The sequence below is a fragment of the Vulpes lagopus genome, chromosome 7 (assembly GCF_018345385.1).
Source record: "Vulpes lagopus strain Blue_001 chromosome 7, ASM1834538v1, whole genome shotgun sequence".
Classification (NCBI taxonomy): Eukaryota; Metazoa; Chordata; class Mammalia; order Carnivora; family Canidae; genus Vulpes; species Vulpes lagopus.
The window spans coordinates 16,075,505-16,318,288 of NC_054830.1; the positions used below are offsets into that span (position 1 = coordinate 16,075,505).

The window sequence follows — 242,784 nt, forward strand, 5'->3', positions numbered from 1 at the left end:
GCAGCCCGCTGCCCTGGGCTGGTTTCAGGCTTTCATCCTTCCCCTGGTGAGCTGAGCCCCAACCCTGGGGCTGGCCTCCAGGATTTCCAAGTGGCCCACCTTCCCCCCAGCCTGCTAACTGCAGGGGGGCTTGGTCCCAGGGCACTGAAACTGAGCAGCTGAAAAGGTCTTCCCGAAGGATTTTTGAAGATTGCATCATTTTAAGCAGCATCCCCACACCGCCCCCCCCCCCCACCTCCATTCAGCCAATATTCTTCTCTTAACAGGTCTCTCTGTTTGGGAAAGACCATGTAGGTAAGGTTGAGTGATGGTGGCCAACCGACCTTTCTGGGAGCAGAAGGCCACTTTAAGGTATGTTGGAATTGAGGGAACACTCTGACGGCTCAATGACATAGATAACACATGTAATAAGTAGAGTGGGAGAAATCCTACGAGCAGCTTTGGTTCAAAGCTTTTGGGAACTTCTAAGTGAACGTGAAATGAAGTCAGGACACTCTAACTTTTGCCAGGACCTGCTGTCTTGGGAGACACTCAGGCTGGCCATTCAGTGTTCTAGTCTCTGCAAAGACAGCAAATCATACCTACTACCCTTGGCACCTATAGGACAAGGGCTCTGAACCTGAGGCCCACTGGGTCTGAGCCACCCCCATGCTCCCTCCATTGGGGCAGCAGGGCTCTGGCACAAGTGAGCCCTTCAGGGAAGGCCCCCCTTGAGAAGACAGGCATCCCGGGGCTAGGGAGGCTCAGAAGGGTTCTGGACATGGTCAAGAAGAAAGAGGACTTCTGTGGTGCAAAACTCAAGAGGATCTTCATTGAACAACTTAAAAACCAGTGGCTCTGGGACCCTCCCCCGAGGGCACTCTGTCCTGATGTCATGTGCTCCCTAGGTCTGCACATCTCCTGAGGGAACCAGAGGGAGGAAGAAGTGGCCTCTGGGAGGACCTGCCCCAGAAACATCACTCAAAGGAGCCACAGGGAGCCCAAGGACACCAGCAGAATGTAACCAGTGCGGGCGACCGGGCTCAGGAAGGCAGGATCACCCCTACTGATGAACCTCATGTCGCTGATCTGCCTCTTGATCCAGTGGGTGAACTGGGAGGTGCTGGTATAGATGCTTGGGAGGCGGTGCCGGTTGCAGCTAAGGCTCCAGCTCACCACCCCCATCTGAATCCAAGAGTTGTTCACCTGGCACACAAGGGAGCTGCCAGAGTTGTCCTGTGGAGGGCAGGGGAGAGGAGGAGGAGAGGCATGAGAGAGGCAGCTAGAAGCCCTCACTGCAGTCTCTGGAGAAGGTCACACCTTCCCAGCCCACATCCTTAGCATGAGCGGCCTTAAGCTTGGGCCATCCCTGATAATGAGGCATAGCTCTGAACCTGCTCTGTGACATGGAAGCTCTGCACTGGGACCGAGCTCAGGATCACACTGGCCTCTCTTTTCATTCTCCTGCTAATTCTCTGACCAGAAGCCCCTGGTCCCCACCTCTGCCCTCCCTAAAATCTTAGCGGGCCTCCAAGGTGCTGCCCTTGACCACTCTTTTTTTCCTACACTCCTGCCTGCAGAGTGGCTATTTGAAATGCAAACCAGCCCCTTAGTTTTGTACAAAGCACATGCATGTCTAAGAATAATGTTTCTAACAGCATGCATCAAAAAGTAATAGCTGTTCTGTCTGCTGATGGTGGGTTTGTGATTTTTTTTTAAACTTTATACTCTTCTGTATTCTTGAAAAGTTTTGTAAATCAGAAAAACAGCTCTATCTACATATATTTTTTAATGTAATTCAAACCAAGATTTAAAGAATATAATCTAATGAAGACTGCATGAGACATTTAAGGGAAAAAATAATAAAACTAGACCTAAGAATATAAAATAAGGACAACTAGGTAAATATATATTTTTGTTCTTAAGTGAGGTGACTTAAAATGCCAATGCTCAGCATTTGGCTTCCTGTAGTATGGAAGACCAGATACCCTGCCTGACCTTGCTGTAGATAACTAAATATGTATGATGTTGAAAAACATCATTTTAAAGGTATGGCTGAGCTGGCAAGAAAATAAAGATGCCTCAGAGTCCAAAACCTAAGGGAGGGCTAAAACCCAGAGAGATCAGCAAAGCCCACATGGCTTTGGTCCCCAAGCCATTTGCCAGACCCAGTGAAACTGAGCTTCTGTTTTCACAGTCTCGTTCGTCGGTGTGGGAGTTAAAAGGCAAAACCCAGGGCCTGTGCAAGGAGGGAAGCCTAAAACCTCTTGCAAAAAGCAGTACCTCCAAAAAAGGACCATGCCCTCTGAGTGAGGGGAAACTGGGAGCACCTGCCCTCATATAAACTTGCAGTTGGAATTCACACTACGTGAGCAGTTCAAAAAACCCAAGCCAAGGATGTCATTCAAAGTGGTCCTGGGTTAGTCATGTGCCCAGTTATCCAGCAGAAGCAAGTATAGATTCTGTCTGAAGGAACCCACTTTGGAGGCTATACTTCAGAGAATTCTCACAGAGAACACCCTAAAGAACATTTCCTCACTTTTTAAAACATCACCCCACACACAAGGAAGTCAAGATACTGCGAGCAAATGCCAGCCAGCAGGAAAAAAACGAGAGCATAATTAGAGCCTTCATGGCTTGATACTCAGGGATTATTACACTTCTGAACTAGAAGGTTCAGAGTCTCTGGTAATGCTGCACTATTTCATAGGCTTGGGAAGGAGGATATGGCTGTTGGTTGTATTATTCTTTAATCTCCATATTCTTTTGTCTCTTCAATATAGAGTAAAAACAACTTAAAAAGATAACAGTGTCAATCTTCCTTACATTAATCTCTAAAGTGCAAGCAATTCCAAACAAAATGCCAGACAGATTTTTTTCAGGACCTTGACAATATGATTCTAAAATTGATATGGAAGGATAATAGTCCATGAATTCTATGACAGGCATGAGAAAGAAGAGCAAATTGGAGAGTCAGGCTGGGGGCAGATTTGACCTACCAAAGAGTTAGATATATTTCAAAGCTGTAGTTACAGAAACTGTGGTGCTGACATAAAAATAGGAAAATAGGGGATGCCTGGGTGGCTCAGTGGTTGAGCATCTACCTTTGGCTCAGGGTATGAACCTGGGGTTCCAGGGTATGATCCAGGGATTAAGTCCTGCATCAGGCACCCCACAGGGAGCCCACTTCTCCCTCTGCTGTGTCTCTGCCTCTCTGTGTGTCTCTCATGAATAAATAAATAAACTCTTTTTTAAAAAATAGGTAAATAGGGATCCCTGGGTGGCGCAGTGGTTTGGCGCCTGCCTTTGGCCCAGGGCGCGATCCTGGAGACCCGGGATCGAGTCCCACGTCGGGCTCCTGGTGCATGGAGCTTGCTTCTCCCTCTGCCTATGTCTCTGCCTCTCTCTTCTCTCTGTGTGTGTGTGACTATCATAAAAAAAAAAAAAAATAGGTAAATAGGCCAATTGTGCTTTGGAGAGCTAACCTGATGCCTGCACATGAGGAGATATGACACATGCCCCAGAAAGCTCTGGGAAAAAAGATCTCTGTTGTAATGGTGGGGAAACTGATGAAGAAATGTAAAGTTGGATCCTACCATAACAAAACTCCAGAGAAATTAAAATCCTCAATATAGAAAGTTAAAAAGATAAGACTCATTAAAAACACGTAGGACCTGAGCACCTGGGTGGCTCAGTTGGTTAGGCGTCTGCCTTCAGCTCAGGTCATGATATCATGGGTCCTGGTATTGAACCCTGTGTTAGACTCTCTTTTTTTTTTTTTTAAAGATTTTATTTATTTATTCATGAGAGATAGAGAGAGAGAGAGGCAGAGACACAGGCAGAGGGAGAAGCAGGGTCCATGCAGGCAGCCAGACGTGGGACTCGATCCTGGTCTCCAGGATCACACCCCAGGCTGCAGGCGGCACTAAACCGCTGAGCCACCAGGGCTGCCCTGTGTTAGACTCTCCACTCAGTGGGGAGTCTATTTCTCCCTCTGCCTCTCCCCCCACAACCTGAGCTTATGCTTGCTCTCTCGCTCTCTCTCTTCTCTCAAATACATAAATAAAATCTTTAAAAAAATATGTAGGACCATAACTTTGACTTGAGATGAAGCATATGTTTGAAAATAAGACTCAAAGTCCACAAAGGGGAGATGTGTTGAGCTTAATTACATCAAAATTATGACTATTCAGTGAAGGACACCAAATCTCACTGGACATAGATTATGAATTAAGATAGGGCATTTACGCCATCTAAAACCAGCTAGAGAAAAAAAATTAAAAAAAAATAAAACCAGCTAGAGGTCAATATTTAGTATGTGTAGGGACACCTTGAACATTAACAAGCAGAGAAACAGTGTTGAGAGACTTCTGGGGAAGATGGCAGAGTAAAAGTATCCTGGGCTCACCTCATCCCATAGATACACCTAGATAACACTCACATCAGAGTAAATAAACTAGAAAATGACCTAAAGACCGGCAGAACAAACTCACTACAGATAAATGCAGAGGAGAGGCCACATTGAAGAGGGTAGGAAGGGTGGAGATTCAGTCAGGAGCCAAAATGACCTGTATTACCATCTGTGGGAAGGGGGATGCGATAGGTGCAAGGAGAAGAGCAGACCCCACCCCAGGCCCAAGGGAAGCCACTGGGAAGACAAATGCCTATATAACATCTGGCTTTGAGAACCAGACGGGCCTAACTTTGGCAGTTCTTACAATCAGTAGAGCGTAATACCTGGAACTTTAAAAATCAGTGGCTCAACTCTGGGAGAGCCAGGGGTGATAGGAAACTGAGTCCTTGCTCTTAAAGAGACAGCATAACAAACAGCTGTGGAGATACAGCACTAGAAGCAGCAGTTTATAAAAAACACCTAGGGTATATGAGGACATTTATTTACTAATCTCAGCATGTGTGCTAAAGGGGCAGGGATCTTTGGGAGACTTCTCCAGGAACAAAAGAGCTGGCAGATACTGTTTCCTTCCCTGCTGCCCCCCTCCCCAACCTAGATACATGGACACCTACAGGAACCAGCCCCTCCAGAACACTCTCCCCATAAAGCTATAAACTGATTTTTCAGCAGAAGCTTTGTAGGCCAGAAGAAAGTGGCATGATATATTCAAAGTGCTGAAAGGAAAAAAAAAAAAAAAAAACTACAACCAAGAACACTATACAGCAAGGCTACCATTCAGAATAAAAGGAGAGATAAAGAGTTTCCCAAACAAACAAAAGTTAAGGAATTCATGACCACTAAACTGGCCCTACAAAAAATGTTAAAGGGGATGGTTTGAGCGGAAAAGAAAGACCATAAGCAGAAGTTAAGAAGAGTAGGACGCACAAAAGCAGTAAAAATAACTATATCCATAAAAATCAGCCCAGGGACTCACAAAACAAAAGGATCTAAAGTATGACACCATATACCTAAAACATGGGGTAGTGGGGAGAGGAGTAAAGAATGGGTCCAAACTTAAGTGACCATCAACTTAATATAAACTGCTATATGTGGGAAATGTCACATACATATGTAATGGTAACCATGAATCAAAAACTGGCAATAGAATACCCAAAAAGTAAAAAGAGGCACTCCAAGTCTATCACTAAAGAAAGCCAGCAAACTGTGAGAGAAGAGAGCAAGAGAAGAAAGGAAAGGAGAAGAACCACAAAAAACAGCCATAAAACAAGTAAAAAATGTCAATGAGTACATAACTATTAATTATTACTTTGAATGTAAATAGACTAAATGTTCCAATCAAAAGACATGGTGATGGAACAGATAAAAAAGCAAGAGTCATCTATACACTGCCTACAAAAGACTACTTTCAGATTTAAAGACAGGTGCAGATTGAAAGTGAGGGGATAGACAAGTGTTGACCATCCAAATGGAAGTGAAAAGAAAGCCAGGGTAGAAAGAGAGTTGAGTGAGACTCAAGAGTCTTCATCCCAGTCTCCAGATCCCTGATAGTTTGGAGAAGTGAGGAACCTCCCCCATCTCCCACCCCCAGGGGCACTGAATGAGGGAGATGTGGTAGGGCTTGGCAAGGTGTAAATCAAATCAATTTTTAAATCTAGACTTGTAATCAGACAGGGTATGTAATAACTAAAAGTGACTAGAAACTGTATATTCTGCCCAAAATGATGTTTGAGAGAGGGAAGAAGCTTTGACATGGGGGGACTTGAAAGAATAAAGCCTTTGAATGTGGATTCTCTAACAAATTGAGATTCCTCAACAAACAAACACAGGAAGGAATAAGTAGCACGATATTGTTCATGCAAGTTAAAAGACACATAACAGCAACACTATGCATTTTTCAAAGATACAGACATCTTTAAAGATTTGAGTAGGTGCCTTTGTGGGGAGAGAATATGGAAGATGAAGGGGGAAATCAAGCTAATGATGATAATGTGAGAAGAGAAGATTAACTGGACTCTGGGAGCCCAGAGAAAAAGAGAACTCAGAGAGAATAGTAGGGAGAGAGAAAACTTGCAAATGTGGACATTCTCTTACCACAATGAAATAAAACCAGAGCCCATGACAAAATGTAAACTATCTTATCAAAGGTAAAGAAATTAACTTTCAAAAATGTTAAAGTAAAAACAGAATTAAAATCTACCATTATTGTGTAGGGCGATAAGAATACCACATGTGGCAAAGCCCATGGGATACGGGCCTGAATTGCACATAGAAGAGTCCCGGGCTAAATATTTTCATCAAACTAGAGAGAATGAAGATAATTATTCATTATTGTCATCAATTATGTATTACCACATATTCAGCTCATGACACTTAAAAAGGAATTAATAAAGACAAAACGGGGATAATCCACACATTAGAAAGCAGAAAATCACAGCCTTGAGAAATGAAATCAATAGCTTGTTCTCAAAAACCAACAGAATAGATAAGCACTTTACAAATCTTACCAAGAAAAATAGAAGAAAATGCAAATACTTCACAGTATGAGTAGAAAAGAGGCAAGAACCACATCCTGGGAAAATATACTTCTTCAGAATCTGAAGAATGTTTGTAACCTCCTCTTTATGGATTTAAATTCTGGATGAAACGAGTAATTTCTAAGAAAATGCAAATCATCTAAGTCCAATAACCACGAGTAAAACAACTGAAAATATTGCCCACGAACTACCCCTCAAATGAAAACAGGCCTGCGCAGTTTCATAGTCAACTTCTATTCAGCATTCAAGGAGCAGATAATTTATATCGTTTCAAATGTTCTAGAACATGGGCTAATACTTTTCAAGTGAAGTATAGTCTTGATTCTATACCTTGATATAAGGGGTACCTTCCTCAGCATGCTTTAAAAAGGAGCCCAGCCTCACTAGAGGAAGAAAACAAAATGCAAAGGCCAGTGGGTCGTGCACACAGGACTCTTCCATCTCAAGCCAGTACATTTCCCAGGCCCTGCACCAACATTGCCCTGTGCCTGTTCCAGGGCCCAGCACAGGATGTCTGTTGGAAGAAAAAATAAATTAAACATGTTCTAAAAAAAGAGATTATAAATCTAAATCTGACAGATGAATGAAGCAGAATTACACTCTGAGCAGGGAAAGACGATCCTGGCATGCAGGCTAGGCAGACGTGAGGAATCTGTTCTCAGAGCTGACTCGGCACATCTGATCAGAGCATGGAGTCATCTTGAGAGCTGCATAAAACACATTTTATGAAGCAAGGCATTCATTCCTGAACAAAATGCTATAGCAGATCAGGAAGGAATGGCTCTCTCCCTGACAGATGATATGCCAGATTAGCACCAGGCTTCATGATGAAGCGTGAGAAGCACATCCATGAAGGCCAGCTACAAGGCAAATTCCAGGCTTTTTGGGGGACATGTGCCCATGGTATGAAAAAAGCAAATATCGTGAAAACAAAAGAGGCAAAAAATCATAACTAATTACAGCTCATATGAATTGTAGGCCTGCAAAGCCCAAGAAAGTCAACTAAAAACTCTTAGATATAACAAAAGAGTTCAGCTTGCTGTCTTCAACAAGATATTTTCAACAAGAGGATGAGTCTGGGGGAAGGAAATGAAGAAAGTGAAAATGAAGGAAGGTCTGGTCCTGTTGAGGAAGCTGTAGCCACTGATTAACTCTAGGTGTTAATTCGGCTCTAAATATGTGTGTGGAAAATACAGGGTGACCAGAAGCAGCACCAAATTGAGACATGACAACTTGTAAACCACTGCAGCAGAAAAGTAGAGTGTGGGAAAAAAATCAACCCAAAACATAAGGCGGGGGAACAGAAAGAAATATTCTTCTCATCAAGTGGATAAAAGGATATTCCCCCAGATATCCGGACAAAAACAGCATCCAGCTTTAAGCTGTTTAACAAGAGACATGCCTAAAACAAAATGGCATAGCGTCTCCTGGAAGACAGAGTAATTGTTCTAGAATATAGTTCTTGCACTGCAGTAGACAAGAAAAATGAGAAGCACACCCATTGTAAAGAAGGAGGTAAATTTACCATTGTTTTCAAATAATATGGCTCTGGACCTGCAAAATTAAAGAGAAGCAACTAGATCCACAAAGGATGCTTGTTACATATACATACACACTCACAGACACACACACACTCACACACACACAAACCAAATATATAATTCAAGTAGAAAGCACAATGAAAGGGCAGCCCTAATGGCCCAGCGGTTTAGCGCCCCCTTCAGCCCAGGGTGTGATCCTGGAGACAGGGGATCAAGTCCCACGTCAGGGTCCCTGCATGGAGCCTGCTTCTCCCTCTGCCTGTCTCTCTCTCTCTCTCTCTTTCTCTGTGTGTGTGTGTGTGTGTGTGTGTCATGAATAAATAAAATCTTTTTTAAAAAGTACAATGTAAGAAAACATACTGCTCACAACAGATATAAAACAGGCATATTCTTAAGCAGCAGCTTGTAGTAACTATGTGGAGAAAGCTGTAGACAGAAAGAAATGGAACAAAATAGTTTATTTTCCCTAAATTAATCTATTAATTTCCATCAAAATCACCACATGATTTTCTTTTTGACATTATACTAAAATTGTTCAGTTGGAATGAACATGGGAGGATAGCCAGGCAAATTCTTTAAAAGGAGAATAATGAAGGAAGACTTGCCTTACCACATACAAGAAAGAAGAAGAAGAAAGAAAGAGAAAGAAAGAAAGAAAGAAAGAAAGAAAGAAAGAAAGAAAGAAAGAAAGAAAAAGAAAGAAAGAGCTACAATAATTTAAGAAGAATGGTGTTGGCAGAAGAATGAGACTGCAAGAGTCAAAGACACCGATCAAAATAAAATGGGAATGTACAGTATAATAAAAGGGCATTTCTTTCTTTCTTTTTTTTTTTTTTTGTAAGATTTTATTTTCAAGTAGACTCTACATTCAACGTGGGGCTCAAACTCACAACTCCAAGATCAAGAGGCACACATTCTGCGGACTGAGCCAGTCAGGCAGCTTCTAAAGGGGGCATTTCGAATTCACTACCAAAAAAATTAAAGTATTCAATGAAAGATTATTTACATAACTGGCTACATTTGGAGGAAAATAAAACAGATTCCTTCTCTCAACCTTCCAGATGAATCAAAATTAAAACATTTAAAGAAAAGAATTAAGAACACGTGAGTGAAAAATTTTATAATCTTTGGGTGGGAAAGGTAGAAAAGCACAGCACAAAAACCACTATCATCAAGGGAAATAATGAAAAATCAAATTTTTAAATAACTCTATGGAAAAAAGTCCACATCAAAAGAAGCCAAATGATGGACAGATCAGTAAAATATCATAAAACATTTTATAAAGGGTTAAAACTTCCAGTTCTCAAAACTTTTAATAACTTTTCATTTTGAAATAATTTGAGACTCACAGAAAAGTTGCTGCAAGTAGAATATTTTTACTCAGATTTACTAATTGTTAATGTTTTACCATATTTGTTTTATATTCTCTCTCCATCTGTGTATGTGTATATGTGTGAATGTGTGTTTACATAAAAATACATATACTCATAAACCATTTTAAATTAAGCTGAAAAAGACATGATGTTCCTTTATCAATAATTACTACAGCATGCGATATCCAGAGTTTTTACAAACCAATAAAAACCAAAGTAGTTTAGTAGAAAACCATGAGCAAAGGACACAGAAAAGTGTAAATGGTCCACTGAACAGTACAAGTCTCTTTATCTGGACTCCCTTTGTCCTTTTACAATTTATTTAGAAGTTGGGTTCTTTCCCTGAACTTGGGTAAAAGCTTGGGCAGAACAAGAAGTGTTGCTCACTGAGATTAATGTAATCAGTGTCGCCATGAGGACAGTCTCATAAACATATCTCAGTTCAGAAATCAGAATATTCATTCCCACACAGCAATCACAATGTCAGACTTCTACAGTAAAACTTCTCCCCACTGCTGTCTAGGGCTTTTGGCAAGCAGGAGGGAAAGGAGGAGCCAGGTCTGCTTTTCCTGTTCCTCTCATTCAGCAACCGCCCCAACCCCATCTTGCTAACCTGTTTTCTGAACCTACTACCAAGGTTAAAGCAGAAGAGTGAGGAGGCAAGAGAACCAGCACTTCCTGCTCTCTGGGTCTTGAGATTGATAGCTGACATCACGCTCCCTGGGTGATCTTGTTGAAACCCCTCCCAGGAGATCTGAGTGTGGGATAGACAATCCCCCATCCCACCCCCCAACCCGCCCCTGGCATCCTTTGAATCCTAATGCACATTGTATTTTGATTACTTCATTGAAACTTCCTATTTAATAACTTGTTGTACAAGCAATTAACAGGATTGCTCAATTTCATGAAATTAAAGCAGAAATGAAAGTTTTAGTCTATCAGAGGAACATAATAAACATAATACCTAAATGCCAGTGATGACATAGAGAAAGGGGCATTCGTATACTGTTGGTATTAATATAAAAGGGTAAGTATTTGAGAAAGCTAATTTGTCAATATCTTTTAAATTTTTATTTTATTTATTTATTTTTTATGATTTTATTTATTTACTCATGAGACACAAAGAGAGAGAGAGAGAGGTAGAGACACAGGCAGAGGGAGAAGCAGGCTCCATGCAGGGAGCCTGACGTGGGACTCAATCCTGGGTCTCCAGGATCAGGCCCTGGGCTGAAGGCGGCGCTAAACCACTGAGCCACCGGGGCTGCCCCTCTTTTAAAATTTTAAATGTGCATACAACTGATCTTGTAATTACACTTCTAAAAATTTACTTTAGAGAAATATTTGAATAAATGTGCAAAGATCTATGAACAAAGATTTCTGGCATGGTAGAAAAAATATTGAAATGAGTTCAGATGTCTATCAATAGGAGAACGGTTAAATAGATTATGACATAGCAATATGAGAGAATTGTTGTTCAGTATTCAAGGAGAATGGAATGTATTTACATAGATAGTCCAAGATGGTCCAAGATCTATTTCAAGTGAAAGTAAAAAATTTGTTGGAGAATAAAATTTTAGGAGAGTCTTTCATTCATTAAAGATAAAAACTAGAAAAAAATCCTAAAACTTATTTGGGGTTTCATATATGTATAGAAAGAAATGTTAGGGATAGAAACTAAACAACTTAGAGTGGAAATTTCTAGGTAGTTTGATTATAGGGAAGTCTCATTTTCCAATGTTTGCATTTATGTGCTACTTTTTTTTAAAAAGAGATTCATGCATTTCCTTTCAAATAACACTATGTATATATTTTTTAAATAAAGTAGTGATAAGGGAATCACAGCAGTATAAAACTTAAGAGATGAAACCACATTTAATTAAAAGATGATTTCATAGTTTTAAATACTTCAAACACAAAACTAGAAAGAGTAAATCTTTTTGCTCAAGAAGACAGAAAAATAAAACCAAATCAAGCCCAAGGGAAGCAGAAGAAAATTAAGAGAAACAGAAAACAATGAAATAAGTAAAAAACTTAACTATATACCAGGCCACTAGGCAAACTGCAGCATATCCCATATAGCAGGTATCATTGTAGAGCCAATTTTATGATTACATGGCAAGCGGGTTGGAACTCATTAACAAAACAAACAAGCACACATGTATTTGGAAATGGGGGAAAAATGCTTATAAATAAGCTATAGATCAAAATGAAATAAGAATGGGAATTAGAGAAAATATTTAGAACTAGATAACAGTAAAAATGCTACATACTAAAATATGTGGTATCAGGCTAAAGCAGTATTTAGAGGGAAATCTGTAGACTTAAATACTTTTATTAGAAAAGAAAAAAGTCCAAAAATACATTGGAGGTCTTCCTTACCCACTCATCTATCGATGGACGTTTGGCTGCTTCCATATCTTGGCTGTTGTAAATAATGCAATAAGCATAGGGATGCATGTATCTTTTCAGATTAGTCTTTTCATTTTCTTCAGGTAAATGCCCAGTGGTGTAATTATTGGATCATAGGGTAGTTCTATTTTTAACTTTTTGAGGAAATTCCATACTATTTTCCACAGTGGCCGCACCAGTTTGCATTCCCACCAAGAGTGCAAGAGGGTTCCCCTTTTCTCAACATCCTCGCCAACACCTGTTGTTTCTGGTGTTGTTAATTTTAGCCATTCTGACAGGTGTAAGGTGATATCTCATTGTGGTTTTGATTTACATTTCCCGGATGATGAGTGATGTTGAGTATCTTTTCCTGTGTCTGTTGGCCAACTATATGTCTGCTTTGGAAGAAATGTCTTTTCAGGTCCTCTGTTCATTTTTTAATCAGATTGTTTGGGGTTGTGTTGTTGTTGTTGTTGTCTTGATAATTGAGTTGTATGGGTTCTTTTTTATGGGTTCTTTACATATTTTGGGTATTAAGCCTTTATTGAAAATATCATTTGCAAATACCTTCTCCCATTCAGTAGGTTGCCTTTTCATTTTGTTGATGGTTTCCTTTGCTGTGCAGAAGCTTTTTAGTTTGATGTAGTCTCAACTGTTTTGTTTTTGTTTGTTTCTGTTTTGCTTTTGTTGGCCTTGCCTGAGGAGATAGATTAAAAAACATATTTCTAAGACTGATGTGCAAGAGTTTACTGCTATGTTTTCTTTTAGAAGTTTTATGGTTTGGGTCTTATATTTAGATCTTTAACCTATTTTGAGTTTATTTTTGTGTATGGTGTGAGAAAGTGATTGAGTTTCATTCTTTTGCATGTAGTTGTTTGGTTTTCCCAACACTATTTATTGAAGAGATCGTGTTTTCCTCATGGCATATTCCTGCCTCCTTTGTCATAGATTAACCATAGAAGTATTGGTTTATTTGGGGGCTATCTATTCTGTTCCATTGATCTGTGTCTATTTTGTGCAAATACCATATTATTTTGATTACACTAGCTTTGTAGATAGCTTGAAATCTGGGATTGTAATACCTCCAGCTTTGTTATTCTTTTTCAAGATTGCTTTGACTATTCTGGGTCTTTTGTAGTTTTATACAAATTTTAGAATTATTTGCTCTAGTTTGGTGAAAAATACTATTGGTATTTTGATAGGGATTGAATTGAATCTGTAGATTGTGTTGGATAGCATAGACATTTTAATGATTAATTTTTCCAATCCATGAGCATGGTGTATCTTTCCATTTATTTGTGTTATCTTCAATTTCTTTCATCAATATCTTACAGTTTTCAGACTGCACATCTTTCACCTCCTTGGTTAAATCTATTCCTAGGAATTTTATTCTTTTTTATGTAATTGTAAATGGAGTTGTTTTCTTAATTTCTGATACTTCATTATTAGTGTATAGAAATGCAACAGATTTCTGTATATTAATTTTGTATCCTGAAACTTCCTGAATTCTTTAATAGTTCTATTAGTTTTTTGATGGATTCTTTAGGGTTTTCTATATAGAGTATCATGTAACCTCAAAATCCTGACAATTTTACTTCTTCCTTATCAATTTGGATGCCTTTTGTTTCTTTTGTCTGATTGTTGTGGTTAAAAATTCAGTACTGTCTTGAATAAAAGTGGCAAGAGTGAATGTCCTTGTCCGGTTCCTGACCTTAGAGGAAAAGCTTTCAGTTTTTCACCATTGAGTATGATGTGCTGTGGGTTTGTCATACATGGCCTCTATTATGCTAAGGTTTCTTCCCTCTATACACACTTTGCTGAGAGTTTTTAACATGAATGGATGTTGAATTTTGTCAAATTATTTTTATCCTTTTGTTAATCTGGTGTATCATGTTGATTGATTTGCGGATATTGAACCATCTTTGCATCCCTGGAACAAATCCCACGTAGTCATGGTGAATAATCCTTTTAATGTATTGTTGAATTAAGTTTGTTAATATTTTGTTGAGGCTTTTTGCTTGTAGTTTCATTAAGGATATTGGTCTGTAATTTTCTTTTTGTGTAGTGTCTCTGTCTGATTTTTGTATTAGGGTAGTGCTGGCCTCATAGAATAAATTTTGAACCATTATTTCCTCTTCGATTTTTTTGGAATAGTTTGAGAAGAATAGGTAATTCACCTGTGAAGCTATTTGGTCCTAGACTTCTGTTCATTGGGAGTTTTCTGATTACTGATTCACTTTTATTACTAGTAATCATCCTGTTCCAAATTTCAATTTCTTCCTGATTCATTCTTGGAAGATTGTATGTTTCTAGGAATTTATCCATTTCTTCTAGGTTGTCCAGTTTTTTTGTGTATTATTTTTCATAGTTGTGTCTTGTAATTCTTTGTATTTCTGTTGATTGAACTTCTCTTTCATTTCTGATTTTATTTATTTGAGCCCTCTCTCATTTCCTTGTTGAGTCTGGCTAAAGGTTTATCAGTTTTATCTTTTCAAAGAACTAGCTCTTAGTTTCATTGATTTTTTCTATTGTTTTTTTCAGTCTCTATTTTATTTATATCACTCCAATATTTATTATTTCCTTCTACTAACTTTGGGCTTTGTTCTTCTTTTTTCTCATTCCTTCAGGTGTAAGATTAGATTGAGATTTTGTTTCTTGAGGTAGGCCTGCATCATTATAAACTTGTCTTGTAGAACTGCTCTTTAGTCAAAGCATTGCCAATTTTGTTTGTTTTATGTTCTTTTGTTTTTGGAAAAACTGGCTATTACTTTCAATATTATATTATTGTTTATTCTGGTCTCTATATTATTTATTTCTGATTTTTCTTTATTTCCTTCCTCTACTAAATTTCAGCTAAGTCTCTCCTTTTTCTAGCTTCTTGTGATGTAATTTATTCAAACTTTTTTCTTAACACAGTATTTATAACATAAATTTCACTATAACATCTGCTTTTGCTGCATCCCATAGGTTTTAGAATATTGTGCTTTATTTTTCTTTTGTTGTGAGACATATTTTGACTTGCCATTTTATTATTTGACCCACTGCTTGTGCAGTTGTGTGTTAATATTTACATGTTAAATATTTAATATTCACATTGTAGATTTTCCAGTTTTAATTATTGATCTTTAGTTTTATGCCATTGTGGTTGGAAAACATCCTTAGTATGATATTAGTCTTAAATTTGTAATATTTATTATCTCTTTTTATGTGATTTAATCAGAGGATTGTTCTATGTATACTTGAGAAAAATATGTGTTCTATTTTTCTTGGATGGAATGTTTTATATATATATTTTAGAACCATGTATTTTGAAATATTCCTCAAGTAAAAAATGTTCTTGTTGAAAAAATAATAACTGTAGCTGATGGTATTCATTTAAAATAAAGCATTTCAGAAGGAAAGTGGGTGGGGAGATGGGTGAAGTAGATGACGGGGATTAAGAGTACACTTACCATGATGAGCACTGAGTAACGATGTATAGAATTGTTGAACCACTATATTATATACATAAAACTAATATAGCACTGTATGTTAACTATACTGGAATTAAAATTAAAAACAACAAAAATGTTTTAAATTGAGATGCTTCTGCTGCATCTCAAAGATTTTAGACCATTGTATTTCCATTTTCATTTGTCTCAAGGTATTTTTAAATTTCCTCTTTGACTTCTTCATTGACCCATTGCTTATTTGGGAGTGTGTTGTTTAGCCTCCACGTTTCCATTTTTTCCAGTTTTTTTCTTGTAATTGATTTCCAGTTCCATACTGTTGTGGGTCAGAAAAGATGCTTGATATGATTTCAATCTTCTTAAATTCACTGAAACTTATTTTAGTGGCCTAACTTGCTCTATTCTGGAGAATGTTCCATGTGCACTTATGTATTTGAAAATAATATGTATTCTGCTGTTTTCTGGTTGGAATGTTATATATATATGTATATGTATATGTACACACACATACATATGCACATATATAATGCTATATATGTACGTATATTATATATATATACACACACACACATGTAAAACATTCAGCATATATATACTGTATGTTAAGGTCTCTTGGGCTGTTCAAAGCCACTGTTTCCTTACTGATTTTCTGTCAGGAAAATCTATTCAGTAAGTGATGTACCTAAAGTACCCCATTATTATTGTCTGTATCACTGTTACTTTCTCCCTTTATGTCTGTTCATATTTGCTTTACACATTTTAGGTGCTCCTCTACTAGATGCATGGATATTTACAATGGTTACATCCTCTTGTTGGATTGGTCCCTTTATCATTATATAAGGCCTTTTTTATTACATTGGGTTTTTTTTAAAAATCTCTTTTGTCTAAAATAAGTATTGCTACCCCAGTTTTTTGTGGGTTTTTTTGTTTTTTGTTTTTGTTTTTGTTTTTTTGCTTTTTGCCTCAGTTTGCATGGAATATCTTTTTTCATCCCTTCACTTTCAGTCTGTATGTGTCCTTAGGTCTGAAGTGAGTCTCTTATAGGCAGCATATAAATAGGTCTTGCTTTTTTTATCCATTCAGTCAATCGGAGTGTTTAGTCCATCTACATTTAAAGTATTTACTGATAGTTATGTACTCATTGCCATTGTGGTGGTGGTTATCTTGTTTTTATATCTCTTCTCTGTTCCTTTCTTCCTCTCTTGTTCTCTTCTCTTGCAATTTGATGACTTTCTTTAGTGTTATGCTTGGATTCCTTTCTCTTTGTGCATGCCTGTGTGTGTATCTATTATAGGTTTTTGATTTGTGGTCACCATTGAGGTTTGTAATATTCTATGTGTATAGCAATCTACTTTAGGTTAATGTCGCTTAAGTTTGAATATTTTCTAAACACTACATTTTCATTCCCCCCACTTCCACATTTTATGTATATGATGTCATATTTTACTCTAGGAAAGGGCAGCCCAGGTGGCTCAGCGGTTTAGCACTGCCTTCAACCCGGGGCATGATCCTGGAGACCCCAGATGGAGTCCCACGTCGGGCTCTCTGCATGGACCTGCTTCTTACTCTACCTGTGTCTCTGCGCCTCTCTCTCTCTCTCTCTGTCTCTTGTGAATAAATAAATAAAATCTTTAAAAATAATCTAGTAAAGAGTTTTTGCAGTGGATCCCACTGGGACAATTGGAAGTCCATATGAGGAAACACAAAAATAGTCCTCTCCCTATCTAAACACCACTCACAAAATGAATGCATGTGGATTTAAGACCTAAATGTGAAAACCAAAAATTTTCAAACTTTAAGAAACAAAAATATAGGGAAGTCTTTATGACCTCAGGAAAAGGAAGTTCTTAAATAAGATGCAAAAAACTTAAGCCAGAAAGGAAAATATGGATCTACATTTTTGACTACAATAAAACCTAAACTGCTGTTCAGCAAACAAAAGAATAAACATAATGAAAAGATAAATAAAAAATTGGGACAAGATATCTGCAATATACAATGGACACAGAACCAGTATCCAGAATATAAAAAGAAAAAGGCAAACAATAGAAAATGTGCAAAATATCTGAGTGAGTCAGTCATAGAAGAAGAATTACGAATAGAGACTCAGCACGTGAAAAGATGCATAATGGCACTAGTAACTAGGGACATGCACGCTCCAACCACAATGTGATTTCTGTTTCTCATCTAACAGAATGGAAAACATTTTATAGTCTGCCAGTACCAAAAATGTTGGCAACAATATGGAACAACAGAATTCTCAGACATTGCTATAAGAATATGGATTAATACAATCAATTTGGAAAACAATTAGGCAGTAACTATTAAAGATGAAGGTATAGGGGTGCCTGGGTGAAGTCGGTTAAGCATTTGCCTTCAGCTCAGGTCATGGTCTCAGGGTCCTAGGATCGAGCCCCGCGTTGGACTCCCTGCTCAGTGGGGAGCCTGCTTATCCCTCTCCCTCTGCCCCTCTCCCCTCCAACCTCCCCCATCCCAACACTGTTTTTTACATGCACTCTCTCTCAAATAAATAAATAAAATCTTCAAAAAAAGAAAAGATGAAGGTATGAACAGCCTATAACCCACTAGTTCCTTGCAGGACACATCCTGTTGAGAAGTTCTGGAACATGTGAACAGGGAGATGTGTATAGGACTATCCAGCAGTTTGTGATATGAAAAAACTGAAAAATTGGGGTGCCTAGGTGGCTAGGTTAGTCGAGCATCTGACTCTTGATTTCGACTCACATCATGATCTCAGGGTCATGAGATGGAGCTCTGCGTTGGGCTCCGCACTCAATGGGGAGCCTGCTTGAGATTCTCTCCCTCTGCCCCTCCCCCACCACCCATACATGCACATGCTCTCTCTCTCTTTCAAATAAATGATTTTTTTAAAAAAACCTGAAAACTACCTTAGCACTATAAACAGTAGAGTGTTTAAACTGTGGCATAGGGGATCCCTGGGTGGCGCAGCGGTTTGGCGCCTGCCTTTGGCCCAGGGCGCGATCCTGGAGACCCGGGATCGAATCCCACATCGGGCTCCCGGTGCATGGAGCCTGCTTCTCCCTCCGCCTGTGTCTCTGCCTCTCTCTCTCTCTCTCTGTGACTATCATAAATAAATTAAAAATTAAAAAAAAAATAAACTGTGGCATATTCACAAGGGGATATCATAGAGAGCTGTTAATGAATTAGAGCTGCACATATCAATATGTATAAATCTCAAAAACAATGTTCAACAGAAGATTCAAGAGTCAGGCCCATGTTTTCAGAATGATGCCACTTATGCAAAACTGATTCTGCCCGCACCTGGTCCACACTTGGGCATGTGACTGATGTTCAGAAGTGTTCAAAAGACCTGAGAAGTATTGCCATTAGTACCATTACTGTGGCCAAGTGCAAAGAAGATAGTTACTCTATTTTACAGACTTGGTAACTGAAGGCCAAGGAAAGGAGATTTTCATAAGGTCACCCAGTAACTTGTGAAAAGGAAGACATGACCCCTGAAAGCCCTCTCCCTGCCCTGGGCCATAGCACCCCGCACCTGACAGGAGCCCATGCCCCATTCTGAGCTGACACACAGCATGTCATTCCCAATGAACTGCTTCTGGTCCTTCAAGAAGAGGAACTGGTACTGCTGACGGCAGATTTCACTGTTTATGATCTTGACAGCCACCTCCTGAAGACTGTAGGGGCTCTTTGGGGTTACTGAAGAGACTGAGAGAGAAAGAGAGAGAGAGAGAGAGAGGGAGATATGCCTTGTCATTCCTTCAACTATTTGGCACATCTCCATCTTAAACTTGTCCAGATTCACTAGAGTAGGAAGCAGGGCCATTTTGGGGGGGGAAAGTATCCTAAGGGGATCAGAGCAGCATCTAAGCATGGAATGAGGACAAGGAGAGACTACTCTAATAATTCAGGTTTCATGAGGGTGGGGGCTGAGCACTGCTCCACAGCTATCCGGCAAGATGTCAAGACCCCAGAGCCCAGAGTGTGCCACCCACTGGAAGACAGGATTACACAAACACTCCTAGACTCTAAGCCTCTAGGATGGCACCAACAGAGGCCAGATCTCCAGGAATTACTGGTGCCTTGAGGTAGCAAGTATGTATGAATGCTGCCCGATGCCTTACTTTCTGAGATCATGTGCCACTTCCAGACAGAGAAACCCATTAATAGCCAAAAATTAATTCCCTGCCATGCTGCAAAGTGAGGCTTGGCACTGGATCTAATTTAACTTTGGCAACTGAGGTTCACGCAGGCCATGTGTCTTTTACACTAAAGTACGGTGTGTTCTCCTGAAGACTGTAGGGGGCCTTTGGGGGTCCTGAAGAGACACAGCCAGGATAGTGTGCAGCACATGTAAATGCTCAGGAATGTTTGCTGAACAAGTGAATAAGGGAATGAACAAATGAGAGGTGCCTGGGTGGCTCGGTCAGTTGGGCGTCCAACTTTTGATTTTGGCTTGGGTCATGATCTCAGGGTTGTGGGATCTAGCCCTGCATCGGGCTCCAGGTTGGGCATGGAGGTTGCTTGGGATTTCTCTCTCTCTCTCTCTCTCTCTCTGCCTCTCCCCACCACCCCGTTTTTTTTTAAAGGGGGAATGAACAAATAAGCCCATACTGGAGTTCTGTTCAGAAGAGGCTAGTGTCTTGGAACCTCTACCTGCCTTCACTCACCTTGAGGATTTTTATATCCCCACCCGATCACCCAGCACAAGGTTCCGATAGATGGCTCAAATCTGTTGCTGGGTAGGCAGACAGGCTGGATGAGCGGGGACCAGGATATGGGGGCCCTGAGCTTCAGAAGGGCAATGTCCTGGGATATGAGGTTGTGGAAATCCTCGTGAATCACAATGCGAGTGAGCAGGAGCTGAGTGCTGTTTTCTGGGAGGCGTTGGACTCCCACCCTCACGGAGTACATTTTGGGGTCCTTGGATCTGTAGGGTCATGGGGAGGAGGCAGATAATTAGCAGTGAGGTCATACGTGGTTAGAGAAACACAGACTGAGCACACTGTGACCCAGCTGGGCCCCTAGTCCCAGATCCCCGAATTTACTGCCTACCCCTATCCCCTAGGCCAGAAAGCAAAACTCTAGGTCTGGCTGGCTGCCCTGACTGACCTCTGTAGACAATGCGCAGCTGTGAGGATCCACTGGTGATGGATGATGGAGCCACTACAGATGTATACACCCAGAAGGAGGATGCTCACCTGCCATGGCCACTTGCCTACCTCTACCAGCTTCCCCTTCACCATTTTGCAAGCGATGTTGGTGTGACCACAGGTCTGGAACCAGGACTCTATGGAAAAAGGTAGAAAGGGGAGCATGCCAGCCCTGAGCAGATTCTCATCCAGTAAAAGGCAGCCCTCACACACGGCAGCACACAGCAAACCATCCAAAGGCAGAGAGGGCCACATTCCAGCCATTGCGTGGGGAAGGGCTTTTTCCTACAGCAAGTGTTCCATTTTATAAAGCAATCCACCAAACAATGGGGACCCGCCAGCCCCTCCAGGGCTTATTAGGAGCTACCACTCCAGGATTTATCTCTACCCCACTCGTTTACACAAGCAGATAGGGGAGTGAAGGAGGAGACTCATCTGAGGAGTGAGTTGCCAGTCAAGGGGCAGGTGATGGGGCACAAGTGAGCATGATCATTTGTAGTCGTGGCCAGAAAGCAATAGATAGTGAGGTTGCATTGCACAACTCCAGGCCTGCCTCCACAGGTCTCACACACACACATACACACACACACAAACACCCGCCAAGTATGCTCTCTATGACCATATAGGGAAGTAAGTAGAGATGCTTGTCAATCACCTCCTTGCCCCTCCCTGTCCCCAACCACAGAAGCAGGAGAAGAAGGAGCTGCATGGACCTGGTTATGAGACTGAGAACATGAACTGGACCATCTTAGACTGGACAATTTAATAACTGAATGTCACTGAGGACAGGAAAGGGAGAAATTCTACAGCAAAGGTTGGAGACCAAGATTAAAGACAAAAAAAAGGGGATCCCTGGGTGGCGTAGCGGTTTGGCGCCTGCCTTTGGCCCAGGGCGCGATCCTGGAGACCCAGGATCGAGTCCCACGTCGGGCTTCCGGTGCATGGAGCCTGCTTCTCCCTCTGCCTGTGTCTCTGCCTCTCTCTCTCTGTCAATCTCTCTGTGACTATCATAAATAAATAAAAATTTAAAAAAAAAAAAGGTTTTTACGTATGTAGCCTGCTGTCAAGTTTAGGCTGGCCAACACGCTGTTAACATGCAGTCATGGATCCTCACGGAGGCAAAGCTAGACATGTGTTTACACTGTCAGAAGCTGGAGTGGTTCCAGAAAGTCTGTTTCCCTCAGTGTGCATGCCAAGCAGAGCATCAGGGACTCAGGAGCAGTAACCAAGGCTTGTTCTTGCCTAGGGAGGGTCCCTGATGTTGGTGGAGGGGTCCATTAATAAGCAGACAAGGCTACTAATCTAGGGGGGTCCATACACATTAGCAGAAACATCCAGTAGGCTCTGTCTCATAGAAATCCCCCACAAATCATTCTACCATGAAGATGCCAGCACTAAGTCCAGCAGTTCAGTCTGTGGGGAGCCATGATGGGTTGGTTGGGGGCCTGAAGTGTTGCAGATCAACCTCGTCAGAGGCACAGCATCACTGGCCCACACATAGGGAATGCTCAGTGGCTCAGGCTCTACTGCCGATGACCTCTACCCCCCTTGGAGCCTGAGAGTCACAGCACTCCCACTTACAAGCCACACTTCGATGTTGTGGCCAGAAGTCACCTGTGGTGACAGGAAGATGTGTCTCGGCTCATGATTTCTGTCTTTGTAAGGTCACAGCCCCCCATCTCCACTCCCACGTCACCCCAGGCACAGCAGTCAGTTCTGTGGAGCAGTCCACACATCCTCACCACTCTAAAACATTCCAGATGTCTAAGGGCATCCCCAAGTAGGAGACCACTCACTCTCTCATTCACTCAATCTACAGGTTACTGGTCTGATGAGGGGAGTCACACAGTGAGGGAAAAAGAAAAGTCAGTCCCTGAGTTGGGGGATATGTCCCTACTCACAGACGCCATGCCAGCATGTTTCCTGCCAAGTGGCGGAACGATCAGTGGCAGGTGACCTGAGACAGGGCCACCACCACAAGATCCCAAGTGGTTGGTTAGTGTTGGGAGCCAGGAGGACTTCTGTCAGTCACACGGTGGTCCAAGTTTTTTACCCCAAAGAGTCTACTGAAAACCGGTATGGACTCCTGACTTCATAAGTCACTTAAGTCCCCTGGGCCTTGGTTTCCTCCTGTGAAATGGGGATACCGTAAAGGCCAGCTCACAGGGTGTTGAGACCTTACGTAGATGCGTAGATAGCTGTCACTCACACCTCACATTGCCGTCCCAAGTCCTAGTTCTCCTAGGTTGCGCCTCCCAAACAAGCTCCTTTGGTCCACACAGCTGTTTGCTTGTTCCCCAATTCCTAACAAGGCTCTTCCCTTGCGTTCATGAGCACCCTACAAACAGGAACTGCTTCAACAGGGTTTGGGTCCCTAGGCTGGCACATTATGCTGGCCGGTGAGGATGTGTTCATCAGGATATGGTTAAATTTAGACAGGAGGACAGCACCCAGGCAAACAGACCCCTCCTGCCTCTCTCCCATGTCCCGAAAGCCCTACCTTCAAGATACAGGGGAGACCCAAGTCTGGCAGAAGGAAATGGAGAGGAGAGGCTTTGAAGATCTCCTGGCCCACATGCCATGGCTAGCAGGTGCCCAGCCCACACTGGTCCCTGTAATGGGATGTGGGGGTAGGGCGGGGCAGGGTGTCTCCACTGTGTGAGAATTCTAGAACTCATGGTTTGTTTATTCACAGTAGTGAGGAGTGGGTCTCTACTACTGGGCTGGAGACTCATCCAGCTGGAGCAGCAACAGGACACTGAGAAGGGACAGTGCGTTAGTGGCGAGGGCCCACCAGGGCCACAATGGGATGCTGCTGCCAGGCCCCTCCCTGGAATGATGCTCCGGGTGCTCAGCCCTGAGCTTGTGACAGCAGCACCTGGTGTCTGGCCCACAACAATGCCTCCTGAGCTCAGCCTCAGCTTTGATGGTGCCCCTGTATGCCTGATCCTGAGCCCATTACAACACCTGTAAACCCCACTGTCTGCTCCGGGTTCTTTCATGAAACCTTTCCGAGGGCATCCTAGAGGTGTGGGAACTGAGACATGGAGGGGGATGGCTGCTGGGGGTGCCTAAACTGGAACTAGGGTTCAGGCTCTGCTCCTGGGGGAGAGAGAGAGGCCAGCTGCTCTGGGCCTGGGAATGTGACTTTCTGAGAAGCAGCAGCTTGCAGGCCTGGGTCTCCATGAGTCAGGATAAATGCCATCTTGGGACGACCTCCCCAGCACCCCACTGAGGTGCCCTCCCCACGATCCCCATGCTCTTCACACTGCCCATCAGGACCATTCACTCCTGCTCCACCTGCCAGTGTTGCCCAGGATGTGGGGTAACAAGGTTGCTTGCACACCACTGAGAGGTAGGGGGAAGGACCAGGCCACCATGGTGGGGAACTTTGGGATCATTTAGTAGAACAGAGTGTGTGCCTACCTCACAACCTGCAGGGTCTCTCCTGCTTGCATGCTCTAGACACAGTCACGCAACAGATGCAGCAGGAAAGTTCCAAGAGATGGTTCACAGCTCACGGCATTACTGCTGCATTGAGCCTCAACTGGAAGCTACCCAACAGCCCTCAAAGGCAGGATGAAGGCTCAGAATACTAGCCAGCAATGAGAGTGGACTGCTACACGTAACGACATGGCCAATCTCATAAACATGCTGTTGAGTGAAAGAAGTCGGACACAGAAAGGTACACATTGTATGAAACTCAAAAGCAGGCAAAACAAACTGTGTCTAGAGATACCTGGCTGAAAATCAAGGAATGATTACCCCTACGACTCAAATTTCTTCCAGGGGGAAACAGGGAGAAAGAGAGAGAGAAAGAAAAAGAAAAGGAAAAAACAAACAAACAAACAAACAAACAAAAAACAAAGGAAAGATAAATCTAGAGAAGGAAAGCTCTATCTCCTGCCTTTGTGGAAAATAATGCCTTGGGGGGGACCAATGAAATACAATAGGATAAAATTCAATAAAAACCAAGCATATCCATCACCACCACCAACATGAATACAAAAACCCTCTACTTTTTTAAAAAAGATTTTATTTATTTATTCATGAGAGACACAGAGAGAGAGAGAGGCAGAGACACAGGCAGAGGGAGAAGCAGGCTCCATACAGGGAGTCTGACATGGGACTCGATCCTGGGTCTGGGATCGTGCCCTGGACTGAAGGTGGCGCTAAACCGCTGAGCCACCCGGGCTGCCCTAAAACCCTCTATTTTTAAAAGTCAAAGTTTCTTATATTGGGTAAAAAAAAAAAAAAAAGTCTCTCACATGCTACTTACCAGAGAGCCAGCTGAAACAAAATGACACGAAGCAGTCAAAAGTAAAAAGACAGGCAAAAACACAGTAAGTATATGCAAGTGAAAACAGAAATAGCAGTGTTGATCTTCAGAGATGTGATTCAGGACAAAAGCTTTAAACAGAAAAAGTTATTTCACGTTGTTGGGAAAAGATAAAAATTATAATGACTATGTAACATCATAAAGTTTGTTATCGATCACCTAACATCAAATCCATAAAGCAGGGATGCCTGGGTGGCTCAGCAGTTGAGTGCCTGCCTTCGGCCCAAGGTATGTTCCTAGGGTCCCAGGACAAGTCCCACATCGGGCTCCCTGCATGGAGCCTGCTTCTCCCTCTCCCTATGTCTCTGCCTCTCTCTGTGTGCCTCTCATGAATAAATAAATAAATAAATCTTAAGGAAAAAAAAAACCCATAAAGCAAAGTCAATTCGTGATCTGTGGGAAACTGAAACAATCCACTTTGGGGGATGCCTTCTCCCACTCTGTCTTTGGAGGATGGAATATCTATAAAAATCAACCACCCACTAGACCCTACTAAGAACACCACAATAACCTGCCCTTAAAAGCTGAACAATTTGGGCCACAGTTTTGTACCACGATGCAATGATACTAGGATTTAAAAACAAAAGAGTGAGCAACACATCTGAAATTTTTAAAAACAAACTTTGTTAACTTATTTTGAGGAAGTAACATTCTATAAACTCTTTATTCTTTTTCAATTTTATTTATTCATGAGAGACACAGAGAAAGAGGCAGAGACATAGGCAGAGGAAAAAGCAGGCTCCCTGTAGGGAGCTCGATGTGGGACTCAATCCCAGGACCCAGGATCACCCTGAGCTGAAGGCAGATGCTCAACCACTGAGCCACACAGGCATCCTTCTAGGGAACTTCTAGGGAACTTCTAGGGAACTCTTGGGTTAAATAAGAAATATACCATGAAATTAGAAATACAGAAATGAATGATGATGAGGTCAGTAGATAGCAAATCCTGTGCAATGTGGCCGAAGTGAGACCCAGAGGAAATTTTATAGAATTAAGTGAAAATATTAGAAACCAAAGAAGTCTGTTAACTGACTCAGCACATGACTCCAGAAATTTGAAAAATGACAGTAAAATACATACCCCTAAAGTAGAAGGTTATAATTACTAAAGCTAAAAAAGCTTTAATGAATGAACAAAAAAGGTTTGATTACCAAAACCAAAAGCTAGTTTGTATCATTTAGGAGTCCCCAAATAAGAGAAACTTCTATTCAAATAGGCTTAAAATTCTTCTCCTCTCTTCAGTGATGGCAGCTTCCTCTTGAGCTGGTCCCCTTGTCAAGAAATGGTTGCCAACTGTACCAGGTGATGTACAGAAGTGTTGAATCACTACATTGTACACCTGAAACCAGTATCACACTGTATGTGAGTTAACTGGAATTTAAATAAAAACTTGTAAAAACTGGTTGCCAACAGCCCACATCCTTCTGCTTCCTCACCCACATTCAGAGAAAGAGTGCACATGTCTCTCTAACCATGCCTTATGCTGGCTGAGTAACCCAACTGGAGCCAAGCAGCCGGGGCACTGCATTATGCTACCTCCATCAGATCAAGGAGCCACCCCTCTTGGGAGCTGGGAGTGTGACAGCTCCACCCTAAAAAATATGAACAGCATTGCACAGTGGGATGGCTGCAGACCAGGACCTGGAGTAAAATGAGGTAAGGACAGATACCAGAAAGCTAACCAATAAGATACACCAGATGGATTTTTTAAAGATTTATTTATTTATTTGAGAGAGAGCAGCAGAGGGAGAATCTCAAGCAGACTCCCCACTGAGTGCAGACCCAACACAGGGCTTGATCCCCCAAGATCACGACCTGAGCCGAATCACATATCAAATGATTAACTGACTGAACTACCCAGGCACCCCTACCAGATGGATTTTTAAAAACACCTATGAAATAGACAAGAATTTGGTAATTCTAATCTTTAATAATTAAGAAAGAGGAAAAAGTACATATTTAACTAATATTAGAAGTAGGAAAGGGGGGCAGCCTGGGTGGCTCAGTGGTTTAAGCACCTGCCTTCATCCCAGGGCATGATCCTGGAATCCTGGGATTGAGTCTCACGTCGGGCTCCCTACATGGGGCCTGCCTCTCCCTCTGCCTGTGTCTCTGCCTCTCTCTCTCTCTCTCTCTCTCTCTCTCTCTCTCTGTGTCTATCATGAATAAATAAATAAATAAAATCTTAAAAAGAAAAAGAAATAGGAAAGGGAAAACAAACAAACAAAAAAAATAGGAAAGAGGGGGAGCCTGAGTGGCTCAGTGGTTGAGCATTTGTCATGATCTCAGGGTCCTGGGATTGAGTCCCACATCAGGCTCCCCATGGGGAGCCTGCTTCTCCCTCTGCCCATGTCTCTGCCTCTCTGTGTCTCTCATGAATAAATAGTCTTAATAAAAAATAGGAAAGGGGCCATAGGTTCAATTTTATACATCAGTTTGAAATGTAAGATTCTAGGTTAAAGTTAGTGATTTTTCTATACTAAAATTAAAGCAAAAAGAAGTGGGAAACCCAACTAGGCCAATAACTATACAAGATATTTTTTAAATAGTCAAAGATTTGTCTGTTCCTTAAGAAAGCTATCAGGTCCAGTGAGTTTTACGTGCACTATCTACCAAACCTCAGGAACAGATCATGCTGGCATTATATACACTGCTCTAGGGCATGGAAAAATACTAAAAGCTTCTCAACATGTTTTAAGAGGCTAACACAGCAAAGACACCAAATTTGAACAAATGGTGGAATAGAAAGTAAAAGTGAAGACCAATCCAACTTTGGGGCAGAAATTTTCAACCAAATGCCAACAAATGGAACCCACAGTGTATTAAGGGATTTATCTAAGAAATCTATTGAGATCTAGTAATGAATCTCACTATGTGAACAAATTAAGTAAGAAAACCCATATAATCATCTTAATAATCCATTACTGTGTCACTAGGACCCAAGACCATGCCAGGCACAGCAAAGACTCCCAGGAAATATCTGTGAAACATAGGAAGGCTGAGGTCAAGGTCAGCACATGGACCTTGTATTGCCACTATTTCACACTGTGTTAGAAGTCATGGGCAATGAGATAACAAAAGAAATAAATGGTAGGATTTTCAAAAAAGGACAAGACATAGCTCTAACCATTTTAGGGTATTTGATTAGCCAAAAATAACCCAAAAGAATCAACTGAGAAACTGCTGAATTAAATAAATCAGTTTTGCAAGATGACCAGGAAACAAGATCACTATTTTTTTTAAATCAGCAGCTTTAAAATACCCAATATGCAAAATCAGGAAAAAAATTTAACGGGAAGAGATATCATCCACAATAAATGTAAGCCAAATTTATAAAATACTTAGAAATAAACTCAGTATTTTTCCAGACATCCATGAACCGAAGAGCCATATACCATGACCCTGGTTAGGAATTCAACGTTGTAAAATTAGTCTGCATATCTAACTTCAACTCAAATACCAAGAGTATCTTTAATAGAAACTGACAAACTGCTTGTAAAGTTTACATGGAAGACAAACTCTGTAGATTAGTCAGTATCTTTTTCTTTTTTAAAGATTTTTGTTAGAGAGAAAACACAAGCAGGGGGAGCGGCAGACAGAGGGAGAAGCAGGCAGAGGAAGAAGCAGGACTCAATCCCAGGACTGTGGGATCATGACCTGAGCCCAAGGCAGACACCTAACTGAGCCACCCACAGATCCTGGGAATATCTTTTTTTAAAAGGAGAGCTTAGCTTTTACTACCATTTAACAAAACATAACATAAAGCTGTTTGAAACAGTATAGCACTAACTCAGGAACAAACAAATCAACGGGAACAATAACAGAGGTTTTGTAAACATAAAATGAATATATTAAGATTTCTTTATTATAAATGTAGATATTCAAATCAGCAGGAAAAAAATAGTCTCCATAAGAAATAGTATCCATGTAATTGGCTCTCTAGTTGGAAACAGAATTGGATCCCCACCTCACACCACATATGCACAGAAATTTCAAATGGATTACAGTCACACATAAAAAAATATTTATCAAAATAAAAAGAAAAATGGGAAGATACCTTAAAAATCTGGAGATGGAGAAGACCATCCTCAGCTACGCACAAAACCCATAAAGAAAGTAAAGACTATCTGACTCCATAATAATTTTAAAGGTCTTTATGGCAATACTCCATAATCCCATCCATTCCCTAGATTTCCAAAAGATACAGAAATATTTGTAAAATCATTGACAAAAACTTAGTATTCAGAAAAGATAAAACCTTTCATAAGAAAAACAAAGGCAACCCAATCTTAAAAATAGGCAAAGGTGAGCAGCCCTGGGTGGCTCAGCGGTTTAGCACTGCCTTCAGCCCAGGGCCTGATCCTGGAGACTCGGAATCGAGTCCCACGTCGGGCTCCCTGCATGGAGCCTGTTTCTCCCTCTGCCTATGTCACTGCCTCTTTCTCTCTCTCTGTGCCTCTCATCAATAAATAAATAAAATCTTTTTAAAAAATAGGCAAAGTATATAAAGAGGATTTACTAGGACACATAGAAAGATACTTTTCCAATCAAGAAAATGCAAATTAAGATAGCAATGATATAACTTTCTATCATTAAATGGGCACATTTTAAAAGATTAATAATATCCATTTTTAGCAAAAGGGGAAACACTTTCCTATACTGTAGGTATGAACGTAAAGTGGCTCAGCTTTTGGGAGGAATACTATTCATCCAAAATTATTAAATTTGTGTGTTCTTTGATGATTGCCCTGACCTCAGGCCACTCCTAGAAAGACATGTCCTCCCCCAGCCCCACCCCACCACACACACACATATATAGACAGGACTGGCATTCATGGCAGCACTGTCTCAGGCTGAAGAGTCAGAAACAGCCTAAAACCTGGTGCTGGTTACATTACCTATGTTGCAGCCGCACAGAACCCATGCAGTGATGGAAAATAATGAATAGCTCTAGGTATTGACGTAGAAAGTGTGTCAAGGTATGTAATTTTTTTAATGTGGATTATTAACAATACATCTAAGATCCCATCTATTTTAAAAAATCATAAAGACATTTTATTTAAGGATGCCAAGAGATTACTCCTGGGGAAGGGAGCAGCACTGGTGGTCAGGTGGGAAGGGGGGAAACCTTTACATGTATTTCTGAATATTTTCAGTAAATCACACCAAAGATGTATTCCGATATTGCCTATAATTTTTTTTTTAATTTTAAAAGAAAAGACATAGATGATGAACAGGTAATACTTTTGCAAGCAGGTTTTATTTAGTGCCATTTAAAAAAACAAACAAGAAAGCAAGCTAAGTTTGGAGCACTTTAGGTGGGTCCTTCCTACTGTCAGGCTACAAGGCATATTTTAGCAGCTCCCTTATAGCAGGCCCCCTTTACAGATAAGGAAACAGAGGCCTCAGCCCTGGCCCTTTCCCTATGTCCCCACACTAGTGACACAGCAAAAACCATCAGCCTCCACTGTGGGGAGCCTGCCAGCAGAATTAATTCCAGGAGGCCCTGCCTTCCCACCCCCCCCACCCCCCACCCCCCACCCCCCACCCCCCACCCCACCCCCGCAGGGTCACTCAGAAAAGAAAACAAAGCCAGCTCACATATGCACAAATTTAATCCCGGCTATCCTGGTCCCCAATCCAGAGCCCTTCTAGGCCACACTTCCCTTCTCCTGGTCACCCACGGCCCAGTCGTCCCCCACATCCCTCCCCCCTGAGATGCAAAAGCAGGGCCCCATCTCCCAGGGGCCACTCTTTCCCCACCTTGACTCCTATTGAATACAGACACATGACCTTGATCTAACCTTGATCTGGACCCACACAGCAGAGGCAAAGCAGGAAGAAGAGGAGAGAGGGGAGATCAGGGACCCATCTGGGGCTGCAGCAGCCAGAACAAGAGTAGGAGCCAGGTTGAGGTTTGGAGGCATGAGAGAGGCCCATTGTTCATTTGCTGCTTGATCCACTTGCTGTATTTGGTGATGCGGGCATATACACCTGGATTCTCTGCTTTGGCACAGGCCTTTTCCCAGGACAACACCCCAGCCAGAATCCATCTGCCCTCGACTTCACAAGCCAAGGGGCCCCCAGAATCCCCCTAGGTAAAGAGAAGAGGAGAATGGGAGTTCTGGGCCCTACTAGGACCCAGGACCCCCGAGGACCCAGAATGCCCACCCTCTGACTTCTGCTGAGGATTCTTTCACTCCTTGAGGATCTCACTGCATCCTTCACCCCTCAGTTATAGATCCATTCCAGAATATCAGGCAAGATCGAAGTCACAGGGGAAGAAAGAGGGAAGCAGAGTACTGCCTGATGATGGTGACAAAGAGGGAAGCCTGGCAAACCCCACTACACCCTGGGGGTCACTCCCAACAGAACTGCCAGAACCTCCCAGAAACTCACCGAGCACAAGTTTTCTCCGTAATTGGTGGCACAGATCATGTCCCCCAGGACAAGGGGGACAATGTGGGGGATGAAGGACTTCTTGCGGTAAATCTGGTCACACCTCTTATTGTCCATGATAAACACCTCAGCCTCCTGCAGCTCTGGGGTCAGTGTGGAGTTAACTGTGGAGGAGCCCAGTGGGGTGAGAAAAGACTCTTCACTGCACTCAGCCCTGGTCTCTTCCCACGGCCCTGTCACCTTCATTTCTGAGACTCAGCCAACCACACCCCTTCGCACCCCCGGGGCCCCTTCACCTGTCTGGCCCCCTGCACTGTCCCACGAGCCCTCTAAGGCTCTCTCCTAGGATCCCTTTCTCTGGGAAGCTTTGGCTTCTGCACCCTGCAGGCCACAACCCAAGTCTTAGTGCAACCACTTACAAATCACTTATGACCATGTCCTGCTTCTCTCTAGCCTCTGAGCTTTGCACCAGTCGTGCCCTCAGTCACCCAGTTAACACTTGCTCCTCCTTCAGGCATCTCTGATATATCTCATGGCCACAGCTCATCACAGACCCCTTCCAGCTTGATCTCGAGATCACCCGAAAAAGCCTCTGCCTCTTCCCTTGTCAGCCCGGGCCCCCACCCCCATGCAGGAATGAAGTGCCCTGCAGGTGAGGCCCGTGTTCCCAATGCAAAGGGTTTGGTATGGGGCAGACACTCCAAGCTCATCAAGTCAATGAACGAGTGGGCAAGTCAATTTATGATTCCCCGACTCTGAGCTTCTGTAAGAGGCAGAAGATCATGCCTAGCCCAGGCACTGCTAGACCGGATTGAGGTGGCCACAAGAAGCACAGTGGTGTCAACCATGAAAACAGTTTCCACATGAGGAGAGTTCTAGCGCATCCCAAGAACCAGGGCCCAGAGGTAATGGTCATGAGCCTCCCGAGAGGCACCTTGGAGGGGTCCGGCAGGCAAGGCCCCCAAAGGTGCAGCAGTACCCCTTCTGTGGTTCCACACCCCACCCCCGCCCATCTTGCTCACCTGAGAAGCGCTGTTTAGCCTGGCCCCAGCCAGTCACCCAGCACTGTGTCCCAACCTTCAGGTTGTAGCTGGGCTCTGGGAGGCAGATGGGCTGCACGTACTTGCTGAGTGCCACGGGCCTGTGGAGCTGCAGAAGGGCAACATCCCCCATGATAAAGGTCCGGCCCCAGAACTTGGGGTGCATAACGATGTCCTTCACAGGGATCATGGTGACCCTCAGGGAGTCTGGGGGCTTCAGCTTGTTGGTACCAAGAATCACTGAGTACTCTTTGGTGCTGCAGGAGACACATGGCCCCAGGTAGTAGGTGTCAGGTTCCCAGGCCACACCGCGCTCCCATCGCCACCACTGAAGAACCTCCCGTTTAGCAGAAGCCCTGCCTGGTTTGCTCTGTTTGCTTCACTTTGTTCATCCAGCCTGGAGGCCCTCAGGGCCAGGGACATGACCACTGCCCCCTCATTCCCTGTTCACATTGATCTGAGGTGGCCTCATCTGCATGTGGTGTATGCAAGTGGGCAGGTGCTGATATACGTGTACATCCTCGTGTGCGTGAGGGATGGTGGTGGGGGGAAGGGGGGGGTTTTCCTGTTGCCTTGCTCAAGTACAGTATTTGCTGCTTGGGTCTCCTGTGAGACCCTGAGCTGGCCTCTTCCCCATTCTGGATATCCCTTCCTACTCCCCTTCACCTCCCGACTTCCACACTGTTTCACAGAAGAAATGTGGGGGATAGGTCTCCAGGCCATGGACACAGGGGCCATACTCACCCTTGGATGCAGTGGGCAGCAGTCACTACCCAGTTGAGGTCAATGAGGGCCCCTCCACATACGTGCTCATTTTCCAGCCGGAGGCTCACCTCCCAGGGCCAATGGCGGATCACGTCCAAATCCCCTGACCACCAGGGTTTGCCGCAAACTTCAAGAACAATGTCCAGGGGGACACAGTGACCACACATTGGAGGATGAGAACAACTGAGACCAAGATGTCCCCCCCCCAGCCTGAGACAATGCACACAAAGCTGTAAACTCGGGGGCTTGTCCATATTTCAAAGATGGGGAGACAGAGCCAGAGAAGGGAGAGCAGAGGCCTGCCCAGAGGCACAGGGCTGGACAACTGACGACAGAGATACAAGGCTTCAAGATAGAGACACAGAGACATTACAGGGGAGAGAGAGAGATACTGAGACAACAGGGAGTGATTAGCAGGGAACCCCAAAACAAGAGAGCACAGAAGGAGCCCTAGGACAAGCAATGCATTCTCTGGTGTCTGGCCTAAGTCCCGAGGCCATGTTCCTGAAAGGCCATAAAACTTGCTGCATCTTGTACATGCAAAAGGTCTGTCCCCACACTACTCAAAACTGAGGAGAGTTCCAGACTCATGTGTCAGAAATCTTTACACAGGCCATTCAAGAAAGAACCCCAGCATGGAGCGCACGGAGGCCCCGCCACCCCAGTTTCCAGTCTCCACCTGCATGTACTTCTGAAGCAGTCGAGTTGTACAACTGTGTGAATGAACACAGATGCAAAAATTTCTAAATAAAATATTACTCAACATTATATTTTGAAAAAATAATGCACCACAATCATGTGGAGATTGTCCCAGGGGGGCCAGGGTGGTCCCACAATGGAAAAGCCCTCAGTGTATCTGCCACATAAACAGTTCTTTTTCGCTAAAGGAAAAGATCATATGCTTTTCTCAACAGACACAGAACAAAGACATTTGAAAAATTCAACATGTATTTATGACTAAAAAAAAAAACTAGAAACAAAAAAAATATCTCTTAGTTTGGAACAGAAAGGAAATCCTTAACTTTATAAAAATTAGAGACCACAAACCTACGGCAAACACCACATAACATTAAGGAACAGGCAAAAAGATTCTATATGGTCAGAAGCCAAGAATAATGGTACTTTTGTGGGAGAAGAGCAGCGAAAGTAAGAGAGATCATAAGGGAGTTTTGGGGGCTGGTGTTACTCTACTTTCTGACTAAGGCAGTGACTATACAGGTGGGGGGTTCACTGTGAGACAATTTCTTGATCTGGACACTTAAAGTTTGTGTACTTTTGTGTGTATATATAGTACTTCAACAACTTACTGTTTAAATCAATAACACTCCTCTACTCCAGCACAATCAGCTAGAAACTATATTCAAAATAAGATATATTTTCAATAACAAAAAAATCATAAATACCAAGGAATTAACTTATCTAACACTATGCTAGATTTCTGTGGTGATACATATAAAACTCTAATAAAGAAAAAAAACAAAAACCGCTAATAAAGAACCTGGAAAATGACCAACAGAGACATCCCTTGCTTTTAAACTAAACATTTCAGATGTACTTTCCCCCCAAATTAATCTATAAAGTCATCTTCCAAATTAGGATTTTAGGAAGCTTTATAAACTTATTCTAAAACTGAAATAGAAAAAAAAAAAAAAAGGTCCATGACTAGTTCAGTCTCTGAAAAAGCAGAACATAAAAGGACACTTGTCCTAGTAGGTATCAAGATACACATCAAAACCGTAACAACAAAAACAGTGTGGTATTGACAAGGACAGACAAATGGAGCAATGGAAAAGAATAGAGAGCTTGAGTTTGTTCTGGGAACACAGGAACTTAATGTAAATAAAGGAGCCACTACCATCAGTGGGTGAAGGATGGATGTTGAATAGATGGTGCTGGGAAAACTGACTCACTAAAGAAGAAATAAGAAAACCAAAACTGGATTCCTCCCTAGAAGCACTTGGAGACCTAAATAGGAAAGTGAAACTCTAAAGTTAACAGTAGACCATATGACATGGGGTGGCAAAGGGCTCCTTAAACAAAATCTCAAAATACAAACCATAAAGCATCAAACAGATTAATCCGATTATTATCAAAATCAAGGATTTTTTTTTAATCCTGGGAACAAAATTAACTGGCAGAAGACAGATTAGAAGGCAATATTTGCAATATTGAAAATCAGTACAGGGTGGATCAGTGGTTGACCATCTGCCTTTGGCTCAGCTTGTGATCCCGGGGTCCTGGGATCAAGTCCTGCATCAGGCTCCCCACAGGGAGCCTGCTTCTCCCTCTGCCTATGTCTGTGCTTCTCTCTCTGTGTCTCTCTGAATAAATAAATAAAATCTTTTTTTAAAAAAAGAAAATCAATATAGGACTTGTATTAGGAATATACAAGGAACTCTAGGAAATCAATAAGAAAAAAAGAACAACAGATAATATACAAAGGAGGACAGGCAATTTATTAGAAGAAAGTCAAGAGGCCAAAAGCACGTTGAGACATGCTGAAACCCATTAAGTAATGAGAAAAATGTCAAACCAAGAAGCCATTTTTAATCTATTAGATTGGCAAAAAGATATAAAAGCTGCATCGTGCTATAGTTGGTAGGTCTGTAGCAATATATACACCCTTATGAATGGCTGGTAGGAATGCAAAGAGCTGACCAAATTTGATTATGGGCAGTAGATAAAAAAGCACAGTATCAATGTACATTTTTGAGGTCGAGAAGTGGTTGATAAGTGAAGTTGATCAGTTGATACTATGGTTATCTAAGGGGATAGTCTTGGAAAAAAACATGCCTAGGTATTTAGGGATAAGGAGTCAGGCTATATGTTACCTTCAACTGATTCTGAAAAAATGATGTATGTTTTCCTTGACCTATCTGTATTTTTGCAGTGTTTTGTAAGTTTAAAATGATTTCCAAGTAAAAAAAAAAATGTTTAATAAAACCGGTGAAAAGAGGAGGAAACAGAAAGAGACCTAGAGTATCCATCATTTATGTAAGTTAAAAACACATGCACACAAAACCACAATATATATTTCGACAAGAACACACACAAGCAGAGACGCTCACTGAACATATAAGAAAGGTTGAGAGGAGGGGGAAGAGGGGGAATAGCAGTGAGACTTGGACATAAGCAGGAACAACTATCGTAATGAATCAAACAATTCACAACCGATCAGGGAGGACCTATGACTATGTAAGCCCACGAACAAGCGAGCAACCTCACCCACCATCCCTGATGTCTAAGGATAAAGGCCCTTTAGAGAGCAGAGGTGGCTCAGTCAGTTAAGTGTCTGCCTTCGGCTCAGGTCATCATCCAAGGGCCCTGGGATGGAACCCCACATTGAGCTCCCCACTCAACAGGGGAGCCTGCTTCTCCCCCTCCCTCTACTGCTGCCCCTACTTGTGCTCTCTCACTCCCGCTGTCAAATAAATAAAATCTTGAAAAAAGGAAGAAAGAAAGCAAGCGGACCCATGAGACTAAATTCTGCTTCCTAAACACCCAGAAACACTACCTATGTGACCCTTTTCAGAACACAGCCTCCAAGGAGCTGAAGTTTTTCTGAAGCAGTAGCTCACCCTACCCACCTGGTGTGGAAGTGTTTTCTTTATAACCTGGAGGAGAAAAGGGGAACAGAGAGGAAGCAAGAGATCATGAATTAGTTAATTTGTCCATTCGCCAAATATTCCTGAATCTCCCACTCTGTTCCCAGTCTGGAGCCCAAGGGGTGGGGGGGGACAGAGTGTATCAAATAGATACCATGCTGTCCGGCGGGATAGACAGAAGTAAACACACAACCACTATGTGAGGTCAGTGCAGGGACAAGGCCGCAGGTTTCAGGGGAGCCTGGAAGAAGTGGGGGACAAGGAGGCTTCTGTGGAAGTAGGGCTATTGTGCCAGGTGTTAAAGACGAAAAGAAGGTAAAAACAGAAAAGTGACAATGACATTCCTTGTAAAAGAAAGAAACACCATGGTGTATGCCAGAGCCTCCAGAGAATAACGGACAAGGCTGATGATGGCAAGAAAGGATACCGTGGAGGAAAAGCCAGGGGTCAATCACCAGGGGCCTCAGGAGTGAGGCCCAGAAGCAAAGGGAGCCTCTGGGAGGAGGAGGGAGGCCAGTGGAAGGGTAACAGAGTCAGGCTTGAATTTTGAAGCGTGAGGAGGAAGGTGACAAGTCTGGAGGCAGTGAGAGCCCACCAGAGTCTCCACGGGACCCAAGCAAGAAGAGTTGGTCTAAATGAAGAAGCGGCAGGGAGAACAGACACGGGGAGCTGGATGCGGGATCCAGGCGTGGCTACGTCTGGGATGACCCCCAGTTCCTGGTGTTAGAGAAGGGTGCCTGCTATCCACCTACTCAAGGACAGAGTAAGAGCACCCAGTTTATAGGAAGATGAGGCCTCGGCCTCGGACCTCAAGAAGCAAACGTGTTTCCAGGTCACGCAGCAGACGGCTGCACTCGCAGATGCTTGTTCTGTGGGGCACTATCACAGGAACCGCAGCTCACTGCCCCCGGGGGAGGGGGGTGAAGAGGGAACCCAGACAGCCCTGCAGGGAACAGGGCTGACAGGGCGTGGGTGGCCTGGGAAGCCCGCGGGAGCGAGGGGGTTATCCTAAGCAGAGGAGAATCAGGAGACTCGGCCTGAGAAGCCAGGCGGCTGGAAAACAATGAAAACGGAGGGAGCGGGAGAAAGTCAGGAACAGCAAGGCCAGAGACACGGCAGGAGTGGGCTAAGGATTAAGGGCGAAGCGGGGCGGACTGGAAGGACGCCTGACCGGGAGAAGGAACCTAGCAACGGGGAGAGGACGGAGACGGGCGGCAACTGGCTGGGGGAGCGGGGCGCACGCAGGGCCTGCAGCCCACAGCAGGGAGGCGGAACAGGAGGGAGGGCTCTGACTGCTACGGAGACGGGTCGGCGGGGTTCAGGGGCCTCTTGGGCTGGAGCTGTCCAGGGGGCCAGCCCTGAGGGCCCGCGTCCTCGCGGTGAATGAAGCAGCTGCGAGCGGGGCGTGGCGGGGGGTACAAGGGCCGGGCCGGGCCGGGGGGGCTGGGCGAGAAGAGGGAAGGCGGATGGGGTCAGCGCAGGGAGGCCGCGTGCGGCTGGCTGGCCTGCAGCGCATGCGCGGGCGGGAGGCCGGACCAGGCCTCGGAGGGCGGCTTCGGTCTCAGGCGCGACGGCCGCGTGGGCCCGGGAGGACGCAGTGGATGCAGGGTGCACCTGAGGGCAGGGGTCTGACACCATCCCAGGGGGTGGCCGCGGAGGGCAGGTGACAGGGTGTGGGGGTGGGTGTTTAGAGTCGCAGGCCCAGAGGTCAGGGGTCAAGTGCCGGGCAGGGCGGCGGGGCGGCGTTAGGGGGCAGAAGGACCGCATGGGGGCGGGGGAAGGGAACGTGGCAGACACGCGGCGACCCACGACGGACACGCGGCGGCTGAGGAGGCGCCGCCTCACCCGAGTGCAGCAGCAGCAGCAGCAGCAGACGGCGGCTCAGGCTCCAGGGCCCAGAGGCTGCAGGCCCAGCGCCGCGGCGGAGGAGCGCGGCGGCCATGAGGCCCGGCGGTGCCCCCTGACGCGGCAGACGCGGCGCCGCGAGCCCACGTGACGGCGAGCGTGACGCTGTCAGGGCGCCTGCAGCACGTGATGCGGTTCCGGGCACGCGACGCCCCGACGGCCCCGCCCCCGCAGGCCTGCCCGCCCGCCTGCGGCCTGAAGGCGAAGCCCGTGGGTGATGGGCGCCGGGGTGGCCACCGCCCGGACCTCCGACCGCACCTCGGTCCCCTGGGCTTGGTGCGGCGGAAGAGCTCTCAAGTCCCATCGATCTGAGGATCTGAAAAGGCGGAGACGGCCTGAGGGAGGCACAGTAGGGCTAGGGAGCCCGGGAAGGCGCCTTGAGGAAAGTAGCTTTGAGCCTCCGACGCCGGGATGCGGAGTCCTGCGGGAGCCCCGACCAGGGAGAGGCGTTGCGCTGGAGGGAGGGTGGCCTAACCCGGGCCTCGAGCCTCTGCAGAGCGGTCTTGCGGGATGCGGTGTCTCGTGTCTGCTGGGTGTGATAGAACTGGGAGCCGGACACCCAGGTTCCCGCTTCTCGGCCGCTGCTGGGGCAGGAGGTGCCCAGCTCCGGGGGCCGCGTGCCCCTGCCGGGGAGCTAAGGGGGTCCGCCTAATGAGTCCCCACAACCCGCAGGGGAGTAGAAGGGACGCGTGCCACTTCCAGGGCGAGGCCGTCAAGGGGAGGGTGCCTTCTGGACCCGTGCGGAGCAGTGGTCCCGGCAGCAGCACCGTCACCGCCACCGGGAACTTGTTAAAGATGTAGTTCCTGCCCCCCGCCCCCAGACCCCCAGGACTGAGAAGTCTGGGAGTGGAACCAGTGATGTGTGTTTTAAACAAGTCGGGGGGCCAGAGAATGAGAGTGAAGAACTAGAGCCTAAGAACTAGAGCTCCTTCCTCCCAGCAGGAGCACAGATGTTTGCTAACAAAGAGGAGGGGACGGGTGCCTGGGTGGCCCAGTGGGTTCAGCGTTTGTCCTCTGCTCAGGTCATGATTCCAGAGTCCTGGGATCAAGCCCCGCATAGGGCTCCCTGCTCAGTGGGGAGCCTGCTTCTCCTTCCGCCGTTGCTCCTCCCCGTGCTTTGCATGCCCCACGTCTCTCTTTCTCTCTCTCTCTCTCTCTCTCTCTCTCTCTCTCTCTCTCTCTCTCAAATAAAATCTTGCAGCACCTGGGTGGCGCAGTGGTTGACCATCTACCTTTGACTCAAGATGCTGGGATGGAGTCCCAAATCAGGCTCCCTGAGGGGAGGAGCCTGGTCCTCTCTCTGCCTATGTCTCTGCCTCTTTCTGTCTCTCACGAATAAGTAAGATCTTTTTAAAAAAATTTTTAATTCTAAAAACAAAAACAAAAAACATCGTGGAGTGGGGGCAGCAGCAGCAAGTGGAAGAAATGAAGTATTTCTCATGCTTTAACTTCATTCCTTGTCACCAGTTCTGGTCTCTTGTGATCCTTTTCTCTGAGCTGGTTAAGCTGGTTAAGCTGCAGAGCTTACGTGCAGGGCATACGTGTGGAGTAGCAGAAGCAGGACCCAGCTAGGTAAAACCATGCAGAGGGCTCCCATATGAGCTGACAGGGACTCACCACTCCCTTGAGGGCTTAATAAAAATCATGAGTAGATCTTTTGCTACATGAGAGACTAATTCTCTAGAGAGTATGTTATATGCAACCCCACAATTTTCAGGAGACCAGAACTTAGAATGAACAGAAACACATTCCGTTTCACACATTCAGTTGATGTCAGGAATCTGTGCATTGCATCACTGCCTCCACACAACTTGGGGTGAGCCTGGATGTGGCCACTAGCTACTGAGGAAGGGGGCCCCCATCACAGGGCTGCCGTCACAGAGGGCCCATGTGCCACAGGCTGGCCACGCACAGGGAGATCCTTGCTGGGTACAGGGGAACTCCTCCCAGCCCCAGACACACCTGAGGCAGATGTGGAAACCCCAGGCCTCCCACCTCAGCAGGGACATGGTGATGCCTCCTCCCCTCTCTCTGCACCACCAGCAAGCTGACTGCTCTGACAGTCTCAGGTGACAGCCTGAACCCACACCCAGCTCCGGTGCTGTCTCACTGCTCCTGAGGTCTCTTCTGTGGTAGAGGCTCTCCAAGATGGCAAGGACGCACAGGGGTCCACCTCGCAGGCCGGCTGGCTCTCAGGCTGGCATGCTTGCACTCCCTCCTTCCAGGCAGGCAGGGCACAGCCAAGGTGTGGGTGTAGCTGAGGCAGGTGACTGGGCCATCAGGCTGGGGCACTTTTGGGGCTCTAGTCTTGCTGCCACCTTCTACTGTGTGGTCCTCTACAGGGTCAGTGGATGCCAACCAGAATTGCAGGAAGGGGCATTTGAGTAGGAGTGGGAAGCCAGAGGAGAGGCCCAGTGTGAGACTCAGAAACAGGAGGGGAGTGGGCCAGTGTGATCATGGGGCCACCAGGATGCCCAGCGGCAGCACCAGGCACAGAAGTGGGAAGAATCCTGCTGAGCCCAAAGAGCAAGCCTGATTCAAGTGACTGCTGATCCAGTCTTTGTACAAACTAACATCTGTATAAACTATAGGAGAATTTTTGTGACCACAGCCAATGCCCCAGCTCACAATCCCCACCTGGACCCATGTTTCTCTAAATTCACAGACCAGGGGCCCCCCAGAATCTCCCTGGAGAAAGAAAAAAAAAAGCAAACACAGGAATGGAAGAGAATCAACATTAGAACTGGCTGATCACACTGCAAGTCTTGGGGAGACAGGCACACATAGGGCTTCCCCAGGACCCCTCCTCCCCAGGCACCCACCAGCCCTAGGTTTCTGAGAATATTTGAGAATTGAAAACTAAGTGAAAAGTTTAAGAACCTCTGAGAAAGTCTCCTCCTTGCCAGGTGCTTATGGATGCACACATGATATACAGCCAGTAGGCCCTAGTGCAGCAGCATGTTGAAATCCTCTTGGAATACCCCTGTTTCTCCATTGCCCCAAGGTCTTCCCCAAGCCTCCCATGCCCTAGCAACCAAAGGGGTGCCGCTGGCACAGTGAGCAGCTTCTACAGCCCTACTCCAGCTCTAAGGCTGGTGTCTTTTCTGATGGCTCAGTCCTGGGCCTCAATGGATGTGAACTATTTTGAATATCAACTGTACCTGGGAGGATCCCATACTCCTTATCTCTAACCTGAAACTTCTCCTGGCCTTAAACCCACATATCCAACAAGACTGTCCCAGATAGCCTAAGGCCCCCATCTCAGAACATTGCATGTCCTCTCCCAGACCTGCTCTGATGCCCCCACTCTGCACCACCCAACTCAGACAGAAACAGAGAACCCTCCTGACCTGCCCCTCACCCCCACCCTCCCAGCAGTCAGTGACTCAACCTCAGGTACACCCTCTTTACCCCCTAACCACCCCAGGTCCTACTCAGAACTCAGCAGCATTGCCTAGACGATGGAAACAAACACCTAGCCCGCAGTCCTGCCTGGGCGGCATCAAGAAGCTCAGCCCAGCGCTCCAGACCACACATACTCCCACTCCAGGCCTCTTCCCTGGCCCTGTTGACCACCTCACTGCTCCACACCTGGAAGACATGCCCTGAACGTGACCGGTTCCCTCGCACCTCAGAGCTGCTGTATGTGAGGCTCCCTCTCCCTACAAGGCTCTTCTCTTTCCAAGAAATCCAAATACTCATCCTCTGAGACCCAGCTCAAATGCCCCCTCCTCCAGAAAGCACCCAGTGCAGGAGTCCTGCAGGCACGCTCAGGGGGACCCCAAGCGAACACCTTCAGACCTCACCTCATGTATGATGGGTATGATGTCTTTGTGGCAGGGTTATGACTGGGGGGGTAACAGAGCTAATGGGGACAGATGCTCCCACTGGTCACATGCTAAGTGCCACATGGGAGGAACCCAATGAAAGGAACTCAGAGTGTTAGCATTACCCACTCCCTGACTTCCCCCCACCTTGGCAGTGTCCCCAGGCAGCAAAGGCTGCTCCCTTTTGAAGGAACAGGCCAGGCCAGCTCAGGGGAGCAATGAGTGATTCCCCCCATGAGTGAGGGGAGGCGGTGGCAGATGAGCCAGGCCCTGGCACTCGGGAATGAGGAGACTTTGAGGGGACATCCTCGATGCGGAGGCTACCATGGAGCCATGAACTGACCTTGCAGGGACCCTTCTCCTCTTGATAGCCACAGATCATCCCTTGTTTCACTAGGGTGCGAAGTGTTCTTAACTGTGCCTGCAATATCTGGTTGCATTTCCTGTAGTGAAGAATGAGCTGCTTGCTCTCCTGAAGGTGAACCGGTACCATTGCTGAAGCTACAAGGAGAAAGTCAGGGTCTGCGTGAGTGGACAACACAGGAGTCCCCAAACCCTCTCTGCACTCACGCTCTGTTGCCCCCTGAGAGGAAGTCGGGGCAGTAGATACCATCCCATTGACAGGAGGGATCTGAATGTGTAGTGGTCAGGGGAGAGGAAGAGGAAGGGGTAAGAAAAGCCACGATGGGGGAAGGAGGGACACCTCAGGACAGAAGGAAGCAAGGCCTTATCAACCTGCAATGAAAAGCAAGTGTCACTCTGAGTACCAAGAGTAAGTGACAGGTGTCCTGTGCAGAGCAGAATCACAGGCTCTCAGGTGATGCTCCAAAGGTACCAATCCAGCCTCTTCCCTGAGTTAGGAAGGCCCTAACCCTCACCAATAGGGTTGCTCTGGCTCAGCCTATACCCCCTGGCACAAAAAGCTCCCTCCCCACCCAGCAGGTACCTCCACGGAGGAACAGCCGTAACTGGCAGACAGCCCATCACCTACCTCATCACCTTGGAGCTGAAAGCCACACGAGAGAGAACCTACCATCCCTGGCACCCAAGCCCCCAGGTGCTAACATTCCAACAGCAGTTCTTTTTTAAAAGATTTTCTGTTTTTTGAGGTGGGGGGGGAGAGCGCACACAAGTGGGGGAGGAGCAGAGGTAGAGGGAGAAGCAGACACCCCTTTGAGCAGGGAGCTCGACTCAGGCTTGATCCCAAGATCCTGAGATCATGACCTGAGCCCAAGTCAGACACTTAACGGACTGAGCCACCAGGTGCCCCTCATTAAACAATTATTAATGAGGTTCAGTTACTCCCTGGCAGTACCTCATCCTTCTCCCTTGCCCACCTGCTAAATAATCAGCTTCCCTGTCCCTTGTGGAACAGCTTGGGAGCCAAGGCCAGGGCACCAGGCTGCCCCCTCGGCTCCCCAACTACGGGTCTCACCTCCTTTTTCCAGGTGGCCCCAGCCAGTCACCCAGCACTCTGTCCTAGCTTCCACTTGGAGAACCCTTCTAGGGAGGGACACAGGACGGATGGATGAAGAGTAATTCACAGAGGAGGCCAGGAAAACAAGGGCGATGTCATGTCTCAAAGTTTTATCATCAAAAAAGCGATGGCAAAGGATGTCTTCAACTGGAACCACCAGTGCCGTTTCGGAATGAGGTTGTAACAAGTTGTCTCCCAGCCTCACTGTATATTCCTCGTGGCTGTGGGAAGAGGACACACCCTTCACAGAGATCCCGGAGCGTCTCTACACACCCCTTCCACACTTTCCAGGCTCTTCCCAGCCTGCTCCTGTCTCCTAAGCCAGCACCAGGCCCCTGCCTGCCTGCAAACCATATCCCATGCCCAGACCCTAACCACTCTAGCCAGTGGTCATCCGAGTGAGATCCCAAGGCTACCAAAGCAGCAGCCGGGAACTTGGTAGACACGCAAATTCTCAAGTCTCACTCAAGACTGAATAAAACTCAGGGGGCCGTGACTCCTTTTCAGAGGAGGAGGAAGAGGAAGCTCAGGGAAGGGAGTAGGACTGGCACCAGGTCACAGAGCCCAAGCTGGAGCCACAGACACTCACCCAATTATGCAGTTGGCGGCGGTCAGCACCCACTGATGGGCAATGAGGGAGCCTCCACATACATGTTTATCCCGGGCCTGCAGGCTCACCTGCCAGGGCCACTTCTTGTCTGAGGCGGGCACTGAACAGGCTCTCCTCGTAGACTTGGGGCCACATTCTAGCTGACTCACTAAAGAGAAGTTGCTGGAGGTGAAGCTACCATCTCCTTCCCACCCACAGCCCCTGGTCGGCCACCAGGACAGAGCCAGGTTTCCTCTCCAACCCTTCAAGACAGAGTCTGACCCTTCTATCTGTCCAAATCAGCTTCCCCTGTGGCCTCCCAGGCAGGCCTGTCCACACCTGCCCAGAGGCAGTACCTTGAGGAGACAGTGGTTCATACTCAGTGGTCTGATGGGACTCCGAGGCCTCTCCTACTGCGAGCGCTAGAAGCCGTGGGGCTGCAGTGGGTATTGGCATCCGCGGGGACTCCTGGTGCCCTGGTGGCCAGGGCGCCTCTGAGCTTGCCGGGGTCATTGCAGAGTCCTCGCTGGGGTCGCACCCCTCACCTGGGGAAGACGGTGAGGCAGGAGCTGGCCCGAGGGCACCCCCTCGCCTGCCCCTTCCTCCAGCACCCCTCCTCCAACACCCCTCCTCCACCCACTCCCCGTGCAGCCCAGCCGGCCCTCGCCCCCTCCACGGGGTCCCACCAAGCCGGGGCTGGAGGAGCAGGAGCCAGAGCAGGAGGCCCAGGGGGCTGCCCCGGGACGCCATGGGCCCGCGTGCGCCGCAGCCCTGTGGGGACGCCCCCTCGCGGCGGCTCTTGGCCCTGCCGTCGCTTGGGCCGGACGAGGTGCTCTGTCCGGCACCCTTCCCAGCCAGCTGCACCTCCAGGATTCCCACCTCCCGGTTATCCGACAGAAAACAACCCAGAAGGCTCCTGCGGCACCTGAAAATGCCATTGCTTTTATCAAGGGTAAAATAGAGATCTTCTGGGTTATACACCCCAGAGTGATCTGATCCCTGCAGCCCTTAAAAGGACAAGGAAATGCATTCTACCCAATGGAAAAACAAAAGGAAAGTAGGATACATAGAAAATACCAAACCAAAGAGCAGTATTGAATCCTAATATGATAGCATTTGCAATTAAGTGTTAACAGGTTGGACATACTAGACAAACAAGAATTTTCACATTGGTAAAAAAAAGATAAGGTCCAGAAATACACTATCTGAAGATACTAGATATTTTTTTTTAAAGATTTTATTTATTTATTCATGAGAGACACAGAGAGAAAGAGAGAGGTAGAGACACAGGCAGAGGGAGAAGCAGGCTCCATGCAGGGAGCCCGATGTGAGACTCGATCCCGGGTCTCCAGGATCAGGCCCTGGGCCAAAAGCAGGTGCTAAACCACCAAGCCACCCAGGGATCCCTGAAGATACTAGATATTTTTAAAAAGAGAGGCAGATACATTGGAAATAAAGGGACAGGGATGAAATACCAGACAAATCTGATGCAAAAGAAAGATGGGATAGCAATTTTCTATCAGATCGTAAAATCAAAGGTGAAGATTACATAAGGGGAGGGGGGTGCCTGAGTGGCTCAGTCAGATAAGCATCAGACTGGATTTCAGCTCAGCTCATGACCTTCGGGTTCTGAGAGCCCTGCATGGGCTCCACACTCAGCGAGAGGTCAGCTTGAGATTCTCTCTCCCTCTCCTTCTGCCCCCATGCTCCCTCGCCCCAGCTCCACGCACTCTCTCCAAAAATTAATTAATTAGATTACAGAAGGGACAGAGAGATTTATATACAATAAAAATGAGAAATAATTGAAAAGATGCAATGAGGAGCCCTTAATATGTAAAACAACAGGTGACCAACTTCATGAGAAAACAGAATTTTTGAAATATTCCTCTTAAGAAGCCCATTGCTTATGGAGGCAAAATTAAGCAAAAATTATAGGATATTTTTCTATGACCACCAATTCCTGATTTTAGCTAAGATCACAATCTCAGTGTCACAGGATTGAGCCGTGTCAGGCTCCATGCTCAGCACAGAGTTTACTGTAAATTCTCTGTCCCTCTACCCCTCCCCCTGTTCACTCACTCTATAAACAAATAAATAAAATCTTAAAAAAAAAAAAAAAGGAAATCATGAGAAGAGCACTCAGCTGGCTCAGTTAGTAGAGTATGAGACACTTGATCTCAGGGTCCTGAGTTCAAGCCCCATAGTGGGTGTAGAGCTTACTTAAAAATAATTTAAAATAATCTAATAATTATTTTAGTAAATAATTTATTTAATTTAAATTAAATTAAATATAGGAAATAATTTTAAAATTATTTAATATAATAATATTTTAAAAATCAGAAAAATAATGACGATTTAAAGGTTACTACCAATGAAAGCACTACATATGAAATATCACATGTGATGCAGCTATAGTAGTCCTAGAAAGTAATTTAGAGCTTTGACCATATCAGAAAATAAACAAAACTGGTAACAAATGGGCTAAATATGCAGCTCAGAAAGTGAAAGCAATCAGTGGGGTACTTACAAAGACAGGGCTTGGAAGAAAAAAAGGAATAGCGGGAAAGAGCAGCAGAAATCAATGGAGACAAAATTATGAAGAAGATGAATACAATCAGAATTTTGTTCTCCGAAAAGCTTACTAAGAGACAACATTCTAGGAAGATGGAATAAAAGAAAAATACAGAATAAATAAACGGAAGCAACTTAAAGATATAACATATTTTATTTTAATCATAGAAGAATATTATTAAATGCATGTGCTAACTTGTCCTTCTGGCCAAGATAGACTAATAGGGATTGCCCTTCCCACCCAAACAACCAAGATGGGCAAAATATGAAACAAGGGGAAACTTCGTGGTTCAGTGGTTGAGCATCTGCCTTTGGCTCAGGGTGTAATTCTGGGGTCCTGGGATCAAGTCCCACATTGGGCTCCCTGCAGGGAGCCTGCCTCTCCCTCTGCCTGTGTCTCTGTCTCTCCCTCTCTCTCTGGGTCTTTCATGAATAAATAAATAAAATCTTTATATATATATCTCGGTAGTTTTCAGGACCCTGGACACCAGACTACAAAGGGCTGGACCATTGATAGATGGAAACTGAATGGGGTGAGTCCTATCATGGCCTCTGTTTGAGGCCTTCAGAGTTTCCAGGCCACAGTTCAGAGAAGAGGAACTTAGGCAGAACCCCACAGATCTCCCTGAGGTGAGCGAGTGAAGCTGAGAGGCAGCGGACCCCAAGACAACTATACAGAGAACACTGGGGATGGGGGGAGAACTCTCAGATTCTGCAGAGACTCCCCCTCAAGTGTCCCCCAGCATATTGATTAGTGAGGGGTGGTGGGGAGAACCTGCCTGAAGCTTGAGAAATAACCACTTGAAAAGATTAAAAATAACAATGCCTAGTGCTCACCTGGGGCCAGGAATAGTGCCTGCTCTCAGCAGGCAGACCGGAAAAACTGAAGATTCTTGGGGCACTGGACAGCATGTTTAGAAAGGTCTTGTCTCCAGGTGCATGGCTGGCTCAGTCGGTTAAGTGACTGCCATCGGCTCAGGTCATGGGACTCTAGGACCATGCCTGCCTCAGGCTCCCCTCTCAGCAGGAATTCTCCTTCTCCTCTGCCCCTCCCCCCTGCTCATGCTCTGTCTCTCAAATAAAATCAAGAAAGAAAGAAAGAAAGAAAGAAAGAAAGAAAGAAAGAAAGAAAGAAAGAAAGAGTCTTGCCTTGGCAACAGGAAATAACAGTCTCTAGAATGAGAAGTGCCCCCATCCTTCAAATCTTCAAAGTGAGCCCTGAAAGTATCTGTTTCTAAGCAATTTTACTGCATCCCAAATAAAGCTCAAGAATATTTCGAGGAAAATATCAAAAACCCAGGTAAAAGTCAAAATATTTGGTGTCCTAACAAAGAATACCCAACACTCAAGGAGCATGAAGGTACCATGCGTAATGAGGAGAATAATCAATCCAGAGCAACCCAGAAATGACACAAATGTTAAAACCACTGGCAAGAATACTAAAACAACTATTATAACTGTAAGCTAAACATATATATATTCAAAAGTTAAGTAGAGATATTGAAGATATAAAAAGACCCAAGTCAAACTTCCAGATATAAAAACTACCATGTGTGGGGGATCCCTGGGTGGCGCAGCGGTTTGGCGCCTGCCTTTGGCCCAGGGCGCGATCCTGGAGACCCGGGATCGAGTCCCACGTCGGGCTCCCGGTGCATGGAGCCTGCTTCTCCCTCTGCCTGTGTCTCTGCCTCCCTCTCTCTCTCTCTCTCTCTACCATAAATAAATAAAAAAAAAAAAAAAAAAAACTACCATGTGTGAGATGAAAAAAATACAGTGACTGGTGAGAGTGACAGTACATTAAACAGGGCAGAAGGAGGGATGAGTGAACTTAAAGACGTGACAATAAAAAAAAAAAAATTACCAGAATGAAATAGAGGGAAAAGGAATTATAAAAAAAACAGAACACCATGGGCTGTGGCTGAAGACATGTGTGCTGGCACTTTCACAAGGAGAGATGCTGTGCAGGAGAGACAAAAGTATTTAAAGAAATAATGGCCACTTTTCCAAATTTAATAAAAACAATCACCCCAGAGATCCCATCAGCTCAATGAACCCCGAGCAAATGAAACTAGACTGAGGCACAACCTAATCAAATGGCTCAGAACCAATGATGATGTGAAGAGGAACAAAAGGAAGGGTGACAGTAGGTGCCTCATCAGAAACAATGTCAGCACCACTCTCAGCTGAGGTTGATGACACCATGCCTTCCATTTTCAGCTGTCATGTCCCATTCCCAGGCTATCATGTCCCATATTTTTCCATTTTTGTGGCTTTTTTGCTGCTGATTTTGCTGTTTAAAATGACCCCCAAGCATATTTACTGAGTGGCTGTCTCGTGTTGCTAAGGACCCTGGGCTGTAATATGCATCGCAGAGAAAATACGTGTTAGGTGAGCTTTGTACAGGCATGAATTATACTTCTGCTGGCCCTGAGTTCAATGATAATAAATTAACAGAGTGTATTAAATAAGATGTCTTTAAGCCAGAAACAAACAGAAAATAAAGTTATATATTGACCACCTGATGAAAATGTGCAGTGAGACTCCCAGAAATAATTTTTTAAATTTAAATTCAATAAATTAACATATAGTGTATTATTAGTTTCTGAAGTAGAGTTAAATGATTCATCAGTTGTATATAACATCCAGTGCTGGGACACCTGGGTGGCTCAGTGGTGATCCTGGGGTCCTGGGATTGAGTCTGGCATCAAGGCCCCCGCAGGGAGCCTGCTTCTCCCTCTGCCTGTGCCTCTGCCTCTCTCTGTGTGTCTTTCATGATTAAATAAATAAAATCTTAAAAAAAAAAAAAAACCAGTGCTCAGCACATCATGTGCCCTCCTGAATGCCTGTCATCCAGTTACCCCATCCCCCCAGCAACCCTGTTTGTTTCTTGTGGTTAAGAGTCTCTTACGGTTTATCTCCCTCTATGATTTCATCTTTGTCTTATTTTTCCCTCCCTTCCCGTATGATCATCTGTTTTGTTTCTTAAATTCTTTTTTTTTTTTTTTGAGATTTTATTTATTCATGAGAGACACAGAGAGAGAGGCAGAAACATAGGCAGAAGGAGAAACAGGCTCTATGCAGGGAGCCTGATGTGGGACTCGATCCCTGCCACCCAAGATCACACCCTGAGCCGAAGGCAGACACTCAACCACTGAGCCACCCAGGCGTCCCTGTTTCTTAAATTCTACATATGAGTGAGATCACATGATAACCGTCTTTCTCTGTGTGACTTATTTCACTTAGCATAATATCCTCTAGGTCCATCCACATCGTTGCAAATGGCAAGACTTCATTTTTTTGTTTGTTTGATGGCTGAGTAGTGGTCCATTGTGTATATACCACATCTTCTTTATCCATTCATCTAGGATCATCAATGGACATCTAGGCTCTTTCCATAGTTTGGTTATTGTGGACATTGCTGCTACAAACATTGGGGTGCAGGTGCCCCTTTGGATCACTACATTTGTATCTTTACAGGTAATACTAGTAGTGCAATTGCTGGGTCATAGATAGCTCTATTTTTAACTTTTTGAGGATACTCTACTGTTCCTCAGTGGCTGCACCAGCTTGCATTCCAAACCAACAGTGTAAGAGGGTTCTTCTTTCTCCAAATTCTCACCAACATCTGTTGTTTCTTGACTTGTTCATTTTAGCCATTCTGAGTGGTGTGAGGTGGTATCTCATTGTGGTTTTGATTTGTATTTCCCTGATGTTGAGCATTTTGTTATGTGAGATTCCCAGGAATCTACTCCTGTATTTCTCTGAGAAGCAGTTGTTCAGTATTTGCTAATTCAGTGCTCATGGCTACTTCAGAGAACATAAAAACCACAAAACAAACAACAACGACAACAACAAAAACCTGTGTTATATTTAGCAACTGGGTTTGGGATGATTGGAGTAGAGAACTGAAACACTTATTGAAACTCAAATTATGGGGCGCCTGGCTGGCTAAGTTGGTTAAGCATCTATCTTCAGCTTGGGTCATGATTCCACGGTCCTGGGATCTGCTTTGCCCTCTCGCTCTGCCCCTCCCCTCCACTCATGCTCTCTTCCAAATAAATAAATAAGTAAAATCTTTAAAAGAAACTCAAATTGTCCCATGTTGGCCAGGCCAAGTAGGTCAGCTGGGGTTCCCCGGAAGCAGCTCCTGAGCCAGAACTGTATGCAAGGCTCCGTGGAGGAGTGCTCCCTGCAGATCCACCTGTACAGGAGCAAGTAAAGCAGAATTGGCCAATGGGAGAAGCTACAGTGCATGTGCCACTGAGGTCTCAGCTGATCCTCCAAGAACCCCTTCCAAGTTGTCCCCAAGTAAGGGAAGAAGGCTGGACCTTTCTATCCCTGTGTGCCAAGCATCTGCCAAGCGCTACATCCTATAAAACGATGGAATCCCGAGCAGTGCATTAGTTCCTGTGATTACATGCAGCTTTTGTGAGGGTTGCCGCTGAGGCGGTATTTCCAGGAGCTAGGGAATGATGTGATTACCCTGCCAGGGGGATTTGGTGGCAACACCACATGTCCCTCCAGGGTACCCCTTCCGGTTGGCTCCTGAGCCCTTCTGACATGATCCTGGCCATTTGGATGCCTTCCTTGCTACCTGGTATGACATGACATTTTTGTCTCATCTGACACATTTCCTGTTCCACAGCTGGATATTTCTCAAACTGTTTTCCCAAGAGGCCCTGATTTCTTTTGGTGGGAAATTGTATTTCACGACTGCCATCTGGGCCCTAGGAGTACTTGTTGCTACGTGTCGCTTGCTTCTTGTGACTAGAAACCCCCAGCGCTTTTTTTGTTTGTTTGTTTCTCTTTAAAGTCTAATATATTTAGGAGAACTCACTGCCTACCCCTCAACCTCCTCCTCTGCCTGTGTCATCTATTTCTTTCAGAGGGGGCAGCCTGGGTGGTTCAGCGGTTTGGTGCCGCCTTCAGCCAGGGTGTGATCTTGGAGAGCGGGAATCAAGTCCCACATCAGGCTCCCTGCATGGAGCCTGCTTCTCCCTCTGCCTGTGTCTCTGCCTCTCTCTCTCTCTCTCTCTCTCTCTCTGTCTCTCATGAATATTTCTTTCAGAGGGTGCTTCTGCCCAGCCACATGCTCCTGACCTGAGGGTCACCCTATCAACCGGCCCTCATCTCATTTGTGGCCAAGCCCGGTGCCTGACTCACAAAAGGTATTCCATGAATATTAGTTGTGAAGACTAAAAGTGCTTACCACTCACTTGGCAGTTGGTGTCCTGCTTGCTGAGAGGTTTTGCCTAGCTTTTCTGGTAGCCAGAGGCTGATCCTCAGTAAGTAAAACTGCTCAACTAAATTCCTGTCTCCGCCCCCGCCCGCAGCAAGAAACACATTCTAATATCAGCATGCCACAGGGCATCCCATCTGGACCCTACACTGCCCAGAGCTGGCCACTGTTCCTCCAGCCAGGGCTGTGACTCCTGGCTATCCAGTTGTGGGATTCCCTCTTTGCCCAGTTATCCTGGAAATGAAAAGAGGGGCAGAACAATGCCGGGAGGGCACTGGGAGAGAGGAGTAAGGGGATACAAGAGACTGGAGGATTCACATATCTGCTGTTTCATTCATTTGCCAAATATTTCCTCAAGTCTTGCTCTGTTCCAAGCCTGGAGCTGGAGGGTGGAAGGCAGAGAATTAGTAGTCAGAGTCCCCTGACCTTGAGGAACTAAATGTCACCCAGAGGAAGCAAGAGTAAGGAACCGACGCAAGACCACGAGGAGCCTAGAGTACATGTCACAGCCTAGGGGACGCTCTGGGGAGGATTGAATGCCTGTATTGGTCTTAACCAAGGAAGAAGAAGAGACAAGGAAATGAAGCCACACCCACATTCCCAGTGGGGAACCTCACAGGAAAGAACCAGCTGGTTTGAAAGAAAGGGACAGGTCAGAGTGGGATGTAGTAGGACTTGAAGCTCCAAGTCGGGCCAAGTGCACATTTCTGTAAAAGGATAGTACTGGCTAGCATTCACCGAGTTTAGCTGTAACCAGCTGGAGTTTGCAAAGCCAAGTGTCCCCCCCCCCCCCGGGGGGCCTCCTTCAAACAGCAGGTGGAACTATCCCAGACTGCTCGCTGACATCCTTGATAACTGGGAGCCTAGCACTGACCACGGAAGGTTGGGTGGGCAAGAGATAGAGGCTGGGGGAAGATCAGCAGCCAGTACTGCTGACTATGGGACACTAGATCTGGTCATTGGGAAAAAAGAAACTGTAGACACAGAGCCAGGCCCTCCCACCTACCCTCCCTTTGTGGGGAGCTCTTTGGGCTCAAGGTGTCTTGACACCCAGCCCATGGTATATCCTTAAGGGTGTTACAGGGCAGCAAGGAGAGGCAGGAGGGCATGTGAGTGTGCCACACCCCAGTCTCTGTCCTCTTGCTCCCCCTGCTCCTGACTACAGAGGCTGCCAAACTCAGCTACAGCACGTCCAGCCATAGAGATGTTGTTGGCTCTAATAGGAGGGCAGGCAGCAGGATCCACTGGCTAAAACCATCCATCAGACTTCCATCAAGGTAGACAAGCTCCTCACCTCTGACTCTTCTAGAGTTTACTGGACACCATGAAGTGTTTTCTAAGCTACATTGAAAACTAGTTCTCTACAGAGTATGTTATATGCAACCCCACAATTTTCGGGAGACCAGAGCTTCAGAACAAATAACGCATTCCAAACATTTATTAGTTGACATCTAAGATCTCCACACTCCATCACTGCCTCCACACAACTTGGGGTGAGCCTGGATGTGGCCACTAGCTACTGAGGAAGGGGGCCCCCATCACAGGGCTGCCATCACAGAAGGCCTGTGTGCCACAGGCTGGCCACACACAGGGGGATCCTTGCTGGGTACAGGGGAACTCCTCCCAGCCCCAGACACACCCGAGGCAGATGTGGAAACCCCAGGCCTCCCACCTCAGCAGAGACATGGTGATGCCTCCTCCCCTCTCTCTGTACCACCAGCAAGCTGACTGCTCTGACAGTCTCAGGTGACAGCCTGAGCCCACACCCAGCTCCGGTGCTGTCTCACTGCTCCTGAGGTCTCTTCTGTGGTAGAGGCTCTCCAAGATGGCAAGGACACACCGGGGTCTGCCTCGCAGGCCGGCTGGCTCTCAGGCTGGCATGCTTGCACTCCCTCCTTCCAGGCAGGCAGGGCACAGCCAAGGTGTGGGTGTGGCCGAGGCAGGTGATTGGGCCATCAGGCTGGGGCACTTTCTGGGCTCCAGTCTTACTGCCACCTTTTACTGTGTGGTCCTCCACAGGGTCAGTGGATGCCAACCAGAATTGCAGGAAGGGGCATTTGAGTAGGAGTGGGAGGTCAAGGAGGCCCAGTGAGAGATTCAGAAACAGGAGGGGAGTGGGCCAGGGTGATCACGGAGCCACCAGGATGCCCAGCGGCAGCACCAGGCACAGAAGTGGGAAGAAGCCTGCTGAGTCCCAAGAGCAAGCCTGACTTAAGTGATCAATGACCCAGTCCCTGTACAAACTAACTTCTGTATAAATTCCAGGATAATTTTTACGACCACAGCCAATGCCCCAGCTCACAATCCCCACCTGGACCCATGTTTCATTAAATTCACAGGCCAGGGGCCCCCCAGAATCTCCCTGGAGAAAGAGAGAAAAAAAAGCAAACACAAGAATGAGAATTAGCATCAGAGCTAGCTGATCGCACTTCAAGGCTTGGAGAAATAGGCAAGCATGGGGCTTCCTCAGGACCTTCCCCCTCCCCAAGCACCCACCAGCCCTAGGTATCTGGGAATATCAGATTTAAGGGTTGAAAGCTTTAACAAACAAAATTCATAGCCATATGCAAAACAATTGTGTACAAAAAAATTGAATATAAGCAACAAAAATGTATGTCCTCTGAGCTAATCATGATGAATCCAGTCTATATCTGAGTACACTGCCTGTCACAGAGAAGGGGCTCAAAAGTGGTGACTTGCAGTTTTGATATTTTCTGCCTGAATCTCCCCTCCTCTCCCAACCCCCCTCCAGGGAGCACCAGATCCTCCCACTGAAGGAGACAGGCAGGCCAGCCTGGCTGGGCCTTGGCGGCTTGTCCCCTTGAGTCCCCTTGATGTAAATTAAGGGTGAACAGAACGGCCGGTGGATAACATAAGCCACGCTGCCTGTGAATGAGGACATTGTGAGAGAACAACAAAGCAGCAAGACAGCCAAGGGCCCGTGAACTGACCTGGCAGGCATCCTTTCCTTGGGCATTATAACCACACAGCATCCCTTTCTTGACTACGTCACTACTAGTTTCCAACTGTGTTTGGAGTATCTCATTACATCTCTCATAACGGATAATGTTTAGCTCGGCCTCCTGAAGTTCCTCTGTAGTTTCTTGAGATGAATCTGTAGAAATAATTTGGGAATAGGTGGATCTGCCTAATGGAAGAGAACAGGAGCCCCTGGCACCCACTCAGGGTCTCAATACAGTGTGTTCACATACAGACACCCCCTGAGGACAGGGAATATTGTTCCCGTTTGACACTGGAAGAAATGAGGCCTGAAGTTTATGTGGGGAGGGGAGGAGGTAGGAATCAAAAACCAAAGCAGGAGAAGGAAGCACAGATCAGGACAGGAAGAGGTGAGGCCTTACCAGCCCTGAGAAATCTCAACTAACTCTCTATCTCTCTGAGTATCCTTAGTAATCGTGACATCAGTGAAGTGACTTTACTTTTGAGCAAGATCATAAACTTGGACAAGTAGTGTTCGCAAAGATACCAAATTCCAACCTCTCCCCAGGGATAGGAGGCCCAACAACCTCACCAAGAGGAGTTCTCTGGGCTCTTTTCACTCACAGGAAGCTCCCCATCTACCAAGGCAAGGACTTCCAGGTTGGGACAGCTCCCGTTAGCAGACAGATGAATACCAACACCCCCTGGGCTAAAATCCACCCTAGAGAGAACCCACTTTGCCAGGTCCTGAAATTCTAACTGAAATTTGTAACACTATCCAATTACTGCCTACCAGCATCTTCTGCACCCTCCTCCCTTATCTGCTTGCTACAAAATGGCCTCCCTGCCTCCTCTTTTAGCTTGTAGGGCTAGGCACTCGGCAGCCTCTTGTCTGGCCTGAGCTCAGAGTCTGCCTTCAGTCTTACCTTTTTCGCTAAGCTTTCCCCATCCAGTCACCCAGCACTCTGTACCAGCTTGCACCAAGAATGCCTTTTCAGGGAGGCACACGGGATGGATGTGGGTGGAAAAATTCACAGGGAACTCAAGCAGAACGAGGGCAATATCATTCTCAATTAATCCAAGAGGATTGTAATCTTTGTGAATAACGATGTCCTGGACGGGGATCTTGACTGCCATATCGGAGGTATGCCTCATGTAGATGTCTCCCATCTTCACCGTGTATTCCACGTAGCTGCAGAGAGATCCTAGAGGCTCTCCACTCCCCCTCCACCTCTTCTGGGCCTTCCCAGCCTGGGCCTACCTCCACCAACCACTTCCCTCCCTCCAAACCACATCTCATCCCCGGACCCTTGGCCAATCTGTCTAGTGGTGCTCCAGGTCTAGTTCCCTGGTGAGCAGGATCATGGGAACTTGTTAGAGATGCAGATGCTCAGATCCCACTCCAGCATCAGAAATGCTGGGGGTCGGGGACAGGCAATCTGTGTTTTAACGAGCTCTCTGCGGATCTTTCCAGGCTTATTAAAGTTGGAGACCACTGATCTAGCCACGTTGGTCCACTACACTCCGCTCTTCTTAAAGAATGCATCTCGACTGGCATCCCTCCCATTTCTTGCTGCTTGGCTTGAAGGTTAATGTGCACAAGCCTCAAACATGATTTGGGGTCTTGACTTTTCAGGCTACCAAGGGCCCTACCATCACCTACCTCTGACTGCAGGGTCAGAGCAGGGTCTATGACCCTCTTTTTCAGATGAGGAAGAGGAAGCTCAGGAAGGGGACAGGACCGGCCCCAGGTCACAGAGCCCCGGGCACTCACCCAAATATGCAGTGGGCCGCGGTCAGCACCCACCGACTGGCAATGAGGGAGGCTCCGCACATGTGTTTTTCATTGATCTGTAGGCTCACCTGCCAGGGCCACTTTCGCTCTGGAGCGGGCAATCCACCAATTATCCTCATAGACCTGTGGCCGCATCCTGGAGCGTCAGTGAAGGGAGGGGACATGAAAGGAAAGCCACTGACAGCACCAGCAGCAGCAGAGGGGGATGACAAGGCCATGTCCCCTCAGACGGCCCCTCCCACCCAGAGCAGCTCTGTACCCCCTGAAGGCTCCTCAGAGAATGGCCACATACCCTCTGAGTTCAAGCGCAGGGCTGGGGCCTCTTCCCCCCACCCCTGGGAAAAACCATCTCCCCACAGACCCCCTCACCTCTCCCCCATCCTCTCCCCTGGTAAAAGCCATCTCCCCACAGACCCCCTCACCTCTCCCCCATCCTCTCCCCTGGTAAAAGCCATCTCCTCACAAGCCTCCCTCCCCTCTCCCCCCCTCCCCTCCCCTGGGAAAAACCATCTCCCCACAGACCCCCTCACCTCTCCCCCATCCTCTCCCCTGGGAGAAACCATCTCCTCACAAGACCCCCTCACCTCTCCCCCCCCACCCGTCCCCTCCCCTCCCCTCCCCTGGGAAAAACCATCTCCCCACAAGACCGCCTCACCTCCCCCCCCACCCCCGTCACCCCGGCCAGGGCTCTACCGCAGGGCCGGGCCCAGAAGCATCACCTGTAGTGAGCAGCGGCTTCGTTGGTGTTGGCTGTGCCTCGGTCACAGCCCCGTAGGAGCCAGAGGCACGTGGGGTGACCGGCACCACTTGCGGGGGTGTGGCAGCCTCGTGCGGTCTGGAGGTCGCCGGCGGCCCCGCAGCCCTCCACACGCTGGCGCCCGGGCCCTCAGGGCCGCCCCCCGGGGACGACGGGGAGGACGGCGGGGAGGACGGCGGGGAGGACGGCGGGGAGGACGCCCCAAGCGGAGGCGGGAGGAGCAGGAGCCAGAGCAGGAGGCCCAGCGAGCGGCCGCCCGGGGACGCCATGGACCGCCGGCGCCTCGCCTCTGCCGCGCCCCCTCGCGGCGGCCCGCGGCCCTGCCCTCGCGTTGGCGGGAACTGCGGTCCCCGCGCGCCCGCTGCGGACCGCGGAGTCACCCCCAGGAGACGTTCCGTCCCGCCCCAGCGCCTGGCCCGGCGTGCAGCGCGCCTCCCGGGGGTCGGGTCGGCCGGGGCGCTGGGGGGTAAGTGGGGGACTCGAGCCCCCGGGCGGCCTTAGACGGGACGCTCACCCCTCCGCTGGGACGGAGCCCGCAGCCAAGTGCAAATGGAAACCACCCTGAGCTATCACGACACCGCACACACCGACGAAAATAAACGATCGATCGTGACAACCCCCGAATAGGACGGACGCGGAGGCAGGGGTGCTGGACAGCTCAGACGCTGGGGCAGGAAAATAAAATATCACAGCCCCTCCGGAACACAGGCTGGCAGTTTTTCTTTCTTCTTTCTTCTTCTTCTTCTTCTTTTTTTTTTTTTTGGCAGTTTCTTATAAAAACAAAATATGCAATTACCATACGACCCAGTCATTGCATTACTGGGAGTTTACCCCAGAGACATAAAGCTTTATGTATACACACAAGCACACACACCTGTAGGAATGTTTTTAGCAGCTTTATTCCTTTTTTTTTTTTTTTTTTTTTTTTTTTTTTTTTTTAGTATCTTTATTCTTAATAGCCAACATCTGGAAGCAGCCCTGTAGTAGAATACTGGCATCCCAAAGATGTCTGTATTCCAATCCCCGGAACCTGTGAATATTTACCTTACAGGGCAAAAGGCATGTGAATAAATGAAAAGCCTTGAGCGGAGACATTATCCTGGAGTACACACACATAAAAGCGGCCACAATGCTTTGCAGTTCCTCCTATCAAGAAACGAAGTCAGGCTGTGGTACAAGCAGCCCATCACCCGGGCTGTATGACCCAGCCAACCTCATGGTGCTAGAGTTTGCTGTGGCAAAATGAAAATGCTGTAAGGAGTCTCTGCTATGCCCTAATTAGTGAGTCACAGTATAGACTCCTCCAGGACTGAAGCAAGACCACACTGTCTGCAGCGAAGAAATTGTACAGTATTTGGAAAGCAGCTCCTAGCACACTACTGCACCCCAGAAAGACACTAAGTGCTGGACCAAGGGACATCAAATAACTAAGAGTCCCATGCCTCCTATCGTAAAGGAGATACTCAGCCGGACTCACCAAGTCATAAACTCGGCTGGACAAAGCCATTCATCGTTCAATGGACATTTGGAATTGGATTGTTATGACAGGTCTTGAAGACACAAGTAAATTGCACAAAAATATTGGCCTTGACCTACTTATCACCTGCTTATATTGAATTAAAGTTTCTCCCTAGTTCATACCCATGGCCTTATAAGGACTGTCCTAGGACCAGCTGATGAAAGAGGGAAAAATATAGGCCTGGTTCAGATGGCCTCAAAATCTTGGTACTGGCTGAGAACAATCTGCTGTTGCACCAGAGACTCACTCAGGGGTGGCCCTGAAAGGCAGTGATGAGGAGAAATCCTCTGCATAGAGCTTCAAACAGTACACCTGGTCATGAACTTGGTGTTAAAGGAGAAGTTGCCTGAATAAGAATATACATGGACCCCTAAGCAGCGATAAGTGGCTTGTCTGGTTGGTCAGGGGCTTAGAAAAAGCAAAACCTCACAATCTAGGGAAGAAGCACAAGAATGGACCTATGGGAGCAGAAACAAAGTGTGTAGCCTTTTCTATTCCATGCCAGTGCCCACCAATGAGTAGCCACCACAGAGGAGGCACTCAACAACCAAGTGGATAAGATGACTCCTCCTCTAGGGATCAGCTAGCACTTGTCCTTGTCAACCTCCATTCTTGCAGTGTGTCCACAGAGTATTTGTGTTGGCAGGATTGGAGGCCATTCATTCACCCAATAAAGCAACGTAGGCTTCCTCTTACCAAAGCTGATATAGCTACTACTGCTGCTGAATGTCCAATCTGTCAGCATCCAAGGTCAATGCCAACTCTCTGAAATGCTACATCCCTGAAGGAAACCAACCAGCTATTTGGTGGCAAGATCATTATATCAACTTCTTTCCACCCTGCAAGGCTAACAGTTCATGCTTACTGGGATTAATGCATTTCAGTACTCTGTAGTACTATGTTATGTAGGATCCCATGATGACAAATCAGACACTCCATGCTGGCAAAGGCATTATAGGCAGACAATACTTTCCAACTTTCCAAATTAAGTACTTTTGTGACAACAGCAGTGATGTAAGTAAATATGATTTTTTTAATGTTGTATAATGAAACATGTCAACATTTGGAAACCCACATAACTAAGTAGACCAATGTTTTCCAAAGATTTTACAAAATTATGTATGGCTAAAAGATCCATTCAAAGTGAAGGACCAATAGATTTTAATGGAATGAGTGCAAAAAGTTCAAAAAGGTTACTATTCTACATTGCAAGAAATTTTAAAACAGGAAATCTTTAATATTTCCTGACAACACTAGAATTTCTGGCCCACCTCATGTTTTTGTACAGACTTGTTTCCATCTGATACCATCTTCCTTCAATGTGAAGAACTTCAGAATCTCTTGAAGTCCAGGAAGGAATTCTCTCAGCTTTGGTTTTTATTTTTTTTTTTTATTTTTTTTTTATTTTATTTTATTATTTATGATAGTCACAGAGAGAGAGAGAGAGAGAGGCAGAGACACAGGCAGAGGGAGGAGAAGCACGCTCCATGCACCGGGAGCCCGACATGGGATTCGATCCCGGGTCTCCAGGATCGCGCCCTGGGCCAAAGGCCGGCGCCAAACCGCTGCGCCACCCAGGGATCCCTCAGCTTTGGTTTTTAAAAGTCTTTACTTCAATTTCATATTTGAAAGATACTTTCATTTGAGGTAGAATTTTATGCTGACTTGCTTTATTTCTTTTAATACTTGGAAGATGATCCTCTCTCTACTATCCTCCAACTTGCATTGTGTCTGGAGAGAAGTCTGCAATTGTTCCTATCTTAGTTTTTTTGTTTTTTGTGTGTTTTTTTGTTTTCAGATTTTTTTTAATGATTAAGTCATCTCTACAACTAATGTGGGGCTCAAACCCACAACCCCAAGATCAAGAGTCGCCTTCTCTACTAACCTAGCTGGCCAGGCACCCCTATAATTCTTATCTTTGTTCCTCTGTATATGTCTTTTTTTCAGCTGCTTTTTTTTTTTTAAGATTTTATTTATTTATTCATGAGAGACACAGAGAGAGAGAGGCAGAGACACAGGCAGAGGGAGAAGCAGGCTCCATGCAGGGAGCCCGACATGGGACTTGATCCTGGGTCTCCAGGATCACGCCCCTGGCCAAAGGCGGCGCTAAACCACTGGGGCTGCCCTTTCCAGCTGCTTTTAAACTCCATCACTGAGTTTTGAATGACAATTCAATTATGTTCTGCAGTGTGCTACTTTGTGTTTCCTTGGGGAACACTGTGCTAAACTAAACTAAAACCTGTGATTTTTAGTTTTTCATCAAACTTGGAAATTTTTTCAGTAATTATTTGAATTATTTGAAAAGTTTTTGAAGAATATTATTTCTTCCAATATTTCTGCTCCATTTGCTTCCAGCCTTCTGTACTCCAATTTCTCACATAGAACCATTTGATATTGTTCCCATAGGTCAAATCATCAGGGTCTAGTAACTTTTTTCAATATTCGTCTGTGCTTCAGTTTGGGTAGTTTATATTGCTGTGCCTTTGGTTTCACTGATATTTTCCTCTGCAGTACCTAATCTGGTTAAATTCACTGGTTAAACCCATCCAGTGAATTTTTCACTGCAGGTGCTGTATTTTCGAGCTCTAACACTTCCAATTAGCTCTCTTTATCTTCTCTTCTAGTCACATTCACATTTTCTTTGAAATCCTTGAGCAAATTTACAGTATTAATAGCAGGTGTTTTATTTTTCTAAGATTTTATTTATTTCTTTATTTGACAGAGAGAGTGCATTCGCACATGAGCAGGGAGAAGAGCAGTGGGGGAAGGAGAGAATCTCAAACAGACTTCACACTGAGCCTGGAGTCCACCCTGTGGCTTCATCCCATGACCCTGAGATTAGGACCTCAGCAGAAACCAAGAGTTGGACGTTTAACTGAATGAGCTATGCAGGCGCCCCAAAACAGGTGTTTTAAAATTCTTGTCTATTTCTGTATCTGTTTCTATTGACTGGCTTACTCTCAGTTATAGGCCTAATAATTTTTAATGAATGCTGAACGCTATTAATGTTACACTGTTGACTATTTGAATTGTATTTCCTGTTTTTAAGGAGTGTGGAAATCTGGCAGGCAGCTAAATTACTTGCAGTTCACCCTGGTCTGTTCAAAGTTTTTTGGTTTTTTTTGTTTGTTTGTTTGTTTGTTTTAAGATTTTATTCATTCATGAGAGACACAGAGAAGAGAGAGAGAAAGAGAGAGGCAGAGACACAGGCAGACGGAGAGAAAGAGAGAGGCAGAGACACAGGCAGACGGAGAAGCAGGCCCTGTGCAGGGAGCCCCACGCGGACTTGATCTCAGGTCTCTAGGATCAGGTCCCAGGCCAAAGGAGGCACTAAATCGCTGAGCCACCCAGGCTGCCCTCAAAGTTGGTTTTTAAGCTTTGTTAGGATGAGTCTAGAATGGCCTTTATTGAGATCACCTCAATACTAAGGTGTGAGCCTTGTGGGGTCTCTACTGAATGCCTGAGTATTCAGTGAAGTCCTTCCTCTCTGGATGAGTAAGACATGAATCTCCCAGTACTGTGTGAGCTCTGTGAGTTGTCCATCTTATAGCACCCTGGCAATTGTTCCTGGCAATTGTTCTTTCCCTAGCCTCCTGGAAATTTAACCTATGTGTGTGTGGATTAGCATTCAGCCAAAGACCAAAGGGAGTGTTCTGCAGATTTCTGGAGTTATTTCTCTGCATCTCCATCCTATACAGCAGGGATCAAAAACTTTCTCTGTAAAAGACAGACAGTAAATATTTTAAGCTTTGCAGGCCACACATGGACTCTGCCATATATTCTTTTTTTAAAAGCAACTCTTTAAAAATGTGTAAATCAGTCTTAGTCCTGTTCAAAAATAGGCTATATCTGGAATTGGCCCACAAAACAATGGTAACCCCTTCTCTACAATAGTCTGACCTGCAAACTCCAGATGTCCTGAGCCCCAATCTGTCTTAGTTTAGTAATATCACTGTGTTCTGTTTGGGTTTCCCTCTCTCTGCCATATGAAAATTGCCTCCACTTGGGAAATCAGGACAATTATAGGGTTCATCTCACTTGTTCCTCTTCTCTCTACAGTCATAGTCCTACATTGTCATACAATGCTAACTCTTAGCAACTCTAATTTTCCAAAAAAGCAGAACAACTGTTTTCTATGTATACTGTTGATGTATTTTCACTTTTGATTATGAGTAACTCTGCTTCATTGTGTGTCTTTCGAATTACCTGTGTCATCTGCAAGAGTTATGACCTTGGATGTCAATCATTCATGTGTAAATGTATTCATTTTTATTTCTTAATTCATAATGCCAGTTTTCAAACTAATTTTACCAAACTGCACTCCCACCATCATTATATGAGTCTTTCTATTAATCTCTAGTCTTCCCAACACTTATTGCCACAGTTCTGTTTTTTCCCACATGGTGGGCATAAAATTATATCTTGGTATGGTTTTAATTTGCATTTCCCTGGAGTATATTTTCAAATCTTTCATGGCCATTTGTGCTCTTTTTCTATAAAATGTTTGTAACATCTGCCCAATTTTATATTTGGATTGCTTTTGAAGTATTTCTTATTGAGATGTGTTTTTTTTAATTCATGCTAATCCTTTGTTGGTAATGTGTGCTCCAAATAACACTTTGCAATCATGATTTGTTTTTTCACTTTATTACATATTTTGATGAATAAAAGTTCTTAGTTTCAACATAGTCAGAAATAGCAATCTTTTTCTTTCTCATTTTTACTTTTTGTGTCTGCTTTTAAAAAGCCTTCCCTATCCTGAGTCTTCAAGATATGGCCCTGTGTTTTCTCCTAAAAGTTTTAGAGTTTTGTTTTTCATGTTTTGTCTTTTATCCACCTATTTTTTGTTTATCATGATAGGAATTCAGTTTCATTTATTTTCCATTTAATCATTTATCTCAGCACCATGTACTGAATGGCCCATTATTACTAAATATTTTATTCATTTATGAGAGAAAGTGAGCGAGAGAGAGAGAGAACACGAGTGGTGTTCTCTCCCCCACAAGTGGTGGGGAGGGGCAGAAGGAGAGGGAGGTGCAGACACTCTGTAGAGCAGGGAGCCTGATGTGGGGCTCTATCCCAGGACCCTGAGATCATGACCTGAGCAGAAGGTAGACGCTTAACCAGCTGAGCCACCTAGGGACCCCTATTATTTTTTTTATTAAAGTCTGGTTGACATATTCTTGATTACTAGAGATTCTGATCATCAGTATGTGATAGAATGCATTCTCCTACCTTGACTTCTTCATTAAGCTTTTGGCTATTCTTGGTACTCTCTATAGACCTCAGGATAAGTTTGCCAAATTTTTGTTTAAACTGTTGAAAATTCTATTCAATATGCATTAAATCTAAAGATCATTTTTGTGGAGAATTGCTATCTGTGTGGTATTGAGCCTTCTTATTCATGAATTGGTATATCTTTATTTAGGTCTTCCTTCCCATCCTTCAATAAAATTTTATAAATTTTCCCACAAAGTCATGCACATCTCTCAAAAATGCAATTTTAGGGGAAGGCCAGGTGGCTCAGCGGTTTAGCGCTGCCTTCGGCCCAGGATGTGATCCTGGAGACCAGGGATCGAGTCCCACGTCAGGCTCCCTACATGGAGCCTGCTTCTCCCTCTGCCTATGTCTCTGCCTCTCTCTCTCTCTCTCTCTCTCTCTCACTCTTTCTCTGTGTCTCTCATGAATGAATAAATAAAATCTTCTAAAAAATGCAATTTTACATTATTCTTCTATTTAACAATCTTATCAAATTATTTTATCAATTTTGATCATTTGTAGATTCTTTAGATTTTTCTATATTGAAACAACCAGATCATGTACAAATAATTATGTCTTTTCTATAGTGTATATATCCTCCTTGTTCTTCTTGATAAGTTCTCTCATTCTGTTGGGGTTAGTCTTTTTTTTTTAAAGAAAAACCTACAAATTAGAAATTATTATTGTTTTATACAGTCATGATTTTAGATATTTGTTATTACTTGTTTCTTTACTCACTATATTCGTTAGGGTACAGGCTAAAGTATGGTAACAAATATATCCCAAAACACAGTGGTTAAAAAAGAGAGTTTATTTCTCTCTTACTTAGCAGTCCAAATGTAAGTGGCCAAGTCCAGTTCTGCCACCCTTAACATGGGCACACATCTCTGCATCCAAGATGGCACCTCCATCTTTCTCATCTTCTTCCCCTTTAGAAAGGGGATAGGACCAAAAAGCATATTTATGTCCCTTTCAAGGGCATTGCCGCAACAGCACACTACTGCTACTTACATCTAATTAAACATAAGTTAAAGACATGGTCACACTGAGCTCAAAGGGAAGCTGAGAAAGATAGTTCTTAAGTAGGTAGCCACCCAGATCACCTGGGATCCATTTTACCTGTCTGGTGTACCTCTCTCCCAGCTACTCTGGATATTGCTACTAGGAATTCATACCTGCATCCTTTTTAGGAGGCTTACCCGTGAGCACATGGAGTGACATTACAGAAGGTAACTAGGAGTTGCATTCTTACTTCCCATCCTTCCAGTCAGCCTATAGCAAATGACGACATACTGGTGCAGGGCACAAAACTCAGCTCCCTTGGCTTAAGTCTGGATGAATTTTGTAACGTAGACTCCAGGATCATGCTGAGCCTAGACTTCACCTATAATCACATTCTTATTAAACTTCTTACCTTTCCTATCCTGCTTCCCTCACATCCATACAGGTTTTTCCTGAAAATGACTCTCTTAATAGGTTACTTGAACATGAATCCCTGTCCTGAGATTTGCTGGTAGAGAAATAACCCAGTAAATGCTAGAGCTGGCCTGTCCTAGCTCATGAAAGCCAACTATTAATTGTCAGGAATTTTATGAGCTGGCTGTTAAACATAGTCATTATTAAATTTTAAATTATAAAGCCTATAATTAAAGTACACTAAAAACAAAGGTAATAAATATTCAAAATTCATTACTTCCTAGTTATTTTCCTGAATTTTCTGATTACCTGTGCTCATGAGGCTGGATCAAGAGCCATATACTATAGCTATATGGCAAAACTTCTATCTAATAGTATACATCTCTTCCCAACTCCAGATTCAGTAATGTCATGTTGGGAGCTTGAAATAATCCATGGTGGAAGTGTTTACACCATAGAAATCTGAAAATGTTAATAATTAGGGCTTTTTTCCCCCTTGCAGAGCTGCTTGCTAAATATCTGCTGGCACAACATTAGAATGACCTAAGATATCAGGTCATTGCATAAGACATGTATTATGCAAGAAGAAGAGAATGGGCATTGGGGCCAAACTAGATTGTGTCACATTAGCCTATTTTTTTAACTGAGGAAAAATTTGCAAACAGTTAAATATATAGACCTTAAGTGCACAATCTAATGTTTTAGTAAATATATAGATCCACAAAACCACCACTTCAATCAAGCTATAAACCATTCATTTCAAAACCCCAGAAAGTGCCTTTGTGTCCTCTTCAAATCCGTCATAAGCAACCACTGATTACCTATTGTGCCTGTTTGGTCTTCATATAAATGGGATCAGAAATCTGTACTCTTTGTGTCTGACTTCTTTCACTCAACATAATGTTTTTGAATTTCTACCCACGTTCTTATGTCTATTAGTAGTTTATTCTTTTTGTTGCCAAGTAGTATTTTCATTGATTATCATTTTATCTGTTGACAGTCACTTGAGTTGTTTCCAGATTCTGGCTATTATGAATAAAGATGCCATGAACACCATATGTAAGCCTCTGAGTGGACACTTCTGCTACTTACCTCCAGTCTGTAGTTTTGATTTTCCCTTTCTTAACAGTGTCTTTCAAAGAGCAGAATATAGGGATGCCTGGGTAGCTCAGTGGTTGAGTGTCTGCTTTCAGTTCAGGGCATGATCCTGGAGTCCTGGGATGGAGTCCCATATGGCTCCCTGCATGGAGCCTGCTTCTCCCACTGCCTCTGTGTGTGTGTGTGTGTGTGTGTGTGTCTATCTCCCATGAATAAATAAATAAAATCTTAAAGAGCAGAATATTTTCATTTTGACGAAATCCAATCATTTATTTTCTTGTATAGTTCATGCTGTTTGTGTCCTATATAAAGAATCTTTGCCAACTCAAGGGTCACAGAGACTTTTCCCCTTTTTTCTAGGAGTTTTCTAGATGTAGGTTTTACATTTAGTTCTAAAATCCACTTTAAAAAAAAAATAAAAAAAAATAAAATCCACTTTAAGTTAATTTTTACATCTAATGCAAAGATTGAGGGGTATGGCTTGGTTTGATTTTGCATAAGAATATCCCATTGTTCCAGTATCATTCATTTAAAAGACTATCCTTTTTTACATTGAATTGCCTTGGCACCTTTGTTGAAAACAATGGGCCATATATTTGTGGATCTATTTCTAAACTCTTTATCTTATACCACTGATCTATATGTCTGCCCTTATGCCAATACCATAAGGTATTGATTACTACCCTTTTATGGTAAGTCTTAAAGTACAGTAGTTCTTTCTTTTGGTTATTCTACATCCTTTGCTTTTCTGCGTACATTTTAGAATCAGCTTGTCAATCTCTACACAAAGCTCCACCTTGAAAAACATGAAAAAAATGGGAGGTGTAATGTTATTGAATTTCAAGACTAACTATAAAAGCTACAGTACTAGAACACTGTAAAGTTTGCATAAGAATATACAGATAAACTGGTGTGCCTGGGTGGCTCAGTGGTTTAAGTGTCTGCCTTCAGCTCAGGTCCTGGAATCAAGCCCCACATCGGGCTCCCTGCTCAGTGGAGTCTGCTTCTCCCTCTCCCTCTGCTGCTCCCCCCACTCAGTGCGCGCGCGTTCTCTCTCTCTCTCCCCCTCTCCCTCAAATAAATAAATAAATCTTTAGGGAAAAAAGAACAAATAGATAAGGAACTGAACAGAGAATCCATAAATAGATGCATGTAATATGCTGTCAATTTTTGATGAAGTACCAATGCAAATCAATGTGAAAATAAATGTATTTTCAATAAATGGCCCAAGAACTGGATAACATTAAAGATATGGAAAAATATACTTTGGTCCCTAGGTCTCATACCATGCCCCCAAATTAATTTGCAGACCATAGACCTAAATGTAAAAGCTAAAGTTCTAAAGCTTCTGGAGAAAAAAACAGAAGAAAATTTTTCATAGCCCCCAGCTAAAAAGTGAATAAAGTAGGTCACAAACTTAGGATTCTACTCAGAATACAAGACTACTTAGAAGTCAGCAATAAAAAAATAAGCATCCTAATTAAAGATACACAAAAGACCTGAAAACATACTTCATAGAAGATATGCTTATGACCAATAGCACATAAAAATGTGCTCAATATCATTAGTTACAGGGAAACACAAATTAAAACCCCAATGAGGTACCATTTCATACCTATTAGAATTGGACAAAAAAAGCCTGAGGACTGATGAGGATGTGGATCAACTGGAACTCTCATTTATTGTTGGGAATAGCAAAAAACAGTACAAATAATCTAGAAAACTCTGGAAATTTCTGATAACGTTAACGATACGTCAATTTCATGAGCCAGCAGTTCTGTTCCTAGGTTTATTCCCAAAAGAAGTGAAACTATATAGATACAAAGAAGTCTTATACTAAAATGTTTATTACCAGCTTCATTCCTAATGAAGCCCCAAACTGTAAACAACCCAAATGTCCATCAATAGGAGAATAAACCAGCTGGAATATTCATATAAGAATATTACTATTTACCAATAAAAAGGAATGAACTAGGGGCACCTGGGTGGCTCAATCAGTTAAGCACCTGCCTTCGGCTCAGGTCATGATCTCAGGATCCTGGTTAATCCCAGGATTTAAGCCCCATATCAGGCTCCTTGCTCAGCAGGGAGTCTACTTCTCCCTCTTCCTCTGCCCATCTCTCTGCTCATTCTCATTCTCTCTCTCTCTCTCAAATAAATAAAATAATTTAAAAAATTTAAAGGAACGAACTACTAATAACACATAACACATAGCAACATGGATGAACCTCTAAAACAACATGTAGAAGGTAAGCCAGACACAAAAAAGCACTTACTATATTCCATTAATATGAGGTTCAATAAGGGGTGCCTGGGTGGCTGTCGGTAAGCATCCAACTCTTGATTTCCACTCCGGTTATTACCTCAGGGTCGAGAGGTCAAGCCAAGCATCAGCTTCTATACTCAGTGGGAAATCTGCTTAAGATTCTCTCTCTCCCCCTCTCCCTCTGCCCCTCTACCTCTTCCCTCTCTAAAAAGAAAAAAAAAAATTAGTCTAAATAAATGACTTTTAAAACTTACATTCATAAGAATCCAGAAACAAAGTTCCACATGATACCCACTGCATTGGGTAGAATGAGGTTTTTCTATGAGTAACTGAGACCTGATACAACAATGGCTTAAATTAAAAAAAAAAAAAAGAATTTCTTTCTCTGCTGCATGTAATGAGCTGTGATAACAGTCCTACAAATTCCAAGGAGCCAAGTTCCTTCAAAATTCCTGCTCCGCACCCTCAGCACGTTCCTTGTGTCTTGAGATTGCTGCTCAAGCTCTGGTCACTGTGTACACATTTCAGCCAGGAGAGAAGAAAGAGATCTGAAGAAGACTTTGTCCTCCATTAAGGACATTTCCCCAAATTCACACTCAACATTTCAGTTTTTATTGGCCAGAACTTAGTGCCATACTTAGATGTGCAGGACTTGGAAATACAGTCTTTATTCTGATCAGCTATATGCTCAGAAGAAAAGGGATGAAAAATGTCAGAAGTGTACAGTTTTAGATCTTTACCCCAGTCCATTTCTTTATTACCCAAATATTCATGGGCACTTACTTCTCACTGTAAAATGCACTAATCCTCTCCTAAAAGAAAATAACCTCAAAGTTTCAAGAACAGAGAAGGAAACCGGGAGCAGTAAAGTGAGTGCTCCACATGGTAATAGACGCTACTCTGTGACAACAGGGTAATGAGAGAAATGAGCCAGCACAGACACAGTAAGCACTCAACCTGTCCTCTCCCTGAGCCTCAGCCTGGTGTTCTTCATGGTCAGGTCAAGGCAGTCTGGTGCACAAGGCTCCATATAACTCAGACAGGCAGGAAGTAAGGCTTGCAGTTTGGAGGCAATGCCCTGACCTCCCTCTCGTTCCACTCTCTCTCACTTCCTCCTCCCCAGATGCAATGGCTACGAAGGGCAACAGGAACTCGGGTACAAAGCTCCCTGCAGATATGCTGGTGGCCATGGGGGGCATAGCAGCAGAATCTAAGTGCTAAGACCATCTGTCCAACTCACATCAGAGTAGATAAGGGCCTCCCCTCTCACTCTAGAGTTTAAAAAGCATCACGAACACATTCCTAAGTTAAATGTGAGAAAAATTATCAGTGTCCCCCACCCCTGGTCAGGAGAGATACAGAACACACAGGTGACAATCCAAACATTTATTAGTTGGCATCTAAGATCTCCACACTCTATCACTGCCTCCACACAACTTGGGGTGAGCCTGGATGTGGCCACTAGCTACTGAGGAAGGGGGCCCCCATCACGGGACTGCCATCACAGAGGGCCCATTTGCCACAGGCTGGCCACGCACAGGGGGATTCTTGCTGGGTACAGGGGAACTCCTCCCAGCCCCAGACACACCCCAGGCAGATGTGGAAACCCCAGGCCTCCCACCTCAGCAGGGACATGGTGACGCCTCCTCCCCTCTCTCTGCACCACCAGCAAGCTGACTGCTCTGACAGTCTCAGGTGACAGCCTGAGCCCACACCCAGCTCCGGTGCTGTCTCACTGCTCCTGAGGTCTCTTCTGTGGTAGAGGCTCTCCAAGATGGCAAGGACGCACCGGGGTCCGCCTCGCAGGCTGGCTGGCTCTCAGGCTGGCATGCTTGCACTCCCTCCTTCCAGGCAGGCAGGGCACAGCCACGGTGTGGGTGTGGCCGAGGCAGGTGACTGGAGCATCAGGCTGGGGCACTTTCTGGGCTCCAGTCTTGCTGCCACCTTCTACTGTGTGGTCCTCTACAGGGTCAGTGGATGCCAACCAAAATTGCAGGAAGGGGCTTTTTTTGTTTTTTTGTTTTTTTAAGATTTTATTTGTTCATGAGAGACACAGTGAGAGAGGCAGATACATAGGCAGAGGGAGAAGCAGGTTCCCTGCAGGGAGACTGATGCAGGACTCAATCCCGGGACCCCGGGATCACGCCCTGAGCCACAGGCAGATGCTCAACCACTGAGCCACCCAGGCTCAGGAAAGGGCATTTGAGTAGGAGCAGGAAGTCAGAGGAGAGGCCAGGCCCGGTGTGAGACTCAGAAACAGGGGAGTGGGCGAGGGTGATCACGGGGCCATCAGGATGCCCAGCGGCAGCACCAGGCACAGAAGTGGGATGAGTAACACCACTGAATACAAAGAGGCAGCCTGGTTCATCACGTTAACTATCCACTCAGCATAGGAAGCAATGTTCGTATAAACTCCAGGCACATTTCTACGACCACAGCCAAAGCCCCAGCTCACGATTCCCACCTGGACCCATGTGTCCTGAAATTTACAGACCAGAGGGCCCCCAGAATCTCCCTGGAGAAAGAGAAAGAAACAAATGCAGGAATGGAAGACCATCCACGTGAGAGCAAGCTGACTACACCATAAGGCACTGGGCAGTCAGGCACAGGGACCTTCCCCAGGGACCTACCAGGCCCACCCTTCTGTGAACACGGAGAACTGAGAATTGAAAAGTTAATGGGCAGGGGTGCCTGGATGGCTCATTGGGTAGAGCATACAACTCCTGATCTCGAAGTTGTAAGTTTGAGCCCAACACTGAGTGTAGAGATTACTTAAAAATAAAATTGTAAAAAAAGAAAGAAAAGTTAATGGGAAAACTTTAACATCCTCAGGACGATATTATGAATGACTGGCCATTTCCCAAACCATAGTGGCTGTTAAACATTTTGAATACCACCCCTGCATGAGAACCCCCAAAATCCATACATCTAGCTTAAAGTTTCTCTAGAACTCTTAACTCATATAGCCAGTTCCCTCCATATTTGACACTCCACTCCCAGACATCCCATACACACCCCATCTCATGCAGAACATTGCATGTCCTCTCCCAGATCTGCTCTGGTGCCCCCACTCTGCACCACCCAACTCAGACAGAAACAGAGAGCCCTCCTGACCTGCCCCTCACCCCCACCCTCCCAGCAGTTAGTGACTCAACCTCAGGTACACCCTCTTTACCCCCTAACCACCCCAGGTCCTACTCAGAACTCAGCAGCATTGCCTAGACGATGGAAACAAACACCTAGCCTGCAGTCCGGCCTGGGCGGCATCAAGAAGCTCAGCCCAGCACTCCAGACCACACATACTCCCACTCCAGGCCTCTTCCCTGGCCCTGTTGACCACCTCACTGCTCCACACCTGGAAGACGTTCCCTGAACGTGACCGGTTCCCTCGCACCTCAGAGCTGCTATACGTGAGGCTCCCTCTCCCTACAAGGCTCCTCTCCTCTTTCCAAGAAATCCAAATACTCATCCTCTGAGACCCAGCTCAAATGCCCCCTCCTCCAGAAAGCACCCAGTGCAGGAGTCCTGCAGGCACGCACAGGGGGACACCAAGCGAACACCTTCAGACCTCACCTCATGTATGACGGGTATGATGTCTGTGTGGCGGGGTTATGACTGGGGGGTTAACAGAGCTAATGGGGACAGACGCTCCCACTGGTCACACGGGAGTGTGACATGGGAGGAACCCAATGAAAGGAACTCAGAGTGTTAGCATTACCCACTCCCTGACTTCCCCCCACCTTGGCAGTGTCCCCAGGCAGCAAGGGCCACTCTCTTTTGAAGGAACAGGCCAGGCCAGCTCAGGGGAGCAATGAGTGGTTCCCTCCACGAGTGAGAGGAGGTGACAGATGAACCAGGCCCTGGCACTCAGGAATGAGGAGACTTTGAGGGGACATCCTCAATGTGGAGGTAGAAAGGGGTCTGTGAAGTTACCTGACAAGAATCCTTGCCTGCTGCTTTATAGCCACAAATCATGCCTTCCAGTACTACACTCTTATTTGTTGTCATGGCTTTCTGAATCATCTCGTTACACCTCTTGTGGTGGATGATGTCTTGGTCGACCTCTTGGAGAATATGTGCAACAAGTTTGCTGCCTGCAAGTAAAGAGGCTCAGCAGTGGGTGGTTCTGCACCAGTGGACAGAAAGCCCCTACACACCTAGAATCCCCTTTGAAAAAGACAGGGCAGTGGGGACTGTCCCCATTTGACACTGGAGAAAACTGAGGCCCAAAGTTGACATGGGGAGGAAAGGTGGTAGGAACTAAGACGAACCAGTCTAGATGGGAAGAAGGCAAGGCCTTATCAGCTTGAGAAATGATAATCAAGCATCTGTTACCCTGTATCAATAGTAATAGTGACAGGGATCCCGTGTGTCAGTAACATATCTATCTTTACTTTAGAGCAGGACCACAGACTCTGGAATGGGTAGTGCCCCAAAGTTACCAATCCAGTCTCTGCCCAGAAATAGAAGGCCCTACAGGGATCCCCTACAGGGATCATCTGGCTCTGCCTGTACCCAAAGGGACACGAAGCTCCCTGACAACCAAGGCCAGTACTTTCAGAGAGGAACACTTCTGACTGGAAGACAATTCGTCACTTACTGAGCAGAAACCCACCTTGGAGAGAACTCCAAAGCCTCTGGCTCTGTCCCCAGGGAACCTAAAAATATCCCTAAGCCGGCCAGGCACGGTGCCACACAAATCTGCAGAAACAGACTTTCAGCCAGGTATTTCTTCTCCTCCCGAGAGCAATTCCAGTTCCCAGGACCCATGCCTTTCCTAAACACCTACTGTGAAATGTTTCTGTTACAACAAAAGACCTCAACCAATTTCTAGGCTCACGCCAACCAGGAGCCATTACTCTGACTGTTACCAACCTGTGGCCCCATTCCCCCTCTGCCAGGCAGTCCATCCACCTCCCCGTCCCTCTCTTTAGCCTTTTTGTCTCAGGGATAGGGCTGCCTCCCACTTCCTGAGCGTGCGACCTGCCTCACATTCTCACCATATTCTTCTTGTCTGCCCCATCCAGTCACCCAGCATGTGGTCCCAGCTTCCACCCGGAAAGTCTTCTGAGGAATGCATATCGGCTGTATGGTCATGCTGAAGTTTACAGGGTAGAGGAGCTGCAGAAGGGCAAGGTCCTTCTGAATGGTTCCAATTACTGAGAGCTGAGGGTGTACAATGACGTTTCGGATAGGGACCACCACACTTGTGTTTTCTTCATAGATACTTCGGTCTCCCATCTTGACAGTGTAGCTAAAATGGCTGTGGGAGAGAAGACATGCCCTTTATGGAGACCTTGAGAAGCAACCCTCTGGCCTTTTTACACACATTGCAGATGCTTCCCAATCTGGCCCTGACCTCCCTCACCTCTCTTTCTACCACCCCATCTCCAAAAATCCTTGCTTCACACCTCTCAAAACTTGTTCGCTCACCCATACAATTGGTTTGGTTCACCAAACTAGTATTCCTAGTAAGGAGACCACCAGTCCAAACCCCTGTTTTTTAGTGTGTGGGCTTTGGCTGGACTAGGTTGGTTGGTTGGGTGGGTTGGGTTGGTGTGGGTTGGGTTGGTTGGTTGGGTGGATTGGGTTGGGTTGGGTTGGGTTGGTAGTTGGGGTTGGATTGGGCTGAGTTGGTTGGGTTAGGTGGGGTTGGATTAGGCTGGGTTAGTTGGTTGGGTTGGATTGGGTTGGGCTGGGCTGGGTTTGGGTTTGGGTTTTATCAAGTTGCCAGGGCAACAGCACCTAATGGGTATCTGAGGAGAGCAGAGCTGGCTTCAGAACTCTGTGTCCACTCGTCACCCTCACCTTAAAATACAGTGGCCGGCAGTCAGCACCCACTGCTGTGTGATGAGGGAGCCTCCACACACGTGTTTCTGGTTGATCCTTAGGCTCACCTGCCAGGGCCACTTCCCTTCTCCGGCCACCTCTCCTCCCAAGATTTTCGCAGTGACTTGGCCACACCCTGGGGTGAGAACAGCATGGGAGGAAGGACCTCAAAGAAACAGGGCCTGCTCCCCAGAGCCCGGGCTCCCCCGGGAAAGCACCAGCGGCTCCTCGGACAGCCGGGGAGGCCACGGCCTCTCAGACTCGGGGCAGCGCTGCCACGTCCCCAGGCCCTGGACCCGCAGACCGCCGGGGCCGCGTGGGCCCGTTCCTCAGAGCCGCGGGGCGGGGGCGGGGCGGGGGCAGGACGGGCCTGCAGGAGAGGGCCCCTGGCTCCCCCAGTCTCCCCGGCCTCAGCCCCGCTCCGGGCCCCCAACGCCAAACGTCACCTGGGACCAGCTCCACCAACTGGGAGAGGATGGCGGCCTCGCGCGGCCTGGAGGTCGCCGGCGGCCGCGTAGCCCTCCACACGCTGGCGCCCCCCGGGGACGGCGGGGAGGACGGCGGGGAGGACGGCGGGGAGGACGGCGGGGAGGACGGCGGGGAGGACGCCCCGAGCGGAGGCGGGAGGAGCAGCAGCCAGAGCAGGAGGCCCAGCGAGCCGCCCGGGGACGGGGACGCCATGGGCCGCCCGCGCCTCGCCTCGCCTCGCCTCGCCTCTGCCCGCCCCTCGCCGCCGCAGGCCGACGTCCGCGCAGGCGCGTGAGCCGTGGAACCCGCGCGCTCCCCGCCCCCGGCCCGAGTGCGAAAGCCCGAGCCTGGCTTCCCCCTGGGTCCGTCCCACCGCGAGTCCCGAAGTCCGCGCGGCCGGAGGGGTGGGGTCGGGGTGCTTCTGAGGACGACCGCCCTTGATAGGGACCTTCCAGTTCCAGGGACCCCTTTGCCAAAGAGAAGCAATACAGTATATCCGCCCTCGCCTTCTGTTGTTTATCTTACCTGCAAATATTAAGAATGTATGCATTACGTAAAATGCTTGATTATATATTTTTGGGTTTTTAGATTAAAGACTTGTGAAAAAGAAAAAAACCACACACACACACGAATATATGACCCCCATGCCCCCCACCCCTACCGCACCCCGCAAGCAGCCTTAATTCTCCATGATGGTTCCTCAGCTCAGGGCTTCATTCACCAGACCAAGGTTTTGGGGTGGGGGGTGCTATACAGATTAAGTAGTTGAGACAAAGGGGTAGGCTGCTGTTCTCAGTGACGGTGGCACCTTAAATTATTAGCCACCACCAAAGATACCCACAAGTCAGTCCACTCTTCTTAGCACTTGGTCCCTGGCATCCGTCCTGGTGGCCTGAACGCTTCTGCTAGGCCTCTGCCTCTCTGGGCTTCAGCATCCCTGTTGAGGTCGAGGAGAAAACAGCAATCCTAGCTTCTGAATTGCAGCACTTCCCACTTTTCCCTGGCCAAAAACAGGACAGCCAGTCACAGTGTTTTTCAGGGATGTGGATGCTCCCCTCGCAATCTATTTGTCAACATCCTGGTGAAGGGATTATTCTCTAAGGCCTTCTTGGAGGTCAGAGAAACAAGGGAGTAGGTCATACATCATGAATCCACTCTAATATTCTCCACTCTCTAACTCTTTGCATTCCTTTCTCTATGTTAAACCAAGGAATTTTCTGGCATATCAAGTTCCTTTAGTGTGGTCCACCATTGAGTGGAAAACAGCCAGTATGTAGAATCTACAACATGTAGAATCATGCTCACCCTGCCTGAACCAGCAAACTGAATTTAGAATTTCTGGTAAGTGTAATCCTGATAAATGTGGCCCCAGGCCTCCCCAACCAAGCAAGAGTTCTCAGAATCCAATCCTATCATACACCTCTGATTTTTTCCAATGTAGATGAGCAAATTCTTACAGTCACGGAAAGAAGAAGGTGCTTCATAGAACAGCTACAGCAGTTGATAAAAAAAAAAAAACTTCAGTTCTCCTTAATGAAGCTAGGGGTAACAATATCTCTGGTATTGAAGAAGTGACTATGTTCACAAACCAAGGAACAGTGATCCAACTTAACAACACTTAAAGTGCAGGCATCCTCGGCAGCAAACACTTTTACCATCACAGGCTGTGCTGAGGCAAAGCAGCCAACAGAAATGCTACCCGGGATTTTTTTTTTTTTTAATTGGAGTTCAATTTGCCAACATATAGCATATCACCCAGTGCTCATCCCATCAGCATATCATCCCTGCTCATCCTCCTCAGTTCCCATCACCCAGTCACCCCAACCCCTCACCCACCTCCCTTTCCACTACACTTTGTTCATTTCCCAGAGACTACTTGGGATCTTAAACCAACCTGGTGCGGACAGTCTGGCTAGTTAAAGAAGATAGGCTAAAGCCCTGCCCACCCAATCTGTGGATGGAAAAGCATCACTTGCTACTGATGAAGATGATGACAATGAAGTTTCAGATCTTTTTTTCTTTTAAGATTTTATTCATTAATTCATGAGAGACACACAGAGGCAGAGACATAGGCAGAGTCAGAAGCAGGACTCAATCCCAGGACCCCAGGATCACGCCCTGAGCCAAAGGCAGATGGTCAACCACTGAGCCACCTGGGCACCCTGAAGTTTCAGATCTTGTAAAGAGTTTTGGTTCTAAAATTTAGCTTCTAAAGAAGATAAAACTTGAAGAAGTTACCAGGAGCTGCTATTTGATATTTATAATTACTGCTTTTTAAAATTTTGTTCATGGACCTGACAAAACCTAGGTCTCTACTATTCTCAAGCCTGAGCCTGTTGGACACTGCAGCTCTTTTTGGTTTTTGCTTAGACGCAATTCATTCTTTGCAGCTAATTAAACTGAAGAGGCCTGTAAATAAAGGTTGAAACAAGGTTAATAAAGTTCTTTGCCTAGAATGAATGAATGAATAAATAAATAAATAAATAAATATTATGATGAACATATTCGAAGGTTCTAGTTCAGAGATCAGTAAATGTTTTCTGTGAAAGGCCAGAGAGCAAATATTTTAGGATTTTGAGGTACAAGTGAGAGTATTATGTAGGTTTCCATACAAAAAAGAAGGAAAATTTTCCACCAAAATATAATAATAATAGTAACTGGATATAATATTTTGTAATACAAATCTACTAATGAGATGAATGGAATTCTTTTTTGGGAGAATAACATTTTGCTTAATTGGATTCAAAATTAGTGTTCTCCATCATCAAAATCAATTGCAAATTTTCTGATAATGGTGATCTATAATGATATTTTATGCATTTAATCTTTTAAAATGTCTTTTCATGCAGTTAAGTGCTGCCAAATGCTGATATTAATCTGTAATCATATAGCTCTGAGCATATTCTTCACTTGGAAGGCATTTACTGAGTTATTTTAGGTTTTTCTCTTGATATTTGCCTTTTATTGTGTCATTACATTGCAAATTAATCACTTCACTGAAGTTTAAGTGGAAGCTCCTCAACTGCAGTTAAACAGATTTTGAAATATGTAAATTTCCTTTGCAGTGCTTACACAATTCCAAAAACTGCTTCTGGAGTTGTGGCAGAAAGCTCAGGAAATATATTTACTGCAAATTTTTGTTGGAATGCATATTTTGCTTGTTTTAACTTTTGACAGCACAAGAACTGTTTAAAACAGCTTGACATAACTTCTGATTCAAAAAACACTGCCTATCATCAAAATGATTTTACTATAGTGTAAAAAGCAATGGAAAACTAATACAGGATGAGAAAAAAGAATAGAGAGGATACTGTTATAAGGTCCTTGCACTATTTAAAAAAGCAGATACTATTACTAGAAAGAAGAGGTCAATTGATTAAGATTGATTAAAGATAAACACTGTAAATGCAAGGGAAACCAAGGGGAAAAGTTAACTATAAATAAGAAAATAGCAAAGATAAAATAGAACCATAAAAATTACTCCATCAATTTCAAAAAAAGCAGAAACAGGAAAAAAAGGATGGTACAAATAGAGAGCAATTGGCATGGGGGTAGATTTTAATCCAACAATATCAATACTTATATTAAAGGTAAATGTTCTATTAAATGAATTAAAGCTTCTAGTACATGAATTAAAATAGATTGTCAGACTGGATTTTTTTAAAAACACAAGTCATCTATATACCCACCTTAAATATCAAAACATAAATAGGTTATATGGGATGGAATATGATATACAATGCAAACACTAACTAGAAGAAGGAGCGGTTGTATTACTATCAGGCAAAGCCAACCTCAGGAAAAAGAATATTATCAGGGATAAACAGAGACATTAATTACAGAATGATAAAATTTTAAATGTGTATGCACTTAAATACATCTAACAATAGAGCTTCAAAATTTATAGAGCAGCAAGAAAAAAGACAATCCAACCAAAATTAGAATTTGGAACTTCAATATGTCTTTCTTAATAATTGATAGAACAGGGGATCCCTGGGTGGTGCAGTGGTTTGGCGCCTGCCTTTGGCCCAGGGCGCGATCCTGGAGACCCGGGATCGAATCCCACATCGGGCTCCCGGTGCATGGAGCCTGCTTCTCCCTCTGCCTGTGTCTCTGCCTCTCTCTCTCTCTGTGTGTGACTATCATAAATAAATAAAAATTTAAAAAAATAAAAATAAATCTACACAATACTTTGTTTAAAAAAAATAATAATTGATAGAACAAGTACACAGAGAACTAGTAAGTGTACATAAGATCTGCAAAATGCTATCCATAAATTAGACCTAATGGACATTTATAGAATAATCTATTCTAACAACAGCAGAATACACTGTATTCGAATATGTTCATCCCAAGAATGAGCATTTTATGGGCCCTTAAACAAATGGTAATAAATTTAAAGAACTGAAACTACGAAATTCATTCTCAGATCATAACAGAGATTAGAAACCAATAACAGAAAAATATCTTGAGGGCCACCTGAGAAGCTCAGTCAGTTAAGCACCTGACTCTTGATCTCAGCTCATGTCTTGATCTCAGGGTTGTAAATTCAAGACCAGTGTGGACAGCCCACTTAAAAAAAAAAAAGAAAGAAAAGGGAATGCCAGGTGGCTTAGCAGTTGAGCATCTGCCTTTGGCTCAGGTCATGATCCCGCGGTCCTGGAATCTAGTCCCACGTCAGGCTCCCAGAAGGGAGCCTGTTTCTGACTCTGCCTATGTCTCTGCCTCTCTCTGTGTGTCTCTCATGAATAAATAAATAAAATCTTTTTTTCTTAAATCTTGAAAATTATCAAATTTTTCAAAAATTTTTATTTATTTTTAAAAGATTTTATTTATTTGAGAGAGAGCACACAAGGGAGAGGGAGAAGCAGACTCCCCGCTGAGCAGAGAGCCCAACTTGGGGCTCAATCCCAGGAACTGGGATTATGAGCCAAATGCAGACATTTAACCAACTGAGCCACCCATGCACCCTTTATTTTTTTTATTTTTATTTATTTGAGACAGAGGGATCAAGAGAGAGTTTAAAATGTTTTTTAAATTTTGATTTTGGACTTCCAGAATGGCTTTGTGAGGAATTTGGTTGATTCTCTCCCTAGAGCAAAAGCTGTTCAACTGGTGAACATTATATTATTTTTTTTAAAAACACAACTATTCCAGGTCTCTGGAAATTGTCCTATGGGCATACAAAACATTGAGAAATATTTATACAAGAAAATCTACAAACTTGGTAAGAACAGCAAGAATCTGTGGCATTTGAGCCATGACCAGCTCTCATCCCCCCTCCTTGGCTCCATATTATGGAACTCTACTCTGGGCAAGTGGCCAAGACAATGGGATCTCCTTCTCTCCTAGCTAAGACTTCACCTCAGAAGAAGAAGGTAGCTGGTGTCGCTCATTCTCCCAAGTCCTTCTGCAGAAGCCCTGTTCCAGCAGACATGCCCAAGAGCACGGGATAGAGCTCCCTTCCCACACTTTGCTCCCACTCTTAGGGCAGAAGCTCTACCCCAGGCACAGCAGACTGAGAATTCTGGAGCTTCATTTGCCCCATCCCAGTTCATTCACAGAGCAGAGGTTCCACCTTGGGAAGGGCAAGTGTTCCCTCTCCCCAATGCCCTCTCAGAGAACAGCACTTTCACTCCAGGAGAAGCGTGCTGCAATCCCCATCCTCAGCTCTGGTGCAGCAATACAAACATTCTGCCCAGGAGGAGAAGCAGCCTGAAAGGAGTGTGCTCTGCAGCTCTGCCTGAAATAGCTGAATTTATTTGGAACAGACGGTAGAGAAATTCATCCCTAAGGGAGTTGTTTTTAAAAAGGAGATCTTCCTGATGAGCAATTAAGAGAGAGTTGATAGCTCCATAATACTAGTGGCAAAAATGTCTGGAAGTCTAATAGAGAAAACTAGTGAAAGGGAGAGCCAAAAAGACTGTGCACAAGACTGCATTCTCAGGAGTGAATGGATAAGGAACTTCCAAGCTACTAGTCCCTGGCTGAACATGTAGGGGAAAAGTAAATTCCCTAAGCTGTGAAAGCCGTCTCCAAGATACACACACATATCCAACGGTAAATAGTGAAAATAAAACTGACCAAAGGAGCTTACACACAACCATTTACTATTGAGTGGCTTATGCTGATCCAGGGAAATAAGGGGGGGGGGGGGATCTGAGGAGGGATATCAGAGGGAAGTAGACTTCACAGAATCATCTTACCCAAGTCACTAAGCAAATAAACAAATGGCCAAATAAACACCACCACCATGCGTCCAGGGTGGGGTGGGGGGGACACAGATCCAGTGTCCAGATTTGCTACAGTATATTACGTGTTGTCTGCCTTTCAATGACAACATTGCAGGACGTGCAAAGAAACAAGAAATACATAGGAAAAGTGGCGGATAATAAAAAAAACTCTCCTTGGGGCACCTGGGTGGCTCAGTGGTTGAGCATCTGCCTTCTGCTCAGGTTGTGATCTTGGGGTCCCAGGATCGAGTCCTACATCAGGCCCTCTTGCAGGGAGCCTGCTTCTTCCTCTGCCTATGTCTCTGCCTCTCTCTGTATCTCTCATGAATAAAAAACAAAAACAGAACAAAAACAAAAAAAAAAAACCCTCTCCTTAAGGGGACAGTCTTCTATTTCAATTGATGCAAGAAAGCAAAATGCAACACATTTCATGATAAAAAACATTCAGTAAACTAGAAGCAGAGAAACTTCCTCAATGTGATAAAGGCCATATATGAAAGCCCCAGAGCGAACATCATACTAATGGTAAAAGACCAAAAGTTTTTCCCTAAGATCAGGAACAAGACAAAGATGCCCACTTTCACCACTACTCAATGTAATACTGAAAGTCCTAGCCACAGCAGTTAGGTAAGAAAAAGAAATAAAGGCACCCAAATTAAAGAAAGAAGTAAACTTACCTCTGTTCACAGATGACATGATCTTTTTTTTTTTTTTAAGATTTTATGTATTTATTCATGAGAGACACCAAGAGAGGCAGAGACATAGGCAGAGGGAGAAGCAGACTCCCTGCAGGGAGCCTGATGTGGGACTCGATTCCAGGACCCTGGGATCACAACCTGAGCCAAAGGCAGACACTCAACCACTGAGCCGGCTACCCAGACGTCTCAATGACATGATCTGTTATAGAGAAAACCATAAAGATTTCACAAAAAATAAAAATCTGTCAGCAATGATAAAGTCAGAAAAGATGCAGGATACAAAATCAACACACAAATATGTATTGCATTATCTAGTATATACACCAACACTGAACGATCAAAAAGGAAATGAGAAAAACAATCCTATTTACAATAGCATCAAAAAGAATAAAATACTTAGGAATAAATAAACTTAAGCAAGGAGGTGAAAAAACTGCACACTGAAACTATAAAATATTGCTTAAGGAAATTAAAGACTTTAAGTAAAAAGAAAGACATCCTATATTCATGGATTGGAGGACTTATGCACTCTTGTTAAAATGATATTATCCGGGATGCCTGGGTGGCTCGGTTAGTTAAGTGTCTGCCTTTGGCTCAGGTCATGATCCTAGGGTCCTGGGGTTGAGCCCTGCATCAGCCCCACATTGAGCCCTGCATCTGGCTCCCTGCTCAGTGGAGAGTCTGCTTCTCCCTCTCCCACAGCCCCTCCCCCACCTCAGCATGCACTCTCTCTCTCTCTCTCTAGCTCTCTCTCAAATAAATAAAATCTTTATTTAAAAAATAATAGGGGTGCCTGGGTGGCTCAGTGGTGGAGCATCTGCCTTTGGCTCAGCTCATAATCTCAGGGTCCTGGGATGGAGTCCCATATTGGGCTCCCTGCAGGGAGCCTGCTTTTCCCTCTGCCTGTGTCTCTCCTCTCTCTCTGTGTCCCTCATGAATAAATAAACAAAATATTTTAAAATGATAATATTATGCAAAGCAATCTGCAGATTTAATGAAATCCCTATCAAAATCTCAATGACTTTTTCTGCAGAAACAGAAAAACCCTTTCTAAAATTCATATGGAATCTCAAGAACCCCGAATAGCTAAAACAATCTTGAAACAGAGAACAAAGCTGAAAGACTCACATTTTCTGATCCTGAGAATGGCACAGCACAGAGGAGTGAAATACATTTCCTGGGTGTGCCCACTGAAGCCACCTCCCTCTGGACTCCTGAGGAATAGCCATCCACTAGTCTCCTCTATACTCAGAGCCACTTGACATCAGTGTTGTGTTCCTTACCACAGAGCATCTTGTGATTGGCAGAGGCATTCACTTGACTTCCCCTTTTGGAGTCTGTGGATGACCCTCCTGGTCCCCATGTCCACATCCAGGCCCAGTGGGGAGACAAAGCCTTCTGCCGCGATCCCAGGGAGGCCATCAGAAGTACCTGATAGAGATACCTCTCATCGAGGCTTTTTTTGAAAATTTAAATTCTCATTTTTATGAGGGGAGGGTGGGAAAGTGGGGGTGAAAGAAGCCACAAGGGTAGGAGGAAACTAGAAGGGAAGAGTAGGGAGAGGAGCAGAGAGGAGGAAAGGTAAGAGGGAAAGGAAAGAGATGAGAGGGACTCCTGGGTGGCTCAGTGGTTGAGCATCTGCCTTCAGCTCAGGGCATGACCCTGGGGTCCTGAGATCAGGTCCCGCATCGGGCTCTCTCCATGGGGATCCTGCTTCTCCCTCTGCCTATGTCTCTGCCTCTCTCTGTGTGTCTCTCATGAATAATAAATAGGTGGAATCTTTAAAAAAATATTAAACAGATGAGAACATAAGAGGCCAGGAGAAGGGAGGTGGAGGGAGGCAAAGAAAATAAGAAAGTGCGTTATATATACATAGGAAGATACAAAATGCATCATCCCTTGTGGAAGACAGAAATGTGAAAAAAAAACCCAAATGAACCAGCAGAAAATTTAATAAAACTGTAAGAAAATATAGACTAAGAAGGCTGGGGGGAAAATCAATATAAAAAATCAATACCTTTCTATCCTGCAGCAATAACGAATTAAAAAACATAAAATAAGATATTCCATTAATTATAGCAACACATACTTTTAAAAATACCTAGGAATTGGCAGTTTCACCATTGGCCCAGGCTCCTCTGACCCTTTTTCAGCCCTCCCTCCCCACTAATGGGGCTACAGCCACACAGGCCTCCTGGATGTGCCATACTGGCTGTTCCCTCTGCCCCCAGACATCCGGACAGTTCATTTCCTCCCCTCCTGGGTCTATACCAGGGCTTGCAAACTTTTTCAATAAAGGGCCAGATAATAAATATCTTAGGCATTGTGGGCCAAGAGACAAAATCAAGAATATTAAGCATATACTTACAGAGAAACAGAGAAGATAAACTTCCACAAAATACTTATTGATGAAATTCAAAATATAATGACACCTGAGTCCTGGTTTTTTGTTTTTACTTTTTGGTAATAGACATTTACGAAGGAGAAAAATGGAATTCTTTTAGGGAGATACTGTCAAAGTCAAGCATTTCCAAGCATGGAACAGATTGCAAATGCTCTTCTGTAAGAACCCTTCTCAGCAAAGATGTGATGGGCCAGATTTGATCTGTACTCAAATGTCACCCCCTTGGTGAGGCTTTCCCAGGACACTCTTTTAAAAGTTGTACCCCGAGGCATCTGGGTGGCTCAAATGGTTAAGCATCTGCCTCGGCTCAGGTCATGATCCTGGGGTCTTTGAATGGAGTCCCACGTTGGGCATCCTGCTCAGTAGGGAGTCTCCTTCTCCCTCTGTCCTCCCACCCACACACACACACACTCATTCTCTCTCTCTTGCAAATGAATAAAAAATCTTAAAAAAAAAAAAAAAAGATTGCGCCCCCACCCCACCCCCTCCGATCTTCCCTCTTCTCCTCTGATCTACGCTGCACTATATATTTTGCCCACATATCCATTTACTGTCCTTCCCTTCCATCTGTAAACTTTATGTAGGCAGAGTTTGTCCTGCCACTGCTGTATTCCGAGTACCTGCAACATGTGTGGCACATGGTAGGCACTCGATAAACATCTGCTGAATAAATGAACGAACAGAATCATAGTGAAGCGAGGATGTGTTGATACCCCACGTGCTTAGAGCAGTGGCCCGCACATGCTGTGCTTAAGTATTAGTCACCGTTATTTTAGGAGGGGCCCAGCTTCTGGAAAGTGCAGGCCCCAGAGCAAACAAAATCTTCCAGCCACCAGACACCTCCACCTCCTCGGACCTGCCTGCTGAATCTCCTCCGTCTCTCTGCTCCCCCTGTCGCTCCTGGTCTCTGCCCACCACGCCCCCTCACTGGACTGTGTGTCCCCCTCTGCCTCTCTCAGTCTTTGTCCCTCATTTACAGATGAGTCTTCAGGACCAGCTCCCAGGGCTCCTCCCTGGTGCAGGGCCTCAGGCAGAGGCCTCAGCACCACCATGTGAGATGCCTTAGCTCTGCCCTCCTCCATTCTGCCCCCACCCACGGCACCCCCTCAGTGCCTAAAGATCCTGACCCCCCATGTCTCCACCTAACTGCATCTCAGCTCAGGTGTCTCTGCTCTGGAAAGCCTTCCCTAACACCCTCCCCCGGCCCCTAGGCTGACCCCTCACTGAGCACTATCATTCTGCCGGACACCTGAGCCATCCCTAGGTACCCCAGACTGACGATTCCCCCAGGCCCTACCCCTACCTCCAGGAAGCTCAGGCCCGATCCCTGACTGCCCCCCACCGGCTTCCGAGAGCCCCCTGCCCCTGCCCTCTGAAAATTCCTAGTTGCTGGGGTCCACCCGGCCCTCCCCCGCGGGTCGCCCCTCCAAGCCCACAGCAGCCGCATCCTACACTGGAGGAAATGCCGGTGAGGGGCTGCGCACTCTGCCAGGTCGCTGGAGGAGGCAGGGGGAACGCGGGGCGCCGGGCAGGGGTTTTGGCAGGACTGGCCCAGGGTGCACGGCAGCAGGCAGAAAGATGGACAGATTTTTGGGTGAGCCGCCGCTGAGCTGGGACTCCGGAGCCCCTCCTCTCCGCCCAACTTCTCCGCAAGGCCGGGCGTCAGGGGCTCACCCGGGAGCCGCTCCCGCCCCCTGGCCCCGCGCCAGCCGTCATCCCCGTGAGGTCAGCCACCGGCCCGCGATTTCGGGGAAATACCAGCTCCTTATTGAAACCAGGCGGTGGTCAGGCCCCTGCTGCTTTCCCAGTAGAAACCGGGGTGTTTGTTCCGAGAGGAACAAGAGTGGGCAGGGCCTGGCCAGGGGCGCGGGCGGAATGCTTGAGCCGCAGCCCCTACCTGGCGGAGGGTCCGGGCGCCCCGGGGGCACTGGGGGGGAGGGGGCGGGGGCTCACCCGAGGTCTGAGCAAGGGCAGCCGGGCCGGGGGGCGCAGGAAAGCGGGGCCGACCAGGAGGAGGGGGCGTGGAAAGCACGCGGGGTGGGGGGCAGGAGGGGCACCCCACACAGGAGCAGGGCCGCGGGGCCGGCGGGCTGGGGGCGTGAGGCCCTCCCTCCCGGGCGCCCGCGCCCCGCGCCCCGCGCCCCGCGCCCCCGCGCCCCCGCCCGCCTCCTGCAGGGGGCGCCCGCGGGTCGCGCTGCAGGCCGGGCCCGGGCATCTGGAGCGAGTTAGGCGCGGAGGCCGGCGGGCGGCGGCGGCTGAGCTCATCCCGGCCCGCCCGCTGCGGTCCCGGCGCTGGAAGCGACCGGAGCAGAAGCGCCGCGGGCCGCTCGGGGCCGCGCGGCGGGAGCGTGACTCCGCCCGGAATGTGGCCGCGAGCGCGGCGGCGGCGGCGTGTGTGTGGCTGGCGCGCCGCCGAGGGAGGGCCGAGCCCCGGGGCGGCCGCCAGCGGGCGTCCCCGCGTGTCGGGGCTGGCGACGGGGTGCGTGCGTGCTCCCGCGGGGGGACACTACGTGCCACTAGTTACACACCTCCCAGCGCATACTCCCGTTCTACCAAGGGCACAGAGCTGGGACTCCTGGTTGCTGGCCCCGAGCCCGTGTCCCTGTGCGCGTGCACGCGCACACCCACACACTCGCGCACACACACCGCGGCCCACCTCCCCTCCGCCCACTGCCCAGACACAGACAGACTCTTCCTGGTCTTTGCCCCCTCCCCCTGCACGCCCCCCCTTCAGGAGGGAAGGAGATACCCCTTTGCGCCAGGGTCATGGCTAACAGTGACAGAGACCACACGGGGAGACACACACCCAACATTCCTATAAGAAACACCTTCCTATCAGCGGGCTGGGAGAACCAACAGGCAGGTTGCAAGGTGGTGGCAAGTCTTGGAGAGGCCCCTTGGTGAGATACGCCCATCGCTGCCAGGGGTGGGGAGCCGAGGGGGCTGGTGGTCACTGAATCCCATCTCTAAGGTCCTCTGACCCCCCGCAATGGGCTCTGAGGTTACTGCACAGGGTATGAAGGGCCTCAGAGGCCCCAGGACTCCCAGGGCCAGGAGGCAGGGTGGGGACATGGCACTGTGGCCATCACCAGACAGAGTGGGGAGCTGGGGCTTGACAAATGCCTCTGAGCATCCAGGGCTCCCCTGACCCATCAGGCTGGTTCTTGCCTCGGGCCCTCACTTAAGGGATCAACTGTCCCAGCCCTGGGTAACTGTAGCCTCAGCTGTGCTAGAGACCTCAGGGAGCTGGCACTGGCTACCCAGCGCTTGCCAGCCTTCCTGGCTGGGCTTGCGGCTCTGTCATGCCCCTATCCTCCTCACTTGGCCCCATAGCTGGGCAGTGGCTCTGAGATAAGGACCCTACCTGCAGGACAGGGCACATGAGCCCTTCACCCTTCCTCACCAGCTAGTGCTCAAAGCACACTTTTGCAGAGGGCTGGCCCAGAGCTCTAGGCCTCTGAGCTGCCTCCACATCCCCCCACCTGTGGGACAGAAAGGAAACCCTGTCCTGGGTAGGCCTCCACAGGAGGTGGCTCTGTATCTAAAGGGATATGCGTCTATGGCAGCCACAGGGTCCTCGGCTCCCAAGACACTGGAACAAGCTGGGTGAGGGTTTTTGTTTTTTTTTAACCGGAATGACTCTGGTTTGTAGAACCAGAGCTTCCAAATTACTTAGCAAAACATGTTTGCTTTTTAATTAACATGTGCTTGCAAAACAATGGTTTTAATTAAAGTGGGTGGGGGAGAGAAGGGACATGGGGGAGAATATTTCAAGGAGCTCCAAGTCCGGGCCAGATTTCTTAAAAATAAAATGGGAGCTTTGCCCCAAGCCAGCAGAAACTGGGAGGCCAGGCAGGCTCCTTGGGAAGCCCTAAGCACAGCCCTACCTGCCTCCATGGCTCTCCACCTCCCTCGCTGAGAATTCACCCTTTTGCTGACAGACTCATTACTCATTTACCCAACTGTTCCCTGGGGCTCCCTGGGAAGGGATGGTCTTTTAGAAAGCAGTTTTGCAGGTAGGGGGCACCAGATAAGAGACCAGGGACAGCATGAGTGAAGACGCAAGAGTGTGGGCCTTATTTGAAGAGAATATTAAGTTCACTGGGGAAAGAGAGAGCAGAGGTGGAGGAAGGTGACCCTGAAAAACCCAGATTCCCCAGACCGGTGGACTGGAAGGGTAGAGCTGGACCAGGAGATGCTGAGGTCCAAGCCCCAGGGAGCTAAGTAAGGGGGGGGCCGAGCTGGGGCCAGGGATATAGGGGTGGAAGGGAGGGTAAGGCTACCTTGGTCAGAGAGAGGGATTTGCAAAAGGAGGGGAAGGCATGTGGGAACTGGAAGCAGGAGGGAGCCTGGAGTGGGGGACCTGGGGCTTGCTGGGCAGAGGCTGCTGGGCCCGGCTGCAGGTTTGGTTGGTCCAGCAGGGGGCAGCGTTGACCCCATCATCCTGGGCTACTGATGCACCCACGGGGTCCTAGCCAGTAAACCCTTCAGGAAGAGTGTGAGTGAGATGATCCCTCAGGGTCTCTGACTTTAAAAGCCAGCACTAGGGTGAAGCCCGGGGTCAGAGGTCAGCATCAGGACAGGCCAGGATGTTGCCCCCCTCCCAACACAAGTTCAGGTAGAGGGAGATTTACAGGAAGCTTTTGGGGAGTGAGGGCACTCCCAGAGTTCAGGTCAGGTGGCCTCACCCAGGACCCTGTTTCTCATTAGGGGCCTTCTAGCCTCCCCCAGCCTGAGCCCCCACACGAAACGTGCCTCCCTGTACTTAATTCATTACACTGGGCAGGGTGGGAGGCCCAGCAGGGCGGGGGTTATTTTTTTCCCCTGAGCTCAGACATTCCTTGCTTTATTATTCTCCACATTTCAAAGCAGCTGTCGCCTCCCCCAACCGCCCCCAGCCCGAAGCTCAGAGTCCAGAAGGGGCCTCTCCAGGGCTCTGAACAGCAGAGGCTTCCACACCTCCAGCCCAGCACAGGAGAGAAACTGTGGCTCAGAGCTAGACCCCCAGGGCAACCTGAAGGGACCTCCCCCAACAGTCTGCACCTGAATTTACCTACCCCCAAGCTTGGATCCTCTTAGGTGATCCCTTCCCCCACTGCCCTGTCACCATCCTGTAACATTGTGTTCCCTGCCTCTATTCACTGGCTCTGGACTACTTTCCACACTGGTGACCTCAGGGGCCCTCTCCATTGCAGAGCCAGCCCCGGTGTCCCCCACCTGGAGCAGGTGCTGCTAGGACAGTTCTCAGGGTCCCTGCCCTGTTCAGGGCCTTAACAGAATGAGCTCTGGTTGGGTCAGCAGCCTGACAGAGGGCAAGGCCCTTCCTGGATCAAGGGATCAATCCAGAGGACGGCAGGGCTGGGGTCAGCCGAGACAGTCACCTAGAAGCTAGACTGGGAGCAACAGTTCTAAGGACCCAGTTTTGGAGAACTAGGGAGGGCCTGGACAAATGTTTGCCTCAAGTCAGAGAGCTGCCCACCTGGCAGAGCTGCCTCAACAGGAGATGAGCTCCCTGTTGCTGGGATGGTCAAGCAAATAGCAGCTCATCAGACTTGCCCTGGAAAAGAGTTTGGCCCAGATGTCTGGGGCCCTTTCCCACCCAACTTTGAGGTCAGAATCTGGAGCTAGCAGAGAAGGTCCCCACTCTAGATGAATGGAATTAGGGGTCCCTTCTCACTCACTTGGGGATGGCAAGGCAGGTCTGGAAGCAATGGCCAAGGCACAAGGACAGGAGACCTGGGAGCCGGACCAAAGCTCAAGCAGGACCCACCTGCTCACTACAGTGTCCTGGGGCCTGGGGAAGAGCTGGGCACGCAGCAGATACTCCACCATCGTGTACCAATGAGTGAAATGGGGTCTGACCAGGCCCTCCTCCCAGAGCCCGCAGGGATCAGGGCCTCCGCCTCCAGGAGGCACTCTGAGCACAGCGGGAGCTGGGATGGGAGCCCAGGTGGGGCAGGCAAGCTGAGGGAGCTGAGGACTGAGTTTGGAGTCACTCCTGATATCATTTTGCCCCTGAAGACCCTACAGCCAAGCAGGTCCACCCTGTGTGTGGGGCTTGATGACTGGATCCTCAGGTGCCCAAGAGGGTAGGAGTCATTCCGTCATGTGGCCTGAAGTGTTACCATCTGGGGAATGGGCTGCCCAGAGCCCGAGCTCCTGAGGGAGGAAGCAGGTGCCAGTAGGTTCAGAGCTGTGGAATCTGGGTATGTCTGTCTCTTGGGGGTTCCCAGCCCTGGGCTCCTTCACTCAGACCAGGCCATACAGAGGGAGCTGCTGAAGCTCCTGGGCTGTGCCCAGCTTCCACCTTTAACCATCCCTCAGCCCTGAGCACTGTTTCTCCTCCCGGGGCTAGAAATCATTGAGTATTTGTGCCTTTCTTGCTTTGCCAGCCGTCACCCCACCGCTGTGCTGCAGCTAGACACAAGCAGCTACTGCCACTGGCTTCGCACCTCTGGCGGCAGATGGGAACAGGTATAGGCACCCAGAGGCTTAGAGACACTTGGAATCACAGGATCCCAGATACTGCCATGAAGGGAGAGGAGGATCACCCCCTCAACCCCCCCAACTCTGACCTCATCAGTGCCCGTCTCTCTCAAAGGCTCATCTGCATCGGCCCTCCCCAGTCTCCACTCGCTGCTCCATCCCAGCTGGCAGGGCCAGGCCTCTGTTTGTCATCACTGGCATCTGATAATTCCACGATGCATGGATGAATGAGTGAATGAATGAATGAATGAGTCAGTTCAAATGAGCCTCGGGCCTGAAAAGGATGGGCCCCATTCAGCGGTCTCTATCCAGGGGTTTGGCGAGATGTTGATTGCAACAAACTGTGAGATTTTCTCAAAACTTAAAAATTGACTTGTAAGATCTTATTTTGCCAACCAAAGACATGAAAACAACAGCCATCAGCTACCATTGCCATTGTTTTGTAAACAAAAGGATAGTCTCAAGACAAAAAAAAAAAAAAAAAAGCCAACCTCATGGGATCTTGGAAGAAAGACAGGCAGACCTTGAAAATGCATAAGCTTCATAGAGACACCGTGGGCCACCAACATGGGCCTTACTTTCTCTAGTGAAAACTTTCTTGGATATTGTCACAAAGCTGGGCCTTGGGGCTTGGGGACATCCATATGCTTCCAAGCTCTACCAGCACCAGAACCCCTTTTGTAGCCTTCCTGACTAGAATCGGTGTTCCTCTGCCTGCACACCTCTTGGGACAAGGTGCTCACTACATCTCCCAGTTAGCTCCAGAGCTGGGGGATGTCATTCTGGAGCACCTCTAAGTGGCTTCCAAGCCTACTGTGGGAGGGAGGGAAGGGACCACATGGCAAGTGAGGTGGAAGAGGTGCCCAGGGGAGGAGGGAATACAGCAACTTCCAGACCCAGGGCATGGGAATGGTGGGGGGAAAGGGGAGCTCATATTCAGCTGGACCAAAATATTAAAAAAATCAGAAATTTGGCCAAGATCTGAGACTTCCCAAAGGGCACTGTCTCCTCGTCTCTGGAGTTCCAGAGTCTTCCAGCTGCCTCACCCCATGCCCTGGCCCTCCAGAAAGGCTCTGGTGTCCTCATTCTCTCTGAGCCCCCACTGGATAGGTAAGGTACCCAGAGCCATGGGCCAGAGAAGGGAACACAGGCTGCAGACATCCGTAGGCAGTCCGGGGAGGAGGGGGCAGGCTGGGGCCCTTCCCAGCCTTGACCTTCAAGGCCCTCCCCTCTCCAAGAGGCCCTGGGCCCTGGCTGCTGAGACCAGAGGGGGCACTTTGGGCGGTCGGCCCTGGGGAGCCTCGCGTACACACACTCACACACACTCCACATTCCAGCTGTGCTCTGTCAGCGTTTAGGCAAACCAGGATTGTGTGGCTTTGGGAAAGCGGGAACAAATAACCCCCAAACTTGGGTGAGGGCAGGCCTGGAGCTGGGCAGAAGGGACCTGAGAGGACCCCCAGGGAGCCACTTCTGTGCCAGGTCACTGGGTTCAAGGTCTGGGGTTTTCCTGCTGTCCTCTGAGGCCACAGGGTCAGCAGTCCTGGAGTGAGGCTGACCCTGCAACCCAGCCAGGCTCATCCAGGCCCCCTCCCCTCCACACTTCCCACCACCCAGGCCCTCAGGACCAACAGGGCAGCGCTCCGGCCAGGGGTCCCCCAAGCACCCACTTCCACAGCACAGGGGCTGCCTTGACATCTGCCGCGGCCTGATTTCTTTTGCCTCTTCTCCCATGTCCTCCACAGGCCGCCCCAGCCTGCCTCTGACTTCATACAATCCACCCTCGATTTCTCTTAAGGTCATCAGCTTTCTGTCGGCCCCTCTGCTGCAAAGCACTTTGGGCCCTAGTTCCAGTTCCTCATACCTGCCATATGCTTTCCTGCCTTCTCGTGACCTGGTAAGATTTTCCTCCAATACCCTGCCTGACTCCATTCTACCTCGGCCTGAGTTCTGGCCTTCTGGGCCCCCTACTTAGTGCTATCTATTCCATGTCCCAGTGGTGACCCCTGGAACCCCAAGGACAGAGTCTAGAAAGAAGCTGCAGGGTGTAGCAGGCTGCTGAAAGCCAGAAGCAGCCATGTGGGAATGTCAGAGCAGAAGAAGGACGGTGGTTCTGGGGTCCTGAGGCTGAACTCTGTCTGCCCCTGGCCCTCAGTCTCCCCAGGCTGCTCCGCCGATCCCCTGGATCAGCCTGAACCTGGACTGAAACCAGAGGTGAATATTCCTGTCACCTTAGAAAGACCTCAGAGATAAGGCCTCTCATTCCTGCCACCTTAGAAAGACCTCAGAGATAAGCCAAATGGGGGAAGTGAGGCATATAGAGACCCCAGATTAGACCCCATCTCACAGAACATGGGACCTGGCACTTGAGGCATGGAGGGGACTAGGCTAACAGGGGGACAAAGCCTCTGCCCCCTCTGATCCCTTTCCACCGGCCGCAGGGCCACAGGCTGGACCACCCTGCTTGAGGGGGGAGCGGGGACAGTGTTTATGCAACTGTGGGCAGGCCACAGCCTGGCTGGCAGTGCTGCCTGCCCAGCACCAGCACTGACTCAGCAGAGCCCCCCAGCACGTACACGCTTAGACATGCATGCAAACAGACAGACGTGCACATGCACGGAGGCACACACAGGTGTGCATATGCACAAACATCACACACATATACAGGTGTACACATGGGCATCTCAAGCACCCACAGGTACAGACACAGACACACGGGCATGCAGGTGGGCACATGCACACACAATCACACTGGGACAGACAGAAATAAACATTCCAACCAAGGTGGGGAGGAGGGAGGCCGAGTGAGGAAAATTCTCACCCCGCACCCCCCGCAGCTGAGTAACACCCTCTAGGTCCCTCCACCCATCCACTCTGACACTTGTACCTACAGCCAGTAAGCTGAGCCCAGGAAGACAGCCCACCTGTGATCAGCACAGCCACGTACAACAGGCAAAAGGCCCCAGAGTGGCAATGTGACCATGGCTGGGACAGAGACACATTCCAAGCAGAGTGGAGCCCCAATAACTAGGATCAAACCACCCCAGCCCCAGCTTGTCAGCCACAACATCCCGAAAACCAGAGAAGGGACACTGCAGGACCATCCTGAAAACCAGAGAAGGGACAGGCATTCTTGAGAGAGTACATATCGCCGTGCCTGGGGATGACAGAACAGGTGCGATCCCTGCCTGCTGGACTCCAGCCCAGGGTGGGCATCCCCAGAAAGAAAAGGCTGGGATCTCCCAGTCCTTGGTGGCCTCTGGAGACTTTTGAAAGGTAGCTCAGCAATTCCTGGGCTTGCTGTGCAGGAATGAAGTGGCCGGGGCAGGCAGGAGCTGGGGGCCGCTCAGAAGGGCATCAGCCTCAGTCACGTGGCTCCCCACCCGGAGCCCTGATTGGGACCAAAGGGAGGCCCTGCTTTCCTGTGGGGGTCCCCAGCCACCAGTTGTCCAGGGAGGCCAGCCAGAGTCCAGCAAGTCCACACGTACACAGGAGACACCCCCAGTAGCAGAGGCCACCGCAGCAAGGCCACACGTGCCTCCATTCCCGACCCCACCAGCCAGACTCTGCACCATGAAGGAGCCGACCACCATCCCTCACCTGCCCCCCTGGAACGGGATCTGGGGCTGGAGTGCATTGTGCCGAGACAAGAAAAGGAACCAGAAAGCCTCAAAATCTGCCTAAGATGTTGCTGAGACTGGTTTCAAAGTGGCTCTGATCGCTTTTCATCTCCACTGGGCCAAGTGTGCATCTGCTTCTCTCTCCCAGACCCTCATACCTTGTCACCCTGCCTCTGCTGGCAGCCAGAGTGATGCTGATAAAGCATCACCCCCATCCCCCACCCGGAGCACACACCAAAGCCTGTGCAGTGTCCACAGGCCCTTGGTCACCTCTCTGCCTCGCCCGCCCACCACCACCACCTCCGCATGGCGCTGTCTGCTCTCATCTCAGGACACTCATGCCCTCTGCAGGAACGGCTTCCCTCGAGGCCCACGGGGCAGCCTGGAGCCAATGCCCAAGTGCCCCACACGAATGTTCCAGCCTGCCTCGGAGATCCTGCCCTAGCCTGTGTGGACAGGAGTAACTGGAGAGTCTGGGCTGGCTCTTGGAGGCTGCGCCCTCACTGTCCACAGCACGCTCCGCTCCCGTGCACCCCGGAGAGACTTCCTTCCCTTCCAGCTGCTCTCCCATGCCCCCGGGGGTCACCTCCTGGGGATCCGACCTGCATTCCTGTCCTCATCTCAGCTCTGCTTCTAGAAAAGCGCAACTAAGATACTCCTCTCCTCTCTTGCTGCTTCTCTGCTTTGACAACTCCCCACTGTCCCCTTCCCGCCCAGTCCCCTACAATCACCATTCTACTTTCTCCCTCTTTGAATTCAATGGCTCAAGGTTTCTCATTTAAGTGGAATCACATAGTATTGTCTGGGCCTGGCCTATTTCACTTAGCTCAGTATCCTCAAAGTTCATCCATGGTGTAGCAAGTGGCACCCCGTCCTTCCTTTTTCAGGGCTGAATACCGAGCCATCACGTAGCTATACCACATTTTGTTTATCCACGCATCTGTCGATGAGCTGTTTCTACCTATTGGGTTCATATGAATAATGTCTCTATGAACATGAGGGTATGAGTATCTCTCTGTCCTTTCTTTCAACTCTTTTGGGTAGGTGCTTAGAAATGGAATTGCTGAAAAAAAAAAAAAGAAATGGAATTGCTGGATCCTATGGGAATATGTTTTTATTTTAGTGACCACCCTCCATAGCGTTTTCCAAAGCGGCTGCACCATTCACGTTCCCACCAGCGGGCTCCAATTTCTCCGCATTCGCACAATACTTGTTATGCTCTGTTTCTTGGTTCTTGGACAAGAGCCATCCTAATTGGGTGTGAAGTGGTATCTCATGGTGGTTTGGATTTGCATTTTCCTAATTAGTGGTGTCCGAACATCTATTCACATGAACATCTATTCACATGCTAATCGGCCATTTGTAGATCCTCTTTGGAGAAATGTCTATTCGAGTCTTTTGCCCATTTTCAAATTGGGTTGTCTATTATTTTGCTGTTGACTTGTAGGAGTCCTTTATATATTCTGGGTATTATCTTCTCTTTTTCGCCCAACCATTACCTTCTCCGATCATCACTGGCCTCACGACTTAACATGTCAACCCCCTCTCAGCTCTTACACACACAGGCACATACACACACTCACAGCCTCTACCCGACTCTGGGTGCCTTCTCAGCCTTTATCGCCTGTTGACACATTTTATGGGTGGTGATTTGTCAGGTCTTTGTGAGCTCCATGAGGGCAGAGGTTTTGACTGCTTTCTCCCCTACCGTGTTCCCAGGGCCTAGGACGGAGCCTGGCAACAGTCGGTGCTCTATAAACTCCGAGAGAATGAAGATGAGACAGACTCCTGCATAGACACTCACACCCCTCACGCATGGTCTCACGTACACTGCTGGCACACTCCCCCCACACACGCTCACACTCACAATCCCGACATACTTGCAGGAATGTCCCCACATCACACCAATGCCTACAGGCAGCCTAATCTGTGCTCATCTTCAGACTCGCTCACACACGCACAGGCTCACCTCCATGCAGACACACTGGCGTGCACAAGAGCCACTGAAATGCACCCTGATGGAGCTGCCCTGACCTCCTGGGTCCTCCTGGCTGATGGACTGTTCCCTACCCTGTGTGGCCTACTCCCCACTCTAAGCCCTCAATCTCCCCCATACCCCCTGTTCCAAGGGCCCCCAGGGTCTCTGCAGGGCATTGCTCTCAGTCCTGATCAGTAGATCACCTGCTCCGGGAAGCTTCCTCTCACTCTCCCTGCTGGGCTTCAAGGGGAGGGGAGGGGCCCTGGCTCCTGAGCAGGGTGTAGACAATGGGGTCTAGGTTTGCAGCAGGTGTCTGTACCTCCTCCTGTCATTGCAGGGACTGCATACTTATCTTCTGCTGAGAAGCCCAGGGCTGGGGAACCCAATGGGGACCCCAGATACTACCCCAGTAAGGACTCCTCCTCTGGCCTACCACCACACCACAGGCAGAGTGCCTTGGTCTCTCCATCTGATGCAGTCAGGGATCTGAGGCCCCTTCAATTCTGACAGCCTGGGGACAAAGTTAGCTCCTGCCGGGCCATTCATTCCCAGGGTGACTCAGGTTAAGTTCATGTGCTGTTCCGGGTCTCAGTTTCTCCATCTGTGACATGGGCAGCCTTGGGCCAATGCCCCACGGTTCCCTGATTGCTGGTGGTGGTGTGAGACAATTCAGATATCCCTCTGGCGCCCCTGCGTGAGGGGCCACAGCAGAGCTGCCACTTCTTAAAGAGAGAAGGGGAGGACAAGAGCGAGGGAGGGGCACCCAGGCCTCTTCCAGCTCAGCCCTGCCCCTGCCCCAGTGTCCTAGTAGGCAAGCTCAGAGGGTTGGGCACAGCAGGTGGGATATTTTTGAAGGGGAGCAAGGAGGCAGGATTTCAGCATGACTCCCCTCATTTTGTCCAGGGCTCACCATGTGGGACTCATAGATTTTATAGAAGTCAATCAAAGGCCACAGACAGGAAAGAAGGAAGGAGAGAGAGAGGAGGAAGAAAGGAAGGAAGGAACGAAAGAAAGAAGGAAAAAGGAAGGAAAGATGTCATTTATTCATGAGGCGCATGGGGTGAGGACAGAGATGCACAGGGGGTAGGGAGAGATGCCAGGCACACAGGTCTGCAGGGCCGGCGGAGGGGCTGCCGTAGGATTCTCGATGTGCTCCCCTTCTCCCCGAATCCCAGGTCACTGGTGTTCACACCATGAGTGGGAGATGAGCTGTCCCCAGCATGGCCTCCTGGGCTCCCTGAGAGTAAAGGGTCACAGGTTACAGTGGAAGGGGTGGAACGAGGCAGCCAGGTGTCACCTGAGAGCCGGAGTTAGAGATGGGGAGGTGGCAACATGGGATTTGGATGCTGAGATGGGAGAGGACAACCATGCTGAGATGGGCAGAGGGGGGCAGGGGTAGCAGCAGGTTTGGAAAGGAGTGGAGGTCTCACCTGGGATGAGGGGTTCAACTGGCCATGATGTGCTTCACAAATGCTGCAAAGAAGGGCAGAGCAAGTGGCAGGGGTTGAGCGCTGGGCGGCCTCGGGCAGGAGCCTAGGGTCCCAGTGCCCTCACCACCACCACCAGCCCCCCTCCTGCTGAGCACACCTTCATAGTTGATGCAGCCATTGGAGTCTTCCTGCCCCGCCATCAGTTTCTCCACCTCATCTTCCGTTAGCCTCTCACCTGGCCGGGGAGGGAGGTTGAGTCAGCACCCCTGAAAGGTACGAGGCGTGGAGGGCCCACGGAGCCCCTCTGGATGGTGGGTCTGCTTCCCCAGTATCCCCACTTTGGCACAACCGTCCTGGCTCACAAGGTCTTAGCCATCACCCCTGTTTCCGAGACCAGGAATATCAGTGACAAGTCAAAACAGCAGGAGGGACCTAGAGTGCTGGTGCACCCTCCAAGCCTGGGCTCTGCCCATAACAGGGCCAGCCTGGTGTTCAAGTCACCAGCACACACAGTCTTTTCAATAGGCTGCTGGGGGCTCCTTCCACCAAGAGGAGGCCGGTCCCCCCATCAGATCCCTGGAAGCTGTCCCTTTTGAGGCTAGAGGATGGGCCCATGGGGTGGAGCTGAGGGCCCTGGGGGACTGGGTGGAGGAGACAAGGAGACAGCATCTCTGCTCTCCAGACAAGTCTGCCACTTTCCTGCCCCTGGGTTTTGTGTGCTGTGCTGCTCCCCACACTGGGATGGGGGGTAACCTCCTACCCCCAGCCACACACACAACCCCAGAGACCAGCCCAGGGCCAAGCACACAGTAGGAGTTCAGTAAATATCTGATGCAGAGAAACATACTTTGAGTAGACATACTGAGCAAGTGCTTGATAAACATTTTCTGTACAAAAAGCTCCTTTGAGAAGGAGGTGCCCCTGCCAGCCAGACGATGGGGGTCAGGATGTCCGAGAGGCAGGCACCTTACCTACTGCGCCTCTTAGTTGCTGTGTCCCTGGAAACTGACCTTGAGACAGTGGACCCCACGACTGGATTGGTCCTGCGGAATGCCCTACACTGCCCCCTGCCCCGACCCTGTCCCCAGAGCCGTCCTCAACCCCTTTCGGTTCCATGGGCTGTACCCACACACCTTCTTTTTCCCTCCCTAGATTTCTAGATCCTCCACACTTCTGTCGCCTGGCACGGAGGCACCTTGACTGTGTCATTCTCTCCATTTCACAGGTGAGACACAGGCTGGGCTGGTGATGGATTGGTTTTCCCCAGGGATGCCCCCCAGAGGAGGGGTGGGAGTGCGGAGGAGGCGGCCCTCACCCAGAGTGGCCAGCACGTGGCGGAGCTCGGCGCCCATGACGGTGCCATTGCCTTCCTTGTCGAAGACCCGCAGCCCCTCCACGAAGTCCTCATAGGTGCCTGTGTCCTTGTTCTTGGAGATGTGCTGGAGCATGGGCAGGAAGGTGTCGAAGTCCATCATCTTGGTGTTAAGCTCTGTGGAGACATGGCCGAGTCCCACGCTCTGAGGGGCAGGGTGGGCACCCCCTTCCCCTGGGCCATGTAGCAAAGAGCTATCGCCCTCACACAGTCAGTCCCAGAGCACTCTGCTCCAGTTAGCCATTTACAAATCACTTCGCCATCGCCAGGCACTTTACAGCCAGCCCAGAAGTGCACTGTTCACAGAATCCTTTGCTGTCCACAGGGACAGTTTGCTGCAGTGGCACCCCCCGGGCCGTGTCTAGCGCCTCTGCTCTCCTTTCGGGAAACCATCCGAGATAGTGTCATTTTCTTACAGGCGCCCTCCCCAACACACACACTCCTTGTGCTTGGTCAGGAGCCATGGGCCCCATCCGAGACCTTCTCTGGGACTTTGGAATCTGCAGAGGGGGCTTGGGCCTCACTCCTCTGTGAGGCAAAGCAGGCAGCCCTCTCTGGCAGGAGTGGTGAGGGAACCTGGTCCTGAGGCCCAGAGGGATGCCGTGGAAACCAGGAGGGGCCACTGGACGTAGGGCAGCCGAGGCTGGGGGCCCCTGACCGCCCTCACACCAGCACTGAGGCTACTCTGCACTATCAGTTTCCTGTGACCAGTAGCATGGGGCGGGATGGCCCAGCAACCTCATTGCTTGTTACCTTTCAGCATCGCCTGAGCCCTGCCTCGGTTCCTCATCCAGATGATAGGAAGGAAGATGCCAGGAGAGCACAGAACAGGGAGGTAACTGTGCCATCCAGAGGGCAGCCCACCCCAGCCGTCTCCCAGGGGCCTGGCACGAATGCATACCAACCTTCCTGCTTTGGTCTCCCTAGGACACGGAGCACCTCGGCCTGTGTAGGGTTCTGGCCCAGCGCGCGCAGAACATCCCCGCACTGCCCGTACGTGATCTTCATCTCACACTTGGGCGTGCGGTCAAACAGCATGAAGGCTTCCTTGAACTCTGCCGGGAGAGGGTGCGAACCGTGGGTCCTCCCAAAGTCAGCCCACCCTACACACCCCACACTGGCAGGACTCACCCCACACTGGCAGGGCTCTCAGACTGGGGACCCCAGGTCCAGCCCTATAGCCCCTGGGCTCAAGACCTTTGCTTACCTTCAATCTGCTCCGGTGTAAACTCGATCTGAAAGGAGACCCCAAAGATTCTGAGTGCCTGGCTCAGAGGGTGGGGCCGGGCCTCTGCCCACCCGAGTACTCCTCAGGCACAGCCCAGGCCTCAACCTGGTGGCTGCCCCAGCCTGTCCCTATTCCAGCTTCTGCCACCCACGAGCTCCTGCTGTCTACCTTAGCACCTTCCTGCCTCCTCACTCCTCCTGACCTGTTTGAGCTGGAGGGCCTCAGGTCCGCAGGTGCCCAGACCTTGATGGCTGGTGGGCTGCATCCGGGAGAGGGTGAGAAGGCTGGCCTGGTGCCCTGAGTCCTCAGCCCAGGGTAGGCCTTACCTGATGCCCCTGGTCCTGGACGGGTATGTCTGAAGCCAGATGATCCGACCAGACTGGCTTTGCCGCCCCCCAGCAGGTCTGGGGCTCAGTGGGCAGGACTGTTCATATGAGTGAGACAGGATGGCTCATCTCATCGTCGGTGGGAGGGGGGTGGCAGGAGGAGCAAGGGTGAGGGTACAGGCCAGAGGGTTTCTTTCAGCATGAGAGCATATCCACAGGAGTGCGTGCGTGTATGTGTGTGATGTACGTGTGTGCATTCACACCTGTGTGTGTCTGCAAGTGCCCCTCACAGAGACCTCAAGGCTGGGTGCTGCCACTTACAGCCCCGCCTACACCTGGGCCTTCCGCAGCCCGTGCGTCCACCCTGTCCACCCGGGGCAGCCCCCACCGCAGCACAGCGTGGGGGCATGGTGGCGGTGTTGAGTGTTTGGGAGACACTCCACATCAGAGAGCCACCTGAGGTCAGGAAGCCTCCGGGGACCCGGTTTCCCCCTCCTCATTGAATACCAGATCTATTTTTATCACTGAGTCACTCACCTCAAGGTCAAGGTCACAGGAGGGAGCTTGGGGGAGGGGGCATGGCTGGCACCTCCCTGGGAGCCCCACCCACCTCCATGGCACACCTCTGCCACCTCGCCCGTGCTTGTCCCTTCCAGCCCTCTGACTCAACTCAGCTGTTCCCGGCCCACCAGGAAGCCTGCTGAAGTTAGGGTCCTGAGCGTCCTGGCAAAGCCCCTGCCCTTTCCTGGCCAGTCCGGGTGTGGGGGGAGAGCCAGGCGGACACACAAGGGGCTTCTCTATGCCCTCCTCTCAGAGGGGAGTCTGTGCCAGCCTCAGATGTGGTGAGACCAGACCATGCCACCACGGGCTGGGGGTAGTCAGACTGCCTGCGGGACACGAGCTTAGCCCTTGGGGGTGGTTGGCGCTCAGGGAGCCAGCTCCAGGAGGCACTTTCCAGGAACAGTTCCCAATAACCTTCGAGGAGGGCTTATTGTCACTTGTCACATCTGAGGAAGCCATGCCTCAGAGCAGTGAACAGGATGGAGCCAGGCTGGGATCTGAACCCATGTCTTGAGGGACAATGTAGACACCCTAGGAAGGGATCACAAACGGAAGATAGTTCTATGCAGTCGGGCTGCATGGCTGGCTGGACACGAGGAGCCGCGCAGAGCCGGGCGGGCCCCTCAGCCAGTAGCCAGGGCAGCCGTGACCGGTGGCCAGCCAAGAACAGGGAACAGGCAGGACACGGGGTGCGTGCCACTATGCAAATGCCATCGGTGGGAGTCATGGCTCTTCCTCCCAGTTTAGACTCTGAGAAAGACTTCCTAACTGGGGAAGGGCTCTGGGTGCACTGGTCACAGCCCCAAGACCAATTTCCCGAGTGACCTACCCAGCCTTTGCCTCAGTTTCCCCACCTAAAAACTGAGGCCCACCCAGCTCTGGCCACCCTGGTAGGGGTGAGCGTGACCCAGGCTGGGCAGGGGCCTCACTTCCCCATGCTCTGCACTCTGGCCACCCTGGGGGACTTGGCATGGACATGACACCGCACAGCTGAACAAGGAGGATCCAGCTGGCTGCCGGGATTGGGGTCTGGGCGACTCCAGGATTCCCCACGGGTAGTGAGGTCCATGGACGAGGGCAAGGGACAGTTTCCAAAACCACCCAAAGATGTCCCTTCAGCAGCACTGGGGGAGTCCTGCCTGATGTCTGACCACCATCCCTCCCACTACGGCCGTCCTGATGCCTAAAGCGCCTTGGGGCTTGTCTGACCTTGGCACAGAAGCTTCCAGCTTTAGCTCAGTGCCCACTTTTTGGAGTCTGGCCTGCCACTGGGTAGGTCCACTCTGGGATCCGCTTACCTGCCCTGTCCCTCCTGCCAAAACCCAGCTCCCATACGCACCTTGATTTTGGAGGCATCAAACTCCGCTTCCTTGGGGCGCTCGGGTTCGGGTGCAGGGGCAGGCGCTGGAGCAGGAGCAGGAGCTGCCTTCTGGCCTGCCTTGGCCTCGTCCTTCTTGGGGTCTGGCTTCTTGGGGGCCATGGAAGCTGTAAGTACAAAGAGGGACGTGGAGAGAAGGAAGCAGAGAACAGGGTAGGTGAAGCTCCTGGGCCTGGCCTTTATCCTGTCTGGACACCTCCTGACCCCAGCCCCACCCCCGCCGTGCACAATAGGGACAGAGCCATAAAAGGACATTGGCTAAGCTCAGGGGCTATTTTGGGGCCTGGGGAGGGCATTGTTCAGGCTCAGGAATGGGTAGAGGAGAGGGAGGGCTTTCCATTCCTCCCAATCACCTGTTAGGGAGAGGGAGGGGGAGCAGAGGACAGAGGCCACTGCTCACCACACACTCACCCTCGAATGCACACGCACTCGTGGGCACGACAACCCTCAGCAGGTCAACAAATTGAACAGGACCACGAGGCCGGACCAAGTGTGTGTTGTGGTGGGGGCAGGACCATGATTACCTAGGGGCACCTCTTGAGTTAAACTTCCCAGCTGTGCATCCAATTCCCACGTGTGTGTGTAGGTGGGGGGAGAGTCTGTGTGTCTCTGTGGGTGACAGCCTGTGCCTATCTCCATGTTGGCTCAGTGGGTCTGCCTCTGGGTGTTTTTTTTTTTTTTAATTTTTTTTGTATTTATGATAGTCACACACACACAGAGAGAGAGAGAGAGAGGCAGAGACACAGGCAGAGGGAGAAGCAGGCTCCATGCACCAGGAGCCCGACATGGGATTCGATCCCGGGTCTCCAGGATCGCGCCCTGGGCCAAAGGCAGGCGCCAAACCACTGCGCCACCCAGGGATCCCCCCTCTGGGTGTTTATACGTGTGCACGTGTCTGTGTGTATCTGCGTGAGTGTGTCTGTGAGTGTTGCTTCCGTGTGTTTGTGTCTGGTGTTTATATATATCCGTGTATGAGTGTCTGGTCATGGCTCGCAGGCAGCTGCAGCCCCATCCGGAGGGTCCCCAGGAACACCTCAAGTGGCAATAACATGGGGCCACTCCCCCACCCCACCCCCGAGGGCAGCCACTCAGCCCCAGTCCAGCAGCCCAGTGGTCTCCACGGCCCCCTTCACCAGCACCCAGCTGGCCCAGTGGTTTGCTTCTCTGTTCACCCCACTTCCCATCCCCTCTTCCCCCCACTGGCCTGTGGCCCACTTTACCCACAGAGCTCAGGGCTGTTCCTCACCAGACCCTGGGACCCACTGCACCCTCTGCAGCGCGCCCTTCCTCCACTTGGCGCACTCCGGGCCACCACCCCCTCTCCCAGGAGGATCCTTGTCTGTGCCCCCCCACCCCCCCACGTCCCACCACCACCGCCCCATACTTCCCTGGGCTGACCCTTGGGTGGGGGCCCTGGGAGCGGGTCTGCATCTCTGAGGGGCCTCGGGAAGCTAAGCCAGGTTTGCCCCCTGGTGCTCACCCCCCAGGCCCAGCCCTCAGCAGACAGATGGCACACCCAGGCTCGGGCCTGAGGGCAGCCAGGCTGGGCCACTGTTCGGCTAAGTGGGAGAGGTGGGAAGGCTGAGGTGGCATGAGGCCCCTCTGGGCGCAGAACTCTGAGAGTAAGGACATCTTGTGAGCACATTGGGCTCCCTTCTTCTGTGCCGGGGGTGGGAAGGAGGTGCTCCTTGTTATTTTTAAGTGCCTGGAGCCTTTGATAGAAACTTCAGAGGCAATGCCCCTCCCCCCTCCAGGCCCGGAGGGAGGGGGATTCCTGGGTGTGGAGAGGGCCTGGGCCTCAGCCTGAGGGCAGGATTGGGGGGCCTCTACCTGGAGTCCCCTAGCAGTCTTGCGGCTGAGCCCTAGCACTCATCCTCCTGGAGAGGGGGACACGGTGGAGGGATGGGGCCTGGCCCCCTCCTAACTGGAGCACAGGACATTCCTCCCCTCATCTGGAGGGCAGATCACCCCACATCTGGAAATCTGACAACATCCGGTGCTGGGGTGGGGAGGGGGGAGGCAAGTTTTTCACTTTCCTTCCAGATGTTTGGCAAGAGTATTGAGGGAAAAAAGGGGTGGGGGGAGGGTCCGCAGAGACGAGCCAGAAATACCACAAGAGAACACAGCCAGAGGGGGACACACAGAGTGAGGGAGGCCTCCAGGCAGCCCCGTCGCCCAGGCCCACTGGCCCTCAGGACAACTGACTCTGGATGTCCCATGGGGACTCCAGCCACCCTCCAGCCAAGACACTACCCAATCCCCTTCATCCGTCAGGGGTGAAACCGAGGCCCAGGGCAGAGGCCACACTCTGGCACCCAGACTCCCGATCTCATTTCTTTCATGCACACATAACTGCCGCGCCTCAGCAACCACCATCACCATCTTGAACAGGGGTAGGTGAGGGACATGGGCCTCCGGAGCCTCAGCCGCCAGGTCCGTGCTACAGGGTGGCCAGGCTTAGGCAGCCCGTGGGAGCACACAGCGCCACCTCCTCTGTCTGGGGGAGCGAGGCGGGGGCACCTCAGTCCCCTTCCCTCATGCACGGGGGAGATGTGGTCCTGCAGCGGGGACACTGTGCACAGAGCCATCCTCTACTCCTTCCCCAGGGCTCAGATGGAGGCTGAGCAATGGCTCCTGGGAGCAACAGGGCCCCAGGGCTCACCCTGTGGGACCACTCTCAACCTAGAACTAATGCCCGGCCCCCAGCAGGGGCTCTGCGGAGACCGGCCCCCTCTCCTGCCAACAGGACAGGCTGTTGAGGCCAGAAGCAAGGCGGGGGTGGGCAGGTGGGCAGGCAGTGGGCGGTAAGGTCCGGCCACAGTAAGGCCTGGCTCTCTCCCTCTCCCGGGTCCTGGTCTGAACTGTGTGCCCCCCAGGAATGACAGCCAGCAGGCAAGACCCAGGCAGGGCCTGGGGGGTCTGGATCCTACCCCTTTGGTTCCTCCAGCTCCACTGTCTGAGTGTGACCCCGTCTAATGCAGACTCACAAGTACTACATTCCAGAGCCCCCTCTCTCTCCAGCCAAGGGGGATGCTGGGGAAGATGTGAGCCCTGACTTCTGAGGGGCCCATGGATAGAAGCAGAAGACTCCGGGCCACACTAGCCTCCCTCTAGGTTATTTCCAGCCCCAGTACCTTTGCATAAGCTGTTTCCTTCTCCTATCCCCTTGTCTGGAAGCCAGGCCCTGGCTTGCTCCTTGTCACCCTCTGGTCCCGGTGATATGTCACATCCTCCGAGAAGCCTCCTCAGACTATCCTGGACCTGCTCCCTCTGCCTTGTCTCTCACCCTGACTCCCCATCGCTGTGCATCCTAAAATAAACCTGTTTCTTTGTTATCTAGTTTCTTATGGGGATCCCCTCCATCCCACGGGTATCCGCTGTCATGGAGGTGTCTTTGTTCTCCCACACTTCTATGTTCCCAGAGTCTACAACAGAGCCTAGCACACAGTAGGCACGCAGGAAATGTTGGATGACCAAAGGTCCCAAACGTCTCAATTTGCCCATTTCTCACCAGGTGCCTGGGACCCATTGCCAAACCGCAGCCCTGGCATAGGGTCAAGGGAGATTAGGGAGTGAGGGGGATTTGCTGGAAGACTGGCTAGACTCACTGCAAGGGACCCCGGGGACAGCAGTGCAGCCAGCTGCTGCCACCACCTCAACCCAGGGCCTGCTCTGGGTGCCACTTCCACCCACTGGTGGAGGTTCTTCTCAATAGCCTGAAAAGGTAGGGCGACCCCGTGGTCTCAACGGCGACTTGACCATGAAGACCAGCCAGCAGGGGGCGTAAAAGGGATAGAAACCAGGCTTTGGCTCCAAACCCAAACCCCAGAACCCAGGATCCCCGACCCAGAACCCAGACTGCAGACCTGGAACCCAGACTCCAGACCCGGGTCTCAGAATCTGAATGCCAAACTTAGAACCTAGAATTCAAGGCCCAGAACCTGATCCCACTCTGGGAACCCAGACTTTAAAATGCAGGATGCCAAACCCAGACCTTAAATCCAGACTCCAGACCCAAGACCCTAGGCCGAGGACCAGGACTCTAAACTGGACCCAGGATCCGGGACTCAGCACCCAGGACCCAGGACAGGGGCGGCTGGCTTTCCAGACTGGCGTTGCCCTCCAGCTCTGTGTAGACAAGGGCGGGGGACGGGGGAGGGTAAGCTCTTGGCAAACAGTGGGGGTGAGTGCTTGGCAGACCTTCCCACTAGTGTTCCTCTGAGGGGCATGAGGAATGTCCCTCATCCTGTCAGAGCCAATCTGGGGAGCTGAGAATATGGTGGCCACGTGGAGAGGGGTGGTGGAGGGTGATGGGAGGGAGGGATGGATAAGGCCTGGCTGTCCTTTGGGCCCAGGAGCCAGAGGCAGGGAAAGAGGGTCGGGCTCTTGTGCCCCTGGCCACAGGCTCCACGGGCTGCCCTGGCCCGCCCCAGACCGCCCCTCCTGGCCCGAGGCCTCTGGGCTGGGATGCAGGCCCACACTTCCCGGAGGAGTCGAGAACGCGGCCTGGGCCAGACCCAGAGCCTTAGAAGTAGGTCAAATGTTGCTGTGCAGCAGGTCCTGGGGACCCCGTCCAGGCATAGGCAGGCCCATGGGCGGCAGCTCACCCACCAGGGCACACACGTGTATCCACAGAGATGTGAACCCTCCGCCACATGTCAGGTGCCATAAGCACAGACCCCATGCAAGGCCCTCAGCCCCTGCCCAACCGCCCAGCAGCAGGAGCTGCCCAGAGACTCTAGCCAGAGGTGGCACGAGGCAGCCACGAGGACCAGGAGGAGAGGAATTTGTGCACCATCCCACGGTCCTGGATCATTGGGTGAAAGTCTGACTCCAAGGAGGACTTCCCAGCAGCAAATGCTGTGCCACCAACAGGATGTGGCCTGCTTCCCGGAGCATAGCCCCAGGCCTTGAAAGATGGGAAGGAGTGGCCAAGGGGGAGGCAGGAGTCTCCTTATGGTCTTGTGACCCGGGCTGGTCCTGGCTGCTCTGAGCCTCAGTTTCCCCATCTGTACAATGGCCAGGGGTGGGACGAGGTGACCGTCACTGCCCCAGAGCCCTGGCCCATCCTCGCCACCCCCCACACCACACACAGACAACTCTGTCCTCAGCAGGCCAAATACAACCCTCAGGCCCCTCCCTCTGCCCACTGTGCTGACGGGGACCAGATGCTCCAACCTTGTGGTTCTGGGGTGGGGGTGGCAGGACCCAGCGGGCTGGCAGGCAAGCCCCGGGTTTGGCCCAGGGACCTATAATCAGCTCCTGCCCCTCTGATCCCTGCCCAGGACTGACGCTTGGGGCTGTGGTGTCCTGGCCGGCTGTGGCCGCGGCCGCTATATTTGGGAGCCCAATTGAGCATAAGGGAGGGGTGGGCAGGCAAGAGCCTCTAGGGACCAGTGCCTCATGGGAGGACAGGACAGGGGACACTGTTGGCCGGGCTTGGTTCTTTACAGAAGGAGGGCGTAGTCCTGACTTTTGGGGCTCAGTCTGAAGGGCATGCTGTGTTCTCAGGGGCCTGGCCTGGGGGACATCTGTCCTGCCCTCCAAGGCTGGTCTAAAGAAGTCGATTGGAAATGTGTCCCAGAATACTGAACCCCTCATTTAGTCTAAAGATTAAGACTGCAAGTTGGGGCCAGGCCTCCTGAGTGTGTGGGAAAGGGGTGGGGGCCGACGAGGGTGATGGGAGTGGAAAGGCTCTCAAGGGGTGAGTTCGAGTGTAAAGGAGTGTCGGGTGGGTGGGAGGGATGGGAAGAGGTGTGCCAACGTGCTGACCCAAAGAGTGGAGAAAACAGAGCCTGAGGCAAGGGTCCGAGGGATTGGGGCTAAGTCCCACCCAGTGCCCCCGCCCCCCCACCACCCAGCATGGCCTGCGGCCTCCCTAAACTACCCTGGACATTCCCGCCACTGGGCCAAACCCTGTACCCTCCCACGAGCAGTTTCCCAAAGAGCAAATATTTATTGTCCTTGGAAGAAAAAAAAAGAGTCCCCTTTTAGGCTCAGGGTCTGGGAGCTGCTCCTGAGGCTTGCAGGGGCTCGGTGGCAGCCCGAGGTGACCAGAAGCCCCACGAAGATGGGCCGAGGGTGCAGGAAGGTGGCTGGGACCAAGCTGGCCTCGGAGGAAGGGGGTCATGGCTGCCCCAGGCTGCAGGGTGGGGGCTCTGCCCCAGGCCCCACCTCCCCGAGGCTTCCCCAGAACAGGTCTGAGGGTGGCCGGATGCTGGCACTGCGGTGGGAGGTGTGAATGTGTGTGTAGATGTGTGACGTCTTGTGTGCGCACGTGTGTCACACGAGGCTGGAAGCCCATGTGTGTCGGAGCACGTCTGGGTCCTCCTGGCCCTGGGTGCCTGGCCATCTGTGAGACCGTTCCTCTGTTGGCATGGGGCGGGGTGGGGGCATGTGGACACAACCTCTGTTGAATGGCCAATTCAGTCAAAAAGGAGAGTAAATTTAGCAGGGGAAAAAAAAAAACCCGTCGGTCGGACGAGGAGTCTGAATTGGGTGGTTGTTTGACTGGATGGACCAACTGTCTCAGGCAAACAGTCCCTGCTGGCTGGGAGGAGGACCGGGCTCCCCCCTGGGCCCGCGTGGGGAAACTGGAGACACGGACCCCGGCTGACCAGAGATGAGACACGGGGACCGAGACAGAGACGGGGATGGATTCAAAAACAGGGTTGCGGGGGGGAGGGTGGCAAGGCCAGCCCGAGACAGAGAGAGCATCCGGGATTGGATGCAGCCTCCCAGACCCCCCCACAGACAAAGTGTGTGTGCACACGGCCCCCCCGCCGGCCCCCATCCTCAGCTCCGAGCCAAGGAGAAGGCAGGTTTAGCCCTGCCCTCGGGCAGCCCAAAGTGGATGAGAAGGGGCACCAGACCTGGAGGCAGGAAAAGAGGGTGGGCAAGGCAGTCACGACAGAGAGGGTGGTGGCTGGAATGTGGACAGCACAGGAGACGGGGACGGCAGAGGTGGAGGTGATGGCAGGAGAGTGACGAGGATAGTGGTGATGATGGCAGAGGGGGTCATGGTGACCAGGAGGGCCTCCCTCCCTGTCCCCTTGCTGTGGTGGCCCCAGCAGACCCAGCGCTGTCCCCACCCCACTCCACCCAGCACCAGCTGTGTCCTTGCCTCCAGTGGCCACACAAACACCCTCTGTGGCCCAGGGTGTTGAACTGCATTAAAAATGGCTCAAGCCCCCAGCCAGGAATAGTTAGGGTCAATTCCAGTACCTGCCTGTGCGGATATTTATACATCGGCCCGCCTACCCTGTCTAAAACAGTGCGCGCACGCACACACACACACACACACACACACACACACACACTCAGAAATACAGAGTCAGGCTAACCTGCTCCTGCTATGTGTCTGTGTCTGTCTGGAGATACTCACTGGGCCCTGGACACTCCCCACACCACCTGGTCTCTTTTCACCAACACCAGAGCCAACAAGAATCACACTGATGTGTGTATGTGTGTGTGCACACGTCACATGCCCTGCCCACAGGTGCCTGCACCAAGTGCAACCACATGCCCATGCACACACCTTTAAACATAAATCCTCACACAATACAGATGCCTTTGCACCAATGTTTATATGCATGTATGCATGCCTATGCACGCACATCCACACGCTTGCACGCATACACACACCATTTGAACACATATGGCCACACATTCACGTTCCTTTGCATACACACACACCTAGCACATCACACCTCTGAGCTCACTGGTGCAGGAGGAGCTCTGGGTGGGAATTAGAAGCAAAGACCAGCGAAATCAGGGAACCAGAGCAGGCCTGCCTGGTGAGGTCTGGGAGATTATGTGAGTATATGTGAGCGTGAGTGTGAACGCAAATGTACGTGTCCAGGTGTTTGCGACCCTTTCACTGCCTCCTCCCGGGCCCCCTGCAGGGTCATCCTCCACGCCCCTCCCTGTTCACAGAGGGAAAATAGAGGACAGAGCACAGCAGCTGGGCCTGGGGAGGTCAGCGTCCCCAGGTTTGGGGCTCGCAAGCCTTAGCATCTGTGTTATTCTTGGCGCACTCAGGCCAGATAAGCACGGGGGTCAGAGCTCGGCTCTCGTGGGAAAGGGCTCTCTGGAAGTCTCCCGACCCATTCCTTTCCCAGACCCTGGACCCCAGAGCAGGCAGGGGTGGGGGCAAAGGGAAAGAGGGGTGGCTGAGGGGCAGGCAAGTCTCCATCAGGCTGGCCTTGACGGCTGGCGGGGACTGCATAGCAGATTCAGAGACTCACAGATGCCCAGGAATGCAGAATGACCCCTCAAACTGACGCTGGGACATCCAAGTGCAGGGGCCGGAGCACATGGAGAGGGGCAATGAATGCCAGGCCCTCAGCTCTCTGCAGCAGGGGGACTTGAGCCCCCTCTGCTCCGGGGAGCCAGGGTTAATGAAGAAGCTACTTGGGGAGATGGGAAATGTTAGAGGACCTCAAAGTATCATGTCCCATCCCTAGCAGATCATCAGGGGCTGGGCCTGGGGTTAGTTATGTGTTCCCCGTCTCATCACTGACTCCTGGAGCCTCTCCCCCTCCAGAGGCCTCAGGGTACACGCTTGCACAACGGGGTAGGGGTCTTGGGTCAACTCAGAGGCGTGCAGTCCCCCCAGCACTGTCAGATGGAGGCATGCTTGGGCCTGAATCTCCTCCCTCCCCCACTTACACCAACCTTTGTCCCCAGCCTGGGTCTCAGGGCCTTGCAGAAGGCTGGGGCTTGTCTGGAGCTTGGAGCTCAGAGCCCTGTCAATAAGGGAATAATCAGCTGGAATTCTGCTCCAACACAGGGCTCATCCAAGGCTGCAGATAAGCGAGGAGGAGCTGGGGGTTTTCTTTGACCCGGGGAGCCTGGTCTGACAGCAAGCCCCATCTCTGAAGAGGGGCCCTTGCCTTCAGGAGTTCTGGCCCTGGAGGGGATAAGCTGGCCCCTTCTGCAGCCCACCCCTGTCGGCATGCTCCCAGCCCAAGCCCAACTCTAAATCATCACGGTAGCGGTCTGGGATTCACAGAGAGGAATCATTGATCGCGGCTGCCAAGAGCCCTTGCCATCTCCGGCCCTGCACACCTGACCTTGGGGTCCAGAGAAAGGATATGCCAGTCGCCCCACCCCCGTGGCCCCAGTGAGAACAGCAGCCACAAGGGCAGCTTGGTTGGCCTGTGCTGGAGGACTGGGGTACACCCTCCCTACAGCCCCCCACCTCCCAGGCATCAGTCTCCCGTTGGAGAGTTGGGCTCCAGTCACCTCCAGCTTGCCCCTGGGGGTGGGGTTTGAGCTTTTCACTCCCTCCTGAAGAGGCAGAGGAGCCCCAGAGACCCAGGGCAGGAAGGGGCTGCTTATGTACCTATGTACCTGACTTTGGGCAGCCCTCCCTGGGCCCAACCAGCTCCCAGGGCCCTCTCACTCTGGGGAGGTCTCTAATTTATGCTTAGCCACTCCTGTTATCTCTGGTCCCCAAATGGGCGCTTCAGCCTCTTCCATAGCCAACAGGGCCCTGGGTGTTGGGAAGACCTGGGGTACCTGATCTGGATGAGCTTGGTGACCCTTGGCACACCGTTGCCCCTCTCTGGACACCGCTCTCCCACACACAGCTTTATAAACTTCCCCAAGTGTTTCCCCTTTCTGGCCAGTTCAGCCAACGTCCACGGCGCCTCTGGGCCAGGCTCCGTGCCGGGCGCTGGATAGCTGGACAGACACGGTCCCGGGCCCAGCCCGAGATGTTCCCAGTGTCATTGCCAGCTCATTGCTTCACCCGGCTGTGTTCTCTGAGGCATGAGAGGAAACTGAGGCCCAGAGAAATGGCCCAGCCGTCCTCAAATGGCCCAGCCTGACCAAGGACCACCCACATAGAGCATCCCTCCAATCCAAGCAGGGCTCAGTATTAGGACCTAGGGGTCCCTGACCCGAGGTCTCTCCACCACACCCCCCACTCCCCCCTCCCGCCCCAGCCAGGACCTAGTGTCTGAGCTAACCCCCTTCCCTCTGCCTCTTCCTTCCTGGCCCCCTGGCCCTTCAAACCGCAGGGCCCAGCCGGCCTCTGGAACGCGTGCCCAGGACCTCGGTGATATTTTGAGTTTAAGAAAACTTTGCAGTCGGCAGGAGCTCTTAAAAGTTATAAATAGCAGCAGCGGGAGCCCATGCTGGGAGAGGCGGAAACACGTGTCAAACACGCCTGGGAGGGGGGTATTCCAAGGCACAGACACCCCCACCCCCAGGGACCCACCAGGCTTCAGGGGATTTTACAACCACTGGAGCGGGAAGTCACACCCCACCCGGAAGGCGTCTGGGAAAGGAGACTCCATTCTCGCACCACCACCCCCACTAGGGTCCCGAGAGGTTGGCCAGGTTGCCCAGGCATGTGGGGACGCTGTTGAAAGGCATCTGGGCTGGGAGGGCTTGTTCCTACGCTGCCCCTCCCACCACCAGGTCCCCCCTCTGTTGCCGGGCATCGGAACCCTAGGGCTGAGAGGAGTTGGGGAGCATGTGCTCAGTAACCCTAGCCAACTACGGTGTGGGGTGGGGTGGGGGCAGGTCAGCCTGGAGTGAAGAAGGGACCACTCCAAGGTCACGCGGGAGCTGGGTAGCTTTCAGACCCTCTAGCCTTGATTCTTCCCACTGAACAAACGCTTTTCTCAGCTGCTCTTCAATGTTCACGGGCAGCAACCACTACTCCGAAGTATAAGTCAGGAAACTGAGGCACATCTGAGACCATCCCCACCCCACCCCCACCCCAGCAGATCTGGGGGCAGCAGCCAGACCTGGCATCCAGGCACTCCGAACCTCAGGGAGCCCCAAAGGGTTTATGGGGCTCCCGATGAATGGGCCTGTTGAGCTCAGAGGGGGCTGGGCCCAAGTAAACATGACTGGGTCTGAGCTGCCATTCTACCTCTGCCCCCTTCCCCAGGACCCAGGACCAAAATACAACTTCCTGTCCCGGAGCTGAGGGCTAGACTTGCCCCTCAGAGCCCTGGGCTGGGGCTCACTGCAGGAACACAGGCTGGCCTGCACCGGCGGCCCCCGAGGGGAGAGAGAACTTCGGGGTTTCAGATCCACAGGTCTGCATCCGAACCCCGAGTGCCTGGGTGCTTGACAGAGTCCCTTCGAACCTTGGACTGTCCATCTATCAATGGCAGATCAGGAAACCAAGGCCAGGAGCAGGAAGGGGACCCACAGGTCAGGGCAGCAGAGGCCCCAGCTTCCCTGGCCAGTGAGGGTAGGAAAGAGCAAGGATGTGGGGAGGGGCTCAGAGAAGGGAGAGGCTGGTGAGCGGAGAGTCGGGCTTAACAGAGGGCAGACGAGCTCCTTCCCCTTGGACACTTGTCCTGTGGCCTGTAAAACAGAAGTGCGGTCCCCCACAGGTGCTGGTTACAGAATGGCCTCTCCACTGGGGGTGGGGGGGCTTGGAGCCGCGTGCCTGGGAGCAGCCCAGCGCCAGGGGGGAATGGGGCAGGAACCCTGTAAACGCTTGTTTGTCACCGCTTCGCTCCAAGCACCCCCCCATCCAGGCCAGCCCAGTCTACTCCCTCAGCCTCATCTCTCCCACCTGAAGGCCAAGCTCTCTGCCTCCCTTTCCAGCCTGTGAACGAACGAACTAGAAAGTCCTTTGGAAACTGCATCATGTGGTACCCACCCTGGGAGCCTGGAAGACCTGGGGAAGGATTGCCCCCTTCCGCCCTGGGGATGGGGGCCCCTAGGAACGTGCCCTGGCTGCGGGTGGGGGGTTGGTTTGGGGCCAGCCGCCTCACGTGCTGGGCACTGGGGGCTCCCGCTGGAATGTGCTGAGCGGCAGCTGCCACGTGAATCATTACACCTTGTCAGGCTGGGCCCAGGACTTTCAGACCCAAACCAGCTCAGGCTGGACTCAGGCAGAAGGGCAGCCTCCAGCCAGGGTCTCCAGGTGCAGGGGTGAGGTTCCAGAACCTGGCAGGGCCTCTTCCGCCCCATCCGTCCACGTCCTCACTCTCCGTGTCTGGACCCAGCCCTGGTTCAGACAGAGCTCATTTCACAGAACCACAGAGGAAGGCAGGTCATCCTGTCCACAACCCTCTGCCTCCGGGACCTGGCACTGCATAAGCAGACTCTGAGCCTGGGTGACACTGGCTGGTTTCATGCCAAGAACCCACATTGCAGTGGACGAGGAGGCAGATTCAGAGCGGCCATGGGGCTGCAGGGTTAGAACCAGGGCTGCGTAGAATGAGTGTCCCCACATGTCACCTGGTCGGGGAACACTGAGTACCCAGGACAGAGAGGTGAGAGGCCTTCTCAGGTCTCAGCTTTCCTGCCTGGGACCTGGGTATGAACTGCCCTCAGCTTCCATCTGATTTCTTCAGGTGCCCAAAACTTGAATGAAATCCTCACGGGGCTCTGTCCATACCTCACAGGGGCCTGAAATTTCTGAGATGTGGGAGAGGCCAGAAAGGGCAGACAGGGACACAGGAACAAATAGAAGGACAGTTGGCTGGAGATGGGCTTGGTGGAGCCAGGAGAGGACCCCTGAGGCACATCCACAGCAGAGGCCTGGGAGCCTGGCAGGCATACCCATGGAGGTGGGGGAGGGCCCAGCTCAGGGTACCAAACACTGCTACCCTTGGACCTGCCTCTGCTCCCCCACCAGGGGTCTGGGACAAAGTCCTGGGCTGGTGCAGGGCTTAGTAAAAAATAATTAATTTTTCTTTTCAAGTGAAAGCTCTCACTCAAGCCTCTTCCTGTCCCTAGCAGCAACATCCTTGTTTAGGCCTGAACCATACAGAAGCCGCAAGGACGATCCATGGCCTCTCCTCCATGGCCAACCTGAGCCTGCTCTGAGTCCCCAGGCCCTACTTGGAAGGCCTTGTGGGCTCCAGGTGAGTGGGATCCAAGGTAACCCTGGGATCCGAGCACAGCTGGGAGGGGCAAAGCCATGGTACCCCATTGTGTGTGCGTGTGTGCGTGTGCGTGTGTGTGTGTGTGTGTGTGTGTGTACCCGTGTCGTGCTGTGGAGCAGACAAGGCATGCCTGCACAGAGATGCCTGTGGATCTGACATTGCTATAGCAGGGGGTCTCCTCCAGGCGCCCCAAGAGTGTTCCCTGCCTTGGACACAGCCTCCCAGCCCCCTGTGCCCCCAGCTTCCCTCCCTTTGCCTTCCTGAGAGGTGAGAAAACCAGGCTTCCTGCTGCAAGGGGAGGGGGCTGCCCGACCAGCTGCTGTGGGAGCCTCCAGTGACTCATCCGGGTGGGGGGTGTTTATGAGCAGCCGAAATGGCTGTAAAAGTGGCACCTCAGTTCACTTATGGCCTGGCCATCCCCTCCCCTACCAGCCTCTTGCCTTGAAAAGCTTCCAGAGGGGACTGGAACCAGAGAGAGGTCTGGGATTGAGGCTTGGTGGAAGCTCAGTCTGGGGTCAGGGTTCAGCCAGAGGTTAGAGGTCACACTGGGCTAAAGACCCGCATGGGGTCGGGGTTGAGACTGGGATTCCAGCTGATTTTGGGGCTAGGGTTAGGGGACGAACTGTTGAGGGTTTGCAGGCCAATTTTTCCAGAGAGCCCCTAGAATGGAACGAGGGGTTTTCTGAGGGACCAAGTCCAGGCAGCAGAGCTGAGAGCTGAGTCTCTGTATTTTCTTTTTGAGTTTGCTGCCCACCCTGGCCCTAGGGTCTATAGAGCTTGGCCACAGCCCTACTCATGGCAGCAGAGCCCAGTTTAGGGCCCCTGGGCCAGAGTCCAGACCCTGCTCCAGGTCTGAGCTCTAGTGACTACCCTGGTTCTTCCTCCAAGGACCCCATCAGAGACGGGAGTCACCAAAGGGGACTCCCTGCCCCCAACCAAGCCTTTTCAAACGCCACTGAAACTGACCTAAAACTAACCAGAAACTGACCCTTGGGGCCCCACGGGGATTGCCTGACAAAGAGGGCAGGCTGGCTCTGCTAAGCACTGGGGTGCTACCAGTTAATGTGTGACACACAACCTCCACGGTGGCACTTTAACCAGAGACCAGGAGGTGCCTTAGGGGATCAACCTCAACAGGCATGTCTGGGGTGAGGCACATGGAGTCATGGCCAGAGGAACACCCTTAAGAGGCCCATAGCCATCAGACCCCTCTCTGCAGCTCTTCCCACCGCCCACCCTGGCCCTCCCCAGTACAAATATTGTGTGTTTCCCAATCTCAAGCTTCCTGGTATCTGAGGACTCCCTACATTAGTCCCCAGTTGTACCCCAGTTGCCCCCATCCCTCCATGACTGGTTCCCCCCCCCCATCACCACAGGGCAGGGGTGGTCATTAGAATGGATAGAAACAGAGACATAAAACCAAGACCATCAAAACATAACACTGGAGAACCACAAATGTTCTTTAGTTACCCACTCTGGGCACGTGGGCCTCTGTCCCTCTTCCCAAGAAACCCATACATCACAGGGGGTAGCCCCCAAGTCACAGCACCCACCTGTGCCCCCTGCTAGTAGTGGAAAAGATGTGGTCTCGAGGAGGGAGGGATGTTGTTTACACCAGGCAAGAGAAGCGTGATCCCAGCAGAGTAAACGACAAAGGCAAGGACAGAGGAGTGAACATGGGGAGAAGCTCAGCTGTCTAGTGGACAGTACCTATTGGGGAGAGTCACCTCAAACAGGCCGGTGCCTCCAACAGGGTAGTCCTTAATCACCAGGGCAAGAAACTTGAGGGTAGTGGGGCACAGAGAAGGGTGTGGCCACAGAGTCACGGAGAAAACAGCTGTGGGGCCAGTAGGGGAGATGGGTGGATTTGCGCCTGGACAAGGATGGGCTGCCGGGAAAGCTGGCTAGAGCTGGATTCCAGTGACCTTAGGGGCTCGGCTTGTGGATCCATTCACATGGAGGGTAGGGGCCATCCCTGAGATGGAAGAGGGGGTGGTGCTGGTCTGGGGGCTCTGAGGAGCTCAATTTCCACAGGCTGAGTCTGGGGAGTCCACAGAGCCCATGGGTCTTACCCTCTGCAGCACTAAAACAGTAAAGTTAAAGTGCCCTTTGAATCAGCTGGTCAAGTCCCCGTTTTACAGATGAGGAAACTGAGGCCCAGACAGCAGGAAGTCGTCCTGCCCAGGATCCACAACTGGTAAGTGGATGGGCAGGGACTGCCACTTAGCCCAGATGGTATCTCCAAGAGCCCCGACCACCACATGAGCTTGCTCCTGAGCATCCTTAAAGCTCTCTGCTCTCCAGGCACCCCGGGCCCTCCAAGCACCTCAGTTTCCCTGCCTGATCCTGAAAGGTGTGGGGCTGGGGGTCCGGGACCCCCTCCTCTTAGCGCTCCGCCGTCCCCTCCCGGCCCAGAGCACGCAACCCCGCCCCCCCTGCACCCCCGCCCCCGCCCGCAAAGACTCCTCCGGCTCCTCCCCCAAGCCCAGGGTCCCAGTGGACCCGAGTCCGCGAGGACCGTTTGGGGGTGTGAAGGGGTGGAGCAGGAGGCGGGGCTCGGGAGTGGGGGTCCCAGCTGAGCCGGGGGTCCCGCGGCTGGAGCCGCCCGGGTGGAGCCCGGGGCGGAGCCGGGGAGGCCGGGCCGGCGTCCGCGAGGGTCGAGGCTGGGGAGGGTGGGAGAGACGTGAGCCCCGAGCCGCGGGCGGGGGCGCGCGGGGGCGCGCGGGGGCGGGCGGGGGCGGGTCCGAGCCCCGCGGGCCCACCCCTCGGGGCTCCCGAGCGGGGGGTCCCGGCGCGGCCGCGGCGGAGCGGGGCGGGGCGGGGCTGGCGGCCCGGAGCCTCCCCGGGGACCCCGGGCCCGCCCGAGCGCCGCGGCGGGGCGCGTCCCGCGAGGAGGCCCGGCTCCGGGCTCAGGCCCCCGGCCCCGGCCCCGGCCCCGGCCCCGGCCCCGGCCCCGGAGGCCGACCGGAAAACCCCGTCTGTGCTGCCCGGAGAGGAGAACCGAGCGGCGGCTGCGTCCCGGGCGACGTGCCCGGGCCCCGACGTCCGAGCTCCTGGCCCCGTCCCCTGCACACTCCCCCCGCCGCCGGCGCCCGGGGCGCGGCCTCTAGAGGAGCGTCCCGGGGCAGGGGCAGCGGGCTCGGCCGGGCGGCTCGGCCGGGCGGGCGCGGGGGCGGGGGCGGGGGCGGGGGCGGGGGAGGCCCGGGGAGCGCGGGGGGGCGCGGCGCCCGGCCGCGGGGGCAGGGGGAGCGGCAGACGCCGAGGCGAGGGACGCGCGCGGCGGGCGGCGGCTCGGAGCGGCGGCCGGGCGGGGGGCGCTGGAGGCCGGGCCGGCCGGAGGGCGTCCCGAGAGCCCCATGAGGTGCCCCCGGGGCCGCGGACGGGGCGCTGTCCTGGGGAGGCTGTCGGGGGGTCCCCGACACCCATGGCTGGGCGGGGGCCGCGGCGGCGCGCTCGGAGTGAGTCGGGGTCGGGGCGGGGCGGGGCGGGGCGGGGGGCGCGGGCGGGGGCGGCGTTGGGTTCGGGGCGGCTGCGGGCCGGGCGGGGCCGGGCCGGGCCCCCGGCGGGCTGCTCCGTCTCGGTGTCAGTCGGCGGCGCCTCCTCGGAGCCCGGTGGAGCCGCCAGCCCCGTGCCGCTCGGCTCCGTGGCTTTTTTGGAAACTTGCAAATGTTTTCGTAGAGAGAGAGCAGGGGGAGGGGAGGGAGGGAGGGAGCGAGGGAGTGACCGAAACGGAGCTCGGGGCCGCTGCGAGAACGGAGGCCAAGGCTGGGGGAGCTGGAGACGGACGGACAGGCCGACAGGCAGAGCGTCCGGCCGCGGGCGTGCTCCGGGCGGGGGCGCGGGCGCGGGCGCGGGCGCGGGCGCGGGCGGGGCCGGCCCGGGATGCGCCGAGGGCTCGGGAGGCAGCCGCAGGCGCGATGGGGACCCGAGGGGGGCTGAGGCGCACGGAGCTGGCGGCGGAGCACCGAACGGCTCGGCGTCGTTGCGAAGTTAGGGCCGCGTCCCTCAGCTGCACGCCCGAGCGCCTCGAAGCGCGCCCCCCGCCCCGCCCCGCCCCCTCCCCCTCCCCGCCCCGCCCGGGGCTCGCGGCCGAGCTAAAAATAACAGCCCGGTTCGCCCCCCGCAGACCGCGACCCCAACCCCTCCCCCGACCCCTCCCCCACTGGGCGTGGGGCGAAGCCGCAGCTCCCAGTTCCCCAAAAGAAAAAAAAAGAAAGAAAAGGCGGCGCGGGGGGGCGGGGGGCGGGCCGGGGGCGGGGGGCCCGGCCATATGGATGTGATTTCTCCGCTCCGAGGCAGACGGGCAGCTCCGCAGCGCTCGGCGCCCGCCCGCCGCCCGCCCGGCCCCCGGCGGCCTCCCTCCTCCCTCCCTCTCCTTCTCCCCTGCGCTCGCTCGCTCGCTCGCCCTCGGCGCATGGGCCCCGCGCCGGGCCCCGGGGCCTCGGGCCGCCTGGCCTCCGGGGTCCCCTAGGCCCGGGCGTGGGCGGGGCAGCCCGGCCTGACGCAGCTCTGTACCCCACCACCACCACCACCAGGGCCGGCGGCGGCGGCTGCCCCGAGGGACGGGGCCCTAGGCGGCGGCGATGGGGGCCGTCCGGATCGCGCCCGGCCTGGCGCTGCTGCTCTGCTGCCCGGTGCTCAGCTCCGCGTACGCGCTGGTAAGTCCCTCGCGGCACTCGGGGACAGGCTGCGGGCTTGCTCCGCGGTGCCTGGGGTGGGTCCGGGGCGCGGAGTCTTGGGTTCCCTGGGCAGTCTGAACTTTGGATGAACGGCCCCTCTGACCCCAGATCCCCGGTGCCCGCTGTCTCTGGGGTGTCTGGACTCGGCTCCAGATGGCTCCCATCTCCTTATGGCTGAAGCTTGGGTTTGGGGTCCCAGTCTGGAACTCTGTGGTTGGGGTTCTTCTATCTTCTGCTTCTGTGAGCTCCACTGCTCCGGTTGTGTCGCCTTCGGGGATGACAGTGTGATCTAGCGGTAGACCTGGCTTTGGCCCTGATCGAGGGTCCCACAGATTTGTTCCAGGGCCTCTGTTTTCTGCAAGTTTTGTTTGCAGTCCTGGACACAGGGCTGTGGATCTGAGGTCAGAATCCCCTAGGTTAGGGGTAGGATTTAGGGGTCCCCTCCAGCTCTCGCCATCGCATGCACACACGCAGACGCTCTTGCCCAGGGAGGCGAGTGTGATGTGGCCCGGAGGAAGGATGGAGGTCCTCTGAAGGAGACCACCCTCACAGGACACTCCTCCAGAAGAAACATGCTGGAGGGGGACTCTGGTGAGTGAGGGACCCCCATCCTGAGAGCAGAGACCAAGAGGAGACCAGAGAGAGAGAGAGAAGAGGCAGGTTGGGAGATAAGCAAGAGAGAGAGAAGAGAGACAAAGGGGGTGGAGATGAGAGCTCCCCAGAGCAGAAGGAGTAGATAGACCAAGAATAGCAGAGAAAAGGAGAGACTGGCAGAGGCTGGGCGGGGGGAGCATCCTCCCCCTTCTGGGCCAGAGATGGGGGGCCAGGACCCGGGGAGTAGTCGGATCCCACAGCAGCCCTGTCTCACGGGACTAGCCCGTTGCTGAGGAGGCTGTCTGCCTGTGTGTCCGGCTCCAAGGCCCCTGCTGCCTCCCCAGTACCTCCCAGGTGGGCATGTGCCTTCTAGAGAAACAGGCAGGCAGGCAGGCAGCCACCTTCTCCTGACCAGCTCCCTACCGGGGAAGAACCTTAGGCGGGAAGGCAGGAGCTCTGGGAGTCCTCCAGCCCTGCGTAAGGCCCGCGGGACCGGGGCTATCCTCCACACCTTCTGCAAAAAACTAGCGAGAAACATTTGCCTAAGAATCCCCTGATTTAAGTGGGGCTCTCTTCTCCTGGGGGGGGCGGAGGGGGGCCCTCAGCGTGGCAAGACCCATTCCCCGGTGCCCATGCCCTCACGACTCTGGCTCCCCAAAGCCAGAAACCTCACCCCATACGAGAACTTATAGATGGGGAAGTCAAGGCCATTTACAAGAAATAAATGCCAGGACCCGGACCCAATTCCCCACCCTCCCCCTTGGGCCAGGCGTGCCTTCCCCACCACCGTCCCTTCCAGAGTGTGTGCCGAGCCAGCCGCAATCTGCGTGCACATCCCTGGGGTAGACAGGATGATGGACGTGAGGGTGCTGAGAGTCGTTTGTTTGTCAGAGCGGGACCGCTGGGACTCTGGGCAGGCTGTTCTCTAGATCCGGGTGAGCGTGTGGCTGAGTCGTGTGTGAACACATGTGTCCGAAGCTGTGGGTCTGCACATGACTTGCAGCGGCATAGTCGTGCACACGCGTGTGTGTGTGCGCATTTGTGAGCACATGTGCACCCAGGTCTAGTTCTTATTTTTCATTTAATCAATGCTTTTTTGGTGCTTTCTACTCGCCAGACATTGTCCTAAGCACTTTACTGTATTAATTAGTTTTAATCTTTCCAACAACCCTAGAAAAAAAGGTTTTGTTATTGTTCCCATTTTTAAAATAATCTGAATCACGAAATCAGTAGGACCATCTTTTTTCACGTGCCAATCTATTGCCAAGCCCTGTGTCTCTATGGGAAGAGGGTAACGGGTGCCCAGAGCCCCACACTGATTTCTGGGGAAGCTGAGGCACATGCAGAGAATTTGCCTGGCTTAGCCCTGGGGCAGGTCTGAGGGCAGGGCAGGAGGGGTGCCATGGCTGGATCTGCCCTGAGACCTTTTGGGGACATCCGTGGCTGGACACTGAGGCCATGGGCCTTCCCTGGTTTTAGGGCTGGAGGATGTGGCTCAAGGATCACCCAATCCCCTGTAGGCCCCCTGGGCTCAGCTGGAGCCAGCGAGACACTGCCAGCCTGCCAGCTTCCTCTGTTGAACCTGGGGACTGCCCTTCCCATCCACATCTGTGCTGATGCCCACCAAGTCCACTGAACTCAGCTGGTGGCCTCTGTTGCCAGACCTGTGTACTGCCTGCCCAGCCAGCCCCAGGAGCAGGCTCCCGTCTCCAGGGACCTCGGGGCTGGGGGATCAAAAAGCATCCCACCGGGAGGAAAGGGCTGTGGCCAGACTCAGCTGGTCCATTTTGTCCTTACAGAGAATAGTAACTGTGTGCTGGGGGCCAAATGGAGTGAATTTTGGAGGAAGGGATGGACCCACAGATGTGAGTAGGGAGCAAAGGATGGTGTTAGCCTTGGGGGCGCCTCATCCTGGGGACGCCCTGAGCTTGCATACATGTGAAGGAGAAACTGCCATGGCAGAGGCCGCAGGTCAACATGGGCCTCGAGCATAGAGATGTGACCTCGGGGTCAGGCACAGGAGGGACTGTGGTGGCTGGGGAGGTTAGGCCCCAGCCTGCTCTAGGGCCAGTGTGGCCATGGCCCATTTTTTAAAGACCAGAAGGAACCACCATGTATTGAACAATGACTGTCCCCCGATGCTGAGCTAGAAACTGTCACAAATGTTTTCTTATTTCGTCCCGTTCACCCACCCATTTTATGGGAAAGGGTCCTGAGGTTCACGCAGTGAGTCTGTGCCAGAGGTGGGACTTGAACCCAGGTCTTCAGACTCCCGTGCTGAGCTTCCTCCAAAGCAAGGTGAGGGATGTGCTGACAGGAGATCCCCGTGTCCTATGGCGGGTTTTAAAATTTTTTCCTCCTTTTCTTTTTTTTTTTTTTCTTTCTTTCTCTGTTTCTCTGTTCCTTTCTTTCTTTCCTTCTTTCATAAAATCTTTCTATTTTTTTGCTTGTACTTTCTTATGTTTAATTGAACTAATCCTTGAATATGTTCTTTCTTATAAAAGAGTCACATAACACAGATTAAACAAAATTCATTCTTGATGACTCCCGAGTCCCAGTGCTCTTCGAGAGAAAACCATTTTTAACAGTCTGTGTGGGGGATGTCCTCCCAGACCTTCCTCCCAGACCTTTGTCTGTTTATTTCCAAAAGATAACCCTTTTTGTGTACGTATAAAGCAGAGTTTTGTTCTGTCAGTTTTCTGCTTGTTGCTAAATGAGTGGTATCTGTAGGTAAAGCTCTGCTGTGTACATTTTTTTACTTAAGAGGTGTATCTCGGAGATCTTCTTGTCAGTAAATATAAATCTATTATTTTAATGGTGTATAGTATTCCAAAACCTAGGATTCATTAGCAGCCCCCAGAAATATACATTTAGATCTTTTCTGTATAGTTTTTGTGTGTGCGTGTATGATTCCAGACAGTGGCAGGGAAGCTCCTTGAAATGCCCTCTTATGTCCCTGTGTGACCATTTCCCTGTAGGGTATTTCTAGATTCTTCATTGCTGGGTCTGAGCACATGCACGTTTCTTTTCCTTTCTTTTCCTTTTTTTTTTTTTTTAAGACATGGCCAAACTGCCCTCTAGAAAGCCTGTGGCAGTTTCTATGCACAATACCAGAAGTGACCAGGAGGGTCTCTCTCCTACTCCCTCTGTCTCATAGGGTAGTTATGAAGATTTTCACCTTTGCCATTCTGATAGGTGAAAAATGGTGTCTCTTGTCCTTTTAATTTGCCAATTACCCATGAGTTTTGGACTTTGCATTGGTCTATTGTTCCTCTTCTAAGAGCTTGTTCAGAGCCATTACTCATCTTTCTATGGGTTATTTGTCTTTTTTGTATTGATTTTTTGAGGCTTTTTATATCACCTGCCCTTAAACACCCCCCACACACCCCAGCTCTGGGAAGGGCCTGTGGACAGAGCAGGAGGAGGGGGGCCGAGCCCTCCCGGGAACTTGGGTTTTCTTCGGAATGTTTTAATGAGGCGTCAAGCGGCCTCCCCCAGATTCCTGTTGTGGGCCTTCTGGGGACACTCCCTGGTCCAGCCACCACATCAGGAAGGCAGCTCTTGCGGGGAGTGAGTCCCTAGGAAAAGGAAAGGGTGGGATGGGGGTTTTGCAGACCCCTGATATTGTCTGCCAAAGACGGTGTGACGGGGAGAGAGGGCAGTTTCGCTCAGATTCTCAAAGATGTCAGAAACCTCTATACCCTAAAGAACCCCAACTCTAGGACCAGCCTTAGGTGGAGGTGAGACCTGGTGGGATCCTATTCTGCTGACTAGGCGTACGGTTAGGCTAGGCCATGCTATCCTTCTGGGCCTTGGTACCGCAGGCCAGGTAGAGGCCGCCTGTGAAGATCCACCGGGTCCAGCAGCCAACTCCGCCATCCCAGGCTCCATCCCACCGCCTGCCCTGAAGGCGTCCACGCTGGCCAGGATGAGAGGCGTCACAGTGCCTCCCCCCGGCCCCTCCCAGCCCCGAACACAGGCAGCCTGTTCAGGAAGGCCTGGAGAGGGGGAGGAAAAGTCAGCACTTGTCAGCGGTGGCGGGGCAGGAGTGTCCCCGGCAGGGAGCCCGTCCCAGCCTGCTCAGGCCAGCCGGACAGACAGAGGGCAGCAAGGGGCGGGGAGCAATCCCTGGCCAGCTGGCACGGGATACATCGATGGGTGCCAGCACAGGTCCCAGTAGTGGAACCTGGAGAGGAGATGCAGGAAGGCCAGGAGGTCACGAGGGGGTCTCCTGTGAACCAAGGTTTTCTCCTTCTGGATTTTCTGGAGGTACCACTCTCCTCACTCCTAACACCAGGGTGCAACTGTCCTCTGTCCCATTAGAGCTGAGCACCAGATGCCATCATCAGCACCAGGGCCATGTGATCCTGTCTGCCCCCACCCCGGAATTCCCTTTGTGCAGGCTGCCTCAAAGGCTCTGCTAGGAGGCACTTGCTTGATGCAGCAGAAGACACAGCCCAGGAGGACTCTGGAAAGCTGGGACTGAGGCTCGCACTCGGGCATCCATGGAAATGGGTGCTTCGTCCAGGATTGCTGCTTCAGGGTCCAGCAGACTGGGCCTCTTCTTTTTAACTGTGACTCTGAGCCTTGATGTCCCCATTTGTAAGAAGGGGCTGTGGTAGAAGGTAAAGGAGGTGTGGACAAAGCTCCAGGGGCACTGGCAGGTGCCAGTGGGCAGAGGGCCTGAATGGACACCAACAGGCAGGTTTGCTTACTCCAGAGGAGAGCAGGAAGCCAACAGTCACCTTCCCCCAGGGGACCAGGCTGAACCAGGGTGGATGGATGGATGAGGTGACCCAAGAGGGCATCTCCAGGCTGACGCCACTCCGTGGAAGAAGCCCCTTTCCCAAAGGCAGAGGTGTAGGCAGCTGGAGAAGTAGCCCTTGTATTCCTTCCTTAGTTTTGCCTGGAGGAGAATGTAGGCATGTCTGGGATCACAGACAGCAAATGTGTGGAATTTGGCAGTGAGGAGAGAAACTGAGAGGAGTGGCCCTCATTTGGTCAGTGGCATGGAACTGGCTCTCTCCACCACCACTGTCACCGTCACACCTCCATCACCATCACCAGCCTTGATGCTGTCTCCTCCCTGTCCTCACCTCCACCCGCACTGCCGCCACCACTCCCATCCCCAACTCCCGACACACCGATCTTTCCTCAATGGGGCTTCCTGCAAGGTAGAAGGAGCTGCTTGCCCCCCAGGGGAGGGGTAATGAGCAGATGGCTTTTCTCTTCCTCCGGGCTTCTGAACTCAGGAAATGAGAAACACATCCGGGCCTCTTGACCACACACTACTCTCTCCCTGGGACAGCAGCTTCTATGTTTGTAAATAACAGACTGGCTTCCAGCCTCCACCTGTACCCTGCCTGGAGCCCCACAAACACCAGCTCATTGCTCCCAGGATGCCTCTCTCCCTACTCCTCTCAGCTCAGGGCTGAGGTCAGGGCATCACCCCACCCACCCCCTGCATGTTCACAAAATGCACATCGTGCACACATGTGCACACAGGAAGGCTCTGTGTTGGGAGGTTCAACATGGGGGGTGTGCCAAGGCGAGGGACACTGAAGCCAAGCCCCAGGGTGGTTAAGTCAGGGGAAGTCAGCCCTAACGTGAGACCCTAAGAGGGATGTAGGGAGGGATTCGGGACACCCGGTGCCAGGGCTCGGTGGCCCCGTCAGTTAGTGGGTGATGCCTGGCCATGATCCAGCGCTGGCTCCCTCACCTCTTGCTCCTGAAACCCAAGATCTGCAGACTCTATGTATCTAAACTGATGCACACCTGAGTCCTTCACTCCAGGAGCTGGGCCAGAAAGATCTGAACTCTGCAAAGGAAGGGGAAGAGGGGAAAGGTGGGGAGAGGGAGCAGCAGACAGAGTCACCGGGCCAGGAGGGGAATCAGAGCTGCACTTTCCCTTCCACCCCGAGGACATAAAGCTTCCTGTTGGGGCAGGGGCAGATGAAGGGTCCTCCTGCCTGCCCCTCCACCAAGCCCAGGCTTTCTGGGACGGGGGGAGTACTGGCAGTGATCTGGGCTCTTACTGTGAGTCCAGGTTGGATCACCCCAAAAGCTCATCACACACCACATGACCCAGTGGGCCTTCCCGTATTCCCTGCTCCTCACCCTCCTGGAGTCCCACCTCCCATCCACCCCTCACTGTAGCCCCCTAGACTTACTCATGTAACCAATCTCCCCCTGCCACTCTACGTCCCCAGCCTGGGGCCACCCTCAATGCCCAGCAGCAGGGGTGCCCGTAACCAGAGTGGGAGAGCCATGATTTGGTGCTGCTGCTGCTAATGGGAGCAATTAGAGCAACCAGTTTTGCCCCGACCCCACCCACACCCAGGCTCTCCACGCAGTACCGCACTGAATCCTCACCAACAGCCCTATCATCTTTCTGATCACAGGGGTTAAGCAACTTTCCTAGACACAGAGCCAGTCAGTGGTGGAGGTGCGATCCAAGCTCCTGTGCTGGCCAGCAGAATCTCCTTGGGTGAGGAGAGGGTGCAGCTGGAGGGAGGGGCAAACGAGGGTGTTGCAGGCGGGGGAGCTGCACTCAAGGCAAGTGAAGTGAACCTGGTGTGGAACTGCCTTCCTTGCCTTGGGTTGGTGCTTCCTTGACTCTGGCTTGGATTCCTCTTGCTGCAGTGGCAGTCAGAGAAATGGGGCCTATAAGTTCTGGGAGTCCAGGGTGGGGGCACCATCCCTGTGGATGAATGGAGGAGTTTGAGGGCCATGGGGTGCTGGAGACACATGCCTTCCTTTCTCCCAGGCATTCCCAGCCCCACCATGGAAACCAGACTCCAGAGACGAGGGGATGCCTCTTGGCCACAGAGAGGGAAAAGCCAACAGCAGTAGGTGGGGGCTGAGCAGAGCACGTGTTAGTCCCTGGCCATCGCCCAGCTAGCACACCTGTCAGTCAGTCTGCCAAATGGGCAGTTTTCCACCCATGTCAGCCAGCCCTCCGTCACATCAGCAGGCCAGTCTGTCTGTTGGGAGGGCTGGTGTGCCAGTCTTCGGGGGCTGGTGGATACCTCAGTCACTCGGGAGCTTTCCATCCGTGGTATCTGTCTTGAGAGAGATGGAGGTGGGGGCGGGGGTGTGGTGAGGGAGTAAGGATAAGACGGCGGCAGAGGCGGTACCCACAGTGCTTATGGGGCTGATGGTGCTAATGTCACCTTCAGTGGTGATGGTGATAGTGGTGACGCAGATGGCGGTGATCCTGGTGGTGGCGGTGTTGGTCATGGTGGGCGTAGGGCCGGTGGTGGCGATGGTAATGGGGTCCTCATCTCTGTTGGGATGGTGCTCGTGGTGGCGGTGGTGATGGGGGATGGTGACGGTCGTGTTGGTGTCATTGGTGAAGGTGGTGGTGGCTCTTGATGGAGGTACTAGTTGTAATGATGGCAACAGTAGCGAAAGGGTGCGATAATGGGTCGGGGTGAGCGGGGCAGCCACGCAGGGAGCCCCAGTGCCAGACGCACAGAGAGAACTTGAGGTCAATCTTGGATCCTCTGGACTCGGGCAGGTCGTCCTGCAGGTCGCTTCTGCCCCAGTCGGCGGCGCTGGGCGGGGAGGCTGCAGAGCCGGGTCGGGAGAGGAGGGAGCACGTCGGGCTGAGCTCCGGCCCTTCCTGGGGTGGGGGCGGGGGCAGGGCAGGGGCCCCGCTGAGGTCGCAGGCTCCCGCGGGCAGAGGAAGCACAGTCACCCGACAGACGCCCGCTGTTCACACGCGTGTCCCCAGCCCCGAGGCTCCGCCCCAGGTGTGCATGCGGGACGGTGCCCACGCCGAGCGCGCGGGGCCGGGCCGGGCCGGGCCGGGCCGGGCCGGGGCCGGGGCCGCCGCTGGCTGCTCGCGCGGGAGCGCACGGCCGGGAGCGGAGCGCGGTCCGCCCGACGCCGCGCACGCGCACACGCGCACACACGCGCACACGCGCACGCGCCGCCGCTAAGTGGAAGCCGCGGCCCCCGGGCCGGGCCGGGCCGAGCGCCCTGGGGACTCCTCGGCCCTGGAGCCCCTGCGGCTGCCGCCGAGAGACGCGGTCAGTCCACCGCACCCTGCAGCCCGCTCCCGCCCCGGCCGCCGCCGCCGCCGCCGCCGCCCCGTCCCCAGCGCGCCGCCCCCTGGCTCTGCGCCCGGCCACGCTGCGCTCGCAGGGGCCCCGGGGCGTCCGAGGGGCGGCAGCCCTGCCGCTGCGGGGCCGAGGGGCCCGGTTCCGCCCGGCGGGGTCGGCGCGCACAGCCCTGCTCCGGGGCCTCAGGGGACGACGCGTCAGACCTGAGCGGGACGGGGACGCGAGCCGCCTCCTAACCTCTGCGGTCGCGCTCGCGGAAGGGCCCGCTTGGTCGCCCGGAGCGTTCCCCAGGGCAGCGTGCGGCCTGCTCTGACCCTCTTGGAACCCTAAGAGGAACACGGGTTCAGCCCCCAGATGCCCGTGAAGTTCTGGTTCTCTTCCTCAAAATGATGCCAGGTGTCCCGGCGGGTGGCAGCCAATGCCCAGGGTGTGCAGGTCGGGAGGAAGAGGAGGAAGCAAGGGCCCGCTGGCACCGTCGGAGCTCGGGGTCTGCAGGGCTAAAGGGCCTTCCAGATAAGCAGCGGCTTGGTGCCTGCCGCGCACAGCCCGCACAGGAGTGCCCGGCCGCCCAGCCGGACCACTTGCCAGCAGTTCCTCCGACCTCTGGCTCTTGAGATCTCCAGGGTGGGAGCAGCTGAGGCACTCACCATTCACTGGGGAAAGCACTGACTGGGGTGAGGGCCAGGATGGAAATTGGTGACTCCCAAGGTCCCCCAGGGCACCAGGGCTTGAAAGAATCCAGGCCTGGTTTATATCCCCAGAGTTCACCACTCCTTATCCACCCCCTCTCCCCATTAGGCCCCCCACAGACAGGATCTTGTGAGGATACATCCTGGGACATTCCAATCCCTTTCCCTGTACCCTTGGGGAACAGACTGGACCGAGAGTATCAGTGGCTGCAGCCCACAGGGTTACTAGCGAGCAGGCAGGGGACATCCCCCCTCCCTCTTTTATCCGTCAGAGCCAAAGCTTCCCATCGGTAAAGTGGGAGCTACATAAGGCAGAGTTCCCAAATTCTAGACTCAGGGTCTTTGGAAAGGCGGGACTCCCTCAGAGAGGTTGGGATGATTGTGGGACCTGCTACTGGGTTGGGAAGTCCTGCCTGCAGTCTGACGTTCAACTTGGTAGGTGGATGCAGATGACGTCATGACCAAAGAGGAGCAGATCTTCCTGCTGCACCGCGCCCAGGCCCAGTGCCAGAAGCGGCTCAAAGAAGTCCTGCAGAGGCCAGGTGGGGGCGGAGCCCGGTGGGGCGCGGCCAAAGAAGGAGGGTCTGGGGGCGAGGTCAGGAGAAGCGGGGAAGGAGCCCAAGGCAGGTGAGAGCCTAGGATGCAGAACCACGGGGCAGCAGGGGAGAGGGCTTCCAGTTAAAGGGAGGGTCAGGCCCAAGCGAGGTGGGTCAGCTGTGATCAAAGTCAGCAGGCTGAAATGCAGAGCCTTCCCTCCCAGGGTGGGATTAGGGCAGTAGGAAGGCAGCCACAGCCTAAATCATCCCTAACAGGCTTAGCCCTGGCAGGGCACACCAGGATCAGGAGCAGAGTAGGATGCCAAACCCCACTGGGGTGCACTGGGACAGCTTCCTGGAGGAGGAGGTATCCAAGGCAGGTCCAATAGAAAAAGTAGATCTTTGAAGGCCACCTGGCCAGAGGACAAGGCTAAGGTGTCCAGGGTCAGGAGAATCAAGGGTCCACGGGACTGGATGGGGAGAAGGATAGAGGGTAGGGAAGGGTATCTATGACTCTGAATCATGGTCTCTGTCCAGGAGAGGGGGTTTGACATGGGGCCGGCGGGGCTTCTGCACACCAGCACCGCATCTTCAGGGACCCCTGCCAAGGTCAAGGTGGGAGGGGCACTCACCTGCCTTCCCAGTTCCTGCCTCATCTCCAGCTAATCTCTTCCCTGAGTCCACTTCCTGGAAAGCGTTGCTGGGAGCTCATTAGTAGGCATTCAGGCCTCTGCTGCCTGTCTGATTAATCTCATCAACCTGGAAGAGGCCCAGACCCCCCTGACTGGCCGAGGGGAATCGTTTCCTGTCTGGAGCTGGCCCCTACACTGCTAGGGACTGAAGCGCACACAGTGACACACACTGTCGCATGTGGGCTTTGCTCACAGTCACAGGGATTCACATGGTCTGTGCAGTCCCAGCCCTGTCCATACTGGCTCCTCTGGTGGCTCTTTGGTCCCCTGCCCCAATCACATCAGGGTCTGGGGATCCGTTGCCCACCCCCCACTCTGGGTTCTAGTGCTTTTCCCAGTTGAAGCCCAGGGGCACTTCCCCCCCCCCCCATGGCACCTCATCCTGATGGAGCTCCTCTCCTCCTGCTCCGCTTCATCCTGCTCCCCCCCTCCCACTAACGCTCCAGGGTCAGGCAGGATAACGGGCACAGCCACTCCATCCCAGTCTGGGGGTCCACACTCAGCTTCACACTGCTGCCACAAACCCTGACCTGGGAGGGCCCAGGTAACTGCAGGGACACAGGTCAGATAATGAGGGAGACTTTGCAGTGAGGTAGAGACCTGGAGCAGCAGGAGCAGGTGCCTGAACACCCTTGACAACTGCACACTCTTGCTCATGGCGTCCACACCGCCAGCTTCCTGAGCTGCACCGTGCTCCAGCCAGCCTTCATTTTCACTGTTTAACCTCCACGGACATCACCCCTACTGTCCACTTTTGTCCTGCGCCCCCTGGTGGGTGTCTTGTCCTCCTGCACAGGCTCTGGCTCCCGCTCCTGGGTCGGAGGACAGGACCTCTGCCCAAGTCTTATCCACACTTACTGCTCAACCCACTAGTTGATCCCACACCCACATGGTGTTCGCTCCCGTTTGAACCTCCTGTTGACAGTCTCCATGCTCTCTGCTTACTTCTGCACCTGGCGAGTGCTCTACAGTTTGTAAAGCAGTCTCTCACCTCTTACCTCAGCTCTAACAGCCTGGGCTGTCAGCAGGGCAGGGATCAACCCCACTGTACAAAGGGGATCCCTCTAAGGCAGGAAGGTACCTGGGTCCCCTGCCATAGCACAGTTCGTTGACAGCCATGACTGCTCTGATTTCTCCAGCTGACATAATGGAATCAGACAAAGGATGGGCTTCTGCATCCACATCAGGGAAGCCTAAGAAAGAGAAGGCATCTGGGAAGCTCTACCCTGAGTCCGAGGAGGACAAGGAGGTGCCCACTGGCAGCAGGCACCAAGGTATGTCTGTGTGTCCATCCAAGACTGGCTGAGACCCGCCCACTCCACGGCTCTATCCCCTTTCAGTGAGCTCATGCTCTTGAGCTCTTGTGGAAAGGCATAGGCTGTGGCCCGCTCCCCAGGAAAGCAGGGGAGGGGCTGGGAGGACACAGAGCCCAGGAGGGATCATGCAGAGGGGGCTGGACCACTGGGAGATTTGGGCAGAGAACTTGCTCCGCACTACCCCGGGGTGGGGGACCTAGGGCTGTGGCCCCTCCTGTGGAGAGAGATGACAGAGAACCTGGGAGACAGAGGAGCAGGGAGAGATACAAAGACCTAGACAGAGAGGGTACCAGGAGGCATAAACTGAGACTGGGACCCAGTGTGTCAGAAGAGGGCGCACCAAAACACATAGAGTGGTGGGCCATAGACACAGAGCAGGAGAGGAGGGTGGCTGGGAGCAGCGGGGCCTGAGACAGTGGGCAGAGGAGGGAAGAAGAGAGGGAGGGAGATGCAGGGCTGTGTTGTCCCTCAGGAAGGTAAGGAGAGACAAACTCAGAGCCCAGGCTGCAGCCACAGGGCCGGTTTGAACCGGCTGGGTGGGCAGCAGATTCCAGATGGGCCACATCTGGGAGGCTGTGGTCACCCTGTGGCTCCCCAGGGACCAGAGGGAATTGTGGGCCTGGCCAGGCGGGGCTGGGAATATGGTGCCCAGGACAGAGAGCCTTTCACCAAGCTGGGGTGGGTCCAGCCATCAAGGCAGCCTTCCAGGATGGCTGGAGAGTCCTGTGGTTGGAGCCCTGCAGGGGGAAAGAAGGGAACTAGGGGGGAAGAAAGTGGAAGATTCAGAGGCTGGGGACCCTCCAAGGTCACGTAGTATCTCTGCTGTGAGGCTGGAACCCCAAAGTAGAATATGTTACCCTGTCTCGAATGCCACAATTAGCACGTGGATTTGGGGGAGTATACCTCCCCCTACAAATGATCATTGAAGTCTTATAGCAGGTGCTTAGGGTGGTCTGGGATGGTGGTGGAAGCACAGGCTGATCTGGTCAATCCCAGCTACCCAGTGAAGAAACTGGAACGCAAAGAGGGTGGACACCTGCCTGAGGTCAGCAGCTGTTTGGGAGTCCAGCTGGCACAGCTAGACCTCCTGCCTCCCGTCCATGGTTTCTGGACAGGGGTCCCACGGAAAACATTTTCAACTAAGGGAGTTAGTCTGGGCACTTGCACTTCTCCAGAGACACCTGGAGGTGGGACCAAAAGCAGAGGAAAAAGAGACAGGCCTGGCCAGGGGCTGAGTACCTGAGGAGGGCAGGGCCCTAAGCTATACTTGCCTCTCTTGGCCTCCACCAGCCAATCTAGGAAATAGGGCCAGTGCCAGTCCCCGCACACAGGGGCTGTAGGTGAATTCTATGAGGCCAGGGATTCAGTTCTATGGAGGACACAGTAGGTAGTAAGGCTCAATGCATTCTCTCCAGAACGCTCCAGGTCTGAGTTCTCCAGTCCTGGGGCACACCTGTCCCTGAGGGAGCCAGCGACCACAGGTGTGTTCATTCTTCTGGGTCACTAACCATGGACTTGACTGGTGTCCCCCACCCTGTCTGTCTGTCTCTGTGGGCACAGGGCGCCCCTGCCTGCCCGAGTGGGACCACATCCTTTGCTGGCCGCTGGGGGCACCAGGTGAGGTGGTGGCTGTGCCCTGTCCCGACTACATTTATGACTTCAATCACAAAGGTAAGGCCGGCTGGAGTAGGGCAGGGACCACCAGGAGACACTGGGAGCTCAGGGCCCCAGACCTCTCTGCATACGCTGACCCTCCCCGTGGACCTGCAGGCCATGCCTACCGTCGCTGTGACCGCAATGGCAGCTGGGAGCTGGTGCCTGGACACAACCGGACGTGGGCCAACTACAGCGAGTGTGTCAAGTTCCTGACCAATGAGACTCGTGAACGGGTGCGAGTTTTCCCTTTCCCCACCCCATCAGGGGGTGATCTGGATAAGGCCACCTCCACCCCTTTGGTGACCCCTGAGCGAGCCTTGAGTCCCAGGGCGCTGACTGTGTGTCCCACGCACACAGGAGGTGTTTGACCGCCTGGGCATGATCTACACCGTGGGCTACTCCGTGTCGCTGGCCTCCCTCACCGTGGCTGTGCTCATCCTGGCCTACTTCAGGTGGGCGGGGCCGGGGCGGCCGGGGTACACCTTCCCTCTGCGCACCCCCTCCTCCCCCCCCCTCGCACGCAGCCCGGCTCCCCGGGCGCCCTCCCCCCCGCGTGTCCCCGGGCCCCCACCCACGGTGTTGTCGCGCCCCGCAGGCGGCTGCACTGCACACGCAACTACATCCACATGCACTTGTTCCTGTCCTTCATGCTTCGCGCCGTGAGCATCTTCGTCAAGGACGCGGTGCTCTACTCGGGCGCCACGCTCGATGAGGCCGAGCGCCTCACCGAGGAAGAGCTGCGCGCCATCGCCCAGGCACCCCCGCCGCCCGCCGCCACCGCCGGCTACGTGAGTGCCCCCGCCCCCACCCCCACCCCTGGCCGCGGCCCGGCCCCGGGCACCTCCAGCTCGGCACCCCCCCTGCCTCCTGCTACCGCGGGTTGGGAGTCACCGTCATCGTCGTGGGCCCGCTCACAGCCACCCCACACCCCACCGTGTCCCTAGTCCAGCCTCAGCCCTGCTGCCCGCCTGTTCGGCCAAGGACTCTGTGATTGTCCCCCTCCCGCCCCTTTCATCAACCCTCCTGCCTCTGCCCAGCACCCCACAGCCACCCACCTCTTCACCTTGGCCCCTGCCCCTGTCCTGAGTGCCCTCCTGCCCCTGGCAACATCCTCCCCCACCCCTGCCCCCGCTCCTCAGCTGCGCCCTTGCCCTGGCCCTTGACCAGAGCCTGGCCCTTCGTCGGCCAGCACCACTTGTCCGAGCTCATCCCCTAGCCCATCCCCGACTTCCCCAGGTGCAGGCCGGCCCTCTGGCTAACATCAGCTGCTCTCCTAGGCGGGCTGCAGGGTAGCTGTGACCTTCTTCCTTTATTTCCTGGCCACCAACTACTACTGGATTCTGGTGGAGGGGCTGTACCTGCATAGTCTCATCTTCATGGCCTTCTTCTCAGAGAAGAAGTACCTGTGGGGCTTCACAGTCTTCGGCTGGGGTATGCAGGCGCGGCGGGCAGCGTGGCAAAGGCAAGGGTGGGACCACAAGGCAGCAGGGTCAAAGGGGCCACTAAGAGTGAGGTGTCCACACAGCATATCCCGGCCTGGACCTGGAGCCACCAGTGTGTGGTCTGCCCACCCCTTCTCTGACTCTAACCCCATCCCAGGTTCAGGCAACAGGCCTTGGCCAGAGGTCTGGGTGTATCTGGAGTGGGTGCTCAGCCTGGGGTTGGGGCTCACCTGGAGGCAGATTCACCTGGCGTGGAGGCTTAAACCCAGGAGAGGGAGGGGGTGCTCTCAGGCCAAGATTCAGCTCAGCATCAGAGTGGGATGGTGGGTCAGAGGCCATCCTAGGGCTGGAGTTGAGATCTGGGATGCTCCCTCCACCCCAAGCACTGTTTCCCTACCAATCTCCACACCACGTGGAGCTGTCCACACCACTGCCACCTTGCCTGTGGGATCCATGACCCAGAGCCCCAGACCGGACTCTTGGTCTCATCTGGGGCTTCAGCAGCCCCTCTGCCGAATGGGCTGCTGGGGCTCTGCACTCCTCCCCCATGGGCTCTGGGATTGAGTTACTGATAATTGTCCATTATTGTTGGCAGCACCAGAGCTTGGCTGGGCTCCGGGGCAACTGGCCAGACTGCAGAGGGGTAGGCCCGGTGGCTGAAGCCCTCCCTGCACTCGGCACCCAGAAGCTCTCAGGTCAACAGCCACAGCCCCTTGGCACATACTCTGACCTTGACTTTAGCCACGGCAAGCCCCAGAGTTGGGGCTCTGGTCCCTGGAACTGACCTGGGCTCTGGGGCTAGAGGGTGTGAGGGTTGGGCAGGAAACACACAGACTGCGAGCATACAGAACTGAGGGACACAAGAATGTCACAGCTCTTTTGCCCACCGTAAACCCAGGTCACACCCTGCCCCTCCCAAGGGTGCACCTGACCTAGAATGAAGTGTGAGGGGGTGGAGGGCGGGAACCCGGGCTCCTGTCTAGAGTCAGGGCTCATTCAGAGGTACCGTACATGTGCCATCTGAGCTGACTCAGGCCTGGGAACACCAGGGTTCCCCTGTGGCCTTTACTCAGCCTGGATGACAACTGTCACTCCATCCAGCCTCATCCCTGGGGGGGAGGAGGCGGCTAGGACCTTTCAAACTGAGTGTGTGTGTTGGGGGCAGGGCGGTGCTGGGACAGAAAACTGCTGGTACTAGGCCCCTTCCCCCCAGGGACTCTCAGCCCGAGCCTAAAGGCAAGGAGGGAATGGTCTGGGCATGGGGAAGTTAGCAACGCCCTATTTTGCCACGCACCCGACAGGTCTGCATGTGTGGGTAGGAGATGCAGAGCCAAGATGAGGGCAGAGGGCTGAACTGGGTCCTGAGTGCTAGAGTCCTGGGAGGAGGCTGTTGGGGAGGCAGAGCAGCACGTGTCAGCCTGTGGCTCCATCACCAGGCGCCCGTGGGCCTGGGGTGAGGGGGGTCATGGAGGATGAGAGGAATGGGCCGGGCAGGGTGTGCCGAGGGGAGAGACCTGCATAGTAGGTCTATGGGCAGTGCCCACGGTCCCTCATGCACCATCCCTATGTGCCCACAGGTCTGCCCGCCGTCTTCGTGGCTGTGTGGGTCAGCGTGAGAGCCACCCTGGCCAACACCGGGTAGGTCCAGGTGGAGAAGGGGCCCGGGATACCCTCCGGCACCCCCTTGGTCTCTGCAGTGTGTGAGGGGGCTCCCTGTACCCTGGCCCTGAGTGGGCCCCGCTACCATTTTCTGTCTGGCTTTGAGCCCGGTCCTCTCTCAGGGTCACAAGAGGCTGCTTCAAAAGAAGTGTCTGAGGGCAGCCTCAGGCTCCGCCATACCCAACAGCACCCTGTCCTTTGTCCCTAACAGCTGCCTGAAGAGCAGACCACTCTGGGGCCACTCTGTGGGGGGGCGCAGGGTGAGAACAGGGGTGGGAGCTGATGCCTCGGCCTCCCCCAGGTGCTGGGACTTGAGCTCCGGGAACAAGAAGTGGATCATCCAGGTGCCCATCCTGGCCTCTATTGTGGTGAGCGGGGCTGGCAATGGGGCCGGGTGGGGGCGTGCGCTACAGGCGCCGCCAGGGCTGGAGCCACAGGCCTGAGAAGCACCCGACCCCCGCCCTGGCCCAGATGGGGAAGACAAGGGTCCTCTTGGAGACGCAGCAGCAGCACAGCGCCTTGGCAGGGCCGTGGGCCCCAGGGCGCTCGCCCCCACCCTGCCAGGGCGCAGCTCGAGACGCAGCCCTGCCTCACTCCCACAGCTCAACTTCATCTTGTTCATCAACATCGTCCGGGTGCTCGCCACCAAGCTGCGGGAGACCAATGCCGGCCGGTGTGACACGCGGCAGCAGTACCGGTGAGCTGTGCCCGGGGGCATCACGCCCCAGTGCCCCGTAGGAAAACAAAGACAGAGGCCCCAGGAATGAGCCTGTGTCATGGGAAGGACTCAGCTCCTGACTCCCTGGCTGGCCCCACCCTGAGCAGTAATGGGATTTCTCTGGGGCCATCCCAGAGCCAACCTAAGCCATTAAGTGCTAGACCCTGCCCTAGAGCGGGGTCTGTGAGGGGGCAGGGGGCAGGGACAAACCCAGACCTCCCCTCAAAGAGCTGATTGTAGGGAGTACGAGGGACAGGTGGGCAGTGGGTGGCTTTGAGAGGGTGGTGGCTCAGCTGAAACTCTAGGCGCCTAGAGCTTGGGGCTGGCAGGTGCAGGTGGCACAGTGCCTACCCAGGGGAAGTGGCTTGTCCCTGAGCCGCCTGCCCTGCTGGCCCAGGAAGCTGCTCAAATCCACACTGGTGCTCATGCCGCTCTTCGGCGTCCACTACATCGTCTTCATGGCCACGCCGTACACCGAGGTCTCAGGGACGCTCTGGCAAGTCCAGATGCACTACGAGATGCTCTTCAACTCCTTCCAGGTGCGCAGCCCTGGCCAAGGCCTGGCTGAGGGCGGGAAGGGGGCGCAGGGCAGGGGCCGCAGGGCGGCCACTCCCACGCTCTCCAGATGCGGCCTCTGGGCCCTGACCCCACACACGTCTTTCCACAGGGATTTTTTGTCGCCATCATATACTGTTTCTGCAATGGCGAGGTAAGCAGGGTGGCAGGTGGGGGGCAGCGTTGGGGCCAGGCAAGGAGGACACAGAAGTGCCAGGGGTCCCCCAAGTCTTATTTCCATTCTTCCACCCAATTCCTCTGTTCCTCCAAGACATCCCCAAGGACATTCTGAAGGCAGAGAGTCTTTCCAGATGATTCAGGCTCAGGATGAGCTAGGATTTGCCGGCTCCTCAATCTCTGGCAGGGGCAGTGTCTTCCCAACCCCAGGGCTGAATTCCCCGTAATTCAAATTGAAGGACTCAGCCCCCCGGGGCCATTGGAGCCTTGTAGCTTCTGGGTGTGTCTGTTGCCTGCAGCCAGGCACCACTTCTGAGGATGCAGGGATTTTACTTGGCCTTGGGATTTTCCAGGAACACCCCACACCTCTGGTTCCATTCGGGGCTGAGCGTAGGGGCAGGGACAAGGGCACGGCCGGGGCTGGGGGCACACATGGCAGGAGGAGGGGTTAGCCGCCAACCTGACGGTCCGCCCTCCCGTGGCCCTCGCAGGTACAGGCCGAGATCAAGAAATCCTGGAGCCGCTGGACACTGGCCCTGGACTTCAAGCGCAAGGCCCGAAGTGGGAGCAGCAGTTACAGCTACGGCCCGATGGTGTCTCACACGAGCGTGACCAACGTAGGCCCCCGTGCGGGACTTGGCCTGCCCCTCAGCCCCCGCCTGCTGCCCGCCGCTGCCGCCACCACCACCGCCACCACCAACGGCCACCCACCGATCCCGGGCCACACCAAGCCAGGGGCCCCGACCCTCCCGTCCACACCACCTGCCACGGCTGCTCCCAAGGACGATGGGTTCCTCAACGGCTCCTGCTCGGGGCTGGACGAGGAGGCCTCCGCGCCGGAGCGGCCTCCCGCCCTGCTGCAGGAGGAGTGGGAGACGGTCATGTGACCGGGGACCTGTGCCAGGGTTGGACTCGTGGACATAAGGGCCGACAGACGGACCAAGAGACAGGCGGTTGGACAGTTGCCCACTCAGGGCTGGGGCTGGGAAGACAAAACAGGAAAAAAAAAAAAAACGAAAAAAAAAAAAAGAAAGAAAAGGGAAAAGGAAGCGGTGTGTAGCTTCCTGTGGTCTGAACTGGGGCTCGGGAGGGGAGGGGTGGAAGCCATAGAGAAGTTCTTGGATTTCACCTCTGAAGGGCCTCCAGGGGCCACGGGCCAGTTGGAGGGGTCGGTGGGGCACACAGTCCAGCAGGAAGGACCTGGGAGAGGCCTAGAGTGGCCCGAGTTTGCGGGGGTCCCCCAGGGGCCCAGTGGAGCCATGCAGGAGCCAGGCCGCAGCCTTTCCCCACCACACGCTGCCACCTAGGCTGCTTTTGCCGAGACCCAGGCCTCGGGTGGGGTGGGGGAACCCGGGTTCCTCTAGGCCATCTCGTCCCCTTTTGCCCTGTCACTGTTCACTAGCAGCCAACGGCAGATCTCTGGGTCCCTGGCCCTGCTCCAAGCCCCTTCCTGCCTGTCTGGTGGCCATGCTGAGCCCCTTGGGGCTGGGGCACTCGGAGCTCTGCACACATGATCCCCAGCCCCCACCCTGGATTTGACATACCTCTGGCGACCAGACTGAGAGTGTGCCAAGGCCATCAAGTGAGCTGTGGGCTGTGAGGGAGCCTGGGGTCAGCCCACAGGTCCGGCTGGGGTGAGGGCCTGCAGGACTCAGTACATCCACTCACCGTGGATCTCAGGCTGTCACTAAGCATCCTTATCTAACACCTGTCTGCCAGGTTACTTGCCCCCGTGACCTCTGCCCAGTCCAGGCTTGGGTTCTAGAATGGCACAGGCCCTCCTCGCCTGATACTGAGAACTGACCCAAGTGCCTCTCCACCCCATGCTCTGAGCAGAACAAGCTTCTTTCTCAAGTCTGCAGACAGTCTCGCCTCTGGGCCTTACGGGCTAGTACCCCTAGCTGGCCCCCCTACCCTCTTCAGTGCAAACGGTTTTGGACTCAGCATCTGGAAAGCGCTCCCCATCTCGAACAGCACTCCCACCCCTGGGGGAGGGGGGGTCACGGGGCCAGGACCACAGACTCACTTAGCAGCGGGGTGGCAGAGACACTCTGAGCAGCCTCAGGCTGAGGATGGCGGGGAAGGCAAACGATTGCCCAAAGGCCTGGAGCACCCATGAGCGCTGTGTGGTGGGATGTGCTTGGAATGCTGCGAGCGAGCGCGAAGGGCCAGGACCCAAAGGGCCGCTGGGGCAGTTTAAGCATCGAGGACTGCTGTGAATGCTGGGAGCTGTTGGAGATCATACAGGGAGAGCAACGAGCTCTGAGCCACGTTTAGAAGAGTCCCTGCCCCATTGGAGAGGCCAGAGGAGGTCACTCAGAGCTCAGGGGAGAGGGAGCCTTCTGGGAGGCAGGTGGCAGGGAGGAGCCTGCATGAGGCATTGGCGGACAGAGGAGACCCAAGCAGGACAGGCCCCCATCCCCTTCCTAGGGGTGTCTGCATCATGTCCCTCTTCAGGGCTCCGAGCTACAGGACCCCTGGGCCTTCTGGCAAACTCATCCCACCTACCCCACACGTAGTCGCTGAGGCCTCTCTAGCTGGCTGGGCCCCAGGGCCCTATTTTCCATCCCAGACTCCTCCTTGGGAGGCTTCTGAAGTCGAGTCCATGAGGCCCACTCACCCTGAAACACACCCTAGGGTACTCCTAGGACAGGCCTGTGTCTTCCCCCTCAGACTGGGTGCCCCCCAGACCTCTGAAGACCCTTGGAAGGAATGCACCCTCTTGGTACTTTCCCTCTTGGGGGGCCCTGGAACACAAGGCCAGGCCCCAAGCTTGGGTGAGACCATCGCTTCCAGTCTGAACTGAACCTCTCCTCTCAGACTGGATTTCTTTTAAGACAGGGTTTAGCCTCTTCTCACAGACCAGGGACCTCCATCCCAGGACAGGGCTGTGCTCACCCCTCAAGAATGTGTGTTCCTCCAGGACAGGGCTGTTCTCCTCAGACTACATACCCCCAGGACAGGGCCAGGCCTTCCCCTTTAGACCGGGAACCATTTCTGGGATGTCCAGGACAGGACTCGACCTTACACCAGCCCAAGGCCCTGGGCCAGGACCCTCCTGCTAACTTAGACCTGGAGCCCTTAGGCCAGGACCGGCCTTCCCACTCAGAGGCCCCTGAGCAGCTCCTGGGCCATCCAGGTGTTGGCAGAGGAAGTAGGAGCCCTCAGTGGGCCTGGCACGCAGTCAGGACCCTGTTTGCCTTGAGCAGGGGCTGGAGCCAGGTGGTCATTTCTCCCTTCAAGGCCTCCCAGCCCAGCCAAGCCACAGGGAACACGTAAACACCGGCCGAGCTGGGAGCAGGCAGGCAGGGGGAGGACACTGAGAGACCCCAGCTCCTCAGCCATCTTGGCCACGGTGTCTGGCACCTCGGGGGCTGCCCTGAACTCCAAGCTGGGCCAGTAAGGCAGACCTCAGCTCCCACCTGTCTTGGGCATGTGAACAGGCGCTGCCCTCTCTGGCCTGTCTTTCCTCAGCCCAGACCAGGAGAGGGACCTGTGAAGATCCTTGGAAGGAATGTACCCTCTTGGGGGCCCCTGGAACACAAGGTCGGGCCCCAAGCCTGGGTGAGACCACAACTCCCTGCTCAGGATGAGGCCTAGGGGGTCAGAGGTGTCAGAGAGATGGCTCAGCCCACCCTCAACCTGCAAGCCTGTTGAGAATAAGCATGGAGTCGAGCCCCACACGCCCACCCAGAGTGGCAGGCTGTGACACCCGCACGTCCTTCTGACCTCACCCTGGGAAGCTGGGACGGAACAGAGTAGGGGAAAGGGAAGTTCAGAAGGGACACGACCCTGCCCTAGGGGGTCTTAAGGGGACACAGCCCTGTGCTGATGGCGTGTGAGGGGCCATGACCCTGCCCCGGGGGTCTGAGAGGGTCCTGGCTCTGCCTTGCTGTTAGAAGAGGTCTGGCTGTGGGGGTCCGTCAGAGGGGCTGGAGCAACCGGCACACAGGCTGGGTTGGGTCCAGCTGCTTGTCCCTCATGCTTCCTCAGCCAATTCCAGGAGAATGATCCCAGCCTAAGGCTACCACAGCCAACTGAAACAAGCCTTGGCTGGGGCAGAGGAGGGGACTCCAGAGCCAGCAGGGGCCTGGACCCTGGCTGGCTCCCAGTGTGTGCTGTGTGATCCTGGGCAAGCAGCCTCCCCTCTCTGAGCCTCGGCTTCTCTTCTGAGGTCAGGCCCCTGTCCAGGTCTCTTGGTCAGTGTGGCTTGGTACCCCATCCTGCTCTTTAGCGACCCCTAGGACACAAGACCAGGGGACAGATCCCTTCCTTCTTCAGTATCACAGTCATGCTGGCTGTGGGGGCCAAGAGGTGGTGGGTGCCGACTGTGCAGCTCCTGCCTGTCCAAGAGCTGGGGTGAAGAAGGGGGCCGGGGTCTGGGAGACAGAAGAGTCAGAAAAGCAGATTCCAACCTTTCATTCTGGCCTCAGCTTTCCAAATCTGTGGGTGAGGAGAGGGGAGGCGGCTGCATTAATTGTGCACCTACTGTTCAGCCTCCCTCCCCCCGCAGCAGTTTTGATGGGGGCTCTAGAGGCTTCCATCCCCCTGAAGGCATCCCCCTGAAGGCTTCCGATCAGAGTTCTCTGACAGAACCAGGAGTGCCTTGGGGAGCTCTGCAGACGAGCAGCCCCCATGGGCTCCTGCTGGCTTTGCTTCCCAAAGGGGAGGAGGTGGGGACCAGGCCAGACAGGGAGGATGGGGGCATGGGAGGGCGGGCTCCTGGCCACCCCGAGCTCTGAGCTCCGGCACCTGTGGCTGCAAACTCTGCAGGTCCTGGCACAGAGGCCCGTCGTCCGCTCCTCCCACTCTGCACAGCTGTGCTCTCCTGGCCGCCCAAGGTAGCTGGTCCGTCCCAGGGACCCTCTCCCCAGTAGGTCAGGAGACAGCCTGGATGTAAACCATGCTCTGGCCCTGCCCAGAGACCACACGGGCAGGCTCTGTGCCCCACCAAGCTCACCCACATCAATGACACAGACGGATGTGTCATGGGGCTCTTATGTGTGTATAGATTTGTGTGTCTATTTATTTGTATTAGTGTATGTTTGTGTCTGTGTATTTATTTGTATTTATGTATGTATATTTATATGTGTGTGTTCATATATGTGTCTAGCTATGTGTCTGTTGTGTCTATCTGTACTGTGTCAGTTGGTGGCTCTTTTTTTTCTTTAGATTTTATTTATTTATTCATGAAAGACACACAAAGAGAGGCAGAGACCTAGGCAGAGGGAGAAGCAGGCTCCCTGCAGGGAGCCTGATGCAGATCTCAATCCCAGGACCCCGGGATCACAACCTGAGCCGAAGGCAGATGCTCAACCATTGAGCCACCCAGGTGCCCGGTGGTTCTATCTGTATATATATATACATATATCTATCTGTGTCTGCTTATGCGTGTGTACATGTCCATTTGCACATGTCTATTTGTGTGACCGTATTGTGTATCAGTGTGTCTATTTGCATTTGTTTGTATGTATGTCTGTGTGTGTCTATTTGTGTGTGTGTGTGTCTGTGTGGACCTGTGGTCTGAGAACGCCGCCTGTGGGTGGAATTTGGCCCAGGGACATGTTTGGTTTGGCCCTCACAGTATTTTCAACATCTTGAGCCAACATTTAAAAATCAGGATATTTCACATAAAAATTCAGCTTTCCAGTTTCTCTTAAAAATTCAGAAGCCCTGGCAGCCTTGGCCTGCATTCCCATGAGGCTGCTCTCCTCTAGAGCTGCACAGGGGCTGCCCATCCTCCCACCCCCTCACCACTTAGCTCGCCTACCAGCACCTTGGGGATGATTGAGTTTGTGACCTCAGGGTGTGTGGTCAAAACCGAGTGCAAGCCTAGCTGTCAGGGAGCATGTGCATGAACAGTCTGCACTGGGGGGTGTGTACGTGTAAATGCATATGTGCATGGGAGCCAATCTGTGTGAACAGGGTGCATATGTGTGAATGCATGTGTGTGCGTTAGGCAAACGTGAGTGTGTGGGGGACGTGTGGGTGCCTGCACGTGCAGGTGTGGGTATGCGTGTGAGAATGCATGCATGTGCCCATGTGTGTGCATGGGGGGGGGTGTGCGTGGCCGTATTCGTGGCCATGTGGAGTGTGTGGGCCACTGTGGTCTGGCAAGCTCTGCATAGGGGCCTCTTCCGGCCTTTGATGGGGAATTGGATTCCCGGCTTCTGGCTGGGCTGCCTTGTGGGATTTATTTCTGTCTCAGTGCCGACCAGAGGCCTGAGTAATGGGAACATTTTAAGAAAACCAGTAAATACATAGAGAAGGGGCAGGCTGGCCGGGAAACTGCCTGGACACCCCTGCCCAGCCCACGGCCGCCAGAGGCCCTGAGGCCAGGCCTGAGCCAGGGAGGAAGCAGCCTTAGGACCCAGCACGCACGCTCGCTCGCTCCACTCTGTGGAATGCCCACGAACGCCCTTCCGGGCCCATCAGGTGGGTGAAGCCTCCTAGGCCACCCGGATGGCCTCTGGGACCACAGGCATCTTGGGAGCTTGGCTCTGACGATCGATGCTCAGGACCGGTTCAGAGGATGCCGTGCGAGGTCTGGCCTGGGGGCTGAGGGGGCCTGACCTTCCAGGAGAGTCCCCTTCCCCAGCCAGACTACAGAGGGTCCACATCCCTGGGTGTCCTGGCCACGGATGCCTCCCACAGGTGCAGACCCTCCCCCAGGAGGGATGAGGCTGCCTGGACCCGGCAGGGCTGGAGCTGCCCCCAGAGCTGGGGGCCCGCGTGCCCTGGAGTGTGGTGCCTGGAAGCGGGGTAGGGCCAGCATGGGCGCAGTGGCCGGTCCGGGCGACTCCGGGGGGCGCTGTGCTTACCCAAGACCCGCTGGAGCAGCGGGGAAACAGGCTGGGCTGACCTGCGCTCCCTCAGGGGGCCCCGATCGGTGTCTTCTGCTGCCCCCCAGCGGCCACGGGAAGAAGTGGGGAAATAAAGGCTGCCCAAGACTGGTCCCCACAGCCTCCAGGCTGAGGCCCCAGCCCCACCGCCCACGAGGCCCCGCTGTAAGGCGCAGCCAGATGGCGCTGGGGGAAGCGAGGTCTTTCAGGCTGGCCTGAGAGAGGGGCTTGGCTCCCGCCACCGGTAGGTCGGCCCGGGAGGGCGAGAGATCATGGGAGTCCCAGCCACATCAGCCCCAGAACAGTGCCCAGCAAGGGTAGGTCCTCGGCTCCTGTAGGGGTGGGCAGTCCTGCAGCAAACCCTGGACGTGGGTCAGAGCCCCACGGAGAGGCACCTGCGCGAAGGTGAGCAGGCGTCTCAGAGAGCCCAGAGCTGGTGAGCAGCCGCATGGGACCCCAGGGGACGTGGCCGGGAGGACAGCCAGGCTCCAGGGGCTAGATTTGCCCGCACCGGGTGCCCCCACACTCTTGGCTGCAGCCCGCTGCAGACAGAATTTTCCCTCCTAACTGTAGGGCCCGGCTTCTCTCTGACCCCTGCGTCCCCGATTCCTCACTGCGGAATAGGCCCCGTACCAGCCCCCAGGGGCCTATCCCAGGTACAACTTCCTCCCGGCCCTCCTGCGCCAAGCCGGGGCTCTGGGCCAGCAGGCCCTGTCCTCCTGTCCTCTGCTGGGGAAGTGGCGTTGCTGAACGACCCAGGTCTGACACCTCTCCAGAGATGACCCGGAGGCCAGATGTCCTCAAAGATTTCAAGCAGGAGGGACCTGAAGTGTTGGGAGGTCAGTCAGGGCTGTCCTGGAGAAGCTGGGGAGTTGGGTAGCAATGGGCACACAAGGGCTCCCTCCATCCACAGAGGTGGGCACTGCCACTTGCTCATTCCCTCAGCCCTGTAACAAGGGGGTTGCTGGGGTCTGAGAGCCCCCAACCCACCCCCTGCTGTGACCCACTCTGAACTGCCCCCATCTGATCTTCCACAAGACTCTAGAAAACTTGTGTCTTATTTCTAAAATACTTTTTTAAATCACAATTTTACATGACCTGCCATTCTTTGCTGCTGAAATTAAATTTTTTAATTTTGAAATATAGATTCATAGGAAGTTAAAAAGATAATACAGAGGGACGCCTGGTGGCTCAGCAGTTGAGCATCTGCCTTTGGCCCAGGATCCCAGAGTCCAGGGATCAAGTCCTGCCATTGGGCTCCCTGCAGGGAGCCTGCTTCTCCCTCTGCCTATGTCTCTCATGAATAAAATCTTTTTTTAAAAAGTTAATAAGATAATACAGAGCAGTCCTGTGTACCATTCACCCACTCTCCCCTGATGGGAGACTAGTAAAGCATCAAAACCAGGAATCTGATATTGGCACAATGTGTGTGCATAGTTCTATCCCATTTCAACACATACATGGATTTGTGAAATCATCGGTGCAACCAGGAACTACCCTATCACCACGAAGATCTCCCTTGAGCTACCCCTTTATATAGTCACACTTGCCCTTACTGTTCCTAACCCCTGCACCCACAAATCTGTTCCCCAGGTCTAGGATTTTGTCATTTCGAGGATGTTACAGATAGGGAATTGTAGGGTACATGATCTTTACACATAAAGATATGTGTATGCATATTTCGCTCAGCATAATGCCCTCGAGATTCACCCAAGCCATCCGCTTTATCAACAGTTTTGTTCTTTCTTCCATGCGGAGTAGTATTCCATGGCACAGATGTGCCAGTTTAAGAGGGAACCTACTGAAGGACATTTTGCGGTTGGTTTGCTTCTTCACAGAATAAAAACCAGATTCTCCACTCCACTACTCCCAAAAGTACAGGACCAAGTGAAGGAATGCTCCCATACACTGCCATATGTCAGAAATTTATTACCACATACTTATTTCATCTGTTTTTGTGTAATATTTTAATTCCAAAATGAAGAACGGGAAACTATACTGACCTTGAACTTCATCTGATGATGACTTGGAAACCTCCATTACACTAGCGATCTAGGCTCATTTGTTTTAGTTGGACATATCCTGGACAACAAATTCAAGCTACCTAGTATTCAATAACCAAAGACACATGTGACATTTTGGAGGGTTTTTCCCCCCTCGCTTTTGGTGATTATAAAGAAAGCTGTTAGCGAACATCTGTGTGGACAGCATTTCTCTGGAGTAAATGCCTAGGAGGACTCTGGTTGCTGGATTACATGTTAAGTGTTTAAGAAACTGCCAAACTATTTTCCAGAGTAATTGTACCAATCACAGTCCTACCGGCAACATACAAGAGACTCTGTTTCTCTACATCCTTGCCAGCATTTGGTATTATCACTATTTTGTATTTAAGCTGTCCTAACAGGTGTGTAATGAGGTCTCATCATGGTCTTCTTTGCATTTCCCTAACGGCCAGAGATACTGAACCTCTCTCATGTGTTTGCCATTTATATACCCTGTTCAGTGAAATGTCTTTCCCACTCCTTCCTTCCCTCCTTCTGTTGTGAGAGTTCTTTATATATTCTAGGTTTGAGTCCTTTATCAGGTAAGGGGTCTGCAATTTAGTAGGCAGCTTTTCATTCTCTTAATAGAGTTTTTGTTGGAGGAAAAGCTTTTCATTCTAAGTTAAATTTATTGTTGTTGTTGTTGGTTTTTTTTTTTTTTTTTTTTTTTTTTTAATGGATGTGCTTTCTGGGCCTCATGTCTAAGAACTCTTCACCGAGTTCTAGGTCCTGAAGATTTTCTCCTAAAAGTTTTTTTTTAAGATTTTATTTATTTATTCATAAAAGAGAGAGAGAGAGGCAGAGACACAGGCAGAGGGAGAAGCAGGCTCCATGCAGGGAGCCCAATATGGGACTCGATCCCGAGTCTCCAGGATCACGCCCTGGGCTGAAGGCGGCGCTAAACCGCTGAGCCACCTGGGCTGCCCCTAAACGTTTTTATAGTTTTACATTTTACATTTAAATCTACGATCCAGGGGCACCTGCATGTCTCAGCAGTTGAGCGTCTGCCTTTGGCTCAGGTTGTGATCCCGGGGTCCTGGGATTGAGTCCTGCATCAGGCTCCCTGGAGGGAGCCTGCTTCTCCCTCTGCCTATGTCTCGGCCTCTGTCTCTCACGAATAAATAAAACTTAAAAAAAAAATAAACCTACAATCCACTTTAACTTTTGTATATTGCCTTGGCTTTTGGTTGGGGTTTTTTTTTTTTGGCCTACGGATATCCAACCACTCCAGCACCATCTGCTGAATCCTACCTTGCTTTCCTTGAGCTCATTTTGCACCTCTGTCAAAAATGACTTAGCCATACTTGTTTGGGGCTACTTGGGTTCCCTATTCTTTTTCATCGATCTATATATTTATCTTTCCACCAACACCCCCAGCTTGATTACAGGGGAATCTAAAATGGTGTCAGGGGGCTCCTGACCCAGTGGGTAGAGCATGACTCTTCATCTTGGGGTAATGAGTTCCAGACGCTGGGTATGGAGATGACTTAAATGAATAAGGAAATTTTAAAATCATGAATTCAGTATCCTTAGTAGGCACAGTTATGCAAACCATCTATTTCATCTCAGATGAGTAGTGGTAGTTTGTGCTTTTCAAGGAATTGGTCCATTTCATCAACTTGTCAAACTGATGTGGGTATCTACACTATCCCTTCATTGTCTTCCTGAGGTCTCTGGGGTCGTCAGGGCAGCCTTATTGCATTCCTAATATTCGTGCCTGTGTCTTTGAAAGCCTTGCTAGAGGTCAGCCAATTATTGATTTTTGCAATGCTTACCAGTTTCTTTGGTCGCCACTTCTTCCTGCATCCTGTGGCAGGCACTGCTGGCTGCCTTCCCAGTACTCTTTCTACCCTTCTTCCTCTCGTGGAACCTCGATTTCAATCACAGTGGCAATGTGCCCAGCTTAAAACACCCTTACTCCCCACACGTCTGCAGTGAGGGCTCGTGGGACGCGGAGGCAAGCCTGGGGGGCTGACCGGGCGTGAAGCCACGGCTCCCTCAGCCGGCCTGCCCCTTGCCCTTCCGCCTCCTCCCTGTGGCTCCCACCTGGGGGTGCGCAGGCTCCTAGGGGAGCTGAGGACGGCAGCTGGGGGGACAGAAGGGATCTGTGTCCCTGGATCCACTGTATCGCCATGGACTTAACACAAGAACAATAAAGCCCTCCTTGTTTGAGATCCTGTTCGTGGTCGTCTGCCAAATGCGGCCCCGATTCCCACACCCCTCTCGCGGCCCCCACCACCACTCCTCTTGCTAAGGAGCATTCCCTGCTCATTCTTCCGGCAAAGATCTGTGCATAGTAAACACTTGGTATCATAAGCCCGAAAATGTCTATCTGGCCCTAATGATGTACACTAATTAAGTGGATTGTCACGTTTCCTTGGTACTTGGGAAAAATTTGTCTTGTAGTACCTACTACTGAGGAAAATGGAACTCATTCATTCTTATGTGGTGGTTGTTTTTTTTCCCCCATGTAGCCTGTATGATTTGTCTCTTCACCCTCAATGTTCTAACTTGGACCACTAACAAAGCTGCAGATGTGGCTATTTTAAAATACCACACTTACCGAGTAATTTATGTTGTGAATTCTGGAGATTTTTCTCCTTAAAAGGTATGTGTGTGAGATACAGCATATACACCAAAAAATAAAAATAATAAAATAAAATAAAATGAATGGACAGAGAATAAAATGTATTCCCGCCACTCAAACCAAGTTAAAGAACATTATCGATGCCTTGAAGGGCCCCTTCCCGGAGCTAACCGCAAGCAGGCCTGATGTTGAGGGTCATCACCTCGCTTTTCTGCACCGACTTCACCACCCACAGCCCTACACCTAGAGTACCTCGTTTCACTCTGCCCGTTCTGGAGCATCACACAAATGGCTCATACTCCGTTTCTTCCCTCACATGGTTTAATGTGTGCGTGTGTATGCATGTGTGTGTGAAGTGTGCACACAAGCTATTATGAAGAATGCTCCTACAAGCACCCTGTCCCTGTCTCCTGGTACACCTGTGCAACAGCTCCCTAAGACACTAATGGTGGAACTGCTGGTCACGCACAGAGTGTGCACGTGTTCCACTTCTCCAAAGCGGCCGGATCATTTAGCTCTCCCCGTGCGACAGGTGACAGCTCGGGGCTGCACACAGAATACCTAATCACACTTCAGGCCCAAGGTCTCCCCAGCCACCTTGGCTTCCTTTGTTGGTTCTGAGCTTCATAAAGGTACTTTTTTCTTTTTAGATTTTATTTGACAGAGTGCACAGTGGGGGTAGGAGGCAGGAGAGGCAGACTCCTGCTGAGCAGGGAGCCTCACAGCAGGGCTCGATCCCAGGACCTGGTGATCATGACCTGAGCGAAAAGCTGATGCTTAATCGACTGAGCCACCCAGACACCTCTTCATAGAGCTTTTCAAATCCCTTTTCTTGCCATCTTTGAGTTTAGGCTTTTTAAAAATAGCATCAAATTTAGTTTTTTTAAAAAGGCACTGATTGTAATTAATGATGTTTTTGGATTCATTTACGTGTCCCACTTTTTCTCTTTGCCTTTTTTAAAAATTTTTATTTATTTATTCATGGGGGGGGGGGCGGGGGAGATGCAGAGACACAGGCAGAGGGAGAAGCAGGCTCCATGCAGGGAGCTCGATGTAGACGTCCGACCTCTGAGCCACCCAGGGATCCCTCTCTTTGCCTTCTTTCCGGTAATTTTTTTCATTCCTTTTTTTATTCCCCACAAGGTCAATACCTATTTAGATTTCCACTTTTTTTCTCTTCAGTCCTACTCATATCTCAGATTTTCCATCTTGGATTGTGCCTCATTTCAATCTGAAGACATACTGTGAACTCTTTTTTTAAAGGAGAATACTTATTTTTTAAAAAACAGCTTTATTTAAAAAAAAACAGCTTTATTAAGATAGATCTCATACACTTTGCCCACTGGAAGTGTACAGTTCAATGGCTTTAAGCATACTCACAGATTTGTGCAACCACGACCACAATATTGTAGACTATTTTCATTACCCTAAAATGCTTTCTTTTCATGTGAATCTTCTGGTGACAAAATCTCTGGGTTTGTCTAAAAATATGTTGTACTTGTAAGCTATTTTCTTCAGGTATAAAATTTTAAGGTGACAATTTCCTTTCGTCTAGTTAACACTGATACCAGAAGGTATAGTTTCAGTTAACACAGGCTGTGGTTGAGACATCTGCTGTCTTGCTCCTTAAAAGGTAACGCATTGGGCAGCCCGGGTGGCTCAGTGGTTTGGCACCTGCCTTCGGCCCAGGGCATGATCCTGGAGACCTGGGATCAAGTACCGCATCGGGCTCCCTGCATGGAGCCTGCTTCACCCTCTGCCTATGCCTCTGCCTCTCTCTCTCTGTGTCTCTCATGAATAAATAAAATCTTAAAAAAAAAAAAAAAAGGTAACGCATCTTTTCTAGTTTTAACATCTTGTCTTCTTCTTTTTGTCCTGCCAACTTATTGCACTTATTGTCTAGGTATGCAGTGGTTTTAAAATACATCCACAAATTCTCAGACCTCCCTTCCAGAGGTAGAATCTAATTCTCCTTTAAGTGTGGCCTGGATGTAACGACCTGCTTCTAACAATACAATGTGGCAGGATATCACTTCCAAGACTAGGTCATAAAAGGCCCTAAAACCCTCCCCTGCTTTCTGCCTTGTAGCACTCATTCTGCGGAAAGCCAGCCGCCATAGCACACAAGCAATCACACAAGTCTTGTGGAGAGATCCCCGTGGCAAGCACTTGCGTGCACGCCACACTTCCATGAGTAATCCCACGGGTAGAAGCCATCCTGGAAGCAAACCCTCCAGCCCCAGCCAAGCCTTCAGATGACTGCAGCCCTGGGGGCCATCTTGACTCCAATCCCAAAGAGACCCCAAGCTAGAACTACCCAGGTAAGCCACTCCTGAATTCCTGACCCACAGGAACTGTCAGATATTAAAGCTCTGCTTCAAGCTGCTGAGTTTTGTATGGAATTTGAATACAGTAATTGAGTAATCCAAGATATGAGAAAACTGTAAGTGACCTTGCTTACTGAGCTGTAATAAACATACAAAAAGTGTATAAATCATATGGGTGTGGCTCAATGAACAGCCATAAAGTGAATATACTAATTAATCACCATCCATATCAAGACATAGAACATATGAGTGTTGAGTTCTTTTTGTTGCCTTGCTTGGATTTGTTGACCTCCTTGAATCTGTGGATTGGTGATTTTGTTTTTTTTTTTTTTTTTTTTTTGGATTGGTGATTTTTGAAGAGTTGTTCATAGCCATTAAAAAAAAATTATGTCCTCCTCATTTTTTATTTTTCTCCCTCCTGGAACATGAATCACATGTTATGCTGGCTCTTCCCACTCTGTCCTCTCTCTGAGCTTTTTGTTTTAGGTTATCAATCTGTTTCTTTAGCTCTAATTCACAGATACAGGGCTTTTAATTGCTATGACAATTTTTATTTCCAGAACATCACTTGGGTTTTTTAGCAAATCGATTCCTCTTTTCAAGCCTTTTAGTTTTTATGTCATTTTTATTTTTTAAAAAAGATTTTATTTATTTATTCATGAGAGACACAGAGAGAGAGGCAGAGACACAGGCAGAGGGAGAAGCAGGCTCCACGCAGGGAACCTGACATGGGACCCGATCCCAGGTCTCCAGGATCACAACCCAGGCAGAAGGCGGCGCTAAACTGCTGAGCCACCCGGGCTGCCTTCTTACATCATTTTTAAACATTTAAATCATGTGCCTGGCAATTCTAATTATATGAATCCTTTGCAAGTCTACCACGTCCCTGCTGATGTCCTTTGCTCTCAGTGCCTTGCTGCCTAGTAGATCTGGTGACCTTTTCCAGAAGCCGCTCATTTTTCCTGGAACTTTATCCCTGGGGGCTCATTGAGGACTGCAACGAATCAAGGTTCATTCAGGGAGGATCTGCATGTCTATCAAGCATCTGAGACCACCACTTTCTGGGACCACTTACACTCTTGGCTTGAGGTTTCTCATGTGCAAACCCATGTGAGGGCCTGAGGAGGGAGAACTTTTTTCACTCCAGTCAGTGGCAAGGTTAAACTTTCCCCTGGGATGCCAAGGGAGCAGATCCACTGTTAATTCAGAGGGTACTGCCCTTTGGGAAGCACAGCTTTCTGGGGGGCTCTCTGACCAGACTCATTATGCACAAGTACTGGGTTAGCTTGGCCCCAGGTACCGAGGACCCCAAAACCATGCTGTTTCATTTGGTTTATCAAATACCTTCAAGTTAAATGTCGGGCTTCAGCATCCTGGTGCTCCTCTTACCTTCTTGAGTGTTCCTTACTTTCTCGCCAGGTCAGTGATGCATTTAAGAAGTATTTGTCGTGATTATTTATGTACTTAGTATTTTAGCTATTTGCAAAGGGAGGATCAGTTCAGGCAACTGTTGTACCATAATGCCAGAGACAGAAATGGTCAGCCATTTCTTCTTTCTCCTTTCTCTAGTTTCCTTTTCCCGATCTCCTGTCTGCTCAAGGACACGTGGCAGTACTTCAAGTTCTTGACAGACCGTCTTCTCTGAAACTCTCGGGAGCTTCAGCTTTTACTTCCAGTTTATCAATCCCTTGATTGTTACTAGTTAGCTCCTCCCATGAGTTGCTTATTGTGTGTATGTATGTGCATCTGTGAGTTGCTTAGTTTAGTAAACATTCTTTGTTTCCAGGATTACTCACCAGATTGTCCTCATACCTAGTCCCTGTTCCTGAGCTAGTGGGTTCAGTGGCTCTTTTCTCTCTCTGGTGATATAACAAATGCTCATTTTAGAGGAAGCACGTTAGGAAGTCAGTTTGTCAGCTTGCTAGGTATAAATTCTTCCACCTGGTGGGGTGGTACCCTCTCCTCAAGGCACTAGATCTCCTCACGGATCCTGTCATTTTTGTAGTCATGCCCATCGAGTGTGATGGTGTTTGTTTTGTTCTCTCCAAGCACGGTGGTTTTCTGTAGGCATACAGAGCTGTAAACGCAGAAGCAAATGTGTCCTCAGCTCTGAGGGCTCTCATTCTGTGGGGCTGGCCACACTCTAGTCACAGCGCCAGTATAGAGTGGGAACCTCACTGGGCCCCGTCCCCAGGTGTCCGAGTCCTATGCTGCCACGGACAAGCACCCTGCTGTCTAAGGCAGTCCTGGGGCCGGGGGGCACCTTCTCATCCTTTATTCCCAGGAAGGGAAAGATACTTCCAGACACCATGATGCAGAGGGAGTCTGGCTCCAGCCCTGCTGCCCGTGGGCACGTGTGACCCTCTGCTTGTGTGCGAATCAGAGTCCTGGTCCTACTGGCTGCTTGGCCAGCCACCTACCACATCAGCCCTCAGTAGTGCCTGCAGGTTTCTGCTCCCTCTCTGTACAAGTTACCTTCTCAGGGTAGTTGTGTACATTTAGCTGAAAGCATCTACTTTATTGTATAGCGTGTTGGTCTCAGTGTACACGCACTCGCTCCAGCCCTATGGCTTGAGTTCTTGGCGCTGCTGGCCAGAGTCAGACCAACTCAGCACAGGGGGAAGGACGCACTGGGGTGACACAGGGCAGGGTGGGAGACTTAAGGGGAAACGCTGAAGGAAACTCAAGAGTATTATCATTCTGGAGATTAAATTCTAGTTGGTCTCAGGTACCTGGAGTCAGAGTTGTGGCCAGTCACTCTGAAGAGTCAGCTCCACAGAGGAGGCCTGTGATCATAACACCAGGACCCTGGGGACCCAGTTTGTATTACCCTAGGATACAGGAGTCCCCTCCCCAATCCAGGGGCCCTGTCCCCTAGAAGCCATGGTCTGGCTCTGACTGGGATGGAGGGAGTCGGGCTGCCGAGCGTTGTGCAGGATGTGATGCAACAGTGCCAGGGGCCCTGGTCTGAAGCAGCCCAGGACGGACTGCCAAGGCACAGCGCATCCCCTCCGCATACCCAGCTTCTCCCTGCCCTCTCCACACTGTGAGGGGATCCCTAGAGGACAGGGCAGGAGCCTCTCAGGCTGACCAGAGACTCCTGGGAGGTCTGGGCCCATGGGAGGGCTTACAGAAGGCTCTCTGACCCTGTCTCTCCGGCACCCACAGGTTTTGACACGACCATCTGACTGGACAACGACCTGCACTCACAAGGTCAGGTCTGGGCCTTTGTGGCTCCACCTCAGGGCCCGACCCACAGCGCCCCAAGGACCCAGAAATGTCTAACAGGTTCTGCCACACACATGGGTCTGCTTGCTTCTATTTCTAGAGAGAAAAAAAAGTTCAAAATACATACTTAGGTAGAGACACAGCAAGCCTGTTGGGCTGCCGCTGGCTCTGCCCCTCGGGGCGGCGGGGACCACTTAGGAGACAAGGAGCTGCCTCACCCCCCACAGCAAGGGCCATGTGTGGCCCTGGAGCCAAACTGGAGGTAAGAGCAAGCCCAGCCCCACCTCAGTCCGGGGCTGCCCACAGGACAGGCCTGACACGGGGAGGAGATATGGCGGGCTTCAGTCAGAGTCACAGGCCTCTTGCTCGGTGGTAGCGTCCACTGCAGAGGCCAAGCTGTCCTCCTGGCCTTTCAGCCTCTCACCTGGGTGGGTGGCAGACAGAAGGAGTGGGGAGGGGCCCTTGTTTGGGCCACCTGCTCCCCACCCAGGGCAGGGATCCTGCCTTGCCAGGCCCCGCACTTACGGATCAGTTCAGCGATGGCCCTCTGGGTCCGCTTCTCTAGCTTCTCCAGCTTCTTGGCTACGTCTCTCTTGAGGTCCCTGGAGCAGGCAGGTGCAAGGAAGCCAGAAGGTGAAGGCTGGCTGGGTGTGGCCTTGGGACCCTCCCCTCCCTGAGCCCCTCTGCCATTAGGAACCACATTCAGGGACCTCAGGAGACCACCCCGGGGAGGAGGCCAGGGTGTTGTTCCTCTCTCCCTTCCTGCATCCTACAAGACCCAGCATCAGCCCGCCTGCCCCGACTGTGCCACAGACCCACCAAACACAGGCCTGGGTCAAGGTGTGGCAGAGGGCCTGCTCTCTTGGTCTGGTCCCCTCAGGCACCATCAGGGAGTCACTTTCCCTGGCCCACGGTGGGTTCTGCTCCTCCTCCAGCCACATGCTCACCCTCACCACCAGGAGCTTCCAGAAGGCCTACTCTCCCGACTCAGGGATTCCTAGGACGCATGCCCCAGGCTTTTGTTTCCACAAATGAGAACACCTTTGGCAGTGCTGTACTTGCCACAGGATCGCAGGAAAGAGGGATGTGGCCTGTGCCTCTGGCCCGAGGTCAAGCAGAACACAAGCTCCGGGCCACATAGCCCTCAGCCTGGGCACAGGGGCACTGGGGAAGGAGGAGTAGCCCCACATCACAGAAGAGGAAACTGAGGCCAAAGCAGCACAGGCCAGTTGGTGGCAGAACCGGGACAGAAATCTGTCTGCCCGTCCCATCATCTTGCCTCCATCCTGGCTCCTAGAGGGCCAAGTCTGGCCTTGCTCAAACACAGCTAGCTCTCTGAGGTGGGGCAGATCCTTGCCCTAGCAGAAGGGATTTCTGGCGGGGACTGCTGCTCCTCTTCTCCCTGAGTCCCTCCCATCCCCCGGGTGTCACCCCTAAAGCCTTCCCTCACACTCTTCCTTTATGTTCCGTCAGGAGGCACTCTGCACAGGAATTATGTCATGTAGCTATGTGTCCACACTGTCCATCTCCCTACTGGGAGGACTGTCCTGCCTGGAGCACTCACCAGTCAGGCTTCCGGGGCGCGAGGTTGGCCAGGTCCTGGGGAAGAGGGAGATACATGCCAGGATGGGAGGGGCCCAGCTCCAGGACACAGAGATAGCAAGTGGAAAAGGGAGGGAGGGGAGGGGAGAGAGGGGGGAGATGGAAGAGAGAAGTGGAGGGAAGAGAGCAGCTAGGGGAGGAGAGAAGGGCCCACGGAGTCCCCACCCCCGCACTCAGGGCTCTCACCACTTCCTCAATGATGGGCTCTGGCTTGGCGGCCTCCAGCTGCTCCTTCACCTTCTCTTCCACTAGAGGGTGCAAGACAACAACAGGCCTGTCAGTAAGGAGCCACCACTCCACCTGAAGCACACCCTGGTGCCCCAGGAAGCCCTAGAGGGTGCAGGCAGGACCCCACAGAGACCTTGGACTTTCTTGGCCCCTCCCCCAGAGCCCCCAACTTCCAGAGGTGAAGACTCTGCAAAGATGGCCCTGGAGGGAGGCCTTGGGTTTCCTGGGATGAAAGCAATCATGGGGTAAAGGAAGGGCCTCTGGGGGGGGGCAGCTGCTAGTTGTCCGCAGAGCGCAGACCTGCAGCCAGGAGGCGCGGCTGGTGCTCCCTGGCTATCTACCCTGCTGAGAAAGGAGGGAACCACCGGGGTATATCCATCCACAGCATGGCTTTGTGAAGAACCAAGAGGATTGGCTTTCCCCTAATCTACAGGTGTTCCTAGGCTTGGAGGATGTCCCCTGGATCCTGGACTGGCTTTTCTTCCCATCCCACTCAAGTATGTGCTCCCAGGACCAGGGCGACAGCCACCCCAGGGAGGCCTACCTCACATACCTCTCAGCTATGCCCAGCGGCTGACAGTGCACAGGGCCTCTAGGTGGGAGACAGGGAGGGCCTGCCCCTGTAGGGCCAGATATCAACAAATCTGGGCTCCAGGGGCTCCCTCCACCCCCTGTCACTGCTGCCATGTGTTGCCTCACCTGCCTTCAGCCACAGGTGCTGACCCTGCACCATGGGACCACTCCCCACCCCATCCCCCTGTCCTGTCCTCTGTCCCCACCCCAGTGTGGCCCAAACCATGAAGCAAATCACCTAGGAAGTACGTGAATTTCAGTGAAAAGAATGTGGGGAAGCAGACTGGGGTGTGGCTGAATGGGCGGGTGTGGCTGAATGGGCAATACTTTACATTTGCAAGATAAATCATTCATTATTCATTTATTTGTCTAATTAAAAATTGATAACAACAACAATGAGGGATAAAAACAGGACCAGGAACTATGTGATAAGAAGTACTCTGCCTCTCCAGTGTGGAGCAGCTCCAGAAGCTGCTGTGCTGTTCCCCACACCACGGGAGATGGGCAGCCCCAGGCCCAGGCCCCTGCCCCACCGGCAGGAACACCTCTCCCACCCTCTGTGCCTGGGCCGGCAGCGTGCACCTGAATGGTCGGCCTTCTTCAGGGTCTCGCTGTGACCTCCAAGTGCCCACAGCACCATCTCCACCCTCCCCCCTGTCCCCCGCTGTCCCCAGGCCCTGGGGCCACTTCCACTTCTCAGTCCAGAGAGGTCCTCCCAGGGGATGTGGCTTCCTTGCTTACAGATCCCTGGAAGACCCTCGGGTGCCCTGACCACCTCTCTGCAGTCACTCAACCCTGATTACTTCTGCATGGTCGTGAGGCGGTGCTAGAGGGTCCCAGAGGCCCAGCTTCCAGCCCTGGCACTGCCAGATATTCTCTGAGAGAGGGCGACACTTGCCAAGGTGGAGGCACCTGATGGTGCCTCAGAGCAGAGGTGGAGAAAAGCAGTCCACCTACCCGCAACTGGTTTGGCCTGTGGCACCCTCCTCCTTTTCAGGTCCTCATCCTCTGGGACATAGTTCCGCAGCCTGAGTTCCCTACAAAAGCAAATAACAAGCAGAGATGGAGTAGAGTGTATGGCCATCGTGTTCACCCCATACATCTGCAGGTCAGACTGCGATGAAGCCACATAAGCTAGTGTGTGCCTTCTCGACTTTCCTCCATTCTCTCTGGAGACAGCCTGGCGAAGAGGAAAAGCACAGGAACAGAAGGACCACCGGGACAGGCCCCCCACTCCAAGCCTCAGCCCCACGCAGGCTGCTCTGCCAAGGTTCTGCTTGCACTGAGGGCTCTCACCCAGAGCTGGGACCAGGGGGGCCTGGGGAGCACTCACTGGCTGTTTCTTCTGGAGGAGCTCCATCTGTGAGGATAACTGAGGGTCAGAGAGACCGCACCCCTGTCCTCAGGTCCCACGGCAGTGGCTGCAGCACCTGACCTGGAGTCAGGGTCAGAGCTCCTGGGCTGAGTTTCTCCCCACGGAGACACCGGTGGTCACATGTTGGTTCTCTAGGTCTGGCCTCTTTCTCAGAGCCTTGGTGGCCCGGAGCCACCGGTACAGACCTCACCTCTTGGTGGCAAGGGTGTGCATGTGCTAGGAGCAGCTGGCAAGAGAGAAGCATGGGGACAACACTGTGCAAGGCTGGAAAAGCCAGGTCACGGGGACAGCCAGGAGAACGGCCCAGCCTCACGGTGGCAAGAGGTCTTTAAAATGCCACCAGCTAGACCCCAAGTGCTCTGTGAAGGGACAGGAGCCACAGGAGACCAGGATCACACAGTGGGCCTGGCCCATGAAAGGGAAGTCGCATCTCCTGGGTAGGGCTGGCCGCACCACGTGTGGGGTCTCATTGCTCAGTACCTCCTTAACCCCAGGCCGCTCCCCACCAGAGGCTTGCTGCAGGAGGAGGGGCCCTGGCTAACTGCTCGGGGTGGCAGTGACAGTTCCTGAGGGCTGCTGCTGAATAAAAGCAAGACAGAGACCGTGGGACAGGCCATTTCGGCCTCGGGGAAGCAGAAGTGGCCTGACACACCAGCCGGGGAGCTGGGATGTGGGTCCTCCTTCTTCACTACCTCTTCTGAACCCCTCGGGGACTGCTGGCCCCTCAGAGGTCCTGAGCCTCCAGGAGAGGGAACACTGTCCCAGCACGAGGGCTCCCACAGTCTGTCACCGACCCTCTGTCTGTCAGGCAAGAACACTGCTGTAGTCCCCAGCCCCTGGGGCAGGAGTCTGTCTAGAGCTGAGGCAGGGGTGTCTGTGGCCACACACCTAGCAAGATACACTGGTGTGAACTAGGGAGCTTTCTGATGCCAATCGGTCCCCTAATGTACCAGTTCCACCAGCCCCCTTCTCTGCCAGGGCCCTGAGGCCAGGGGGCAGTGCCAGCAGGGCCTGTGTGCAGGAAGCCTGCTGCCCACTAAGGAGCAGGGATACCCACTCTGTCCTCTACCCTCTGATGCTGGTGAACACCGCTGAGGCACTGGGAGAGAAACAGCACGTGATCTGGTGCACTGACTTTCGTTTATGACAGGGCGGGGGCGGGGGGGGGGGGGCAAGCGGAAGAGAAACTGGGTGTGGGCACAAAACTGCAGGGATTAGTGAGAAAAAAAAAACCTCTATCACTCTCAGAAACCAGCTCCAGGGTTTTGTGAGACATCAGCAGGAGAGAGGGGAGGCCGCTGGGAACTGTACTTGGGGCTCTCAGCAATAGCAACAGTACCCATGCCCCCCCAGCCCCCACGCTGCCAAGGCTTCAGAAGACACTGGAACAGGGAGGGCCTGGCAGGGGGACAGGGAGAGGCCAGCACAACAGGAAACAGCAGCACTGGCCGGGGGCTGGCCACAGAGCACCCCCATCCCCTGTAGCTGCCATGTCGCCCAGTATCCCCTGCACCCTCTGGAGCTGAGACTGGTCCAGTGGTCAAGAACACCTGTGTCCAGGGATCCCTGGGTGGCTCAACGGTTTGGTGCCTGCCTTCGGCCCAGGGCGTGATCCTGGAGCCCTGGGATCAACTCCTGCATCAGTCTCCCTGCATGGGGCCTGCCTCTCCCTCTGCCTGTGTCTCTGCCTCTCTCTCTCTCTCTCTCTCTCTCATGAATAAATAAATAAAATCTTTTTTTTTAAAAGAACACCCGGGTCCTAGTCACTGTGGACTGTCCCGTTCCGGGCCTCAGTTTCCACATCTGTAACCAAGGATGGTATGCCCAGCACTGTTAAGTTAGGCCCAAGTCCTCCCAGATGCACTCTGTGAGACCTACTGAAGAGGCTGCCTAACACAAATGTCCAATTAAGCTGGCTAAAAGGCAAGAGTCTCTGGGATGGGTCATGGAGGGCACTGGGTTCTGTTCGGGGATCTGGCCTTTCCAACACAGGACCAAGGTTTAACTCTCTGCTTCTGCAAACTTCAAAAACCTGACAACAGATATCTTTTTAAAAATCTATTTGTTACCCTTGGAGAAGTCCCAGGTGACGGGGATCTGAGGGGCCACGATCACAGAAACAGGGAAACTGTGACAGGTGAGTGAGCCTGACACTGGGTGCCTCTTCTCCCCTAAAGCATCTATTTACAAGCAGAGGCTGAAAAGCTGAGACCCCAAGCAGAGCTTCCTGCCATCTCATGGGGCTGAAGAGACAAAAAGTTTGCATCAGTGCAAGGAAGGAAGGCTCTTCATCAGTCCTGAGAGGGTGGGTCAGGGCACCTGCAGCATAATTGCTTGCCTTTACCTTTTGTTTTTTCCTTCCTTCTTTCCTTCCTTCCTTCCTTCCTTCCTTCCTTCCTTCCTCCCTCCCTCCCTCCCTCTTTCTCTTCTTTCTTTCTTTTCTTTCTTTCTTTCTTTTCTTTCTTTCTTTCTTTCTTTCTTTCTTTCTTTCTTCTTTCTTTCTCTCTCTCTCTCTTTCTTTCTTTCTTTCTTTCTTTCTTTCTTTCTTTCTTTCTTTCTCTTTCTTTCTTTCAGATTTTATTCATTGATTTGAGAGACAGAGAGAGCAAGCAAGAGAGAACATGAGTGGGCTGAGCAGGGACCCCCATGTGGGGTTCGATCCCAGGACTCTGAGATCACAACCCAAGCCAAAGGCAGATGCTTAGCCAACTGAGTCACCCAGGTGCCCCTGGAATACATTTTCTCTTGAGGAAAATAAATGATTCAGAACCTCAAATTATCCCTAGGACTCTTCATACACAATAGCCAAGATTCAACCAAAGCTATGAGAAAAAAATAAAGGTGACAGAAAGACGCTCAAAGGAAATGCAGACATTAAAATAACTGAAATTAATAAAAGTTCAGGAAGATATCTCACATGATGGGAGAATTTCAGCAGAGAATGTGAAGTGGTAAAAATTAATCCAATGGAAATTCTACAACTGAAAATATAACTGAAGTTAAGAGCTCAATAAATGGATTCAACAGCAGTTTAGAACAGCTAAAGGGAGATTAGTGAACTGCAAGGTAAGTCAGAAAACATCCAGACCAAGGCAGAGAGGAGCAGCAGTCAGGAAATACAAACAAGAATGTGAAAGACCCATGGGACGTGGCAGAAAGATCCAGGTAATGAGAGTCCCAGAAGCAGTATTTAAAGAGATAATAACAAAATGTCACAAAATAAGTAGAAAACATCAAGCCATATGCAAACTAAAGAAACACTAGCAACTCCAAAGATGAGCACACCTAGGCAAATCATTTACACACTACTAAACACCAAGGACAAAAAGAAATTCTTAAATTAGACACCTAACCATCAAAGGAATACGTACAATGGACAGCTGACTTCTCCACACAAACAATGGAAACCGTAAGACAATGGGTAATGGGTAAGATTTATGGGTAATGCCAACAGTAGTTAGAATGCCACACCAGAATGATAAATCTAGATAAAACAGCCTTCAAAGAGGGATGCCTGGGTGGCTTGGTGGTTGAGTGTCGGCCTTTGGCACAGGTTGTGATCCTGGGGTCCTGGGATTAAGTCCCGCATCAGGCTCTCCAGGGGGAGCCTGCTTCTTCCTCTGCCTATGTCTCTGCCTCTTTCTATGTGTATCTCATGAATAAATAAATAAAATCTTAACAAAAACAAAGAGGGGTGCCTGGCTGGCTCAGCTGGTTAAGGGTCGGATGCTTGATTTCAGCTCGTGTCATGATCTCAGGATTGTAGGACTGATCCCTGCATTAGGCTTTGTACTCAGTGGGAAGCCCGCTTGGGATTCTCTCTCCCCTCTTCTTCTGGCCACCCCTTCATCCCTTGTTCACGCTCTCTCTCTCTCTCTCTCTCTCAAATAAATCTTTATTTTTTTTTAATTTTTTTTAATTTTTTTTTTTATTTATTTATGATAGTCACACAGAGAGAGAGAGAGAGAGAGAGGCAGAGACACAGGCTGAGGGAGAAGCAGGCTCCATGCACTGGGAGCCTGATGTGGGATTCGATCCCGGGTCTCCAGGATCGCGCCCTGGGCCAAAGGCAGGCGCCAAACTGCTGCGCCACCCAGGGATCCCTCAAATAAATCTTTAAAAAAAAATTAGCCTTCAAAGAAAAACTTGGTCAGAAGAAGAAAAGTTGGCAAAATTGGTTATCAGGAAATCTGTACTTTCAGAAATATTAAAGGGAGTACTTTTGACAGAAAGAAAATGACCTGAGAGGAGCACTGAATTGCAAGAAGGAACGAAGTGCATCAGAAAGAGTAAATATGCAGGGAACCCTGAAAGAATACTGACTGTACAAAACAATCATAACGACTTCTGGGATTTAAAATGCAGCAGCAGGGGTACCTGGGTGGCTCAGATAAGTGTCTGACTCTTGACCTCAGCTTAGGTCTTGATCTCAGGGTCATGAGATCAAGCCCCATGTTGGGCTTCATGCTAGGCAGGGAGCCAACTTTAAATAAATAAGCAAATGAGTAAGTAAGTAAAAAGAAAAGAAAATGCAGCATCTGTCAGTGGCACAGAAGACAGGAGGAGTGAATGGTGCGAAAATGTTCTGAGGTCCTGGCTGCACAAGAAATCGTATGGTGTTATTATTATTTTTTTTTTTAAATAGCCTCCATGTGCAATGTGGGGCTTGAACTCATGACTCCAAGATTGAGAGTTGGAGGCTCTACTGCCTAAGCCAAGCAGGTGCAAATGCCCTGGGCCACCCCCAGTCCCCTCCATGTGGGCAGCCATCGTCTAAGCTGAGCCTGCTATCTCTCCCATGGAGCATGGGCAGACACAGACATTACCTGTGTACCCTCACCTTTACCCTCTGATTCAGGACCCCTAGAGTCCCCTAAACAAGACTAAGTCTCTTAACAAGACTTAGCGCTGGTCTCATTCCTTATTAGTCCCCACAGCCTGCTTTCCAATAAAGTATCCCCAGGGTCATTGCCAGCCCTGTCTGCTACCCACTTTCCTGCCCTTTAGGCTTCAAGAGCGAGCTCAACAAGATGGTACTGTGGGCAGCCCAAAGATCGCCACCCACCCCCAAGACATGGCTGACTGCTCCTCTCCCGTGTTCCTTCTTTGTCCTACGTGCCCCTCTACCCAGCAGCCCTCAGACCCCACGCATGTGGCCCCTTCATGGCTGTCCTGCACACCCCATCCTAAAAGCTCCTAGAGTCCTAGCCCCAGTACTTAGCTACCAGCAGACACCTGCCTCCAGCTCAATAGAGGAGTTCACAGAGGGTGTGTGATGGGCAGCCTGGGGCTGTCTGGGCTTTTTAATGCTCCGGAACACAATACCGGAAGCAAAGAATTTGTGCCTAGAAGATTCACAGAAGGCAGGAATGTGGCCAGGTCAGGGCAGCCAACTCCTAAGTGCCTTCTGTTGTCTCTGTAGCAAAGCAGCAGAGTGATGTCCTGGTTCACATCCTGAGACTCCTGAAACTGGGGGAACGATTTTTTCTATCTTCTGTCCTCCACTTCCCACCCTCGGGTCTCTGAGGAGACTTAGCAAGTGCCCGAGCAGGTTCAGTGGCTGCTGTATTCAAGGCCAGCTTGCAGGGACTCCCAGGCATGAGCTGCCAGGGAGACCCCTGGGAAATCACCCAAAACTGTCTTCCCACCTTCCACATGTGCCACTCAGGGGCAGGGGAAGGAGAAAGTTGATATTCTCTGTAAAATATGAAACCCTACCCAGGAATAAAGTTCTAGAATGTCCAAGTGAAAGAAGTGTCCAGATGATCTGGTCCAACCCCTTCACTGGTGAACAGACCTCAGAGAAACCCTGCTGCTCACGGAAGCTTCCTAGCCCTGGCCTGCTGTGCCCTCACCTGTGCTGTCAGCCTTACCCTCAGGGACATAAGCCCCTCTCTCGGCCCTGCCCTAGGCCTCTGGAAAGAGGCTTGGCCAGGGCAGGCCCACCCCACCCAACTACCTCTGTCCCTCCTGCCAGCAAGGTTCCTCCAGGACCGGAGAGAAGACTGTCTGAAGCTCTCTGCCAGTAATGGAGCACAGAGAAAGCCAAGCCCAGCACAGGCCTGTGAGGTCCTGGAGGTCAAGCATCGGCTGGAGACAGCAGCTCTGACCATAGACGGCTTTCAGTTTGCACATCCAGGGTACGGAGACACGGGGCTCCTCCTGAGACACACGACCCCCCCTCAACAACATTGTGTGCTTTAGGCTCTGCACACACACTCACCCCCATGTCTCCAACATAAACAAGGCCTTGTTTGTTGCTGCCAGAGGCCAGACCCAGGGGGCCCGTGAAAACAAGGTGACAGGCAACTATCCAAATGGTGTGCACAAGTGCTCCAGAGGCTGGTCGTCACTTCTTTCAAGGCAGATTAGAGCATTCAAACCCCATGACCTGATAAGCCTGCTCTGGGGAAATTATACCAAAGAAATAATAACAAAACAGGGTCAAACAAAACAAAATGTTCCACACTGAAATGTTTCTGGTAGCATAATCTGTAACAGCTCCGGGCAGACACTTCTGGCAGAGTCCCCCAGAGAGGCTGCAAGCACCCTTCTAGACGACTGCCAAGATGGGAGTGGGGGGGATGGTCCAGTTCAGGACAGCGCAATCAGAACACCTGGAAATCTCTCTACAAGTAAAGCACAAGATCAGTATGAAACACAGACAGGACACAGGCTCTGGTGATGTTTTCGTCAGTGGTTGCTCAACACTTTCAATCCGGATACTTGATGGCTGGCTTAAGAGCAAATGAAACGTTTAAAGAGGCCAGCAGCTTCCCCACTCACAGACAGAAGTTGCTGTACTTCAGCTGTCCCCCTAAAGGGTAGCTCTGGCCACACTATAGAGACAGGGTACAGATGTAGGGCAAACTTCCTCCCCTCCTGTCTAGCCAGCTCTAATCCCACCCTGCCAAACCACCCCAGGCCTCCTGTCCTACTGACAAACAGAGAGGATGTGGCATAAGAACTGACCACGTGCTGGACAGGGCCACATCGCGTGGACAGAGCCTCCCAAGTGACCCCTGGCAAACACCTCCTCCGAGGGCTTCAGGGAAAGGGGTGGGAGCTCCTGTATCCTCTGGACCTGATGTCCTGCCCTCCCCCGGCCCCGCCACCTCCCTCTTCCTAAAGTACAGGCTGAGACGAATGGGACAATGTTTCCTTCCCACTAGGGACACCCTCCATACCCTGCCTCTCAGGACTACCCTTCAACATAAGGTGGTTACTGACATTTTCCCGATGCAGAAAATGACACAGTCCTGAGAAATTCACGCATGTGCCCAAGGTCTCGGAGTGAGGGAAAAGCCAGGGGCAGAATCCAAACCCAGGTCTCTGGCCTTGAGGTGGACCCCGGGCCGCCTCACTAAGCACCTTAGGGACCTGCCGACATGTGGAAGAGTGAAGGCTATCTGACAGCATGCCCGGAGGCCTGCCCAGGGCTGCAGGTGGATCAGCCAGCGCTCTGGGCCCTCGGTGTTCCCGGAGGAAAAAATCATGCTGGGCATCCCCTCATCTTCCCACTGTGGTGTCTGGCCTACAGCGCCATTCTTGAAACTCCTCCTCCCTCCCCGCTTCCCAGCCCTCAGGACCCTCCCTGAGCCCCTCATACCACAGTGGGTTACAGGTGTTAGAGGATGAAGGGGCTTTAGAAATCTAGAACAGAAAGGCAGTCATGCCTCTGCCTTAAAAAAAGGGGAGGTCAGAAGCACCAGAGCTGGCTGGGGGTGAGATCCACATGGGAGCCCCATCAAGACAGATCAACAGCTATGGCCACCCACGTTCACCCAACTGTGTCAGCCCTGGGCCTGGAGCGTACTCAGGAGCACTGAGTGAGAGCTAGCTACACTGGTAGTCACCACTAGGGTGGAACGGTGACTGCTGAACCAAGCTGATGTCATGGATCTGCGAGTGTGCTGGTACACGGACACCGTCCTGGGGACCCAACTCACAGACGAGAGAGGGCTTGGCATTTGCCAGCCACTAGGGTTTGGGCACCAGGCCAGGCATGGGCTGGGCCTCAGTTGGGGTGGGACGTCTCTTCACATGGAGTTGGAGAACTGGTTTTCCAACCCAGAGAGGAGGGCTGGTGGCCCAGTTTCTTGGGCAACAGTATGTGGCACCCATTACAGGGTGAGCCACTGTCCCTGAATGGTGACTGCTCCAGCTGGGTACACACCTTAATCCAAAGCCGAAGGGAGGTGGTAGCTGTCGGGGCTGAGGGTTTGAGGCTTGCTTGTTGAGGCACTTAACAAGACACGCTCCCCTGCCCCATGCCTGACAGGGTGTGCAACTCCTCCCCTCTCCTCCCACCTGGCATGGTGGCCGTGACTGTCAGCCACAGGCCCTACCCTAGACACCCCTCCATGGCACATGTATTAGCTGACTGCCATCAGGAGGAAGTGACTGAGGGCTTAAAAAAACAGAAGCAGCTGACAGAAATGCCCCTTTCTGGGGGCCAGGGTTCCAGGACCACAAGATTGTGTCTTATGGAGGGGGTCAGCAAGGGACTGTGTGAGAGATGAGTCATGGATGCCCCTCAGAGTTAGCTACAGGAAGGGCTGACTGCAAGAGGACAGATCCAGTCCAGAGGACATGAAGGGCCCTTTTGGGAATGCAAACACCTCTCTACTTCCCACAGACCCTGGCTTGGGCTGGGCCACCCTCAAGGGACCGAGTCCCCACCCCAATGGGGATGTGGTTGTCTCGGGACAGGGTAGGATTTATCATGGGGAAAGCAGTACAGATTTTAAGGAATTTTAATCTACAGATTTCATGCAATTCCAATCAAAATCCTGGCAAGCTTTTTTATAGATATTAATAAGCCAACTAAAGTTTATAAGAAAGGCCAAAGGAACCAGAACAGACAAGATTCTGAAAAGGGTTCTTAGGCAAATGGGCAGGAGCAGAGGCAGAGAGGAAGCTGGGGAATTCTCCAGCACGGCTGGCGAGGGGGCGAGGCCCTGGGGGGCCTGCCTCCCACTCTGCTGGGTTTGCCCATCTCCTCAGCCACATGCCCTGGCCCCACGCTGCATTTGCAAAACGATGCCACCCAACTGTCTTGCTGAAGATGACCTGTACCAAGGATGGGAGGCTCCACAAAGGACCTAATGATTCCTTCCCTGGCTGCATGTACTCACTCCTTTCCTCATCCACTGATGAGACATGTTGCTGTCTCCCCAACAACTGCCCTATCTGCAAGTTAGCACAGCCTGCATGAAAGTTCCGCCTTCTCCACGTCTGTCTGGAGTCCTTCAGCTCTCTCGGGAGGGCTTAAAAGCTTCTCCTTTCTGCACAGAGCCCAGCATGAGCCCAGTAAAAAGTGGTGGTATTTGCTGTGTTCCTCAGGGAAGCAAGTGCTGTTCTCCCCATCTTTCAGTTGAAGCTACTCAGGTGAGGCTCCCCGAGGAACGAGGCTTGCCAGGGCCAGGAGGCTGGTAACCAGTAGGACTGGTCTCTCGGCCCGAGCTGCTTCCAGGTCTCCAGCTCTCTCCATGTGCCTAGCTCCCTACAATGTTGGGCCCTGCTGCACAAAGAACCGTCTCGACGTTTCTTATTTCTGTTCAGTCCTGGCCATATAAACCAAAGTGCCTGACGATGAACTAATGAACACCAACAGAATACCCAGGCTACCTCCACAAGCCCGTGCAGTGCCTGCGGGGCCGCTGCATGACATCTCCCTCCCCGCTCTGGTCACTTGTACGGAGCCCGGGCTGGGGTTTCTAAGCCGTGGGTCAGAGGGTGTCTGTCCATGCCTCCCCAACAAGATGTCACCCTCACACACACAGACCTTCTCACTCTGCAGCTGCTTCACACCTCTGAGCATTCTTTGCCCAAATCCTACCCATTGAGATTTCAGACCCAACTCAAGAGGAATGTTCTCCCTGAGGTCTTGTCCTGCTGCCCTTGGCTGAAGGCTGCCCCAAGTGGGTCCTGCAATCCTCTCAGGACACTTCAGAAGGGCAGGTGCCCACACAGGTGCCCACCTGGCATCTGGGCTCAGTGTGGGTTGACCTGGACTGAAGCAGACTGTACTTACCTCCCAGGAGCCAAGGAAGCCAAGATGCCCACTGGTCACTGGCCTCAGTGGTCATCCCTGGCCACCCCTCACCTCAGGGGAGCTGGAAGGCTGTCTCTTTATCCCCACTGGCAAAGGGGGTCATGGCAGGGGCTGTGGCTAGGGGCTCCATGGAGCCAGCTCCCAAGACATAAGCATCCTTCTGGGAGTCCCTTTCAAGATCTGGGATACAGATGAGGAGAAAGGTCCCCTCTTTCCTCAGACAGACACAGATTCTGCTGCCTTGTGCTCTTTCCAGCAAGTCCATAACCAAGCCCTAGACCCTGCAGTGTGGGGTTAAACCCACAAGGGTCTGGCCACTTGGAACAGGGACTGAGGCTCTGCCTTCCTGAAGAACCCAGGCAAAGCCTTTGCTCTAGGGCTGTTCAAGTTAGGGGAGACCACTTTTCCTGGGGAGCACAATTCCACTCCCAGCTAAGGCCGGGCATCCTGGGCATCCTGACAACCACGGCAGTGACTGATAGCAGAGGGATGGCCACACAGAAGCCAAGCTCATGATGAGCAAGCTAGAACTGTCCTGCCTCAGAGGAGGTGGACTCAGAGAAAAGTGGAAGAATGGGCTGAGCTGAAGCAGAACCCCAGTGCAGTGTCCCTCATGCTTCATCCCTGGGCTGCTAGGAGCAAAAAACAGGGGGCCCCCTGCCCTTGCTCAGCCCAGTGGGCTCAGCAGGGGATTTCAGAGGGGGTCTCGAGCTTCACCATAAATGACTCATTAAGCTCCAGAAGGTAGGGATGCCTGGGTGGCTCAATGGTTGAGCATCTGCCTTCGGTTCAGGAAGTGATCCTGGGTCCTAAGATTGAGTCTCACAGGCTCCCTCCCTGCAGGCAGCCTGCTTCTCCCTCTGCCTGTGTCTCTGCCTCTCTGGGTCTCTCATGAATAAATAAAATCTTAAAAACAAAAACCCAGAAGGTGAATGTAGGGGGAATGGGGACTCTTATCCAGAGCTCGCGAGTAGGAACCTGGAGCTCTATATACCCTTCTTTTTCACATGGTTTTTGTTATGAAATCCCTCAGGCACACAGAAAAATTCAGAGAACACAACACAACACTTGTAATCCCTTCCTCCAGAGTCAACAAAAGTAACATTGCTGATTCTGAGACAGGTTTGTTCCTCCTCCCCCTCCTCCCTTTTTATTTAAGAAATCCAGTGTTGTAGCTGGCTGAAGCCTTTCCCTAATCCCCCCAGCTTCCCCGGGCTTTCCCAGCAGCTGATCTCCATGTGCTGTTCACATTTCTGTAGCTTCCACTTCACTGCCCTTGACCTCCTCCCACACACTTGCTTTTCTGTTCAGTCTGTCGCCCTCTAGACAGCGTCAGCTCCATGAGGGCAGGGGCTGTGTTGGTCCACCATCACCTCCCAGATCAGGGGTGATGCCCTGGGCAAACCAGCCAACCAGCCGAGTCAGGACTTGTTGAGTGAATAACACCTCTATCATCATGTGGGCTTCTTCATTTGATAAAAATGCTCTTGCCCTGACTGTTTTCAATTCTGAAGCCTGCTCTTTCCTCCATCAACACCTTGTTTGAGATTCAATCACACACTTCAACAATTAAGGATTCAACTGCCCAACCTAGCCACCTGCTAACCAATGACCCTTCTCTTTCTCATCAAGGAGAAAGGGGATGAGAGCAGGGACCTCCCAGCAAAACGAAGACAGCCCAGAAATCAGAACTCAAGGCCGAGATCCCAAGTAAGAATAAACCAGAAGAAAATCAAAAGGTTCCCTCAGCAGGTACACAGTGTCCCACAGAACTGGGGAAACTATGCAGGTATCCACCCCCAAATCACACAAGTGGGGTCACTCAGCAAAAGAGCAGTGACCTGGCCTTCATCTCTGTCACTAGCGAGGGCCCCTAGAGGTGCCAGTGGAGGGGGCCAGGCCCAACCAGAAAGCACAGAGCCTGCCACTAGGGTGGTAAGGGTCCCAGCACCACCACTGAGCATCACCTATACCTCTCAGCACAGAGCTGTTCCCATTGCTGATAAAAAGCAAGGTGGCAAGAACCACACAGGGCTGCCCATGAAGACCGTGTGAACCCACTCTATAAACTGCCAAGTCATACAAGCGCATGCCCCATGAATTTGAAAAAGCCTCATTTCGTTTGGGATCAGCTTCTGATGAGGGGCCTGCACCCAGGGAGGTTCCACTCACCGTGGTGAAGATAAGACAAGGTTGTGGCATCAAGAAGTCCTGCTCCTTCTCCAGGGAGGGTCCCCTGCTGTGCCCCCTCAAAGCACAGTCTGCCCAGGTAAGTTTGCTTAGGACATCAAGATTCACTACCCCGAGTGAGCAGGTACGTTCAAGCCCGGTGCCTGAAGGAAACTGTTCAGGACAGGGAACACCAAGGGGACCTGTCCATTCAGAAACCAAGTCTGATTCCAAGCACAGTTCCCCAGCTACCCTTGTGGCCCTAGCGCAAGGCTGGAGGAGGAGGACATGGGATCCCCAACTCTGGCCATGGAAGTGCTGTGCAGACATGAAGGTTCTCCCCAGCTCACGAAGACCAACCACATGGCTCCCGCCTGCCCCACCCCTGGGATGTACAAATGTTTCCCAGGTATTTTTGATGCAAAGCAGCACCCAAGCTATATGGAGGTGCCAGCCATCCAGACGGGACGGGGACAGGGGGCAGACTGTGTGCCCACAACCACAGGGCAGAGCACCGTGTTCGGGCAACTGAAGTTGACTGGACCAGGTGACAGGATCTGGCAGGAGAGAAACATGCTCCCTGATCTCCCAGGAGGGGCATGGGGAGCACAGACAGGGAGGAGGAAGCAGAGGCCTCTGAGCCCAGCTCCGTATGAAGACCAGCCTGTGAAGTGGAGATAAGAGGAAGAAGGAAAGGACAAGGAATCCAGGCTGAGACAGCAGCACAGAGGCCTCTGCCAAGAGATGCTGAAGGGCCAGAGGGGTGACGGGGAACCAGGAGGGGTCGGGTGGCCCAGGCGGAGCACACAAGCCACACATGGTCTGGACCTGATTTTGCAGGTGCCGGGGAACCACGCCACGCAAGAGGTTTTAAGAAGAGGGATAAGCCATATGGGGGTCAGGAAGGAAATGCTGGTGGCCAGGTCAAAGCCAGCTGGTCAGTGGGGGAAAGGGGGCAGAGAAGGCTCAGGTGGAGGGGCAGGGCGAGCTTTTTCAAGGCAGCCACAGCATGAGTGGGGGAGGCACAGGGGCAGAGGCTGTGACAGAGGTGGATAACACGGAGGTGAACACAGGCCTTACCTGTGCTTCTCGCCTTCCTCCTCCCCTTCTCTGAGCTGCTTGGTCTTGGGCTCCCCATCTTCCTTGTCCTACAAAGGGAGGGAGAAAACCACTTGCTCAGATGGATGCTCCTACTTCCAGTCCTTCATGCCCAGGGAGCTGGTGAAAAAAGGAACAGCTCAGGAGCCACCCACCCTGGCAAGGAACAGCTTGCTGTTGCAGCCTCTGAGTGGGGCACAGCACTGAAGCCTCGTGCCCCAAGCCTTCAACTCCCCCGCTACCCACCCCACCCCCAAAATTTAACAACTGGTGCCCCCAGCCCAGGCTAGACACACAGTGGTGGCTCTCAGAGAATGCTAGCAGAAGCTAGAAGGATTTAGTGGTGAGAAACAGGTGATCAGTGCCAGAGGGTTCCCTTCATGGTTCTGCATGAGGCCACCCCCTGAGCTGGGATGGGCAGTCACCAGCAACCAAGCTGGGGCAAAAGCTCCCTCCTGACTCCCCTTCCATGCCAGAGGCCTCTCCAGAAACACCTATTTATTTACCTTAAGGACTAGCATAACTCAAACTAGAACCGGGCTTATAATAATATATTCAGGGGATAGAGGTAAGGGGATTTAGTTTGAAGTCTCTATGGGAAAAATTTCTTCTAAATGTCTTTTGTCTTCCTCCTGCCTCCCATCTCTCTATAAGGCTAGAGAAGCTATGTTCACCTCAAACCTGACACTGTATACTTGTTCTCCAGACACATCAGGGGCCACAACAAAGGATGCCACCATGCTGCTTCCACCTGCAGAAGCAAGTGTCTTCCCAAGCTTTCTTCCTTACTCTGTAGGATCAGACTGGCCCTGGGGACAGACGGACATGCAGGGTGTGTGCACATGTATGTGCTCAAATGCATGACCATGTTCTCAGTCCTGAGGCACCCCCACAGTCCTTGTGCATGCCAGGGCTGGTCCTCCAGAGGGTGTCACTGTGCACTGCATTACCAGCAGCAACGTGCCTTTGACCATCTCACTGAAGCAGTATTCTGAGACATCAGTAAGGTGCTGCCACAGGGAGGCCGCTATGACATAAGAAATAGCTAGAAAAAAAAAAAAAAGAAAAGAAAAGAAAGAAAGAGCTAGAGGGGTGCCTGGCTGGCTCAGTTGGAGGAGCATATGACTCTTGATCTCAGGGTTGTGAGTTTGAACTGCCTGTTGGGTGTAGAGATTACTAAAACAAAAAACAAAACTAAAAATGTTGCTATTTGCAACAACATGGACGACAGAGCTAGATGGTATTATGCTAAGAGAAATAAGTCAATCACAGAAAAACAAATGCTATATGATTTCATTCATATACGGAATTTAAGAAACAAAACAGAGGAACATAGGGGAAGGGAAGGAATAATAAAATAAGTTGAAAACAGAGAGGGAGGCAAAACCATAAGAGACTCTTAACTTTAGGAAACAAACTGAGAATTGCTGGGTGCGGGGGGGAAGATTGCTGGGGGATGGGATAACTGGGCATTAAAGAGGGCACCTGATGGGATGAGCACTGGGCATTATATACAACTGATGAATCAATGAACTCTAACCTCTGAAATTAATAATACATTATATGTTTATTATATCGAATTTAAATTAAAATTTAAAAAAGCAGAGAGCTAGAGTCGACATAGAAATTTTAAGTAAACCAGCTACATGCACTAACTCTCCTCAGAGTTCGTTTATGCTGCTGACAACTGCCTCCACAAGAGTGGGATTTGTTTTATGAGTCACTTCCTAACAGTGACCATCATGACCTGAGAACAGCCAGACCCCACCATTCCTTGGCCTCACACTTGCAGGGAAGGAGACCACTCAAAGCAGGCAGGCTAGAGGCTTTTGGCCCAGAGAAACGCTTTTATGATGTGAATAGCTCAAGATAACCCCTTGCTACTTCAACCCAGAGCAGCTTAGCTCAGGGATGAAGCAGCAGGAATGAGTGACAGCAGCAGCAGGATAGAGGTCAACAGGATTCTGGGGAGAGGGGGAGGGATGGACAGAATGTGGGTGTTACAGGAGTAGGAAAGACATTCCTGAGAAGGGGGGTGCACAGCTTGAGCAAAGGTGGGTGTGGTGTGCAAAACACCCAGGTGGTTGGAGCAGCAGCAGCAGGCCTGGTGAAGGGGTAAAGGGGAATGCTGGTAAAGTTGGCAGGCCAAGTGGGGCTGGTCACATGGGGCTCTGACCAGTGCCCTAAGGCACCAGGAGCCAGAGGAAAGGCTGGGGGAGCTGTTGGCAGAGTCTGGCCACCACAAGCAAGCCCTGGGGCAGAGAGGCATTAATTGGTGATGGCCCAAGAGGGAAGGAGGAGGACAGAGTATAAATTCTCAAAGGAGACACAAACTAGGGCTCTCTACTGGCCTCCAGGGCTGCGGGGGCCTGGGTAGGACCCCTTCCACGGAGGCCCAACTGACACACGCACCGGTCCCTGATGAAATGCCAGTGGATTAAGCAAGCTGTAAGCCTGAACAGTCAAAAAAGAAAAAAAAAAGAAAGCTCCTTCCCAACTGCCAGCCAGTGGACTCCCTGATGGCCTGCCTCCCCTTGGTGAGTAAGGACAGAGGTGGAAGGGCAGAAAAAGGCTCAGCTTTTCCAGAAGCACCCCACAGGAAGGCCTCTTTCCACGGGGCTCTGTTCACCTGGACCAGTTGGCAGACAACGGTGGGGGCTCCAGGACCAGCCTTTGAGAACCTGTCCTTTGCAAACACCATGCCCCTTCTCAGCAGCCACTGCACCCACCACTGTCCTGGAGTCTCAGAGACACTCAAGTGCCTTGGCACAGGCTGGTTATTCATTAACAAATGAGAAAACACCCCACTATCTATGTGACATTTTAAAAAATGCCCAGCAGCCTGGTGGGTGGGCCGTACCATCAATTCTGCACATAGTGTGAGGTTAAGGATGACCCTAGCCTGGGCTGCTGTGTGAAGAGCAGGTGCTCAAGAACAATGAAGATATTTGGGGGGGGGGGGTGCGGAGAGAAGCAGGGTAACAATAGGCCACATAAAAGCAAGGACAAGGTGTGCTCCAGTCTTCACACTCAACAGCAATTCAGCTAGATAGGACAGTAAGCATTTGTGAGAAGGAAAACAGCTTCTGGGTGATCCTGGCCTTGGTCCCAAGGCAGGACACTCATTACCTGGGATGGAGGCAGGAGGTGCAGACTACCCTCGTGGCCCACCCCAGCTTCAGAGACTCAAAAGGCCCCCAGGAACTGAAGGCCCCCACAGCTGTCTCTTAGGTCCTCAATTCAACATACAGGGAGCCTGGTAGCAAATGGCCACCAGAGAGAGGGAAGAGATTTGCCCAAGGCCGCAGAGCCTGTCAGTGGTGACTGCAGGTCTGGATCAAGGTCCTTCTGCCCCCCTGCCCTCCGTTCTCACCAAGGAGATGAGAGAGTGTATCCAGAGCAGCACTCAGCTTCTAAAACCGGCTCTGATCCCAGCCACCTCTCCCATGCTCCCCCACGGTTCAGACCTGGTTCAGACCTGACCACATGCACTCAGACCGGCTGCAGCCAGCCCCAGTCTAGGCCCAGGCCCTGGTGTACACCCTCGGGAGTGCAGGGTTATGCAAGATTGGTATTACCTCTTCCTTAAATCTATGATAAGACTTCAGTGAAGCCATCTCAACCCACCCAAAGTTTCCTTTGTGAGGTTTTTAGATATGGGACTCTACCGATTTTCTATTTCTTCCTGAGCCAGCCTCCTGAATTCTTCTTTCAAGGACTATCCATTTCACCTAAGTTACTGCATGTATTGGCAAAAAAACACTTATAATATTCTCTTATTATCCCTTTAACTTTTGTAGGATCTGTAGTGACATCCATTGACGTCGACAACCTCTGTCTTTTGTCTTTCTTTGTTAGCCCAGCTGGAGGGACGCCTGGGTGGCTTAGTTGGTAGAACATGCAACACTTAATCTCCAGGTCATGAACTCAAACCCCACGTTGGGCACAGAGCTCTTTGGAAAATAATAAAATATTAGACCAGCTGGAGGTTTATCAATTCTGGGACATTTCAGACTTGGTGTTTTAACAATGTGTTTGCTCCTCAGTCACTTCCCCAGAAGAAGCCCTCATTAGCGGACTACCCCTACAGGGGATGAGAAGAGCACGTTAATCCATATTTGCTGCCTGAACCCTATCAGAAACTCAATCAACCATCAGAAATGCAGAAGGTGTGGGGAGAAGAGAAGCTGCTGCCTCTCCTTCTGCTGCCCTCCCCACTGAGGCAAAGACTGGGGTCCCTCTTCCCTCCTGTTTCCCTTTGTTGTGCTGGATCTGCCCAGCACAAAGATAAAGGAAACAAGAATGCTGTCCTCAAGGATCTCAAATCTACTTAAAGGAACAGACTTCAAAAACGTACCTCTGTGCCATGAGTGGTAGGAAGACTTTATGACATGTTCTGTATACCTGGGGAATCGGCAAGGGATAGGCATTGTCAGAGAAGGAGGTAACCCTTAAAGTCAGCTCCAAGTATCCAATGGGAGGTTACCAAGCAGCTAAAGAATGGTAATTGCCTGGTAAAGCCACAAGAGCAGAGTGAGGGCACTGTCCAGACCTGTGGAGCCTGAGGAGCCATGTCAGGCCGGACTGGGGGAGGGCAGGGCTAGAGGAGGGCTGACAAGGCCTTCCCCCAGGGCTGTGGGCGGGCTTAGCCCAGCCAGGGCCAATGTTCTCAAAGGGCATTGTGGCAGCCTGGAAGTGGAATCGTGGGAGAAGATGGGGAGACCAGAAGCCAGGTAAGACTGTCCACTCCCGGCCTGGACCTGTCCCAACCTGCTGATGTTTGTGCATATGTGCTGGTGAAGAGTAAATGGGGGTTGGGAGCTGCCATCAGGGGCAGTCATGCTGAAGGAGGAGCTCCTGAGCTGAGGGGACAGGGAGCAAGCCCCTCACCCTCACCCTAAGAGGAGCTGCTGCCCAGGGCTCTTCCTTCCAGAAGACAAAGAAGGAAGCAGGAAAGGGTTAATAGACACTCCAATCTCTGGTCTAAGTTTCCCCTGCCATTAGCCCATAAGTGAAGCAGCTGGAGACCCGACAGGAACCCACAGGTACAGAAACCCTTTCCAATGCCCAGGCAACATGCCTCATTAGCTCTGGGTATGCCTGGTGAGTTGTTCAGGGAAATGGCCCTTCTGGTCAACAATCAAGATCAAGAAAGACTAAGACCCAAACCTGGTCCCCTAAGAAGAGGTGAAATTGGCCCCAGCTTGAGCCTTTCTGGTTGCTGTGGCCCCGGGCAGGGAAAAGTCAATGAGAGATAAGCACAGAAGGGAAGTGAGGGGGACAGGAAGGGACTGACACTACTGAGGGCAAACCTGGCAGGTTTCACAATTTCACCCTGCTGCCCATCCTCAGAACCAGGTCAGCCCCATGTCGGGCAGAGAGACTTCCTGTCGGGTGCGGCTGTGAAAGGCGCCGTTCTCCACGGGCACTTAGGGGGTAGGGCAGACACTCAGTGTCTGACTCACCCTGAAGATGCAGTGATAAGCCCTGGGCTGAATGCCACCACACCTGGGTGCAGACACTGCATAGTCCTCTACTGTCCAGAGACAGGAGGAAGGAGGGGAGGGAGGTTCAAAGTCTCCCGGGTAAGCAATGATCCCAGCAGGGCCCAAGACTGGGTCCCCAGCACTGTTTGCTGGGGGCGGGGGATGGGACTACCTGGCCTGTATGTCCACTCTGCCCAGCAGGTGGAGAGTCCCTCAAGGGTAGATAGCTATCTCACCTGTCTGTACCCACGAGCCTGATACCACCTACAGCAGGTGCAGCAGCGGAGCTCACAGGCTCTGTGCCAGACCCTGCCTGGCAAAGCCGAGGGTCCATTTCACCCATCTGACCGTGGGCAAGTGGGCAAGTCATTCAACCAGTCTGGCCTCGGTTCCTCTTCTATGAAAACAGACACTATCACTCTGACATCATGGCACGGCTATAAGAGTGAATAGTCAGGGAGGAAGGAGAAGAGCCTGTAGCTCGAGTGGACAAGGAGCAGCCTCTGAAGGGTAGGGAGGATGGGGCCAGGCCAGGAAGGGCAGGGCTGCGGAGAAACCACAGGGCCGCAGGGCCCAGACGGGCTGCATCTGCACAGCTCATGATAAGCTTTCACTTTCATCAATCCGGAGGGCAGACAAGCAGCGCAGTAACGTCTGCTTCATGAAGACAGCAGGGGACGTGTCGGACAATCTGTGCAGGGGGACCCACCTTCTGACTCTCCGCGTTCAGGGCTCCGTTGAAAATCAGACTCAGAGAGTCCAGCAGGGAGGGCGGAGCCCGAGAGCCCAGAGCAGAGGCACCAGTGCTCTCCGGTGGAAGCAGGCAGGCGTTCCCCAGAGGCTCGTGAGCAGAGAGAACAAAGTGCTGGGGGAACAGCCCGGAAGCTGGAGGTGAGGCCTGCAGATGAGGGCCGGAACTAAGGCAGTGGCACTACCACAGAAGTGCCCAAATGCTCGGGGGGCGAGGGGGGCATCAGACAACAGACTCGAGGTTCTGACCAGGACTCCCAGGGAGAAGAAGGGTCCAGTGGGGCGTCCTCAGTGGCAGAGAAGAGGGCCCACTCCTCAGCCAGAGGCGGGGCTGGCACCACCACACAGCACGGCCCCAGGATGGCTGCCGGTGCCCTGCATGTGGCAGAGTGGGGGGGGGGGGGCTGGCCCCAAGCCAAGCCTGGTCCTATTCTCGCCACAGGCACAACCGGGAAACTGGCGGTGTTCGGAGGCGATGGCAGGCAACCCCTCCAGCAGATTACCAGCTAACAGACTGGCTCCCTGTGCTAGGTACTCCCTCCACATCAGGTCCCGAGGGGCAGAAAGAACACACCGAGAGGGCACCTGGTGTTCACAGACCAGGGCGGGTGGAACTTAGCCTGGGACCGTGGACGGGATCCCAGAGGTCACCAGTCACACACACACAGGCCAGGTATGAAAGGCCCATTTTTCTGGAGTAAGAATCCATAGCTCTTCAGATTCTCAAGGGGGTAGTGACCCGGAGGAGGGAAGGGAGTGTCAACAGCATGGCGGTGGTGTGTGGAGTGTGGGGGCAGGTCTTTTGGGGGCAGGTCTTTGGGTGGCACCTGAGGTATCTGCGGAGGCTCTCCTACCACCTGTTCTGCACCTCAAGGAGTGGGGGCAGGGGCAGGGCGGCAGAGGGAACAGGTAACAGCAGAAGGTGCAGAGGCTTGGGAGGGCCCACGTGTTCCCCACATCCCCACAGGAAAGAAGCCCTTGAGAGGTCATGCTGAGGGCAGGGCAAAGACCAGTGCCCCCTTTCCTTCACACATGGCCAGCCTGGACCAGTTCCTCTGGGCGGTGGGGCCAGGCTCCAAATTCCCACAGGGCCCTCCCTGTAGGGGGCACTGTGGGATGGAGATGCCCAGGCAGCAGGCCTGGCCAGGCAGCGCGAGGCAGACCACACTTCCACAGCTGACCAGTGGTGGCACGCAGGGCAAACTGCAGGACCTCTCTGTTTCCTCCCTGTGAGAGTGGGGCCAGTGCTACTTCACAGACACTGGGGTTAGGAACCTGGCTCCATCTCCTGGCACAGGGCCCCATGTGACACCCATTGTGGGCGACAGCCTGCTGGCACCCTGGGGTCCTGCTGTCCATCAGCGACAGGCCTGACCTGAACTCTGGCTCCCGCCGCACCCCCTGGGGAACTAGTCCCTCCCTCTGTTTTCACCTCCCTACCCCCTGCTCGGCCTGCACCCCCTCACACAAACAAACAAGAAAGTGGGTAGCCAGTAGAGTTCTAGGAACCAAAACAGACTTCAGAGACCCAGGGCCCAGGGTCCAGATCCAGGCTGGGAAGCAAAGGGCCAATTATGGTTGGTCCAACCCACAGAGAAGCTGATCCACGCCTAACACTGTAAAAGGTAGTGGTGTGTGAATGGAAGGCACCATCCTTTTCTAATTGTGTGTGTGTGTGTGTGTGTGTGTGTGTGTATTTGCCAAGTTTCTGCAGATGACACACATGCAATTTTTAAAACTGAAGCTCAAATTAAGAATGACCTATCTGGGGATCCCTGGGTGGCTCAGCGGTTTAGCACCTGCCTTTGGCCCACGGTACGATCCCGGAGTCCCAGGATCGAGTCCCGCGTCGGGCTCCCGGCATGGAGCCCGCTTCTCCCTCTGCCTGTGTCTCTGCCTCTCTCTTCTCTCTATGACTATCATGAATAAATAATAAAGAATATTAAAAAAAAAAAAAAAGAATGACCTATCTGATTCCCTTGGGGATGAGGGAGAAGGGCCCCAGGCTGGAAGAACGGGCACCGCATGTGTGAGGCTTCCCCACAGAAGCCTTCATTCTGCACATGCCATCAAACTGCATGGAGGCAGAGAGATGGAGGGTTGGCTTCGGCCCCTTCCCTCCCCATGTGGGCCGAAGGTTACATCCATGTTCAGCAGAAGGGCTTTCTTTCCAGGCAGGCTCTCCATCAAGAATAGTCCCAGACATTTGATTTTACCTGGACTTGCCCATGTGAGATTTGTTTGTCATCTTTCTTCCCTCCTCGACTGGGAGCTAGCTCTCAGAGGCCTGTCCACTGCTGCCCCCAACACCTGACGCCTAACAGCATCTGGACTACTAGCAAATGAGTGGTGGAGCAACCAAAGGGAGGCAGGACACATATGCTACTTCTTCCCCTTACGGACAAGTTCTCCTCCCAACAACTTGCATGAACCAGGCATCACTAAGCTTGCCTTCTGGGTGTGAGGACTGAGGCTCAGTGGACCTAACTCGGGTCCGTGCATGTCAGAGTCCTACTCTTTCCACCAGTTTGGGGACACAGTCACAGAAGCCCAGTTCCCTGCTACCACACACGTGGTTCTTTCTACCAGACAGATCTGCGTCTTCAGCACCAAGCTGTCTGTTCTAGCCTCCCTTCCAACAATCACCTGCACTTCTGCTTCTTTCCTGTAGATTGAGGGAAAAAATCTCAACCATGCCCACTCCTTAGTAGTGTGGTAAGGATCAAATCTAATGGGTCCATCAAACTAGAAGACTTCCCAGTAAAAGATGAGCTCTGGGGAGGGCTGGACCCCACTCTTACTCATCTCTGCTCTATGTATTTCCTATAATAATAGCATTCATTACATTATGCCAAGCAACTGATTATCCAATTAACTGAAATAATTACTTATTCATCATAAAAATCTACTAGAGGCACCTGGATGGCTCAGTAGGTTAAGTGTCAGCCTTCAGCTCAGCATGATCCTGGGATCCTGGGATTGAGCCTCAGGTTGGGCTCCTGGCTCAGCAGGAGCCAGTCTGTTTGTCCCTCTCCCCTGAACCCACGCCTCCTCACCCTGTCTCAGCATCTGTGCACTTTGTCTCTCTCTCTCAAAAAATCTAATCAAGTCAGCACTGCTTTCTTTCACAGATTATAAAAATGGAAGTCTGGTGTAAGTGAGTAGCCCACCCAGAGTCACACAGCTGTTGGTGCCAGGGACCAAAGGATAGGGTCAGAGTCAAGCCTAGGCTGCTTCCCTGTAAGAGCCAGCCCTCTGCTCTAGCCATGCTCCCACACCTATCTCCAACACACAGGTGGTCTCATTGGTGTCTAACGGAGCAGCAGCATCACACCACCTCACATCTCTTCCCAGTGTCATTTCAGAGACATGACCAAACCATCAGGAGCCCCCGATATGCCCATTTCTGGGCCAGGAACTTCCAACCCAGAAGAGCACCACTAGGAGATAAAAAAGTGATACATGGCGAGGTGCTCACAGCTGTACTTCTCCTAACAGGGTGACCTGGAACTGCGAGGTGAGTCCTATTTGCTCCTGCACCTGGCTTGTATGGTCACGGAAAAAGCACCGTGACACAGAACACACAGGACCGTGAGAGGTGCTGAGTCCACACACATGGCCATGAGCCGAACCATAGCATCACATCATGACACACATGTGGCCCAAGACTTCACGGGCTCATACATGACTGTGGGTAGTATTTTTTCCATTTCCTTTCATTCTCTTATCAAAATGACTTAATAGCAAAAAGATCTAAAAACAAAAGCAGCTAGAGGAACCCAGCTGCCCGTGACTCACTGTCTTGACTGTATCACACCCTAAACAGACTCTCCTGACCTTCACCTGGCTCAGCAGGAAAGCAGGAAGCCATGGCTAGCCCTGAGGCCCAGCACAGCCCAATGTTTGGTGACTTTTCTAGAATTTAAACACACACAAAACCCAAAGGACCAGCATTCTGCGGGGGGTGGGGAGGAGGGGGAAGGCTGACGCCTGCACACACCAGCCCGCAGCCCTGGACTGGGCCCAACAGCCAAACCAGCAGCTGCCCTGGAGGCTGAGTGCCCTCCAACTGGGCCAGACGGCTCCCCTGATCAGGACAAAAATTTCAGTTAAGAAACCAACTGGTGGTGAGCAATGAGGTTACCTCCCTACCCTCTCCCCCTGCCTCATCATTTCCCGTTTTTTCAAGGGAGAAAGTGCCTCCTCTGCCACAGAACAGAACTTGCAACCACCAGGACTTCCTCATCATGGTAAAGCTCACAGCTGGAGCAAGAGCAGTGAATCGCAAAGGCAAACAATAATGTTCATGAAGTTTAGAAACCCCTGCCTGGTATGAGATAGCCCTGTGTGGCACTGGGGGGCTGGCCCAGAATCCTCTTCCTGTGGCCTCAATGTGGACAGCTGGAGTCATGATGCACTGCATGGGGGCCCAGCTGGTTGGTTTTGGGGAATAAAACAGCCACCCAGAATCTCTGGTCCTGAGGACATATGGCTGGTGTCTGACCCACACCAGATCCATCCTCTGCCCTCGAACTCTGGATGGTGAACAGGATTCTCAGTCTGAGCCCTAGAGGGAAGAGGGAACTTATTGAGAGTATGTTCACCATCCTTGGATCCAAGGGAAATAGCCAACAAGGGCCTGAAAACCCCAGTTGAGTCGCTCTGAAAATCACACACTTCTACCTCCCCCCACACCAGGCCCATGTGCCTATTCACACCAGTGCTGGGTCCCCAAACCATTCCCTGACAGCAGCCAACAGGACCACATCAAGGCTCCTGTTAGCCACATGATGCCACTGGCTTCCTCAAAGCCTGTGATCAACAAGGCGGGGGGGGGGGGGGGCTCTTTTCCGTGTGGGCAGGTGTCAAAACGCCCCCAGTCCATGCCTGAACAACTGATTCTGCAAACCTTGTGGTCTGGAAAGACTTCGCACCCAGTGAAGTTCACCTCGCCGGTATGGCTGCAGATTACAGACCTCTATATAAAGGCAAGTCGGCCTCTCCCTGAGAAAAAGATCTCAGCCTGGCCAACTCCCAAACCCACGGGCCTATCCAGTTGCTTCATTTCTTCACTCAAATATTTTTGAGATGTCTCTGAGCCCTGTCATCTGGCGGATGAAAAGGTGACGAAGACATGACTTCTGCCCTCAGGGTGCTGGCACACAGGTGAATGCACAGTCACCGCACAGCATGTCCTAAGCCAAGTGCCGTGGCTCCCTGGGTACTACGAGAATGCCCAGTGATTCAGAGCTGACCAGGAAACCCAAACGCACCTGGAAGAAGAGTGGGCTGTCTGGGGGAGAGCAGAGTGGGCAGGGCAGGGGTGCTAGAATAACTGGAAGGAGCAGGTGCGCTGAGCCTGAGCCCTGTGTCTGTGGAGAGGGCCAGCCAAGGCACACTGGGGCAGGAGGAGCCAGCATGGGGGGGGGCTTGCCCTAAGTGCTACTGACTTCAGCCCTGTCTGTCCAGCACCAAGAAGCCGGCAAAAGCTGGAGCACAGTCAGGGAGGCGGCAGCCACGTGGCTAGCGTTATTTATAAAGGGCATGAAGAAAGGGCCAGAAAGGGAAGGGTGAGGGTCACCGGTTGAAGCCACCAAAAAAGGAGTCGGATGTGGGTCAAGAGAGCTACTTTCTCAGCCCTGGGAGAGCAGACAGCTGCTGCCTGTGAGTCTGTGCAGAGGACAGCTGCTCCCACCTGCACAGGGCCAAGTGGCACTCACACTTCCCTCTCACACACATGGGGCCTCGGCCTGCTGCCCCCCTTCCCTGGGATCCCATACTATCATCTCAGCCGTGCAATGACCGTTTGGGACCACCAAGGGACGTACTCAATGGCTCACAGCTGGTAAGAGATAGGTCAGCACTTAAACCAAGGTTTTCTGATTGCATCATGCTTCCAAAACTCTTTCAAGTAAGGTCTGGCTGTGCGTTCTGCACAAAAGCCAGAAGGGTGACCCTGTCCATTCTTACCAAATGAGAAAAGAAAGAAAACCACAAACTGTGAAGGCTGCACAGGTCTCTGATAACATCTGGTACAGCATGAAAGGGACCCAGAGGTCCATGGAACAGGCTATAAATAGAACCTCCGAAATCAGAATCTTTCAGATTAAGACCTGGAAGTCTGAATGTTCCCAGCTCCTGCCCACCCCCCGGGTCACACTTTTACCACACGATTCAAATGAGGAGCCTCTGAGTCAGACCACATCACTACTCTTACAGAGGCTGACCGGGGGATGAAGTGACCCGTATGAGGCCACCCCAAGCTGCCTGAGGGCCACTGCAGTGACCAGGGTGGGCTCTGGATACAGAGCAGGCAGGATGGGAAGAGACAGAGAAAGCTCTCATATAACATAAACATTCTGAGGGCAGCAGGAGGTCCAGGGAAAGTGTGCAGGACAAGGACAAGAGCTAGCACCAGACCTCAGGTCTCCTGATTTCAAGCTGGCCGGTCCGTCTAGGCGACCATGTTGCCTGGAGCCATGGGGTAAGGTGACTGGAACCTGAGTGCCCATCATTCTATGGGCCACCCAGGGCCTGCACCCCTCCCTTACTAGGAGGCTCTGACTGAGGCTTGGGGAAGGAAGAGATAGCTGCACAGAACAGAGGCTGAGAGTGCCCCACACAGGCCTGCCCAGCGGGGTGAGGAGGGTGGGGCAGGGGGCCGGCCTCAGGGACTTCTGATGGCAGCGCTAGTATAAGACTGAATCTGCCTCTGGGGCTGCAGCACAACAAGCTTGCAGAGTCGTCATACCTGGAGGCAGTAGGGCTTCCTCACAGAGCCACTTCTCCTGAGAAATGCTGGGCTTCTTTTTGGCTGCATAAATCCAAGGCTGGGGTGCTCTCTTTCTCTCTCTCTCTCTTTTTTTTTCTTAGAGAGGGGGAGAAGAGGAAGAGGCAGGGAGAGAATCTTAAGCAGGCTCTATGTCCAGCACAGAGCCCGACACAGGGCTCTATCTCACAACCCTGAGATCATGACCCAAGTACAATCAAGAGTCAGATGCTTAACCAACTGAGCTCTCTTGTTTTAGGCACCCCTGGCTCTCTTGTTTTAAACCGAGAAACTGGGCAGCCCTGGTGGCGCAGCGGTTTAGCGCCGCCTGCAGCCCAGGGCGTGATCCTGGAGACCCTGGATCAAGTCCCACGTCAGGCTCTGCATGGTGCCTGCTTCTCCCTCTTCCTGTGTCTCTGCCTCTCTCTCTGTGTCTCTATGAATAAATAAATAAATAAATAAAATTAAAAAACAGAGAAACTAACTAACTAACTAACCAGAATAGATTTCTGTTGGTTGTAACTAAGTACCCTGGCTACACATGACCATTTATAGCAATAACCTAATAGCAAAGCAGGTGCAGTGCTTTCAGAGCTAAAAGCTGTCTTAGGGCCCATGGTTCATCAGATCCACAGGGAGACTTTACAAATGAAGAAACGGGGTGCAGGATGTAAAGTGTTCTGTGTACTTGGCCCTGGCATTTCCCCCTAAGTCCATCACAAAGGCCAACCGCTGACGCAAGCAAGCGCTCACCTGACCTGGGGTCCGTCTCTCTATCCCTCCATCCCAACGGAGCTGAGTGTACAATGTACACAGCCCCAACTCAGGCACCCAGGTTGGAAAAGCAAATTCTTTGGGCATTAATTCCCAGGCAAGGGACACCTGGGTGGCTCAGTGGTTGAGTGTCTGCCTTTGGCTCAGGTCGTGATCTCAGGGTCCTGGGATTGCGTCCTGCATCAGGCTTCCTGCATGAAGCCTCCTCCCTCTGCTTGTGTCTCTGCCTCTCTCTGTGTGTCTTTCATGAATAAATAAATCTTTAAAAAAAACCAACCTGAAATGTTAAAAAAAAAAAAAAAAAAAAGTTCCCAGGCAAGTCAGAAGTTCACAGAGAAACAGTGTGCTGAAGCTTCTAGGAGACTAGAAGCTATTTTAACCTCTGATCAGCTGCTTCTCAGTGTGTCACAGTCTGAGGAAAAGTAAAGGTAAGACAGTTGTCTCCTCTCTGGTGTGATCTACAAGTGATAAAATCCTAATTGAAACCAAATTTAAACTAAAGTCAGAACTGGCACATTTATTTGTGGGAGGAAACACTGCTTAAACAAGGTCTTTTAATCCTCACCTATACACATTTCCTCAAGAAGCCAAGTACACTTTGTAAAATCATGTGCTGGGCTGAGGGGTTGACAAGGCAGGAGCACATAAGGAAGCAGCCCAGCGCTGACCAGCGTGCTGTGCCATGCACCTGGGTGACCAGCATGCCATGCTGTGTCATGTGGTGGATCTGGGTGATCAGTGTGCAGTGCTGTGTCGTGCCCTGGACCTGGGTGACCAGTATGCTGTGCCTGTGCCTGTGCCTGGACGTGGGAGATAGCACCTTCATCAGCTGCAGAGAGCTGGTGAATGAGTGGACATGGTGTGAGGAGCCCTGCATGGTGGCCCACACAGAATAGGTCCTCAGTGAGTAGGCGCCAACCATGGTGATGATGATGCCGACAGGGGAGCCCCAGCATGAGACCTGCATGCTCAGCGTGAGGCCCATGACATCCGCCCCCAGAGCCATGCTCACTGCCCCCCACTCCCCCGCCACACTGCCAGAAAGGATCACAGAACAAATCCTCACGTGCATGCCTCTTCCCTTCCCTCAATTCATACAGAGCAGCCACCAGTGTCAGCCAGGGAACCATCCAGCTCTTGCCCTTGAGCTGACCCGTTTAGAAGGGCACATCCTGCACGCATGCAGAGAATGTGAGTCCAAGTCAGAAAAGGCTAGTCACAGTATGCGGGGGACCTGGAGGAGGCGAGGGGTGGGGGTGGGGGCTTCCACGGTGGTCTTCCCACATCCTGACTACCTCCACACCTGCCTGCTCTGCCCCTCCCCTCCTCTTCTTCCATCCTCCAGGCAGCTATCGCCTTCTGTGCCCTGTACCCAGTCTCTCTCCTCAGGTAAACGCAGAACCTCAGCCATGTCAGGCTCCATCTTGAAAGCTGTGCAGCCTGGGCAGCCCAAGGACATGCCCCACAAGCCAACAAAGGAGAGAAAGTGGGGTCAGGTGCCTTCACAGCGGGTTCAGAAGCTCCCCATTCCGTGCAGTGGTTGTGGCACTACAGTGTACAAGGGCCCTCTGGCCCTCCACTCAGGACACTCAGGGCTCTCGGCTACCCCTCCCCAGCAGACAGCAGTGCGCTGTATCATGATGACAGCTGGTAGCACCTGGGTCCTGTCTCCCCACTGAGCCCCAGTCTGCCCTTGATGACTTCAGCCCCAAAGCCCTTCATGGGGCCTGGCACATAGCAGGCATGCAACAGGAGGAGCAATGCTGGTCGGGTGCACAGGAGGGGTTCAAACAGCTCAGTACCCTACTCCTTGTCCCAGAGAGCCCAGCATGCACTCCCATTCCTGAACAGTTGCGGGCTCCTGGACTCAGGGCAGGAAAGTTCTGCTCCTGTCTGATGGCTTCCTCACCCAGGTAGCAAATACAGGTGCATTTTCTTTAGGATTCAATTGCCCTGCAAGAAATCCAGTGGTACCCCGCCCAGGACACCCTGTAGAGGCGGCAGGGGGGGGCTGTCCTTGAAAGGACAAACGTCTTCTGGCCAGCCACTCACATTTTCTCTGGACAGAGCAGCTCTTTAGAAGCCTGAATCCAGACAGCTCTGGAGTGTGGATTTTACTCCCCACAGGGCGTCGTTACCACAGTGACCGGTTTTCCTCTTGGAATTCTTTCAAGAGTACAAGCTGTTGCTTCCCTCCAAAACAAACCTAGGGGAAAGCCTCAGGGGTTAAGGGCAGGGCCCTGAAGGCAGGCAGGGCCAGATCAGACCAGCCACTCCAAGCTCTATAGTGGGGTCTCCTGGAGCTCAGCAGTGGCTTAGCAGTGACAAGCCCTCCCAGCTGCTTAGGGTGTGTGTGGGGAGGGGTGCTGAGGGTATGGGTGTGGGTGTGTGTGTGCATGTGTGTGTGTTTGGGGGAGGTATGGGCATGTGTAAGTGTGGGCTGGGGGCACTGGGGGTTGGGCGTGCAGAGGGAGTGGCTGTGTGGTGCATGCAGACTGGAGGGTGGGCAGATGCACTATTGTGTGTGTATGGATACATGCACTGGAGTGGTGGGGGGCACATGGGGCACCTGCATGGGGACACGGGGGAAGCGTGTGGGTGTGGGCTGGCGAAGTGTTCCTCGTTATCCCAAGGTGAAACATGGGTCACATCATCCCCGATAGGAGAACACGAATTCCATTTCAAATCTGTATTACAATACTTAGCGCTGCGATCAACCACATCCTGGTCCACCTGTCGGCAGGGGTCCGTTTAAAACAGCTCAACTCTGAAACAAGTGACCTGGAAACAACTCGTATTTCTAGCCAGAACACCCCCAGTTAGTTGGTCGGGCAAGGCTGGCTGAGCAGCTCTGGAGGAACTGGCTTGGCGGGTCCCCGCCTTCCCTCCAAGTACACAGGAAGTCCTCCTGTGGTGCACAAAGCCCCGGGCCCAGGGGCTCAAGGGCTCAGAGTCAAGCCACAGAATACAATACGGAGGATGGTGCCGCTGCCACAGGGCACTTGGGTGGCTCAGTGGTTGAGCATCTGCCTTTGGCTCAGGTCATGATCCTGGGGTCCTGGGATTGAGTCCCCCATCGGGCTCCCTGCATGAAGCCTGCTCCTCCCTCTGCCTATGTCTCTGCCTCTCTCTGTGTGTCTCTTATGAATAAATGAAATTTTTAAAAGATTTCTTTTAGGGCAGCCCTGGTGGCTCAGTGGGTTAGCGCTGCCTTCAGCCCAGGGCATAATCTTGGAGACCCAGGATCAAATCCCACATCAGGTTCCCTGCATGGAGCCTGCTTCTCCCTCTGCCTGTGTCTCTGCCTCTTTTTCTCTCTGTGTCTCTCATGAATAAATAAATAAATAAAATATTTTTTAAAAAGATTTCTTTTAAAAAAAGAAGAAAAAACTACTACTAGTACTACTTCTATAATAATTACAATTATTATCAAGATGTTGTAGGAGATCAGCAGTATTATTAAGCATGCTGCATGCCAACCGTTCACAAGAAAACAGCCTTCTTTCTAAAAAACAACTGGGCCAAATAATGAATAGTGCTGAGTCACAGATATCCACATGGGCAGGAGGATCCTGACGCCTACCTCATACCATGCAAAAATAAGTAAATTCTGGATGGACTAGAAATCTCAAGGTGAAAGGTAAGACAATAAAACTTCTAGAATACAACATAAGAGAATGAGAATGTCATTGTGACCTAGGAGTTGGCAACTATTCCCGTAAGCAGGCCACAGAAGGTAGTCAGGAAAAAAACAAAACAAAACAAAACAAAAAAACAAAACTTGATGAATTGGACTACACAAAAATAAAGAACTTCTTCTGTTCACCAAAGAATGCAATTAAAAGCATGAAAAGTCAAGGCCCAGAAGGGGAGAAAACACAATATGTATACAGAACAAAGAACTCACTGAAGGCTCAAAGAACCCCTAGAAATTAATAGGAAAATCTGTCAGGTAACTCAATAAAAAAGGACAGGAGGCAAAAGGTTTGAACAGGTACTTCATATAAACATATGAAAAGACACTCGACTGCATTAAGTTAGGAAGGGAATGCAAACTTAAACCACAGAGGGATACCACTACACCTCCACCAGCAGGGCTAACTTGAAAAAAACTAACCATAGCTGGAGTGTTGGGAGAGGAACTCTCATTCACTGCTGGCAGGAGTGTGGCGTGGTAGAGCTGCTGGGAAAGCTGGACGGCAGCATCTCCTCTATGACCTAGCAATTCTACTCCTAGGGCTACCCCCAGCAGATACACATACACATGTTCACCAAGACGTCTATAAGATTGGGAATGGCAGATTATGGCTCCAGCCTGAAAATCTACAGTGGGACGGATCTGACATGGTATATTCAAACAATGGCATACGGTACAGCAGTCAGAAGAGCTGAGGCCACATGCAACAGCTCACAGGCACAACACTGAATGAAAGAAGCCGGATCCCAAAAGAGTATGTAGCGTATGACTCCATTCACATGAAGTTCAAGAGAAAGCCAACCTAGGGTGTTAGAGGCCCCAAGTGATTACTCCTGGGGCACAAGCGCAGGGAGCAGGGGATGCTGGGATGTTGCCCCGCTTCTTGACCTGAGTGACAGATTACATAATGTATTCACTTAGGAAAAATCACTGGGCTGGTTCATCTAGTTTTTTCTATGTACGGTATACTTCAATTAAAAGGGAAGTTTTTTAATGCTGGGACAGAATTGTTAAAAACAGAATTTAAGCCCATGTAAAGGGCAGCCCAGGTGGCTCAGCAGTTTATCGCCACCTTCAGCCCAGGGTGTGATCCTGGAGACCCAGGATCAGAGTCCCACATCGGGCTCCCTGCATGGATCCTGCTTCCCCCTCTGCCTGTGTCTCTGCCTCTGTCTCTCATGAATAAATAAAATCTTTAATTAAAAAAAAAGCCCATGTAGAAACCAGAAACAGACTACTAAAATCTAAAGAGAAGACTCATTCTGTCTAGGACAATAAGAAATCAGTCCTCAAAGAGAGAAATACCTCAGGACACCACACCACACACACACACACACACACACACACACACACACACACACACACACGGCACACCCAGAAGATAACTACTTGGGAGGGAAACACAGCCCCTCCCTGCCTCCCAGCTCTAGGAAACAGATAAAACGGAGGGATTCACCATTAAGGTAACAAAAATTCTGCTGCTGCAAAAGCTAACAGGAGGATTAAAAGCCAGCTTGAATTTCACGATTCCTTTGCTTCCCAACTCCCTGTACCCCATCAGTGAGGCCTTGCAAACACCTGGTTACATCTTGTCATGTCACAAGAGTCACTCAAAGGGGTAACTGAGGTCCTAATGGCATGTCAGGACTGGGGCAAGAAAGGAGGACCTTGTCTTACAGCCTCCTGTCTAGAGGTACTTGTCTGCCTCAGCCATCACAGGCAAACTAAATAGTGAAAAGATCCAGAACAGCATGCATCTGCCTCAAAGAGCCCTGCCCTCTGAGGGTAACTTAGAAAGAGGCCCACCACTATTCCAGGCTAGTAGGTTTCCCCCAGGGTATTAGACCAGTTTCAGGGAAGGTCCCCTTCTCTTCACTGAACCCCATCGCAGGGCCTTCCCTGCACAGCTCCAAGGGGAAGCCAGCATCCCTTCCATGCCATAGAGAGAGCACTGTGTGGACTTCAGCCAGGAGGTGGGCGTCTCCCTAGCACCCAGCCCCAGGAAGCAGACCAAGGCCAGAGGGCCAGAGGGTGGGCCCTGTGTGACACAGGAGGAACGTGAAGACTGATCTATCTACTGGTCTCAGAGTCAGTAGAGCTTGGTGGCAAAAGCAATCTGCCCAGCAGCCCTTGGTGCAGGGAACCATGAGTGAAGCTGCCAGCCTGACTCAGGGGTAGCGTTCTGCACACGTGGGAATAGCCCACCTACAGGGTAGGGGGCAGGAAGGCTACCCACTCCACAACACTGGGCCAGCCCAAAGAGCAAAGCCACAAGAGCACAGCCTCAGCCTGGTGCTGCCTCTCCTGAGAGTTCAGCAAGCCTCACAGGTGAGGGCTGGTGAGACCTCAAAGCAGTGTACAGGCCCCCTTCCCAATGCAGCTGTCGCCAGGACCCCACTAGCACCTTCCCCTCCCACACAGGCCACCCGCAAACAGCTAGACCACACCACTGTCCCGTCATGTCCAAACCCACTCCAGTGTCCAAACCCACTCCAGTCCTCACCCAGCTTCTCTCAGCCCCAATGCCCCCCACCCAAGATTCCTCTGCCACTTCTCCTGTAGGTTGCAGGGTGAGCCCCTGGGCACTGTCTGTGCTATCTAAACCCTGTCCCCAGGGGACCTCACCCAGCCCCAGGGCTTCAGATCCTACCCACACAAGCATCTCTCTGAAGTCCCAACACCTACCTGCCAGGCTCTCTCCACTTAGATGGCTAATAGGCCTAATGTGGCCCACATCAGATTCCTGGTTCCCCTTCAAAACCATTCTTCCTGTACCTCTCATCTCAGGAACAGGCACTACCATCCCCCCAGCCTGCTTGCCCCTACAGTCCACCTGCTGGGATGTCCCGTAACCCTAAGTGACACTCTCCCGTCTGCACACACTCAGGGCAAGACCTGGCACTCAGGCCTCCAATGGGTCCCCATCCCCCCTAGAGCAAGGTCCTGCCCCTGTGGCCCCAGCCTGCCACAGCCTCTCTATTCCCTACCCCCCAACCCTTCACTTGACACCTGCCATGCAGGGCTTTCTTCTGCCCCTCAAACAAGCCAATGCAAGTTCTCCACTCAGCTTCAAATGCTCTTCCTTAGATCTGGCATCCCATCCCTCTCCTGCAACCATCGACATCTCCAATCTCCCACTCAGAGGGGGCTCCCGGTCCTAGAACAGCTACAGGCTCTCCTTCAACACACACACACACACACACACACACACACACACACACACACACCAGCACTCACAAGTTTCTGACACTATCTTCCCTGTTTACATGTATACACTGTCTACCCACCCCTCCCATGGAAGCCCCTTGAGGCAGAGAGGTAGTCTTATTCACAATCTGGGTCCCCAGGCTTGGCACACAGTCAGTGCTCAATACTTGTTTGATGGCTGGTTGCAGAGTTTCCGCAGTGAGGATGACCAACTAATGCTCCAGGGAAAGAAGGTGTTCTACTTCCTTTTGTCAAGGGAGAATGTCAAGGAAGTGATTAGAGACTTGCAGAAAAATGAATCATCCGGGATCTTGAAAAATGCATGATTTCTAAGCTCCATACCAAGATCTCAACAGTAGATCTGGGGTGGAGCCAGAGAAAAGAATACACACTGTCTCCCCAGCTGATCCTGACACACAGGTAAGTCTGAGAACCTCAGACTGACCCAACATTTTCATTTCACATATGAACAAGTTAGGGCCCTCAGAAGGGATGACTCAATCCAAAATTGCAACACTGGTTCATCATCAAGTGTCTGTGTCAAGGTCCCAAACTTCCCACCTACAAGGTTCTCCCTCTCACTGGCTCCAAGACCTCAGCATCTGAGCAGGCCTCAGGAAAAGATGAGTCCTTAGGAAGAAGGGGGAACACACACCCTATCATGGCTGTGGCTCTGCAAATCTACTTTTTTTTGTTAATCTAACACTCTGCACAAGTGAATTACACCTTCAAGGAAGTGGAGATAGGCTGAAGAAAGCCATGGGACCAGCAAGATGCTGGTCTTTGCTTCCCTCCGGGAAACAGGGCCAGCTCCACCCACTGTCACCCAGCATGGAGGGCTGGAGAACCACCCAGACTTCCTCACTTCAACAGCACAGGCAAGAAAAGATACACACACATTTATAAAAGGCCCATGGGCAAGACCTTGAACTAGCCACTTCACAGGCATCCTTCTCTGTTCTTTCAGCTACTGATGAGGTCAGGAGCCATGTCTCGATTTTACAGACGAAGCTAAGGAAGCACAAAGTTTTATTTTATTTTATTTTAAAGATTTTGTTTATCTATTCATAGAGACACAGAGAGAGAGAGGCAGAGACACAGGCAGAGGGAGAAGCAGGCTTCCTACAGGAAGCCCGAGGTGGGACTCGATCCCGGGTCTCCAGGATCACACCCCAGGCTGCAGGCGGTGCCAAACCGCTGTGCCACCGGGGCTGTCCCGGAAGCACAAAGTTTTAAAGATCCACTCTGGGTCCCATAGATGTGATGAATGGAGCTGAGATTTAAACCAGATCCATCTGGCTCCAAAGACCATGCTCTCCATTATGCCAGTCAGCATCCCCAAGCAGCCTGATAGCAGTTTCTGTGTGTGATAGGGAGAGTTCATCCAGCGGGCTACTTCTTCCCAAGCACCTGGGGGTGACAAATGAAGGATACAGGGCCAGGGCTTAAGGAACATCCTAGGGTCAGCAACATCCCAAAGCACGGCCATAAGAGGTCCTGCCAGCCAGGGCTTCCTGGTCTACTAAACAGGGATAAATGGTTTTAAACCTACCTCAAAGGCCTGCTTCTGGATTGAGCAAATCATGAGATCCAGTCACAAAATCCCATGTAAATGTTATGACAGCCGATCTCTAAAAGGCTGTCAACATGGAGGCAGTGACTCCTCTACTGACTTACCCTTCAGGCTGTTATGCCTGGGGATATAGCCACACAAGCCCAAGTCAGAAGCAATTTCCTGAGGGATGAGCAGGGCACAGACAAGTCTGACTCCTCACCCAAAATACTGGGCTCTTCACTACTGCCACCTCCCCACATCTCACTGCCCTTCCCCTCTGACCCCCAAGAGTGGCCAGCCCTTCCCTTTAGTGCCTCCTTCCACCTTCAGCCCACAATAGCCAAGACCATCCCTGGTACACCCAAGTCCAAGATTATCAATGAGCTCACCCTCACTTTCCAGACTGCCTGTTTCTTGAGTGTACAGTGTTAGCATTTAACTCCATTGGATACACACACCAAAGGGCAGAAAATAAGCATCTGCTGGAGACACCGGCCATGAAGACTGCCTACTTCAAAGCCCTCGGTTCCCCAAGGCTGAGCTCACAGTCATCTGAGTTTCCACCTACTCTCTGCCTCATAAATCTCAATAAATGAGAGTTTAGGCAGAGAGACACGGTCTCTTACGAGGGAGCAAGTTCTCCAGAGACACACTGTCCAAAAAGGCAACCCTAAGTCAAATGTGGCTGTTTAAATATAAAGTAATTAAAACTGAATAAAATAAAACACCACATTGGTCACATTTCAAGGGCTCAAGAGCCACATGTGGCTCCTAGCTGTGGTTCTGGGCAAGACATACTCAAGGGAGAAGAATACTGCCATCACTGCACCAGGTGCCACTGCCCAGCACTTCCCTGGTCCCTAGAGCCAGGTGAGAAATAGGAACTGCTGCAGAGCCTGGGAGATGACAGCCAGACCTTGCTCCTGAGCTTGTGTGCAACCCCCGAGGGGCTGGCCTGTTGGACAACCAGCCTCTCCGTCCCAGGGCACAAAGAGACAGCCCCACGCAGGCTAAATGCTTATGAAAGCAGAGAGCCATGCACGAGTGTTTGTGCCAAGTTAACAATCTTTAGGAACCTCCTTCTGGCTACTCTGAGTAGAGGTCAGAGAAGGATGATGTGGCCGCTGCCTACCGGATAGCATGGTAGAGAGTGCCACAGAGCTTCATCTACACAGCCTGGAATGGTTCACCTACTCACTCAGCTTGGAACTTCTGGAAAAGCACCAAGAAATGAAGTTCAAATATAGTATAGAAATGTAGGTGATGGGGATCCCTGGGTGGCTCAGCTGTTGAGTGCCTGCCTTCGGCCCAGGGCCTGACCCTGGAGACCTGGGATCAAGTCCCATGTCGCGCTTCCTGCATGGAGCCTGCTTCTCCCTCTGCCTGTGTCTCTGCCTCTCTCTCTGTCTCTCATGAATAAATAAAATCTTAAAAAAAAAAAAAAAAAAAAAAAGGAGAAAAGAAATGTAGGTGGCTGCCCTCCTGGCTGGAAGCCCGAGCTTCTGCAGAGCTGGCCACCAAAGTACCCAGCAGCACTTTCAGATCCTATCACAGAACCCTACCCCTAACACTGCCAATTGCTTGCTGTCAAACCCTCTGGCGCATCCCCAAATGTCCCCTCTGTACCCACCGAATGTTCCCACCTCACAACTGCTCCCCTGGAATACTTTTCCAGCTACTTTAATATTTGCTTCTCAGTCCCATTGTCCATGGTTTGGCCTAAATTCCACTCTGCCTTCTTGTGAAGTGTCCCTAGACCTATCCTGGCTTTCCCAGGAAATGACCACCAGCAGTACAGCATTCTTCCCACCTGTCATCCTGGGCTGGCTGACCTACAGACAGTGCTGCACCCCGTAGAGAATCCCACTCTTCTGGGGGGGTTTGCATGCTGCATTCCAGAAGTCACTTAGGTTCCTTGACCTTGGGCATCCCAGCTCCTCCGAACCCTTTGGCTTGCCCCCTCAGGATTCAGTCAGCTGGGCTGGCGAGGAAGTACTCTGTAAGACTGCCAGTTGCACAGATACAACCGAACTTTACTGCAGAATAATATGCGGAAACCTTACCGCCCTGATCTTGTCTCCATTTGTCACAATGTCAGTATTGGCTCCTCCATACTATCACTAAATCGGTTCAGAGTCTGGTGCGGGGAGGAGAGGAAGCTAACACCACGAGTGAAATCAACCCCAGGCATGAAATCTTGATATCTCCAAGAAAACAACGTGTAAGGTAGGTATCAGTGAGGGACCTGCCAGTGAGTGCTAAGGGCCCATCCGCTTGGGGCAGACAGTTACTCTCCAGCAGCAGGAGCAGGCTGAGAAAGTGCCGGATCCTGAAGCCCATCCTACAGGGGTCTCATCTTCACATCAGATGACTGAGCTAAAAGTGGGGAGCCACTCCCGACCCCCAAGGGAGGGAACCCTTTGCTCCCTTGTCTGCTTGCAGCAGGCCGCTCTTACTTCCTCTCTAGTCTCACCAGTCACATACAGGTCTCCCAAGAAATCCCTGGGCTGGAAAAGTAATGTGAACTTGAGGCCTTTGACTAACTTTCTCAGGCATTGACCCTAACAGAAACATCACTCAGGAACTGCAGAGGTTAAATATTATGCGAAAAGTACTCTTCTAAGAAAACAGCAAACTTGGGCTTCACCAAAATTTAAAAACTTTTGTGCATTAGGGTGCCTGGGTGGCTCAGTCGGTTAAGTGTCTACCTTCAGCTCAGGTTACGATCCCAGGGTCCTGGGATCGAGTCCCCGCATTGGGTTCCCTGCTCAGCAAGGAACCTGCTTCTTCCTCTCCTGCTCCCCCCACTTGTGCTCTGTCTCTGTCAAATAAATAAATAAATAAATAAATAAATAAATAAATAAATAAATAAATAAAATCTTTTCAAAAAAATGACAAAAACTTTTGTGCATCAAAGAATACTACCAAGAGAATGAAAAGATAACCCACAGAAGGGGGGGGGGGATACTTGGAAGTCCCATATTTAACAATGGTTTAATATCCAGAATATATGAAGAATTCAACAACTCAACAACAGAAAGACAAATGACCCTATGGGAAAATGGGCCAAGGATAAATAATCTTTCTCCAAAGAACATATACTAATGGCAAATAAGCACCCAATTAGATGCCCAACAGCACATATCATCAGGGAAATGCAAATCAAAACCCCAATGAGATACCACTTCACACCTACTGGGATAGCTGTAATTCTTTTTTTTTTTTTTTAAAGAAAGGCAGACTGCCACATGTAGCACCTCACGTGGATGTGTCTGGAATCTTGGAAGCTTAACTACCCTACGTTCTACACGTGGACCTTGAGAGCTTGTTTGGAGGTTCTAGCAGGGGAGCGCAGCTACTCCTATACCCTTGATGGAAAGACGGTCCTCCTCTATTGGGGAAGGTCATTCTCTTTAACCAAGCGCACAGCTTCGCTTCACAAGGGATGCTTGTGGAGTGGTGAGGAAAGAAACACCCACCTAGCCAGCCAGATTAGCCAAATCAAACTTGACTATCAATGTGGTGACAAATGTTGCAGCCAGATCACCTTTACACCCCATAATTTGTTTTTAAGTAGGCTCCATCTAGCATGGAGCCTGATGCAGGGTTTGAATCCACAACCCTGAGATCAAGACCTGAGCTGAAATCAGAGTTGGATGCTTAACCAACTGAATCACTCAGCTGCCCCTATCCTATAATTTTTTAAAGGGATGCCTGGGTGGCTCAGTGGGTTAAGCGTCTGCCTTTGGCTCAGGTCATGATCCTAGGGTCCCGGGATAGAGCCCCACAATGGGCTCCCTACTGAGCAGAGTCTGCTTCTCCCTCTCCTTCTGCTGCTGCCCCTGCTTGTGCTCTCTCTCTCTCTGGCAAATAAATAAATAAATAAAATCTAAAAAAAATTTTCTAAAAAAAGAAAAATAAATGTTGGGCAAGGATGTAGGGGAATTGGAATCCTAGTGTATTGCTGGTGGTAGTGGAAAATGTGCAGTTTCTGTGGCAAACAGTTTGATAGTTCCTCCAAAAGTTAAACATAGAATTCCTATATGACCCAGCAATTCCACTGCTTTGGCATATACCCAAAAGAACTGAAAACAGGGGCTCAGATAATACTTATAAGCCAATAGGTACACCAATATGCCAATGACAGCATTAGTCACAGTAGCCAAAAGGTGTCCATCAACAAATTAATGAACGAATAGCCACTGTGTATGGTATATACATACAATGGAAATACAATTCAGCCTTAAAAAGGAATGAAATTCTCTTACAGGGTAGAACATGGATAACCCTGAAAACTTATGCTTATGCTAAGTGAAGTCAGTGAAACACAAAAGGACAAATATTGTAAGATTCCACTTAGATGAGGTACTTTAAATAGGCAAATTGATAGAGATACAAATAGATAAGGGGCTGGGGTGTGATTAACAGGGAGTCACTGCTTAATGAGGGTAGAGTTTCTGTTTGGTGTGATGAGAAAGTTTTGGAAACAGTGGTGATGGTTGTACACCATTGTGAATATACTAACGCCTCTGAAAAAATGCTTAAATGGGAAGTTTTATGTTTATGTTTATCATTAAAAAAACAAAACTGTGGGAAATAAGGGTATCCCCATCCTCATCGGGGGAAGGAGGACCAGAATCAGGATCCAGAGATGATTAAGACATGCACAGCAGAGCAGCCTGAACTTGGGGCCTATATTCTTTTTCTACCATTGTGGGTTTTGAGGGTTTTTTTGTTTTGCTTTATGTTTTTATTTGTTTGTTTTGAGAGTGTAATTCACAAAACCAAAAGGTATTAGAAAGTATACAATGAAGTGTCTCCAGCCGCCCCTACCTTGCATCTGGGCAACCAGTCCAAGTCAGTGAGTAAAGAGAATCACCACCTGTTCCCGTGGCCTCTCCTAACACTCACTTGGGGATATCTCCCAGCTGTGTGACCTTAGGTAAACCACCTCATATTAATTAGCCTCAGTGATTCCACCTATAAATTAACCCTCCTCCTTCCTTCTTTTCAGAGTTGTCATCAAGCCTAGATAAGATAAAGCAAGCAACTGGCACCATTTCCATGACAAATCTGAAAACACTGTTGTCTTTAATAAAGAGAATTAAACCGTTATGAGCCACAGAGAAAAAGAGGAGCACTATGTACTCTCCATCTCTCTTTCCTTCTTTCCTTTTCTCCTTGCCCTTCTCTAATGCTGCAGGTGTCTCTCCAGCTAAATGCAAGCTGCTTAGCGCAGAGACTTCCATCTGCTCTGTTCACTGCTGTACCTCCAGTGCCTAATGACTGGCACAGAGGACGTACCCAGTACACATCTGCTGAAGGGATGAATTACCAGCTCTAATAACCCATTTTGAATCAAGCCAAACAATACTTCATCACCTGCCACTGATCCACCGACACCACAGCCTAGAAACTGAAGAGTCAACAAAAAATTCTAACTTCCTCTTTGCAAGAAAAGGACTAGAGAGGGTACAAAAATCAGGAGCTCCTGGATAGGAAAGATGCACCAGGAAAGGAAAAGGCTTCCAATGGCGTCAAGAACGTGGCTTCACAATAACTCTTCCTTAAAAAGAATGAAAGGAAACTCCAAAGGCCAGTGAACTCTCTAGTCCAAGATAGAAGCCATGTGATTTCCGACTTCACATTTTTTAGAAATGAGTTCATGTCCAAGAGCTTTCTGAAGCCAGAACCATGAAGATCAAACCCAATTAAAGTAGCAATAAGTATACCAACAAATTGGAAAATCTAGATAAAATAAGAAAATTCCTAGAAATACACAATGTACCTAAACTGACTCATGAAGAAATAAAAATTCTGAATGCATCTATAATAAGGAAACTGAATAAGTAATCAAAAGGTCCCAAAAAAGAAAAGCCCAGGACCAGATAGTTTTACTAGTGAATTCTACCGAACATTTATCATGGCTTTTTTATCTTTATTTATTTATGATAGTCACACACAGAGAGAGAGAGAGAGAGAGAGAGAGAGGCAGAGACATAGGCAGAGGGAGAAGCAGGCTCCATGCACCGGGAGCCCGACGTGGGATTCGATCCCGGGTCTCCGGGATCACGCCCTGGGCCAAAGGCAGGCACTAAACCGTAGCGCCACCCAGGGATCCCCTCTACCGAACATTTAAAGAAGAAATAACACCAATCCTTTTCAAACTCCTCCAAAAAACTGAAGAGGAAGGAATACTACCTAACTCATTTTATGAGTTCAGTATTACCTTGATTCCAAAGCCACACACACTACAAGGAAACTACAAATTTGGGGCACCCGGGTCAGTTAAGCATCTGCCTTCAGCTCAGGTTATGATCCCCGGGTCCTGGGATCGAGTCCTGTGTCAGGAAGAAGTCTGCTTCTCCCTCCCTCTCTCTGCTGGTGCTCTCTCTAGCTCTCTCAACAACAACAACAAAACAAAACAAACAAAAAACCACACCACATTCCATCATTTATTTAAAAATAAAAAAGAAAGAAAGAAAACTACAAACTCATATTCATCATGAACATGAATGCAAAAATCCTCAACAAAATACTAACAAACCGAATCCAGCAAGGACCAAGGGATCCCTGCAATGCAAAAATGGCTCAACATACAAAAACCAATTAATGCAGTAGAATAATAGAATAAAGGGGGGGGGGTATCATACAACCATTTCAATTGATGAAGAAAAAGCATGTGACAAAATTCAGCTCTCTTTCGTGAAAAACACTCCACAACCAAGAATAGAAGGAACAAGACGACAATGGCCATATTTGAAAAACTCACAGTGAATGTCACACCCAATGGTGAAAGACTGAAAGCTCTTCCATGATAAGGAACAAAACAAAGATGACTGCTTTCACAAGTTCTAGCCAACATGATACCCAAAGTTCCAGCCAAAGCAATCAGGCAAGAAAAAGAAATACAAGACATCCAAATTGGGATGGAAATAAAATTGTCTCTGTTCACAGACGATGATTTTTTATGCAGAAAAGTCTAGAGTCCACAAAAAAACTGTTAGAATAATACACAAATTCAGCAAAGTTGCAAGATGCCACTTTTGTAAATCAAAAAAATCAGCAGCATTTCTATATACACTAGCAATGTACAATCTGAACAAATAAATTAAGAAAACAGGGATTCCTGGGTGGCGCAGCGGGTTGGCGCCTGCCTTGGGCCCAGGGCGCGATCCTGGAGACCCGGGATCGAATCCCACATCAGGCTTCCGGTGCATGGAGCCTGCTTCTCCCTCCGCCTGTGTCTCTGCTTCTCTCTCTCTCTCTGTGACTATCATAAATAAATAAAAATTTTAAAAATAAATAAATAAATAAATTAATTAATTAAGAAAACAATCTCATTTACAACAACATCAAAAAGAATAAAAAACTTAGGAATAGATTTAACCAATGAGCTAGAGACTTGTATGATGAAAACTAAAGAATACTGATGAAAAAAATTAAAGATTTAAATAAAAATTAACAACTTAAAGAAACAAACAAACAAAAAAAACAACTTAAAGAAACAGAAAGACATCACATGCTCATGGATTGAAAGACTTAATATTAGGATGGCAACACTCTCCAAAATGATTTATAGATTCAATGCAATTTGTATCAAAATCCCAATGGTGTTTTTTGCACAAATAGAAAAATCCATTCTAAAATTCATATGGAGGGCAGCCTGGGTGGCTCAGCGGTTTAGCGCTGCCTTCAGCCCAGGAGTTGAGTCCCATGTCAGGCTCCCTGATGGACCCTGCTTTTCCCTCTGCCTGTGTCTCTGCCTCTCTCTCTGTGTCTCTCATGAATAAATAAATAAAATCTTAAAAATAAATAAAATAAATAAAAATCATATGGAATCTCAAGGATCCCAAAAAGCCAAAACAATCTTGAAAGAGATTCATACTTCCTGACTTCAAAACTTACTACAAGTGGGATGCGTGGGTGGCTCAGTGGTTGAGTGTCTGCCTTTGGCTCAGGGCATGATGCCGGATTTCCAGGATCGAGTCCTGCATCAGGCTCCTTGCATGGAGCCTACTTTTCCTCCCTCTGCCTGTGTCTCTGCCTCTCTCTCTCATTCTGTGTGACTATCATAAATAAATAAAAAAATTAAAAATAAATAAATAAAAATAAAATCTTAAAAAAAAAAACAAAAAACAAAAAACTTACTACAAGCTATAGTAATCAAAACAGTATGGTAGTGGTATAATGACAGACATATAAACCAATAGAATGGAATAGAGTCCCAAAATAAACTTTTGCACATATGGTCAAATGATTTCAGTGGGGATACCAAGACCATTCGATAGGGAAAGGAGGAAAGGACAGTTATTTCAACAAATGGTACTGGGAAAGGTGGATATTTGCATGCAAAAGACTATTAGATGTTTACATTATGCTCTACATAAAAATAACTCAGAATAGATAAAAAACCTAAGTATAAGAACTAAAACTAAAAACTCTTAAATTTTTTTTTAATTTTTTTTATTTATTTATGCACTGGGATAAGGCTCCATGCCTTTAGGCTCCATGCCTTTAGGCTCCATGCACTGGGAGCCTGATGTGGGATTCGATCCCGGGTCTCCAGGATCGCGCCCTGGGCCAAAGGCAGGCGCCAAACCGCTGCGCCACCCAGGGATCCCTAAAAACTCTTAAAAGAAAATAAAAGAAAAGCTTCAGGATCCAAAATTTGATAATGGTTCATTAGGTATGACACCAAAAGCAGGATCAACAAAAGAAAAAATAAATTGGACTTTATCAAATTTAAGAACTTTGTGCATCAAATGGCATTACTGGGAATGTGAAAAGACAACCCTGGAATTGGGAGAAAATATTTGCAAATCCCATATCTGATAGGGGGTTAGTATTCAGAATATATTAAGAACTTCTACAACTCAACAGCAACAACAAAAGTCAGTTTAAAAATGGGCAAAAGGGCGCCCGGGTGGCTTGGTCCATTAAGCATCTGACTCTGGTTTCAGCTCAAGTCATGATTTCACGGGTCATGAGATGGAGCCCCATGGGGGGAGGCTCAGTGGGGAGCCTGCTTGAAGACTCTCCCTCTCCCCTTCTCCCTCCCGCTTCTTTTCAAATCTTTTTTAAAAATGGGCCAAGAATCTGAACAGACATTTCTCTAAAGATATACAGATAGCCATAGGCACATGAGATGTTCAACATCACTCACATTACATAATTACATAATCATTACAGAAATGTATATCAAAACTACAATGTGGTACCATTTCACACCCAATAGGATGGTTAATATCAACAAAACAGAAAATAACAAGTGTTGGCGAGGACATGGAAAAACTGGAATCCGTGTGTACTACTGCTGGAAATGTGAAATGACGCAGCTGCTAAGGAAAACAGCACGGCAGTTCCCTAAAACGTTAAACACAGAACTGCTTATATAATCCAAAAACTCCACTTCATGGTACATACCCAAAAGAACTGAAAACAGAGGCTCAAACAGATATTTATACACTCATTATTCATAACAGCCAAAAGTCAGAAGCAACCCAAAATGAATGGCTAAACAAATTGTGGTATATAGTACAAAGGAGTATTATTCAGGTTTAAAAGGAATAAAATTGGGACGCCTGGGTGGCTCAGCGGTTGAGTATCCGCCTTCGGCTCAGGGCATGATCCCACGGTCCTGGGATCGAGTCCCACATCAGGCTCCCTGCATGGAGCCTGCTTCTCCCTCTGCCTGTGTTTCTGCCTCTCTCTCTGTGTCTCTCATGAAAAAAAAAAAAAAAAAAAGAATAAAATTTCACATATGCTACAACATGGATAAACCTTAAAAATGTTATGCTGGGGCAGCCCTGGTGGCTCAGTGGTTTGGCACCGCCTTTGGCCCAGGGCGTGATCCTAGAGACCCAGGATGGAGTCCCGCATCCAGCTCTCTGCATGGAGCCTGCTTCTCCCTCTGCCTGTGTCTCTGCACCCCCCCCAAGAATAAGTAAATAAAATCTTAAAAAAAAAAAAATGTTATGCTGAGTGAAATAAACCAGCCAAAGAAAGTCAAATACTATATGATTATACTTATGTAAGATACCTAAATAGTCAATAGATTGGGGGTTGTCAGGGTCTGGGCTGAGAGGAGAATGGGGAGTTATTGTTTAATGGATACAGAGTTTACATTTGGGATGATGAAAAATCTCTGGACATAGTTGTACAGTCATATAACATTATGAACTTGTTTCAAATGGTAAATTTTGTATTACATATATTCTGCCACAATTTAAAAAAAAAAAAAAGAAACAACAACAACAAAAATAACCATCAGGCCCTATTTTTCCCAGCCCACTGAGAGAATCCCTCTTTAAAGGCCCGTTCTCCTGATGACCTGGGCATCCTTCCCATGGCAATGGGTCCTGAGGATGCTATGTTGTCCTCTGTATTCTGACCTCAAGCCCAGTCCCAGTAATCTGGGCCCTAAATCCAAGCCTACAGCACAAGCTGCCTAGCCACTTGAAGGTGGAGGCTTGAGCTTCCCTAGGCGAGGCAGTTTTCAAACATAACCGTCTGACAGGCCCAACAAGCCGCCAACAAAAGCCAAAGCCAATCTGGCTAGCTTTCACTCGCTACTACTTCCCCTTTCACTTTCCCACAGGGCCGCCATGCAGAACGGAAACGGGTCAGACTGACCAGCCTCTTTAAAGTTGGAAACTGGAGTTCCATTTCCCCCCTCTATCAAAGGTCTGGATATTTCCCATCCTTTGTATTTTGTAGGATTGAGGGGTTTTGCTCATCCAACAACAGAACTGACAGCGTCCACCCTCTGAGGTCTCTAGAGCTCTTTCACACAGATGATCCCGTCAGATGTCAAAGCAACCCAGCGAGAATACAGAGGGGTTGTTATGTCCATGCCCCACTGAGGACGGGAAGGCGGGCTCAAACTGAAGCACTGCGTCACGAGGCCCACCGCCCCAAGTGGCGGGGCCAAGGTTTGCACACCGGTAATGAACTTCAGGATTCTCCTTCTTGCGGATTGCTCGGAAAGATCAACAAAGCGGAAAGGGAATCTTCGGCCCATCTGGCGTCTAACGGAAGAGAGGAAGATGCTTCCAAGTTCGGTCACTAAGGGGACCAGGAGGTCCATCCCCAGAGAAGCAGCCTGGAAAGAACTAAGAGCCCTCCTCTTTCCCTGACGTGCACCCTGACTTTCGTACTCAACGACTGCAGACGGGGGCCAGGGCACAGTCCCCGACTGCCCTGCCCAAGACACGCCGGCGGAAAGGGGAGGAATCTGCCAACCTGCCAGATGCACTTAATTTCACCAGGTTGGAAGGCCGGCGGGATCGTGAGAAAAGGGGATGATTCAGGGCGCTCGTACGCGGAAAGAAAAAAAAAAACCAAGGCTAATTCAATGAACATCTCAAACTTAGAAGTTGCCCTGGAGACGCACAAGGGAAACACCGAACAGTAGCCAAGAAGCGCGTAGCACGTGGACCACGGCCCTCCCCGCTCCGCGCATGCGCGGCGACGGCACCAGCGCCAAAAGAACCCCAGCCAGCCAACACCAGATTTGGTGGGAGGGATCCGACTCCTCGCGCAAGCGCCAACGCGCGCGCATGCGCGTCCTCAGCAGCTGCCTTTTCCTAGTGGTCCCCCCGTCCTGTAGTCCCTGTTCTGGATCCGAACACCGACTACCTCAACCACGGCCCTCACTCTGCGCTCCTCACCTTGCGCCCAGTTTTTTCCCGTAGGGCTTTCAGCCGTTCCTTTCTCCGCAACGCCTCTTCCTCTAGCCGGCCCACACCAGCCGCAGTAGCCGCCATGTTGCCCACCCTCCTCTTCTCTCGTCCTGCAGCGCGCAGGCCCAGGGAGTGGATGTACCTCTGGCGGCCAATCCGGGGACGAGAACGGGAGAACAGGAAGTCCTGACAGCCAATCAGCACTGAGTTTCTATGGGAGGGCCCGCCCCACCTTTCTCCGCAACTCGCCTCGCCTGTTGGGGGAGGGCAAGGTAAAGAGAGAGGCCGTAAGGCTCGATTCGTCCAATGCCAATCGGTGAGAAAGCGGCAAGTGGAGTCAGACCTGAATGAAGGAGGATAGAGCGCATCGATCGCTCTACTTTGGCCTAAGCAAGCCCCAACCACATCTCACTCCATATGAGCCGCCTGGAAGGCGCTGCCCCCTAGTCCTGATTCTTCAAGGCCTGAGTGCCTTCAAGAAGTCTTTACTGACCCTCCACTCCGATCCCAGTTTAATAAGAGATCTGCCTCTTCCTCTCCATCAGTGACTTCCTGGCTGCTCTTGTCATGGGCCCGTAGACCCTAATGTGTCTGCTCTCAGCTCAGATAAAGCCTGTGCGGTGCAGGGCTTGGCTCGATGGCCATTTCCTCCAGGCTCATGGATGATCCCTTCCCACTTCCAAGCTCCCCAAAGCAGCAAAGTACTCAGAGTCAGACTACCTAACCTGGAGAACAACAAACACCGAACCTGGGCCCAAGGGTCCCCAGGGACCCCCTGAGCTTAGTTCCTGAGAACTAGTGAGAGTTGATATGGCCTTGACTGCAACAGGTGGCCAAGAGGTACACTGCTCCCCAGCAGGAGCTGCCAGGGTCTTCTTTCCTGCGTGAACCAGCCCACTCCGCAACAACCAGGAGACCACTTTGGCTGAAGTTAAGACCTTCTGACAGGTCCCCAAAGCCATACAGAATCCATGCCTCCCTCACCCCAACACATGCCATGACTTGCCTCTCAACAAGACTATTTCCTTGTTTGGGGCCTCCCTTCCCAGGGTGGTAGCAGGTGGATGCCCAATCCCTTTCAGAGGGCCCTGTGCCACAAGACCTCTGTCCAGCCCCTCCCAAATGACTCTCCTGAACTCACTAGTGGGGGACTTTTGGTTCCCTGTTCCCCTGCATCTGGAGGGGTAACTTGCCAGAACCTGTACCAGGTTCACAGGCAGTACCTAGTATACAGGTAGTAGGTGCTCAAGAAATGTCAGCTCAGACGTAGGATGGACAGGACAGGAAAAAAAGGCCAGAGTGGAGGGGCTGCCCCAGAAGAAATCAGGACGATGGAAAAGGATGGGGATGGGGAGAGAGGCTGTCTTCTCTTGGCCACTCAAGGTCTGGGGGCCTCCAGGCTCCAGTTTCTCGACCCCATAGTATCTTTCTGGGTTCCACAAACTTCTCCCCAACTCCAACAAAGGTCCTGACCCCTGCCCAACACCAGAGGGAACCTCACCTCCCAGGCAGGCTGGTGGGGCAAGGCAAGGGTGATGGTGGCAGTGGCCCAGCATAGAGTCAGTCAGGCCTCCATCCCTGTCCATGCTGTCCCTGCCTACCCAAGTGATTCCCACTTGGCCCATTTGGGCCTCATTTTTTCCATCTGTAAAACAAAGGCATAAGACATCCACTTGCCTTTAACCTCTTGAGGTTAAAGGAAACAAAAGATGTAAGGACAAGTCTGGGCCCTAGAGTGGAGGATGCCTCTACTGGAGCATCCAGGACGCTTCTTGGAGGAGGGGACAGATGAGGATTGCCTAAATCTCCCAGGGATCTGCCGGACAGATGGAGGGCACCGCGCCTTCAGTTATTTCAGGCATGTCCTGCTGCTCTCTGATGTTCCCCATCGTGCTCCACAAACAGTAGGAGCAAAAACGTGGCACATCGGTCTGGTCTCCCCATTAAAGCGCTGGGAACAGCGCCAGGCACGTGGTTAACTCTACAAGTGGTCGTCGGGTGGTTGCTATCGTTATTTGTGGAAGGACTGTGGCCATCCGAACGCGGCCCGCAGCCCCTTCCCCCCAGCCCGGAGACGGAGACCCCATCCTTGCACCAAGGGTGGCAACTCCTGCCAGACGGGCTGTGTCCGGGGCGGATCTAGACCTTGGGCGATTCTGGAAAACCTGACCCCGACCCTCGTCCAGGAGGCTCAGGGTGGCTCTTCCCGAGGCACTGGTTAGAGACGCGGGCTGTTGAGAGCGGGGCTGCGGGGCGCCCTCCGGGGCCGCCCTGACCTCAAGCTCCTCCTCCCTCCGGGCTCCCCGCCCTTTGCACGGTCCCGGGAGAGGCGGGGCGGCGGTAGCGGCAGCTCAGTGCAGGAAGCCGGGCGGCGGCTGGCCGCGAGGAGGAGGAGCGTGCAGCCTCGGGTGGCTCCGCGCGGCGGGGGCCAGTACTACTTCCCCGAGTAGTACCGCGCCGCTCCGCCCCGGAGTGACGCCCTCCGCCCATGGGCCTGGCCGAGGGCAACCGGCGGGCGGCGCGGAGGAGGCGGCGGCGGCAGGTGGCGCGCAGCAGGGCCGGAGCCGGGCCGGGCCATGGCCGCCTCGGAGCGGCTGTACGAGCTGTGGCTGCTCTACTACGCTCAGGTGAGCCCGCCCCGCGCCGCTCCCGCTGTGCCCCCGGCTCCGCGCGCCCCGCGCCCGCTGCACCTGCGCCCCGCGTGCCCGGGGCCGCGTAGATGCGCGCGCGCGGGGCGGACTCGGGCTCGGCACACACGTGTGCGCCGCCCCCGGCCCGCCGGTGCCTCCGGCGCTTACACCTGGGGGATGACCCCCGCGGGGGTGCATCTCACCAGAGCCTCTCGGGTGGGGACCGCGCAACCTCGATCGCGCCCGATGCGGAGAGGGGCCCGGATCGAGACGACCTCCCCCTTTTACAGATGTAGAAACTGAGGCTCGGAAAATAAATGAGAAGCTGGGAGGGTTGTGAGGGGCAGGAAGGCTTAGTTTGCATTTGGGCTTGACTCTCCTGTGGGCGCGGCCCTATTGGGTGGTCTTGGCCGGAAGGGTCTAGTGGGTTGGGGGTGTCGGCAGGCGGGGAGGGGGTGAGAAGCAGGGGGCATCCCTGCTTGGATTCGCTTTGAGCCTGCCTCAGACTGCTCCCCATCAGGGCGCTGGCAGTGATGAACTCCTCCCTGACCCTGATCCGAGGAGGCCCCTACCCCACCCCTGGGGGGCCTGGGGGTCCAGCCAGAAGAAAAGATTCGCCTTGGATGCAGAAGGAGGGGAAAGGGAGGTGAGATAGGAGGGATGTTTGAAAGAGATGGAGGAAGGTCCTTTCCTCCTGAGCACCCCGTCCTGTCTCAGAGACAACCTCACGTGGCCTCAGAAGATGAAGGGAGTGACTGACCCAGGTGTCCTGTCGAGGCTGAGAACCTGGTGTCCCCAAACTCTGTCTTACACCCATGGGCTCCCACTTTCCTTCTGCTTTCACAGCAGGGAGGGATCCTAGGGTAACGCCCCCCTCCTCTTCACTTAGCCTCAGCCTCCCTCCCTGCACCTGCCTGGCATCCTGCTCCTGGCTCAGGTGTGCCCTGGGCACAATGGACTATTGTGTGCCCCTGATCTCATCACTAGGGGGAAGTTCGCGACCAGATTCAGCTGGCCCTCTGTGAAGAGGCTGGCCGACTGTCTCCTGGGACTGCAGGCTGGATCTGGGGCCCTAGGGACCTGGAATCCAGGCCATAAGGGCCACAGCTTCTTGAGTCCACTTTGGTGGTGAGAGGTCCAGGCCACTGGTAGGAGGCAGCATGTGTAGAGTCCCTCTTTGGGGTGACCCAAGGCAAGCTCTTTACACCTCTGAGTCTCTACTTCTCTATCTGTAAATTTGGCCCAGCCCTGACCTCAGGGTGGCCTAGACTCTGCAGAGGGGTAGCTGGTATGGGTCCTTCTTCCCTGGCCCCATTGGGTCCCTTCACCCAGGCCTCCTGTCTACATCTCCAAGGGTTGGTCCCTGCGAAGGGAAAAGATTCAGATGGAAACCTGCCCCTGGCCCTCGTGCCGCTGATTGCTCCTATGGCTGTGGGCAGATTCTTGGTCTTCAACTTGTTCACCTGTGACCAGGTGAAGGGGGCTTGAACCAGGTAGTGAGTCAGAGGGAGGTTAATGATGGATCTTCAGGCTGGATGGCATGCTGCTGGGGGAAGGCTGTCTAGATCTAGATACCGTCTCCCAGGACTGGACCTCCAGCATAGCATGGTTGCCTCCCGCTGCCCCTTCTAGCTGAGCTCTGCAGATGGTCAGCTCCCTCATTCCCTCAGGAGGTGGTCAGCACTCATTTCTGAGTTCCCTCTCCCCCTCCAGCTCCTCACCTCACCGGGGCAGATCTGGGGCACAGGCCGGCTGGTTGTAGCCCTAGAAACCTGAGGAGTCAGGGGGCGGCCTAGGGCCTGGCAAACAAATCCAGGATGTGAGTATGAACCGGAAGCTTCGGCCAACCTCCCAGCACTGCCTTCCTGCCCACTTGGTCCTGCTCCTGCTCCCGGAACAGGTCCCCACCCCTCCACGCTGGGCTCCCAGGGAGTGGTAGCTATGCTCCTTTGAGCTCTACTAGGGACCCATTGTGTGTTTGCTTGAGGGAAGAAGGAAGATAAGGTAGGAAGAGGAACTGGTAGAGGGTATTAAGAGACCCCAGAGTTGGCCAGCCACAAGGTTCTCTCAACCACCGAGCCCCTCCCCTCAGCTGAGAGAGCTGACATCAGCTGGCAAACCTGTTTTCCCAGTTGTGGGTCTAGGCCCCGCCCAGGGGAGCACCCCCTTTCTGCCCTTCCTTTCTCCTCACAGACCCCGGGGTTCAGACCCACCTGCCCCCCCTCCCCCGTGGGCCCTGCTCAACTGGGGGCATCAAGTGTGGGGGGGGAGTGGCTGCAGGTGGCTACTGAGGAAGGAAGGGGGGCCAGAGTGCCCCTGGATATCACTTAGTCTGAGTCCTGTAGCACTCTGATGGGGAAACCAAGGCAGGGTCATGCCAAGGTCATGGGACAAGTTTGGGGTAGAGTCCATCAGAGCTCCAGCCCAGTCTTCATTCTGGGTTTCTTTGTCCAAGAAAGGTCTAGTCCTGTGGATAGGAAGCCTCTGGTGGGTCTGTACCCTGGGATGGCACAAGCTGTGTGAATGAGCCTTGTCCCTCCTATTTGAGGGGGCCTTTGTCTCCCTCCTGTTTCCCTGACCAAGCTGGACCTCAGCTCAGGCAGGTCCCCACTTTCACCCTCACTGTGCTTGCTACTTGGCACACCCCACATTTCAAGAGGCCCCTTGGGTACTAGCTGAGGGGCTGGATGCAGGAGACAGGCCCCACACCAATGACTGGTTGTGCCAAGGAGGCTGAGTTTGGGCCTTGTGGGCAGAAGGGTCAGGAATCCCAGGAGCAAGTGCATGACAGTGGCAGTGGGAAGTGGGAGAGGCCAGTTGTCAGGAGGGAGAGGGAGGCCTGGGCGATGGGCGGAGCTTCCTCCAAGGAGGGCTAGGAAGGGGGCAAGGATAAGAGGTCTGGGGACAGCACACAACAGGCTGGCAGTTGGGCAGCATGTAAAAGTTATGCAAAATAACATGCAAATGAGCAGCCCCTCTTTGGGCTGGAGCTTAGTGTTGCTCAACAGCCCCCTAGTGAAAGGGAACATTGGGGGAGTGGGGGCTGACATCTGGGGCACTCAGGGCCGCAAAGGACTGGAGGGACAGACATTCAGGTTCCAGGTGGGGAGCCTAGGCTGACCGCTCCAATTATGCTGTCAAGGATTTAGGGTTCCAGGGAGGTCAGGTTAGGTCAGAGCTGGAGTTGACCTTACTCTGCCCACCCCTCCCTGGTCCCTCACCCTGACTGATGAGCTCTGTTTGCCTCATGGACACCTGGTTAGGCCCTTTGCTCCCTCTGGGCCCTTGGCTAGGTCATATTCCTCCCTGTGCCTCAGTTTACCATCTTGAAATGGGAGAAAGGAAGTTGGAAGAGTCTCTTTAGTGCTTGCACCTCAGAGCGGCAAACAAGGTTTCCTCTTCCCTGACTTTATGACCAAGGCAGCTGAAGGGGGCAGGTCTAGGGTGATGGGGAGAAGAGCACAGAGCCCAGGCTTGGGGGGAGAGACTGGTAATCCCTGAAGTTGTTATGGCAACTGGAGTGCTGATGTGGAAGTGTGGGGTCCCCATGGAAACAGGGTCGGTTACTATGGGGACCCTGGATGGAAATTCTCAGTTTCCATAGTGATAGGACAAGGGGAAGGTTAAGCCCTGGGGGGCATTCTAGAGACCAGAAGGTCCACCCCTTTCAAGACCTGGTCCCCAGATGAGGGGGAGAGACAGACTGGCCCAGCTACCTGGGCACTTGTACCCCTATGGCTCAGTTGTCTGCCTCTGCCTCTGGCAAAGTCCCCATCTTTCTGCTTCATTCTTTGACCTGAGGTCCTCCAAGTCTGACCTCAAGGTACCCTGGTGTGGCCAGAATCCATCTTTTACTTGACATTGCCATCCCCCTCCTGATGCTGAGTGGGGAGTCCCCCAGGCCTGAGAGAGGTTATCCCGATCAGACCCCACCCCACCCTGTCCCATTTCTGCTTGCCTGTCCCTGGAAATGGGACGTTCACTATGTGCCCCCAGGCAATTCTGACTAGTGGGGTCACCCACTTTGGAGCTACAATCTTCTCTCCTCACCCTGCTCCTAGCTCTAATCTAATGGTTGGCTCCACCAACACCCTTCCACCTGCCTGGGACAGCCACCCGTGTGAACCAAGGTCTGCTACTCATCGGCCACTCATAGAAGTGGGTGGGGAGAGCACTAGTGTTGCTCTAGGGAATGCCAGGGGGTTGGGAGGGCAGAGCTCCTGGATTTGGGGATGCAGCTCCCACTCTCCTTCTTTCGTGCTGAAGGATGTGGTTGGGGAGGCTTTACCTGTGAAGCAGGTATGGAGGGATGGATTTCAAGGGGCAGCTGAAGTGCAAAGAGATTAACGATAAGTAACAAGCTACTAAGTCTGAGAACCAGGGCTTGGACTCCAGAACCTGTACCCTCAACCACTGATTCAATTTGGCAGCCCCAACCTCCGAAGCACAAGGCTTTGCCTTGAGAAAGGTGCTGGCTCTGGAGAGCATTCAGGTAGAGGGAACATGGAGGGCAAAGCACTTGCAGACCTGTGGGTGGGGGGACAGTGAGTAATGCCTTTGGGCTGGGCCATCCGGGGGGCATGGGGTGCTGAGACAGGAGGGGAGGCTGTGGACTTGCCCTAGAGCCTGTGCTGGGGTGGGTGACTGGCTTATCAGACAGTGGTGGCCACTCGTGTGTACTGGAGGTGCCCTGGATGCCGGGTGGTGGTTAAGGAATTTTTGGGTATTGCGCCATTATAAACTCCGAGAAGACGTGATGGGAGGGATCGGGGTTTGAAGTGAGGTCTGGGCCCTGAGGTGACTCCCAGGACAAGCAAGGGCTGGTGTTAGGATTGCGGCAGGGCAAGCCAGCTGAGGGGCAGCATGAGGTCAAGCATCGCGGCAGTCCCTGTCGTCCCTGTCCCCTGGCAGACAGCCCCACCCACCCATTCGTGCCACAGCCGCCTGCCCTCCGCCTTCTGGGTTCCCTCCGAGATCTGGGGAAGTGGCAGTTCCATGTCCACCCAGGGATTATTTGGGCCTAAGGAGCCCTGGGGATCTCCCAGCCCCGGGCCTGAGTGCCCTCAGGGCTAGGCAGGCACAGACTGGGGCCCCTGCAGACGTGGTCATGCATCCCCCCAGCTTGCCCCCCTGCAGCAGGCCTCAGCACCACCTACACAGGAACCCCAGGGCCTGAGGAGTGTGGCTGCTCCTTACCTGCCTTTGTGGGAGGGGTGGGGTTGGGACTCTGGCCCCTTCAGCTTAGGGACTGGGCTGGCTCTGCCCAACATTCCTGCTCTGAGCTGGACCATGGAGGGAGGAGCTGGAAGACGCAGAGCTTCTTTGAGGAGTGTGGGAGGCCCAGGTGCCACAGCCTCCTCTTCCAGCTCTAGACCCCTTATCATTGGGCACCACCTCTGTACCTGTGAGTCCCGCCCCCCTGTAGGGTCTCCCGTACCCGCAAGCAGGTGGGGCTTGCGTCCAATGAGGGACAGGCATGATCCCCCCATCTGCCTCAGAGACCCCTCCTGCTCTTCCAGAGCCATGAAGGCTACTTTGACTGCTTCCACCCCTAATGCAGCCCAGCCCGGACCTGCTGGACAGGCCGCGGGTGTGGTTCTAGGGGCGGAAAGCCAGTGTGCAGAGCTTGAGGGATCCACCCGGGGTTCTGGGGCGGGGGACAATCCAGGTGATGGCCACAAAGAAGCTGGCAGCTTCCCACTTAAGTACCAAAAGCCTAAGTCACGGACAGCAGGGGGCATAGGGTGGACAGGGGCCTAGACCGGAGGATGTGACTCAGATGGACAGGGGCGGAGAGGCTGGAGAGTGGCTGTGATTGGTCTAGGGGCCTGCAATGCTGGGCTCAGTTGAGCCCTATCCTCAGGCCAGGGTGGGGGGACATGGCCAAATGTGGGCTTTCAGGTCCTCAGCAGCACTGCAGTGGGCAAAAGGGATGTACATTTTAGGCGAGAGATGTCTGGCTTGACTGGGGGTGGTTTGGGGGCAGAAGAGGGTGGGGATGGTGTTGGGCCAGTTTTGAAGATTGATGGGGATCTGTGGGGTCACTGAGGCAGAGGCCACATGGTCAGCTTGGGCTAGCTGGCCAGCAACCATGAGTGGCCCTGGCCTAAAACAAAGGTCTGACTTTCAGCATCCTTAAAGGAGCAGCTGAAGTGGTTGTAGTGGATGAGGCATCCTCTCCGGAGGGTCCCCACCCCCCGTCCCCATACGCTATGGGAAATGTTCAGAAGTGGCCTAGGAGGCCTGGCCTGCTCTGGTGTTTCAGGGTTAGGCACTTTGGTGTCCTTGCTGATGGATGGAGAGGAGGGGCAGAGACAGAGGTAGGTGAGCAGAGAGGTGGCCAGTGGCAGAGGGTGGAGAGAGGAGTTGACGGACAAAAAGTCACGGTGGCCATGGCACGTTGGGTCTACACCTCAGTGGCCCCAACCCCTCCTTCAGTTGCCTTCGCCTCAGATCTGTGACAAATGCACAGGAAGGTGCCCAACCACAGGGTGACACCTGCTCTGTCTAGGTTTCTTGTGGATCTGGCCCAGGGTCTGCTGGGGTCTGACCACCTCCTTGGGGCCCATTCAGTCCCTGTGTGGGGGCCCCGTGTGGCCTGGAGCTGACAGGCCCCAGAAATAAGCCATCCATCCAAGGTAGTTCTCCTTGAGTTGAGGTCTGTGGCACCTGGGACACAGCACTTGTGATGTGTCCCTTGCCTCTTTAGCCTTGTTCAGGCTGGACCTGACCTACCAGCCTCTGGCTCTGGGAAAGAAATGTGCCTTCTGGGCTCAACTGGTTTGGGGGGAAGAAGGGTGGGGTGGCAGGAGGAGCTCTAGGCCACCACCCACTGTGTCCTGGGAGGGGTTTAGAGGTTAGAGCAGACTGGGGCTAGTCTGGGACCTACTCAGCTGTGTCCCTGGAGTAGAGACCAATAGGGCCAGGCAGAGAGGCCAGGACACAGGGGAGGGGGACAGGGCAAAGGTATGACTGAGTCGTCCTCTTGCACATCATTCCCTGGGCCTGAGGCATTGGACACAGGTCAGGGAGCTGTGGGTGCCTTGAATGAAGGGCCTTGTAGCAGCGGGAATCAGAACCTGTTCCTAGACTGCAAGTCCCGAACCTCATGCCAGTAAAACATTTCTCTGGTTCACAAGCCCCTCCCCGGGCAGGGTGACCCCGCCCCACTGCACTGCAGGCTCCGCCCTCAGTGCTGGGCCGGGTCCCTCACAGCTTCTCTTGCAGGGCCCTGGGTGCCCCTGGGCCCCCCCACATCCCTGCGGTCTGCCGGGAGGAAGCAGCCCGCCTCCCCCACCGTGACTCTGCGCTTCCTGCCCTGGCCGGGGCGGGAGGGGACATTTCCCGTTCACACCAAAGTTTCCCTGGTGGCAGGCGCCCAGACTCGGGCTCGGCCGCTGCCCCTCTTACCCATGGAACCAGCTTTGGGGCCTGGGGTCCAGGTAACCAGCCAGGGCGGGCATTAGGTTCCCAGGGTGAGGTAGGGCATTCTGCGTGTCCATGTGGGGAATGTGTGTGTGCATGGCTCTGCCTGGTCCACCGCACACATGTAGCACTGGATCCATAGTCAGGGAAGGCCTCCTGGAGGTGGTGGCTGCTGAGCTGGTAGATGGCAGCCCAATGCTTTATTTAGATCAGGGGTGGCTGGTGGGTGGAAGGCCTTCAGCCCCAGCAGCAATGTGGGCCGTAGCCACATCCCAGGACCCAGGAGTGTGCACACTGAAGCCCCTCCCCTGGCTGTGTCCCCCAGGGTTCGGGAGGTGGGAGCAGAGACTGGGAGACTGGGAAAAGCAGACAGGGGGCCTGGGAGAGTGGTCAATATGCAGGGCAGCCCTCTGATGCTGACCTGCAAACTTCCTGTCCTCCCTCCTCCCCTCTCCGCCTCTCACCCTCTCCACCCCCACTGCCCTGCCCCCAATCCTTGTCCACCCCATGTCCTCCCTCCTTCACTCTCCATTCACTGCTGCTGTCGACAACCCCCTGGTGTGCCCCTGCCCTCGGTGCCCTCTCTGCCGCCACCCCCCCCCCCCCGTGGCCCTACCCCCTCTGCCTGCAGAAGGACCTGGGCTACTTGAAGCAGTGGCTAAAGGCCTTTGTGGGTGCCTTCGAGAAAAGCATCTCCCTGTCCTCTCTGGAGCCACGCAGGTGAGGCTGGATCTACCCGGAGGGCAGGGACGGGGCAGGGAGACGGCGGGTCCTCGGTGCCCTAGCGACCGTCCTCCCTGCAGACCAGATGAGGCGGGCGCAGAGGTGCCGCTGCTGCCACCAGACGCACTGCATGTGCTGGCAGAGCAACTGGACGAGGGGGACCTGGAGCAAGCCCTGGTGCTGCTTAAGCTCTTCATCATTCTCTGCAGGTGGGTGGGTCCCTGTCATGGTCCTCTCCAAGGGGGCGGGCAGCTGGGGACCTGGGGGCCAACAGTGGGGCGGTGTATTCCTGTGACACCTCTCGCCATTCCCTGCCCAGGAACCCAGAGAACGTCGAGGCGGGCTGGGGCCAGGTGTTGGTGCCCCGGGTGCTGGCTTTGCTGAGGAAGCTGTCAACCGAGGTGAGGTGGGCCCTACCCTGAGGGAGCATGGGGGTGGGGTGGGGGAGTAGCCAGGGCCCAGCTGACCCCCTCTGCCCTCTCCTGGTACCTACAGCTGAAAGGAGCCCCAGGATCGCAGGAGGGCCAGGGGCCGCAGCTGGAGACCGTGGCCCTGCATGCCCTGCTCCTCTGCGAGGGCCTCTTTGACCCCTACCAGACCTGGCGGCGCCAGCACAGTGGGTGAGAGCCAGCCCACCGCGGAGGACCCAGAGGAGGCTGGGGAGAGGACTGGGGTGGGGGCGGTGGCCTGTCCTGCAGAGTTTTTTGGGGGGGCACAGGTACCCGGGTGAAGGAGGATGGCCAGGGAGGGGTGGAGTGCCTGGCCTCACCAGGGCCCCTCCCCGTCCCCACCCCCAGGGAAGTCATCAGTTCCAGGGAGAAGAGCAAATACAAGTTCCCTCCGGCCGCTTTGCCCAGTGAATTTGGAGCCTTCTTCCAAGGTCAGGCCCCGCCTCCCGCCCCCCTAGGCCCCACCTGGCCCCACCCCTAAACCTGAGCCCCTTCTTGCAGTTCCCCATCCCAGAGCTGGCTGAACAGGACACCCGCCCTCAGTGGTGGCTGCAAGTGGGGCTGGGAGCCTCATGGGAAACCAAGGGGGGACTCCAGAGCCCAGGAGTTCGGGGCCAGAAGGGACAGAAAGGGCATCTCTGGGTGAAATGGGTACTTTCTTTTCTGGGCTTGGAGTGAAGGCCTCCCATCCGGTAGGGGAAGATCAGTTTCCCTTCCTCCTTCCCTCCTGCCTCCTGGGTCCCTGCAGCCACTTGGATCTCACTCTGATCGGACCATCTTAAAACTCCCCAGTCCAATCCTTTTACTGTCCTTTAGACAACATCCATCCGCACTGTCTCCACTTCCTGTTCCTGCAGCCCTGGAGGAGCTGACCCCCAGGACATCTCTGGCCACCTCTGCCCCCAAGGGACTCTCTTCCCCCTCATCAGAGGGAAACTGGCTGGGACTTTAGATGGGACGGGGCAGGATATATCTGGACAGGGGCAGGTCAGGCTTGGTAACAGGCGGTGTCCTGTGAGGACAGACAGTATCTAAGTGGTGCTGGGGTAGACCACGTGGCCGCAGGCCTGAGGTCTGGAGCAGGGGCAGCAGCTCCAAGAGGGGAGAGCGGGGAGGTCCCTGCCTCCATTCTCCCACAGGCTGAGTGCTCTTCTCAGAACAGACTGGATTTTGTTCCTGTTGCCATAAATCCCTCACTGGTGGCCTGGCATCTCAGGATCAGATCCTGTTCCTCCCACAGCCTTCCTTTCCAACCCCACTTGCCCTCTGCACCCTGTCCTCTCCGTCCCCAAATTATCCCACATCTTTCCTTACTGTTTCCTCACCCTTTCTGGGCTACCTGCATTCTCAGGCTTCAGCTCATAAGACCTGTGCCCAAGGAGCTGTCCCATCCCATGCCACCTGAATCTAGTGAGCCCTGCTCTTGCCCCCCATCCCCCCACCCCCACCATCGACACCACTCATGTGACCCAGGGCTGGTCCCATCTGCTCTCTGTGTTGCAGTCTGTGGCCTGGCATCCTGTCCAGCTTTGCTGGAGCAGGGCCAGGTGGGCCTCCCACATATGAAACCCTGAAAGCCCCTAGAAGTCCCCACTGGGGGCATGGGTGGGGGTGAGGGGCATCTGTATGATAGACACAGCAAGGTCCCCAGAGCAGGTTACAGGAAGCTCCAACTGTCACAGGGTAGCAGGACCAGATTTGTATCTGAGAAGCCAAACCCTAGGTTGCCACGGGGAAGTGGGGTGGAGAGTGGTGTGTGTGCTTACCCTGGGGTCCCCACTTTGGGGATTAAGATCTGGGGAACTGGCTAAGCTCTCAGGGCAGGACCATATCCACTTCAAGCTCCCCAAAGAAGGGCCGTGTCTTCCCTAGATGCCCACCCCCCCTAGCATGGAACCATAACATTTTGGACTCCCAAGTACAGAACCAGGTCTTTTCCCTTACACTGGGTGTCCCAGCCCTCCATCCCTACCCAGGACACCCTCCTCTTGGGTAGTCCCCTGCAAGCTTGGTGATATTGTCCTGTCCTGTGCACCCACCCCATCCAGAGAGCCTACAGGATGCAGATGGCTTGCCTCCCATGCTGCTGTTGCGTCTTGTCCATCTCTTTGGTGCTGTCCTTGCGGGAGGGAAGGTAAGCCAGGAGGAGCCTGTGGACCAGAGGGTGGCCATCTCAGGGTCTCTGCTGGTCGAGCCCCTTGACCACTGGCATCTCTGCCCACACCTGCAGGAGAACGGGCAGATGGCTGTGAGCGCTGGCTCTGTGCAGGGCCTGTTGGGTGTGGTACGGGGCTGGGACCATGGGCCAGCCCAGGACCCCCGCCTAGTGCCCCTGGCGCTGGAGGCACTCGTGGGGGCAGTACATGTCCTGCATGCCAGCCGCACACCCCCTCGTGGGCCAGAGCTCCGCACCCTGCTTGAGGGCTACTTCCGCATCCTTAATGCCGACTGGCCAGCGGGCCCAAGCCCAGGCCCTGAAGAGGCCCTTGTCACCCTACGGGTCAGCATGCTCGGTGGGTATGGGCTCCCAGGCTCTTGGGGAGGTGGCTCTAGCAGGGGAAGGTCTAAGTGATGATGGAAGGCAGGACCGGGCAGCATGGGAAGAAGGTTTAAGGCTGAGAGGACGGGTTGCTGATAGGGGGTTGAGCAGGGCTGACCCTAGACCCCTCCACAGACGCCATCCCCAGGATGCTGGTATGTGAGGACCGGCCGGTGCTACAGGCCACCTTCCTCAGCAACAATTGCTTCGAACACCTGACTCGCCTCATCCAGAACAGCAAGGTGGGCGGGGCCCAGCTCGGGGTGGGGGTGGGGGGCCTGGAACCACTTTTGGGGGCCACACTGCTGCTGAGCCAGTCTGGGCTGGACTGGCCTGGGGGGTTGTGTCTGGGGGGATGGCCCGAGGCTCAGGATGGCTCTGCACCCCACAGGAGGGAGATATCATGGAAGGACAGGAGCTGCCCTGGCCCTTCGTCCCTCTTTCCCCAGCCCCAAGTCCAGGGGCAGGAGGAGGGCTCGGCTGTTTTAGATAGAGTACCTACTGCTGCCCACTTACCTGCCTCCCGCCCCCAACTCTGTTCTGAGCAGGGCATGGGCAGCTCTCAGATCCCTGCCTTCCTTGGTGCCTGGCCCAGCTCTCTGCCTGGGTGTCACGGCAAACATAGCCTTCCCTCGGGGGCAGAGCCCTAGCTGCTGCCCCTGGTCCTGCTCTAACCCCATCCCTCTCCCCATCTTCCTCCTCTTCTCTCTCTCCTCTGCCTCCTCTACCTTGTGCCCTCCCCCTTCCCCACAGCTGTACCTGCAGGCCCGGGCGCCCCCTGAGGGGGACAGTGACCTGGCTACCCGGTTACTGACCGAGCCCGATGTCCAGAAGGTACCACCTTGGGGCTGACCTGCTCAGGCACTCGCCTCCCTGGGCACCCACCACCTGTGCCTCCCTCTTTGAGCCCTTTCCTGCCTCTGTAGGGGGAAGGAGCTGATACATGCGTAAGGCCTGCTGTGGCCTGGTAGTGATGGGGCTGGGTCCCCCATGCTGTGTCGTCCACCTTCTAGACCCTTATCCTAGGGAACGGGTAGCAGTGATCTGTGCCCTACTTAGTATTAGTATTGGGAGCTAGGGTTTGGCTTGGCCAAGCTGGAAGGAACCTTCGAAACTCAACCACCTGCCCCCAGTCCCAAAAGGGGAACTGAAGCCCAGATACTATGGGACTTGGCTGTGGCCCCTCACAGATAAGGAAGTCCCCCACACGGGGCCACTTCTTTCCATGGATCCTTGTACTTCCCTTAGGTAGGTCACTGGGAGTCCTTCATCCCCTTATGATGCTCTCTCTGCCTCACCTTCCAAGGGAACTGTAAGAGACTGCCAGCTGTCATTTGGGGGCTCTGCATGGAGAACCCTCTCCCTGTTGGCTTAACCCCTGGGCCCCAACCTCCAGAGGCCCCCAGCTTTGTCTTCATGAGGCAGCCTTTCTGTGGCTATTGCACTTATCTTTTCTGAGAGCCTACATATCTATTTGTCTACAAAACAGGCAAGGGCAGGTGAGACCCCTGGTTTTTACAGATATGAAATTAAGGCCCGGAAGAAGGTGGTATGAAGTCACTTGGGGAGTCAGGCCCCATGTAGCCAAAATACACCCTAGCAGCCTGGAAAATTCTCTAAGCCCTCCTGATCCCTCAACCCTCAGAGGTGGGGTAGGGCAAGTGAGCAGCATGTTTCTAGATGTCAGCCAAGGTGGGCTTCAGTGTCCCCACCTGGATCTCGGGGCAAGGGGCAGGGTAGGACCCAAAGGTCTCGAAGGTTCTTCTGGTTCTCACATCCTGTGATTGATCATCCTCACATTTCCCACCCCCTTGTCAATCATGGGTGATGGAGCACTTGCCTGCCTGCCTGCCTGCCTGCACATGTGTGTCTAGCATGGGGGGGAATGGGTGGGGACAGAGGCCTGCAAGCCTACCAGACAGTGGGGGACAAAGGGGTATGGTGAGAGAATCCCCTGTTGATCTGTCCCAGGGAGGCCCTTCCCGGTCCTGGTCTCTTCCCTGGCCTCTTTGTCAAAGTGGGTCTTGCCAAGCTGCTTGGCATAGGGTCAGAGTGAGGGTCACATTAGTTCAGACAAGGAGCAGGAGGCCTGGTACCACACTCCCAAGGCCTCCAGCCAGCTCAGCTACGTGTCCTGGCCCTACACCAGGAGCAGGGGGCTGCCCGCTGTGACACCCTGGTACCTGCTTCTTCTCACTGGCCCTCCCCATCCTAAGGTATTGGACCAGGACACAGATGCCATTGCAGTGCATGTGGTCAGGGTACTGACCTGCATCATGAGCGGCTCCTCCTCAGCCAAGGTGAGGACGCCGCAGTCTGGCTATGGTAGGGGTGTTGGGGTGGGGTTAATCTGACCACGTGTCCCCAGAACTGCTCTGGTTGGTGGCTGTTAGATCAAGGGAGCTGAGGAAGCGATCATCTTGCCCTGTGGGGTGCAGCTCAGTGCTGTCAGCTGGATATACTAGGTCAGGGCTGGACTGGGGATGATCTGTAGCCTTCCAAGGGGGACCCTCATCCCCGCATCCATCCTCAGCCCCCTTGCCCTCTCTAGCGCCATGACCCAGAAGCAGAGCCAGGTGTGGGAGCCTTGAAAGATGATCCTTCCTCCAGGGTTTCCATGGGGTGTGGGTTGGCCCTGGGGCCCACATGCATGTTCCCCTCTTCCCCACACAACCCTGCACAGGAGGTGTTTAAAGAGCGCATCGGCTTCCCTCACCTGCACGAGGTTCTGCAGAGCCACGGTCCCCCCACGCACCGGCTGCTACAGGAGCTACTCAACATGGTGAGGGCAGTGGTGTGTGGGGTCAGGGTTCCCAGGGCGGTCAGGACCGAGTTACCATGGAAGGTGAGCTCTCCGCCATAGGGGCTCTGTTGGCCGTGGGGATCACACAGTATGACCTGTGACCTGACCACAGGTGTCCTGTGTCCTCCAAGCTAAGGCTTGGTGGTGCTGGAGGCCCGTCATGGGGTAGCTTGTGTTGCTCTCCTGGGCTGAAGGCACATGCCCCGAAACAGGGAAGTCCCACGGTTGGCAGGGTGGCCTGCCCCATGCCTGTTGCCCAGGAGCTGTCGTGTTCTCTCTATCCCCAGGCTGTGGAGGGCGACCACAGCATATGTCCACCGCCACCAATCCTCAACGAGCAGCCGGTACTGATGCTCATGCAGTGGCTGCCAGCACTGCCCACGGCGGAGCTGCGGCTCTTCCTCGCACAACGCCTTCGGTGGCTCTGTGACAGCTGCCCTGCCAGCCGAGCCACGTGCGTGCAGGCAGGCCTGGTGGGCCACCTGCTGGAGACACTCGGCGCGGGGGCAGCCTTGGGGGCCCACTGCCAGGAGCAGCTGTTGGCATTGCTGCAAGCGCTGGGCCGCGTGTCTCTACGGCCCCTGGAGCTGCGCTGCCTGCTACGCCCCCCCGCAGGACTGGACGCCGGGCCGGCTGGGGCCGAGGCCGGGAATGCCAGACACGCTGGTGCCATCATTCGTGCGTTATCGGGCATGGCCCGGCACCAGGGCCCCGCGCGCGCCCTACACTACTTCGACCTGACGCCCAGCATGGCGGGTATCATGGTGCCCCCCGTGCAGCGATGGCCGGGACCCGGCTTCACCTTCCATGCCTGGCTCTGTCTGCACCCCGTGGCTGCAGCACCTGCCCCAGCCCCCTCCCGGCCACTCCAGCGAAAGCAGCTGTACAGGTGGGTGGCTGCCAGGGAGCAGGGCGCCGTGGCGGGGCGAGTGGGCAGGCAGCAGACGTAACTGGCTTTGCCTTCCCTGCCCGCAGCTTCTTCACCAGCAGCGGCTCGGGCTTTGAGGCCTTCTTCACAGCAGCCGGGACGCTCGTGGTGGCCGTGTGTACCCGGAAGGAGTACTTGACCATGAGCTTGCCTGAAGTGTCCTTTGCCGACTCTGCCTGGGTGAGCCTCTCTCCTGTACGGTCCGGGGTGGAGGGGACGCCAGGTGCCGGCCCGCAGCCTGATGTTGCGGCTTCTCTTCTAGCACTGTGTGGCCATCGTCCATGTGCCTGGGCGCCGGCCCTTCAGCCAAAACCTGGTCCACGTCTACAAAGATGGCCAGCTGGTCCAGACGGCGCCCCTTCGCTGCCCCTCTCTCAGTGAGGTGTGCCACGCAGGGTTTGGGGAGGCCTTGGGGAGCTGGGGCGTCTTGGAGAGGGTGAAGCCTGGAGCCCCAGTGTTCCCCCCGCCCCTGCCATGTAGGCCTCAACCTTCACTTCAGCCTCTGGGGTCTGTGCAGCCGTGGGGCGGGGAGGGTTTCTGTGAGGACCTGGATGCAGGTGGAACCCCAGGCTTTGCTGTGACTTGACCACTTCCCCAACCCTGGCCCCGCAGCCTTTCTCCTCCTGCTGCATCGGCTCCGCTGGGCACCGCACAACGACCACCACCACGGGGCCACCCACGCCACCGGTCCCTGCTGCCCTGGCTCACGCACATCCCTCCTTTTCCCGCTCCCAGTCAGTCCCAGCCACCGCAGGGCTTGGCTGGGGGTCTGGACTGGTGGCCCCCCTGCAGGAGGGCACCATCAGCTCCACCCTTGCAGGCACACAGGACACTCGGTGGGGCAGCCCCACATCCCTGGAGGGGGAGCTAGGGACCATAGTCATCTTCCATGAAGCGCTGCCGCCAGCGGCCCTGCGGGCCCTGTTCACCTTGGGTGAGCACCCCCACCCACTGGGCCCTGCCCCAGCCCCGGGTAGTCGTGGCTCATAAAGTGCTCAGGGATCTAGGAGGGAGAAGGCACCCCTGGGGGTATATGTCCTCTGATCAGGCAAGAGAAGAGGGAGGCTCTGGATGGGGTTTGGCCAGAGGCCCAGCCAGCTCTGAAGCCCTCTGCCCACCCCTCCCCCCAGGGCCCAATGAGGTGGCACCCTTCAAGCCCGAGAGTGAGCTGCATGAGCTTAGCACCAAGCTGCTCCTCCATTACTCACCTCAGGTATCAGGTGGGGGGCAACAGGCTTGACCCTGCTACCTTGCCCTTGGCCCCCACACTCCATGTGCCGCCTCGCCTTCCACCTGACCCTTGGCGCCTGCCCACCCCCTGCCCCCAGGCCTGTAGGAATAACATCTGCCTGGACCTGTCCCCTGGCCATGGGCTGGATGGCCGCCTGACGGGCCACAGGGTGGAGACCTGGGACGTGAAGGTGTGTGTGTGCACGGGCAGGGAGTGCGGGGAGCCTGAGCATGGGCACATGTGTGTGCAGGGCGGGCTGGGGAGCCACACCATGCCGTGGGAGGTCTTTGGGGAAGCCACCTCCGCTGGACCCAGCTTCCCAGCCGGGAAAGCCTGCTGTGGTGGAGTGGGGCAGGAAATGGCTGGGAGCTGCCCTCATACAGCTAGCCTTTCCCCTAGGACGTGGTGACTTGTGTGGGAGGCATGGCTGCCCTGTTGCCCCTGCTGGAGCGAGTGGCCTCACAGCCCCAAGAGGCCGAGGCAGGTCCAGCCGAGACACATGACCTTGTGGGGCCTGAACTGACCTCTGGCCACAATACCCAGGGCCTGCTTCTCCCACTAGGCAAGTCCTCAGGTAAGAAGCCCTGGTGCCTGGGTTAGGGTGGCGAGAGCATCCTGGCATGATAAGAAGGCTGGCGTGCTTGAGGTCTCTGCCACTGGCAGGCCCTTGACACACATCTGTCCCCTTCCTGGTGGCCAGTAGAGGTGCGCATGGAGAGGAATGCCGTGGCTGCCTTTCTGCTGATGCTGCGGAACTTCCTGCAGGGCCATGCTGTGAACCAGGAGAGCCTGGTGCAGTGCCAGGGGCCTGCCATCATTGGGGCCCTCCTGCGTAAGGTAGGGCGGGCTGGGTGCTGCCCTGTCTGACCGAGGGGACTGGGTGAGAGCACTGAGAAGGGGAACCTGCGTCCTCAGGGAGAGCCTCCTGGGAGAGGTGGTGGCGTCAGAACGGGGCCTTGCCAGGCTTGGCAGGGTTCGGCCGACAGGGTCTGGTGGAAGTGCCAGCACCCACTGGGGCAGGGGACCCGCACAGCAGTCTGGGAAGCTTGTACCTCAGAGGCAGCCGGGAGCTGCAGACGGATTTTGAGCAGGCAGGGTGCTCGCATCCCTCCGCCTGTGCGGGGCAGGGTGGGTGCTGGGAGGCTCAGTGGCACGCGGCCCGGGCCTGCCACCTCACCCTTGCTCCTTCCACTCCAGGTTCCCAGCTGGGCCATGGACATGAACGTGCTCATGTCTGCCCAGCTGCTGATGGAGCAGGTGGCAGCAGAGGGCAGTGGGCCCCTCCTGTACCTGCTCTACCAGCATTTGCTCTTCAACTTCCACCTCTGGAGCCCCAGTGACTTTGCCGTGCGCCTTGGTAGGTGTGGGGACTCGGAGGAGGGGATGCCACCGGGAGGGGCGGGGCGGGGGGGGTAGGGTAGAGTTTCTGAGAAGCGATAACCCCGCTTCAGGCAATCTGAGGAGACGTATCTGCTCTAGAGCATCTGAGGGGGAACGTAACCCTCCCCCGGGAGATCTGGCAGGGACATGGCCCTGTCCTAGAGGGATACCTGGTAGCCTGAGTCCTCTGATGATGCCCATTCAGGCCACATCCAGTACATGTCTAGCATAGTCCGGGAGCACAGACAGAAGCTGCGGAAGAAGTATGGGGTTCAGTTCATCCTGGATGCGCTGCGCACCCACTACAGGTGAGGCTGGCGGGGGCAGACAGGCTATGGGGCCCACACAGCCGCCTCTGACCTTGGGAATGTGCTTCGGTCCCCCAGCTCACCTGCCACTCTCCCTGCTCTTTCCCCCCCTTCCCCTGCCTTCTCCTGGTCCTGGGTGGCTGTGCCTGCTGGGACCGGCTCAGCCCACAGCGGGAGCACCCCCTAGCGGCTGACGATGTGCACACCGTGCAGACCTCACTCCTTGGCCTGGTGCGGGAGTTGCTGGTTCGGAGCTCTGCCACTGATGACATGCAGGTTGTGCTTAGCTTTCTGGTGGCTGCAGGTGATGATGGCCAGGTAGGCTGGAGGGTGGTGAGGGTGAGGCTTGGGTGAGGGGTGGGGTGTGGCCACGCTGAGGGGAGCAGCCGGCCCAGAATGAGACTGTGTCCCTAGGTGGTGGGTGCTCTGGACCTGCTACTGGCACTGCTGCAGGGCTCACCAGCACAGGAGTCTCTGGCCATCTTCCTGTTGGAGCAAGGAAACCTGGAGGTCTTGCTGGCTCTGCTAGTGCAGCCGAGGTCACTGCCCCTGCTGCCCGACCGAGTCTGCAAGGTACAGCCAGCCTGTGCTGACCCTAGCATTCCATCTGCCGGGGCCCCTGCCCAAGGGCCAGGGAGGTGAAACAGGTCCCTCTCGGAGCCACAGACCTACGCGGTGACTTCCCTCCTCCAGTAACTCCTTCCTCATGATGACAAACCCCCTGTGATCCTCCCTCCCCCTCCCCCAGATCCTGCGCAAACTGCAGCAGAATGAGCGCTTACCTGAGCGGAGCCGTCAGCGGCTTCGGCTGCGAGAGTACAGTCTCCAGGGTCTCATTGCCTGCCTGCCAGAGGGGGCTGCCTCCCCCCAGCTCTGCCAGGGCCTCTACAAGCTGTTCCTGGGGGCAGGTACAACCTGGTGGGGGCCAGGAGGCAGGCCAGGTGGAAGGGTAAGATAGGTCCAGGGAACAGAGCAGGCAGATGTAGAGAAGGCGTCGGCACGGGGGGCCAGGGCTGAGCCAAAGGGGGAGCAAGGTCCCCTTCGGGGCTCAGCTCCTCAGGGCCTCTCTGACCACCCTTCCAGATTGTATGAACCTCTCTGATCTCTTGGCCGTGGTGCAGCTATCCCTCCAAGCTGACCTCAGCGTCCGCCTGGACGTTTGTCGCCAGGTGAGTCTGGGAGGTGAAAGCTTTCAGAAAAGGGGGCTTCGACCCTGGAGGCTTCATTTCACCTGCTGGTGATGAAGGCTCTCTGGAGGCCTCTCTGCAAAGGCCCTGGGGTGGGGGGTCTGGAGGCAGACCGCCAGATGAATCCCTGACTTGCTGTGCCCTGGCCCGGCAGCTCTTCCACCTCATCTATGGACAGCCAGACATAGTGCGGCTGCTGGCCCGACAGGCTGGCTGGCAGGATGTGCTGACCCGGCTGTACGTCCTGGAGGCCACCACAGTTGCCAGTCCCCTGCCCTTCTCCCCAGAGCCAGCCCTATGCAAGCCACCCATCGAGTCACCTGAGACTTCAGATGTCTTCTTGCCCTCAGAGACCCCCAGCCCCGACCCTGACACCTTTTATCACGCTCTCTCCCCGTTTTGTATACCCTTTGACCTGGGCCTGGAACGGGCCAGCGTGGGTTCATGCAACACTGCCAGCGGGGGTGGTGGCAGTGGCAGTGGGACTCTTACTCCGGCCAGCCAGCCTGGCACACCGTCCCCACTGGACGGGCCCCGGCCCTTCCCTGTTGCCCACGGCCGCCATAGCTCCAGTCTCTCCAATGTGCTGGAGGATGGCAGCCTCCCGGAGCCCACCACCAGCGGGGATGATGCCTCAAATGCCAGCAACCCTCAGGTGAGACGAGTCCTCCCTGTGCCACTGGGCGGTTCTGAGAGACCCCTCTGGGACCCAGGGCACGCAGTATGACCTTTCCACGGGTAGGGTACTGACATTGCGGCTCTAGCTCTCACCCAGTTGGCCTGGGTGCTGCCCCTGCTAGCTCTCAGCGGCAATTGTGTTCCTGACGGGGTCCTAGAATAGGACAAATGATGTCAGGCCAGGGTCAGGACACCAGCCAGGCTCTGGAGAGTCCTCAAGAGAGCCTGGAGGGCAGAGACTTTACAGGGTCTCTCGGCAGCATCACTCTAAGGGATCTGCCTTGTGTTTCCAGGTTGGGGGAGGGATCTCTGCTTATACTAAGGCATTTTCCAGAGAATTCCAGGACAATTCATGGGGCCTGTGAGAACCGTGGGGTAATTTTGTGAACCACCTCATCTCCTCTGACGAGTCACTGAAATCTCAGGATTTTCCCTGGAATTCAGGCAGTGGCTAAGGCCTCTCTACACCTTTTTTCTAGGCCCCAGGCTGTCTGTTGACCAAGGGCTGTCCCTCCTAGTAGGGACACCCAGTAGTGGTTGGCAAGGGGTGCTCCACAGGGAGAGCGCGAGAGTCAGCAGTTCCCTCCCTTCCCCACCCACCCCACACCTCGCATCTGTGCCCACAGCAAACCTCTGAGGAGGAATTGTGCAACCTGCTCACCAACGTGCTGTTCTCGGTGACATGGCGTGGTGTGGAAGGCAGTGATGAGGCCGCCTGGCGGGAGCGCGGCCAGGTGTTCTCGGTGCTCACCCAGCTGGGGGCCTCTGCTACGCTTGTGCGGCCACCGGACTGCATCAAGCGCAGGTAAGGAGGCCACTCGGGGGAGTGAGGGTTCCCTGAGGAGCCTGCGGGCAAAGAAGGCAGTCGGGCAGACACCTGAGTCTCTCGCCCCTCCCCAGCCTCCTGGAGATGATGCTTGAATCGGCCCTGACCGACATCAAAGAGGCCCCCGTTGGGGTCCTGGCCAGCCTCACCCAGCAGGCGCTTTGGCTGCTGCGCCTGCTGCAGGACTTCCTGTGCGCAGAGGGCCATGGTAACCAGGAGCTGTGGAGTGAGAAGGTGCGGCAGCTCAGAGGCCTGTGAGCCACACGAGTCCGCGTGTTCACGTGAGCCCGCAGGCATCTGGTGTGGGAGGTGGAGGAGTGCACAGGCACATTCCTGGGTGCATCAGCATGGTGTCTGTGTGTGCAAACCCCACCTGGCCCCCAGACTAAACCTTACCTTGCTCCCTCCCCATGGGCTTCTGGCTTCCTCTGATGATGGCTGCTTGGAATATGTTGGGCTGTAGCTCTTTGAAGGAGTATGCAGCCTGCTTGACCGCCTGGGAGCCTGGCCTCACCTGGCCAATGGCACAGCGGATCTCCGAGAGATGGCACAGATTGGCCTGCGCCTAGTGCTTGGCTACATCCTGCTGGAGGACCCACAGGTGAGCACCAGGTGGGTTGGGGTACCGCAGTGGCAGGTGTGGGGAGCCTGGAAAGTGGCTGGGTGCCACTCACACCCCCTGCTGCCCACAGCTGCACGCCCAGGCCTATGTGAAGCTGCACTCACTGCTGCAGACCACGGTGCCCATGCGGCGGGAAGAGGCCTGCTATGTGCTGTCTAAGCTGGAAGCGGCCCTGGCGCGGGCGCTGAACACCTCCCCCTCAAAAACGACCACTGAGGACAAGGAGTCCCCAAGCGCAGCTGCTGCTGCCACTGAACGCTGCTCGTGGCTGGTACCTCTGGTGCGGACGTTGCTGGACCGTGCCTATGGGCCGCTGGGGCTCCAGTGGGGACTGCCTTCCCTGCCACCCACCAACGGTAGCCCCACCTTCTTTGAGGACTTCCAGGCCTTTTGTGCCACACCTGAATGGCGCCACTTCATCGACAAGCAGGTGCTTGGAGGTGGCGGCGCGGGAAGAGACATGGGGACCGGCCCCCCGCACCAAGCGCTGATCTCCTCTCCCTGCCCAATCCTGCAGGTACAACCTACCATGTCACAGTTCGAGATGGACACGTACGCAAAGAGCCACGACCTCATGTCGGGCTTCTGGAATGCCTGCTACGACACACTCATGAGTAGTGGACAGCGGCGCCAGCGGGAGCGGACACAGGGTCGCCGGGCCTTCCAGGTGGGCAGCCTGCGGCCAGGATGGGGAGCCGCCCCACTCCTGCGCCCAGAGGACGGCTGGTGGGTCGGGAAGCCGCCGGCAGGACTGACCCCATTCCTCTGTCCGCCACCCCCAGGAGCTGGTGCTGGAACCCGCGCAGAGGCGGGTGCGCCTGGAAGGGCTGCGCTACGGGGCGGCGGTGAAGCAGCAGGCAGCTCAGCAGTCCACCGCCCTGCTGCACTGGGGGGCGCTGTGGCGGCAGCTCTCCAGCCCCTGTGGGGCCTGGGCCCTGAGGTGGGGGCGCCGAGGACGCCTGGGGCGGGGCCTGGGAGGGGCTGCGCCTGGGGTGATGCCCGGGAGGGATGGGGACTTCACAGACTGCCCTGCCCACCCGTGACCACCCTCCTGGACGCACCTGCAGGGACCCACCTGTTCCGCGCTGGAAGCTGTCCAGCGCCGAGACTTACTCACGCATGCGTCTGAAGCTAGTGCCCAACCACCACTTCAACCCGCACCTGGAAGCCAGCGCTCTGCGGGACAACCTGGGTGAGAAAGGGTGCCCTGAGCTGGATCTTGCCCAACCTCGTCAGCCCTGCCCTGCCCAGCTCTGACTGAGCACCCTTGGGCGCACTGCAGGTGAGGGCCCCCTGACACCTACAGAGGAGGCCTCGCTGCCTCTAGCGGTGACCAAGGAGGCCAAAGTCAGCACTCTACCCGAGGAGCTGCAGGAAGACCAGCTGAGCGAGGAAGAGCTGGCTGCGCTGGAGAAAGCGTGAGTGGGGCTGGGAGAGTGCAACCAGGAGAGTGGGGAGCGGGGAGCAGGGGGCCTACTCCAGCGGACACGTGCCAACTGTGGGATTGACTCCCGAGTCGCTTCCTTTCCTGGGACAGGGGTAAACACCCTGAAGGGGGGAGCCCTGGGTGGCTCAGTGGTTGAGCATCTGCCTCCAGTTCAGGTGGTAATCCCGGAGTCCTGGGAATGAGTCCCGCATCGGGCTCCCCATAGGGAGCCTGCTTCTCCCTCTGCCTATATCTCTACCTCTCTGTGTCTCTCATGAATAAATAAATAAAATCTTTAAAACAAAACAAAAAAAAACACCATGAAGGGACTGTCCAAAATCAGGTGGGATGTGGGGGGTGGGGGTGAGGAGAGCTGTCTAGCAGAAGTGGCAGTGGCTCTTTGATCACTAGGCACCCCAGGCCAGGACTGAGAAACACAAACCAGATCAACACAGGGCCCCAAGGGAGTGGGCAGGGGCTGAATGAGGGATGCCAGGGTTAGGAGCTGGTGTCCTGGCAAGATATTCAGAGGCCCAGTTTTGGGGTGGGGACTGGGGTCAGTGGGGACTGGGACCCTGGACAGTTCCTCTCTTCTGCGAAGCATGAGAGAATGTACCCCCATGACCTGGTGGCACTTGGAGTGTGGTCTCGGGCTTATCCGGAAGGGGGTCCGAGAGCCTTGAGCCTGAAGTGGGTGTGGCCCCCAGGATGCAGGCAGTGGAACTGGACGAGCAACATGAGAAGCTGGTGCTTTCAGCCGAGTGTCAGCTGGTCACGGTGGTGGCTGTGATCCCAGGGCTGCTGGAGATCACCACACAGCACGTGTACTTCTATGATGGCAGCGCCGAGCGCGTGGAAACGGAGGAGGGTGCGTCCTACTAGAGCTGGTTAGGACAGCAGGGGATGGCTGGGGCCTGGTGGGGCCAGGGTGAGTGAGTGCTGCACCCATGTCCATCTGCACAGGCATCGGCCACGACTTCCGGCGCCCACTCACGCAGCTGCGAGAGGTCCACCTGCGCCGCTTCAACCTGCGCCGCTCAGCACTCGAGCTCTTCTTCATTGATCAAGCCAACTACTTCCTCAACTTCCCGTGCAAGGTGGGCGGGGCCGCAGCCTCGTCTCCTTGCCAGGCACCCAGGCCCCAACCCTACCCCATCCCACCCCACACCCAGGTACGGAACCAGATGTATTCGTTGCTCCTGCGCCTACGACCCCCGGCCCAAGGCTACCTAAGCAGCCGCTCCCCCCAGGAGATGCTGCGTGCCTCCGGCCTCACCCAGGTGAGAGACCTCGAGTGTGAGGAGGCAGGGGGGCAAGGCCAGGGTCCTGTGGTTGGGAGGAGTGCTGGACAGTCCAGCTGACTCACCTCTTGCCTGCCCCTGCCCCCCAGAAATGGGTACAGCGTGAGATTTCCAACTTCGAGTACTTGATGCAACTCAACACCATTGCGGGGCGGACCTACAATGACCTGTCTCAGTACCCTGTGGTGAGGAGCCACTCCTTATCTCCACCCCTGCCCCTCTGGTCTGCCAACCCTGCTTCACTCCAGTGTAGGCGCTGATGGTGGGCCAAGCCCTGAGCCTGGCCCTGGGCGGGTGCTGCCTGACATCTGGCCTCTGCTCCCGCCTCTCCCCGCACCCAACATACCCCGCTGGCCTCTGTTCTCCCTGAAGGGAATCTTGTTCTGGCCTGCTTCCCTGGGTCCCTCCAAGTGGTGCACCTTGCCCCCCTACCCCCCCCTTGCCCTCGGCTCTGCCCATCTTCCTGAGGGTGAGGGCAGGGCAGGCTGGGCAGGTAGGCCATCAGGACCCTCATGCAGCTCCTTCACGGGTGGGTGGCCAGTTCCCCTGGGTCCTGCAGGACTACGTGTCCCCAACTTTGGACCTCAGCAACCCGGCCGTCTTCCGCGACCTGTCCAAGCCCATCGGTGTGGTGAATCCCAAGCATGCCCAACTCGTGAGGGAGAAGTGAGCATGTGGGCAAGGTCGGGCTTGAGGGTCGGGATGGGTGAGGGCAGGGCTCCTGCTGACTCCCCTCTAACTGTGGCTCCAGGTACGAGAGCTTCGAGGACCCAGCGGGCACCATCGACAAGTTCCACTATGGCACCCACTATTCCAACGCCGCAGGCGTGATGCACTACCTCATCCGCGTGGAACCTTTCACCTCCCTGCATGTCCAGCTGCAGAGTGGCCGGTGCGGCCCAGGGCGGGGCTGGCAGATGGCAAGGGTGGGGGTGGGCTGCTGCAGATGATGGGGGGAGGTTCCCTTCTTTCCCCCAGCTACAGCTCTCCTTCCTTGACTTCATTCTCCCCACCTCACTTTGGCCTGTGCCCCTCCTGCAGCTTTGACTGCTCCGACCGGCAGTTCCACTCAGTGGCAGCAGCCTGGCAGGCCCGCCTGGAGAGCCCTGCTGATGTGAAGGAGCTCATCCCAGAGTTCTTCTACTTCCCCGACTTCCTGGAAAACCAGAACGGTGAGGGCTGGCATGGGGCTGGGAGGCCTGGGGACAGAGCGCACAGGCTGGGGGTGGCCAGGGAGCACGTGAAGATGGCACAGGGAGACAGCTGACCCAGTCCTCTGTGCCAGGCTTCGACCTGGGCTGCCTCCAGCTGACCAACGAGAAGGTGGGCGACGTGGTGCTGCCTCCGTGGGCCAGCTCTCCTGAGGACTTCATCCAGCAGCACCGCCAGGCTCTGGTGAGGAGATGAGCACAGACAGGCGGACAGGTGCCCCAGGCTTGAGGGGCAGGGGTGGGGTGGGGGGGTCAGCTGTCTCTGGACTGACTGGCCCCTCCCCACCCCTAGGAGTCAGAGTATGTGTCTGCCCACCTGCATGAGTGGATTGACCTCATCTTTGGCTATAAGCAGCGGGGCCCAGCCGCGGAAGAAGCCCTCAACGTCTTCTATTACTGCACCTATGAGGGTGGGCAGTGGCCTGGACTCACTCGGGGGCCGGGGTGCAGCGGGAGGGGGGGGCTGGGAGCGGAGGGTGCAGAGGGAGTCCTGACTGCCCTGTTTGCCTGCCCAGGGGCCGTGGACCTGGACCACGTGGTGGATGAGCGAGAACGGAAGGCTCTGGAGGGCATCATCAGTAATTTTGGGCAGACTCCCTGTCAGCTGCTAAAGGCAAGGCCACCTTGGGGCTTGGGGGATCACGGTCAGGGATGCCCATACCATGGTGCTGACCGGCCACTTGTCCACAGGAGCCACATCCAGCTCGGTTGTCAGCCGAGGAAGCAGCCCAACGCCTTGCACGTCTGGACACTAACTCGCCTAGCATCTTCCAACACCTGGACCAGCTCAAGGCCTTCTTTGCAGAGGTGAGGGGAGGCAGGGCTTCATTTCCTACTCTGAGATGGGTTCAGCTCGAGTCCTACCAACCTCTTAGGGCATATGGAAAACCTAAATCAAGGTCACTGATGTTAGATGTCTTTGAAAAGAGGTAAAGGGAAAGGAATATGGGAGCAGGAGTAGGGTTCCTTCTTTGAAGAGGCCAGGACGCGTTGTCGACTCCCCTGACCGCCTCTGGAAGCCTTAGGGAGACCAGAAGGCAGGCAGTCTGGCCTTGGGTGATGTTCCTCATGTTTCTGTTCACATGAGAAGGCCCCTGGGCCTGACATTTTTAGCTTCTCTTCCCCTCCTTCCAGCAAATGGGGGACATAAAGTAAGAGGATGGGAAGACCAAGTTGAGCCAAAGCGTGAGACTCTGAGACCTGCCTTGTCCATCCCAGCTTCTCACTCCCTCACTTTCTGAGATGCCCTCCTGTTTGGCAGAGGGACCTCTGCCCTCTGACACCTAGTCTGCCAGCACTGGGGGCTGAGAGGAGAAGAAAGAATGGTGCCCCGGTTGTGGGTAGGGGTGTGGGGTTCCTGGCCGACCACTCGGGCACAGCCGGCCCCGTACTCTCCTCTGCAGGTCATCAGTGATGGCGTGCCCCTGGTGCTGGCCGTGGTCCCCCACCGGCAGTCCCACTCTTTCACCATCCAGGGCTCCTCAGATCTGTTGGTAAGTGTTCGGGGCAGCGCCCACCCCAGCTCCGCCCCTCTCTGACTCTGCCTCACACCCACTTCTGTCCCCTCTTGCCCACAGGTGACTGTGAGTGCCAGTGGGCTGCTGGGCATCCACAACTGGTTGCCCTATGACCGTAACATAAACAACTACTTCAGCTTCAACAAAGACCCCACCATAGGCAACCCCAAGTAGGAGAGAGGGAGGTGGGCAGGGGTGGGCTCTAAATACCTTGTATCCTGAGCTGTTCCCCCCCACACACACACCTAGTCAAGGTGGGGGCTGGCTGAAGGGTCTGGCCAAGGTCTCTGAGGGCCTGGGTCTTCTGTGTTGGCCTGGCCTCACCCCACCTGTCATCCCCCTCATCGGGACAGGATGCAACGACTGCTGAGTGGCCCGTGGGTGCCGGACAGTGGCGTGAGTGGGCAAGCCCTGGCAGTGGCCCCCGACGCAAAGCTGCTGTTCAGTGGCGGCCACTGGGATGGCAGCCTGCGAGTGACTGCACTGCCCCGGGGCAAGCTGTTGAAGCAACTCAACCGTCACCTTGGTATGCATGGCCTTGGAGCTGGGGTGGTGCAGGCAGGGGTAGCTGGCCAGGGAGAGTGTGACTCCTCTGTTCCGTTTGTACCCTCCCCGTGCAGACGTGGTGACCTGCCTTGCACTGGACACCTGTGGCATCTACCTCATCTCAGGCTCCCGGGACACCACGTGTATGGTGTGGCGGCTCCTGCAGGAGGTGTGTGCTGGATGGGCAGCCCCGTGGGGCCCCCACAGTCCAGACCTGCAGCCCATCTGCCCCTCAGCTGACTGTCAGTCCTGCCCTTCTCTTGCCACCGTGAGCAAGCCCGGGTCTCCATGACCCTCCAGTTCTCTGGCTTTGGATAAGACCATCACTTTCTTGAGCCTTAGCCTCTTCACTCGGGGGCCAGGGTAGTGAGATGTCCCCAGTCCTAAGCCAACCCTGGCTCCCCACAGGGTGGCCTCTCTGTGGGACTGGCGTCAAAGCCCGTGCAGGTCCTCTATGGGCATGAGGCTGCAGTAAGCTGTGTGGCCATCAACACTGAACTCGACATGGCTGTATCGGGATCTGAGGTGTGTGTGCGTGTCTGTGCCCAGGGGAGGCCCAGTTTGCCAGACAGTGTCCCTGGAGATTGAAGACCCCTGCCCAGTACCCTAAGCTGCCTTCTTACAGGATGGAACTGTGATCCTCCACACTGTACGCCGTGGCCAATTTGTGGCAGCACTACGGCCCCCGGGGGCCACATTACCCGGACCCGTGTTCCATCTGGCGCTGGGGTCTGAGGGCCATATTGTGGTACAGAGCTCGGCGCGGGAGCGTGTGGGGGCTCAGGTACGGAAGAAGGGTGCTCAGCCGAGAAAGGGGTAGTTGGGATTCTGTCCCTGCTGACCCCTCTTGCTTCTTCCAGGTCACGTACTCCTTGCACCTGTACTCCGTGAATGGGAAGTTACGGGCTTCACTGCCCCTGGTAGAGCAGCCCACAGCCCTGGCGGTGACAGAGGACTTTGTTCTGCTGGGCACAGCCCAGTGTGCCCTGCACATCCTCCACCTGAACAAGTGAGTGACACTATTTATGAGTTCATGGACCTTCAAGGTGATGGGCATTGGCGGAGGATAACAAAAGGTACTCCCCACTTAGACCCGTCTACCGACCCCCCTCCCATGGGGGACCTACTCATAATCCCCAAACACGTCCATGGCACATTCTTCAGGGCCTGTCTCCTGCCCCCCAGTGGGTTGGTCTCGCCCCGGGCCCCCCTTAGCCACACACCTGTGGGAGATCCGTCCGTGGAGCGTTGAGCGGACAGAGGATGAAGACACAAAGCTGCCCTGCAGTTGACAGCTCGGGTCTCTCCCTCCCTCCCTGCAGACTGCTCCCGGCGGCGCCCCCCCTTCCCATGAAGGTGCCCATCCGCAGCGTGGCTGTGACCAAGGAGCGCAGCCACGTGCTCGTGGGCCTGGAGGACGGCAAGCTGATCGTCGTGGGCGCGGGGCAGCCCTCGGAGGTGAGGCTGAGCGCGGGGCGGGGCGGGCGGGCGGTCCTGGCCCCGGCCCCGGCCCCGCCCCCCGCAGTCCTACTCCTCCCTCCTCCGCTCCCCCAGGCGCGCAGCAGCCAGTTCGCGCGGAAGCTGTGGCGGTCCTCCAGGCGCATCTCGCAGGTGTCCTCGGGGGAGACGGAGTACAACCCGGGAGAGGCGCGCTGACAGCTGCCCCGCCCGCTGCGCAGGCCCCGCCCCGGGAGCCGGCGGGAGTCGGGGGCGCCGCCCGCGCGGCGGCCGCGCGGCCCGGCTCCGGGGGTGGGCGGGACCCCACCCCCGCCCAGCTCAGGGATTGGCGGGCGGCTCGCTCCCGGAAGTCCCGCCCCTCGCCGGCAGAGGGGCCGCCCGGAGTCCGGCCCCGGCCGGAGCGGCCGCACAGCACTTTTTGCACAGTGCGGGGCGGGAGCCCAGGCTCCCAAACCCCGCGTCCCGGCGGAGCCCGGGGGCCGGGCCGTGGCCTTAATCTCTAAAGGCGGCCCCCCGCTCCCCCGCTCTCGGCAATAAACCTGGCCTAGTTTTGTAGCTGCTTCGCCTCCGAGTATGCGTGCGCGCGGCGCCTCCGCCTGCCCAGGCCGCCGTCCTGGGCCCCGTACCCCGGCCCGGGAGCCCCCCAGGACCACGCGTCCCGTCCGCGGCGCCTCCGTGCCCGCAGCCCCGCCGCGCCCGGCTGCGCCTCCGCACGTGTGCGCGTTCCTGCGCGGGGCGGGGCGGGGCGAGGCGGAGGCGGGGGCGGGGCCCCGGGCGACCGCGCCCCCCGCGCCCCCGCGCGCCCCGCGCCCCCGCGCTCCGGCCTAGGCGGCGCCTCCGTGGGCGCTCGGGCCGCCTCCCCGCCCGGTCCTGCGCCGCGCCTTCCCGGCCGGCCCATCGCAGCCTGGGGGCGCAGGGGCCCGAGTCCCGCCGGCCGAGCGGATCCTGGGAGCCCCAGCAGGGTAGGAGGGGCTGGGAACGCGCCCCGGGGCTCCCCGGACCGAGAGAGCCCAGGGCCGCTTCTCTGGACCCCGCGTCGAGGCCCGCGAGCGTGCGTGTGCGTGTGCGTGTGTGTGCGCGCGTGTGTAGGGGGTAGGGGCACCCGCCCCGCAGCTCCGCCCGGTGGCTGGTCGGGCCGACGTCTGCAGGCCTGGCGGGGCTAGGGCGCTGCTCGCAGGCCCACCCGCCTGCCAGCCGGCCCGGCCCGGGAAGGGCCCCGTGTGTGGTAAGTGACACAGACGCACAAGCCTCACTCCTGGAAGGGCCACCACCGCCTCTGACCCCGACCCACTTGCTGACTGGGCAGGGAAGTGAGTTTGGAGACCAGACCGGATGTGGTGGTGGCAGCTGGGAGCGGAGGGCCTGCCCCCAGGTTTCTTCTCCGGGCCTTTTCCTGGCGGGAGCCATTCTAGTCCAGATGTGGTTTCTCTTAACTCGGCTTTAGGGAGCCAGTCCCCGCAGGATCAGGCCTGTAGGTCCAGACGGGTCCTGGGACTGAGTAGTTCTGTCCTTGAGGTTTCTGGCCTCCAGGCTGAGTTCCCAGATGAGAAAAGAACCAGGGGGCCTCTGGGGCCCTATGCTCTCTGCTCTGGCTGAACCCACCAAGGAACCTTCCTGAGCAGTTTCTGAGCAGGAGGTGAGGGCTGGACACAGGCCCTGGAAGCAGGAGTGGGGCCAGTCACTTGGGGGAGCCGTGCCTTTGGAGCTTAGGGTGTTGGGTTCCTCAGCTTATGCTGACAAGTCTGGGGGAGGCCCCCACTGGCAAGTCTCCAGCCTGGCTCTGACGGCGGTGGGGATGGGAGTCTCTGGTCCTCCCATGCCACCCCTGGACTCAGACCAGGGATTTGCTGAGGTTTCCAACCTGCTCTCCTCCTGCACCCTGGCTCCTCCAGCTTTGGCTTGTGGGGGCTGGCTCTGTCCACCCCACCCCGTCTGACACAGGAGGAAACTGTCAGGTTGGTGAATGGGGAGGTGGGGGGGTGGTAATAACCAGCCCTGGAGTGAATCAGGATGGAGTGAGCCAGGAGCAGAGGGTGGGGAAGACACAGACTCCCAACACCTGGCCTGAAGGATTTCCCCCATCTTGCTACACACAGCCACTTTTGGACTCAGAGAAGTCTCCCAGCCCCCTTGCCTGAGTGTTGCCATGACACTCCAACCCCTTCTCCAGGAGATGCAGTCCCTGGGAGCACTGCTAGCCAGCAGAGCCATGCTTCACAACTCCAGCCACAAAGAAGGCACGGTCCACGTGGGTAAGTACCTTCTGATCCACATTTTGGGAACTGGGTGGGTGGGGAGATGACACAGGTCCAGTCACAAACTCTGGAGTCCTTGGACCCTATGCCCTGCCTGCACGGGATTGTAATTTCCTGGCCTCCCAGCAGAAGTGAACAGCAGCATTTACTTGCCTCCTAGCTCAACTTTATTTTGCAAAAATTTAAAAGGCCTCATGTGCAGAGGCCCCCGTGGGGACCAGTATGTATCAGTTTGCTCTTCTAGTCCAGATTGCTGAGAGAGACAGGATGCATGGTTTAATGCTCCAATAGAGAAGGTACAGCAGGAGCCAGAAATGGGAGAGATCAAGGAGGGCTTCCCAGAATAGGGGATACCTGCCAGTTGGAGAAGTTAGAACAGCAAGTGCAGATGTCTGAAAACCCAGGAGGAGGGTCCCTAGGGAAGGGCTAGGTGTCCAAGACTGGTGAGCAGAGAGGAGGCTGTGGGAGATGAGCCTGGGATAATGAGCCAATCTGGATGCCGTGGTGTGAGTGTTTGATTCCACGAAGTAGGGACTGTTGTTTCAAACATTTTTGGCAGCAAAGCCTAAGTGAGGCTACTCAGGGACCTGGCCTTGATTCCTTGCTCTTGATCCTCTTTGTCCTTTCTTCTACAGATAAGACACGGAGGATGCAGGACAGGGATGGGGAAGGGGTGTGGGTAGGGGGAGCTCTGGCTCCCAATACCTCCTCTCCATTCCCCCCTGAGCCTCCAGGGGCCTCAGGCAACATTATCCCCGTCTACTGTGCCCTCCTGGCCACCGTGGTCCTCGGCCTGCTCGCCTACGTGGCCTTCAAGTGGTAGGTACTCTGGGCACTGCCCCATAGCACACCCCTCCCCATCTGCACTGTGTCTCAGTGAAGGCTGGAACAGGTTGGCGGGTCCCCCCTGCTCCCCACAGCTGGCGCTCACATAAACAAAGACAGCAGCTGGCCAAAGCTCGGACTGCAGAGCTGGGGGACCTCAACAGGGACCAGAGGCATGGGGACAGCATTGTCTTCCTGGACAATCCTAGCGGTCGGGAGCCCTGTGCCCCCAGCCAGGGTGAGCCTCTTTCCCCATCTACAGACTTTGAGACCCAGCTCAGCCATACCACCCAGCCCACCTGACCCTCTCGCGTCCCCCACGTCTCCCACCCCAGGGTCACATCCTGAATTTGGCTGCCGGCTTTACCTTCACCTCCCTCGGCCGCAGCAAGAGGAAGTGGAGCGGCTCCTGGAAGCATCGGGCGAAGCTGACAAGGGCTGGCAGGGCCTAGCAGGCCGCCTGGGCTACCCGGCTGATGCTGTGGAGGTCATAGCCCGGGGCCAGCTGCCAGCCCACACCCTGCTCAGGGACTGGGCTGTCAAAGAAGGCAGTGGTGCCACCCTGAGGGTGCTAGAGGACACCCTGGCTGCCATGGGCCGTGAAGATGTGCTCCAGGTCCTGGGTCCCCCGGCTGAGGGCTGCTCTGTGGTGTGAGTGACGCCACCACGGCCAGGCCTCTCAGGGAACCTGCTCTGGTGCTCCCCCCACAGCCACATGTGCTTTCCCTTTCATGAGCTTCCTGGCACTGGTGGCCTCAGCCTGCTCTGTTTGGAGGGAACACAGAAGGTCCAGCCACCGCTCACCTCCCCTTGCCCTACCTTCCTCCAGGACAGCCACCAGGACATGGGGAGGGACTTAGCAGTGAGACGTGGTCCTGCCTTCCCCCTCCCCACTACACCTCCCTTATCTAGCGTCAACTGGTTTTTCTACTTTTGTATCTCATATTAAAGGCAACTTTGGACTACTGTGCTGCCTCTGACTCCTTGGGCCTGTGGGACAGTTGGGTGGCCATGAGGCAGAGGCCCAGAAAAAGGAGGGTCTCTGGGATGCGGGAGGAGCACGGGAGCTGGAAGCAGATACTCCTGTAGAAGACGGTGCAGGCTGGAGCTCACACCCTGCATCTGCGGGTCACTGGCTGTGCATGTTAGGGAGCTATTTTACCTTTCTGC

At 52.7% G+C, this 242,784-nt stretch overlaps 9 protein-coding genes and 1 long non-coding RNA gene across 28 annotated transcripts; 4 read left to right on the forward strand and 6 right to left on the reverse strand.

Moving 5' to 3' along the window:
• Positions 1 to 960: 960 nt before the first annotated feature.
• On the reverse strand, positions 961 to 20,927 carry LOC121495114 (serine protease 46-like). Its single transcript, XM_041762401.1, has 4 exons — positions 20,794 to 20,927; positions 20,352 to 20,611; positions 19,217 to 19,380; positions 961 to 1,215 (listed from the first exon to the last, which is right to left on the reverse strand). Exons 1-4 carry the CDS (start codon positions 20,925 to 20,927, stop codon positions 961 to 963), a joined length of 813 nt encoding a protein of 270 aa, XP_041618335.1.
• Positions 20,928 to 31,033: 10,106 nt separating this feature from the next.
• LOC121495115 (serine protease 45-like) lies at positions 31,034 to 33,544 on the reverse strand. The gene is made up of 4 exons (XM_041762402.1): positions 33,357 to 33,544; positions 32,595 to 32,869; positions 31,573 to 31,736; positions 31,034 to 31,267 (listed from the first exon to the last, which is right to left on the reverse strand). Exons 1-4 carry the CDS (start codon positions 33,542 to 33,544, stop codon positions 31,034 to 31,036), a joined length of 861 nt encoding a protein of 286 aa, XP_041618336.1.
• Positions 33,545 to 71,048: 37,504 nt separating this feature from the next.
• On the reverse strand, positions 71,049 to 91,104 carry LOC121495116 (putative serine protease 42). Its single transcript, XM_041762403.1, has 6 exons — positions 91,043 to 91,104; positions 87,226 to 87,740; positions 75,449 to 75,605; positions 74,641 to 74,903; positions 73,574 to 73,734; positions 71,049 to 72,155 (listed from the first exon to the last, which is right to left on the reverse strand). Exons 1-6 carry the CDS (start codon positions 91,102 to 91,104, stop codon positions 71,919 to 71,921), a joined length of 1,395 nt encoding a protein of 464 aa, XP_041618337.1. The 3' UTR covers positions 71,049 to 71,918.
• Positions 91,105 to 98,380: 7,276 nt separating this feature from the next.
• Positions 98,381 to 103,812, reverse strand: MYL3 (myosin light chain 3). The gene is made up of 7 exons (XM_041764731.1): positions 103,613 to 103,812; positions 101,366 to 101,393; positions 101,064 to 101,213; positions 100,102 to 100,275; positions 98,944 to 99,021; positions 98,787 to 98,829; positions 98,381 to 98,593 (listed from the first exon to the last, which is right to left on the reverse strand). Exons 1-6 carry the CDS (start codon positions 103,751 to 103,753, stop codon positions 98,801 to 98,803), a joined length of 600 nt encoding a protein of 199 aa, XP_041620665.1. The 5' UTR covers positions 103,754 to 103,812; the 3' UTR covers positions 98,381 to 98,593; positions 98,787 to 98,800.
• A 12,512-nt stretch (positions 103,813 to 116,324) lies between these two features.
• Positions 116,325 to 140,345, forward strand: PTH1R (parathyroid hormone 1 receptor). Of its 8 annotated transcripts, none has more exons than XM_041762531.1 (16): positions 116,325 to 116,496; positions 118,552 to 118,714; positions 121,053 to 121,175; positions 130,985 to 131,087; positions 132,913 to 133,047; positions 134,505 to 134,570; positions 134,761 to 134,978; positions 135,103 to 135,197; positions 135,341 to 135,533; positions 136,023 to 136,176; positions 137,765 to 137,825; positions 138,148 to 138,214; positions 138,449 to 138,543; positions 138,962 to 139,103; positions 139,232 to 139,273; positions 139,788 to 140,345. In XM_041762531.1, exons 3-16 carry the CDS (start codon positions 121,101 to 121,103, stop codon positions 140,181 to 140,183), a joined length of 1,842 nt encoding a protein of 613 aa, XP_041618465.1. In that variant the 5' UTR covers positions 116,325 to 116,496; positions 118,552 to 118,714; positions 121,053 to 121,100; the 3' UTR covers positions 140,184 to 140,345. The 8 variants fall into 8 exon arrangements, with proteins under 8 accessions (XP_041618465.1, XP_041618463.1, XP_041618469.1 ...); XM_041762529.1 differs by having other exon boundaries at positions 118,659 to 118,714; XM_041762534.1 differs by lacking the exon at positions 134,505 to 134,570 and adding an exon at positions 134,650 to 134,760 and having other exon boundaries at positions 116,327 to 116,496; positions 118,659 to 118,714; positions 134,860 to 134,978.
• A 13,284-nt stretch (positions 140,346 to 153,629) lies between these two features.
• Positions 153,630 to 207,483, reverse strand: CCDC12 (coiled-coil domain containing 12). Of its 2 annotated transcripts, XR_005988793.1 has the most exons (8): positions 207,335 to 207,483; positions 173,407 to 173,474; positions 159,683 to 159,762; positions 158,111 to 158,172; positions 157,887 to 157,921; positions 156,848 to 156,924; positions 156,607 to 156,746; positions 153,630 to 155,171 (listed from the first exon to the last, which is right to left on the reverse strand). XR_005988793.1 is itself a non-coding variant. In XM_041760701.1 (7 exons), exons 1-7 carry the CDS (start codon positions 207,428 to 207,430, stop codon positions 156,664 to 156,666), a joined length of 501 nt encoding a protein of 166 aa, XP_041616635.1. In that variant the 5' UTR covers positions 207,431 to 207,483; the 3' UTR covers positions 153,630 to 156,663. The 2 variants fall into 2 exon arrangements, 1 of the variants encoding a protein (XP_041616635.1); XM_041760701.1 differs by having other exon boundaries at positions 153,630 to 156,746.
• On the reverse strand, positions 159,779 to 173,396 carry LOC121494360. The gene is made up of 2 exons (XM_041760696.1): positions 172,330 to 173,396; positions 159,779 to 160,326 (listed from the first exon to the last, which is right to left on the reverse strand). Exons 1-2 carry the CDS (start codon positions 173,143 to 173,145, stop codon positions 160,105 to 160,107), a joined length of 1,038 nt encoding a protein of 345 aa, XP_041616630.1. The 5' UTR covers positions 173,146 to 173,396; the 3' UTR covers positions 159,779 to 160,104.
• LOC121494364 lies at positions 177,817 to 184,468 on the forward strand. Of its 2 annotated transcripts, none has more exons than XR_005988794.1 (3): positions 177,817 to 178,157; positions 183,015 to 183,177; positions 183,850 to 184,468. It is a non-coding gene; the product is annotated as an uncharacterized LOC121494364 (long non-coding RNA). The 2 variants fall into 2 exon arrangements; XR_005988795.1 differs by lacking the exon at positions 177,817 to 178,157 and adding an exon at positions 179,673 to 179,801.
• A 2,199-nt stretch (positions 207,484 to 209,682) lies between the features above and the next one.
• NBEAL2 (neurobeachin like 2) lies at positions 209,683 to 239,089 on the forward strand. 8 transcript variants are annotated; one of them, XM_041760688.1, is made up of 54 exons: positions 209,686 to 209,973; positions 218,033 to 218,121; positions 218,205 to 218,333; positions 218,444 to 218,525; positions 218,620 to 218,744; positions 218,922 to 219,004; positions 220,622 to 220,707; positions 220,804 to 221,086; positions 221,248 to 221,354; positions 221,866 to 221,946; positions 223,329 to 223,412; positions 223,796 to 223,894; positions 224,203 to 224,804; positions 224,891 to 225,023; positions 225,106 to 225,225; positions 225,456 to 225,777; positions 225,974 to 226,056; positions 226,172 to 226,264; positions 226,474 to 226,648; positions 226,775 to 226,911; positions 227,272 to 227,431; positions 227,660 to 227,762; positions 227,927 to 228,080; positions 228,177 to 228,335; positions 228,511 to 228,670; positions 228,846 to 228,931; positions 229,104 to 229,604; positions 230,254 to 230,432; positions 230,528 to 230,687; positions 230,917 to 231,054; positions 231,146 to 231,505; positions 231,593 to 231,742; positions 231,858 to 232,015; positions 232,143 to 232,267; positions 232,358 to 232,493; positions 233,209 to 233,369; positions 233,465 to 233,781; positions 233,892 to 233,987; positions 234,344 to 234,468; positions 234,554 to 234,694; positions 234,844 to 234,974; positions 235,088 to 235,197; positions 235,306 to 235,423; positions 235,529 to 235,626; positions 235,704 to 235,820; positions 236,417 to 236,506; positions 236,591 to 236,700; positions 236,884 to 237,056; positions 237,151 to 237,245; positions 237,485 to 237,601; positions 237,702 to 237,860; positions 237,937 to 238,085; positions 238,399 to 238,534; positions 238,631 to 239,089. In XM_041760688.1, exons 1-54 carry the CDS (start codon positions 209,923 to 209,925, stop codon positions 238,730 to 238,732), a joined length of 8,238 nt encoding a protein of 2,745 aa, XP_041616622.1. In that variant the 5' UTR covers positions 209,686 to 209,922; the 3' UTR covers positions 238,733 to 239,089. The 8 variants fall into 8 exon arrangements, with proteins under 8 accessions (XP_041616629.1, XP_041616628.1, XP_041616622.1 ...); XM_041760689.1 differs by having other exon boundaries at positions 226,778 to 226,911; XM_041760690.1 differs by lacking the exon at positions 209,686 to 209,973 and adding an exon at positions 217,289 to 217,418.
• A 149-nt stretch (positions 239,090 to 239,238) lies between these two features.
• Positions 239,239 to 242,579, forward strand: LOC121494362 (death domain-containing membrane protein NRADD-like). Of its 3 annotated transcripts, none has more exons than XM_041760697.1 (5): positions 239,239 to 239,496; positions 240,631 to 240,786; positions 241,425 to 241,608; positions 241,710 to 241,852; positions 241,950 to 242,579. In XM_041760697.1, the coding sequence occupies exons 2-5, from the start codon at positions 240,681 to 240,683 to the stop codon at positions 242,267 to 242,269; spliced, it is 753 nt and encodes a 250-aa protein (XP_041616631.1). In that variant the 5' UTR covers positions 239,239 to 239,496; positions 240,631 to 240,680; the 3' UTR covers positions 242,270 to 242,579. The 3 variants fall into 3 exon arrangements, with proteins under 3 accessions (XP_041616631.1, XP_041616632.1, XP_041616633.1); XM_041760698.1 differs by lacking the exon at positions 239,239 to 239,496 and adding an exon at positions 239,506 to 240,489; XM_041760699.1 differs by lacking the exon at positions 239,239 to 239,496 and adding an exon at positions 239,506 to 239,759.
• The last annotated feature ends 205 nt before the right edge of the window (positions 242,580 to 242,784 follow it).

Bases quoted from the DNA above. Each gene is read 5' to 3' on its own strand.
- NBEAL2 (XM_041760688.1), top strand. From the start codon at position 209,923: ATGGCCGCCTCGGAGCGGCTGTACGAGCTGTGGCTGCTCTACTACGCT. The intron at 219,005-220,621 runs GTCAGGCCCCGC...CACCCCATCCAG, and splicing joins ATTTGGAGCCTTCTTCCAAG to AGAGCCTACAGGATGCAGAT. The intron at 228,932-229,103 runs GTGAGTCTGGGA...CTGGCCCGGCAG, and splicing joins GCCTGGACGTTTGTCGCCAG to CTCTTCCACCTCATCTATGG.
- MYL3 (XM_041764731.1), bottom strand. From the start codon at position 103,753: ATGGCCCCCAAGAAGCCAGACCCCAAGAAGGACGAGGCCAAGGCAGGC. The intron at 99,022-100,101 runs GTGAGGGCCGCC...CTCCCCGGCCAG, and splicing joins CCACGTGCTGGCCACTCTGG to GTGAGAGGCTAACGGAAGAT. The intron at 98,830-98,943 runs GTGTGCTCAGCA...CCTTCTTTGCAG, and splicing joins TGGCTGCATCAACTATGAAG to CATTTGTGAAGCACATCATG.
- LOC121495115 (XM_041762402.1), bottom strand. From the start codon at position 33,544: ATGTGTGGTCACTGTGTCCCCCTGGACATTGTTCTTGAAGTTTGCGGC. The intron at 32,870-33,356 runs GTGAGTATGGCC...TGTCTCCTGCAG, and splicing joins GCTGCCCACTGCATCCAAGG to CACCAAAGAGTACTCAGTGA. The intron at 31,737-32,594 runs GTGAGCAAGATG...GCTCCTCCACAG, and splicing joins GGCTAAACAGCGCTTCTCAG to TTAACTCCACACTGACCCCA.
- LOC121495116 (XM_041762403.1), bottom strand. From the start codon at position 91,104: ATGGTGGAGTATCTGCTGCGTGCCCAGCTCTTCCCCAGGCCCCAGGAC. The intron at 75,606-87,225 runs GTGAGCCCCCGC...TTCTCACCCCAG, and splicing joins TGCCCTTGCTCAGACCTCGG to GGTGTGGCCAAGTCACTGCG. The intron at 74,904-75,448 runs GTGAGGGTGACG...TCTCTCCCACAG, and splicing joins GCCGGCCACTGTATTTTAAG to CCATTTTAGCTACACTGTCA.
- PTH1R (XM_041762531.1), top strand. From the start codon at position 121,101: ATGGGGGCCGTCCGGATCGCGCCCGGCCTGGCGCTGCTGCTCTGCTGC. The intron at 134,571-134,760 runs GTGTGTTCATTC...TCAATCACAAAG, and splicing joins GAGGGAGCCAGCGACCACAG to GTAAGGCCGGCTGGAGTAGG. The intron at 138,544-138,961 runs GTGAGCTGTGCC...CTGCTGGCCCAG, and splicing joins GACACGCGGCAGCAGTACCG to GAAGCTGCTCAAATCCACAC.
- LOC121495114 (XM_041762401.1), bottom strand. From the start codon at position 20,927: ATGGTGAAGGGGAAGCTGGTAGAGGTAGGCAAGTGGCCATGGCAGGTG. The intron at 19,381-20,351 runs GTGAGTGAAGGC...CAGTCTCTTCAG, and splicing joins GGGATATAAAAATCCTCAAG to TAACCCCAAAGAGCCCCTAC. The intron at 1,216-19,216 runs GTGCGGGGTGCT...TGCCCTCCACAG, and splicing joins GGGGCATGGGCTCCTGTCAG to GACAACTCTGGCAGCTCCCT.
- LOC121494360 (XM_041760696.1), bottom strand. From the start codon at position 173,145: ATGTGTGGCTTGTGTGCTCCGCCTGGGCCACCCGACCCCTCCTGGTTC. The intron at 160,327-172,329 runs GTGAGTGGAACC...CTCTCTTGCCAG, and splicing joins CTTGTCTTATCTTCACCACG to CTGCTCCTAGCACATGCACA.
- CCDC12 (XM_041760701.1), bottom strand. From the start codon at position 207,430: ATGGCGGCTACTGCGGCTGGTGTGGGCCGGCTAGAGGAAGAGGCGTTG. The intron at 173,475-207,334 runs GTGAGGAGCGCA...CTCCCTTTGTAG, and splicing joins GGGAAAAAACTGGGCGCAAG to GACAAGGAAGATGGGGAGCC. The intron at 156,925-157,886 runs GTGAGTGCTCCA...TGCCTGCTCCAG, and splicing joins GCGCCCCGGAAGCCTGACTG to GGACCTCAAGAGAGACGTAG.
- LOC121494362 (XM_041760697.1), top strand. From the start codon at position 240,681: ATGACACTCCAACCCCTTCTCCAGGAGATGCAGTCCCTGGGAGCACTG. The intron at 240,787-241,424 runs GTAAGTACCTTC...TTTCTTCTACAG, and splicing joins AGAAGGCACGGTCCACGTGG to ATAAGACACGGAGGATGCAG. The intron at 241,853-241,949 runs GTGAGCCTCTTT...CTCCCACCCCAG, and splicing joins GCCCTGTGCCCCCAGCCAGG to GGTCACATCCTGAATTTGGC.